Source organism: Hyperolius riggenbachi, chromosome 11 (assembly GCF_040937935.1).
Source record: "Hyperolius riggenbachi isolate aHypRig1 chromosome 11, aHypRig1.pri, whole genome shotgun sequence".
NCBI classification, from domain to species: Eukaryota; Metazoa; Chordata; class Amphibia; order Anura; family Hyperoliidae; genus Hyperolius; species Hyperolius riggenbachi.
The window spans coordinates 175,303,258-175,560,454 of record NC_090656.1 but is presented as its reverse complement, the minus strand read 5'-3'; the positions used below and the strand labels follow the sequence as shown (position 1 = coordinate 175,560,454).

The window sequence follows — 257,197 nt, the reverse complement described above, 5'->3', positions numbered from 1 at the left end:
GGTCTGATGACAACACCCTATATCAGGTGTGCATAATTATTAGGCAACTTCCTTTCCTTTGGCAAAATGGGTCAAAAGAAGGACTTGACAGGCTCAGAAAAGTAAAAAATAGTGAGATATAAATAGGTATTTATGTGAGATTGCAGAGGGATGCAGCACTCTTAAAATTGCAAAGCTTCTGAAGCGTGATCATCGAACAATCAAGCGTTTCATTCAAAATAGTCAACAGGGTCGCAAGAAGCGTGTGGAAAAACCAGGGCGCAAAATAACTGCCCATGAACTGAGAAAAGTCAAGCGTGCAGCTGCCAAGATGCCACTTGCCACCAGTTTGCCCATATTTCAGAGCTGCAACATCACTCGAGTGCCCAAAAGCACAAGGTGTGCAATACTCAGAGACATGGAGAAGGTAAGAAAGGCTGAAAGACCACCACCACTGAACAAGACACACAAGCTGAAACGTCAAGACTGGGCCAAGAAATATCTCAAGACTGATTTTTCTAAGGTTTTATGGACTGATGAAATGAGAGTGAGTCTTGATGGGCCAGATGGATGGGCCCGTGGCTGGATTGGTAAAGGGCAGAGAGCTCCAGTCCGACTCAGACGCCAGCAAGGTGGAGGTGGAGCACTGGTTTGGGCTGGTATCATTAAAGATGAGCTTGTGGGGCCTTTTAGGGTTGAGGATGGAGTCAAGCTCAACTCCCAGTCCTACTGCCAGTTTCTGGAAGACACCTTCTTCAAGCAGTGGTACAGGAAGAAGTCTGCATCCTTCAAGAAAAACATGATATTCATGCAGGACAATGCTCCATCACACGCGTCCAAGTACTCCACAGCGTGGCTGGCAAGAAAGGGTATAAAAGAAGAAAAACTAATGACATGGCCTCCTTGTTCACCTGATCTGAACCTCATTGAGAATCTGTGGTCCATCATAAAATGTGAGATTTACAAGGAGGGAAAACAGTACACCTCTCTGAACAGTGTCTGGGAGGCTGTGGTTGCTGCTGCACGCAATGTTGATGGTGAACAGATCAAAACACTGACAGAATCCATGGATGGCAGGCTTTTGAGCGTCCTTGCAAAGAAAGGTGGCTATATTGGTCACTGATGTGTTTTTGTTTTGTTTTTGAATGTCAGAAATGTATATTTGTGAATGTTGAGATGTTATATTGGTTTCACTGGTAAAAATAAATAATTGAAATGGGTTTATATTTGTTTTTTTGTTAAGTTGCCTAATAATTATGCACACACAGATATCCCCCTAAAATAGCTAGAACTAAAAACAAACTAAAAACTACTTTCAAAAATATTCAGCTTTGATATTAATGAGTTTTTTGGGTTCATTGAGAACATAGTTGTTGTTCAATAATAAAATTATTCCTCAAAAATACCACCTGCCTAATAATTCTGCACTCCCTGTATTAAGTATTACTATAATTTGTTACACCAGATACCATACCACCTTTTTTTGTCATTTCGTCATTTTTCCCTTTTTTATCCGAATTGCTAGAATGACCATGGACATGGACAAGGTCTCCTCCTGTCTATCAGCCATTTCCTCCTGGATGTCCGCTAGGTTCCTGAAACTAAACCTAGACAAAACGGATTTTATGATCTTCCCACCCCGGACATCCATAAACCTCCTAGATGTGCATGTCACTGTTAACCACACTACCATTAACCCTACCTCTCAAGCCCGCTGTCTGGGTGTCACCCTGGACTCCGCACTCTCCTTCACTCCCCACATCCAAAACCTCACAAAGTCCTGTAACTTCCACCTTCGTAACATCTGTAAGATTCGCCCTTTCCTGACCTCTGCCACCACCAAACTCCTCATCCATGCCCTCATAATTTCCCGCCTTGACTACTGCAATGCCCTGCTGTCTGGTCTCCCTATGACCCGAATAGCCCCACTTCTGTCCATCATGAATGCGGCAGCCAGAATTATCCACTCCTCCCATCGCTCCACCACGGCGGCTCCCCTCCGTGAATCCCTCCACTGGCTTCCTATCCAGTCCAGAATCAGATTCAAGATATTGGGCCTGATTCACAAAGCGGTGCTAACAGTTAGCACGCTAGTGAAAAGCCCTTTATCACGCCTAAACTCTGTTTAGGCATGATAAGTTTAGGTTTGATAAGTTTAGGTGTGATAAGTTTAGGCATGATAAGTTTAGGTGTGATAAGTTTTTAGGCGTGATAAGTTTAAGCACCAACTGGGTTAGCACCGCAGTGCACAGCTGATCAAAAGTTTTGCGCTAGCAAAGTCTGGTGCACTTTGCATAGAGTTTAATGGCGCTGCTTTGTGTGCGGGACTTTGCGCACGATCTAAACTTATCTAAACTTATCATGCCTAAACGTATCATGCCTAAACTTATCATGCCTAAACTGAGTTTAGGCATGATAAAAATGGTTATCACGCCTTAAGTCTTTAACTGGGTTATCACCGCTTTGTGAATCGAGCCCATTGTGTCTGACCTACAAATCAGTCCACAAAACCTGTCCAACCTACATTTCCGATCTTACTCAGAGGTACACACCTAGCCGCTCACTCCGCTCTTCCAATGAACTTCGCCTAACCGCCCCCCACATCACCCAGTCCCATGCACGCCTCCAGGACTTCTCAAGAGCTGCTCCAACACTATGGAACTCCCTACCTCCACCCATTAGGGCAGCCCCCTCCTTCAACATCTTCAAGAAAGCCCTCAAAACTCACCTTTTCACTCTGGCCTACTACCCCTCACAAGTGCTCTAAACCCACAGCTGAACTCTGGTCCCATTCCTTCCGTGTCCTTACCTCTCCCTCTAGATTGTAAGCCTTTGGGCAGGGTTCTCCTCCTTTTGTGTCCTACCTGATCATGCACATCCATTACTGTGCACCCATGCTATGCATGTGAGTGAACCTAACTTACCTAATCTCCATGCTCCCCTCCAGTGACTAAGCATTACCTTGTACTCATACTGTGCTGCATGAGCTGGTCTTTCTTGTATTCAGGTATTGCCGTTTTGCCGTATGTCACCCCCAAATATTGTATGTATCCCTATTTATTGTCCAGCGCTGCGTAATATGTTGGTGCTTTATAAATACAAAAAATAAATAAATAATGACATATGTGCACAAAGTTGACTGAGTGCCTCTGTAAGTTTCCGTTTGATTAGGTTTAGTTTGCTAGTGCTCTCCCAACAGGTAAATCTAATAGCCATTTCTCTACACTCATCTGTCATGTTCTGCCCTCAGCATCTGACACTGCACACCATTCCTCAGGTCTCTGGACCCTCTTATCTTTAGGGATAAAAGGTCTCTTCCGTAGATTTATTCTAGTACTCTGGAAGGTCCTATACTTGTATCCAGACTCCAGCTCAGAGCCAGTGCTTCCATAGGGTTAAACTTGGCAAGTCCCAAGATCTTTAATGGGCCCATGAATCAAGGACTGTAGAGGTCACACGTTTACTGTCAGTACAGTATGAGAATGTAAGGGGCCTAACATCTAAGCTTGCTCAGGGTTCCATTATAACTAAAACTGTTCCTGCTCCAGCTCCTCTTCTTACCCTGTACCTGATGGGGTACTTCAAGGCTTACATTAGACCCTTGCTTATCTACCACAGTGAATGGCAACTAATAAGTTCATTTGTTTTTGTTTTGTTTTTTTAGTCAACGGTCCCCAGGGTAAATTCATCATAATGCTCTTTGAATTGGAGTAATAATGTGAATACCGGTAAATGTTTGCAAAAAAAATGTATCCCTGTAGCAGAGACTGAAGAGGAAAAAATTAATTAGTGACAAAAATAATAAAAAAGAAGGAAAGGAATTGTAAAATAAGCAAAAAGAAAGAAAAGAGAGATAAAATTACAGAACTAAAAGTGACCTGTAAGTTTTCCCATGAATAGAACAAGCTTTTCTTCCATATGCTCCTACATGTGCCTGATAGTCAAAGATTCTTGTGGGTTTTTTTTGCTGTTCCCCTGAATGGACTTTCATTTTTCTCTGAGCATTAAATGTAGCTCTTATTTGTAGGCTACTAAATGGATTCACTTAATGTGAGGACTCACAGTCAGAGTGCTTATGATGCAGTGACTTCTGAGCCCGGAACAGTCTAGTATGTCTATGGAGGTTATTTATTTTAAACCATGATTCCTCTCATGCTGAAAGGAAGTCTTTATTGTCATGTAAGGTCATTAGGACCAATTTCTTTCATATTGGTTTGAAAAAAGAAAGAAATTTACCTAAAGTTGGCGGATGTCTAACAGAATTAAATTGCAGTATTATCAACTTGTGGGACCAGAAGGAGTACAAATTGACACCAACAAATTGGTCTTCCATTTCTGCACAAAACTTACGGAGAACTTTAATTTCCACTGAAGAATTATGTCTAAGTGCACAAAGGGGAAAAGTGGCACGCAAGGTATGATATAACTGCGTTAAAAACAGCTAAGATGAAAGGAGTGAGGTGGCTTACATCAATAAAGACAAATTTGTATACTAAATAACAAACTTTTATTTGCACTGGCAACGTGTTTTATGGGTCAGGTTGAATAACGTGCCAGAGATTAATGAGACCAAGCAGAGGCACCTTCGGCTTGAGCTTATCAACTACTTAAAAACCGCCCCACGCCGAAGGGCGTGGTCGCGGCGGCAGCCCCAGGACTGCCTAACGCCAATTGGCGTCAGGTCCTGGAGCCGGCTACTGAAGGAGATCGCGCGCAGGGTGTGCGCGCATCTCCTTCTTGGGGGCGGAGCTCCACCCCGTCTTCAGTCTCCAGCCGCTCGGGACACTGTTAGATGGCGTGATCGCCGTCTATTTACACAGTACAGCGATGCGATCGGCAGCAGCGCTGTACTGGGGACAGCCGAGTGACACGGCTGTCCCCCTGGTGGACAAGAGAGCGATCGACTGTCATAGGCAGAAGCCTATGACAGCCGATCGCCGTGATTGGCTGGCGGTGGGTGGGCGGGAGGGACAGGGGGAAAAAATATACAAAAATACACATTTTTAATAAAAATACATAGAGATAAATATTTGTAAAAAAAACCAAACAACTGGGGGGCGATCAGAGTTGGTGGGGAGAAAAGGGGGGAGGGGGGGGGAATCACTTGTGTGCTGTGTTGTGCGGTCCTGCAGCTTGACCTTAAAGCTGCAGTGGCCAATTATGTGAAACACAGCCTGGTCTTTAGGGGGTTTACCACTGTCGTCCTCAAGTGGTTAATCTTCTGGCATTTTATTCAGCCTGATGAAGTGTGCACAGACCCACGAAACCCATTGGCAGTGCAAATAAAAGTTTGTCATTTAGTATACGAATTTGACTTAAGACTTAATTGAAGTATGTCGCCTCACCCTTTTCATTTTAGATGTTTTTAACGCAGTTTTATCATACCTTAGGTGCCTGTTTTCCCCTTTGTGTTATCTACCCTATGTAATGCTGGGGGGTCATACTTTCTGACCACCCAGCGCAACTAGGCTAAGAGCTGGATAACGGAAGAGGATACACAGGCTGCCCAGAGCACAACAGCTCTGGGCTTCCGATATTGTTACAAATAAAACACAATGGCAGTGCAGTGCGATGTTGCGCTACCTTATTTCGCACTGTACTGCCTTAGCGATAGCAAGCATACAGACAGGTACAAGACAGGACTATAAATTGGAGCGTAACTAGTAGCAACTGCAGCTCACAGTCACTTCCACAGAAGCAGAGCAAGCAGGCTAACAACAGTCACCAGCAAGCATCCACCCAGGCAAGACTACAGGATAGAACGTAACTAATAGCAACTGCAGCCTATAGTTACGTTCCCAGAAACTAGAGTAGCAGGAATACTACCAGTCACCAACGTGGTGATGGCAGAATCCAAGCTATCTGGATAATGGACTTCACTGACCCACCACGGATGCAGCGAACGTCCATCAAGCATGGAACTAGGCAATACACAATAATAAGAAAAATAACAAACGGCTCAACTAACGGATAAATATATATTAGTAAGTCTGCATATATATTTATCAAGAACTAGCTAAAGTACAAGTAATAAGGTCGCATAGAACTACAATAACAGAACTATACAGAGTAACAAGGTGCCCAGCAGATCAGCGTATTGACCACTATGACTAGCGGGGTATGAAATGGGAGGCAGACTTTTATGCTGGCATCAGCCAATGGATGCAGGTATGCAAATCTCCACACGGCTGAATGGTAATCACTCAATCCTGAGCTGGCGTGATTACCATTTGCTAGCTAGTTGTGAATGCAAAGGACTCCCATAAGAAACACATGCAGTATTATGTAACAACATGCATGCAGGAAATCCAGGCCTATCTGGCCGCAGCTCAGCTGCAACAAGCAATTGGTGGAATGATGACAGCATCCTGAGCTGTCCAGAACTGCAGAGCGATTGCAAATGACAATGAGACCCATTGCAAATGCACAACCGAATGCAAGCAGATAAGCCAGAACTGTCCAGTTGCAGCTCCACTGCAACGGACAAAACACGCCACAGGAGGGATCCTTACAGTATCCCCCTCCTTTAAAGGCGGCTTCCAGATGCCTATAGAAACTGGCATAATTCTCCTGAACCACCCAAACCAGAAAATCAGATGTAGAAAGTCCAGCGAACTGATCTGACTGATAAATCATGAAGGTCGGGACAGCCCGACAAGACCAAATTCCAGAATCGGGCACACCAAGACTGAACCAATCGGAACCAGAACCTCCAGAACCATGCCCATCAGTACTACAATCCCCAGTGTGATACCCATCAGAACTGTGATTTCCAGGAAAAAGCACTCTGAGCGATACCCACCACTTTCCAGGGACTGTCCAAAAATGCCAAACCTTTTAATGCAATGCCCACCGGAACTGTCCTTTCCAACACAGTATCCACTGTCGAACCAGTCCAAGGCCCCAGGGTTACAAGGACAAACATCGAGATCAGGGCTTTTAGGGACCAGAACCATCTCTGGGCATGCAGGCAGACTGGCAAAATCAGAACATATCACCACTAAGGAAGCATCTGAGTATGCTGACACACAAGACACACTTGGGCATTCTGGCACACAGAGCACGTCTGGGCACACTGGTACAAGAGAAACTTCTGGGCACGTCATGGAACTGTGGACCTCAGAGTTAGTCACGATAGGACCGAAACCAGGACTGGGCAGAAAATCATCATGACTAGACCCCAAAGTTACTGGACTCTCACTAAAGAATACAGAATCAGACTTACAGGTCACTGATTCCACCAAGGTTATTAACAAATCATGTTCAGGGGCATTAACAGCACAGGACAAATCTTCTGATGTATGCACTGAACTAAATAGAGTCTCCACAACTTCCTCTGAACTGGACAGAGACACTTCGCCAACTACACTGGATTGGAGCTCCAAAAGAGCTGCCAAACAAGTCAGTATTGCAGCAACTCGTACTGAACTGGGCAAGAATGAGAAACTCACTGGACAGGAAGGGTATTCTGGAACCTCTGCCACAGTGGACAGAGAACCAGAACTTTCCAAGATACTAGGCATGATTTCAGGAACACTCACTAAACAGGGCTGAAATTCTGATAATTTTGTTATTTTTACCACAGAGTCAGAATTATCCATGTTACAGGGCAAGCCTTCTGAAACATTCAGAGGACAGGGCTGGAGTTCCCTGGCTGCTACAACATCAGACAGGGACTCAACAACATTAGCCAAATCAGACTGTGAACATGGCAAGGCATTCAAAACACCTGCTGACGAGGACAATGCTTCAATGGCTTCTGCTTTACTGGACAGAAATTCATCAAGTTTTACTAGTTTGGACTGTAATTCTAAGACAGATGCTAAACAGGTGAATATTACTGCAACACCAACTGAAGTAGGCAGAGCCTCTGAGTCCTCTGCTAGAGATGTTGAGGCAAAGCAGTGGGTGAAGCATAAGACTCTGTGACCTCAGCTTCACTGCACAGGATCACTGAACAGTCCATGTTGCAGGGCAGAACCATTGAAGCACCTGCTGGACAGCATAATGATTCTGTGACCTGAGCTTCATTGGACAGAACTACTGAGTAATTCATGGTACAGGGCGAATTTACTGGAACATTTTCTGGATAAGGCAATGATTCTGTGATTTCAGGTTCACATAACAGATGCTCTGAACCATTCGCGGAACAAGAGCAAGGTGTGGAAACCGAAGTATCAGAACACAGAGTTTGCAAATCTGAACCACAGTTCTTCAACTGTGAAGTTGGAAAATTCAGATGCTGGGGTTCTAAGGCTACCAAACATCATTGCTGAGACTCAGGAACTGATGCAGTGCATCTATTGGTGTCTGCTGGATCATATGGTTTGCAGGGGGCAGAAAACAAATCAATAGGAATTTGTTTGTATTTTTCCGCAAAACGTTTTGCAATCAATTTAACAAATTCCAGGGGGTCATAAAAAACCTCCTCGTTTTCCTCAGCAACTTCCTCAGCCCAAGTTCTCATCTGGCTATCAAGCAGGTATAAGATAATAAACCTGGACTGCTGAAATGTTGTAGCTGATCTGAAGAAAGAACATGAATTCAAAATTTTGCAATTCTGCAAGAAATTCAAAAAAGACTTCTTGCCACCATTATAACGGGTTAGAGAAGCAAGGTGTGCATCTAGAGCAAGGCTAACAGGTGATGTTGTTGCTAGGGGCAACGGAGAGACCGAATTGACATTGGTTACTGAGTGTTGCTCACACTGACTCCCAGAGCGATCAGTCAAGATCTCATTCCATGCATCAATTAACGGAATCACAAAGTCATGCACACACAGATTCATTTCAATCAAAGAAAAAGCAGACTCAATGCATGCATGCAAAATTATGTTACTCTTAGCAGTGTAAAATTCATAGAAATATTTTCGATCATTCTCCAATTCATAAATCAAAGCTTCAATTTCCCATTTTTCAAACGGAGGATCCCATTCATTCTTGTCAGGAACTAAACAATTATTCTGAGCATAATTTACAGTTGGACCAGTCCGCAGGAAGCTCTCTCAGAGTAATGTGATTTAAAACATCAACTGCCCAATCAAAAAGCTTGCCCTTGAAAAAAGTGCAAACTATCTGATCAGCCCAGTAGAGACAGGTGTAGCTTGGAAGTCTGGGTTTGACAAAAATCTAACACATTCTTGCAAAAATGTGTCTACTGTTTCAGGGCCAAGCTTTTCAAATCTTTTAAAAAACAAAGAACCATAATACACTGTGTCAGAGCCCTCCATGTGGGTTTGTGTTGGGCACGTCATAATGTAATGCTGGGGGGCCATACTTTCTGACCACCCAGCGCAACAAGGCTAAGAACTGGATAATGGAAGAGGTTACACGGGCTGCCCAGAGCAACTGCAGCTCTGGGCTTCTGATATCACTACAAATAAAACACAATGGCAGTGTAGTGCGATGTTGCGTTGCCTTAGTTCGCACTATGCTGCCTTAGGAATAGCAAGCATACAGAAAGATACAAGACAAGACTAAAAATTGGAGCGTAACTAGTAGCAACCGCAGCTCACAGTCACTTCCACAGAAGCAGAGCAAGTAGGCTAACAACAATCACCAGTAAGTATCCACCCAGGCAAGACTACAGGATAGAACGTAACTAATAGCAACTGCAGCCTATAGTTACGTTCCCAGAAACTAGAGTAGCAGGAATACTACCAGTCACCAACGTGGTGATGGCAGAATCCAAGCTATCTGGATAATGGACTTCACTGACCCACCGCGGATGCAGTGAACGTCCATCAAGCATGGAACTAGGCAATACACAATAATAAGAAAAATAACAAATGGCTCAACTAACGGATAAATATATATTAGTAAGTCTGCATATATATTTATCAAGAACTAGCTAAAGTACAAGTAATAAGGTCGCATAGAACTACAATAACAGAACTATACAGAGTAACAAAGTGCCCAGCAGATCAGCGTACTGACCACTATGACGGGCGGGGTATGAAATGGGAGGCAGACTTTTATGCTGGCATCAGCCAATGGATGCAGGTATGCAAATCTCCACACAGCTGAATGGTAATCACTCAATCCTGAGCTGGCGTGATTACCATTTTCTAGCTGGTTGTGAATGCAAAGGACCCCCATAAGAAATACATGCAGTATTGTGTAACAACATACATGCAGGAAATCCAGGGCTATCTGGCCGCAGCTCAGCTGCAACAAGCAATTGGTGGAAAGATGACAGCATCCTGAGCTGCCCAGAACTGCAGAGCGATTGCAAATGACAATGAGACCCATTGCAAATGCAAGCAGATAAGCCAGAACTGTCCGTTTGCAGCTCCACTGCAACGGACAGAATACGCTACAGAAGGAATCCTTTAATGGACTTGTTAAGCTTGGTGGTGTATTCTCCACAGTCAGCATGCATCGCATGAGCTGGCGTGGAGGAGGTACACACACCAGCACAAGGAAACAGGCTATCCCTAGTATAGTGGAGGGGAGGACTGACTCCAATAGGAGATTGTGGCGCACAGAGCTGGTGCAGATCTGACAGCCACAAACAATGCTTTCGTTATAACGTCTCAGCGCAAAGTAGCGCTGAGCGCATAAACCAGAACTGAGGAGATCAGGACAGGTAAACAGAATGAACGCTTGCTTAACTAGCCACTACTTAGTGACAGCAAGCGTCCACAATAACACAGACTGGAATGAGGCAGCCAATGCGTTGCGGCGATGGCGTGCCTCACAAAGACAGGACAGGATAGTCAGGAAATAACAGGATCAAGATAGATAAACGTAACACAGACAAATATACAATAAGTATGTTTTCCTAGCGTATTACAATTACAGCTATCAATGAAACTATTTGTAACGTCTGACTAACATATGTATATATCGGCAATGAACCGATATATGACATAAGCAGGAACGCTGACTAGGACTGGAGTAATACAGGGAACAGGACTCAGAAGGATTCGCTATCTCTTCGCAGAGATGAACGCAATCCACAAACGGTAACAGAACAGGATTCAGAAGGATTCGTTATCTCTTCGCAGAGATGAACGCAATCCACAAACAGTAACAGAACAGGATTCAGAAGGATTCGTTATCTCTTCGCAGAGATGAACGCAATCCACAAACGGTAACAGGACAGGATTCAGAAGGATTCGTTATCTCCTCGCAGAAATGAACGCAATCCACAAACGGTAACAGAACAGGATTCAGAAGGATTCGTTATCTCTTCGCAGAGATGAACGCAATCCACAAACAGAACCAGGAGCAGGGTAACTACCTCAGCACGGGTGGTCACGGTACGCGCAACCTACCAAAACGTGCTGGAAAGCTGACTAACTGCACACAGGATATAAACAGTTCGTGTACGTATACATCAGCGACACTGATGTATCAACGTAACACAAATACAAGGAAAATAATAAACATGCTGGTATGCATATATATGGGCAATGAACCAATATATGATGCAAAACCAGCAAAGTATCTTTTAGAACAAGAAACACGATCGGGGCTGAAGCGACAGCAAGACTAGCTTACACTGAAGCTATGAAAACCCAAGGAAACCCTGCAGGAAGCAGATCTTTATACTGAGGTTATCCAATGGGAGCAGACATGCAGATTCCCACACAGGTGAATAATAATCAGTCACAAGCTGGCAGCAGGGAAAGACAGACCAAGCTATGCAGCTTGCATGGAAAGACATCAGAACTGCCTGAGCTGCAGCACTACTACTTCCAGCAACACCTGCTGCAGCAGCGATCATTACAGTACCCCCGCCCTTAAAAGCGGATTCCAGACGCTTTTCAAAACTGAAATTCCCAACAAAACAGTCTGACTGATAATTCATGATGACCGGGACAGCCCGGCAAGACCGAATTCCAGAATCAGTCCCCACAAGACTGGACCCATCAGAACCAGAACCTACAGAACCATGCCCATCAGTACTACAAGCCCCAGTGTGACACCCATCAGAACCATGATTTCCAGAAGAAAGCCCTCCGAAACTCCCTGAGCGATACCCACCGCCTTCCAGGAACCGTTCAGAAACGCCAAAGCCTTTGCAATGCCCACCGGGACTGTCTTTACCAACACAAAACCCACTGTTGAACCAGTCCAAGGCACCAGGACAAGTTTTCTCAGAGACCTCCCAGAACACCTTGAAGCTCCAAAGAGATCCCCATAGGTCAGAACGCCCCTTAGGCTCACATGGAGAACTATCAAGAACCCCTATGGAACCTAGGGCAATTCCCGAGTCAGGGCCACAAGGACAAACATCAAGATCAGGGCTTTCAGGGACCAGAACCATCTCTGGGCATGCAGGCAGACTGGCAACATCAGAACATGTTCCCACTAAGGAAGTATCAGAGCACGCTAACACCTTAGACACACTTGGGCATTCTGGCACACAAAGAACATCTGGGCACACTGGCACAAGAGAAACCTCTGGGCATGTCAAGGAACTGTGAGCCTCAGGGTCAGCCAAGACAGGACCAAAACCAGGACTGGCCCAAAAAAAATCATCATGACTAGACTTCGCAACTACTGGACTTTTACACGAGAATGCAGGATCAGACTTAGATGTCGCTGATTCCAGCAAAGTCAGTAACAAATCAGATTCAGGGGCACTAACAAGACAGGACAAATCTTCTGATGTATGCACTGAACCAGATAGGGACTCCACAACTACCTCTGGACTGGACAGAGACTCATCTAATACACTGGATTGGAGCTCATGAGGCGCTGCAGAACAAGTCAGTATTGCAGCAGCCCCCACTGGACTAGGCAAAACTGAGGAATTCCCTGGACAGGAAGGGGACTCTGGAACCTCTGCCACAGCGGCCAGAGAACCAGAATCTTTCAGGATACAGGGCTGGGTTTCAGGAACACTGATCAGACCGGACTGAAATTCTGAGATTTCTATTATTTTGACCAGAGAATCAGAATTATCCATGTTACAGGGCAAGACTTCTGAAACATTCAGAGGACAGGGCTGGAGTTCCTCGGCTGTTACAACACTGGAGAGGGACTCAACAACATTGGTTAAATCAGACTGTATACAGGGCAAGGTATCTAACACACTTGCTGACGAGGACAGTATTTCAATGGCTTCTGCTTTGCTGGGCAGAAATTCATCAAGTTTTATTAGAGCAGACTGTAATTCCAAAACAGCTGCTAGACAAGTGAATATTACTGCAACACCAACTGAGGTAAGCAGTGCCTCAGACTCCTCTGCTAGAGGGTTTGAAGTATCCAAAGTACTGGGTGAAGCATAAGACTCTGCGACCACAGCTTCACTGGACAGGATCACTGAACAGTCCATATTGCAGGGCAAAACCATGGAAGCACCTGCTGGACAGCATAATGATTCTGTGACCTGAGTTTCATTTGAGAGATCTACTGCACAATTCATGGTACAGGGCAAATTTACTGGAAGATTTTCTGAACAAGGTAATAATTCTGCGATTTCAGGTTCACATAGCAGATGCTCTGAGCTATTCACGAAACTAGAGCGAGGTGTAGAAACAGGAAGATCAAGACACAATGTTTGCGCATCTGAATCACCATTCATTTGTAAAATTGGAAAATTCAGATGCTGGGGTTCTGAGGTTTCTAGACAGGATTGCTGGGACTCGGAAACTGATGTAGTGCATCTATTGGCATCTGCTGGATCAGACAGGAGTTGAACTTTATTAACACAGGTAATTTCTGCAGAAGTGTTTGCAGAGGCAGGCAAGATTTTTCTGGTGTCTGTTTCACTGAACAAAGAGTCATGAGTACTGGCTAGGCTGGACTCGGAAGTCAGCAGGACCTCTGGATTCTCTGCTGAGAAATTTGCGCAGGGCAAGGTTAAGAATGTATCAGTGGCTTCTGTTTTACTGGTAAGTAACACTGAGTTATCCATGGTACAGGGTGGAATTGCAGGAACTTCAATTTCACACAAAAAGAGCTCCGAATCACCTGCTGAATCAGCCAAAGGTGCTGAAGCAGGCGGGTCAGAACGCCAAATTTGCGAATTCGGAGTCACATAAAAATCATCCAAAATCAGTTCCCACACATCAATCAATGGAGCCACAAAGTCATACCCACACACACCAGTTTTTATTAGGTTATAGGCAGACTTAATGCATGCATTCAATACTAATTCACTTTTTGCACTGTAAAATTGACAAAATGAACTTGAATCATTCTTCCATTCATTGACCAGAGCTTCCATCTCTCCTTTCTCAAATGGAGGATTCCAAGCATACTTAACAGGCAGATCATGGTTTGCAGATATGATTGTAGCAGGGACATATATTGGGTTAATTAGCAGGTGATTGGCAGATTCCTTATTCCTAAGAATCTCCAATACCTGTAGCAAGTGCTGAACTGTAGTGTATGCAAACTTTCCTTGCTTCACAAATAAGTTGATTTGTTCAATACTCTGTAATATCTCCTCATAATCATACTCAGATAATTCTTTTAAACAAAAATCTTTATTTTCCCTAGCCAGGGAGGAAAGTTCATTAGTAGTTTCATAAGTCCATTTAACTCCCCTGAAAGACAATTGCATTTCATTATCTGTTAATGGCAGAATCTCATTACAGGTCTCAGTCGCTAAGGATAACGACTCTGCAGATCGGACACGTTTCTTAGAACGTTTGCGTTTTGCCTTAGACCCTGCTGTTTTTGGTGATTTATTCAAGGCTGCAGGAAAATTATCAGTAACACTTTCTGCTTGCTGAACATTTTTGCAAGCAATTGAAGGAGTAGCTGATTGGCCTGCTGCCAGGAGTTCATTAAGAGGAAAAGGCAATAGATCTATGCGCAACCAGTTATGGATCACAAACGCTAGAAATTCCAGCGGTCTCTCTTTCAAATCGGAATGATTGAGAACATCAAATGCCCACTGGAATAATTCCCCTTTAAACAAAATATAACTTAGTTGCAGTGCCCAGGTTGAAACAGGAGTCTCTTGGAGATCGGGATTGGTCAGGAACCTGGCACATTCAGAGAAAAACTCATTTTCTGTTTCAGAGCTAAGTTCTTCAAATTTCTTAAAGGAACAGGAACCATAATTAACAGTGTCATACTTTCTGGGAATCCCCCCCACAATGGGGATTGGTAATGGGGTTTTCATAATGTTAAGCTTGGTGGTGTATTCTCCACAGTCAGCATGCATCGCATGAGCTGGCGTGGAGGAGGTACACACACCAGCACAAGGAAACAGGCTATCCCTAGTATAGTGGAGGGGAGGACTGACTCCAATAGGAGATTGTGGCGCACAGAGCCGGTGCAGATCTGACAGCCACAAACAATGCTTTCGTTATAACGTCTCAGCGCAAAGTAGCGCTGAGCGCATAAACCAGAACTGAGGAGATCAGGACAGGTAAACAGAATGAACGCTTGCTTAACTAGCCACTACTTAGTGACAGCAAGCGTCCACAATAACACAGACTGGAATGAGGCAGCCAATGCGTTGCGGCGATGGCGTGCCTCACAAAGACAGGACAGGATAGTCAGGAAATAACAGGATCAAGATAGATGAACGTAACACAGACAAATATACAATAAGTATGTTTTCCTAGCGTATTACAATTACAGCTATCAATGAAACTATTTGTAACGTCTGACTAACATATGTATATATCGGCAATGAACCGATATATGACATAAGCAGGAACGCTGACTAGGACTGGAGTAATACAGGGAACAGGACTCAGAAGGATTCGCTATCTCTTCGCAGAGATGAACGCAATCCACAAACGGTAACAGAACAGGATTCAGAAGGATTCGTTATCTCTTCGCAGAGATGAACGCAATCCACAAACAGTAACAGAACAGGATTCAGAAGGATTCGTTATCTCTTCGCAGAGATGAACGCAATCCACAAACGGTAACAGGACAGGATTCAGAAGGATTCGTTATCTCCTCGCAGAGATGAACGCAATCCACAAACGGTAACAGAACAGGATTCAGAAGGATTCGTTATCTCTTCGCAGAGATGAACGCAATCCACAAACAGAACCAGGAGCAGGGTAACTACCTCAGCACGGGTGGTCACGGTACGCGCAACCTACCAAAACGTGCTGGAAAGCTGACTAACTGCACACAGGATATAAACAGTTCGTGTACGTATACATCAGCGACACTGATGTATCAACGTAACACAAATACAAGGAAAATAATAAACGTGCTGGTATGCATATATATGGGCAATGAACCAATATATGATGCAAAGACCAGCAAAGTATCTTTAGAACAAGAAACACGATCGGGGGCTAAAGCGGCAGCAAGGCAGGCTTAAGCTGAAGCTATGAAAACCCAAGGAAACCCTGCAGGAAGCAGATCTTTATACTGAGGTCATCCAATGGGAGCATACATGCAGATTCCCACACAGGTGAATAATAATCAGTCACAAGCTGACAGCAGGGAAAGGCAGACAAAGCTATGCAGCTTGCATGGAAAGACATCAGAACTGCCTGAGCTGCAGCACTACTACTTCCAGCAACACCTGCTGCAGCAGCGATCATTACAGGACTATTTGGAAAGGTGTAGAACTTTGGATTTTCCCACAGACTGTGACAGTTTGTGAAGGGTATGAATAATTTTCACTGGACACTTTTTGCTCAAATGTAAATAAAAGATGAGAAATATTTTTTTCCTCAATACATCGTCTTGTACATCGTCTTATTATCTTTTGGGAGACACCTATGTCATTTCCTGTCAAAAATGAGTTGCTGGTTGAATAAAAGTAACTTTAAGTCAAAATTTGCCAGGGGTATAAATAATTGGGGGCAGCATTGTATGTAGGGCCTTACCCTCATACACACCTTCACAATCCTTATTAACCACTTGAGGACCTAGGGCTTTACACCCCTTAACCACTTAAGGACTGCAGTCATAAAACCCCTTAAGGACCAGAGCCTTTTTTTCCATTCGGACCACTGCAGCTTTCACGGTTTATTGCTCAGTCATACAACCTACCACCGAAATGAATTTTACCTCCTTTTTTTGTCACTAATACAGCTTTCTTTCGGTGCTATTTGATTGCTGCTGCGAGTTTTACTTTTTATTATATTCATCAAAAAAGACATGAATTTTGTCAAAAAAATGACTTTTTTAACTTTCTGTGCTGACATTTTTCAAATAAAGTAAAATTTCCTATACATTTGAGCGCGAAAGTTATTCTGCTACATGTCTTTGATAAAAAAAAAACCATTCAGTGTATATTTATTGGATTGGGTAAAAGTTATAGCGTTTACAAACTATGGTGCCAAAAGTGAATTTTCCCATTTTCAAGCATCTCTGACTTTTCTGCGCACCTGTCAGGTTTCATGAGGGGCTAAAATTCCAGGATAGTACAAATTTCCCCCAAATGACCCCATTTTGGAAAGAAGACATCCCAAAGTATTCAGTGAGAGGCATGGTGAGTTCATAGAAGATTTTATTTTTTGTCACAAGTTAGCGGAAAATGACACTTTGTAACAAAAAAAAAAAAAAAGTTTCCATTTCTTCTAACTTGCGACAAAAAAAAATGAAATCTGCCACGGACTCACTATGCTACTCTCTGAATACCTTGAAGTGTCTACTTTCCAAAATGGGGTCATTTGTGGGGTGTGTTCACTGTCCTGGCATTTTGGGCGGTGCCTAATTGTAAGCACCCCTGTAAAGCCTAAAGATGCTCATTGGACTTTGGGCCCCTTAGCGCAGTTAGGCTGCAAAAAAAGCCACACATGTGGTATTGCCGTACTCAGGAGAAGTAGTATAATGTGTTTTGGGGTGTATTTTTACACATACCCATGCTGGGTGGGAGAAATATCTCCGTAAATGACAATTGTTTTATTTTTTTTACACACAATTGTCAATTTATTGAGATATTTCTCCCACTCAGCATGGGTATGTGGAAAAATACACCCCAAAACACATTATACTACTTCTCCTGAGTACGGCGATACCACATGTGTGGCACTGTTTTGCACCCTAACTGCGCTAAGGGGCCCAAAGTCCAATGAGTACCTTTAGGATTTCACAGGTCATTTTGAGAAATTTCGTTTCAAGACTGCTCCTCACGGTTTAGGGCCCCTAAAATGCCAGGACAGTATAGGAATCCCACAAATTACCCCATTTTAGAAAGAAGACACCCCAAGGTATTCCATTAGGAGGATGGTGAGTTCATAGAAGATTTTTTTTTTTGTCACAAGTTAGCGGAAATTGATTTGAATTGTTTTTTTTCACAAAGTGTCATTTTCTGCTAACTTGTGACAAAAATAAAATCTTCTATGAACTCACCATACACCTAACAGAATACCTTGGGGTGTCTTCTTTCTAAAATGGGGTCACTTGTGGGGTTCCTATACTGCCCTGGCATTTTAGGGGCCCTAAACCGTGAGGAGTAGTCTTGAACCCAAATGTCTCAAAATGACCTGTGAAATCCTAAAGGTACTCATTGGACTTTGGGCCCCTTAGCACAGTTAGGCTGCAAAAAAGTGTCACACATGTGGTATCGCCGTACTCAGAAGAAGTAGTATAATGTGTTTTGTGGTGTATTTTTACATATAACCATGCTGGGTGGGAGAAATATCTCTGTAAATGACACATTTTTGATTTTTTTTACACACAATTGTCCATTTACAGAGAGATTTCTCCCACCCAGCATGGGTATGTGTAAAAATACACCACAAAACACATTATACTACTTCTCCTGAGTATGGCGATACTACATGTGTGACACTTTTTTGCAGCCTAGGTGCGCTAAGGGGCCCAACGTCCTATTCACAGGTCATTTTGAGGCATTTGTTTTCTAGACTACTCCCTACGGTTTAGGGCCCCTAAAATGCCAGGGCAGTATAGGAACCCGACAAGTGACCCCATTTTAGAAAGACGACACCCCAAGGTATTCCGTTAGGGGTATGGTGAGTTCATAGAAGATTTTATTTTTTGTCACAAGTTAGTGAAAAATGACACTTTGTGAAAAAAACAATAAAAATCCAATTTCCGCTAACTTTTGACAAAAAATAAAATCTTCTATGAACTCATCATACACCTAACAGAATACCTTGGGGTGTCTTCTTTCTAAAATGGGGTCACTTGTGGGGTTCCTATACTGCCCTGGCATTTTACGGGCCCAAAACTGTGAGTAGTCTGGAAACCAAATTTCTCAAAATGACTGTTCAGGGGTATAAGCATCTGCAAATTTTGATGACAGGTGGTCTATGAGGGGGCAAATTTTGTGGAAACGGTCATAAGCAGGGTGGCCTCTTAGATGACAGGATGAATTGGGCCTGATCTGATGGCATTTGATGGCTAGGGGGGTGACAGGAGGTGATTGATGGGTGTCTCAGGGGGCGGTTAGAGGGGAAAATAGATGCAATCAATGCACTGGGGAGGTGATCGGAGGGGGATCTGAGGGTTTGGCCGAGTGATCAGGAGCCCACACGGGGCAAATTAGGGCCTGATCTGATGGGTAGGTGTGCTAGGGGGTGACAGGAGGTGATTTATGGGTGTCTCAAGGTGTGATTAGAGGGGGGAAATAGATGCAAGCAATGCACTAGCGAGGTGATCAGGGCTGGGGTCTGAGGGCGTTCTGAGGTGTGGGCGGGTGATTGGGTGCCCGCAAGGGGCAGATTAGGGTCTAATCTGATGGGTAACAGTGACAGGTGGTGATAGGGGGTGATTGATGGGTAATTAGTGGGTGTTTAGAGGAGAGAAGAGATGTAAACACTGCACTTGGGAGGTGATCTGATGTCGGATCTGCGGGCGATCTATTGGTGTAGGTGGGTGATCAGATTGCCCGCAAGGGGCAGGTTAGGGGCTGATTGATGGGTGGCAGTGACAGGGGGTGATTGATGGGTGGCAGTGACAGGGGGTGATTGACAGGTGATCAGTGGGTTATTACAGGGAAGAACGGATGTAAATAATGCACTGGCGAATCGATAAGGGGGGGTTTGAGGGCAATCTGAGCGTGTGGGCGGGCGATTGGGTGCCCGCAAGGGTCTAATCTGATGGGTAACAGTGACAGGTGGTGATAGGGGGTGATTGATGGGTGATTGATGGGTAATTAGTGGGTGTTTAGAGGAGAGAATAGATGTAAACGATGGATTTGGGAGGTGATCTGATGTCGGATCTGCGGGCGATCTATTGGTGTGGGTGGGTGATCAGATTGCCCGCAAGGGGCAGGTTAGGGGCTGATTGATGGGTGGCAGTGACAGGGGGTGATTGATGGGTGGCAGTGACAGGGGGTGATTGACAGGTGATCAGTGGGTTATTACAGGGAAGAACGGATGTAAATAATGCACTGGCGAATCGATAAGGGGGGGGTTGAGGGCAATCTGAGCGTGTGGGCGGGCGATTGGGTGCCCGCAAGGGTCTAATCTGATGGGTAACAGTGACAGGTGGTGATAGGGGGTGATTGATGGGTAATTAGTGGGTGTTTAGAGGAGAGAATAGATGTAAACGATGGATTTGGGAGGTGATCTGATGTCGGATCTGCGGGCGATCTATTGGTGTGGGTGGGTGATCAGATTGCCCGCAAGGGGCAGGTTAGAGGCTGATTGATGGGTGGCAGTGACAGGGGGTGATTGATGGGTGGCAGTGACAGGGGGTGATTGACAGGTGATCAGTGGGTTATTACAGGGAAGAACGAATGTAAATAATGCACTGGCGAATCGATAAGGGGGGGGTTGAGGGCAATCTGAGCGTGTGGGCGGGCGATTGGGTGCCCGCAAGGGTCTAATCTGATGGGTAACAGTGACAGGTGGTGATAGGGGGTGATTGATGGGTGATTGATGGGTAATTAGTGGGTGTTTAGAGGAGAGAATAGATGTAAACGATGGATTTGGGAGGTGATCTGATGTCGGATCTGCGGGCGATCTATTGGTGTGGGTGGGTGATCAGATTGCCCGCAAGGGGCAGGTTAGGGGCTGATTGATGGGTGGCAGTGACAGGGGGTGATTGACGGGTGATTGATGGGTGATTGATGGGTGATTGATGGGTGATTGACGGGTGATTGACAGGTGATCAGGGGGGATAGATGCATACAGTACACAGGGGGGGGAGGGTCTGGGGGGGTCTGGGGAGAATCTGAGGGGTGGGGGGGTGATCAGGAGGGAGCAGGGGGCAGTTTAGGGACTAAAAGAAAAAATAGCGTTGACAGATACTGACAGGGAGTGATTGATGGGTGATTAGGGGGGTGATTGTGTGCAAATGGTGGTCTGGGGGGTCGGCAGGGGGGGGTCTGAGGGGTACTGTGGGCGATCAGGGGGCAGATCAGTGTGTTTGGGTGCAGACTAGGGTGGCTGCAGCCTGCCCTGGTGGTCCCTCGGACACTGGGACCACCAGGGCAGGAGGCAGCCTGTATAATACACTTTGTAAACATTACAAAGCGTATTATACGCTTCCTATCCGGGGATCGTCGGGTTAACAACCCGCCGGCGCTTCCGATTGGCCGGCGGGTTGACGTCGCGGGTGGGCAGAGCCTATTGCCGGTGGATGCGCGCGCATCCCAGCGCGCGATCCCCGGCCAGAGAGTGCCCCAGGACCTGACGCCAATCTGCGTTACGTGGTCCTGGGGCTGCCACTTTGCCGCCGCCAATATGAAGTAGGCGGTCGGCAAGTGGTTAAGGACCGGCCACTTTTTTTCCATTCAGACCACTGCAGCTTTCACGGTTTATCGCTCGCTCATACAACCTACCACCTAAATGAATTTTGGCTCCTTTTCTTGTCACTAATAAAGCTTTCTTTTGGTTCTATTTGATTTTTACTTTTTATTATATTCATCAAAAAAGACATGAATTTTGGCAATAAAAAGAGTTTTTTTACTTTCTGTGCTGACATTTTTCAAATAAAGTAAAATTTCTGTATACATGCAGCGCGAAAAATGTGGACAAACATGTTTTTGATTAAAAAAAAACCATTCAGTGTATATTTATTGGTTTGGGTAAAAGTTATAGCGTTTACAAACTATGGTGCAAAAAGTGAATTTTCCCATTTTCAAGCATCTATGACTTTTCTGACCCCCTGTCATGTTTCATGAGGGGCTAGAATTCCAGGATAGTATAAATACCCCCAAATGACCCCATTTTGGAAAGAAGACATCCCAAAGTATTCACTGAGAGGCATAGTGAGTTCATAGAAGATATTATTTTTTGTCACAAGTAAGCGGAAAATGACACTTTGTGACAAAAAAATAAAATAAAAAAAAGTTTCAATTTCTTCTAACTTGCACCAAAAATGAAATCTGCCACGGACTCACCATGCCCCTCTCTGAATACTTTCCAAAATGGGGTCATTTGTGGGGTGTGTTTACTGTCCTCACATTTTGGGGGGTGCTAATTTGTAAGCACCCCTGTAAAGCCTAAAGGTGCTCATTGGACTTTGGGCCACTTAGCGCAGTTAGGCTGAAAAAAAGTGCCACACATGTGGTATTGCCGTACTCAGTAGAAGTAGTATAATGTGTTTTGGGGTGTATTTTTACACATACCGATGCTGGGTGGGAGAAATATCTCTGTAAATGACAATTTTTTTAATTTTTTTTACACACAATTGTCCATTTACAGAGATCTTTCTCCCACTCAGCATGGGTATGTGTAAAAATACACCCCAAAACACATTATACTACTTCTCCTGAGTACGGCGATACCACATGTGTGGCACTTTTTTGCAAGTGGGGCCCAAAGTCCAATGAGTACCTTTAGGATTTCACAGGTCATTTTCAGACATTTGTTTTCAAGACAAGTTAGCGGAAAATGACACTTTCTGAAAAAAACCAATAAAAATCAATTTCCGCTAACTTGTGACAAAAAATAAAATCTTCTATGAACTCACCGTACTACTAACAGAATACCTTGCGGTGTCTTCTTTCTAAAATGGAGTCATTTGTGGGGTTCCTATACTGTTCTGGCATTTTAGGGGCCCTAAACCGTGAGGAGTAGTCTTGAAACAAAATTTCTCAAAATGACCTGTGAAATCCTAAAGGTACTCATTGGACTTTGGGCCCCTTAGCGCAGTTAGGGTGCAAAAAAGTGCCACACATGTAGTATTGCCGTACTCGGGAGAAGTAGTGCAATGTGTTTTGGGGTGTATTTTTACACATACCCATGCTGGGTGGGAGAAATAACTCTGTAAATGGACAATTGTGTGTAAAAAAATCAAAAGATTGTCATTTACAGAGGTATTTCTCCCACCCAGCATGGGTATGTGTAAAAATACACCCCAAAACACATTATACTACTTCTCCCGAGTACGGCGATACCACATGTGTGGCACTTTTTTGCACCCTAACTGCGCTAAGGGGCCCAAAGTCCAATGAGTACCTTTAGGATTTCACAGGTCATTTTTGTTTCAAGAGTACTCCTCATGGTTTAGGGCCCCTAAAATGCCAGGGCAGTATAGGAACCCCACAAATGACCCCATTTTAGAAAGAAGACACCCCAAGGTATTCCGTTAGGAGTATGGTGAGTTCATAGAAGTTTTTATTTTTTTGTCACAAGTTAGCAGAAATTGATTTTAATTGTTTTTTTTCACAAAGTGTCATTTTCCGCTAACTTGTGACAAAAAATAAAATCTTCTATGAACTCGCCATACTCCTAACGGAATACCTTTGGGTGTCTTCTTTCTAGAATGGGGTCATTTGTGGGGTTCCTATACTGCCCTGGCATTTTAGGGGCCCTAAACCGTGAGGAGTAGTCTTGAAACCAAATGACGCAAAATGTCCTGTGAAATCCTAAAGGTACTCATTGGACTTTGGGCCCCTTAGCATACTTAGGGTGTAAAAAAGTGCCACACATGTGGTACCGCCGTACTCATGAGAAGTAGTATAATGTGTTTTGGGGTGTATTTTTACACATACCCATGCTGGGTGGGAGAAATATCTCTGTAAATGACAATTGTTTGATTTTTTTTTACACACAATTGTCCATTTACAGAGAGATTTCTCCCACCCAGCATGGGTATGTGTAAAAATACACCCCAAAACACATTATACTACTTTTCCTGAGTACGGCGGTACCACATGTGTGACACTTTTTTGCAGCCTAGGTGCGCTAAGAGGCCCAACGTCCTATTCACAGGTCATTTTGAGGCATTTGTTTTCTAGACTACTCCTCGCGGTTTAGGGCCCCTAAAATGCCAGGGCAGTATAGGAACCCCACAAGTGACCCCATTTTAGAAAGAAGACACCCCAAGGTATTCTGTTAGGTGTACAAAAAACAATAAAAATCAATTTCCGCTAACTTTTGACAAAAAATAAAATATTCTATGAACTCGTCATACACCTAACAGAATACCTTGGGGTGTCTTTTTTTCTAAAATGGGGTCACTTGTGGGGTTCCTATACCGCCCTGGCATTTTACGGGCCCAAAACCGTGAGTAGTCTGGAAACCAAATGTCTTAAAATGACTGTTCAGGGGTATAAGCATCTGCAAATTTTGATGACAGGTGGTCTATGAGGGGGCGAATTTTGTGGAACCGGTCATAAGCAGGGTGGCCTTTTAGATGACAGGTTGTATTGGGCCTGATCTGATGGATAGGAGTGCTAGGGGGTGACAGAAGGTGATTGATGGGTGTCTCAGGGGGTGGTTAGAGGGGAAAATAGATGCAATCAATGCACTGGGGAGGTGATCGGAAGGGGGTCTGAGGGGGATCTGAGGGTTTGGCCGAGTGATCAGGAGCCCACACGGGGCAAATTAGGGCCTGATCTGATGGGTAGGTGTGCTAGGGGGTGACAGGAGGTGATTGATGGGTGTCTCAAGGTGTGATTAGAGGGGGGAATAGATGCAAGCAATGCACTGGCGAGGTGATCAGGACTGGGGTCTGAGGGCGTTCTGATTGTGTGGGCGGGTTATTGAGTGCCCTAAGGGCAGATAGGGGTCTAATCTGATAGGTAGCAGTGACAGGGGGTGATTGATAGGTAATTAGTGGGTGTTTAGGGTGAAGAACAGATGTAAACACTGCACTTGGGAGGTGATCGGACGTCGGATCTGCGGGCGATCTATTGGTGTGGGTGGGTGATCAGATTGCCCGCAAGGGGCAGGTTAGGGGCTGATTGATGGGTGGCAGTGACAGGGGGTGATTGATGGGTGGCAGTGACAGGGGGTGATTGATGGGTGATTGACAGGTAATCAGTGGGTTATTACAGGGGAGAACAGATGTAAATATTGCACTGGCGAATTGATAAGGGGGGGGGGGTCTAAGGGCAATCTGAGCGTGTAGGCAGGTGATTGGGTGCCCGCAAGGGGCAGATTAGGGTCTGATCTGATGGGTAACAGTGACAGGTGGTGATAGGGGGTGATTGATGGGTAATTAGTGGGTGTTTAGGGTAGAGAATAGATGTAAACACTGCACTTGGGAGGTGATCGGACGTCGGATCTGCGGGCGATCTATTGGTGTGGGTGGGTGATTAGATTGCCCGCAAGGGGCAGGTTAGGGGCTGATTGATGGGTGGCAGTAACAGGGGGTGATTGATGGGTGATTGATAGGTGATTGACAGGTGATTGACAGGTAATTAGTGGGTTATTACAAGGGAGAACAGATGTAAATATTGCACTGGCGAATTGATAAGGGGGGGGTCTAAGGGCAATCTGAGCGTGTAGGCGGGTGATTGGGTGCCCGCAAGAGGCAGATTAGGGTCTGATCTGATGGGTAACAGTGACAGGTGGTGATAGGGGGTGATTGATGGGTAATTAGTGGGTGTTTAGGGTAGAGAATAGATGTAAACACTGCACTTGGGAGGTGATCGGACGTCGGATCTGCGGGCGATCTATTGGTGTGGGTGGGTGATCAGATTGCCCGCAAGGGGCAGGTTAGGGGCTGATTGATGGGTGGCAGTGACAGTGGGTGATTGATGGGTGGCAGTGACAGGGGGTGATTGATGGGTGATTGACAGGTGATTGACAGGTGATCAGTGGGTTATTACAGGGAAGAACAGATGTAAGTAATGCGCTGGTGAATTGATAAGGGGGGGTCTGAGGGCAATCTGAGCGTGTGGGCGGGTGATTGGGTGCCCGCAAGGGGCAGATTAGGGTCTAATCTGATGGGTAACAGTGACAGGTGGTGATAGGGGGTGATTGATGGTGATTGAAGGGTAATTAGTTGGTGTTTAGGGTAGAGAATAGATGTAAACACTGCACTTGGGAGGTGATCTGACGTCGGATCTGCGGGCGATCTATTGGTGTGGGTGGGTGATCAGATTGCCCGCAAGGGGCAGGTTAGGGGCTGATTGATGGGTGGCAGTGACAGGGGGTGATTGATGGGTGATTGACGGGTGATTGACGGGTGATTGATGGGTGATTGACAGGTGATCAGGGGGATAGATGCATACAGTACACAGGGGGGGGGGTCTGGGGAGAATCTGAGGGGTGGGGGGTGATCAGGAGGGGGCAGGGGGGAGGGGGGGGGATAAAAAAAATAGCGTTGACAGATAGTGACAGGGAGTGATTGATGGGTGATTAGGGGGGTGATTGGGTGCAAACAGGGGTCTGGGGGGTGGGCAGGGGGGGTCCTGAGGGGTGCTGTGGGTGATCTGGGGCGGGGGGGGGAAATCAGTGTGCTTGGGTGCAGACTAGGGTGGCTGCAGCCTGCCCTGGTGGTCCCTCGGACACTGGGACCACAAGGGCAGGAGGCAGCCTGTATAATACACTTTGTAAACATTACAAAGTGTATTATACACTTTGTATGCGGCGATCGCGGACTTAACATCCCGCCGGCGCTTCCGTGTGGCCGGCGGGATGTTGCGGCGGGTGAGCGGCGCCAGGCGGAGGCGGAGGATCGCGTCACGGATGACGTGATCGCTCCGCCCATGCCCCTACAAGGACCGCCGCCATTTGTCTATACGGCGGTCCTTGTGGGGTGCACTTCCCGGCCGCCAATTGTCAATACGGCGGTCGGGAAGTGGTTACATTTATATAACAGGATACATCTCTATGAAAAATATATGACCTTGTGCAAAGAAAGGTGGTCTATCAGAGCAACCGAACAGGAATACTAGCACTTCTTAACCTAGTATTATATTTTCAAGCAGCTTGACTAATTCAAATGACAGGATGGACTATGTATGAGACGTACAATATGTCCCATGCATCCATTTCAAGTCTGGTACATGTTCTCCTTTGATGCTCTTTATAATATTTTGGACTAAATTTTATCTTAACGATGCTAAATATATAATTTGTTAAATAATGTTTGGGCCATTGCACTTTGGACAACTGAAATACAGTCTAATTCCTGAAGACTCTTTGTTACAAATCCTGTTTGGTAATTCAAATTCTCCCTCCAGGTTATACTAATATTGACTTATCTGGTGGAAAAAACAGAAACGTAAAGAATCTTATGCTAAGAGAGGAGATGATTTCTTTCTCCCTTTTACAGTTCAAGAGGAATGTCCCTGTGTAAGAATGTTTTCATTATACCCAGCTTAAACATTCTCTTCCAAATTAGTTTACTTTCTATGAAAGCATATGTAGGGTAATCTAAAGCTGTGTACCCACCAAACTATTTTTCTGCAAATGATTTTTTTGCGATGAACGATTTTTCGCAATATCGCACAACATCATTTAACTTAAGTTTGTTAAACGATGTTCAACAATGGACGATTGCATGTGACATTCACTCGCTTTGAACCACCACCATGACCAATCCAACCGTGCATGATCGGACTGATCGTTTGCCCCCAAGTTCACAATTGCAGAAGATGCTGTGGTGTATGGGGGTCAGTAACTGTGGCTAGGGTCTAGGCTAGGGTCTAATTCAGTGCACTCCCTCCTTCCCCTGTATGTTTGTCAGCATGCACACAGCTTATGCTGGTGTATGCGCATGGTGCACATGGACACATAACGTTAGCTCCCTTGTGCGATTGGTAAGATGCACTGTCTGTCCCAGGAGAGGACGTCAGGATGTGTGCTCCTAATCCATTGATAGGTTTGATGCAATGAATGTGTTTGCATGTCTGCACTATACATGTTACAGGGCCAGAGTTAGGACACCTATGTTTACCTGGGTACTGCTGCGCAGTATAGGTGACTAAGCATAAGAATGCATTTTTCTGTGAACTAAAACCCCGGCTTTTAACTTAGCTATAGGGATAACAGTTGTGCCTGGATGAGTGAATCTGTGAATGCATTTGTTTGAACATTTGCATGCAAGAGTGCGAAGGGTTAATAGATTTTTGCTGTTTTCTAGCCACACCCCCTTAAGCACCTCCCTTTCCTTAATAACTTATTCAATGTCCTAACTAGAAGCGATGTGCCTGGATATATGTATTTTTTTATAATTGCAGAAGATGGATCGGGAAACATTCGTACGTTGGAACATTTGTTGACGCATATCTCCGCAATCCTGATCTTCCGTGGTCTTCTGGTGGATATGTAGCTTTAGATGGAAGGCAGTTCTTTTCAATAATCTACAGAAATCTTGTGGATGTAATATTCAAAAGGGTTGCTAAATATGAGGTGCAAGGAAAAGCACTTGTTTGTCCACTCCCCAGGAGAAAAATCTTCCAACAAAATCCCCCTTCATCAAACACATCGCTTCCTAATTTCTTGTCAGATGGTGTTCAGAATGCCTCAATAAAATATTCTCCGACACCTCACCACTGTTTTAGGAATAGCATAGAGATGGGGATAGATGGGGGCATTGCACTATTGCCCAAAAGTGTAGTAGACATAAAAAAACGATACATTGTAAATTGCATCAAATTTCTCTCTCCCTGCTTAGCGGTCTTGGGCCCATATGCAACTACCTTTTTCTGCTTAGTTTTCTCCTAGGTGTTACTTTCCAAATTGTCAATAAATTATCTTTTACGCCACCAGCGAGCTAGAAAATACTCAAAATAATTTTGGATAGTACTTTTTCACCAACTTTTAGGCACTTTTTCAGTTGCAAAGTGCTGAAAAGTTATATTAAATAGAAGATTAAAAATTATCTCCTAGAGGTATTTTTTCATCTTCCATTTAAAATAGCTGTTTAGCACTTTGCAATGGAAACAGAACCAAAAAGGTGGTGAAAGATTTTGATCATTTGTTTGCTTGCTGATGGTTAAGAAAGCAATTTATTTTCAAGTTGTGAAAATTTCACCTAGGAAAAAAGTGACTGGCATATGGGCCCTGGGCTCATATGCAATTAACTTTTTGAACTGAGTTATCTCCCAGGAGATAATTTTTATCTTCTCTTTTTAAATAACTCTTATGCATTTTACAATTTAAAAAGTACCTGAAAGTAGGTGAAAAAGTACTGTATTATTCTGAGTATTTTCTTGCTTGCTGGTGGTTTAAAAGGCATTTTATGACAAGGTATGAAAAGATCACCTAGGAGAAAACTCAGGAGAAAAAGTGAATTGCACATGGGTCCTGGTGGCAGTTGCTTCAATGCATTTAGGGGTGTGGTCCTGGTCAAGACCATCTCCTGAACTCCAAACTGAATGTCAGAATGGGAAAGAAAGGAGATTTAAGCAATTTTGAGCGTGGCATGGTTGTTGGTGCCAGATGGGCCGGTCTGAGTATTTCCCAATCTGCTCAGTTACTGCGATTTTCATGCACAATCATTTCTCGGGTTTACAAAGAATGGTGTGAAAGAGGAATATCATCCAGTATGCGGCAGTCCTGTGGGCCAAAATGCCTTGTTGAAGGTAGAGGTCAGAGGAGAATTGGCCGACTGATTCAAGCTGATAGAAGAGCAACGTTGACTTAAATGACCACTCGTTACAACTGGGGTATGCAGCAAAGCATTTGTGAAGCCATAACACGCACAACCTTGAGGCGGATGGGCTACAACAGCAGAAGACCCCACCGGATACCACTCATCTCCACTACAAATAGGAAAAATGGCTACAATTTGCACGCGCTCTCCAAAATTGAACAGTTGAAGACTGGAAAAATGTTGTCTGATCTGATGAGTCTCGATAGAGTTAGAATTTGGCATAAACAGAATAAGAATATGGATCAATCATGCCTTGTTACCACTGTGCAGGCTGGTGGTGTAATGGTGTGGGGGATGTTTTCTTGGCACACTTTAGGCCCCTTAGTACCAATTGGGCATCGTTTAAATTCCATGGGCTACCTGGGCATTGTTTCTGACCATGTCCATCCCTTCATGACCACCATGTACCCATCCTCTGATGGCTACTTCCAGCAGGATAATGCACCATGTCACAAAGCTCGAATCAAGCTCGATATGCAAGATGCTATCCTTTCAATATGGGTCAACATTTCTAAAGAATGCTTTCAGCACCTTGTGGAATTAATGCCACGTAGAATTAAGGCACTTCTGAAGGCAAAAGGGGGTCAAACACCGTATTAGTATTGTGTGCCTAATAATCATTTAGGTAAGTGTATTAACTACCCCATGAATAGCTAGTTTATGCAAGTCAAGTACCTTAGCAATCTCTAAAATAGAAGCCAAAATAAAAGCTAAATTAATGAAAATACAGTTCTGTAGAAACAATTTTTGGATCCCTTGAATTGACCATGACACATAAGTTACCACTACTGATGCTGTTAAAACACAAAGCACATTTTTATGCAATCATTTTGTTCACCACACTGGATTAAAGCTGAAAGTCTGCACTTCTACTGCATCTGAGTTGTTTCATTTGAAATCATTGTGGTAATGTACAGATCCAAAATTAGAAAAAAAATTGTCTCTGTCCAAAGTCTGTCCAGTATTTTTAAACATATACAGAGAAAGAGATACAGTAGATATACGGTATACATACATGCTAAAGAGTACGTTTGGGTGTGAAGCAGCCTAGTGTGCTGTCCGCAGCACCACTAAAATGTCCTACCAAGACAATGGTGTCTTTCAGTGTTGAAAGAGGATGCTGACCAGAAGAGAGAAGGATCCGCTATAGCCAGCTTCAGCACTGATCAGGATGATCCTGTTCTTTGGGCAATGGATCTACTACCTCATATGTTTTTCTCTTTTAATCTTCTTGATTTTGCTGTTTTTTTCTAATGTATCTATCTAGCTGCCTTTCTTACTGGGATAGAAACAGAGACCCTAATTTTAAAAAAAAATGTAGGAAGGCATTGATGATACAAATGTCACCTTTAGGAAAATCTGTCTGCCAGCAACTAAAAATTAAAATTAAACCTCGTGTAATTAAACACATTAATTTACTTTTTTAAGTATTATTATTATAAATATGTGCTGGAGCATACACAATAGAAATGCTCTTTTACTACAGTGCAGTGAAAGTATTTTATAATTTATCCTAGTAATGTAGAAAATTAGTTACATACATACAACTGTCCTGACCAGTATAGAAGCCCCAATCATATAGATCTTAGAATACCATTCATGGCCACAGTTGAATGTTCATACACTACGACCAACAGGTTGACTGTTGTAGTAAAAAAAAAAAGAAAAAAGTGATTACCTATAACAAAACTTGACCAGTATGCAACATTTCTTACCTAATAGGATGACTGTAAGTAGCAGAGAGATACCATGGGGAAACATTTCTGACTGACGGCGAATGGCTGTTAGACTTCTCAAGCTTCAAGTGCTGAACTGGTAGATGGAAGGAGTGACCAAACCTACTAACTACACAGAGGTTTGAGAGAAACCAGAGCGGAGAAACCAGTTTAAAGGTAATCTGTCATGTAAAAATGCAGTATAAAGTAATGTAACTGATTGATGGGAGGGAGCTGTAAAGCCAGAGCTCTGCTGTGGTTTAGTTCCAGTACAGTCCAGAAGCCCCCAAACCTAGTATAAATGCAGTATGCATAACTATTGGAACTCCGGAATACCCCATTTAAAACGTAGTGCTCAATGGAGAGCTTCTTTTTAGGTTATTGTATATACTCGCATATAAGCCTAATTTTTCAGCACAAAAAATGTGCTGAAAAGTTACCCACTCGGCTTATATGCGAGTCAGTGAAGCAGAACGGATGGTGGACCAGGTTTTGTTACTGGCAGAGGCGCTTAAAGATTGTGCACTAGTGATTCTGCTCTTGTTGGCTGGCTCCCTGCTGCCTCCGTGCCCCCCATCCCCTGCAACATTGTGTGTAGAGTGCGCTGCTCAAAACATGTCAGCAGTGCAGTGATCGGGTAGTCTTCCTGTGTGCCAATCGCTGTCTCTCATATCTATGATGCCATCTAGTGGCATCTAAAGACACAGCATCCTTGTGGCACATCTGGCTATGGGGAGAGGGGTTGAATTGCATTGGGGGCACATCAGGTTACTGTGGAGGGGGCTATACTGGCTAGGGTGCTTATATGCAAGTCAATCACTTTTTTCTCTGGTTTCTGAGGCAAAAGTGGGTACCTCGGCTTATACAATGGTCGGCTTATTTGCAAGTATATACAATACTTGAATCCTAGCGTATTTTTCAGAATATAAGACGCTTTGGACTATAAGATACACCTAGGTTTAGAGGTCAAAAATCTGGGGAAAAATATTAAACTTTGTGCATCTATGGGCTATGGCTCAGGGGCATCTTATGGACCCCCCTTCCAAGCTTTTTCTAAGCTACACTACATTAACCCCTGCTGCCCCACCAGCTAAGCTGCTACACTACATACTTCATACTACACTACACTAACCCCCTGCTGCTCCACCAGCTTAGTTACACTGCACTACACACTACACTACACTAGCCCCTGCTGCCCCACCAGCTAAGCTACACTACACTGCACTACACACTACACTGCACTAGCTGCTGCTGCTGCCCTAACAGCTAAGTTACACTACACTGCACTGCACTACACTACACTTACCTCTGCTGTGCCACCAGCTAAGCTGCACTGAATTACACTACACATATACTAAACTACCACTGCAACCACTCTCACCCGATCCTGCCGCCGGACTCTTCTCTGCCTCGCTCTGGTCCTGCAGCTGCTCCTCTTCTCCTCCTGCAGCTTCTAAGATCCTGTACACTGCGGCCGCCTGCCACTATAGAGCTAAGGTGCTCCGTAGTTCCTGGTTGGCGTATCCTTCCTGAATAGTGGTTCCCTGCATAAGAATAGCGGCGCACATGCGCCATATGTCATGCATGACTCCTGCATGCGTTTACAAGTATATTCCAGCGGTAGGAATACCGTATATTCTGAATATAAAACGCACCCACTTTGCCCACCCCAGTTTTGGGGGGAAAAAAGTGTGTCTTATATTTCAAAAAAATACAGTATTTTTAGGGGCTTTGTCTAAAGTACAATTTTCACAGAGACACACGAGTGCAGACATAATTCACAAGATTATAATTTGCAATTGCCAGAGTGACTGGCTGAACAGGCTATATAGGCTGTACTTCTTGTCGACAGTAGCATTCTTTTTCAAATAATCAGACTTTATCTCATTTATCCTAATGTTGACCATAACTGCTGGAGGTGTCATTTTAGTCCTAGCTCCCTGATCCACATATTTTGGCACTCAGCATACAGCCTTTCTGGGACAAAGTTAAGTACTACATTAGGCTCCTGACAAATGTAAGGCCATCCTCTGACCCTGCCTTTTGCCTACTACACCACAACACATGGAAAATAAAAAAATAAATAAAAAACTTACATATCTGGTGTCTCTGGCCCTTTAAGGAATAGAGACTTTTTTTGTTATCTCAAAACAAGCTGTGATCACTGTGATTGGCTCACAGTGATCATGGGGTCAGGAGTCAGTGTAATTGGCTCCTAAACCGAGATCCGGAGGTTTGCTGTCGGCGTGATAGCAGAGCTAGTGGGCTGCAGTGTCACTGGATCAGCAAGAGCAAAGGAAATGGCAGGAGCATGTGAAAGCGGAAGATGAGATCTACACCCTGGCAGGAATAAGCAGCCAAAAAAGGGACGTAGATTTCATCTGCCGTAGTCTGGAAGAGGTTACAAAATTCACTCCTTAAGTGGACCTCCCGGCGCGTAGCCAATGCCCCCCCCCCCCCCCCCCCAAGAAGAGGTAATTTAGTTTTAGAGAGAACACAGTGGCGGTTTTCATGGTGGGGTGGGGCCAAATGCCACAACCCGGCAGACATAGGGCACCTGGAGGGATTCACAAAAAGAAGACATACTGTAGCAGGTGATTATAACTTAATAGGAGAAGAGAAACAATTGAATTTGTGATATACGATGGAGGTAGGTTTACATTTGATCCACACAGCCAGGATCTTGGTAGCTAAGCACTGGAAATACACTCATTCCCAGTCCCACTAGTTCTAAAAGGTTCAATGAACTCAAATCCTATACTATAATCTCCCTGTGTCGCTGCGTCCAGCTGTCCCTGTGTCCCTGTTATGTGCCTACTGCGCATGTGCGCAGTACAGACAGCTGAACGGGACCAGGGAGCGAGGAGGGCCAGCAAGGTGGGTGGGCGAGCGAGGTGGGCGGGTGAGGGCGCGCAGCGGGTGCATGCTCAACAGACGCGCATGACGGGCGCATGCATGCGCACTGGAGGCGGCAGGAAAAAGACCTAGAGCCCGTTTTTAAATAGGCTTGGGTCTACTACTTCATTTATAAAATGTTATCATGGATGATATGATGATATGAGCAAGCATAGGAGTTGAGAAGGAATTTGTCCCTCTTCAAAGCACTATGGATAACACTTTGCAAGTGACTTGCACCTTTTCTGGATCATATTTTGCAAGGTCTTGTCTGATATGTTCAGAGGAACCCTGAGCTGGAACAGTGAGCTTCAGCAGGATGAGGGAAATCTTTGGACTATTCAGAGGCTTCCTTTAATTGATGTACCGGTAAGTTGCTTACTTCACTGTTTCAGATTGCTTCTGGTACTCTTTCAGTCATATCCACAGTACTATTCTCTGCTGCTTCTTTGTGTCTAAACTCAGTCATATATGCCCAATCTCTTTGGAACTCAAAAGCTAAGGAGCTCAAGGCCTGGTAATTATCTATATTTCTATGTAAAGTAATTAGTAAGAAACCTAGAAATATAATCTATCTTCTATCTATTCATACATAAATAAAATCAGATGTGTGTGTGTATGTGCCGTGATCACTCGAAAACGCCTTGATCAATTTCAATGAAACTTGGTATACAGATCCCTTACTACTTGGGATGTTATGTTCTGGGGGTGTGTCGCCCCTCTTGCATACCTAGGCGCAACCACAAACAGCCAATCTGATTTCACCCATTCACGTCAATGCAAAAAATGTAAAAGGCTGCCATTCTCACAGAAATCAAGCTGGAGTCCCCAAATTTAGGACAGTTGGTCTCTTGATGACCGAGGTTACAAATCAAATTTCAGCCATTCATTTTAAATGGGGAAACGTAAACTGTAGCTATTCTTATACTGTTAATCGGAGGGTCTTTAAAGTTGGCACAGTTGATCGCTGGGTGACTGGGATGAATATTCAGGAATGTGGGTGGAGCCTACAACAGCGAACCAAAATTCACCTAGTGATTTTCAAGAGGAATATTTAAACTGTTAATGGCAGTGGCATCAAACCTGGTACAGTCAGGCATTGGGTAACTGGGGTTCAAATTCACTAAAAGGGGATGGAGCCACAAACAGCCAATCAGATTTCTTTGCTTGATCTACTGCTTCCATTCACACTTTTTTGATGTCAGGAACCCAAAAGCTCGTAAACATGGCCATTAAGTTACTGTGTGTCAAGGTTAGAAAAAGTGGTTGGAGCCTACAATAACCAAATGCATACCCGGGCAACGCCAGGTCTTCAGCTAGTTTGTTTATATAAGGACCAGATGATACCTAAATGTAGAAGAAAAGCTGTCCTGTAAATATTCATGCATTAGGTCATCAAATCAAATGCACCTGTTCTCCTTAGCAGATATACATCTTGCAGCTTTGAAGTTTGCTGTTAGGTTGAGCATTTTATTATTGATCCACAGAAGTTTTCAAACCATTATGAGGAGTTAAAGGACAACTATCATGAACAATTGTAAAATGTAAAATGCATGCATATTAATTTCTACCTCTTGCAGAGTAAAATGTACTATCAATTACTTTTTTTCCTACGTGCTTGACAGGTTTTGGACCAGTTTATCTCCCCACGGGGGATTCTCAGTTATTACTTTATTTACAAAAGCCCTTGCTGATCTGTAGAGATGGCCCGAACGGTTCGCCGTCAAACAGTTCCAGCCGAACATTGGGTGGTCCGCGATCGCATGCTAACGCGAACTTTCCCGGAAGTTCGATTCGCCCCCATAGTGCACCATTAGGGTCAACTTTGACCCTGTACATCACAGTCAGCAGGCCCGTTGTAAACCAATCAGACTACACTATCTCCTGGAGCCACGCCACCCCTTATATAAGGCAGGCAGCACCGGCCATTATAGTCGTTCGTGTCCCTGTAGTAATTAGTGAAGGGAAAGCTGCTGGCAGATTCTCATAGGGAAAGATTAGTTAGGCTCTTGTAAGCTTGTTAGCTTGCTCCTGGCTGATTCTTATTCCTAAAATAGCACCCCACAACAGCTCTTTTAAGAGCTAATCTTGTTCTTGTGCTTTTTCTTTTAACCCTCCACCTCCACCTTCACCCTCCACCTTCCACCTTCCTCCTCTCCCTGGGTATATCACAATGGTACATGCTAGGCTGGCTTCATCATGTAGTGTTGGTGGTATTGTGGTGAGCATAGCTACCTTCAAAGCAGTTGAGCTGGGTTTGATTCCTGGCCAATGTATGTGAGGTTGCTTTTGACATCCTACAAATCCCTAAGCAAGCTCATTTTTTTCTTGGGTATATCACAATGGTACATGCTAGGCTGGCTTCAGCATGTAGTGTTGGTGGTATAGTGGTGAGCATAGCTGCCTTCAAAGCAGTTGACCTGGGTTCGATTCCTGGCCAATGTATGTGAGGTTGCTTTTGACATCCTACAAATCCCTAAGCAAGCTCATTTTTATCTTGGGTATATTACAATAGTATATGCTAGGCTGGCTTCAGCATGTAGTGTTGGTGGTATAGTGGTGAGCCTTCAAAGCAGTTGACCTGTATTTGATTCCCGGCCAATGTATGTAAGCTGGCTTTTGACACCCTACAAATCCCTGGAAGACAAGTCAAGACAAGGGAGGAGAAGGGTGGAAGTTTAGGCCTGCAATTTAGCATTGAATGTGATTTCTGCCCTTAAAACACTGCTTTGCGTCAAAACTAAATTTATTTCCGGGACTTTTGACGTCTATCCCACTCCGTCATGCCCCCCTCCAGGTGTTAGACCCCTTGAAACATCTTTTCCATCACTTTTCTGGCCAGCATCATTTTTTTCTAATTTTCCAAGTTCGCCTCCCCATTGAAGTCTATTGCGGTTCGCGAAAGTTCGCATGAACCAAGCTTTCGCAGTAGGTTCGCAAACCTAAAATCGGAGGTTCGGGCCATCTCTACTGATCTGCAGTTGCTCAATCCAGCTGCCAAAATAGTGTGCAAACTATTAGGGAGGCTCATGGTCATCTTTGTACGGATCCTTTTCAGGGAATACTTTAGTAAAGAATTGAGAAGATGCTGAAAATCCCTCATGAGGAAATGGACTAGACCTGTCAACATTTTACTACATTCTGTAAGTAAAAGCAACATAGGAAAAAATAATATATAATGCATTTTACTCTGCGAGAAATCTACATTTAATATGTATGTGTTTTAAATGTCAGAGAGGTGTAATCAGGTTAAGGAAACAGTTTTTTTGGTTACCACTATCCAATGAACATCTAGAGGTGTTCATTACAACATTACAAGCACAGCATCAATGCAAAGCTAATAAGATAGATGAAGGAAGGTCCCATGTGGGCTCCTCTGGTTCAAGGGCAGAGATGAGCAAATCCGATCCGGATGCTACTCGGATAGTAGCTATCCGGATTTCTCCCAGTAATGCACTGCGGCCTGGGCGGGGGATTTAATCCTTACCTATCATGACGTCTTCCTCGTCCGTCCCTCGGCGCCTCCCACGATGCGCTCCACTCCGGCGTCACATGACTAAAAAACACTTCCTCCTTCCGGGTTGAAGGAGGAAGTGTGTAGTCAAGTGACGCCGGAGTGGAACGCTTCGTGGGAGGCGCCGAAGGACGGACGAGGAAGACGTCATGATAGGTAAGGATTAAACCCCCCACCCAGGCCGCAATGCATTACTGGGAGAAATCCGGATAGCTACTATCCGAGTAACATCCGGATCGGATTTGCTCATCACTGTTCAAGGGCAACCTCTGCATCTCCTTCTGCTATGCCACTGTTACCTAGTTACTGTTACCTAGGTATTTACATGCTAAGAAAAATATTAAAGCAGTATAAAACCCTGACATAATATTCAATAAAAATATGTTTTCCTACCTTTTTATATGCCATACGGTTATTATATTTGCTTTTGTGCATAAGTATTATTATTTATTTACAAATTATACGTTCCCGAAGTACACTTTTTTTGCTCTGAGAGCTGACTTTGCATTTTATCTATAACTGCTTTATTCATCTTCTAATGTAAGCAGAAATGCTTTCTGATTGTCTGACTGTTTTCAGGAGTGTCTGCAGTGTCAGTTTACATTCCTCTCTTGATACAATTAAATACAATATAACATTATCTGCAGTTCGGATGCATCCAGCTTTGCTGGCAGGGAACTTCTAATTCCTGTGTGTAACCCTTTGAATGCTGTTCTAGTAAAAAAAAATTGCTGGTTGTATATAATATACTGTAAATAATCTATTAGAACAAAGAAGAAATGCTGGGTTTCATTACGCTTTAATACTGAGTCTTCAAAAATGTTTGTTTCAGCAACTGCATGTAAAAGCTGGAGCTTTTATATGTTACAGAAGAAGCAAGCATTTTTGTGTTAAAATATGTACCTGTGCATGCTTGGTCAAATGTACCCATTCTGAATAAAGGATGGAAGAGAGTGGACTTCAAGCCTTGTAGATATAGGCACTAAATTGACAAGGAGTCAGATTCTATTTTTTTTAACCTATGATTCTATCGAATTCCTGAATGGAGCTAAAAAGGAATGTTTTCCTTTTTACGCATATTGTACAATGTTGTGCAAGGTTTTTTTTTGCCTTCTTCTGAAGTTGGGATATTCTGAAACAATTACCGTAATTTGAGTTTTTTCTCTGGTAATGTGTATATATTTATATATAATGCAGGGTAGTAGCAATAGCCATAGCAGCTACTATGGGGCCCTGAAGCATAGGGGGCCCAGTGGGCACTTCATGTATTCACCATTAACTTTCTTGTGTTTCTTCACCCTCTGACTTTGTCTCAGTGCCCATGAACTAGCTTTGATTGCATGATAATATAGATTGTCCAATTAACTTGTATCCATAGGGTAGGGGCAGGTGGCATTGCTTAACCTCCTTGGCAGTAATCCCGAGCTAGGGTTGAGGTGGAACCCCGCAGCTTAGAGCAGTAATCCTGACCTCTGCTCGGGGTAGCTGGCGGATGCTGTGTGCAGAGCAATGTGCGCAATGTGCGCAGTGGGCGTTATTACACACCTCGCAGGGAATCCCGACGTAAGCTGCCATTCTTCTTCTGCTCCTCCGAGGCTCTGCTTCCTCCGGGTGAGATCGTCGGCTGTTGTCATGACGACAGCCGACAATCTCACTTTAGAGTTGCAGCGCCACCCGGAGGATGGAGGTAAAACTGCAGCGCTGGAGCCAGGGAGGTGAGTGATTGCAGAACTGCTGCGGATCTCCCTGGCAGCATGATTTTTTCCAGGTTTTAGGGTCTGAAAGGGTACAAAAAATTTGCACCGCTTTTAGACCCTAAAATCCAGAAAGAATCATAACACCAAGGGGGTTAATAGTGCCTTTATCTGAGGGCCCAATTAAAGATTTGCTATGGGGCCCCATGATCTCTAGCTACACCACTGATATAATGGCATATGTAACTATGTATGTGGTATGTTCAAATTATACATATACAAATATATACAAGTTTAAGGCTGGTTTTACACTATAGCGGAGCTGTGATCAATAGCAGGGCCTGCCGCTGCATCACCACAAACATCCATCTTCATATGACCCTGCGACATGGTACGCCGACAAGATCATATGCATAGGCCCGCCCCCCGCTCAGTGATGTACTCCCTGCTCGGCAAGAAGTACATCACTGGGAATCCCATCAGTCCGCACCACACTCCACCGTTTACACAGACTATGTTGCCCATTGATATGCATTACTACATGATCCGTGTAGTAGGGGTGGCTCATGCGGTAACGCACTGCAGGCTTTGCGGTGGCATTGTAGAATATCTATGCTTCCATTGACTCTAATCGCATTGCAGCAGTATGAATATCTACATATTATTATTATTATTTAGTATTTATATAGCGCCGTCATATTACGCAGCGCTGTACAATGTATATATATATCTTGTCACTAACTGTCCCTCAAAGGAGCTCACAATCTAATCCCTACCATTGCCATATGTCTATATTATGTAGTGTAAGTACTGTAGTCTAGGGCCAATTTTTTTTTTAGGGGGAGCCAATTAACTTATCCGTATGTTTTTGACTTTAATTGACTTGACAGCCTCTTGTGGTAAAACTGCTTACCGCAATGTGCCAGTGTGCAAGGGGCCTAAAGCAAACCTGTAAGAAATATAAAATAAAATGTTAAAGACTTCTCTAGGTAATGGGAAGACTCTGAATGCTCCAGAAGCATCCCTGATCCTTGAAGCCCCCGCTGCAGGCATTGTGTACTTCTGAAATAGATAGAGTTACATGTACCAACCTAGCATATACTGAAGCAGGAGTTGCAACAACTTTTTGCAATGGAGAAATAAAATACTTTAAAGAGACTCCGTAACAAAAATTGCATCCTGTTTTTTATCATCCTACATGTTCCAAAAGCTATTCTAATGTGTTCTGGCTAACTGCAGCACTTTCTACTATCACAGTCTCTGTAATAAATCAATGTATCTTTCCCCTGTCAGACTTGTCGGCCTGTCTGGAAGGCTGCCAAGTTCTTCAGTGTTGTGGTTCTGCTATGAACTCCCCCTTCCAGGCCCCTCTATGCACACTGCCTGTGTATTATTTAGATTAGAGCAGCTTCTCTCTTCTCTTTTACAAGCTGGATAAATCGTCCTCTGAGCTGGCTGGGCTTTCACATACTGAGGAATTACAGACAAGGGCAAAGCTGTTTGCAGGAGAAAAAAGAGCAGCCTGAAACTTCAGTGCATGGGGGAAAGAAACACACAAATGATCTCTTGAGATGCAAAAGGAAGGGTGTATACAGCCTGCTTGTGTATGGATGTATTTTCTATGTGTGGACATACTGTACATCAACCTACTTCCTGTTTTGGTGGCCATTTTGTTTGTTTATAAACAAACTTTTTAAAACTGTTTTTAACCACTTTTAATGCAGCGAGGAGCGGCGAAATTGTGTCAGAGGGTAATAGGAGATGTCCCCTAACGCACTGGTATGTTTACTTTTGAGCGATTTTAACAATACAGATTCTCTTTAAGGGTAGGAACACACTAGGCAGAATCACATACGTTTTCCCCATAGCACATAGTGTATTCCTACCCTAAAAGTGAAAGAAAAAATAGTCATGACTTTTTTCAAAATTTGGAGGAACTTTATTACAGATCATTTTGCACATAGAGAAATTAACTCCTTGATGAAATCTTTTATATTGACTCCATGATATTGCCTGGCATGGTTCAAAGGAACTTTGCAGTAACATCTCACTGTACTAAAATTGAAGAAGCTAGTCTTTGATTCGTAAGAGAACACTTGTAAGCATTCCCTGATTGAAAATGTTTCCTTTTAATGCTAAGAGCAGTACAAGTTTGTACTGCAGTGCTAATGAGCGGATATAATCAGCAGCTAGAAGCTGTCTGCCTTTTGTTACAACACTGGACAGAGAACCATCATATATCATGCAATCTTGTTTATTGCCAATCACACGTGCATACAAGTAACTATAATATAATAAGGAAATCGATGTGCTCTCAGTACAAAGGGAGCGTGCAGGAAGTAAGTTCAGGAGAGAATACAAGTTTGGCAATAGAGTGGCAGACACAGGATAATCAGGGAGATACAGGAACCAGGATAGTTCAGAGACTCAGGCCTGGAAGCACAAAGTTCTGGCCCAGAGTAGGTCTTGCAGGGCTCTTGTATAGAGAGGCCAGACCTGATGCATGATTAGGCTACAGAGTCAGCACAGAACAGTATTTGCATAAACAGAGCTGTCTCCAAACAGATTGGAGCCACCTGCTGGTGAAACAGTGGAAGTGCAGGATAGAGTCAAGACATAAGGAAAACAGAGAGAAGCCATTGATGATTTTTAAAGAGAGTCTGAAGCGAGAATCGATCTCGCTTTAGACCTCATATATAGCAGGGGCACGTGTGCCCCTGCTAAAACGCCGCTATCCCGCGGCTTAACGGGGGTCCCTGTCCCCCCAAATCCCCTCCGTAATGCGGGGGAGCGCTTCCGCATTGGGGCAGGGCTAACCGCCGCAGCCCTGCCCCACGCGCGTCTGTCAGCGCGTATCTCCGCCTCTCCCCTGCCCCTCTCAGTCTTCCTTCACTGAGAGGGGCGGGGGAGAGGCGGCGATGCGCGTCTGATAGACGCGCTGGGAGGCAGGGCTGCAGCCGTTAGCCCTTGCCTCCAGGAAGCAAAAATCTACGACCAACTTGCGACCAAGGTTTGCGGGGTGGGGGGTGGGTTGGGGGTTCAGGGACCCTTGTGCAGCCGCGGGATAGCGGCGTTTTAGCAGGGGCACACATGCCCCTGCTATATATGAGAGCTGAAGCGAGATTTAGTCTCGCTTCAGTGTCTCTTTAAGAAGGTGACAATGCCATGGGAAACACTATACAAGGATTTTGAGGTCTTGGTGAATAAGAAGGGCTGGGCGAATGAAGACATTATGGTGGAATGTTAAAGGAGCCTTTTAGAACACAAGAAGTTTTGACCACCTCTTTACTCCGTGCTGTAGCCGAAACATAGCTGCGCAATGATTTTTATTTTTGTCTGAATTGTCCAAAAGTAATGCTCATACAGTGCAGTGTAATCAACATGACCGTTGTGGGTATTTTTAAGTCTGTTGACTTTTTCGGACTCTAGTGGAGGATTCCATAGTCCTTTTCTCAATTTTACTAACTGTCAGAAAATAGATAATGGTAATACATCGCTGGAGTTACAGTGCGGAAGTACGGCACAAGTACGGGTGACCTGGAGTGGTATAGCGGCAGGCGGCCGCTGTGTCCCACTATATTGCCAGCTCCAGGATGAGAAGAGGAGTGCGTCGGCATCCACAGGACTGGAGCGAGGGGGAAAGGAGGGCAGGATCAGGTGCAGTATCGAAGTGTTAGTGTAGTGTAAGGGCAGTGTAGTGTTAGTACAGTGTAGTGTTAGTGCAGTACAGTGTTGAGTTAGTGTATTGTAGCTTAGTCGATAGGACAGCAGGGATTATTATAGTTTAGCTAGTCAGTGTAACTTAGATAGAGTAGCTTAGAGACAGTTTTGGAGGGCAAAAGGTCCATAAGACGCCCCTGAACTATAGAAGCACTTGGGTTTAGTATTTTTCATTTTCTCCCGATTTTCACGCTGTAAGCCTAGGTGCGTCTTATAGTCCAGAGCATCTTATATTCTGAAAAATACAGTTTATTTATCTAAAAGTGCATACATAATTTTGGTGAGTAATATTTCAATCTACTTAAAGAGACTCTGAAGCGAGGATAAATCTCGCTTCAGAGCTCATAGTTAGCAGGGGCATGTGTGCCCCTGCTAAACCGCCGCTATAGCGCCGCTAAACGGGGGTCCCTTCACCCCCAAACCCCCCACTGCAACACTTGGTCGCAGACTTGGTCGCTCCTGGAGGCAGGGCTAACGGCTGCAGCCCTGCCTCCAGTCGCGTCTATCAGCGGCACATCGCCGCCTCTCCCCCGCCCCTCTCAGTGAAGGAAGACTGAGAGGGGCGGGGGAGAGGCGGAGATATGCGCTGACAAACGCGCGTGGGGCAGGGCTGCGGCAGTTAGTCCTGCCCCAACCAGGAATTTGGGGGTGAAGGGACCCCCGTTTAGCGGCGCGATAGCGGCGTTTTAGCAGGGGCACGCATGCCCCTGCTATCTATGAGGTCTGAAGCAAGATTTATTCTCGCTTCAGACTCTCTTTAATATGCATGTCACATGTATTTTAATATAAAAATCATACCTAGTAGGGATTAAAAACTAAACACGATACCTTACATATAACAATGTGGATGTAGCGTTCTACTGATACATTATTTAAAACTATTTAAACTATTTACAGTATATTCGAATATTTATATATATTTTGCCTATATATATATATATATATATATATATATATATATATATATATATATACATATATATATATATATATATATATATACAGTGGCTTGCAAAAGTATTCGGCCCCCTTGAAGTTTTCCACATTTTGTCACATTACTGCCACAAACATGAATCAAGTTTATTGGAATTTCAAATGAAAGACCAATACAAAGTGGCATACACGTGAGAAGTGGAATGAAAATCATACATGATTCCAAACGTTTTTTTATAAATAAATAACTGCAAAGTGGGGTGTGCATAATTATTCAGCCCCCTTTGGTCTGAGTGCAGTCAGTTGCCCATAGACATTGCCTGATGAGTGCTAATAACTAAAGGTTGTCTAAGAGAATATTGGGAGCAACAACACCATGAAGTCCAAAGAACACACCAGACAGGTCAGGGATAAAGTTATTGAGAAATTTAAAGCAGGCTTAGGCTGCAAAAAGATTTCCAAAGCCTTGAACATCCTAAGGAGCACTGTTCAAGCGATCATTCAGAAATGGAAGGAGTATGGCACAACTGCAAACCTACCAAGACAAGGCCGTCCACCTAAACTCACAGGCCAAACAAGGAGAGCTCTGATCGGACATGCAATCAAAAGGCCCATGGTGACTCTGGACGAGCTGCAGAGATCTTCAGCTCAGATGGGGGAATCTGTCCATAGGACAACTATTAGGGCCGGTTCACACTTGCGGTTCCCTGCCAAACGGACCGGATGACCTGACCGGATCCGGACCGGATCCGGATCGGAACCGTATGGTTCTGATCCGGATCCGGTCAGGTTGCATCAGGTGTTCATCAGGATGCGATCCGGATCCGTTTGGCAAAAGATAGTAGAAACCGAATAAAAATGTTGGGGTCTGGGAGGTCAGCAGAAGGTGGACCTGTGGAATCAGGCCCTCCGCTGTTTAGCACTCACCTCCACCTCCGACGTACTGCCAACATCTCCAGCACGTTTAAAGTCACTGCTGCTCCACTCCAAAATGCTTGCCCATGTGTCCCCATCCAAAATCGCCGCTACAATACGCATAGGAAGTGGGGTAGAACATCCGGATTTTTAGCCAGTGTGTTGTGCGCTCTCCGGTTCTCATTGGTTTGTATTGGCCGGATGGTGCAGTCCGGCTCCGCTCCGGATACGGCTGCCGGAGGAGCCGGACCAAAAAATAGCGCATGTTGGGTCTTATGCCGGAGTCCGGATCCGGTCCGGATCCGGTCCGGACGAAACGGACGCATGTGAACGGACGCATAGGCTTTCATTGCTATGCCGTGCGTCCGTTCCGTCCGTTCTGCATGCGGTCCGGCTCCGGCACGGCGATTCCGGACGGCGACCGCTAATGTGAACCGGGCCTTAGTCGTGCACTGCACAAAGTTGGCCTTTATGGAAGAGTGGCAAGAAAAAAGCCATTGTTAACAGAAAAGCATAAGAAGTCCTGTTTGCAGTTTGCCACAAGCCATGTGGGGGACACAGCAAACATGTGGAAGAAGGCTCTCTGGTCAGATGAGACCAAAATTGAACTTTTTGGCCAAAATGCAAAATGCTATGTGTGGCAGAAAACTAACACTGCACATCACTCTGAACACACCATCCCCACTGTCAAATATGGTGGTGGCAACATCATGCTCTGGGGTGCTTCTCTTCAGCAGGGACAGGGAAGCTGGTAAGAGTTGATGGGAAGATGGATGGAGCCAAATACAGGGCAAACTTGGAAGAAAACCTCTTGGAGTCTGCAAAAGACTTGAGACTGGGGTCGAGGTTAAGCTTCCAGCAGGACAACAACCCTAAACATAAAGCCAGGGCAACAATGGAATGGTTTAAAACAAAACATATCTATGTGTTAGAATGGCCCAGTCAATGTCCAGATCTAAATCCAATCGAGAATCTGTGGGAAGATCTGAAAACTGCTGTGCACAAACGCTGTCCATCTAATCTAATCTGACTGAGCTGGAGCTTCTTGCAAAGAAGAATAGGCAAGTATTTCAGTCTCTAGATGTGCAAAGCTGGTAGAGACATACCCTAAAAGACTGGCAGCTGTAATTGCAGCAAAAGGTGGTTCTACAAAGTATTGACTCGGGGTAGGGGGGGGGGGGGGGGTAATTATGCACACCCCACTTTGCAGTTATTTATTTGTAAAAAAATGTATGGAATCGTGTATGATTTTCGTTCCACTTCTTACTTGTACACCGCTTTGTATTGGTCTTTCATGTGGAATTCCAAAAAAATTGATTCATGTTTGTGGCAGTAATGTGACAAAATGTGGAAAACTTCAAGGGGGCAAGACACTGTATATATATATATATATATATATCTTCTACTTATTGAATGCATTGATAGTTTTAAATAAATACTATTGTAAGAGATGTACTATGTTTTATAGTATGTAACTTTTATAACTTTTGCATGAAGTCTACTGAGCATCTTGTTACAGTTCCTTCTTTTGTAGACATGTGCAACTTTACCTGAGGACGTCTGTAATTACATACAGTACAGACCAAAAGTTTGGACACACCTTCTCATTCAAAGAGTTTTCTTTATTTACATGACTATGAACATTGTAGATTCACACTGAAGGCATCCAAAATATGAATTAACATATGGAAGTATAGTACATAACCAAAAAGTGTGAAACAACTGAAAATATGTCATATTCTAGGCTCTTCAAAGTAGCCACCTTTTGCTTTGATTACTGCTTTGCACACTCTTGGCATTCTCTTGATGAGCTTGAAATGGTTTTCACTTAACAGGTGTGCCTTGTCAGGTTTAATAAGTGGGATTTCTTGCCTTATAAATGGGGTTGGGACCATCAGTTGCGTTGTTGAGAAGTTGATACTCCTACTGAATAGACTGTTAGAATTTGCATTATGGCAAGAAAAAAGCATCTAAGTAAAGAAAAACGAGTGGCCATCATTACTGTAAGAAATGAAGGTCAGTCAGTCCGAAAAATTGGGAAAACTTTGAAAGTGTTACTAAGTGCAGTTTCAAAAACCATCAAACGCTACAAAGAACCTGGCTCACATGCGGACCGCCCCAGGAAAGGAAGACCAAGAGTCACCTCTGCTGCAGAGGATAAGTTAATCCGAGTCACCAGCCTCAGAAATCGCAGGTTAACAGCAGCTCAGATTAGAGACCAGGTCAATGCCACACAGAGTTCTAGCAGCAGACACATCTCTAGAACAATTGTTAAGAGGAGACTGTGTGAATCAGGCCTTCGTGGTAGAATATCTGCTAGGAAACCACTGCTAAGGACAGGCACCAAGCAGAAGAGACTTGTTTGGGCTAAAGAACACAAGGAATGGACTTTAGACCAGTGGAAATCTGTGCTTTGTTCTGATGTGTCCAAGTTTGAGATTTTTGGTTCCAACCACCGTGTCTTTGTGCGACGCAGAAAAGGTGAAGGGATGGTCTCTACATGCTTGGTTCCCACCGTGAAACATGGAGCAGGAGGTGTGATGGTGTGGGGGTGCTTTGCTGGTGACACTGTTGGGGATTTATTCAAAATTGAAGGCATACTGAACCAGCATGGCTACCACAGCATCTTGCAGCGGCATGCTATTCCATCTGGTTTGCGTTTAGTTGGACCATCATTTATTTTTCAACAGGACAATGACCCCAAACACACCTCCAGGCTGTGTAAGGGCTATTTGACCAGGAAGGAGAGTGATGGGGTGCTCTGCCAGATGACCTGGCCTCCACAGTCACCAGACCTGAACCCAATAGAGATGGTTTGGGGTGAGCTGGACTGTAGAGTGAAGGCAAAAGGGCCAACAAGTGCTAAGCATCTCTGGGAACTCCTTCAAGACTGTTGGAAGACCATTTCAGGTGACTACCTCTTGAAGCTCATCAAGAGAATGCCAAGAGTGTGCAAAGCAATAATCAAAGCAAAAGGGGGCTACTTTGAAGAACCTAGAATATGACATATTTTCAGTTGTTTCACACTTTTTGGTTATGTATTATACTTCCACATGTGTTAATTCATAGTTTGGATGCCTTCAGTGTGAATCTACAATGTTCGTAGTCCTGAAAATAAAGAAAACTCTTTGAATGAGAAGGTGTGTCCAAACTTTTGGTCTGTACGGTATATATCGTTAATATAGCTATTTTGCCTTTCCGTACATGCAGAGGTGTATCCATAGTGTGGCAAGGAAGGCATGGCACTAGTCCTGAAGACAATCTGCATGTTTAGCCTCCAGTGCAAGCATAGACAGAGGATCCAAGGGGTATCAAGGACAAGCTGGTAGCACTTGCTATATATTGGATGACATTGTGGCAACACTTGGTATATGTTGGAAACATGATGGCAACACCGGTTATAACTGGGGAATATGGTGACAACTCTCATTATATATAGAAGTCAGATATGGTAACACTTTTTATAAGAGAATTTATGTCAGGAACTATTGCTATAAAGAATGATGGCTGTAGTTGTTATTTTGTGGGCCTGTTGGCAGCACGTATTCAGCAACACATTTATGGAGCACTTATAGAAGACATGCTGGCAGCACTTGTTTTATATTGAGGGACAAAGAGCCAAAAACTTGCTATATATTGTGGAGCATGGTGGCAGCACTTTTATTTAGAAATACATTTATTGGAAAAACATGATGGCAGCATGGCTGATTAACCTATTTTGGTTCCTGGACGTAGAAACTACGTCCAGGAACCATGTGCGCTACCGCGCGCCCCCGCGGCCGATCGTGCGCGTGCACGCGCACTCCCGGCCGCGGATTCGGTAGCCAGGGAATCAATGTATCGGGCTATGGTGCCCGATCACTGATTCCTCTTCCCCGCTGAAAAAGCGACAGCTTCTCTCGGAAGCTGCGCCTTTTCTGGCCGTTCCCTCCCCGATGCGTCACTCTAAGCGTGTGTTACGCTTAGAGTGACGTCATGTAAACAAACTCATGGTAAAGTTACTACAAAGTAATACTACAACTGAAAATAAAAATAAATTAAAATGAACACACATTTACATTATAAATCTATTGTTTACCCCCCACCCTCCCAAAACTACCCAAATAAAATGTTTACTATATAAAAAAAAACAAAAACATGTAAATAAAAAAAAAAAAAAACATGTAAATATTTACCTAAGGGTCTAAACTTTTTAAATATCAATGTAAAGATGAAATATTTCTATATTTTTTTTTATTTTAAACTTGTTAATAGTGATAGATGCAAAATGGAAAAAATGCACCTTTATTTCCAAATAAAGTATTTTCGCCATACATTGTGATAGGGACATAATTTTAACGGTGTAATAACCGGGACATATGGGCAAATACAATACGTGAGTTTTAATTATGGAGGCATGTATTATTTTAAAACTATAATGGCTGAAAACTGAGAAATAATGAATTTTTCCATTTTTTTCTTATTCTTCCTGTTAAAATGCGTTTACAGTAAAGTGGCTCTTAGCAAAATGTACCCCCCAAAGAAAGCCTAATTGGTGGCGGAAAAAACAAGATATAGATTAGTTCATTGTGATAAGTAGTGATAAAGTTATAGGCTAATGAATGGGAGGTGAACATTTCTCACGTGAAAACCACGGAACCTGAATGGGTTAATGGAAACCCAGGGGCACAGCTAAGGTTTTGGTGGCCCCAAGCAGCCCATAACTTGATGCCCCCCTCCTCCCAAAGAGAGCGGCACGTAAAGCATGATGCAGCAAAAATGGACGTGGCCCCACCACCGTAGAAGGCAACGCACGCCGAGAGTGAAAAGTGTGCATGGCCATGACATGATGTGAGCAGAGCCAAACACTAACAAAATACAGGTAGTCCTCGGTTAACAACTGAGATAGGGACTGTAGGTCAGTTTTTAACCTGAATCTGTTCTCTTTTATACCCCTCTCTTCTCCCTGTGCCTCTTTTGTCCCTCTCTGTGTCTTCTCAGTTTGTGCCTATTTTGTCCCCCCGTGCCGCTTTTGTCCCCCTATGTTCCCTTTTTGTCCCCATTTATGTCCCTCCTGTGTTACCTCTTATCCCCACCCCCCTCTGTGTCAGCTCTTTTCCCCCTGTCCTAGCCAGGTATAGGTGCCCCCCGTATAGGTATCCAGGCATAGGTGCGCCCAGTATAAGTATCCCAGGCATAGGTAACCCAGTATAGGTAGCCAGGCATATGTGCCCCCAGTATAGGTTAGCCAGGTACAATTGCCCCCAGTATAGGTAGCACGCTATAGGTGCCCCAGTATAGGTAGCCAGGTACAGGTGGTGCCCCAGTATAGATTAGCCAGGTACAGGTGGCAGAGTATAGGTACAGGAACTGGAACAGGGTTATGTAAGTACCCCAGGGCCGCACAGGACAGGGCAACACAGCGAGGTTCCCCTCAAAGCAGGGGTGTGCCTTGCTTGTATGCTGGCGGTGCCCGAGGGAACCCGAGGTGAAGAGGTATATGGAGGCTGACATATTTGTTTCCTTTTAAACAATAACAGTTGCCTGGCAGTCCTGTTGATTCTGGGCCATATGTAATTCACTTTTTCACCTGAGTTTTCTCCTATGAGTTAATTTTTCATCATCTGTTTCAAATAACTTTTCAGCACTTTTCAACTAAAAATGTACCAAAAAGTAAATGAAAAAAATATTTTCAAAATTATTTTGAGTATTTTCTTGCTTTCTGGTGGCTTTAAAGACATTTTATTGACAAGTTGGATAATATCACCTAGAAGAAAACTCAGGAGAAAAGGTTAATTGCATATGGGCCTCTGTGTCTTTAATACTTTTAGCCCTAGACCCTGAACAAGCATGCAGCAGATCAGGTACGCTGACTCAGGTTTTACTGTATTAGCCATACTCTTCTTCCTGGGTTTTGACTCAGACACTACGTATGCTAGAAAATCAACAAGACTGCCAGGCAACTTGCATTGTTTACAAGGAAATAAATATGGCAGCCTCCATATTCCTCTCACCTCGGGTTCCCTTTAATTATGGAAGAATGTGTTATGGGGACATGTATGGCAGCACTTATGGTTATGGAAAAGATTGGGTAATTGTAATTTTGTGGGCATGTCAGTGACATATATTTAGCAACAAGTTTATGGGACGTGTAATGGGCTACACTGAGGATGCACATTTACTGCAGGCAGGTGGCTGCATATTAATGGGGGTAAATGTAACGGGTTGTGTATGATTATGTAGAGCATAAATAATATGTAAAAAGATGAACATTGGATCATCATGTAACTGCTCATCAGGGCCGGGCCGAGGCATAGGCTGGAGAGGCTCCAGCCTCAGGGCGCAGTGTAGGAGGGGGCGCACAATTCATTGAGCTGTCATTCCTAATTGTGTATGAAGCAGCAAGAAATAAGAAAAGGGGATACATAACAGTGACTGCAAGCCAGATAACTAGATATTAAGGTGTTGGGGAGGTTGTGGGCCCTGTGGCGCCTCTTAATCTAATAGCAATCAGTGTGTGACAGCTGGGGTGGGAGGGATGGAGGGGCGCATTTTGGTGTCTCAGCCTTGGGTGCTGGAGGACCTTGTCCCTGCTCTGCTGCTCATAAAATATAAAAAAAGTTTAGCCACTCCATATAACCACTTCTACTTTTTGACCACATCTGCAAGCCGCCACAGTGTCATTGATATCCGCGTACCTTCTATACTCGCCTAAAAGCCTAATTTTACAGCACAAAAAACGTGCTGAAAAGTTAATCCCTTGCCTTATATGCGAGTCAGTGGAGCAGAACTGATTGACCAGGTTTTGTTACTGGCAGAGGAGTGCAAGGATCAGGCACTAGCGATTCTGCTCTTTCCAGCTGGCTTCCTGCGGTGTCCATGCTTAAAGAGAACCTGTACTGAGTAAAAATATTTAAAATAAACACATGAGGTAACTTCAAATGAACATTACATAGTTACCTTGCCATCAGTTCCTCTCAGAAGCTCACCATTTTCTTCTGACAATGATTCCTTCCAGTTCTGACAATATTTTGTCAGATCTGAAATATATCAGTTGCTGTCAGTAAAATATCAGTTGCTGTCAGTTATAGCTGAGAGGAAAACTGATGTACCAGGTAATGTCCATGTTTCCCTATGGCTCAAGTGGGCGATGTTACAGTTTAACTGTGTGCTGACCAGTAAGCTGTTATGGGTAATGGCCATTTTCAAAATGGAGGACGGAAAATTCCCTTGATCACAGTGAACAAACAGGACGCGGGACAGGAGAAAGACACTGAGGAGTAGACTACGTGGAAGGTAGTTATGACTTGTGTATGCTTATTTTGACTTTTAATTTTCAGTTCAGGTTTTCTTTAAGACTACCTGTATCCCCTGGCTTGTGGAGCATAGCATGCCAGCAACATATCAGTTGTGCAATGATCAGGGATTCTTCCTGTATAACAATCAATATCTACGACGCCATCTAGTGGCATCTTGATACACAGCTGTATCTTCCTTGGGGCACATCTGGCTATGGGGAGGAAGAGTGACTTGTACTGGGGGCACATCTGGCTACTGTGGAGGGGGCTATACTGGGGAGGGGGCTTATACAAGTCAATCACTTTTTCCTGGTTTTGGAGGGGAAAGTGGGTACCTCGGCTTATATGTGGGTCAGCTTATATGCAAGTATATACGGTATTTATTGTATTATGTGCTGCTTGTTGGTAATATTGATATGTAATTAACATCTAGGGATGGTCAGAATTGCTGAATTCTGAATTGGGCGAAATTCCTAAATTTTGCATGGAATTCCATAGTAAAATTGCGAAATTGTTAGCTGTTGCAAATACATTTTCCCAGTCACTATAAGATTAATTATGGTTAGTGAAAATCTGGGAAAATACGTTTATGATTGCTTACAACTTTGGTAAAAAAAAAAATGTTGCATTTGCGCAAAGAATTATGACATTTTTGCAAACAATTTTTGCATTTTGACATGGAATTTTATCATTTATACTCCTTGAAAATGCTCAGTAGACATGTTTGCATTACATGAAATTTTGCATAACATTTGGATGCATCAGAATTCTGTAAATGTCATATTCTGACTTTGAACATGAAACTGCAAAAAAATCACATTAATATCTCCCTATCATTGGTATTATCTGTTTGTCATTGGTAAAATAATACTGTTTTACTGTTATTAAATGTTTAGCTACCTTGATTTGTAGTTTTACATTTATATCATAGCAAATGTCTGTAAGGCCTGGGACCCACTAAGAATCTGTGTACAGCGGTTCTTAGGGCGATTGCACTCACAATTTCTAATGATTAGAATCGCTGTACAGTAAACTTCCAATTAGCGATTCAGGGTTTTCTTTTTTAAATAAACTTCTAATCAGAGAAGCACCTTTAAACTCTTCCTTTGGGGGCGGGGCTAAGGACGGAAGCTGGACATACGGACAACTGTTGAATAAAATAAAGTTTATATATAATTCTAATCGCTCGGCTCCCCAAATCGTTGTAAAAAATGCTTTTCACAGCGATTTAGCAGTGCTTTTATACTTAGCATTGAGCAAAAATGTGCTCAAAATGCTGCATGTCCTGCGAAGGTGATTACCCCTAATCGCAATCACACTTGTGGGCACAGTATCATTCAAATACATTGGCCGGTGTTTGTCGGCAATTCCAAAACGCCCTAGTGGGTCCCAACCCTTAAAGGACAACTGTAATGAGAGGCTGCCTTAGTTATTTCCTTTTAAGCAATACCAGTTGCCTGGCTATCCTATTGATCCTCTGCCTCTAATACTTTCAGCCATAGACCCTGAACAAGCATATGCAGATGAGGTGTTTCTGACATTATTGTCAGATCTGACAAGATTAGCTGCATGCTTGTTTCTGGTGTGATTCAGACACTACTGCAGCCAAATAGATCAGCAGGGCAGCCAGACAACTGGTATTGTTTAAAAGGAAATAAATATGGCAGCCTCCATATACTTCTCACTACAGTTGTCCTTTAAAGAGAGTTGTTGGATGTTTGGATGGGGAGCAATTTCAGTGTTTGCAATAGGCGCCATTTTCCATAGATATGCCACTGCAACTATTAGCAGCGATTAGTTGCTTTAATTTAATTAATCCCATTTGTTGGGATTCCTATTCCCAATGTCAGGGCTGTCCAACTCCAGTGCTGAAGGGCCAAGGTCCTCATACATTTTTGGCACAGCTCACATTAATTGATGGGATTGGAATCAGGGTCATCAAGTAGAAGACTTTTCTCCATATCCCGGTCCATCCCAAATACTGGCAGAGATATGTCCCTTGAGGACTGGAGTTGGACAGCCATGACCCATGTGAGTGTCCCAGCTATACGTTGCTCTCTAGAGACCAGAATTTGTTAATGATTCAGCGCTCACAGCCAATCGGGAGTTACAATTCATCAATTTGCATAAAGCGAAAAAAAATTGCAAGCTGCACACAAATAATCAAATTCTCACTATCCCCGTGTGATTAGGGTGTGGAAATATCTATTAGTGTCACACAATAACATAAGAATTGCACGAATATTTTAATCAACATAATATACTGTACAATGCACACAATAAAAATCAAAGTATAAATATCTGCTTAATTCTTATAAAACCGTAAATACAATGGAATCTCCACTAATATCAACAGACAGGCCTGGATTTATCTTACAGGAGCCTATAGGCACAGATGCCCTGGCACTCTAGAATTTGCCCTCCATGAACCTACAAATACCCGCCAAACAGCACTGCAAGTGTGCTGGCTATCCCAGCTGTCACTTATCCCTTACTTCCCTTGCCCGTCATAGGTAGCTACAGGTGCCCTTTAGTATTAGGTAACCAGAATTACCCTCAGTATTAAGTAGCTAGAGGTGCCCCCAAGTATTAGGTAGCAAGAGGTACCCTCAGTAGTAAATAGTTAGAGGTGCCCTTGACTGAAGAGAGATCTGGTCAGTGGAATGCAGAGAGCAGGGTGAGTAACCTCTCATTAGGACTTTGCATAGGGAAGGAGGAAGGGAGGTGCTCGGGGAGGGGAGTGAGACGCCTTTTCACTATCAGGCGCCTGTAGGCACGTGCCTACAGTGCCTTATGGTAAATCCGGCACCGTCAACAGAAATAGGTGGAGCAGGATCTGTCCTCCTTACAATTCACAAAAAGTTCACATTAAAATGCAAAAAGAATATCGCTCTTGCTGTGAAAGTTCATTGATAAGCAAGATAAATCTTTGCTGGTGTCAGTGCTGCTGCCAATAAACCTCCACCCTGCACTACAGGAACTGCCACACAAAACATGGATTGGTGGGTCAGTGACAACAATGAACTAGATAGACCAACTGTACCGGGCCCAACATGGTTTGTAGTTTATGTGACTCTTTAGTGGCTGCCCTTAAAGAGTTGAATAAATGACTAAATGCATCGGGCTGAACTTAACTGGTGACAACATCACATATAGATGCAGTAGGTGGGCCAGGTGCGGCAATTGTGACTAACCAAACTTGCTGTTACAATGGAGTGTTGACTATATATGTTCATTATTAAGCAGGGATGTAGCAATAGCTATGGCAGCCAGCAGCTAATTTGGGGCCCAGGACCATGGTGGGAAATTACATTATTGGTAATAAAACTCTGTTAGAGATATGTCAGTTGTTTCAATACAGTATTCTGGGGACATTTTGTCCCACAGACCATTTTTCAGGCTCTGAGTCTGTGCATCTAGTGGCTACCTACACTGCTGTGTGCTATATGTGATTTCTTATCACCAAGTGCACTCATATTCATAGGGGGAGAGTCAAGTGTTTTTAAAAAAATGTTAAGATAAATAAGTGAGTTTTTATTTGCATGTATTTGTATAATACGAATGTCCTCTCCTTAAAGGGTTAATGCCTAGGCAGTACCTGGGGTGTATGTGCCCGCCCTCCAAGATAGGTATATAGGTGGGGCGTGGACAGGAAGGGGTGAGCCTTGGTGTCCTGAGGAGGTAATTGTAGAAGTCTTGAAAAACATGTGTAATGAGTATATATATATATATATATATATATATATCTGTATATGTATACCTTTATTGTTGTTCTTAAAAAAACTATATATCTTTATATACTCATTACAATATTATGATGCTTTTCAAGACTTCTACAATTACCTCTTCCCAATAGACAGCCCAAATTGTTTCTATTACATCAGGCACTAGCTCTGTACAATATACAAATCTGCCTCCTTTGATCTGTACAGCAGATACTACTCAAGTTTGCTAACGATACAGGGGGAGGGGGGCAGATAGCCAAGATAAGGTGGCTGATTTATTGCCTGAGGGAGTGCAGGGGTCCTTCATGGCTTCAGTATACGCTGTGAGGAAGGCAAATTTACAACTGTTTATAGCGGGCGGCTCGGCTCGTGAGTGCGGAGAAACCAATAACAACCAGATAACAGGGAAGTGAGATCTGAAAAAAATAAACAGTCATATCAGATGTTCCCCTGTAACTAATGTACTGGTCTGTTTAGTCCGACGCATAGAATGCAAATGACTGGCTACTGAAAGCTATAGTGATTGAGCAAGCAGCTCTGTTTATTTTTCTAAAACTAAAGCTTTTTTCTTTTCTTTTCTTTTGGATGCTGGCTTAATTTTATGCTACATTAATTTTAACAGTAATTCGGCATAGCGCCCCTTTAAATAAACTACTTCTGCATTGGAGTTCCGGAATCCGTCTTCTTTTTTATGCATTGCGTTTTTAAAATTAAGAATTAATTCATAATTTTGCCATGAAGCTCCCAGATCTGTCATCAAAGGTGGGATCAGTTAGAGCATGTGTTGACATCTACCAAGGCAGGGTGTCTGCAGTGTGAAAGTGCCAGGATACCGGAAACCAATCTGGAATGCAGGAAAACCCAAAGAAGGCCTAGAAATCTAAAGAGGAACCATAATGGCCTATAACAGAAAAATAATACATTTTTCAGGATACCATTTGTATTGATAGTCTTGGTTTCAGCATCAAAAACACTTCTTATAGCTATATAAGAAGTTAGCTATATATGGGCAGCACGGTGGCATAGTGGTTAGCAACACTGGGTCCCCATTTAAAATCCCAAGGAGGTTACTTGCTCTTCCCATGTCTGTTTCATACATATATATATTCCACCGTAGTTTACCATTTCAGCAGTTATTTCCCCTTAAAAACCAGAGCAATTTTCACATTTTATGCCATTCATTATCCAATAACTTTATTGCTACTTATTACACCAAAATGATGTATATATTTGTTATTTTTTGCCACAAATTAGGCTTTATGTGGGTGGTACTTTTTGCTAAGAATTATTTTATTTTATATGCATTTTAAAGGGAATAATAAAATGAAAAAAAAAATGATTTCTCAGTTTTCAGCCATTACAGATTCAAAACATAATGTTCTACAATAGATAAAACCCAAACATTTGCCCATTTGTCCCGATTATAACAACATTTAAATTATCTTCCTAGTACAATGTATGGCGATAATATTTAAATTTGGAAATAAAGGTGTATTTTTCGTTTGTTTCTTTATACTATATTGATAATTATAAGCACTAATTTGCAAAAACAGTAGTGTCATAAGGGTATACCCTTAAAGGATACCCCAACTGAAATGTGACATAATGAGATAGACATGTGTATGTACAGTGCCTAGCACACAGATAATTATGCTGTGTTTCTTTTTTTATTTTTCTGCCTGAAAGAGTTAAATATAAGGTATGCAAGTGGCTGACTCAGTCCTGACTCAGACAGGAAGTGACTACAGTGTGACCCTCACTGATAAGAAATTCCAACTATAAAACACTTTCCTAGCAGAAAATGGCTTCTGAGAGCAAGAAAGAGGTAAAAAAAGGGGAATTTCTTATCAGTGAGGGTCACACGGTGGTCACTTCCTGTCTGAGTCAGGACTGAGTCAGCCACTTACATACCTGATATTTAACTCTTTCAGGCAGAGAAAGAAAAAAAGGAACACAGCATAGTTATCTGTGTGCTAGGCACTGTACATACCCATGTTTATCTCATTATGTCACATTTCAGTTGTGGTATCCTTTAAGACCTACATATTAAAAAGCGCTGAGTTCCTACGTTAACTATTTATGTTTTCGTTTTTTTTAATGCTGTCACTTTTTTTTAATAAGGTAACTATATTGGAGGAGGAAATAAGGGGTGAAAATTAATGTGTTTTTTTTTAACATTTGTCCCCACATTATCCTATGTACTGAACTGTACACGGGAAGTAATATAAAACTGTGTGTTTTACTTTCATTTTGTGAATGACCATTGGCGTCTCATTGATGCTGGGTGATCATTCACTATGGGCACTCTGATATGTCAATGGGAGCACATCCTGTTTCTCAATCAGTACTTTGCTGCGGGCGCTGTTACTGCTAACTGTGGGATACATATATCTAAGCCCCTGGTGCTGAAGTGAAGTCCACTGTGGCATAGATACAGCAATTTTATTCATGAAGTTATAGTCTGTAAAGCTGCTCTCTAAGTAGTTGAGTCAAGCGCTCATGAGCTGCAACACAGGATAGCAGAGGGCCCAGCAGAAGAATGCACTGATGACGACTGATTACGGTGTGCCGAGATGGTTAACTATGTCAAAGAAAACCAGATAAATACCTAAAATCTGGTCAAGTCTAGCATATGGTTAGTGTTTAATCAGTTCTCCAATAATCTAAAACAGTAGGTTTTATCAACTTGCAGTGCCTAAAACTTACCGGTAATCTTAATCACAAGTAATAAAAGTACAGCGCGTTACTTTTCAGAAACAATTATGCTGCTGTCCAGGTTTTGATTACCACTGCCATCATTATTATGACAATAATTAGATACAGTATAAGGACAAGGCGGTCCACCACCCGTGCTGCAAAACCCCAGCCTGACTTAGTATCGTTCCGAATCCTGTCTAGAATTAACTCTTGGTGTATTTTTTCAATTTCCACCAGCAATTTCTTTAGTAGTTTAGCCTCCACAGGAACTTTGATGTCTCTTTGTGATTCCCGCTTCTTATCAATATCTATATCTTTTTCAGTCTTCTTGATGACAGTTTTACCTGTAGAGAAAGATGATGTGTATAACTACAGCTATTTTTATATACAGTAGATGCCTAGCTGTATGGGCTTCCATCACAACTTGTTAAAATATGACATTAAATCTGTAGCTAGGAAGGCCATTGTGAGACTTTGAAAGTCCGCAATTTCCCCTCGCTCACACTTTGGACGATTGCGATGAATAAACTTTTTAATATGGAGCAATTGGTGGCCGACAACAACACCTTGGATACATTTATAGAACTATGGTTCTGTTGGGTAGAGTTTAAAGAGTCTGATGATTTCTTGGATCTCAATCTTAGGAATATAAGTGAAATCTAGGTCGTATTTACCGCAAATACTCCGTTCTCTTACACAGACACATATTTGTATGAATAAGAGCTGCCCTTTTGGATAGGAGATTGATCATTTGTCTGACATAGCAGTGATATGTGGGAAGCGCTCATTTTTATAGGGATTTAAGCGACAGGGTTTGCTATATTTAGTTATATTCATGATATCTTTGTATGTTTTTCCATAATGAGGCATGTGACTTGATATGTAAGCGTTCTTCTGCTACAACTAGCAAAGTTGTTGTTAACATGTTTGTTTGTTTTCTTCTCTTTTTGGTTGGTTATGAGATTAAGCCTCTGGGCGATACAATTATATCGCCCAGGAGGTGGCGCAGCACTATTTTTTAAAATTTTTTATTTTTTAAATCATGTAGCGAGCCCAGGGCTCGCTACATGATAGCCGCAGCGCAGCGGCATCCCCCCACCCACTCCGATCGCCTTCGGCGATCAGAGTAAGCAGGAAATCCCGTTCAGAACGGGATTTCCTGCTGGGCTTCCCCGGTCGCCATGGCGACGGGGCGGGATAACGTCACCGACGTCATGGACGTCGTGACGTCAGAGGGAGTTCCGATCCACCCCTCAGCGCTGCCTGGCACTGATTGGCCAGGCTGCGCAAGGGGTCGGGAGGGGGGGGCTGCGTGGCACGGCAGGTAGCGGCGGATCGGCGGCGATCGGAAGTTACACGCAGCTAGCAAAGTGCTAGCTGCGTGTAACAAAAAAAAATTATGCAAATCGGCCCACCAGGGCCTGAGAGCTCCTCCTGCGCGACATACCCCGAGCTCAGCTCGGGATTATCGCTCAGGAGGTTAAGGAGTTTGTATTTCTATTTGACTTCCGCTCCATATACACAATACCTTTTCTTGCAGTTAGCTGTTGATAATCTTGTACTCAGCACTGCAATGGGAACATTTTATACTTCAATGCTCAGATCTTGTTTGACCTCTTGCTCATATAATTCTACGTTGATCCAGACTTCACAATTTAGTTTTTGTACAATTCTATGGTCACATAACCCTGCACAGAGATGTTGGTTTGTCATCATTGCATATTGGTTATCCATAACAATCTATCTTGTTCTAATGGTCATCTTTCTATACTGTATATTGTGCTCTGCAACATTTCATTTGTTTTAATTTTTTTGTATGTTAATGCAAACTTTTTATTAAAAAGATTTAGCCAGAAATCAAATCTGTAAACTGAGGACTAATACTGATAACAGACTGGAGGTGCCCAATTTTGATAAACAATTTCAAAAGGTGGTACAGTGCCTTGCAAACTTATTTTACTACCTATACTGGGGCTCCACCTATACCTGGCTACCTATACTGGGGCACCACCTATACTTGGCTACTTATACTGGGGCACCTGTACCTGGCTAACCTATACTGGTGCATCACCCATACCAGGCTACCTATACTGGGGGCAACTATACCAGGCTACCTATACTGGGGCACCACCTATACTGTATTTGAATACCCATACCGGGGCACCACCTATACTGTAGTTGAATACCTATACTGGGGCACCTGTATCTTGCTGGCCTATACTGGGGCACCAGCTATACCAGGTTACCTATACTGGGGGAATCTACACCAGGCTACCTATACTGAGGCACCACCTACAGCTGACTACTTATACTGGGGGAACCTATACCTTGCTACCTATACTGGGGTCACCCATGCCTGGATACCTATACTGGAGGCACCTATACCTGGCTAGAGCAGGGGATGAGCTGAGACAGAAGGGGACAAGAGGTAACCCCGGGGGGTAAAAGAGGCACAGGGGGAACAGAGGCGGACAAAAGAGGCACAGGGAAAAAAGAGATGAGACGGGAACATGAGGTCACACAAAGGGACACAAAAGAGACACAAACTGAGGTGAGACAGAGCGGGACAAAAGAGGCACAGGAAGAAAAGAGTGGAACAAAAGAGAACGGATAAAGGATAAGAACGGAAGTACAAGTCCCTTACTCATTTGTTAACCGGGGACTACCTGTATTTTGCTTGTATTTGGCTCCACCCACAACATGTCATGGCCACGCCCACTTTTTGCTGCATCATACTGTGCATGCCACTTTCTTCAGTGTCAGAGCCATGCACATTTTTTCGCCACAGCTCACTTTGTGCACGGACACGGGGGTGGGGTGGCTAGTGGGCAGGCACAGCAACCAGTGGGCCCAGAGAGGGGGGGGGGGCAGGCCTGATAATGTGTGAGGGGGTGAAATTTCTGATGGCAGCCCTGGGGTTGGGTTATGAAAACAAAATATCCAAAGCTTTGACTATCCCCTAGAGCACCATCAAATCCATCATCTTCAAATGGAAAAAACATGATACAACAACAAACCTGCAAAAGTGGGCCACCCACCAAAACTCACTGACCAGGCAAGGAGGGGGCAGCACAGAGACCAAAGGTAATCCTACAGGAGTTGCAGAGTTCCACACCAGAGACTGGAGTCTCTGTCCATAGGACCACAATAAGCAATACACTCCACAAAGCTGGGCTTTTTGGTAGATTAGCTAGAAAAAAAATCTATTACTTAAGAGTTAAAAATAAAACATGGTGATGGCAGCTTCATGCACCTTACACAATTCTGTAGCAAACTTTCGGGTTAAAATTGAGAAATCGTTCATAGTGGAATTATTGCAGGGTAGGGTTGTAATGTTGTATTCTACGGATGCTTAATTGTTCAAGTTGGTATTGTATTTGTACTGTAGTTGTGTTTGTATTATATCTGTACTTGTTGTACTGCTGTTTGCCAGCCCTGTATTCCAAGCCCAATTCCAGGCACGACCCAGTTGTGCTTGGCGAAATAAATAAATGATTCTGATTCTGAAACTAGCCCAAGGGAAAGATTGATGGTGGTATTCTTGATCGATACCTGTGCCAGTCTGCCAGTGATTTGAGACTGGGACCGAGATTTATCTTCCAGCAGGACAATCTCCTGAAGCATACTGATAAATCAACACTTGGGCGGCTTAATGGGAAACAAATGTGTTGGAATGGCCTAGTCAAAGTCCAGAACTCAATCCTATAAAGAATCTAAAGTCAGACTTGAAAATTGATGTTCACAAGCAAAAACCACCCAACATGAAGGAGCTGGAGCAGTTTTGCTTTGAGGAATGGGTAAAAATCAGAGTGGCAAGCAATTTGCAGCTGTAATTGCCGCAAAAGTTGGCTCCACAGAGTACTGGGGGAAGGGGTGTTAATAGTTATGCACGTTTTCAGTTATTTTGTCCTACTTGTTGTTTGCTTCACAATAAACCAATAGTACATTTTAAGCGTTGTAGGAATGTTATGTCAATGAAATGGTGTAATCTCTCAAACAACCCATTTTAATTCCAGGTTGTGAGTCAGCAAAACATGAAAAAAGCCAAGGGGTTAATGCGTCTATGGTGTCTTTTCTCTGATCTAAATAAGGCCAAATAAGGCCAGTTTATCTAACCTTTCCTGGTAAGTGAGAACTTCCATCCCTCTAAACAGTTTTGTTGCTTGTCTCTGCACCTGCTCTTAAACTGCAATGTCCCTCCTGTAATGTGTTGCTAAGAACCAGTGGCATAGCTAAGGAGCTGTGGGCCCCGATGCAAGTTTTACAATGCCCCCCCCCCCCCCAAGCACTCTATACATAACAACTAAAACAGCGCACCGAAACCTGCCAATGGCAACTACAGGTACAAGAAGGGATGGGGAACAGTTTGTTAATGATTGCCACTATTCAAAGGATCTATAGAAGTGATTATTATGAACACAGAACCAATAGAGAGCTTTTACTGTAGTTGAGGGAGGGCCCTTCTGGGCCCCTCTGGCCCAAGGGCCCCGATGCGGCTGCAACCTCTGCAACCCCTATTGCTACGCCCCTGCCAAGAATTGAATTTCATATTCCCAGATGCAGCCTTTCTAGAGAGTTAAACAGGGGCAGCATTATGCCAGCATTCCGAGTTTTTATTTCCTTTTTATGCAACCCATTTTTTTTTTATTTTCACCTGGCCTCATCAGGGGCATGGCTCATCCTTGTACTAATATAGTAACTGCAACCAATTGAACAACTCACTTGATCCATTAATCACACTATAGGATGCTGGCATAAAACATGGCCATCAACATGAGCATGGCCAATGATGTTAGGAAAGGCCTGACAAGCGCATGGTCAGTGATAGAGTCAGATCCGTTGTTGGCGAGAATCTTCACTTCTCCCCCCCGTACTGTGTATCGGAAAGGGAAAAGTGTACGTGATCACTTGGTGAGAGCTGACGTAAGGGATGTTAAAGTTCGAAACGAAACGTTCATTCCGCGTCAGAAGGGTACATTCCCATGTCTAAATTGTCAGAATTGTTCCTCAATTATTAGAGGTAACTTTGTTAGACACACTACTAAGGGTACGAAATTGAAAGTGTATGGCAATTTTTCATGTCTTACGACCAATGTCGTTTATTTGCTGAAGTGCCCTTGTGGTATGGGTTATGTCGGTCAGACTACTCGTGATATTAGGACGAGAATAAATGAACATAGAAGTAATATTAGAACTTACAAAGTTGAAAAATCTAAAAAATCTAACGTACAATTTGAATCTCCTGTAGGCAGACACTTCCATCAATGTAGACATACGGTGGGAGACTTAACCACTTCCCGACCGCCTAACGCACAGGGGCGGCCGGGAAGTGGAGCCCTGAAGGACCGGCTCACCCACAGAGGCGGCGGTCCTTCTAAGGGCATGGGTGGAGCGATCGCGTCATCCGTGACGCGATCCTCCGCCGGCGCCTGTCACCGCTCGCCCGCCGCAACATCCCGCCGGCTATACGGAAGCGCCGGCGGGATGTTAACCCCGCGATCGCCGCATACAAAGTGTATAATACACTTTGTAATGTTTACAAAGTGTATTATACAGGCTGCCTCCTGCCCTGGTGGCCACCCTAGTCTGCACCCAAGCACACTGATTTCTCCCCCCCCTGCCCCAGATCGCCCACAGCACCCCTCAGACCCCCCCTGCCCACCCCCCAGACCCCTGTTTGCACCCAATCACCCCCCTAATCACCCATCAATCACTCCCTGTCACTATCTGTCAACGCTATTTTTTTTTTATCTCCCCCCCTGCCCACTGCCCCCTCCTGATCACCCCCCCACCCCTCAGATTCTCCCCAGACCCCCCCCCCCCAAACCCCCCCCCTGTGTACTGTATGCATCTATCCCCCCTGATCACCTGTCAATCACCTGTCAATCACCTGTCAATCACCCATCATTTACCCCCTGTCACTGCCACCCATCAATCAGCCCCTAACCTGCCCCTTGCGGGCAATCTGATCACCCACCCACACCAATAGATCGCCCGCAGATCCGACATCAGATCACCACCCAAACGCAGTGTTTACATTTATTCTCTCCTCTAAACACCCACTAATTACCCATCAATCACCCATCAATCACCCCCTATCACCACCTGTCACTGTTACCCATCAGATCAGACCCTAATCTGCCCCTTGCGGGCACCCGCCTACACGCTCAGATTGCCCTCAGACCCCCCCTTAACAATTCGCCAGTGCAATATTTACATCTGTTCTTCCCTGTAATAACCCACTGATCACCTGTCAATCACCCATCAATCACCCCCTGTCACTGCCACCCATCAATCACCCCCTGTCACTGCCACCCATCAATCAGCCTCTAACCTGCCCCTTGCGGGCAATCTGATCACCCACCCACACCAATAGATCGCCCGCAGATCCGACATCAGATCACCACCCAAACGCAGTGTTTACATCTATTCTCTCCTCTAAACACCCACTAATTACCCATCAATCACCCCCTATCACCACCTGTCACTGTTACCCATCGAATCAGACCCTAATCTGTGGCACCCAATCACCCGCCTACACGCTCAGATTGCCCTCAGACCCCCCCCCCCCCTTATTAATTCGCCAGGGCATTATTTACATCTGTCCTTCCCTGTAATAACCCACTGATCACCTGTCAATCACCCATCAATCACCCCCTGTCACTGCCACCCATCAATCACCCCCTGTCACTGTCACCCATCAATCAGCCCCTAACCTGCCCCTTGCGGGCAATCTGATCACCCACCCACACCAATAGTTCGCCCGCAGATCCGACGTCAGATCACCTCCCAAGGGCAGTGTTTATATCTGTTCTCTACCCTAAACACCCACTAATTACCCATCAATCACCCCCTGTCACTGCTACCTATCAGATTAGACCCCTATCTGCCCCTAGGGCACTCAATCACCCGCCCACACCCTCAGAATGCCCTCAGGCCCCAGCCCTGATCACCTCGCCAGTGCATTGCATGCATCTATTCCCCCCTCTAATCACACCTTGAGACACCCATCAATCACCTCCTGTCACCCCCCTAGCACACCTATCTATCAGATCAGGCCCAATACAACCTGTCATCTAAAAGGCCACCCTGCATATGACCGGTTCCACAAAATTCGCCCCCTCATAGACCACCTGTCATCAAAATTTGCAGATGCTTATACCCCTGAACAGTCATTTTGAGACATTTGGTTTCCAGACTACTCACAGTTTTGGGCCCCTAAAACGGACCCCATTTTAGAAAAAAGACACCCCAATGTATTCTGTTAGGTGTATGACGAGTTCATAGAAGATTTTATTTTTTTGTCAAAAGTTAGCGGAAATTGATTTTTTTTTTTTTCACAAAGTGTCATATTTCACTAACTTGTGACAAAAAATAAAATCTTCTATGAACTCGCCATACACCTAACGGAATACCTTGGGGTGTCTTCTTTCTAAAATGGGGTCACTTGTGGGGTTCCTATACTGCCCTGGCATTTTAGGGGCCCTAAACCGTGAGGAGTAGTCTAGAAAACAAATGCCTCAAAATGACCTGTGATTAGGACGTTGGGCCCCTTAGCGCACCTAGGCTGCAAAAAAGTGTCACACATGTGGTATCGCCGTACTCAGGAGAAGTAGTACAATGTGTTTTGGGGTGTATTTTTACACATACCCATGCTGGGTGGGAGAAATCTCTCTGTAAATGGACAATTGTGTGTAAAAAAAATCAAACAATTGTCATTTACAGAGGTATTAAAATACACCCCAAAACACATTATACTACATCTCCCGAGTACGGCGATACCACATGATTGGCACTTTTTTGCAGCCCATTTTAGAAAGAAGACACCCCAAGGTATTCCGTTAGTAGTATGGCGAGTTCATAGAAGATTTTATTTTTTGTCACAAGTTAGCGGAAATTGATTTTAATTGAGTTTTTTCACAAAGTGTCATTTTCCGCTAACTTGTGACAAAAAATAAAATCTTCTATGAACTCACCATACTCCTAACGGAATACCTTGGGGTGTCTTCTTTCTAAAATGGGGTCATTTGTGGGGTTCCTATACTGCCCTGGCATTTTAGGGGCCCTAAACCGTGAGGAGTAGTCTTGAAACGAAATTTCTCAAAATGACCTGTGAAATCCTAAAGGTACTCATTGGACTTTGGGCCCTTTAGCGCAGTTAGGGTGCAAAAAAGTGCCACACATGTGGTATCGCCGTACTCAGGAGAAGTAGTATAATGTGTTTTGGGGTGTATTTTTACACATACCCATGCTGAGTGGGAGAAAGATCTCTGTAAATGGACAATTGTGTGTAAAAAAAATTAACAAATTGTCATTTACAGAGATATTTCTCTCACCCAGCATGGGTATGTGTAAAAATACACCCCAAAACACATTATACTACTTCTCCTGAGTACGGCAATACCACATGTGTGGCACTTTTTTGCAGCCTAACTGCGCTAAGGGGTCCAAAGTCCAATGAGCACCTTTAGGCTTTACAGGGGTGCTTACAATTTAGCACCCCCCAAAATGTCAGGACAGTAAACACACCCCACAAATGACCCCATTCTGGAAAGTAGACCCTTCAAGGTATTCAGAGAGGGGCATGGTGAGTCCGTGGCAGATTTCATTTTTTTTGTCGCAAGTTAGAAGAAATGGAAACTTTTTTTTTTTTTTTTTCACAAAGTGTCATTTTCCGCTTACTTGTGACAAAAAATAATATCTTCTATGAACTCACTATGCCTCTCAGTCAATACTTTGGGATGTCTTCTTTCCAAAATGGGGTCATTTGGGGGGTATTTATACTATCCTGGAATTCTAGCCCCTCATGAAACATGACAGGGGGTCAGAAAAGTCATAGATGCTTGAAAATGGGAAAATTCACTTTTTGCACCATAGTTTGTAAACGCTATAACTTTTACCCAAACCAATAAATATACACTGAATGGGGTTTTTTTTATCAAAAACATGTTTGTCCACATTTTTCGCACTGCATGTATACAGAAATTTTACTTTATTTGAAAAATGTCAGCACAGAAAGTTAAAAAAATCATTTTTTTGCCAAAATTCATGTCTTTTTTGATGAATATAATAAAAAGTAAAAATCGCAGGAGCAATCAAATAGCACCAAAAGAAAGCTTTATTAGTGACAAGAAAAGGAGCCAAAATTCATTTAGGTGGTAGGTTGTATGAGCGAGCAATAAACCGTGAAAGCTGCAGTGGTCTGAATGGAAAAAAAGTGGCCGGTCCTTAAGGGGTAGAAAGCCCTAGGTCCTCAAGTGGTTAAGATGGTGCGTACTGGAGAAAGTCCACTGCATTGAAGGTGTTGACCCACAGACCTTACTTTTGCGCAGGTAAAGCAAATGGATTAGTGACCTAGGAACATTGACCCCTAATGGAATAAATGAAGCATTCAGCTTAAAATGTTTCTTGTCAGTTAATACTCACTGATTTTGGCCTGTCTCGTTAAGCATTGTGCCCGCCCCTGTGTGGGCGTGATTTATGTAAATATATATGTCTTTTTAAAGAGAGTCTGAAGCGAGAATAAATCTCGCTTCAGACCTCATAGATAGCAGGGGCACATGTGCCCCTGCTAAACCGCCGTTATCCGGCGGCTTAACGGGGGTCCCTTCGCCCCCAAACCCCCCACTGCGACACTTGGTCGCAGACTTGGTCGCTCCTGGAGGCAGGGCTAACGGCTGCAGCCCTGGCTCCTATCAGCGGCGCATCGCCGCCTCTGCCCCGCCCCTCTCAGTGAAGGAAGACTGAGAGGGGCGGGGGAGAGGTGGAGATACGCGCTGACAGACGCACGTGGGGCAGGGCTGCGGCGGTTAGCCCTGCCCCAACCAGGAAGCGCTCCCTGGCTGAAACGAGGGGATTTGGGGGTGAAGGGACCCCCGTTAAGCCGCCGGATAGCGGCGGTTTAGCAGGGGCACATGTGCCCCTGCTATCTATGAGGTCTGAAGCGAGATTTATTCTCGCTTCAGACTCTCTTTAATGGTTTTGTGCACTTTGTTTTGTAAGCACTTGAAAAAGACCTTTGTGTCGAAACGTTGTGCTCTGCACTGTGGTATCTCAATAAATAGGCCAATCTGCCTTAAAATCCAGGTGGAGACCCAGTCTTTTCTATTTGTAGGACGAAGTTGCCCTGTGGTGGATGAGGGTTGTGACTGGTTGACTCCCTGGTGCTGCAAATATAGGGTTGTAGTGTTGAGCTATCTACATTGTTCTTTAACCAATGTGTTTTCCCCATGCAGATAAAAACACTTAGACTTAAAGGATACGTCAGACAATCTATGCTACCCCCAGATTTGCTTACCCGGGGCTTCCTCCAGCCGCTTGCAGCTGACAAGTTCCTCGTTGCAGCTCTGCTCCCAGTACATACATACACACATAGCCTTATTATTTTACTACATGAGAGCACATCCTATATGGAGGAACAACAATGACATGCTGAACATAAGATATAGTATTCATTCACTGTAACTTTGGCAAAACATTCAGAATGTCACTGATTGATACTGTTATTACAAGAACTTGGACTCAGTATGAGACAAAAAGCTCTCAATGAAGCAGCAACAGTAAGACATCAATCTCCACTCCACTGTGTTGTAAAACTAATCAGAGCCATAAGGTCATTAGCCTGTGTGTGATAAGAATCTAGGAATCCTTTTCGGAGTGATGGCTGAAAAGGGAAAGTCTACAACTTAAAATCCTTTGTTTGAAAGGTTGTACATTGAGGCTGCTTTCACAGTGGGACGTTAAAGGCGCACGTCAGAGCAGCCTGTAACGCACCCCCACCGCACAGCAATGAAAAATCAATGGGCTGTTCACAGTGCCCACGTTGCGTTACACAGTAACGCTTCACGTCAAGTCAACGTACTGCATGCAGTACTTTATAGGAGAGGAGGCGGGGAGAGGCCGCTACATAGCCAGGCACATGGCTACTTGGCATTCACTGCACTTGCAGTGTTTACTCTTTGGAGCGCCCGCTGATTGGCTGGCGGGACCACGTGATGCGGAGAGAACCGCTTACGTGGTCTCCACAGCGCCTCCAACAGAGCAGGCGCACCAAGAGCTGCTTGTAACACGGCTCTTGGTAGCGTCCTGCTCCAACACCACCAGGCGTTGCGTTAGGGGCACGTTATGTGCCCTGTAACATCCCCTAAACGCAACGTCCTGGTGTGTAAGTAGCCTAAAGGTCCATACAAACGCCTGATCAAAGGCAACGACGAGTTCGTCGTCACCTCCTGATGGGTGTGTTTTCAGCAGACAGTACAGCGTGTGTACAGTCTGTCGCTGGACTGATAAGGCTGTTACTGAGCGATCCGCCGGGCAGATCGCTCATAAACAGCCTTATCAGTCCAGCGACAGACTGTACACACGCTGTACTGTCTGCTGAAAACACGCCCAGCAGGAGGTGACGACGGACCCGTCATTGCCTTTGATCAGGCGTGTGTACGGACCTTTAGTAATCAGAACTTTGCAGCAGTGAGAGACAGTTGTTTTTTTACGAGCTCTAGGGAGCAGGGACAGTGTACAAATTCCAAAGTGTGTATGTGTCCTTATCTGTGTTGTGGACACATGCAGTCAATATAACAATGGTGCGAGAGCAGAATGCGTTTTTTCTCTCCATGCCCTTAGCTGTCAGTCTCTCAAACTTTTCCCCCCACGGGCCCCCTGTGGCTTCAGGGCCCCCCTGCGGAGGCATCCCTTGCAGGGTCTATTGTTACGCCCCTGGTTTCAGCCGGTAACACGGGCTAAGCAATGCTGAACTTGCAGCTCAAGCTTGCTGCATGTTTTTTCATTTTGACTTTAGATGGTCTGCAAAAACTCCAGGCCAGGTTTATGGAATCAGTTCTATTGTCCAGTGTTCTTCACTGTTTTCCAACCTCCTCTTCCACCTACTGAATCTCCTTATAACCAGCTATCTTTTCAGGGATATTACTGCATCTGGTGTAAGAAACAAAATTAACTTGTTTGTATAGGTTGCATGAAATCTCCTCAGGAAAAAGTCAATAGTGGGATTTGTGGTCACATTAAAAATATATACACTGTAATTATGAAAATATAGGTCTATCAAGTCATTTGATTGGTCACCAGGTTGTGCATTTATGGTCTAGAACTTCATAAGATATGGCTAGTTTTATATGCTTACTTTTTGTACCTATGTCAATTTTGGTCAGCGAGTTCTGTTTGTGGGACTTTGGACCGAAAAGAAGAATGCGTGCAAGATATTTCATTATCCAGATTCTTATCCAGCGAGGCACATCTGATCGCGTTTCTGATAACATTAACATATACGAGGTACAAATAGAACCAATTATACTGATGACCATGACTGCCAGACACACACAGCAGAAGATACCTGCATAAAGAAAAAAAAAAAAGAATGAAATCATCACTAAATGCTTACTTTATTACTTTGTAAAGTCCCCCTAACAATAAAATTACCATACACACAAGTCAATGATTAATATATCACCTTAGCAGATGAACTAAGACTTAATAAAATCAAAACTGATAAAGCACCTGGCCCAGATGGCATACATCCTCTGGTGCTAAGGGAATTAAGTTCAGTTATTGATAAACCCCTATATCTTATCTTTTCTGACTCTCTTCAGATGGTTTCAATAGATTGGCGTACAGCCCATGCTTTCCAAATTATTCTAGAAGGGCAAAAAAATCAGATCCAGGAAATTTTAGACCTGCAGTTGCAGGGCCGGATTTACCATAAGGCACTGTAGGCACGTGCCTACATGCACCTGGTGATGGAAAGGCGTCTCAATCACTTCCTCTAGTGCCTTCCTGCAGAGTTTCGAGTTGATTGTAAATGAGGTTACTCACCCAGTGTGAGTGACCTCATTTACAATCAACTCAAAACTCGACATTCTATTAATGAGATCTCCCTTAGGTAAAGGGCACCTCTAGCTACTTAATGCTGAGGGTACCTCTAGCTACCTAATGCTAAGGGACACCTGTAGCTACCTATAATGGGTAAGGGAAAAGTGACAGCTGGGCCAGCCAGAACACTTGTGGTGCGCTTCAGTGGGGGTTTGTAGATACATAGAGAGCGAAGTCTATGGAGCCGGGACATCTGTGCCTATAGGCTCCTATGGGTTTCTAAGAGATGCTGTTGAAGACTTCATAGCAGAGAATAATTTAATTTCTCAGTATCAATGTGGGTTTACTAAGGACTGGTCTTGTTTGACTAACATGCTTAACATGTGGTGGTGAATGCTAGTGTGAACATTGGGAATGCTGTAGATGTGATATACTTGGATTTGCAAAGTATGGGCTTGAAAATCGCCATGGCCTGCACTCTCGCCATGGTGCGCACCAGTCCAGCACGGCCGTCACAACACAAAAAGGTGTTTGCGGTGCGTTACACAGTGAGTTTGGTGTGTCAGTGTGAAGCAGTACACTAATTACACTACCTGATTGATGTATACACATGAAAGATGTTTTAAAGCATTTTAGGCCTCCAATTTAGCATGCAATGTGATTTCTGCCCTTTAAACGCTGCTTTGTGTCAAATTCAGATTTTTCCCCGGGACTTTTGGCGTGTATCCCACTCCCCCATGCAAAAACTTAGATGTTAGATCCCTTGAAACATCTTTTCCATCACTTTTGTGGCCAGCATAAATGTTTCTAGTTTTCAAAGTTCGCATCCCTATTGAAGTCTATTGCGGTTCGTGAAAGTTCGCGCAGACCGAACTTTTGCAGAAGTTCGCGTTCGAGGTTTACGAACTGAAAATCGGAGGTTCAAGCCATCTCTAATTCCAAAACCTTTAGAACTAATTATTGGAACTCAAATTGGCTTGGTAAGCTCAGTGACCCCTGGCCTACATACACAGGTGAATCCAATTATGAGAAAGAGTATTTAAGGGGGTCAATTGTAAGTTTCCCTCCTCTTTTAGTTTTCTCTGAAGAGTAGCAACATGGGGGTCTTAAAACAACTCTCAAATGTCCTGAAGACAAAGATTGTTCACCATCATGGTTTAGGGGAAGGATACAGAAAGCTGTCTCAGAGATTTCAGCTGTCTGTTTCCACAGTTAGGAACATATTAAGGAAATTGCTCAGTTCAAGTTAAGACTTAAAGTGGCAGACCGAGAAACATCTCGGATAAACAAAAGCAATGAATGGTGAGAACAGTCAGAGTCAACCCACAGACCAGCACCAAAGACCTACAACATCATCTTGCTGCAGATGGAGTCACTGTGCATTGTTCAACCATTCGGCGCACTTTACACAAGGTGATGCTGTATGCGAGAATGATGCAGAGGAAGCCTTTTCTCCGCCCACAGCACAAACAGAGCCGATTCAGGTATGCTAAAGCACATTTGGACAAGCCAGCTTCATTTGGAATAAGGTGCTGTGGACCTAACGAAACTAAAATTTAGTTATTTGGGCATAACAAGGGGCATGGAGGAAAAACAACACAGCATTTCAAGAAAAACACCTGCTACCTACAGTAAAATATGGTGGTAGTTCCATCATGCTGTGGGGCTGTGTGGCCAGTGCAGGGACTGAGAATTTTGTCAAAGTTGAGGGACGCATGGATTCCACTCAGTATCAGCACATTTCTGGAGACCAATGTCCTGAAATCAGTGACAAAGCTGAAGCTGCTCCAGGGCTGGATCTTTCAACAAGACAACGACCCTAAACACTGCTCAAAATCCACTAAGGCATTCATGCAGAGGAACAAGTACAATGTTCTGGAATGCCAATCTAAGTCCCCAGACCTGAATATAATTGAAAATCTGTGGTGTGAGTTAAAGAGAGCTGTCCATGCTCTGAAGCCATCAAACTTGAATGAACTAGAGATGTTTTGTAAAGAGGAATGGTCCAAAATACCTTCAACCAAAATCCAGACTCTCATTGGAACCTACAGGAAGCGTTTAGAGGCTGTAATTTCTGCAAAAGGAGGATTTACTGAATATTGATTTCATTTATTTTTTGTGGTTCCCAAATTTATGCACCTGCCTAATTTTGTTTAAACAATTATTGCACACTTTATGTGAATCCAATAAACTTAATATCACTGTGTGTGTCTCCTAAATGATATATTAAACTGACATTTTTAATCGTAACAACCAACGATTTATACAGGAAAATCATGACGATGAACAAGGTGGCCTAAACTTTCGCATTGCACTGTACAGGTCCTCTTTAAGGTAGCTCTTACTACTGTGAGATATGACTTGGGCAAAGGTTGCAGAACATACAGTATAAAAAAGACATTTTTTTAGTAAAGACAAGGAAGTTTTTCAGGGACTTTTATGATCTCTGATCACTGCTAGTATGCATACCTAAAACTGGTATGGTGGTGTCCGAAGTGGGGAGCAAAGCGTTCAGGATCAGCAACAGCACAGAGAATCCCAAAACCACTGTCACTTTAAAACCAAGTCTCTCTCCAGATCCCAGGTCAATAAACATGCTAACAATATCCAATAGTACCAAAAAACATGCCGGGATTATTAAGTTTATGACATACATTATAGGAGCTCTTCTTAAGGTCATCTGCATAAAAAAAAAAATAAAAAAATTGTTAGATAGAAATGAATCTGATGTTAAATAAGTTAACATGATGGCAGAATATTCCACATAAAAAAAGAAAACTACCGTCATTCCCTTAATAATGTTTGTGAGTCATGCATGCATAATTTATGTTTTTAAAGGGACTCCGAGCTCTAATTAAAATCAAAATCTGAACTTACCTGGGGCTTTCTCCAGCCCACTGTAGGCTGGGAGGTCCCTCGACGTCCATCTGGCTCTTCTCCCAGGCCCTGGTCAGAAATGGCTCCCTGAGGCTCCCGGTGACACTGGGCCCAAGTGTCAGGCTCCTCTTCCTGAAAGGTGACGTCAGTCATCACCACGCCGGCCGCCCCGCGTCATCACGGCGGCCGGCGTGACAGTACTGTGCATGCGCGGTTTAATCGCGCTTGCGCTGTACTGTCACGCCGGCTGCCGTGATGACGCGAGGCAGCCAGTGTGGTGATGACTGACGTCACCTTTCAGGATGAGGAGCCTGACACTCGGGCGCAGTGTCGCCTGGAGCCGCCAGGGAATAATTTCTGACCAGGCCCTGGGAGAAGAGCCAGAGGGACCTCCCGACCTACGTTGGGCTGGAGAAAGCCCCAGGTAAGTTCAGATTTTGATTTTAATTAGAGCTCGGAGTCCCTTTAACTCATTCAGTAAATAAAACCTGAAGCTCAAGACAATCCTGAGAAGTCTGTGATGCTTAAATAATAAGGATCTAAGTACGGTACTTCCTGGGTCACGGCTTAGCTTCTGACCCAGTACTTCCTGGGTCGTGGCTTAGCCTCTGATTGGAGGAATCTAGCGGAGGCGGGGAGCAGCGGGGGGAGCCTGTTAATGGATTGACAAGCCGCAGGTAAATATCAGGCTAGCGACAAGCAGATGCTGGGGGGACAGCAGAGCCGGGGAAGGGGGGGGGAGGAGATGGTGGCTGCAGCACAGGACATGCCTCTGTGTCCTATTAAGATTTGAAAATGCCACCTCCGGTTCTCTTTAACTACTTCCCGCCAGTCCATAGGTGTCAGTAAGTGGCCACAATCGTGCTTGCACAGGCATGTACGTACATGCACGTGAGCATGTGCTCCCCAAGGTGGCACCTGCAGCCCAATCCTCTGCCCTGAAAAACAGATCATTTAAAAAAAAAATTTTGTGCAAAATTTTTTGCAAAAAACAGATGTTTTAAAACATCCATTTTGTTGTCCAGTTAAAATAGCCTCTTCTTTTATCACCTATTTAGGAATTAAGATACAGAGGGAGGTTAGTCAATTTCTCTCCAGTTGTAATAATTAAAGAATTGCAAGATTGGACATCCTTACCGATCTCATTGGTTGGAAGAATTCATTTGATTAAAATGATGAGTTTCGGTCGGCTATTATACCTTTCACCAAATTTATTTGGAATTCTAAAAAACCTTGCATTGCCCTGGCTAAGTTAAAACTTCCACTGGAGCAATTGGGTCTCAACCTTCCTGATATTCGGTTATACAACTTAGCTGCTTTCTTCCGGCATATCAGAGATTGGCTAGGTAATACCACTTATGTAACTAATACTACACTAGATGAAGAGCTCCTTACTCTGTCTTGGGGAGGGCTGGTTCACACGGGCGTCTGCTGAGCTTTTGCTTGGCTTAGCGTTCAAACGCCAGCGTTTAAACGCCAGCGTTTAAAAGCTAGCTTTTGAAAGCTTTTGAAAGCTTTTGAAAAGCGTTCAAGGCTAGCAGTTCTGGTCTCTGCTATTGTTTCCTCGCGTTTACTGCCTCTGAAAGCAGCATGTTGCTTTTGAGACTAGACGCAACGCTGGGATCTACTGCCAGGCTTTCATGAAAGCCTGCAAAAGCCAGCTCTAAAAGCTCCCATTCACTTGCATGGGATGGCAGTAGATCCCAAAAAACGCTGCGTCTGAAACACTGCGTTAAACGCCACAAAAACGCCCGTCTGAACCAGCCCTTACACACTAAAGTGGGAACTTTGCCATTTCATATTAAGCAAAATATAATGATAAGAGATACAGTTATTTGCTGGAGAGAAATAAGGAAATAATTGGGGTTAATAGGTCATCTCTCATTTAGAATGCCTTTCTTGGCCAATCCGGGCTACAGTCCAGGTCTTTTACATGTGGTTTATACAAAAATGGGCGGATCAAGGAATAGTCCAGTTAAAAGAGTTTCTTAATTCTAGCCACTTGTTCTTACCTTTTTAATGAGTTGAGGGATAGATTCAACCTGCCAGAATCCCATAATTTTTTTTACAACCAAGTAAAGTCGTATGTTACTCACATTTTGGGCAGAGAAGGTAATTAATCTTCCAATAAAATATTTGAAGATATTTTAAGTAACCCTCAAGAGCAGCGCTCAATATCATGGTTATACACGGTTATTAGGGAATCAGTTAAGCCCCTGAGAAAACATACGATTCATTTAAGAAAATGGGCTGAGAAATGATCAATCTTTATGGAAGAGTTCAAGGAGGAAACTTGTAATAGTTGGATGGCGGTCAGAAAGGCTATTCCAAGTGAAAACTGGAGAGAAATGTGTTTTAAAATTGTTCATAGGGCCTATATCCCGATTAAGGGCCCATTCATCCATAGAGAGGTAACCAGGCAAACAACACCTTCATGCCCTAAGTGTACAAGTGAACTCCCAGACCTAAATCATCTTCTGTGGGATTGCAGGGAGATAAAAACAGTATGGAAAAACTCATTGGGGGAAATGAACAGGGTAACTGGTAAAAAATGTGATCTTGACATTATGATATGTTTATTTCACGCTCTCGATCTTCAGAAAAATCGGGATGCCCCTCCTAATACAAAATTTGAACATTTTTTTTATTAGCTACCCAGAAAGCTCTTTGGTCTTTGACTTACTGAACCAGATAATGCAAATGGAACAGCTAAATTTAGTAAAGGAAGCCAAGAATAAAACTGCCAGATTCTTTAAGACATGGCGCACTAATGTGGAAAAAGTCTTTACGGATGACCAGATCTTTCATTTAATGAACACAACATGGTATTTATCTAGTAAAATTGCGGGCAGCTTGGGAAGACGGGAGATCCGTGCATGATGTCTCAGGTTGGGATGGGGGGGGGGGGGGGGGAGGGGATTCTAGGTGATGGATTGTAGTTTATGTTTAGTTTTCGTTTTCTTTTTAATTTTGATATGTAGATAATCTTTGTCTCTCTAACCAAAGGAGGTCGTAACCATGGATAAAGTCAATATTGGGACTTTTGTTGCCTATAAAAGGGTGATGTGGGGTTGGGGTAGAATAAGAACCTTGACGGATTCTGCCTCCTGCACATGTGCTAATTTTTCATTAACAGCATTCAAGATACGACAAAGACTCAATAACAAGAGTCATTTTGATAATATGCCAGTTTATTGTTATTTTAGTTAAGTATGTTCATGAAGATTTATATGCACACGGATTGTATATTCATTCTTTACTATGTATGTCAAAAAATGTTCTTTGAGTGCATTAATAAAAATTATTTTGCAAAAAAACAACAACATCCATTTTGCAGGAAGAGGTTAATTAAAGCATGCATTACCACTGGTTAGTATATTGGGAAACAGTGTTAGAAAAAGATGTGGTCCTAGCCGAGCTACTCACCTGACTCTCAGCATTCCATTGATGAGATCTACCTTCTACTAGGAGCAGTGTTGTAGAAATAGGGTTTGCAGAGGTAGCAACCGCATTGGGGCCCTTGGGTCAGAGGGGCCCCGAGGGGCCCTCTCTCAGGCACAATATTAGCTCTCTATTGGCCCTGTGTTGGTAATAATCACTTCTATAGATACTTTAAATAGTAGTAATCATTAACAAACTGTTTCCCATCCTCTACTTGCACCTCTGACACTGTTGTTGTCCTTTGCAGGTTTTGGTGCGTTGTATCAATTATTATGTATAGAGTGCTTGGGGAGCCCCATTGTAAAACTTGTACCAGGGCCTTAGCTCCTTAGCTACGCCACTGACTAGGAGCACCTCTAGCTACCTAATACTTTGGGTCACCTCTAGCTACTTAAAGTGAACCTCTGGACTAAAAATCGACTCAGCAGCACTGAAAAAGCTTTGTGTTTTTTTAACAGTTTCACAGCATCAGAACTTTGTTTCTCTTATACAAACCTCATTTTTAGCTGCACAGAAGAAAACTTCTCGGGCTTTTTTTCCCTGATGCAGTGCAAAGCATGATGGGATTTTTGATTTTGTTGTTCTCGTTCTGCTGTTTTGGTGCAATTTTTTTTTTTTTTTTTACATTTTGAATTTGACATTTGAAGCCTAGCGTGTGCAGCTGGGAGGGGTTATCAGGACACAGGACAGTTGGAACTGTGTCTCCTGCTCCTTGAGTCCTTGTCACCTCCTTTCAACCAAAAAGATGGCTGCCCCCATGACAAAGATGGCAGCCCGCATGAATCACAAACATTTGCCTGTTCTTTTAAAACAGGGTGGGTAAGAGATTATATTACCTATCTATTCTAATTAACATAATTAATGTAACTTGATGACAGTATGTTTGTTTAGGCTGAAGTTCCCCTTTAATACTGAGAGGCTACCTAATACTAAATGGCACCAGTAGCTACCTACACACACTTGCGATGCAGTTTGGTGAGGTTTTTTAGGTTCATGGAGGGCAAAGTCTAGTGTTCCAGGAGTTCTGTGCCTATAGGCTCATGAGATGTAAATCTGAGCCTGGACTAGACTGCTGCCTAATAGCAGAGGGGAGGCTGCAAGCACCACTACATATGAAAAAAGCAGCAGAGGGACCATAAAAATTGCAGGGCGGTGTGGAACTAGTCAGCAACAGCCCCCATTTGTACTTTTATCTGGTGTTTTGTTGACCTTTAAAGTGCCCACAAATGATACAATCTTGATTGTACAACCTATATAGTAGAAGGGGAAACTGAGTAAATATACTTTGAATGGATATTTTAGGTAGTCCCTCATATTACATAGAAATGGTAAGACTGTACAAAAAGATTGTATCATTAGTAGGTGCCTTTAAATAACCATAAGTTTATGGTGGAATTATTACATGTCCGATTCTGCATTTTGCGATTTTCCTGTTGTGTACTTTAAATTTTGTTTTTATCTCTGCTATTTTGTGGTTTTGAGTGCATTTTGTAAGAGAGTTTTTGCATTGTGATTTTTTTCCCTGCGTACCAATGAAGTTAAGAGTGTAGTATGCAGGGGGAAAGGGTAAATGGATTTAAAGAGCCTTTATTTCATGAAAGGCCCTGCAAAAAACTTATGCTATTTAGGCAAACAAAAACATAATACCAAAGGTAAGTGTACCGCCAACATGCCACCAATCCACTCCGCTCCGATACCACTAATAGTACCCAGGTTGCAACCACATTGTTGGCCGGCATAAGTCCACAAGCAACATTCAGGTCAAGCATGGACCCGAGGGCTAAAAAGCCCCAGCACACATATGCAAGCATTAGCCAGGCAAGCAAATTAGCTGAAGCAGTGTCCTGCGCCGCCCCGGACACTCCAAGGGACAACAAGTCACAGCAGAAATAATTGGGTAAGATGGAGAAGCAAGTCAGATTCACCACTCACACCTTGGGTCTCCACAGCGGTGGAGTTGGCAGACACTGGGTATACTTCATGTATCCAGAAGTCATGAACACATGATCGGTCACATTGCAGATGTGGCTGGTACCAGACCTGGAACACCTAGAGCCAGGCTGCAGAGTATGTATCTAATTAAAGTGAACCTCCGGACTAAAAATCTACTCAGCAGAACTGAAAAGGCTCGGTGTTTCTTTAACAGTTTCCCAGCATCAGAACTTTGTTTTTCTTACCAAAGCATCATTTTTAGCTGCATTTTTAGCAAAGTTCCGCCCATCAAAGAAAAAAAGCCCGGGCTTTTTTCCCTGATGCTGTGCAGAGCATGATGGGATTTCCTATGTTGTTATTCACCTTGCCTAGCAACTGGGAGGGGTGATCAGCACACAGGACAGTTGGAACTGTGTCTCATGCTCCCTGTCACCTCCTTTCAACCAAAAAGATGGCTGCCATCATGAAATCAAACATTTGCCTGTTCTTTTAAAACAGTGTGGGTAAGAGATTATATTACCTATCTATTTTAATTAACATAGCTAATGTAACTTAATGACAGTATGTTTGTTTAGGCTGGAGTTCCTCTTTAAGTTTAAAATCGTATGCAATTTGCACGTAACAAATGTGATTTCTCTGTGTTTCCATTGACTTACATTATAAGTGAATTACACAATGCACACAGAAAAAAAGCATTACTGCAGCAATTCTGCATGAGGCATGCAAATTCCAATATGTGTTAATGGCCCCTAAACATTTTGATGGAAGAAATAAAATAGGCGCAGTTTAAACTAAGCACAAAGCAGCTATTGATTAAGATTGCAAAGGCGTGTCATTTTGGGGTATTTAAGGATTATAACTCTCGAAGACTGAGCTGTTGTGTTCATTCGCTGGCTTCACATGAGTTTGAGTAGAGGTCCGTTTGAAGTTTATTTTAAGGATAATGACTGCCTCTCCCCTTCTCAGGTGTATCTACTTCATATATATTACAGAAGCATCTGGCAGCTTGGTGAGAGCAACCAGGTTTATCGAAAAGAGACTTAGTGGCGAGAGGTTAAAAACAAAACAAAATAAAACCCGTCAAACTCACTAAATCATTTTCGGCTGAAACAGCCAATAACAACCATTCTGTGTCATCAGAGGCTACCACATTTTCAGTTATAGACTCTATTTGTGGCTAATAACATAGGCGCCTCTGACGGCGCCAAACTTCCCAGCGCCTCTGGCACCCAAATCACTCAAATCACCTCCATCTACCGAAGAAGGCTTTTCTTTTTTCCAGAAAATGCATAGATAGCAATGCTAGTTCACGGATTAGGTCTAAAGAGACTCTGTAACAAATTTTCTCAGCCTTAGTTCTTCTATCCTATAAGTTCCTATGCCTGTTCTAATGTGCTCTGGCTTACTGCAGCCTTTCCTAATTGCACTGTCTCTGTAATAAATCTTATCTCCTTTCCTCTGTTGTGTCTGTCGGGCTAAGGCTTGAATGTGTGGAATGTGCAGCACTGCTTGTGATTGGATAGAAGTGATACACACCCACTGCAGGCCCCCTGCACACTCTGTATGACTCACACACTCTGTTTATGTGAGCCTATCACAAGCTGGTTAGTTTGTTTGTAAACACTGCCTAAAACTGTTAATTACAAGCCAGGATTGCAGCAGAGAGTGGCAGAAACAGCACAGAGGGGCACAGGAGAAAATAAGGAATAGAATGGTATGCTTTTTAGTGTAAGAATGTTAAGAGTACAGATTCTCTTTAATGGACAAGTATGGGAGAATATTTTTAACTAACACACCATAGCATCCAAAATGCATAAAACATGGCAGGTAAGATAGGGGAGTGCATTTGATCTAGGGTGCTGATCTGTTCAAATCTAGAGAATACTTTTGAGGCTGAGAAAAGAGACTGATTACTCACAGAAGGTTTGCCTCTTGGTCCTGGTGGCATAAACCCCTTCAACTTTCTTTGTTAGTACCAACCCCTCATGATAGAGTTTGAAGTCTGGTAGGACAAGGCAGAGGCGGCTCCAGGAAAATTTTTTAGGGGGTGCTATGCAGGTGCTGGATCTTTTCTAGGAGTAGCTGTAAGTTAAAATCAGGGGGCATGGCCAAAAACCAGGAGCGTGGTCAAAAAAGGGGCATGTCTATGCACTGGAAAGTGGGCGTGTATAGGTAATAAAGTTGCCCCAGTATAGGTAGTATAGTTCCCCAGTATAAGTAGTATAGCTGCCCCAGTATAGGTAGTATAGCTGCCCCAGTATAGGTAGTATAGCTGCCCCAGCATAGGTAGTATAGCTGCCCCAGCATAGGTAGTATAGCTGCCCCAGCATAGGTAGTATAGCTGCCCCAGCATAGGTAGTATAGCTGCCCCAGCATAGGTAGTATAGCTGCCCCAGCATAGGTAATATAGCTGCCCCAGTATAGGTAGTATAGCTGCCCCAGTATAGGTAGTATAGCTGCCCCAGCATAGGTAGTATAGCTGCCCCAGCATAGGTAGTATAGCTGCCCCAGCATAGGTAGTATAGCTGCCCCAGCCTAGGTAATATAGCTGCCCCAGTATGGGTAGTATAACTGCCCCAGTATGGGTAGTATAGCTGCCCCAGCATGGGTAGTATAGCTGCCCCAACGTGGGTAGTATAGCTGCCCCAATGTGGGTAGTATAGCTGCCCCAGCATGGGTAGTATAGCTACCCCAGCATAGGTAGTATAGCTGCCCCAGTGTAGGCAATATAGCTGCCTCAGCATGGGTAGTACAGCTGCCACAGCGTAGGTAGTACAGCTGACCCAGAGTAGATAGTACAGCTGTCCCAGTGTAGGTAGTACAGCTGCTCCAGCATAGGTAGTACAGCTGCCCCAGTGTAGGTAGTACAGCTGTCCCAGTGTAGGTAGTACAGCTGTCCCAGTGTAGGTAGTTTCAGTGTAGGTAGTACAGCTTCCCCAGTGTAGGTAGTCCCAGTGTAGGTAGTACAGCTGCCCCAGTGTAGGTAGTAAAGCTGCCCCAGTGTGGGTAGTACAGCTGTCCCAGTGTCGGTAGTTCTAATGTAGGTAGTACAGCTGCCCCAGTGTAGGTAGTCCCAGTGTAGGTGGTACAGCTGCCCCAGTGTAGGTAGTCCCAGTTTAGGTAGTCCCAGTGTAGGTAGTACAGCTGCCCCAGTGTAGGTAGTCCCAGTGTAGGTAGTTCAGCTGCCCCAGTGTAGGTAGTCCCAGTGTAGGTAGTACAGCTGCCCCAGCATAGGTAGCAGGGCCGGCCCTATACTTTTTGCCGCCTGAGGCAAATTTAGGAGAAAATTGCTGCCGCCCCCCCTTCCCCCGCCCGTCCGTGAATGTTGCAGCCGCCGAGCCGGAGGGGTAGCGGGCAGGTCGGGGGTATTTGGCCTAGCGGTGGGGAGGGTGGTCGGACCCCCCCTCCCTCGCCTGGGTCCCCCGATCTGCACTCCCGTGCAGCTGTAATTAGGAAGCAGCCGCTTGCAGATCGTAAGAGGCACGGGCGGGGAGGACTCACCTTATCCGCGTTCCATCGTGCGCTCCACTGACGTCACTTCCTGCATCGCCGTCCACTTACAATACAGTGGGCGGCGATGCAGGAAGTGACGTCAGTGGAGCGCTCGCTGGAACGCGGAAAAGGTGAGTCCGCCCCGCCCGTTGCCTCTTACGATCTGCAAGCGGTTGCTTCCTAATTACAGCTGGAGGGGAGCCAGATCGGGGGACCCAGGCGAGGGAGGGGGGGTCCGACCCCGGGTGGGTGCCGCCCCTAGAAGTTTGCCGCCTGAGGCAAATGTTTCACCCCGCCTCATGAGCGGGCCAGCCCTGATAGGTAGTATTAGCTGCCCCAGTGTAGGTAGTATTGCTGCCCCAGCCTGCTCCCCCCTCCGCTCCCACGGCCGCCGCTTGTGCACCCTTCTGAGTTGGCGGCTGCTACCTCTGTGCCTGTTCCCGCTGCCTCCTCTCCTGCGTCAGGCGTCTTCTGTGCTTCTCCCCGCCTCCTCTCCTTCTGTAGTGCTACAAGAAAATGGCCGCCGATGTCTGCATTTGTGGACATCGGCGGCCATTTTCTTGTAGCACTACAGAAGTGAGAGAGAACGGGGCAGTGAGCGGCTGCGGGTGCTCAGGGGGTGTTTGGACAATTTTAGGGGGTGCTTCAGCCCCCCAAATCCCCCCCTGGCGCCGCCCATGGGCCAAGGCCTTCCATGACCTAAAGGGAAGGTTCACGCAGACTATAAAAAACAAACTGCAATTACCAGTGGCTTCTTCCAGCTTCTGGCAGTCGATCGGTGCCCTCGCCGCAGCTCCTCTCCCTCCCTGCATCCAGCAGTGAAGAAGCCTCGCCAGGTCGGCTTCCGGGTCGGCTTCATGTGCGCTCCACGACGCGGGTCACGTGGTGTAAGTGACTTCATCAGGTCTCTACTGCGCAAGCACAGTTTTTCTGCGCCTGCGCAGTAGAGACCCGATGACATCCCTACACCACGTGACCCCCCGCCGTGGAGCGCAGAGAAGCCGACCTGGAAGCCGACCTGGCGAGGTTGGCTTCTTCACCGCTGGACGCCGGGAGGGAGAGGAGCTGCGGCGAGGGCACCGATCGACTGCCAGGAGCTGGAAGAAGCCCCTGGTAATTGCAGTTTGTTTTTTATAGTCTGCGCGAACCTTCCCTTTAAGTCCAGGATGTCTCCCACTTTAAATAAAGCATATAACATAGTCCTGAGCTGGTTAACAAAGGATAATGAAAATGAATTAAAATGCATAAAGAAATCTGTGTAAAATGTCCATTTTATGAACATTAACTCTACCCACCCAGGACATGTGATATTTAGACTGAATTTCCAGATTTGATTTGATTTTGTTTAGGTGGGGAGGATAGTTTAAAATAAAGAGTGAATCCATGTCCTTGGGGATCTGAGTTCAGAATTCTCTCTGGAGAATGGTTACATTAAAGTGGGCCGATACCCGCACAGATTTTTTCCCTCTCTGTATCTGATCAGAGAGGGAACGATTCCCCAATACACGGCACACAGATTTTCACTCAATTTCACCATGAGATCTACTGAAAATCTACCAAACTGCAGCGTTGCACTGTTCGATACCAATCTACTACCACTCACCGCCACATTCAAAAGTACGATCTATGCTACTTGTTGAGTCACAGATAACAGGCAGATTGAATCACGGTAATTGGATCTGCCACTAAAATTGATGAATGTATGGCCTGCTAGACCTTCAGTTTTAAAAATGATTTAATTTACAGTTACTCACAATCTAACATTTGGAATTTAGTCATTCTTTGTGGTGTTTCAGGATTGCCTGTAGCGCTTTTATCCTCGTTTGAGTCTCTGTGACGCTTCTCTGACATTTTCCCTTGCGCAGGATGAAAACCAATAAAACTCTAAGGGCTTGATTCACAAAGCCTTGCAAACTGTTGAGCACGGGTGTGCTGTTCGCGGACTTTTGCGCGCGCAAAGTGCTGCGATTCGCGCGATCGTGGACTTTTGCGCACGCAATTTGCTGGCAAATTGCGCGCACAAAAGTCTGCGATCGCACGAATCACAGAACTTTGCAAGCGCAAAAGTCCGCGATTCGCGCGATCGTGGACTTTTGCGCACGCAATTTGCCGGCAAATTGCGCGCGCAAAAGTCTGCGATCACGCGAATCACGGCACTTTGCGCACGCAAAAGTCCGCGAACGGCACTTCACACCCGTGCTAAACAGTTTGCACGGCTTTGTGAATCAAGCCCAAAGTCTTTCTCTTTATCCTGGTTTGATTTGTTTCTGGCCCTTTCTAACTACTAGTATATATGGAAACTCAGTATGGCACAGATTAGTTATTCATATATTCAGTATTGAAGTATGGTATTGCTTGACAGTTACAACCGTTATTCAGCAACAATGGAGGTACCTGCCTAAAAGCACAAACCTCCTCCCCTAAAATACTTACCCACCCTCCAGCGGTGTCTAGCAGCATTCCTGCAGCGCCTAATGGGCTCTTAGTGGCTTTCCATCTTCCTCCGTGCAAAGAAGCTGGATAGGGTCAGGTGACACGCCAAATTGTGTGCACGAATGCCGGAAGCTGCTAAGAGCCCGCTAGGTGCTGCAGGAAGGCTGCTAGATGTCGCTGGAGGCTCAGTAGGTATTTTAAAAGCATCAAAACCGCCGAAAACAAAATCCGGGTTATCACTCAGGCAGGCCGGTTAGTTGAGACTTCCAGTTGCCAGAGTTCCGGATAACAGGGACTTTGTTGAATATAGCAATGATGAAGGCTGTATAAAGTTTTTGTTTTCAACAGAGAAACAGACAGAACAGCACTAAGATATAAACAATATCACAGTCTTTTATATCAAAGCAAACAATTACTCAGATATTCAGAGATCTGTAGATACTACATTTTTTACGTTTTATCAAGATAATCTGTTGGTTGGTTAGTTATTCTGATATTCAAAAAGCAAAGCAAGCATGGTATCCCCAGCATTGGTAGCCAAGCATAGGTATCCTCAGTATAGGTAGCCAAGTATAGGTATCCTCATTATACAGTAGATAGCCAAGCATAAGTTCCCCCAGTATAGGTAGCCAAGCATAGGTATCCCCAGTATAGGAAGCCAAAGATAGGTAACCCCAGTATAGGTAGCCAAGCATAGGTTCCCTCAGTATAGGTAGCTAAGCATAGGTTCCCTGAGTATAGGTAGCCAAGCATAGGTATCCCCAGTATAGGAAGCCAAAGATAGGTATCCCCATTATAGGTAGCCAAGCATAGGTTCCCTCAGTATAGGTAGCTAAGCATAGGTTCCCTGAGTATAGGTAGCCAAGCATAGGTATCCCCAGTATAGGAAGCCAAAGATAGGTATCCCCATTATAGGTAGCCAAGCATAGGTTCCCTCAGTATAGGTAGCCAAGCATAAGTATCCCCAGTATAGGTAGCCAAGCATAGGTTCCCCAATATAGGTAGCCAAGCATAGGTTCCCCCAAAATAGGTAGCCACCAGGCATAGCTGCTCCCAGTATAGGTAGCTAAGTATAGGTATCCCCAGTATAGGTAGCCAAGTATAGGTATCCCCAGTATAGGTAGCCAAACACAGGTATCCCCAGTATAGGTAGCCAAGCATAGGTAACCCCAGTACAGGTAGCATAGCATAGGTTCTCCCAGTATAGGTAGCCAAGCATAGGTATCCCCAGTATAGGCAGCCAAGCATAGGTATCCCCAGTATACATAGCCAAGCATAGGTATGCCCAGTATAGGTACCCAAGCATAGGTATCCCCCGAATAGGTAGCCAAGCATAGGTATCCCTTGTTTAGGTAGCCAAGCATAGGTTCTACAGTATAGGTAGCCAAGCATAGGTTCCACCAGAATAGGTAGCCAAGCATAGGTATCCCCAATATAAGTAGCCAAGCATAGGTATCCCCAGTATAGGTAGCCAAGCATAGGTGCCCCCAGGTCACTTCCTGTATGCATGAGCTGGCAGGGACATGTTGTGTTCACTGCGGGTCACCTGATGTCTGCTGCCACGCTAGCGAGGCCCAAGGGGATCTGGACTCGTGGTCAGACAAGGTAAAGGAGCGGCAGCCAGCGATGTGGGGGTGGGCAGACTGATGGAGCTGCGGGAATAGAGGGGGAGGGGGGAGTCTGACTGAGTGGTAGGCAAGCATAGGTTCCCTCAGTGCAGGTTACCAAGCATTGGTTCCCCCGGTATAGTTAGCCAAGCATGGCTACCTATACTGGGGTAACCTATGCTTGGCTAACTATTCCTGAAGGAACCAATGCTTGGTAACCTACACTGAGGGAACCTATGCTTGCCTACCACTTAGTCAGACTCCCCCCATTCCCACAGCTCCATCAGTCTCCCCACCCGCACACCGCTGACTGCCGCTCCTTTACCTTGTCTGACCACGAGTCCAGATCCCCTTGGGCCTCGCTAGCATGGCAGCAGACATCAGGTGACCTGCAGTGAAGACAGCGTGTCCCTGCTAGCTCATGCATACAGGAAGTGACCTGGGGGCACCTATGCTTGGCTATCTATACTGGGGATACCTATGCTTGGCTACTTATACTGGGGATACCTATGCTTGACCACCTATTCTGGTGGAACCTATGCTTGGCTACCTATACTGTAGAACCTATTTATGCTTGGCTACCTAAACAGGGGATACCTATGCTTGGCTACCTATTCGGGGGATACCTATGCTTGGGTACCTATACTGGGCATGCCTATGCTTGGCTATGTATACTGGGGATACCTATGCTTGGCTGCCTATACTGGGAATACCTATGCTTGGCTACCTATACTGGGAGCAGGGGCGTCTCACCCACCAGGCAAGTATAGGCAGTTGCCTGGGGCGCCATGAGGTGGTGAGGCGCCATGAGGTGGTGAGGCGCATTCCCCCGCCGCTGCTTCTGTGACCATGTTTTTTTTTTTTTTTATATTATATTACCTCCCGACTCAGTCCCCGGTGCTCGGCACGCTACCATGTGCTCAGCAGTGCCTCCACCTCCACTTCTCCCCAGCCAATAGAGCAATCAATACTGCTCTTCTCTGCCAGGCTCCTTCTTTAAAGCCGTGCCCCTTCTTCTCAGTAGCCACACAGGTAAAGTGTTTACCTCGTGTGGCCCAGCCTTTAACTCCGCCCCACGCCAGTCAAACCAGGAGCCAGCGGCCAGCCAGCTTATGCCCCCGACAGTCTGACCCCCCACCTGTGTCACTGGCTGCACACAGACACTGGAGCGAGACAGCCAGGGTACAGATGCAGTCACAGAGAGAAGAATGTGATGTGTCCGTGTTGGAGCCCCGCCCCCGCACAAGACAGCAACACAGCCCGGGAGAAGGGAAGTTTCTGCTCCAGAGTAGTGATGGGAATTCCGGCTCTTTTCAGAGAATCGACTCTTCTGAATCGGCTCCCATTAAAGAGCCGGCTCTTACGGCTCTGAATCGGCTCTTCATTAAATATCACTAAACACCACTCAGAATCGGAGTAAAAGCCCCGCCCCCGTCTCCATGACAATTCCAGACTGCTTCTCTGACTGGGGCAATCCCTCCTGCTACTGCTCTGCTCCACCCCATACACTCCTACAAGCTGCAAGAGGAAGACTATATCTTCCAACATGCCTCAGCGCCCTTTATTGCAGAGCAAAGCAGAGCTCTGTGGGGCGGCTGAGGCATCGGCTCTTTCAAAACTGAGAACCGGCTCTTGTCGTTCGCAGCAAAGAGCTGGCTCTTAGAGCCGGCTCGTTCACGAACGACCCATCACTACTCCAGAGATGATAAGCTGCATGCACAGGCAGAAGAGAAGGTATGCAGGCAGGCTGCTAAGAACACTTCCTGTCCTGTGTGCAGACTCCCAGTACTGTTATAACTGCTAGAATGTGCCCTGCTCTTTTGATACTAGAGTTTTCTTTGAAAGCTGGTTAGGCTGTAGGCTGGTTAAGCTGTAAACCTGTGCTTTAGTGCTGTGCTGTCTCTCCCTCTCCCCTCTCTGTTCCTCTGCCCCCTCTTCCATCTTATGCTGTCTCTACCCCTCTCTGTTCCTCTGCACTCTCTTCCATCTTATGCTGTCTCTCCCTCTCCCCTCTGTTTCTCTGCACCCTCTTCCATCTTATGCTGTCTATCCCTCCCCCTCTCTGTTCCTCTACCCCCCTCTTACATCTTATGCTGCCTCTCCCTCTCTACTCTTTCCCTCTGCTCGGATTACGTGTATTTTCTGGTGAAGCGCTTCCACATTACGATTATTTTCTGACAACGCTGCCCCATTACGATTATTTTCTGGTGAAACGCTGCTGCCCTATGATTAATTTCTGGTGAAATGCTGCTGCAATAAGTGTATTTTCTGGTGAAACGCTGCCACCTTACGAATATTTTCCGGTGAACTGCTGCTGCAATAAGTGTATTTTCTGGTTAAACACTGCCACATTACGATTATTTTCTGGTGAATTACGATTCTGAATTACGATAATTACTATTATTTTCTGATGAAACACTGCCGCATTATGATTATTTTCTGGTGAAACGATGCTGCATTATGATTATTTTCCTGGGGGGGGAGGGGCTTGGGGGGGCGCCACAGGTTTTCTCGCCTGGAGTGACAAAATGACTAGAGGCACCCCTGACTGGGAGAACCTATGCTTGGCTACCTGTACTAGGGATACCTATGCTTGGCTACCTATATTGGGAGAACCTATGCTTGGCTACCTGTACTGGGGATACCTATGCTTGGCTACCTATACTGGGTATACCTGTGTTTGGCTACCTATACTGGGGATACCTATACTTGGCTACCTATACTGGGGGTTGCTATGCCTGATGTCGCGAACCTCCGATTTTCGCGAACCGCAATACACTTCAATGGGGAGGCAAACTTTGTAAAAAAGAAAAAATTCTGACACCTAGAAAAATATGTTTCAAAGACTCTAATACCTGGAGGCAGACATGATTGAGTGAAATACACATCACTGCTGGAGGACCCGCCCACCCTCCCTCCTCCAAGCTAGGTCCTTACACCATTTGACTCAGTTGTCTGCCTACACTAATTAGTTATGGGACAGCTGCTACACACTCTGCTAGGTAGCTTTTAATTAGCCTCTTCTGGGCTCCCTCGGTCTCATCTGCCAGGGATTTCCAGTATTTCAAAAACCAGCTTATATACCATGATAGGGATTTGAACCCAGGCCTCAGTGTATGGTAGGCAACTAACATATCCATTGTACCACCAACACTAGTAGCTAAAAGTAGCAGAAAGTAGCTGAAAGTAGCTGAAAGTAGCCTAGCATGTACCATTTATGCTTAATGCAAGAGAAAAATTAGACAAGACAAATAACATTTATATCACACTTTTCTCCTGGCAGACTCAAAGCACCAGAGCTGCAGCCACTAGGGCACACTCTATATAGTCAGTAGCACAGATATGTAGCCAGACATGGCCTTGTATTTTGTGTTCAACAGTTGTCAAGAGAAAAATTAGACAAGATAGCAGTGTTAGGAAGACTTGCCTAAGGTCTCCTACTGAATAGGTGCTGGCTTACTGAACAGACAGAGATGAGATTCGAACTCTGGTCTCCTGTGTCAGAGGCAGAGCCATTCACCATTACACCATGCAGCCACTGCTTACAGACATGTAGCCAGACATGGTCTTGTATTTTGTGTTCAACAGTTGTCAAGAGAAAAATTAGACAAGATAGCAGTGTTAGGAAGACTTGCCTAAGGTCTCCTACTGAATAGGTGCTGGCTTACTGAACAGACAGAGACGAGATTCGAACTCTGGTCTCCTGTGTCAGAGGCAGAGCCATTCAACTTTTACACCATGCAGCCACTGCTTACAGACATGTAGCCAGACATGGCCTTGTATTTTGTGTTCAACAGTTGTCAAGAGAAAAATTAGACAAGATAGCAGTGTTAGGAAGAATTACCTAAGGTCTCCTACTGAATAGGTGCTGGCTTACTGAACAGACAGAGACGAGATTCGAACTCTGGTCTCCTGTGTCAGAGGCAGAGCCATTCACCATTACACCATGCAGCCACTGCCATGCAGCAAATTTTCTAGCATTGTAGGAACTGTTAGGGGGATCATAACTGGTGAGTTTCGGGCCCCTAGGCCGAAGAGGTCATAGCCTAGGGTCACAAAAACCTGTTTATTTGGGCAATTTCAATGGTGGCAATTCTGAGGTACATAAATCGCAGCCATGGCCGTTAGCAACGTCTGAATCTCACGAAATGTCTCATGCAGGTAGAAGACATATTGTTAGACTTGGGCTCCAAAGATGGGTTCCCTACATCTCTGCAAACCAGAGTTACAGGGGTCTAAAATTGGTAAAATCCCCCATAGGCTTTCATTGGGCCTCCTATTTACAGTTCCAAAATCTCACATCTTTTCAAAGGGCAATTGCTCAGCAGTGGCAAATTTTCTAGCATTGTAGGGACCCTTAGGGGGAACATGACTGGTGAGTTTCGGGCCCCTAGGCCGAAGAGGTCATAGCCTAGGGTCACAAAAACCTGTTTATTTGGGCAATTTCAATGGTAGTGACGCTGACGTACATAAATCGCAGCCATGGCCGTTAGCAACGTCTGAATTTCACGAAATGTCTCATGCAGGTAGAAGACATATTGTTAGACTTGGATTCCAAAGATGGGATCCCTACATCTCTGCAAACCAGAGTTACAGGGGTCCAAAATTGGTAAAATCCTTCATAGGCTTTCATTGCCTCCCTAGTTCACTTTCCAAAATCTCACATCTTTTCAAAGGGCAATTGCTCAGCAGTGGCAAATTTTCTAGCATTGTAGGGACCCTTAGGGGGAACATGACTGGTGAGTTTCGGGCCCCTAGGCCAAAGAGGTCATAGCCTAGGGTCACAAAAACCTGTTTATTTGGGCTATTTCAATGGTAGTGATGCTGACGTACATAAATCGCAGCCATGGCCATTAGCAACGTCTGAATTTCACGAAATGTCTCATGCAGGTAAAAGACATATTGTTAGACTTGGATTCCAAAGATGGGGTCTCTACATCTCTGCAAACCAGAGTTACAGGGCTCCAAAATTGGTAAAATCCCCCATAGGCTTTCATTGGACCTACTATTTACCGTTCCAAAATCTCACACCATTTCAAAGGGCAATGGCTCAGCAGTGGCAAAACTCACCAGTCATGATCCCCCTAAGAGTCCCTACAATGCTAGAAAATTTGGTACTGCTGAGCCATTGCCCTTTGAAAAGAAGTGAGATTTTGGAAAGTGAAATAGGGAGCCAATGAAAGCCTATGGGGGATTTTACCAATTTTGGACCCCTGTAACTCTGGTTTGCAGAGATGTAGAGACCCCATCTTTGGAATCCAAGTCTAACAATATGTCTTCTACCTGCATGAGACATTTCGTGAAATTCAGACGTTGCTAACGGCCATGGCTGCGATTTATGTACGTCAGCATCACTACCATTGAAATAGCCCAAAAAAACAGGTTTTTGTGACCCTAGGCTATGACCTCTTTGGCCTAGGGGCCCGAAACTCACCAGTCATGTATCTGATGTATCTGATCTTAATGTTTTATTTCTTAGCTGTACTACACATACAAATCATAATATCATAATTTTTTTTTCGCTTCAGTGTCTCTTTAAACGATGGAAAAGAAAATATGCAGTTTACGTATGAATACAGTACGGAAAAAGTGACCTACCTGGATCTGGAATTAATTATTAAAGAAGGAAGAGTCATATCTAAGGGCTATAAAAAAACGATCAGCGGAAACCTCTTGTTACACAAAGAGAGTTATCATCCAGAACACACTTTTAGATCCTTTCCATATGGACAGTTCTTAAGATTAAAGCGGAACAACACTCAGGAAGAAGATTTTATGGAACAAGCAATGAATTTGAAGTTAGACCTCGAGAAAAGAGGGTATGAACCAAAGTTGTTGGAAGAGCCTTTAGAAAAAACAAGAAGGAGGGATAGAAAAGAGCTCATTAGAAAAAATAGAGAGATAGGAAAATATGAAAAGGTAGGCAAGGAGAACCGATTGACTTTCTCTTTTGACTATACCCCCATGCATAAAGAGGTGAAACAAAGTATTTTAAAAAATTGGAAGTTGATCCAGAGAGATCCGGTCCTAAAAGAAATATACAAACAACCCCCCTTGGTGACATTTAAGAGGGCATCCACCCTTGGTAATAAGTTGACATCGTCTGAATTCAGAACACCTAGGGAACCAATGTGGTTGGAGAAATTACAACAAAAGGGGAACTATAGATGTTTTCGATGCTCTCTCTGTTCACAAATGCAACCTGGAAAATATTTGAAAGTTGGACCCGTAGAGAATAGAACTAAGGACTTTATAACGTGTAGAACGAAGTATGTAGTTTATATCATCTGGTGTCCCTGCCATAGATTTTATATTGCCATGACAACAAGGGAGATGAGAGAACGCATTCATGAACATGTAAAATCAGTGAGAACGGGAAGAGGTTGTAGCAGATTGATTGAACATTGCAGAAATGAGCATAATTGGGATGCAACGTGCCTTTTCTTTGCAGGCTTAGAAGTGGTACAGATCCAAAGTAGAGGAGGGAACAGAGAGCAGTTGTTACTGAGGTAGGAAAGTAGGTGGATAGTGAATAGTGATGCTATGGGACCTTTAGGTCTAAATGACCACCTGGATATGCAATGCTTCTTGGATCCATGAATAAGTAAGAAAGTGGGTTTAGCCATCCGTCCAGTAAAACCTGAGGATTTGTTTTTAATAGAGATATAATGCATAAATAGGTGGGGGAATGTGGGAGATTTACATAAATATGGTGCCTAAATATCCAGAAAAGGACAATTTAATAGGAAATATGTATTTAGAATAGAGTAGATAACGCCCTTTATGTCCCACTATCCTGACCCCCATATAAAGAGAAAAAAAGTGAAATGTATACTGAAATAGTTCAACTAATTATGCATTATTAATGATATAGCTTTCACTATATATTTTAGAACACAGTTTTTAAAACAAGTTTTGAAGTAAAGATATAATTTTTATGACAAAGTATTGGTGTTTGTAAGATATGTGTAGACATAGTCCTCTTCTGTATGTTTGAGCACCACCTAGTGGAAAATGCTGGGACTCAAAAAGTGTTGGGTCCTAGGCATTTAGCATGGAGCACATTTTCTTCCCGTCTAGAGGTGCGCGTGCATGCGTCATGTGGTACGCGTGCACGCGGCTTATGCGGACGGGAGTTTGTGTGGTCCAGCGTGGAGCGCATAGGCTTCCTGTCTGAGTGTACGCGTGACATGCGTCATGGTGTACGCGTGCCCGCGGCGAACGTGGACAGGAAGTGATACGTAGCGGCGTCACGTGCCCGCAACACGGATCTACTGCTCGGCAGTATAAAGTTTCCCATACTGGGATGTGTAGTGCGCAGTCCTCAGAAGAAGCTCGTTTTTTGAGCGAAACGGTCGTTAGGCAGGCCGCTGCCGCCCCCACATTGCCCCACAGCAAAGACTCGAATAGGGTATGTCAGAATATTTTACATTTTATGGAATGAATCTGAATATATATATGTATGAAGATTGAACTGACAAAATAAAAAGCCTTGGAGCAGTGCAAGATTTTTCCTTCTTCTTTATGAGATATACTGCATCTACCTCTTAAATCTGAGCACGCAAAAGGTGATACCCTGTACTCCAGTACCAGTGAGTGGAACCCTCCCTAAAGGCGGATATCCACTGTGCCCACCTCTTTGATTCTATTTGTAAGCATAGGTATCACCAGTATAAGGTAGCCAAGCATAGATTCCCCCAGTATAGGTAGCCAAGCATAGGTTCCCCCAGTATAGGTAGCCAAGCATAGGTATCCCCAGTATAGGTAGCCAAGCATAGGTATCCTCAGTATAGGTAGCCAAGCATAGGTATCCCTAGTATAGGTAGCCAACCATAGGTTCCCCCAGAATAGGTAGCCGAGTACGGATATTCCCAGTATAGGTAGCCAAGCATAGGTATCCCCAGTATAGGTAGCCAAGCATAGGTATCCCCAGTATAGGTAGCCAAGCATAGGTATCACCAGTATAGGTAGCCAAGCATAGGTGCTCCTGGGTCAATTCCTGTATACACGAGCTAGCAGGGACACGTTGCCTTCACTGCAGGTCACCTGACATCTGGAGACGGAAGTACTGCCGCCATACTAACACGGCGCAAGGGAATTCGAACTCGCATGCCAGATAAGGTGATTCTTCCCATTGGGCGAGGCAGCCTGATGGACACAGTTCAAAATTTAAAAGGCTGCCATTCTCAGGGTAATAAAGCCAGAGTCCTCAAACTAGGCAAAGTTGGTCGTTTGGTGACTGAAGTTAAAATTAAGGAAAAGTGGGTGGAGCATAAAACAGCCAATCAAATTTCAGCCATTCATTTTAAATGGGAAAATGAAAATTGCAGCCATTCTAATGCTAGGTAAGGTCCGTACACACGCTGGACTGGAGGCAACGATACATGGACTCCTGCGTACTATGCAAAGAGAAATTCTTCGCTTTATTGGAATAAAATCAATTAAATGAATAAAATTAACTGAAAAAAATGCTCAAAGATGCCTACCAGACATCAGAAAACAAACCCTTAGCTGTCTAGCAAAATATCCTGCGAGCAATCTCACACCTCTTCCACGCCACCATACACACTGCGAGATCTCGCACAGATAAATGGACAGATCACAGGGATCACACCTGCAATGTTCCTGTAGATGGAGCCTCCTTCTGTCTCCTAAATCAAGATAAAATGTATGCAAACACCAATATCCATACATAGATAGCATAAGACATCGAAATCCACTTGTATTTCGGCAGTACTAAATCGATTTCATATCTTGCACAGTTTATATAGAGCAGAACAATGGCGGCATTCAATAGGAGTGTATCTCCTAGTAATTATGGCTTCGCTCAATTAGCGTGTCTTTCAGTCCAATTCGCCATTCTCCGCCGACCAAACAATGTCCTAGTGGAGCTGCAGCATCTGTACGTGGGCTGGGGAGACGGAGAGATTCGATTCAAAACTACTCGACTACTGCGGAGCCCTGGCCGGTGCCTTCCACAGTCAGGAGTATAACAGTAGATTCGGTCTGTTGTACTTGTGGTCCACAAAAAGACCCGGAAGTTGCGCTGTGTGACGTTATGGTGCCAACTACCAATCACGCCTATGCTTTTTAAGAAGGATACTCCTCTTTTCATCAGGACCAAATCTACCGTGCCATGGGGAGGGGGGCAGCATCATTACTTACAGGGGGACTGCTCCTCTAGCACAAAGTCTGTGTGGACTGCGCCATGTTCCCCATGGAGCATCCGCAGTAAAGAGGAAATCAAAGATTCTGCTTGTAGGGTGCATCTCCCTGTATGGATATCGGCAGCTGGGAGAGTGCTCCACAGGTGGAATCTTTGAACTGCCGGAAATTACGGATGCTCCCTGGGGAACACGGATGGTGGGTTAGAGGAGCAGCCCCCAAAAGGTAAGAAATGGCGCTTCCCCCTACCCCCAACGGCACAGTGCATTACGTAGCTCCCTTCACGTTCATTGTAAAATAAAAAGTGTATTCTAGATGCTCAGTGCACTTTAAGGCCCAGGGGCGTAATTAGAAGCCCTCAGTAAATTCACGCGCTTCACACAGAGTTACATAGTGGGGCATTTTATTTGCCGGTCTCCTCAGTTCTTCCCAGTGTATGAAGGCCACCCAAAAATATCTGTATCTAATGTTCTGCCTTGGATATATAAACCTGCAAACTGACTGTAAACATAGTATAGCAAGCAAAATAATATTATAATTTATGTAAGTTTAAAAAATAAAAATTGGTTCCAAATTCACCAATTCATTATTTTCAAAATTTTACCTGGTAGATAACTGCACTGTATGTTACTCCCGTAAGTGTAACATTTTCATCGTGCACATTGATGTCCAACAAAGACCAATCTCCTTTACTGACAAAAACATCCATTGAGTTTGTATAGACTTCACTGGAATTGGATGCAGCTGCCATGGTGATGGTATCAACTGTAAAACATGTCATATGAACAAGGATTAGATCTGTTGTGTAAGTATTACAGAAGCATGACTTTTAAATACTATCAGCAAGCTACAGATCTGATTTAAAAATGAAGTCCACAGGAAAAGAAGTAGCATAAAGGAGAATACCATGAACTTTCATTGCATTGAGCACCCAATAGGAATAACATTTGTAACTTGTAAATTTCAAAAATGTGTTGGCAGCAGGCACAGGACATGGTCATATTCACAAGTGGAAGTCAGCACTGGCGGCAGGCCAGATGGTGGTCATATTCACAAGTAGAAGTCAGCACTGGTGGCAGGCCAGACGGTGACCATATTCACAAGGAGAAGTCAGCACTGGCGGCAGGCCAGATGGTGGTCATATTCACAAGGAGAAGTCAGCACTGGCGGCAGGCCAGACGGTGGTCATATTCACAAGTAGAAGTCAGCACTGGCGTCAGGCCAGACGGTGGTCATATTCACAAGGAGAAGTCAGCACTGGCGGCAGGCCAGACGGTGACCATATTCACAAGGAGAAGTCAGCACTGGCAGCAGGCCAGATGGTGGTCATATTCACAAGGAGAAGTCAGCACTGGCGGCAGGCCAGACGGTGGTCATATTCACAAGGAGAAGTCAGCACTGGCGGCAGGCCAGGCGGTGGTCATATTCACAAGTAGAAGTCAGCACTGGCGTCAGGCCAGACGGTGGTCATATTCACAAGGAGAAGTCAGCACTGGCGGCAGGCCAGACGGTGGTCATATTCACAAGGAGAAGTTAGCACTGGCGGCAGGCCAGACGGTGGTCATATTCACAAGGAGAAGTCAGCACTGGCGGCAGGCCAGGCAGTGGTCATATTCACAAGGAGAAGTCAGCACTGGCGGCAGGCCAGGCGGTGGTCATATTCACAAGGAGAAGTCAGCACTGGCGGCAGGCCAGACAGTGGTCATATTCACAAGAAGAAGTCAGCACTGGCGGCAGGCCAGACGGTGGTCATATTCACAAGGAGAAGTCAACACTGGCGGCAGGCCAGACAGTGGTCATATTCACAAGGAGAAGTCAGCACTGGCGGCAAGCCAGACGGTGCTCATATTCACAAGGAGAAGTCAGCACTGGCGGCAGGCCAGACGGTGACCATATTCACAAGGAGAAGTCAGCACTGGCGGCAGGCCAGACGGTGGTCATATTCACAAGGAGAAGTCAGCACTGGCGGCAGGCCAGGCGGTGGTCAAGGAGAAGTCAGCACTGGCGGCAGGCCAGACGGTGGTCATATTCACAAGGAGAAGTCAGCACTGGCGGCAGGCCCAGACGGTGGTCATATTCACAAGGAGAAGTCAGCACTAGCGGCAGGCCAGGCAGTGGTCAAGGAGAAGTCAGCACTGGCGGCAGGCCAGACGGTGGTCATATTCACAAGGAGAAGTCAGCACTGGCGGCAGGCCCAGACGGTGGTCATATTCACAAGGAGAAGTTAGTACTGACAGCAGCCCAGGCAGTGGTCATGTTCACAAGGAGAAGTCAGTACTGACGACAGGCCAGACGGTGGTCATATTCACAAGGAGAAGTCAGCACTAGCGGCAGGCCAGGCGGTGGTCATATTCACAAGGAGAAGTCAGCACTGGCGGCAGGCCAGACAGTGGTCATATTCACAAGGAGAAGTCAGCACTGGCAGCAGGCCAGACGGTGACCATATTCACAAGGAGAAGTCAGCACTGGCGGCAGGCCAGACGGTGGTCATATTCACAAGGAGAAGTCAGCACTGGCGGCAGGCCAGACGGTGACCATATTCACAAGGAGAAGTCAGCACTGGCGGCAGGCCAGACGGTGGTCATATTCACAAGGAGAAGTCAGCACTGGCGGCAGGCCAGACGGTGGTCATATTCACAAGTAAAAAGTCAGCACTGGCGGCAGGCCAGACGGTGACCATATTCACAAGGAGAAGTCAGCACTGGCGGCAGGCCAGACGGTGGTCATATTCACAAGGAGAAGTCAGCACTGGCGGCAGGCCAGACGGTGGTCATATTCACAAGGAGAAGTCAGCACTGGCGGCAGGCCCAGACGGTGGTCATATTCACAAGGAGAAGTCAGCACTGGCGGCAGGCCAGACGGTGGTCACATTAACAAGGAGAAGTTAGTACTGACAGCAGGCCAGACGGTGGTCATATTCACAAGGAGAAGTTAGTACTGACAGCAGGCCAGACGGTGGTCATATTCACAAGGAGAAGTTAGTACTGACAGCAGCCCAGACGGTGCTCATATTCACAAGGAGAAGTCAGCACTGGCGGCAGGCCAGACGGTGGTCATATTCACAAGGAGAAGTTAGTACTGACAGCAGCCCAGGCAGTGGTCATGTTCACAAGGAAAAGTCAGTACTGACAAGAGGCCAGGTGGTTATCAAATTCACAAGGAGAAGATAGTACTGACAGCAGGCGAGGTGGTGGTCATATTCATAAGGAGAAACTAGTACTGGCAGCAGGCAAGGTGATGGTCATATATTCACAAGGAGAAGTCAGTACAGAAAGCAGACCAGGCAGTGGTCATACAGCTACAAGGAGAAGTCAGCACTGACAGCTGGCCAGGCAGTGGTCATGGCTACAAGGAGAAGTCAGTACTGGCAGCAGGCCAGGTGGTGGTCATAGGCATTAGCCTATGACAGCCAATCGCAGCTGAGCTTCCCAGAGGGACAGCCGTGTCACACGGCTATCCCCAGTACAGCGCTGCCGTAGATCGCAGCGCTGTACAATATAAATACACGGCAGTTTTGCCATCTAACAGTCCCTATCGGCAATCGCATCGGCGTGCTTGATCTCCTGCAAAACCCCGCCCCAGGACTTCACGCCAATTGGGGCTGAGCGGTCCTAGGGCTACTGCTGCGTCTACGCCATTTGGCGTGGTGCAGTCCTTAAGTATTTAAAACAATATTATGTACGTGGTACTGAAAGGGATCAAAGTGTCTTTATACTTTTTGGCAAGTGCAGTTTTCTTACCAGGTTTCCTTTTTCATTTAGTCTGTTGGTAAGATAAATAAAAGGTGCATACAAAAAGTCACATTCTCAGTGCAAAAAAGTAGAAGTACCAGGTAGATGAAGCAATGTGGGTGACGGTGGGTGCTGGGCACTGTGGGCCCACAGTGCCCAGCACCCACTGTCACCCACATTGCTTCATCTACCTGGTATGTCTACTATTTTGCACTGAGAATGTGACTTTTTGTATGCACCTTTTACAGCATGGAATAAATAAGTCGATTGCAGTGCCGGTCTCCTCTCCTCTCTCTCCTCTTGTTGTACAGCATTACTATTTCCTATACCAGAGCACGCAATTGCAACCATGCTGTTTGAAGCATAGTGGTCCTGCCAGCTCCCCACTCAAGATTGTACACCTGCTGCAGTGCCAACCTGCACACCTTTTTTCGCTAAGATAAATAAAAGGCAGAAGAATATGGAGAAGACAATACTAAACTTACCTGCATGAACATACGGGCCAAAGGTCAGAGTGCATGTCTGGTCATCAAAGGGAAACTTGAAGGTGTCTAGATTACAGGAACTAGCAATCCGTAGTGGTTTAGAACTGGTAATCTCCCCTTTGTTTGTGACCACAAAGTAAGGAGTGACAGGAACATTGTTTTCAGAATTTGTCCTATATAAAGAACAAAGATTAATTACAGCAGAAGCAAAATGTATAACAATCATTAGAACTGATTTAGGATCCACAGAGTCCCTGACCACTGGCCAGCATATTGAACACCTTATGGACAATATGTGAAGGCATTAGATAACAGCAACATTAGTAAATCACTTTTTCGCATAAGACTCAAACTGCATGGCATGGCTTTGGCCAGTAGTTAGTGGTGGTATGTTACAGAACAAGAAAGCTATATGTCCAGGGTCGGACTGGGCCACAGTAGTACCGTTTTTTTCCCACGGTGGGCCCCGCCTCCAGGTCTCTGATGGGCCCCCCTCCTTGTCTGACAGAGCTCCAATTGCTGCCTGAAGCACAAAAATTCTCTTCTCAGTGCTGTAAACACTCATGCTGAGAGCAGTGGCGTAGCTAAGGAGCTGTAGGCCATGATGCTAATTTTACAATGGGGTCCCCCAAGCACTCTATACATAACAATTGATACGACACACCAAAACCTGGCAATGGCAACTACAGTGTCAGAGGTGCAAGAAAGGGATGGGAAATAGCTTGTTAATGATTACCACGGTTCAAAGTATCTATAGAAGTGATTATTATGAGCACAGGTCCAATAGAGAGGTAATACTGTAGCTGAGGGAGGGCCCTTCGGGGCCCCTTTGGCCCAATGGCCCCGATGCGGTCGCAACCTCTGCAAAGTAGGACATTACTTTATATTGAAGGAGGGGACTCTATGCAAAGTTTTGCTGGGCAGCAGTGTCTCTGAATTACAATGCTGCTAAGATCATGTACATTTGGCCCTGTCCATAATACATCATGACCAGGCCCACCTTCCGGTGCATGGTCACGCCCTTTTTTCTCTGCAATCATGAGATGTGTGGGCCCCAGGTTGAAATTTCTTTGGTGGGCCCCCAGTGTCCCAGTCCTACCCTGTATATGTCCATAAATGCCTGACAAAACATGTGGCTTTTCAATCTAGAAATAATCATTAGAAAAATCGTGAGGTGGGTACAGGCCTTTAGTTGCAGGTGGGAAGATTTCACAATAACAGATACTGTATTTTATTTCTGCAGTTTTATAGTCCACCAGTGAATACCTCCAAGCTATGCACAAGGTCAGAGCTAGTTAGATCTGACCTTCCTACCCTTGGTGTTCCTGATTGACAGCGGAGCCGTTTTGCTGCTAGGCGCTGACCTCTGAACCTTGGCTTTGTCACAGTGAGACAGTTGTCATAGATACACTCCTGAAGCTCAGGTAAGCCAGCAACTGACAAAGTATATTCTCCACCAAAAGTTAATGACCTTTATAAATTGTCACTATATCCTCCTAAGTAAAAAGGAAGATCTCAAGAAGCACCACTGAAAATAAATCAGCATTCGTTATTGAATAATTAATTCACAAATATATTAACAAAGGGTAAAAAAAACTCTTTAAAAACACTTACAAATTGTAACATTCCTCCCTCTGCATTAATATATATACACATTCATTTTACAAAGACATTATCATACAGTATGTCCTTGATTCAGGTGAAAAAAACATAAACAATCCTCTCTTATGTGAAGTAAGATGTATTGCTCATAGATGTTCTTCAGGCATGTAAACAATAATCATAACAAGGGTCTTTCCTATTGTCTTTTATTTAGGACAAATATAATCTCTAAAAAATTAATATTTTTAGTACTTCTTTATAAAACAATTATAGAATTAAATTATTTAAATAACTGATCAGTATACACATTATTTGATTATTCTATAAGTACAGTTATGGTATTTAAATAAGTATTAAATTACTGTAGGCTGCAAGTTACAGATCTACATGATTTGCGGGGTCAAAATGTCCGCCTCAATTTCAGGAAAAGGACATACACATTCCAAACTAATCAGCAGAGAGACATATTAACAGAAGTGCATGATGAAAGATAGATACAATGAAGATTGTTTAACCTCCTTGGCAGTATGAAAAATACCGCCAGGAGGGAGCGCAGCAGTTTTTTTAAAAAAAAAATTTTTTTTAATCATGTAGCGAGCCGAGGGCTCGCTACATGATAGCCGCTGCTGAGCGGCATCCCCCCGCCCGCTTCGATCGCCTTCGGCGATCTCCGATCAGGAAATCCCGTTCATAGAACGGGATTTCCTCGAGGGCTTCCCCCGTCGCCATGGCGACGGGGCGGGATGACGTCACCGACGTCACTGACGTCGGGACGTCATTGGGAGTCCCGGGCCACCCCTCGGCGCTGCCTGGCACTGATTGGCCAGGCAGCGCTGGGGTCTGGGGGGGGGGGCCGCGCGCCGCAGCAAATAGCGGCGATCGGGCGGGGGCCGGCGGCGATCAGAGTGCTGGCGCAGCTAGCAAAGTGCTAGCTGCGTCCAGCAAAAAAAAAATTATGAAAATCGGCCCAGCAGGGCCTGAGCGGCACCCTCCGGCGGCTTACCCCGTGTCCAGCACGGGGTTACCGCTAAGGAGGTTAATATTCAAAAGTCCTAATGTCTGGGGCAATTACATTAATCAGCAGGTCAAGATGGCAGGTGACATCCATTTTTAATCAACTATGTCAAAAAGACCCGATGTCAGTATGTGTAAGTATTCCAAACTACCTAAATTCCCACCAATAAGTTAAATGAGGAATTTGTAAATAAAACATGTTATGGCTTCATTAAATGTCAGAAATTCAAAATAAACAATTACTGACGCACAGAAATTTCAGCCAATCAGAACCAGATATTAAGGGAAATTAGGCAGCCATATTGGATGCAGAGGGTATAAAAATAGGTGGTTTGAGAGCTAGTCAGACATCAAGACTGAATCTTTTTTTGAAAGGCAGCTACTCAGCTACAAGCCAGAAGCTACCTTCCCACACATGGTTCTAGAGATAACAGAGAACTTAATTACATTATTCATTTTTTTAAGTTAATTTTTCAGCATTATGTTCTGCTAATATGTTAGCAAGAAGTTCAGTTGGCAGGGTCAGGTTTGTAATTTTTTGCGTTGCAGTGGAATGTGGCAGGAGCATAGCATCCCCACTGCAAAGCAACAAAATAAGTGTAAAACAGTCCAAAGTCATTACTTATTACATTTTGGTTATTATACTTATTGCATGTCTCTGACAAAATCTACAGCATATTATAAAGTAGCCTTTTTGTGTCATCTTAAATACCATTATATCACTTACATTTCATATATGTAGAGGTCAGGTACCCACAAATCGTTGCCGAGAATCAAGACCTGGTTAATGTCACAATAATTGGATGGGTCCCAGGATATAAACTCACTATTCCAAATCTGTGAACAGTAATTTGATGAGTTATAATGGGAGAACAAAACTTCAGTTAAAATCTGAACACGAGTGTGAATTACTTTATGTTATAAAGTCAACTGCCAAATGTGCAAGTAAGCTGGAATTATTAATGCCTCTTTGTCCTTCTCTAGTTCAGACTCCTGGTAATACCTGAGCCTATGACACCATCACAGAGATAATACTGGGAAGTCCTTTGTACAAATTATTATTTTACTATTTATATAGCGCCGACATATTCTGCAGCGCTTTACACAGTATTATATAATCTTGTCACTAACTGTCTCTCAGAGGAGCTCACAATCTAATCCCTACTTGTGTCCAGGGTCGGACTGGCCCAGCGAGGAGCCGGAAGAATACTCATTGCTTTTTAAAAATAGCGCCGTGCCAGTTGCCATGGCACCAGCACCGCTCTCTTATGGGGCCTCCCTCCCTCTGCAGTGTGCCATCTCCCGGTTCCCCGCACCTGCCTCTCTTAATAATCAGACCTCAGATGACAGCGACTGGAGAGAGAGACAGGGCCAGAGTATGCATTACGGGCAGACGGGTACACTTCAAAGGTGGTAATTACGTCATTAGTCATTTCTTGCATGTGAAGTGTTCTGTCTGGGTTTCGGCGGGTAGTGTGTGCTCTGGTCCTGTCTGCCTCTCTCCAGTCGCCGTGATCTGAGGTCTGCAGCACAGCAACCAGCTCTCCCACCCAGTAAAGCCCCCAGCCGAGCCTAGCAAAGCCCCCAGCCTAGCAAAGCCCCTAGCCCAGCAGACGCCACATCCCAGCCTAGCAAAGCCCCCAGCCCAGCAGAGCCCAAAGCACAGCCTAGCAAAGCCCCCAGCCCAGCAGAGCCCCACAGCCCAGCAAAGCCCCCAGCCTAGCTAAGCCTCTAGCCCAGCAGAGCCCACAGCCCAGCCTAGCAAAGTGACCTGCCCAGCAAAGCCCCCAGTCCAGCAGAGCCCACAGTCCAGCCTAGCAAAGCCCCCAGCCCAGCAAAGAGCACAGCCTAGCAAAACCTCCAGCCCAGCAGAGCCCACAGCCCAGCCTAGCAAAGCCCCCAACCCAACAGAGCCCAAAACCAAGCAAAGCCCCCCAGCCCAGAAAATCACCCAGCCCAGCAAAGCCTAGTAAAGTGCCCAGCCCAGCAAAGCCTAGCAAAGTGCCCAGCCCAACAAATCGTCCAGCAAATCCCCCATCCCAGCAAAGCGCCCAGAAATGCCCCGAGCCCAGTAAAGCACCCAGCAAAGCTCTCACCCAGCAAAGCCCCCAGCAAATTGCCTAGTCCAGCAAAGCGCCCAGCAAAGTCCCCAGCCTAGCAAAGCCCCCAGCCCAGCAAAGCCTAGTTAAGTGCCCAGCCCAGCAAATCGCCAGCAAAGCCCCCAGCCCAGCACCCAGCAAAGTGCGCAGCAAATTCCCCAGCCCAGCACCCAGCAAAGCACCCAGTCCTCCCCAGCCAGCACTGGCTACCCAATACTGAAATGTATGAGCCCATGGCTACTTCATTCTGTTTTCGGGGGAACATGGCTACTTAATTTATGTATACAGGGTCCACTTGACCACCTAATTATTTTATCTTGTCGCACCTGGCTATTTAATTTGTTAGCGTGGCCACTGATACACTGTCCATCCCATCTATTCACATTAGCTGTGAGCGCTCCTATACTCACTCACTTCCTTACCCGAGTCAGCAAGTTACGTGTTGAGGCAGGGACTTCCCAGCTGCAGACAGCGTGTCCAGTGTACATGACCAGGCTGCACCGGCAGTATGTCTGGTGTATGACACGTGGAAGTCCTCCTCCACCAAAATCTGCCTGGCGTCACCTCCCTGGACTCCCTGGCTCCCCAGCTGAATGGACATTACAAGCAGCGGAGGGTGAGATACAATTTACCATCTTTCTTTCTCCCCTCTGTATGGGCTCTGCCCATACAGCAGAGGATCCACATGCTGATGGCTGACTGGCTGATAATTACAAGCGGTGGAGGGTGAGATACAAGTGACTACTTAATGAATTATAATGAGGCATGTAATTACTTGATTATTTTATCTTAAAGGAAACTTAAGTGAGAGGTATATGGTGGCTGCCATATTTATTTCCTTTTAAGCAATACCAGTTGCCTGATCTATTTGGCTGCAGTAGCGTCTGAATAACACCAGAAACAAGCATGCAGCTAATTTTGTCTGATCTGACAATAATGTCAGAAACATCTGATCTGCAGCATGCTTGTTCAGGGTCTATGGCTAAACGTATTAGAAGCAGAGGATCAGCAGGACAGCCAGGCAACTGGTATTGCTTAAAAGGAAATAAATATGGCAGCCTCCATATCCCTCTCACTTCAGTTGTCCTTTAAGTTTTTCTGGGCAGACCCACTCTTTGTGAATAACACGACCCACCATGACCCATCACTGTGGATTATGTTTTCATTTTCTGTTATTTATTTTTTTCAATGTAGGGCTGCTTTGGCCATTACATTCCACATCAGTAGTCCATGTGGTTATTTCAGGGGAAAGTGGGATGTTTAGATTAATTACAGCTACATAGGCAATACCCTCTTCATGTGTATACTGTCTACATAGCTACTCCCATAATGCAGCACAGTAGGACAGTCAACAGCTCCAGTTCAGAAATGCATATGTAGCCTCTGGATATAGACAGACAGTTACAATCCTTGCAGTGTTGTAACTATGCCTAAACCAGTCAAATAAGTTACACATTATCATGGACATGATCTATTGCCAGCGAGATTTCCTCATGTAATATGTCAGCAACACTCAAACTGGCACTGTCACTCTTCCTTGCATGGAATTCCTTTAGGGATATATAGAATAAATACACCCCAGAAGAAAAATGGGACATTTGGATTACAGTGATGTGATGGACACACAAAATAATGCTATTTTCATTTTTTCCCTTAATTTTAGCTCTTGTTTCCCTTTAATGTCATAAAGCACAATTCTGTCTCTACCAAAATAATTTATATCAGTTGAGAATAAAATGGAAAAGCGTTACATCTTTTGGGGGTTTGCAGTCCTCTCATGGTCTTCAGTGAAGACATTTTGCTTACTTCCCGTACAGCCATATAATATTTTTTGTAGGGTGGTGAAGAGGTTGAATCTCTGTCATAGTTTTACTGCTGTTGCTTACTGTTCATATTGGTACTACCATGGGGTCAAATTTAAACCCATGGTGTCGTAGGAACATAAAATGAAAAGATTTCTTCTCAATAGAGACAGACACAACAATAACAAACTGGCAGAGTCTTGCCTTTTCTAAGCCTATCCAAAACTATAAAACATCTTGGCTGAATTTTACATTTTTTTTTTTTTTTCACAGATCAATTTTTATTTTGAACAAGAAAATAAGGAGACATTACATGAGACGGCACAGTGCTCCCATAACAGGAGATATACAGGTATATAAACTAAGCGGCAAGGCAGCAGTATATAACTTGAAGTATAGGTTAACAGCAGAATAATTGTCTTAATAAATTTCTAATGTATCGGATACATTACATATTACCAGTGCTTACAGGAACCCATAGTAGCTATGAGCAGATTCATTTATAGTTGGATTACCGTGCCAAGAGAGCAAGAAGGAGGAAGTAAGGAGAAATAAGTAGAGGGGGGAAGGAGAGGAAGGGATATCGGACAGGAGAAGAGGTAAATAGAGGAGGGGAGAAGGGAAAAAGGCTCACCTCCGGGCTCACCCCCCACCCCCACCCAAACCGCGCCAGTAACCAGCTAGATACTGGTATTAGGATACATGAAGATTAAAGTGTGAGATTGGATCCAGCCGTCAAAGCGTTGTTATACCATGGTGCCCATATTTTATGGAATCATTGTATACAGTTACGATTCTTGTATGTCATTTGATATAGAGGAAGAGCGATATTGATTGTACGTTTCCAGTGATTAATAGATGGATTGTTATTACCTTTCCAGACTCTTAGAATTTCTTTTCTTGCATAGAAACATAGTATGCGAATTAAAAATTGTACATATTTGCTACATGTTTGTTCTTCAAATAGACCCAGAAGGGCTAGTTTGGGTGTGCAGTCAAAGTGTGATTCCAAGATTTCATTTATAGTATCAAAAATGGCTGTCCAAAAAGTTTGGATTTTAGTGCAGCTCCAAAACATGTGTAGGAATGTGCCATCTTCAGCTGTGCATTTTTGGCATAACACACTGTTGGATGTACATATATTATGCATTCGCACTGGAGTGAGATATGTTCTATGCAAGAATTTTACCTGGATCAGTCTATCTCTGGCTGAAATAGGGGTTCTAACGAAGTCTTCAAGTATATCCTCCCAGTCTGTATCATCTATGCCCTGAATATCTAGGTTCCACTTTTCTTGGGATCTAAGAAGTTTTTCGTTATTTTTGGCTAGTAAGACTGAATAGATAACTGAGAGGGGTTTATCTAAATGTTGTGTCAGAAGTGTATTTTCTAAGATATTAACTGCCAGCTCTGGCGCACCAGATGGGAACTGCGCTGAAAAGGCGTGACGGAGTTGTAGGTATCGAAAGAACATCTTGTTCGCGATGGAAAAGGTTTGTTTAAGTTCATTAAATGTTATCAGCAATCCATTGCGAACAATATGTTGTAAGTTTTTTATACCCGCAGTAGCCCACAGTCTAGGATCAGGGATCTGGGTGAAGTGAGATAGGTTAGGATTGTCCCATAAAGGGGTATATGGTGAGAGTATTTCATTTACTCCCAAAAATTTCATTGCCTCCACCCACACCTTACACACTGTTTGCATCGGAACAGTACATCGTTCATCATTGGCCGTTCCCCTGTATGGTAGTAGTGTAAGCCTCTCATAGGATCCCAGACGGGCCGCCTCTGTTACAACTGCAGGGTTATATCTGTCTTGAGCAAACCACCATCTAGCAGTAACTAGGATTGCAGCATAGTAGTATAGTTGCATATTTGGAAGAGCCAGGCCCCCTTGGTCTATTGGGAGTTGCAGGGTACTCAGGGCTATTTTTGGGACCTGGCCCGACCAGATAAATGTAGATATTAAGGAGTGGAGATTTTTAAAGAATTTTTTTGAAATTGCAATAGGAGAGTTGCGGAGTACATACAGAAATTTAGGCAAAAAAATCATTTTAAAGATGTTGATTTTCCCAATAAGAGAAAGGGGTAATTGTTTTCACGTCTGGGACCTACTACGAAAGGCCTCCACCACCGGTTTAACATTCAGAACAAAGTAATCCTGCACACAGTTGGTAACTTGAATACCCAGGTACTTAAATTGGGATACCCATTGCAGCGAGTGGGAAGATATATTGGGCCGGGGGTTGTCCAGTGGCATGATGACAGACTTATCCTGGTTGATTCTAAGCCCGGAGAATGAGCCGAATGTTGTAATAATGTCAAGAGCAGACTTTAAGGAGTCTTCTGAGTCATTTAGGTAAAGAAGTGTGTCATCCGCATAAAGCGATATTCTCTCTTCGATACACCCCACCGGGATACCCTGAATTTGAGGAGAGTCACGTATTAGTATAGCCATGGGTTCAATTGCAAGGGCAAAAATATATGGAGAAAGCGGGCAGCCTTGTCGTGTTCCTCTATACAGCTGGAAGGGTTCCGAGATAGTATTGCCAGTGCGAATTCTAGCCTTAGGAGTTTTATACAGTGCTTGTATCCATTTTACAAATATAGGGCCAAAGCCATATCGTTTCAAAATTTCCCACAGATACGGCCACTCTACCCAATCAAATGCCTTCTCGGTGTCCAGCGAGGCAACCACCCTGCGGCTGGACACCGAGGAGGCCAGAGATATGTTTGTAAATAGTCTGTGTAGATTAATGTCTGTCCCTTTGTTGGGCATGAATCCTGACTGGTCCCCATGTATTAACTTGGTGATGATTGGCTTGATTCTGTTCGCTAGTATTTTGGCCAGGATTTTAGCATCTGTATTTAATAACGAGATAGGCCTATATGACCCACACAGTGTTGGGTCCTTCCCAGGTTTGAGGATAAGAATAATTATCGCTTCCGAAAATGATTCCGGTAAAGAATGACCTTCCAGTACTTCGTTAAATACCGAACATAGTTTAGGGGCCAAAATATCAGAGTGGCATTGGTAGAATTCAGAGGGAAGGCCATCTGAGCCTGGAGTTTTATTGGGTTTAAGGTCGCCTATAGCGTCCTGAACCTCCTCAATAGATACTAGCTTATCTAGTTTAATTTTGTCTTGGTCAGAAAGGGCTGGCATGTCTATGTCCGCAAGATATTTATCCAGATCCCTGGGGGTATAACAGACTTTAGAGGAGTATAGAGATTTATAGAAGACTCTAAAAGCAGCATTGATGTGTTCAGGATCGACCAGTGGGAGATTGTTACAATCTAAAATAGTCGGGATAGTCATAGGGGTAGTGAAGTCTCTGGACAGCCAGGCTAATAATTTACTGTTTTTGTCACCAAATTCGAATATACGTTGTGTCTGGTGTAAAATCACATTCTTAGTTAGCAACACTTGAGCCAATCTCCATTGCCTAATTAACTGTTGCCAGTTTATCCAACTGTCAGGAGTATTAGTCTGTACAAAGATCTGTTCTGCATCTCTAGCCTGATTTTCAAGGTTTGATATGTGTGATCTAGCGTTTGTTTTGAGAGCTTTGAGTTCAGTCATGTATTGACCCCTAATGACTGCTTTACTTGCATCCCAGACAATAGCTTCTGAGGTAGAGCCCGTATTGTCTCTCCAATAGTTGCTAAGGGCAATTGCGATCAAGGGTTGGATATGTGGCTCATTAACATAAAATCGAGATATTCTCCATAATCTGTCTTTAGGTTTGGCCGCTATTACCAATGTAAGTGAGATGGGGGCATGATCTGATATACCTGATGGCAGTATGTCTATAGATTGTATTTGAGATAACACAGGAGATGTGACAAAAGCGATGTCTATTCTAGACATGGATCGGTGGGCAGAGGAAAAGCATGTGAATGCCCTTCCCGTGGGGTTTTTCCATCTCCATACGTCTTGTAACTGATAGCCTTCAGCCCATAGTTTGAGTTCCCGACCATCCCTGCTAGAGCCACTTGTTCTGTCCATCAGAGGATCCATGGTAAGGTTGAAGTCCCCCATTAGAACAAGTCTGTCACCATGCCACCTGGAAGATTTTGCCATGACATCGTATAGCAGTTGTTTATTGGCTGGAGGGGGTACATATATACCTGCAAGAGTGTATGTAAGACCATAGAGTACAAAGTTAAGTAGAACAAAGCGTCCCTGGTCATCACAACATGAGTCTAAGATTTTAATCGGAACAGATTTATGGATAAGAATAGAAACCCCTCGTGAATATGAGGAGTAGGTAGAGTGATAATATTGTGATACCCAAGGACGCCTGAGTGATAATATTTTATTACCGATCAGATGTGTTTCAAGTAGAATACAAATATGTGGGGTGTATTGTTTTAGATAATTGAAGACTAAGGATCTCTTGAATTTTACATTTTTAAATAGAATTTTCGGTATATTACAGTTATTAAAAATCTGGCAAAAAGAATTTGACATCTCTTATGTATAATACGGCAAAAATGTAAACAATCGATATTGCCCCTTACCATTGTGAACCAAACATACGTAGTCAGAGTCTGCAAACTTGTCTCCTGGGAGGAAAAAAGAAAAAATAAGAATATGGAGAAAGAAGAAAAAAAATTGTTAAAGGGGAACATGAAAAAAAGTAAAATCCCCCATTCACCATGGTCTTTCCATTTAGTGAAAGGGAGGGGTATCTCCACTCTATGGACAACTTTTGTATATTACAATAGGATCTCCTCCCACTCTTGCATGCAGTGTTTTATACTGTAATTCATCTGTGAAAATTGTAATTGTCATGAAGAACTGAGGACTGCTTGATACTTTTGATGATAGATGTAAGCAGTAGGGATGTTTACATACACACAGATTATGAATGAATGAATGAAGGTGGCACCTGATGAGTCCAATATGGATGAAAAAGGTAGGGTGATCCAAAGCGGCACAAAGGAAAGAACCTGAGTTTGTAAGTACAAGAGTTTTTATAGATTTTAATAAATAAGGGTTTTATGCTATCTGGAGCATTTTCTTTGAGGAGACGTCACATGATAGGTCAGGTGAGTGTGATAGAAAGGGGGATAATTGGGGTATCTGTGTGGCCTGAGGCAGGCCAGATTCTCAGACTCTCAGTGCTACTGACCTGCCAGCTTGGGGGTCTATGCATTGCAATGAGTGGTGTGTTGTTGGAGGTGTGATCTCTGCAGTGGAAGTGGTGGAGGTTTTCCTGTATCTCGATAAAAGCACTAGAATAAGGAGTGTTGTCACCAGTATACACATGGACTCTTTCAAACAATTACGTTTATTGAACAAAGGAAGCAAAATAAGTTCACAATTTCACAGCTCATATACCAGGTAATAAGCATGTGTCAAAGAAAAAGAAGAAAAACAACTACCGTATATACTCGCATATAAGCCGACCCGCATATAAGCCGACCCCCCAACTTTTCCCTGAAAAAACTGGGAAAAATGATTGACCCCCATATAAGCCGGGGGTAGGAAATGCTGGATTGGTGCAGCCCCCCAGTGTGTCCCAGTATAGCTAGTATAGTGCCCAGTATAGGTAGGTAGTGTCCAGTATAGCTAGTAAAGTGCCCAGTATAGCCAGTATAGTGCCCAGTATGGGTAGGTAGTGCCTCAGTTTAGCTAATATAGTGCCCAGTTTAGCTAGTATAGTGCCCCAGTATGGCTAGTAAAGTGCCCAGTTTAGCCAGTATAGTGCCCAGTTTAGTTAGTATAGTGCCCAGTTTAGCCAGTATAGTGCCCAGTTTAGCTAGTATAGTGCCCAGTTTAGCCAGTATAGTGCCCAGTTTAGCCAGTATAGTGCCCAGTTTAGCTAGTATAGTGCCCAGTTTAGCCAGTATAGTGCCCAGTTTAGCCAGTGTAGTGCCCCAGTATGGCTAGTAAAGTGCCCAGTTTAGCTAGTATAGTGCCCAGTTTAGCTAGTATAGTGCCCAGTTTAGCCAGTATAGTGCCCAGGTTAACCAGTATAGTGCCCAGTTTAGCCAGTATAGTGCCCAGTTTAGCTAGTATAGTGCCCAGTTTAGCCAGTATAGTGCCCAGTTTAGCCAGTGTAGTGCCCCAGTATGGCTAGTAAAGTGCCCAGTTTAGCTAGTATAGTGCCCAGTTTAGCCAGTATAGTGCCCAGTTTAGCTAGTATAGTGCCCAGTTTAGCCAGTATAGTGCCCAGTTTAGCCAGTGTAGTGCCCCAGTATGGCTAGTAAAGTGCCCAGTTTAGCTAGTATAGTGCCCAGTTTAGCTAGTATAGTGCCCAGTTTAGCTAGTATAGTGCCCAGTTTAGCCAGTATAGTGCCCAGGTTAACCAGTATAGTGCCCAGTTTAGCCAGTATAGTGCCCAGTTTAGCTAGTATAGTGCCCAGTTTAGCCAGTATAGTGCCCAGTTTTGCTAGTTTAGTGCCCAGTTTAGCCAGTATAGTGCCCAGCATAGGTAGGTAGTACTCCCGCCCCCACCCCCCGCTCCCCCCGCTGCTATTACCTGCAGGCAGCGGCCGCTTCCTAATCCGCGTTCCCCTTCTGTAACTTTGCAGCGTGTATGACAGCAGCGCGCCCGGCGCTGCTGCTGTGACGATGCAGAGTGCAGGAAAGAGCGCGGCTCCCTATAGCGGCGATCTGTATCGCCGTTACCAAGGGAACCGCTCTTTCCTGCCCCTGCATCGTCACAGCAGCAGCGCCGGGCGCGCTGCTGTGATACACGCTGCAAAGTTTCAGAAGAGGAACGCGGATTAGGAAGCGGCCGCTGCCTGCAGGTAATAGCAGCGGGGGGAGCGGGGAGGGGGGGGAGCGGGGCGCGGAACACCCACCACTAACCACTATACCACCAGGGAAGACTCGCATACAAGCCGACCCCCCAACTTTTGACCCCCTTTTTGGGGGTCAAAAATTCGGCTTGTATGCGAGTATATACGGTACACGGACATTTTTAACAACGGTCACAATGCGAACCTTAAAGCATATAGTATACAGGTAAAGAAACAGCAGTATATAAAAAGAAAAAAAAATGACCAAATATTAATGAGCTATTAATGATTTCTGGTAAAAGTCTTGATAATAACCAAAGTGGGGTGTGAATCATAAGGATGATAGCAGGTAGTCATATAGTAAACATATAGTAAACAAGATAGTAGAACAATCAGCACATGAGATAGACCATAAAAAACATTGAGATATAGCTTAGATAATTATTTAGATAGCGCTCTTGGTAGTGAGGTACCCTTCAAGGGGGGTTTCTCTGTGAATCTTGCGTGGCTGAAGTCACAGAGGGTCCAAGGCATAAATGCGACCTGGGTGTGCTTTGGAAAATTGTATCTCATTCATCAAGTCTTGATATTGCTCACTGTCTAAAAATTCGTACCATTGAGCCAACATAATCACAAACTTCTCTATCTGTACCACAGTGATGTGCCTCAATTCTTCTCCATTTTTTGAAACCAGAGGGTGATCGGGGGGGGGGGGGGGGATTGGGGGAATCTGCAGACCTCCACTTCAGAGGAATGCACGATTTAGCTGCATTCAATAGATGTTTAACTATTGATTTTTTTGTAGGATCTGATGCATTCTCTAGAGAGATGCAATTGGAATATTTCTGGCTTTAGTTCCAGATATTCGCTGGCAATAATCTTAATCGAAGACTGGACTTGAGTCCAAAAGGGGACAATCAAAGAACACTGCCACCAGATATGTAATAAAGTGCTACCCTCCATCTGACACCTCCAGCACACATCTGGAATCTGGGGGAAGCAATGATGTAGAAGTGAGGAGGTTCTATGCCAATGTGAGAGCAGTCTAAAGTTTAGTTCTGTAATTAGAAAACTGACTGAACTTTTGTATCCCATGATACAGACTTTCTCCCAGTCTTCATTATCAAATGTCATTTGTAACCTACGTTCCCAATGCTCCTTTAAACAAGAATGTCGGGTTTTGTGACAAGTCCAAGAAAGACTTATAGAGACTCGAGACCAAGTTTCTTTGTGGAGATTTCTGCTATACACATGGACTTATCTTAAGAGCGCTGCTAATCTTTGTGTGCAAACCACATTGCAGTGACTTTTATTTTTATTTGAGCGATCCACTAAGTTGTGTTGTGTTGATTGTTACAAGCACAGTGAAATACACTTTCCTATTGGAAGATACAATTCCAAGTACATGCATATTTTTATGATCACTCCATTCACATTTACACGGTCTTAAAATAGTCTCAAATGAAACAAATACGGCATATGACTGGTACATTTTGATGCTGTATATACATAGTTATTTGTGTTGGAAAGATGTACGTACATCGAGTTTTCCCAGAAGATAAGGTACAACACTAGCCTGCACCTTTACATATGCCTGTTGATCCAGAGGAAGGCAAAAATCCCTGAAAAAGCATGATCCAACTAGCCCCAAAAGGAAACAAAAATTCCTCCCAACTTCAGATGGCAATTCCATATGATAAAATCCCTGGACCAACACCACCGGGAATTACCTAGTAATTATAACCATGGATGTCTTTCAATGCAAGGAAAGCATCTAACACCCCCCATCCCCCCCCAACACATATTTTTGCATACAAATACAGCATTAACTGAGCTTATTTGCATCTTATAGTCCAAGTGACTAATCTTGTGTGGAGGAGAGAAGAAAAGGGTACACTGGGTATAGGCAAGAAGGAGAGGATTTTATTAATAGAAAGAATGGCTATCCCATTACTGAGGCAGAGGTGGTGTGGGAACATGGCCATACTTGTTCCTTACTTGTAAAGTAAGGGCTATGTGTATTATTGGGAGGATGGACATGGCTATATATGTTATGTCAAGGAAGTATGGAACTGCTTGTCGTAAAGCCGGTTGGCCATGTAAATAGTCACATTCAGTTTTGTTTACCTCGGAATCGGATACAGTTAGAAAGTTTTTCAGCAAGTGAACAAAACCTGAAACTGGATCTTATGCATTTGTAGAAGTTGTCTTGGATGGAGTCCAAGAGGAGTTTGAGGTTGGAACTTTCTCAGCCATGGAGACGTTGCCACATCTGGGCACCTCAGACACCAACGTGGTGCAGGATGGGAAATTCCATCCCACCACTACTATCTCTGTGTACCGTATTCTGTTTTAGTATATTCCACAATACTTTGAGGCAGAGAAGCTGAACAGCAACATGGCCTATGCATTTATTGAATTATTTTTAATTTCAATCTGGTCAACTGCTGACAATGGAGGAATGTTTGTTTTGAGTGGGGAACATTTGGCATGGCTGTTGTTGACTTATTACCTACTAAACAGGTAATTTTCAGAACTGGACAAGCTGAAACATGCATATGAACAACCTGTATTATGGCACAGTTGCTAAACAGTTAATTGTGGGCCAGCTAGAAAATTATATAGTGCATGTACACAACCAATGCTGTGTTAACCTGGAAACCTCCTCTGTCACTAATCTTCACTACTGTTGCAAGTGTTAACCAATGTGTCTGCTGCAGTTTTCATTGGTACCATTGTGTGCTTGACTCCGTCTTCACAAATAACTGTATGGGTGGGAATAGAAATACTGAATGTCTTGTCTTGTGTCAATGGAAAACAAGAAATCACTTCTTCTTTGCCTTCTCATTGGCTGAGAGAAAGGAGGCCACCTGGACTGGGCGAACTGGGTACTTTTACATTTTCTTTTTGGTTTGCTGGTTTTTTTTTTTAGATTATTTATTAACTTTTCTAAGTTAAATTGTAATAGTTTTTATTTAAAAAAAAAATCCATTAACAAGGTGCACCCCCACCCCCTGTTAAAAGGCCATCCTAGGTATTTTGATTCTGCATCGATTTTAAGTCCTATGAAGATGACATTGCAGCATGTCATTCCATGGAAATTGGATGCTGCTTAGAAATCACATGTGCTTTGTGCTTATTGAGGTTGCTGACATTAAGAGGTCCATACTACTGTATTTGCATGAAATTTAGAAGGAAGTCTGAGTTATTAACATTAAGCTGACATTTATTGATTGACATCAATGTAATTGGAAGGTTATGAGGTTCACAATGGGAGGTTTGTGAATGATACTTCTTAATCAAAGTCAACTATAAGATCAGGAAAGGTTTAAGCACAAACAGGGATTTCCATTCCGGTAGAGGGGATCAACATTGAGTGAGAGGTTGGAGTTAGGCATCAGGAAGGAATGCACAGTAAGTCACAGTATGGTGGAATTGAAGGAGTTAGACATCAGGAAGGGATTGACAATAGGTCACAGGTTGGTGATATTGAGAAAAAAATTGGGGTTAGGCATCAGAGAGGGCTTTACATGTGTGGAATGGTTGTTCACGTTGATGGTGAGGTTTGGGACAGGCATCAGAAAGAGATTTACAGTATATGTTGGGTGATGTTACTATTAGATATCAGGAAGGGGTTAACATTGGGACGAGGTTTGGGGTAGGTAGGTATTTGCATTAAGGTGGAGAATTAAATATATCTCCTTCTTTAGCTTAAGGTATGTTTAAGACATATTTAATCAATATATATTTAAGACATATTTAATCAATATATATTTTAATACCACAGGATAGCAATTAATATATATGTAAGATATACCCATACATACAAGACAATTAACCACACACCATGCGCCACTGTTTATTCTTGCACTATACTATTCCACCCTTGGTGGAATGGCGGAAATCGTCATATTTCTTCCTATCTACAGAGAGCGACTTCTTAATCCTGAGTGGGGACAGGCTTGTTCTTCCCACCTGCTATCACAGTGGTTGCCTAAGTGGTAACTCTGGTTTATGAGTATAACTTACTTACCCTTACACTTTCCTCCCTTTTCCAATACATACTACACCATATTGGGCTCCCGGTAACACTGTGTTTGTTGTTTAAAATTAACCACACATATTTACTTGGATACAACCAGTTCAACCCTCTCCTCTTTCCAGCATGTGTCCCCAGAGAGTTAGTGGTCCAATGACACAGGGAAACAGTGGTGCACAGGAGAGAGCCGAGGAGAGGATAAAGTTGTCAGAGGATGGAAAATGAGAAGGATCTTCCCAAAAACCCCAACTCTTCCCACAAAAATACCATACTACATACAAAACTAGATCTTTCCGAAAGCCGCTGCACATTTTACCAGCTACATACTACAAGAAGGCCAAATCAACACACAACACTAGGGATGAACAAAACCTTCACTGGCAAGTTTGCAGGATCATTGCCAAACTTCTGATTCTGCCGCTCTGCTAGAATCTCACAAATCAGTTACATTTGATCAGACAAAACAATCATAAATCACAGTAACACAATTGATATAATTGATAAGTCATGTCTTTCAATCGATATTAAAAAACTTAGAATGATTGAAAGATTGTGCTTACATTGTAAAAGTATGTTTACAGTAGTTCACATGGAAAATCCTCATTCTCGCCCAACACAGATTTACGTTGAAGTTGGCTGCCAATTTTGCGAGAATTTCGCTAAGTGAGATTGGGGCCACATGCATCCTGTAAAAATACACCATGATGAAATCATCCACTAGATATTAATCAAAGACCTGCCATAAAAAGATTCAAGGCCTGCCTTGGTTGTGAAAGAAGTACAGCTTGTACAGTAGTGTGAATAAGTGTATTTCCATACAGATCCCCACATGGCAGGAAGCCACAAATTGTGTATACATTGATGTGGCTGATTGCTGGTTCACTGACAAACGCAACTAAAAAGGATTGCCCAAGAGCTCCAATCACTGACAGTCATAGCACCAAGGAGTCAACCAGCATACACCCGGATCCCAATAGGCTGCCTGTTACTTGACAGGAAACTTGACAGGCAGACTATTGGGCCAATCAAAGTGTGGGGTTAATGTCCTTTAAAGTGTCTGGACCCGCAGGGGCTCAGGGCAGAACGAGTGGAGCTCTCGTCATTGCCAATTAGCAGGCATAAGTTCATAGCGCTCACTATGCTACTCTTATAAGGCATGTTAACTCTGATAAGGGATGTTAACTCTGATAAGACATGTTAACCCTGATAAGGCACCCTATTTGTTATAGTGAATCAACCCCCGTAATATTCTAAATCAAGATCTTACAGATCACCAAAAGCACTGTTCAGAGAGTTTCCTATGGCGCATTGTAGTTTTAGATAAGTCTTCCATTGTCTGTTGGAAAACCCACCATTGTTGGTAGGTGCATCATTTTTCACGTAAACAGACACAATAATATTTTTTCACCACTTTAAAAAGTTTCATACTGTAATTATATATTTAGTTCAACATGGGGAAAGAAAAAGGGTATCCACTCCATGGTCCAGAATAGCAATCTACTTATTGTTATGCTGCTAGTACCTCAATGCCCATGTTGCAAAACATCCAAACCAAAAGATGGAGACAATAATAATAATAAACAATTCTTTAAAAAATACCCCATTTATTGCCATGGCTGCTGTGCCCCAGTCATTCATCCAAAAAAACAGGCCATCTGAATTAAGACCTGTGGGAGAGTTTCTAATTCAAAAATCTACCTACATTTATTTTACAAGAATTTGTAAGCGCAATCTATCCCTATTCCCCCACTGCCTAGATTTTTAGGGGGCTGTAATCCCCCTTAAATAAAAAACCTTCTACACGTCCCTCATCATATAACATAAAGTTATGTGCTAATGGGCTTCTGATTCCTCATTTTTTGTATATCTCTTATATCTTCCATCATACATATTCTCAATTTACATTAGTTTTTTTTTTCAATTGACACATTTTTGCAAGTACTGTACATACAACAGACTACACATTTTGCTGAGCAATTTATAAAGTGCCTAATTTCTTCTCCCTTTTAGCAAAAAAAAATCTTTGGAACATTAAGCAAAATGACATACTTGTGCACAAGGGAAAATTCCAACTCCTTCCAAATACCTAAAGAACAACTGTTAGCCATCATATGCCCCCCACAAAAAATAGATATGTAAGTAGATAAATGCTTGCTCTACTTACATATCAGATGTAATGCACTGTCCACGTTTTGGTTTCTTTTAATTTTCAATTTATATTATTTTCCTGGCAGGGGCCACCTTGTGCCCTCCAGGTTAAAGAATCCCCCCTCCGCATCCCCCTCCTCCTGATTCAGAGCACAGCGGAGAGGATAAAGGCAGCATACACAGACTCACCTAATAATGTACCCAAGTGCTGGCATTCCCATTTGTTCTCTACATTACCACCGGAGGCAGTGCAGAGTATAGAAGGGAACTGCAGTGCCTGGAACCATTATTCAGGGAGTCTGTGTGCAGCTCCTTTATCCTTCCCCAATATTTAGCACTGGGAAGAGGGAGAATTCTGCAGGTGGCAGATGCAGCAGAGAGGAAGCCCACATGCCTCTGGAGGAGGGGGGCTGAGGACAGTGACAGGAGACAGCCTCTAGCCCCCCTCCTTGTGCACTAACACGGCTGAAACATAGAGAGTAAAGGGGAGAGCAGGCGGCCAATCAAAGTGCAGAGAGGTGAGTGACAGAGGCTTCAGCCAATCAGGCTGATACAGCATAGCATGTCACTTCTCTTTTGCGTCTGTGTTAGTCTGTGTACCATCTTAGAGCCTGGGGGCATGGGGAGAGAAGGAGCACAGTAAGATTGATTTTAAAGTTTGGATTTGCCTGGTTAGCATCCTCTTGACTATTGTAACAACCTGCACTACAAAGTTAATTTTGTATTTAATGCCTAACAGTTACTCTGTAATGAGCCTGGATGCTTTGTCAGTTTTAAATAAGATATTTAAATGCCCTCCAGGTGGCTGTGGACTCACCATCTTGCCCAATGTTGGACCTAAAGCTAAGTATCCACGTGAGGATGGATCAGGGATCAGTAGCGACCATCGATCATTCTCTGATCCATCCTCACAAGCACAGCAATGATGGCTGGAATTATTGTTTAAACTATAGTTTAACCCTCTGGGCGATACAATTGCATCACCCAGGAGGGGGCGCAGTACTTTTTTTTTTAATTTTTAATTTTTTAAATCATGTAGCGAGCCCTGGGCTCGCTACATGATAGCCGCTGCGCAGCGGCATCCCCCCACCCACTCCGATCGCCTTCGGCGATCAGAGTAAGCAGGAAATCCCGTTCAGAATGGGATTTCCTGCTGGGCTTCCCCGGTCGCCATGGCGACGGGGCGGGATGACGTCACCGACGCCATGGACGTCGTGACGTCAGAGGGAGTCCCGATCCACCCTCAGCGCAGCCTGGCACTGATTGGCCAGGCTGCGCAAGGGGTCTGGGGCGGGGGGTTGCGCGGCACGGCGGGTAGCGGCGGATCGGCGGCGAGCGGCGGTGATCGGAAGTTACACGCAGCTAGCAAAGTGTTAGCTGCGTGTAACAAAAAAAAATTATGCAAATCGGCCCACCAGGGCCTGAGAAATCCTCCTGCGCGATATACCCTGAGCTCAGCTCGGGTTTATCGCCCAGGAGGTTAAATAATCGCTGTAACATGTCTGCGGCAGGCAATGGGGATCTGAAACAATCATTGTTCAATGATCCAACATGAATCATGTTGGTCATGAATTTCCACTAAAAACATGTTAAACCAAATCACAAAAAAATCGTTCCTCGTGAAAAAGGTCACCCGGCGTGAGTCGGCTGAAAAATTGCATTGTAGGTATGGACCTTAAAGCGACACTTAAGCCTGAAAGAAAAAAAATCAGTTTTACTCACCTGGGGCTTCTACCAGCCCCCTGCAGCCGTCCTGTGCCCTCGCAGTTACTCACGGATCCTCCGGTGCCGCACCACCAGCTAGTTTTGTTTTCGGCAACAGGCCTGGCCAAGCGCCTGCTTCTTCATGGTCCAGTCTGCAGGACGCGCCACAGTGCGCCTGTCGGACGAAAACGACACTAGTTGGTGGCGTGGGACTGGAGGATTCACAATAGGGCACAGGGCATAGGACAGCTGCAGGGGGCTGGTAGAAGTCCCAGGTGAGTAAAACTGTTTTTTTCTTTCAGGCTTTAAGCATCCCTTCAAGTGAAGGATGTGCCAATGCTTTGTCAAAGCCATGTCTTGCCATTAGGAACAGTGAGTTCTGTAATTTGTGATGAATCTCACAAACGTGTGCTGTCTTCTACTTGGGACATTATGTTTATTATGTTTATCTATCTGTTTATCTATTTAATGCTTAACAATCAAATTCCTTTTAGATCGTCCTTGTTTTTTCAAATAGTATTAAATGGTTTGCCACATCCTCAAATGTTGTATCACTGGACCAATTATGGCGTAAACTCAGTACTTGTCCTAAAGGGGCAGGGGCGCCTTTAGGACAAGTACTGAGTTTACGTCATAATTGGTCCAGTGTTACATGGGGTCATGGGGGAAGACAAAAGGGTGGAAGGGGGAGCTGGGAAAAGAGATAAGATTACCTGCAATCAAGCTAATCTAAATTGCCTGGAGCTTGCTTCTCTACTCACTACTGACTTTTCCAAAGGGAATCTCTCTGAAGATAATTAAACTTGTTGAATTCTAAAAGCAAACATAACTGCATTTTTAACCATTTCAGGACGAGAGCAATTTTCACATATCAGCGCAGCTCCCATTCATTTACAAATAACTTTATTACTACTTATCACACCTACATGATCTATATATTTTTTTGGGGGGGGGGGGGGGGAAGGGGGACAAATTAGGTTTTTAGCGTGTGGTAATTTTGTTTAGCAATTACCTTATTTTCTATGCATTTTAAGGGGAAATATGGGAAAAAATAGAAAAAAAACACACAAGTTCTCCATTTAAATCCAATATAGCTTTACAATAAATAGTGCTAACTATAATGCTAGGTACACACCATACAATTTTCTGTTAGATTTTATCTTAGATTTACCTGCCAGATAGCCTTTTTCCATGTTGTAGGTAAATCTAACAGAAGAATCTAACAGAAAATTGTATGGTGTGTACCTAGCATAAGTTAAACCCACAAATTGTGTTTGCTTATCCATCCTAGTTATTACAACATTTAGCTTTTGTTCCTAGTACAATGTATGGTGACATTATTGTATTTGGAAAAAAAGGTGTCTTTTTCAGTTTTTTGCTTTCTCATTGTACACTATCAATGATTACAAGATCTTATTTGCAAAAATAATAGTAATATACCCTCATGGTATACATATTTAAAAAGCCAAGTTCCTTTATTTTGGTACAGAATATTCGAAAATGTAATTGCTTTTGATTCAGTTTGTGACTACAAAGAATACACAAGACATGGGCCTCAACCCTAAAACTCTCTAAACTCTATTCTACTACTTATCACAGTTAAAATGTTACCACATATGTCTCTTGTAGTTTTCCTACAACTTTCCCAAGTTTGATCAAAATTTAGAAAATTACTTTTTATGTTTTGATTGAGTTTGTCCCTACCTATTTTTTATTTGACATTGGTCCAAGCTTTAAGACACACCAAAATGTATTCTACAACTCGTCACGGTTAAAATGATCCCACATTTGCCACATTTAGTAACAAACTGGTGGTGCACTCTCCACAACTACACTGGACATATATATGTCCTGTTGTAATGAAATAGTTACATTTACAATCAATTTCATAGTTGTGCTTGCCTACAGCTGTACACTTTACCATACAGATGCAAGGCCCCTGCCCTCTATTGGAATCTTGTACATAAAGTGGGGTCTTGAACTCCAACTACTTCGAGTTACATACAGCATCTACAGTAGGTTTTGACAGCATTGTGATTGACACCAATTCCTGCCCTACTCTTGTGCAGCTAAACAAACAAATGTGAAAACTATTTCCTTCCCCCAGCCTTGTCACTGCCTTTGCAACTAGTTTCAGCAACATTTTCTACTGCAATACTGGGAAATGTAGTCTGGCCTTTATTGTTCTTCCTACAAAGAGAGAGTCACATGGTCACTCTTGACTGACCCACCAGCTAAATCTACAGCAGGCAGAAAGGTAGCTATAGTGACAAGCACGTTTGACTCAAAAAAAAGTATTTTGACCACGACCTTGCTTCTATATGTTATTTTTGTTCAATTATAGGCATGGTTGCTTTGCTTGATTTTAGTTTAATTGGGCTCTAAAGAAAACCAATAGTCATCCTGTCTACTTGCCTCCTTTTTTGGAAAGTAAGCACGTATAGGTAAAACGTGTGAAAAGTTAGTCAGGTTGTATGTCCAAAGCAAGTAAGCGAGACAGCACTCAAATGTTGTAGGGGTCAGGCATGCAATGGATCCACCTGTGTACCAACCGGGTTAGTAATCCAAATCTTCCAAAACGATCCGGCAGGGCTGTGTGGTGTGAACAAGGACTATGGTGGTCCGAAACGGTGGACCGTAGCCACTTTACAGCTTTTTACATGTATCTTTTGTAAGATCCAATAAAGCAAATCTTTTGGTAAAAGAGCTGTGCCGGGTCAGTTTGGAAGAGTCAGGTGGACTCCATATAAGCTAAACTTTCAGGACTCCCTCTTGCCCCCCCCCACCCCACCCTGGAATTTTGTACTTTTCCACCTTAGGCCCAGTATTGAAATATTACCGATATCCCCCTGATGCCAGCCCTTCTAGTGAACTCCTAGCCTAATAATATCTCCTACTTTTAACAAAAAGAGTGGCTGCTATAGGTGAGGAATGCTATTTAGTCATAGTCTTGGGAACATGGGAAGTATTTATTATTATTGTAGGGCATTATTTACTCCCCTCATTACAACCAATGTACTTCTATAGCGTGTCCTATAATGCGGTGTTTTTTCTATCATGCTTGGATGTAGAGTAGAACTGGAGCAATTACTAAAACACTTTTTCCTAAAAGGTAAAAAAATGTATCTAGCAAGCAGGGGCGTAACAATAGCCCCTGCAAGGGAAGCATCCGCAGGGGGGCCCAGAAGCCGCAGGGGGCCCCATGGGGAGAGAACTCCCTGTCCTGAGAGACTGACAACTAAGGGCACAGAGAGAAAAAGCTTCCTGCTCTCTGCATAATCGTTCTAATGACTGCATCTGCTCAGCCACTGATAAGGAATCATACAGAGATATGTAGACAAAGATTTGTATTCAGTGTGCAGCAGGCTCTTGTGTACAAAGTCCTGCCCTCAGCCTCTCCACCCCCTTCCCAAGTGCTGTGTACTGTAGTGATGCTGGAGAAATCTGCAGAGCCAGTTCTGCTCCATCAGAGATGGACAGAGGGAGTGTAATAAGAAGCTGAGGCTGGGAGAACACTCATCTGTCAGTTTTCTGCATGCGTTTTCTGTACATCATGTGTGTCTCAATGTGTGAAAACATGTTTTATCACAGAAGTTAATATAATTGATAGAGATTGCTTTACTGCTGTTTTTATCTGCATGGGTAAAACACATTAACATGTGCACTAGCCAATTGAATAACATTGGTTTTCAGTTTACCTGTGCAGAAAGCGAGGGGAGAGGGTGCCCATCTAAAGTTTCGCAGGGGGGCCCAGTGATTCCTAGTTATGCCCCTGCTAGCAAGGTCAGGGAAGGTTATGGGCGTGAGCTGGGGAGGGGGGTAAATGGGTTACAGTGTTACTGATGAGCTGTAGCTAAGTTGGCTTGTTCAAGTGTTAAATTAACAGTTGGGACTGGGAAGGGGGGGGGGGGGTCATCCAGTTGTAGGAAGAGGGTTATGGGTAGGTGCAAGGGTGAAATTTAGGCTGTTGTGGCGCTAGTGCTAAGAAAGGGCGGTAAGGTTTGGTCATAGGGCAGATTGTAAGTAGAGATGTCGCGAACGGTTCGCCGGTGAACATCTCAGTCTCCCTGCGCCCTGTACTACTTCCGGGTCGCTATGACCCAGAGTAGTACGCCTGCGCTGCCCCGGCGGTGCGCTTCCTAGATCCCGCTCCTGTTGCCAGGCACTTTCTGCGCATGTGCGTGACGTCATGAGTGCCCGGCAACAGGAGCGGGATCTAGGACGCACACTGCCGGGCCAGTGCAGGCGTACTACTCCGGGTCATAGCGACCCGGAGTAGTACAGGGCACAGAGAGATTCGCCCGGCGAACGGTTCGGGCCATCTCTAATTGTAAGTTATGGGTTACAGAGGAAGAAGAGATCACACAAGGGCAATGGAACTTAGGATATTGTGATTGGGCTACTAATGCTAAGTACACACAATGGTTTTTTTCAGTCGATTTTCCGTTTGACCAATTTTCAATTCGTTTTTCTGCTCAATTTCTCACTCAATTCTCTTATCTTTTCTTATCCATTTCCATTCACTTCTATGAGAAATTGACCAGAAAAAAACTATCGAAAATAATATCGGACATGACAGAAATTATCTATCGAACCATCTATCGAACAGAAAATTGTATGGTGTGTTCCTAGCATTACTCTACTCTCCTGAACCTAGTCAGATAATTATTGGCACTGAAAATGAATGAATGCCAAGTCCTAAGCTGCTTTAGCAATAAGAAAGAGAGAAGCTGATTTTAGTCAACCTTATTTCACTATCAGTACTATGGGCTGGTGCACACCAGAGTGGTTCATGACGAGCATTTTTAAAAATGCTAGCGGTTTGAAAACCGCTTGGGTAATGTATTTCAATGGGATGGTGCACACCAGAGTGGTTCATTTTTTCCCCATTTATGCCTCCCTGTTAAAGTATAGGAAAGTGGAAAACTGCTCTGAAAACCGCTAGATCAGAGCTGTCTTGCAAGCGTTTTTGTTACAGAAGCTGTTCAGTAACAGCTTTACTCTAAAAATATATGAAATCTGCCACACAAAAACGCTCCAAAAAACACCAGGCATGTTTAGAAAATCTTTCTAAACATGCCTAAAATCGCTCTGAAAATCTGCTTCAAATACCTCTAGCGTTTTGTGGATCTGCTAGAGGTTTTTGGAGTGCACTTGCCCCAACAAAACAAAAAAATCCAGAAAACACAGCGCTATATCTAAAGAATAATTGAATGTTAATGACTCCCACTGTACCTATCTAGAGAAATGAACAATTTTTGCATTAAAGGGAAAAGAGAATAGGTCTCACAACCCACCTGTGGGTCAAAATACAAATATACAATCCTATTGAACGCCTGTAATAGTGATAAAAAAATCACAAACACAAAAACAACAATGGGGAGACAAGATAAAAATATGGGCAGGCTGCATGGAATATAAAGGCGATTGGAGTAAAAATTATTAGGGGGAAAAAGTGGAGGAATAAGGAAAAATATGAATGTATGCAAAAGTTACAATCCATACGCTTGTCTGCGGCAGGTATGTATGGCTACCAAGTCACAACTATACAAACAGCAAAATGCAATGTGAAAGTGCCACCAATGCAGTGACCAATACAAAAAAGTGCTGTGTGCAGGGTCAATAAAAATTCATATGTCAAATCCTCCACATACATATAATTATATCAACAAAATGAATCAAGTGAACTATACAAAAAATACAAGCCAATAAAGTGCATAGTGCAAAAAGAAGGATGCAGTGTACATCAATTCGCTCTATCAGCCAACAATTAGTCTATAGAACCTCTGCAATAAATAAAAACCTCACTCACCACATGCGTCATATGTATTTCATAACCTGCCTGGATCTCAGCACCGGACCAAAGAAAGCAAAATATATTGCCTGCTCCCCCGCCCCGCTCAAATGCGCCACAGCCAGCCCGGAAGACCTATCGTGTGTCGCGGGACAACCCGCTTCCTCAGAGATCACTATCACTCTGCACTGTAATTATTAGTCTGCACTGTAATGATTAGTCTGCACTGTAATGATTAGTCCGCACTGTAATTATTAGTCTACACTGTAATGATTAGTCTGCACTGAGTTAGCACCGCAAGTGATTAAAAACATAAAAAATGATGTGGATGTCTTACCAAGCTGACAATGGTATAAAGTGACATGTCAACTGAGACAGGAGTTGGTGTTCTCCAGTTCTTCACTGGCCTGACGTTGATATCGGTAGCATCTTTTATCAATTTTACCACATTGCCATAACTGCATGAAGAGTTGTCGCAGTCACATGTACCTGCAGTAGGAAATAAAGATACTGTACATTATAACATGTAAGTAAATGCATACCATAATGCCTGCTTGTAATCCTTACTCTATGGGGGTGATTACTACAGTACAAATGCAGTTTAGAGCTGTACATTTTATCAATTCAAGTCAAATTAAATAATCCAGCCAGGGCCGGATTTACCATCAGACTGTAGGCATGTGCCTACAAGCACCTGATGATGGAGAGGCGGCTCCCTCCCTTATTCCCTATACAGAGTCCTGATCAGAGCGTAAATGAGAGGTTACTCACCTGGCTCTCCGCATTCCACTGACAAGATCTCCCTTCAGTCAGAGGCACCTCTAGCTACCTAATACAGTAAAACCCCCATTATCCTGCAACAACGGGGACAAGCCGATGCCTTATAAGTGTAGTTTTTGGTTGCTTGAGAGTCAATGTTAAAAAAACAAAAAACAGTACAATACTAAACACTGCATACTTACCATAAACTCTGCATTAATGTTGAAAACAGTAATTATAAACAAATTAAGACAAAGGACAGACTAAACTTAATGTAACAGAGGTTTTTTTTACTGTTAAAAGAAGTGTAAAAGTAGATTTACTCTTCCTGCAAGGCCAGATTATTTTTTTCTGATTGCTTGAGACTTCTGGTTAACTGAGTCCTGGATAAAGGGGGTTTTACTGTACTGAAGATATGCTGGCTACCTAAAACTAAGGGACATCTGTAGCTACCTATGACGGGCAAGGGAAGTAAGGGAGAAGTGACAGCTGGGCCAGCCAGCACACTTGCAGTGCAGTTTGGCAGGATTTGTGGGTTCATAGAGGGTGAAGTCTAAGTTGCCCGGACATTTGTGCCTATAGGCAGGCATGCTCAGATGTACCAAAATTCGGTTCAAGTACATTCGAATTCGAGTCCGCATGACATTCGAATTCGAATTCGCCTTTGACCACGAAATTCGGTTCGAGTTCATATTCGGTTCGAGGTTACGCCTAAAAATTCGTTAAAAATTCGTATTCGTGAATTCGGGGTTTTTTTGTGTGTTTTTTTTAAAGTGAATTCACATTGAAATAGGTGTACTTAAAAAAAACAAAACTGAAAACGTGACGTGTGGCGCTGGCAGCAGGCAATGCATTGTGTGGACCCTGGCGGTGGGACCACTGACAGCAGCAGGATAAATACAACAGCAGCAGTAGGAGGAGGTGGAGTGACGTGTGGCACTGACAGCAGGCAATGCATAGTGTGGACCCTGGCGGTGAGACCACTGACAGCAGCAGGATAAATACAACAGCAACAGTAGGAGGAGGTGGAGTGACGTGTGGCACTGACAGCAGGCAATGCATAGTGTGGACTCTGGTGGTGGGATCACTGACAGCAGCAGGATAAATACAACAGCAGCAGTAGGAGGTGGAGTGACGTGTGGCACTGACAACAGGCAATGCATAGTGTGGACCCTGGCGGTGGGACCACTGACAGCAGCAGGATAAATACAACAGCAGCAGGAGGAGGTGGAGTGACGTGTGGCACTGGCAGCAGGCAATGCATAGTGTGGACCCTGGCGGTGGGACCACTGACAGCAGTAGGATAAATACAACAGCAGCAGCAGGAGGAGGTGGAGTGACGTGTGGCACTGACAGCAGGCAATGCATAGTGTGGACTCTGGCGGTGGGACCACTGACAGCAGCAGGATAAATACAACAGCAGCAGGAGGAGGTGGAGTGACGTGTGGCACTGACAGCAGGCAATGCATAGTGTGGACCCTGGTGGTGGGACCACTGACAGCAGCAGGATAAATACAACAGCAGCAGTAGGAGGTGGAGTGACGTGTGGCACTGACAGCAGGCAATGCATAGTGTGGACCCTGGCGGTGGGACCACTGACAGCAGCAGGATAAATACAACAGCAGCAGGAGGAGGTGGAGTGACGTGTGGCACTGGCAGCAGGCAATGCATAGTGTGGACCCTGGCGGTGGGACCACTGACAGCAGTAGGATAAATACAACAGCAGCAGTAGGAGGAGGAGTGACGTGTGGCACTGACAGCAGGCAATGCATAGTGTGGTCTCTGGCGGTGGGACCACTGACAGCAGCAGGATAAATACAACAGCAGCAGTAGGTGGTGGAGTGACGTGTGGCACTGACAGCAGGCAATGCATAGTGTGGACCCTGGCGGTGGGACCACTGACAGCAGCAGGATAAATACAACAGCAGCAGGAGGAGGTGGAGTGACGTGTGGCACTGACAGCAGGCAATGCATTGTGTGGACCCTGGCGGTGGGACCACTGACAGCAGTAGGATAAATACAACAGCAGCAGCAGGAGGAGGTGGAGTGACGTGTGGCACTGGCAGCAGGCAATGCATAGTGTGGACCCTGGCGGTGGGACCACTGACAGCAGCAGGATAAATACAACAGCAGCAGTAGGAGGTGGAGTGACGTGTGGCACTGACAGCAGGCAATGCATAGTGTGGACCCTGGACTAGTAGTATAGTAGTAGACACTAGAAGTATACACGCACGCAGGTAACTAAGAAACACCTAGCGTAATAGGCTACAAGTAAGTCGTGCGGCAGACAATCGGTGACAATTAAAAACGGTCACACACGGTCAGACGCAATCAATCAATAGGCTCGGGCAGGTGAGGTGACAGACAGTCACAGGTCACTCACAACGGATGCTGGTGTGGTGGCCTGTATGTGTTGTAACTCTTATTTATTACACACACTACAGATGATAATAAAATCCCACAGTAAAATTGAAAAAAAAATTAGTGAACGGGTACTAGACTAGTAGACTAGTAGTATAGTAGTAGACAGTAGACACTAGTAGTATGCATGCACGCAGGTAACTAAGAAACACCTAGCGTAATAGGCTACAAGTAAGTCGTGCGGCAGACAATCGGTGACAATTAAAAACGGTCACACATGGTCAGACGCAATCAATCAATAGGCTGGGGCAGGTGAGGTGACAGACAGTCACCGGTCACTCACAACGGATGCTGGTGTGGTGGCCTGTATGTGTTGTAACTCTTATTTATTACACACACTACGGATGATAATAAAATCACACAGTAAAATTGAAAAAAAAAATAGTGAACGGGTACTAGACTAGTAGTATAGTAGTAGACAGTAGACACTAGTAGTATGCACGCACGCAGGTAACTAAGAAACACCTAGCGTAATAGGCTACAAGTAAGTCATGCGGCAGACAGTCGGTGACAATTAAAAACGGTCACACACGGTCAGACGCAATCAATCAATAGGCTCGGGCAGGTGAGGTGACAGACAGTCACAGGTCACTCACAACGGATGCTGGTGTGGTGGTCTGTATGTGTTGTAACTCTTATTTATTACACACACTACAGATGATAATAAAATCACACAGTAAAATTGAAAAAAAAATTAGTGAACGAGTACTAGACTAGTAGACTAGTAGTATAGTAGTAGACACTAGAAGTATGCACGCACGCAGGTAACTAAGAAACACCTAGCGTAATAGGCTACAAGTAAGTCGTGCGGCAGACAATCGGTGACAATTAAAAACGGTCACACACGGTCAGACGCAATCAATCAATAGGCTCGGGCAGGTGAGGTGACAGACAGTCACAGGTCACTCACAACGGATGCTGGTGTGGTGGCCTGTATGTGTTGTAACTCTTATTTATTACACACACTACGGATGATAATAAAATCACACAGTAAAATTGAAAAAAAAATTAGTGAACGGGTACTAGACTAGTAGACTAGTAGTATAGTAGTAGACACTAGTAGTATGCACGCACGCAGGTAACTAAGAAACACCTAGCATAATAGGCTACAAGTAAGTCGTGCGGCAGACAATCGGTGACAATTAAAAACGGTCACACACGGTCAGACGCAATCAATCAATAGGCTCGGGCAGGTGAGGTGACAGTCACAGGTCACTCACAACGGATGCTGGTGTGGTGGCCTGTATGTGTTGTAACTCTTATTTATTACACACACTACGGATGATAATAAAATCACACAGTAAAATTGAAAAAAAAAGTAGTGAACGGGTACTAGACTAGTAGACTAGTAGTAGACACTAGAAGTATGCACGCACGCAGGTAACTAAGAAACACCTAGCGTAATAGGCTACAAGTAAGTCGTGCGGCAGACAATCGGTGACAATTACAAACGGTCACACACGGTCAGACGCAATCAATAGGCTCGGGCAGGTGAGGTGACAGACAGTCACAGGTCAGGTCACTCACAATGGATGCTGGTGGTGACCTGTCAAAGTCAGTAACTAACTAACACAGTACTGAAACTAATAAAGTAACAGACTACAGCAGTAATAATTAACTAAACTAGTACTACAAGTACACAACTAACTAGAATCCCTAACCTACCTAAGCTAGAAGTAGGCTAAGGCTACCTAGGCTAGCAGGCCTAGCCTGCTCACAGACTAACACTAGCCTAGCACAGTATACACTATACACTAGCTGACTAAAAACAATCAAAATACTAGCTAACTATATAAGACAACAATAAATGTGTTTATGAGGTGTTTAGGAAGCAAAACGCTAGGTTTAGCAGTGAAAAGCACTTGCTCAGACACAGCACAGCACTGGAGAATCTCTCAGTACCAGCAGCAGTCACACAAGTGCGTGGCTCCGCAACATGGCCGCCGCCTTATATAGAGGAGGGGAGGGCCAGGCTCCCCTCCTCTGATTGGTTGCTAGGGTTGCCAGCTCCTCAGCAGGAGGACCTCTGATTGGCCCAATCACGTCATCCCCGAATCCCGAAACCGAACCCACAGCTCCATCCGGCCAAATTCCAGCGCGCACATTCGGCATGCTTCGTATTCGGGTTCGGCTCGGAATCGCAGCATTCGGGTTTGGGTTCGCATGCGGCAAACCTAAAAAACACCCGAATTTTTCGGGGAAACTTCGCATTCGGGGTCCTGCTGAGCAACCCTGCCTATAGGCTCCTGTGATGTAAATCCGGGCCTGAATCCAGCATACTGTAAACTGTCAGCACATCTCTTGACACCTTTTTTTGCTGAATACACAGGTGTTGTCATGTTTTCAGGATGAGGTAATTTGCTGGCAATTACTGACTGCAGAAAGTAGAAAGAAAGCCGAATGAGTGAAAACAGTCTCCCAATAATGTTTCATGGTATGTCCTGGTTCATGCAGATGCAATCTTGCATGCTCCTATATCCGCTGATGCAGATGTGTTCACGTGAGCTAAAGAATCCATGCAGTCCTGCACTATATAAGGCTTGGATCAGATGGGTGGTTCTTTGACGGTAAACAATGGCTGTGGTGCTCATTGCCTAAAGGCTGTCCATTCAGATAATTGGACAGCCATCGGTACTATCGCTTACCACTGTTTACCGTTGTTTGCAAAATGCCACACGATCCTGATTTTCATCATCACCTCCCTGCTGCTTAGCCAATCCTGGAAACAATAGTTTGCTTCAATGATCATTTACTTCCAGGGCCAGATTTAGCACTAGGCACCTGCCGCTGATTTTAATGTGGCTGTCCCCCTCTCTGCAATGCATCTGGCCAGAAAAGGACTAAGATGAAATGGGCAAGATAGGCAAGATGGCACTAAGATTTGGTGAAGGCTAGCACCCACCAGGCCCAGAGACTCTTTCTATGCACTAGGCAACTGCCTAGGTTTGCCATGTAGATGATCTGGCTCTGCATCCAGCTGGGCGTCATGCCCATACTAAGCCCTCAGTGCCTCCTCCTTTGTGCCCAGCCAGTCAGTATAGCAGCGAGTCCTGCCCCTGTCTTGTCACTTAAATGTCCTTCCGAGGAGCTCACAATCTAATCCCTGCCATTATCATATGCATATGTCGTGTAGTATATTTATCTTAGTCTAGGCCAATTTAGTGGAAAGCCAATTAAAGGGACCCTGATCTGTATTTAAAACTGGAATTTGGACTTACCAGCCCCCAGCATTCTCTACTTTCTCCTCCTGGTCCCGCTGGTGTCTCCGGTATTCGGGGACTTCAGGTGAAGTCGCACGTGCGCCCCAGTTGCGTCATCACATTGGTCGCCGCAAGCCTCCTGCGCATGTGCAGTTCAGTCTTTAGGTAACCGCGCATTATGGCGGACAGCATGATAACGCGTTGGATACACAGCGAGGGCGAGCGTGTGCAACCTCATTGGCATGTAACAATTTACAGTATTTATTTGAATTCAAACATTTTTTTAAAAGAGATACATTTTATTAAGTCAGATATGCAGCGGGGGCGAGCACGCGTGATTTCACCTGAAGTCGGTGCATTACCAGAGCCGCCAGCGGGACCGTGGAGGGTACCAGGAGGATGGTGGGGACTAGTGTTGGGCGAACACCTAGATGTTCGGGTTCGCGAACGTTCGCCGAACATGGCCGCGATGTTCGGGTGTTCGCGCCGAACTCCGAACATAATGGAAGTCAATGGGGACCCGAACTTTCGTGCTTTGTAAAGCTTCCTTACATGCTACATAACCCAAATTAGCAGGGTATGTGCACCTTGGGAGTGGGTACAAGAGGAAAAAAAATATTTGAAAAAGAGCTTATAGTTTTTGAGAAAATTGATTGTAAAGTTTCAAAGGAAAAACTGTCTTTTAAATGTGGAAAATGTCATGTTTCTTTGCACAGGTAACATGCTTTTTGTCGCCATGCAGTCATAAATGTAATACAGAGAAGAGGTTCCAGGAAAAGGTACCGGTAACGCTAACCCAGCAGCAGCAGCACACGTGATGGAACAGGAGCAGGCGCAGGAGGAGAAGGCCATGCTTTTTGAGACACAACAACCCAGGCCTTGCATGAGGACAAGAAGCGTGCGGATAGCATGCTTTTTACCGCCATGCAGTCATAAATGTAATAAAGATAAGAGGTTCAATAAACAGGGACTGGGCGTCAACGCTAACCCAGCAGCAGCAGACGTGATGGAACAGGAGGAGGCGCAGGAGGAGAAGGCCACGCTTTCAGGTGCAACTCAGGCCTTGCATGAGGACAAAAAAATGTGTGCGCAAAGCAATGCAATGAGTAGTTTTCAGGACACAATGGGCTATTCGGAGGAGCTATTCCCACCCCCACAATCTTCTACCTGTGAAAGGTCAATGGAACAGCCACAAATGTTGTGCCCAGATTCACAACCTTTTTCTGTGGAAAATGCACCTCGCACTGAAATGCAATGCGAGGCCGAGGATGAACATGACATCAACAACTCAACATGACGCAAAATGGGGGCGGAACAGAAAGCTGCTTTCAATGTTTTGAAGGCCTTAATTGCCTCCGGTGGCCAGTTAGATGCATCATTCATCACACCCAAATCCCAGAGCAATGTGTGCAGGAATTTGAATCGCAGGAGGTGTACCGAGATCATCTGGACAAGTGACCAAGTGACCAAGTGACAAGTGACCAAGTGACAAAGTGAAAAGTGACAAAGTGACCAGTGACAAAGTGACAAAGTGACAAAATGACAAAGTGACAAAATGACAAGTGACAAGTGACAAAGTGACAAGTGACAAGTGACAAAGTGCCAAGTGACAAAGTGACAAAATGACAAAGTGACAAAGTGACAAGTGACAAAGTGACAAAGTGACAAAATGACAAAGTGACAAAGTGACAAAGTGACCAGTGACAAAGTGACAACTGAGAGGTTGTTCTGGGGAGCTCCACTGCACTCAGTCGCATATGAGGAGAGGTCTCGTCGGGACTGCTGATCCTCCTCAGCTTGCTCAAAGCCTTGAGGGTTCCTGAAGATCCTCTGCTTGGAGTTCGCTGGGGTTCAGCTTGGTGTCGGGGTTGGCGGCGTCCTCCTCACTCCAACGTGGCAGATCTTCTGTTGAAGGAAAAAAAAAAAAAACATTGTTAAAAGTCCAGTGCCGCTTCTGAAGGACTCACCAAGAGATGCAGGAGCGCTTCAATCTAGCGCACCATCGCTCGCTGGGTGATGTCCCTCCCTACGCGCTGGAATTCTACGCTGCACATGCTAGCACGCTTTTGCGCAGTGCCGAGGCGCATTCCAGCAGCTAGCTACCAAGCTTCTGTGGATCTGATTGGGCCACCATGTTGGATCTCTGCCAAGTCCTCCAAAATTTTGAGCAATCCACGTTGCGTGACTGAGCAGTGACAACTCTCCAGTCAGCATTACAATACCACTGCTGTGTTTACTGAAGAAATCAATGTTGAAGATGGAAAACCGCTGGCATGATGCAAGTGGGGGATTCTGAAGATGAAAACGATCAGCGTGATGATACCAACATCAGGCAACCTGCCTCAGAAAACGCTGGTCCCAGCTATGACAAAGAACAGGACGAGGAACAGCTGGAGTTGGAGCAGGAATTGGATGCCCCCACTGCCGAGGGACAGAGCGGTGCACGTTGGACTTCCACAATTTAGCGGGAATGGACAGCAGAAGAGGAAGAAAGTGATGCTGGTGACGAATATGGTGCATCACAACAATCACAACGCTCACAAGAACATGAAGACAGAGGAGTCTGGCAGGACTCTCTGGCACACATGGCTCAATTCATGCTAGACTGCATTGAACGCGGCCCGCGCATTATTCACTATTCACTATTATTCATTATTCTGGAATCTGGACAACACCAATTACTGGGTTTATACCCAGTTTATACAAACACAATGTTAAAAAACTGATTGAAGAAAGTGTCAGACAGGTCAAAAATGGAACAATTCCAGCAGGCCCTTGAGGATGGAGACTTTAGAGAGGAGATTGACATCCTCCTCCTTCTCTAGCCAGTTGTACGCCGACAGACTGACTTCAGCAAATCCAGGAGGACCAGGAGGGCAGCAAAGAACACAAGCTGCTGCTAGTGCCGAAAAGGGAATGGTATTGGCAGTGTCCTTGGAGTGGGAACATTTTCTGACACCCATGCAGCAGCCCACAGAACAGCAATTGGGCAGTTCCATGTCCTCCAACACCAATCGCCTGGAGAAGATGGTCAAGGTCCAGGACTACATGTCAGATGGCGTAGCTGTGTTGAACAATCCATCTGCAGACAGACGGTGAGTGTGACAGGCAGCACAGAAGGACCATGGCAACTCACTCATAGTACCACAGTTTGATAGTGCTGCCCAAAAAATTATATGGATCCGTGGACCCGGGCACTGCGGGCAGTACTGGGAAGTGGGAACGCAGATTTTAGTACCTAAACACACGATACAACATGTTTTCCGGGGTCGGACTCTGAGGCACATACAGATGGTCCCGATCATCATCCTCATCATACAACTCTTCTCCTGAGTCTGACCCACCCACCACCTCTGCCACCCCAACATCCCCAGACACAGACCCCTCATCGTCCTCAACATTAACTTGGGATGCTGGCCTGAGCCAGACCTCCTCCTCCACATCAGGCCCCATCATCTCCTCAATGGCAGCCCTCATTAATCGCTCTGGCGACGGACCGATGGACACAACGTTCTCCTCCGGGGAGGGCTGCTGCTGACCACTGGCTGCTGGGGTGGATGTTATAGCTTGCGTGGGGCGTTGGCTGTTGCTGTTGTTGGGAGTGCTGCTCACAGCGGAGGTCTCTGAGGAACTCATGGTGAGCTCATATAGTGGTTGGTGGTGAGTGGAGTATTACTGATCCCAGCAATATACACACTGACTGGCAGAGTACGCAATGCTATATAGTCTGGCTGAGCGGTGTACACAGAGTGGCAGTACACACAATGCTATATAGTCTGGCTGAGCGGTGTACACAGAGTGGCAGTAAACAATGCTATATAGTCTGGCTGAGCGGTGTACACAGAGTGACAGTAAACAATGCTATATAGTGTGGCTGAGCCGTGTACACAGAGTGGCAGTAAACAATGCTATATAGTCTGGCTGAGCCGTGTACACAGAGTGGCAGTAAACAATGCTATATAGTGTGGCTGAGCGTTGTACACAGAGTGGCAGTAAACAATGCTATATAGTCTGGCTGAGCGGTGTACACAGAGTGGCAGTAGACACAATGCTATATAGTCTGGCTGAGCGGTGTACACAGAGTGGCAGTAAACAATGCTATATAGTGTGGCTGAGCGTTGTACACAGAGTGGCAGTAAACAATGCTATATAGTCTGGCTGAGCGGTGTACACAGAGTGGCAGTACACACAATGCTATACAGTCTGGCTGAGCGGTGTACACAGAGTGGCAGTAAACAATGCTATATAGTCTGGCTGAGCGATGTACACAGAGTGGCAGTACACACAATGCTATATAGTCTGGCTGAGCGGTGTACACAGAGTGGCAGTAAACAATGCTATATAGTCTGGCTGAGCGGTGTACACAGAGTGACAGTAAACAATGCTATATAGTGTGGCTGAGCGGTGTACACAGAGTGGCAGTAAACAATGCTATATAGTCTGGCTGAGCGGTGTACACAGAGTGGCAGTAAACAATGCTATATAGTGTGGCTGAGCGTTGTACACAGAGTGGCAGTAAACAATGCTATATAGTCTGGCTGAGCGGTGTACACAGAGTGGCAGTAGACACAATGCTATATAGTCTGGCTGAGCGGTGTACACAGAGTGGCAGTAAACAATGCTATATAGTGTGGCTGAGCGTTGTACACAGAGTGGCAGTAAACAATGCTATATAGTCTGGCTGAGCGGTGTACACAGAGTGGCAGTACACACAATGCTATATAGTCTGGCTGAGCGGTGTACACAGAGTGGCAGTAAACAATGCTATATAGTCTGGCTGAGCGGTGTACACAGAGTGACAGTAAACAATGCTATATAGTGTGGCTGAGCCGTGTACACAGAGTGGCAGTAAACAATGCTATATAGTCTGGCTGAGCGGTGTACACAGAGTGGCAGTAAACAATGCTATATAGTGTGGCTGAGCGTTGTACACAGAGTGGCAGTAAACAATGCTATATAGTCTGGCTGAGCGGTGTACACAGAGTGGCAGTAGACACAATGCTATATAGTCTGGCTGAGCGTTGTACACAGAGTGGCAGTAAACAATGCTATATAGTGTGGCTGAGCGTTGTACACAGAGTGGCAGTAAACAATGCTATATAGTCTGGCTGAGCGGTGTACACAGAGCGGCAGTACACACAATGCTATATAGTCTGGCTGAGCCGTGTACACAGAGTGGCAGTACACACAATGCTATATAGTCTGGCTGAGCGGTGTACACAGAGTGGCAGTAAACACAATGCTATATATAGCGTGGCTGAGCGAGGTACACAGTGGCAGTACACACAATGCTATATAGTCTGGCTGAGCGGTGTACACAGAGTGGCAGTAAACACAATGCTATATATAGCGTGGCTGAGCGAGGTACACAGTGGCAGTACACACAATGCTATATAGTCTGGCTGAGCGGTGTACACAGAGTGGCAGTAAACACAATGCTATATATAGCGTGGCTGAGCGAGGTACACAGTGGCAGTACACACAATGCTATATAGTCTGGCTGAGCCGTGTACACAGAGTGGCAGTAAACACAATGCTATATATAGTGTGGCTGAGCGAGGTACACAGTGGCAGTAACCAATGCTATATATAGTGTGGCTGAGCGAGCGGTGTACTACTGTTCCCAGCAGCGACACACAATGACTGGGGGGGATCCTGGCTAGCGTGGCTGGAGAGCAAACTACCCTGCCTGCCTACCCAAAGCTAAACCCACAGACAAATGGCGGAGATATGACGTGGTTCGGGTATTTATTTACCCGAACCACGTGACCGTTAGGCCAATCAGAGCTCGTTCGGGTCCGAACCACGTGACCCGTTCGGCCAATCACAGCGCTAGCCGAACGTTCGTGGAACGTTCGGCCATGCGCTCTTAGTTCGGCCATGTGGCCATCAGGTGTTCGGCCGAACTCGAACATCACCCGAACAGGGTGATGTTCTGCAGAACCCGAACAGTGGGGACCTCGCGAGCTACGGTGGGTAGGAGGAAGCCCCAGGTAAGTTCAGTTTTCTTTTTTAAGACGAGAGATGCTATTTTACTACTTCGTCCAATCACTTGTGAGGCCACAACTGGAATATGGGATACAGTTTTGGGCACTATATTATAGGAAAGACATTGACGTTGACCATGAAATGTTAGACAAACTGGGTTTATTTAGCTTAGAAAAAAAAAGACGGCTAAGGGCGACCTGATTAACTTATATACATCCACCAGGTGGCAATATATAAGCTTGGCAGATAAGCTTTTTGTCCATAGGCTTGTACAAAGCACAAGGAGACATGATCTGCACCTGGAGGAAAAAAAATGTTTTGCCAGGTATTTAGGAAGGCTTCTTTACAGCAAGAGTGTTTACAATGCAGAATATTCTACCTCAGGAAGTAGTAGGCAAATTCTATATGTTCATTTAAATGAGGATTGGTTGCTTTTTTGCATTGAAGGAGATCCACAACTATTTACTAAGTAATTCTGTAATTCCAGGAGGAGTTGATCCAGAAACTACCACTTAGAGTCAGGAAGGAATTCTCTTCCCTTTAAAAGCTAGCTGGCCCAAGAGGGGTTTTTTTTTGTTTCTCTTCCCATGAATCAAGTACAGGACAGCGTTGTACCTTTATTCTTTCCTTTTCTGGTTGAACTTGATGGACGGATGGTTTTTTTTCAACCAAACTATTTAACTTATTTGTATGTTTTTGAGATGCTGGAAAAAACCTAAGTATTCAGAAGAAACCCATGGAAATACAGGGACAATGCAAATTCCAGGAAAATAGTATTCTGGCTAAGATTAAATCAGAGATCCCAGAGCTGCAAGGTGAGAGTGCTGCCACTGTGACACACAGTGGCGTAGCTATGAAGCTGAGGGCCCGGATGCAAGTTTTACATTGGGGCCCCCCAAGCACTTTGTACATAACAATTGATACGGTGCACCAAAACCTAACAAGGACAACCACAGTGTCAGAGGTGCAAGAAGTGGATAGGAAACATTGTGTTAATGATTACTACTATTCAAAGCATATAAAGAAGTGAATATTACCTGCACAGGACCAATAAAGAGCTAATACTGTGGTTGAGGGTGGGCCCCTCTGGGCTCCTCTGGCCCAAGGGTCCCCGATGCGGTCGCAACCTCTGCACCCCCTATTGCCACGCCCCTGGTGACACAAAAATAGCTGCAGAAGAATAAAGTATGTACAGCTCAATGTGCAACATTCAGAAGAAATAGCAGACCAAACCATACCAATGTATAAGGATGAAAAAGAAGCCTTCCATCCATTACCTACTCAAGAATTGAGTATGCGCCAAAAACCATATTTATATAAGTACATGGAGACTGCATTTTTGTGGGCATAGACCAAGTTCTTCAAGGGAGTGGCTAATAAACCAAAAAGATGTTTTGCCTCAAAGTTCAGGCAACATTGCTAGTAAACTTATGAATGTCCAACAAAGTGATAAGGTGCCTGTATGAAAAAGCACTGCAAAACCTGTTCATCACTTTAGTAGGCGAAACGTTCAGATATCCTTCAACATTGAATCGTTGACCAACCCTCCACCATCACCACCACCCGCAGGGAGGTCCAGGGAACAGTGGCTTTAGCGTTGTCCTGACCAGTATAACAGTCTAAGTCATACAGGTCTTACAGTACAATTAATTGCACACACTAATTAATCATATGCTACTGTTAGTAACAGTTTGACAATTTACAGTTAAAAAAGAAAAAAGTGACTACTTTTAACATCATTATATCATTGTGTAACATCATTATATTAGTTAAAGTGTATGAAAGTGGTATAACATGTCTTACCTAATAAGAGGATTATAAGCAGCAGGGAGATGCCATGGAGAGACATTTCTAACTGAAGGTTAATAGCTGTTTTGTTTGTAGCTTCAAGTGCTGAACTTAGAGACAAACCTACTAACTACACAGAGGTTTTAGGCGTGGAGAAACCTGTTTAAAGGGAATATGTAATTTAAACATGCAGAATGAACTAATGTCACTGATAAATGGGAGAGAGCTGTGAAGCCAGAGCTCTGCTATGGTTCAGTTCTAGTACAGTCCAGAAGGCACCAAACCTAGGATACATGCAGTATGCATAACTATTGGAACTCAGGTATACTCCATTAAACCATACTCTGTATGGAGAGCTTCTTTTTAGATCACTTGAATCCTTCCATCACATAACTTGGGTTTGTTTACAACTTTCACAGGAACAAAGGGGTTGATTCATGAATCATTAAAGGGAACCTAAACTGAGGAGGATATGAATTTTTCCTTTTAAAATAACACCAGTTGCTTGACTCTCCTGCTGATCCTGTGTCTCTAATACTTTTAGCCACTTTTAGCCACAGCCCCTCAACAAGCATGCAGATCAGGTGCTCTGACTGACGTCAGACTGGATTAGCTGCATGCTTGTTTCAGGTGTGATTCAGCCACTACTGCAGCCAAAGAGATCAGCAGGACTGCCAAGCAACTGGTATTGTTTAAAATGAAAAATCCATATCGCTCTCAGTTAAGGTTCCTTTTAAGCTGCGCTGCTCAAGCCGCTGCTCAAGTCATTTGGCAGGCAGCCTATTGGGCCAATCAAAGTGCGGGAATCACGTCCTATGAAGCCACAGGACCTGACAGGGCTCAGGGTGGGATGAGTGGATCGGCTGTTATGTGAATGGAGCGTGTGTAAGTTACCAGCGCACGCTACGCTGCACTACCGTGCATAGTGTATGCACAATTCGCACCCCTCACATTAAGCTGCTTAAAGAAAACCTGAGTATACTTTAAAAAGAGTTTCACTTACCTAGTGCTTCTGCCAACCCCCTTGCAGCTGCCCTGTGCCCGTGCCGTCCTGGAATGATCCTCCAGTTCCCTGTCGCAGCTAAGTTTTGGTTTCGCCGACTTGCAAGTTGCATCTGCGCGTGTCCTCACTTACGGCATCGTCCTGTGCGTGCACAGGTGACAGCGACGGTGAAGTGAGCGAAAAAAAACTCAACTGAGAAGCCAGGCTCTCCAACTTGAAGCCAGGCTCTCAAGAAACAAATTAGCATTCAAGAAACATCACAGCTAAGAAACAGCTCCATCCTGATATTGCTTGATCTTTTAGTGGCTTTTGATACAGTTGATCATGAAATCTTGCTTAACCTCTTGACGACCAGCTAACGCCGATTGGCCTAAACTGGTCGTCTGTGGGTTTTCATGGATTTCCATGTCCGTTCACAGAGGGTGTCTCCGTAAACAGCCGGAGAGCCGCCGATCGCGGCTCGCCGGCAAAATGTAAACACGCGAGGAAGAAATCCCCGCTGTTTACATCATACGGCGCTGCTGCGCAGCAGCGGCGTAGGGCAGATCGGCGATCCCCGGCCTCTGAATGGCCGGGGATCGCCGGCATATGATAGGCTGAAGCCTATCCTTCAATGCGCAGGACGGATATCCGTCCTGCGCAGCCCAGGAAGGAAGAGGTAGGGAGGGAGAGGGAGGGAGCACAGAAAACGATGCGGAGGGGGGCTTTGAAGAGCCCCCCCCTGCAAAGCGCAGCAAGCCGGCGGCGATTAGACCCCCCCCCAGCAGGACATCCCCCTAGTGGGGAAAAAAGGGGGGAAGTCTGATCGCCCTGGCATAATACTGATCTGTGCTGGGGGCTGGAGAGCCCACGAAGCACAGATCAGGCAAATCACCCCTGGTCGGCAAGTGGTTAACAGGCTGCACGAGTAATGTGGCATTGATGGTTTAGTCCTCCAGTGGTTCGTCTCCTTTTTTGCCAGCTCAAAATCGCAGAGTAGCCTTGTGGCCTTTCTGGTCCAGCCCTGTACTGGTAAAATATAGTATACCAGCGGACCCGCGGCATAGCATACACTGCATAAGAAGGTAGCGGGCAGGAAGGGGGTATTGGGCACAGCGGCAGAGAGGAGGGTCGGACACCCCCCCTCCCTCACCTGGGTCCCCCATCTGCACTCCCCCTCCAGCGTAAGCTCTGCAGCAGCCGCCGCCGCTATTAGCAAGAGGCAGCGGGCGGGGATGACTCACCTTTTCGGCACAGCGGCAGGGAGGGGGGTTGGACCCCCCTACCTCACCTGGGTCCCCCATCTGCGCTCCCCCTCCAGCTTAAGCTCAGCAGCAGCCACCGCCGCTATTAGTAAGAGGCAGCGGGCGGGGATGACTCACCTCTTCAGCGTTCCAGCGTGCGTTCCACTGTCTTCACTTCCTGCAATGCCGCCCACTGTATTGTAAGTGGACGGCATTGCAGGAAGTGACGACAGTGGAACGCACGCTGGAATGCGGAAGTGGTGAGTCATCCCCGCCCACTGCCTCTTACTAATAGCGACGGCTGCTGCTGAACTTAAGCTAGATGAGGAGCGCAGATGGGGGACCCAGGTGAGGGAGGGGGGGTCATACCCCCCTCCCCGCCGCTGTGCCTAATACCCCCTTCCTGCCCGCTACCCCCTCCAGCTCGGCGGCAAGTGTAAGACCGCCCCTGGGGGCAGGGCGCTACTTCTTCTTCTTGCTTGGACCAGCCCTGGGGGCAGGGCGCTATTTCTTCTTCTTGCTTGAAGGTTGAGGCACTTAGCCTATTATATATATAGATAGTGTATTTTAGGGTTTAATATTATGCCCTTTGCTGTTTACCATATACATGCTGCCACTTGGAAAACTCATCAAAAAACACACTCTGACATATCGCTGCTATGCTGATGGCACCCAACTATGATTATCATTCAAACATGGGTTCTCCAAAAATGAGTGCGTGCTTAGCTGAGATTTTGGAGTAGATTAATGAAAACTGGCTTAAACTAAATTCTGTGGTCAGAGGTCAGTTCTTAGCAGCAAAGCAGCTCCGTCTCAATCAGCACCACTGAGGGTAGAAAGCTTGGATCCAATTAGCTCTGACTCTGTGCATAGCCTGGGTGTACTGATTGATGGGGAATTCATCTTCAGGAATCTAATTTCAGCTGTTGTGAAACATTAATTTTTTCATGTTAGAGACATTGAAAAAAATGAAGCACCTTATACCTCCAGAGTCTCCTCCAACCCTTGTTCAAGCCTTTATCACATCACCACTGAACTATTGCAATGCCCACCATGCAAGCCTTTCAAATAAAGACCGCACAGAATTAGCACAGAATTATGCAACTGCACCACATCAAGTCTTTGGAGCCAGAGCCCTTTCTTATGCTGCCTTTACCCTTTTGAATGCCTTTCCATACCCAATCAAAACCCTGAAGGCATTTAGATCAAAACTGAAAAGCCACCTGTTCAGTCTAGTGAGTGTATCTGGTGGATGAACGTCAACAGATGAACTCCAGGAAAATCAGACAGAGGAAACAGGAATGGCAGTATAGTTTAGTAATTAAATCAATGGAAGCAACTAAAAATTCTACTTACAAAACTGGGTTGCTAGTAGGTATTGGTAACCACACTAACAAGAATGTGGAGAACTCCATCTCCACGTGGGTTGTTGTCAGTTGGACTCCAGGTAAAAACATAAACCACTGAACGTAAAATCACAGTGGAAACCCCTAATTAGGTGAATAAACAGTGCTAGGTGGGAAAAGTTTTAAAATAGTTTAAAATAAACAATAGCTCAGAGGAGGAATGGGATTGTGAAAATACAAATTTACTGGACACTAAAATATGACACATTTCATGGACTTTTCCCACTTCCTCAGTGTTATACAGTGTTTGTAGGGAGAACATCATGGATTTGAAGCACACGGTAAAGGAGGAAACTAGGGGAACAGTAGACAAAGATACTGGCATGTCACTGGAGTGGGACCTGGTAAATTACATGCAGACATTAAATAAAAGTGCCAGGAAAAAAGAGCGCGGGGTATAGCTGAAATTGTAAGATCTTGTCTATAACAATTTTTTTTTTTATCATTCCTTCATCTTTATCTAAGATAGAATAATAAATACATTAAAATAACGGTATTAAAAAGGGAAAGATATTGTCTATACCAATGAAAATAAAAATATATTTTACAGTATATACAGTTTTAATGAGCATAGTTCAACTTTGGTAAATGTTACTGATATTTTACTAAACCTAATCCTACTCTCACACAGAACCCTCCCCTGGTTGTGCCCAACCCTAAGACACCCCTGGTGGTACCTAACCCTAAGACACCCCTGGTGGTACCTAACCCTAAGACCCCCCTGGTGGTACCTAACCCTAAGACACCCCTGGTGGTACCTAACCCTAAGACCCCCTTGGTGGTACCTAACCCTAAGACACCCCTGGTGGTACCTAGCCCTAACACCCCCTTCCTGACACCCAACCCTAAAACCCCCTTTCCTGACGCCTAACCCTAAAACCCCTTTTCTCCTCTGCAAACAACGTTAATGCAAAAAGCGATACATTTCTAAGATAATACATTTCAAAGAAATTATTTATTAAATTATAATTGTTAAAACGAATTTAAAAACGATGTTTTTCAAAACACTAATTTTCAAAATGTAAAATTTCAGATGGACGGTCCAGGTGCCCACTATTAGAGATGGCCCGAACGGTTTGCCGGCGTAAATACATAAATATTTACCTTAGGGACTGAACTTTTTTAATATGTATGGCAAGAAGATATATTATTATTAATTTTGAAAATATGGGATTGTAAATAGTGATGGACACAAAACTGAAAAAAATGTACCTTTATTTCTAAATAAAATATTGGCGCCATACATTGTACTAGGGAAAGATTTACAATAACTGGGACAAATGGTCAAATAAAATGTGTGGGTTTTAATTAAGGTAGCATGTATTATTTTAAAATTATAATGGACTAAAAGAAATAATTATTATTTTTTCCATTTTTCTCCCATTAAAATTCATTTAGTATAAAATAATTCTTAGCAAAATATACCACCCAAAGAACGCCTAATTGGTGGTGAAAAAAAAAAAAGATGTTGATCGTTTCATTGTGATAAGTAGTAACGTTATAGGTGAATGAATGGAAGGAGCACTAAAAGGTGAAAACTGCTCTGGTACAAAAGGAGAAAACCTCTTCAGTAGTGAAGTGGTTAAACAATACAGACAAATGAGAACATTTGGCCATATTCTCTAAATACAATTAAATTGCTGTGCGTATGAAGAGAACCACAATTTCACCATAAATTATGCCAGTTGCATAGCGTGAGTTAAAGTAGTAACATGCACAATGCTTAGATAATGCAAGCTGTGCATAACGCCAGCTGCGCATGGCATTTTCACCACTATTTAGTGACTATGCTCCATTCTAGGTTTTGTGCCTGTATAGCATTCGTGCCCCAAACTGTTGCCCTAACAATCAATGCTTGATCATGAAAGTGGATCCGAGATAAACTTTTACTCATTGCATAATTGTGTTCCTTTCATATAGTTTATAGGGCATTCCTCAAGCCAAATACTTTTTTTATTTTGTTTTAATACTCTAATCCCCTATACACTAAACAAGCCTCGCCCACAGCTTTTCAGAGAGCCTTGGCACTCAGTCCCAGGTAGCAAGGGCTTATGGGAGCTCAGTCTGGGCAGGAGGAGGAGGAGGTTACTAGCCAGAGATTTTAGAAGCAGAGGGGAGGAGGGAGAGTGAAAGTTTCCACAGGCTGAGAGCTGGAGATGCTATCAGCTTGCCTCAGTGTAGTGTGACAAACAGAACATGGCTGCCCTCATTGTATCTCAGCAATAAATAATCATAAACTTTTGAAGCTGTTTGCAGCTAGATTTGCGGTGTAAACTATCTAAACTTTAGATAAGATATACAGACAAGTTACTTGCTATAGTTACTTTTTCATCTTGGATCCGCTTTAAGGGCAACAGCTATTGTAAGTGTCACAGCAGCAGAGGAATGTGTGCATCAAACACCAAGTTAAAACCTGCTATATCTGGGCTTTGCAAATTTTGCCTAATTGGCTTAATCACGAGACATTGCTCATGCAAATTTGCATTTGCTTTTGCATGCCATAATATGCAGGGTCTAAAACTAATTACCGCAAAATGGTTGCACTGCAGGGATTAGTTTGTGCAACATTTAGCACTATCCAGGGGCTCCACGAGGGGGCTCCCCCATATCCCCATCAACCGGGGAGCTGCAGAGCTCCACGCCCTCTCACTGCTCGGAAGCCCTGTAGCAGTACCCCGGAGGGCGAGGCTGGGAAGTGCAGGTGACCCCTTCAAGCGTGGCCGGCGCTGGGAAGAGCTGCTAACTTACCTACCCACATATAACATCCTACACCTACCTTACAACGTCCATTATGTTCTGCCATATGAGCACGAATTGGGAGCAAAACATGAGAAAGGAGTGAAGCATGGGCCACCCCAAGCTTGTGGGGCTCAGGGGTGGCTCTCACGCAACACACTCCAGGGGGGGGAAGGACAGGCGCAGACAGCTCGGTCTAGGGCTCTCACCGCCCAGAGAAAGCCATCTACCACCTGCCTCCAAAGGAAAGAATTGTAGTAACACAGCAGCAGAGGAATGTGTGCATAAAACACCAAGTTAAAGAGGAACTCCAGTGAAAATAATGTAGTAGAAAAAGTGCTTCATTTTTTACCATAATTATGTATAAATGATTTAGTCAGTGTTTGCTCATTGTAAAATCTTTCCTCTCCCAGATTCACATTCTGACATGTATTACATGGTGACATTGTTACTGTGGGCCGGTTATGTAGCTGCTCCTAGCTGTTTTGGCTGTTAGAGACAGCTGTAAACAGCTAATTCCTGTCTGTGAACATTGTTACATTGTGGCAGTTTGCCCAGAGTACCTTGGTCCCAGAGCTTCTTGTGGGACGGGTTTCAGCACAAAATCAGTCATACAGCGCCCCCTGATGGTCTGTTTGTGAAAATCATTATATTTCTCATGTAAAAGGGGGTATCAGCTACTGATTGGGATAAAGTTCAATTCTAGGTTGGAGTTTCTCTTTAAAACCTGCTTTATCTGCCTTTGCAAATTTGGCCTAATTGGCTAAGCTAAGGGGTAGTTCACACTAGGTCCGTGATAGCAATGTTAAAAATAGAAGCCGTCTTCACCCAAACAAAAACCGGATTCGTCTGTGTTTGCGGGACCCATTTTCAAAACCTGAACAGAAGCTCCGGATCTACTGCACTTTCCTGCAATGTATCTGGATCCTGATACACGGAGGGGTAGTGGCAGGAAATAGGAAAATGGATCCTCCACTACACAGGCAGATTTGGACACCGAAACGGATTCAGCCTGTGGGGAGAGTGGGGAGAGGAGGAGAAAGCAGCCAGGACAGGGGTGGCAGCGGGGACGTCCCCCCCCCCTCCCCTGACCTGGGTCCCCTTTGCGCAGAAATTGTTAAAATATAATGTCCACAGCGAGCGGGGAAGATTACCTTCTCTCTACTTCCTCCGCTCGCCGCATCATTTTCTGCTATGCTGCCCTGCGAAGTATAGAGGGCAACATTGTAGGAAGTCTAGCGGTGAGCGGTGGAAGTGGAGAGAAGGAAATCTTCCTGGCTCGCTGCTGACATTATATTTAACAATTTCTGTGCAAGTAGATGGAGGAGGAGCGGGGACGGGGGACCCAGATGAGGGAGGTGGGGGGGAATAACCCCTCTCCCCGTTGCCCGTCCTGCCACCGTGCCTAGTGTGGACCAAGTCTTAATCACGAGGCAATGCTCATGCAAATTTGCATTTGCTTTCGCATGCCATAATATGCAGGGTCTAAGACTACCGCAAAACGGTTGTTGTAAGTGTGTGTACAACATTAGTGAGGGTCTGGGGGAAAGCATGAGGGCTGGTTTGAGGGTGCTGTGGAGTGAGTGAGAACAAAGGGGGTTATCGAGGGGTACATATTGTTAAGCCGCCAGTGAGCCGAATGGCGGCTCACCCGGCTGCTGCTCAATTCCTCGGCAGCGTTAAATACTGTTACCCCTCGCAGTTGTAGCAACTCGGAGGGAGATGTAATTCGGGGTCTGGCTATCTCCCGATCCCTGAACCACTACCGGGGCTCAGGGCGGGTTCAGTGGAGTGGCTGTTATTTCGGAGGAACGAGTGTAAGTTAGCAGCACATGCTACTGCACTACTGCAGCACTGTGTGTGCTGAGCTTGCACTCCTGTCATTAAGCTGCGCAGTTTGATGAATCTACCCCAATGATAGCCTTCCCTAGGTAGATTCCAGTAACAGACTGCCCACTGTAGAAAAACAGCATCCCATTTGAGACTGCAGTATCAGACATTACGACAGATGCCCTGTAAAAGACAGAGCCCCATGACAAACCAAGTAACTGACAATATCCAATGATAGACTCCAGTAAAAGACAATCTTCTCACCTCCTACAGTCACTACTCACCACCTCCTACTGTCACTACTTGTTAAATTCTACTGTTGCTGCTCGGCATCCTTCTGCTACTGTGTCAAATTCTTGATGTCACTGCTCATCAGTCATCACTTCCTTCTGTTGCTACTAATTACCTGTCACTGCTCATCACTCGCTAGCTGTCACTGCTTGTCATCCACTATCTACCACTACTAATCTCCTTTTGTGAGTCAGTACTCTTCTATGGGTTAATACTTGTCACCTATGGCTTGTCTCCTTCTGCCTGCCATTATTATTTTTAGTATTTATATAGCGCCGCCATCTTCTGCAGCGCTGTACAGATTATATTGTTTTGTCACTTGTCCCTCAGAGGGGCTCATAATCTAATCCCTGCCATAGTCATATAACATCATACCTACCATGATCATGTAGTTTATATATAGTAGTCCAATTTTAGGGGGAAGCCAGTTAACACATCTCTATGTTTTTGGGAAGTGGGAGGAAAGCAGACGGCAGGAAGAACATACAAACTCCTTACGGATAGTGCCCTGGAAGGGATTCAAATCTAGGACCCAGCGCTAACCACTTCACCACCATGCTGCCAGAAGAATCTAATGATGTGCATATGCCTGCTACTAAAATCTACCTATAATTATTACCTACTGGGCAATAGAATCTAAACATTATTACCAGCCTCTTCCTAGAATGTACCAGTATCTACCAGCCTGCTATGACAATCTACTTATTATCACTATCTTCTAGCCACTTAAATTTAACGATTGCTGCCAGCCCACCACTAGAATCTACCTGCCACCACTTGTTTGCCACTACCACAGGCACATTTAAGGGACAGTAAGGTGAATCACCACCTGGGGTGCAGTGTCGGAGGGGGGATCAACACGGATGCGGAGGGAGAAGAATCAATGCGTATGCAGCAGTGCGTATGCTCAGTGGAGCAGTGGGTGAATAACTCAGCATTAGTTTAGTTTAGGGGACCCAGCAGGAACCTTCTAAGGAAATTCAGCTAACGTGATTGGGCGGACAGCACCCTGCTGTACTGCTTGCTAGGTTTCATAAAGGTTATAGTAAACTACGCCCATGCTATTCTGCCAATCACAATGCTTCATGCTGCAGAGCAGTGTTTCTCAACATTTTATTGGTATGTACCCCTTTTAACGCCCAGTACTCACCAAGTACCCCCTGGCATAGTAAACATTATCACAAGTACCCCTTGACAAGTAAATATTTAATTGTAGTACATGATAATTGGTTCTAAACAATTTCCAAGCATTTACTAATGCATTTAATTAGCGAAAACACTAATTTGGTGTTGTTTAAATAAGATGTATTATGTTCTAAAACACTAAATTTGTTTTTCTTGGTTAAGTATATCAAGCATGAGTACCCCCTGGAACCATTAGAAGTACCTCCTGGGGTACACGCACCACACGTTGAGAACCTAGGCTGTACAGGGTGCTGTAATTGAAGAACTGTTCCATATGAGGTTTCCTGCTGGGTTTGCTGAGCATTTATTGTTGTACAATAATTCATAGCGGCAATTCGTTGTTGATTTATGAACAAAATGGAGAATTATTCTTACCCTTTCATCATATAAGTTGACACCAGATTATCTAGTGTGACCAATTTTCAGGACCATATACTAGTATAGAGCAATAATTCTTAGCAGCAATTCATAGTTGGTGTATAAAAGTACTGGAGAATTATCCCCAGTCTTTCATTGTATAAGTTGTGACACCAGATTACTATAAGAAGTGACCACTTTTTAGGACCATATACGATTATTGCTTTACAATAATTCGTAGCAGCAGTTTATTGCTGAATTATGAACAACATAGAGAATTATTCCTACCCTTTCATCGTATAAATTGTGACACCAGATTACTAGAAAGTGTGACAATAATTCATAGCGGCAATTCGTTGCTGATTTATGAACAAAATGGAGAATTATTCCTACCCTTTCATCATATAAGTTGACGCTAGATATTCTAGTGTGACCATTTCTCAGGATCATATACTAGCATAAAGCAACAATTCGTAGCAACAATTTATAGCTGATGTATGAAATAACTGGACAATTATCCACACTCTATCATCGTTCGCGCTTGGAGCGAGACGGAGGTAAGTTCCGCCCACTGACAAACGCCGCACAACACTTCGTTCTGGAGGGGAGGGCGAGCGAGGGAGGGAGAGCCCTAAGGTGAGGGAAGGGGGGGTGAGACGTCCGCCCTTACCCACCGCTGATCCCACAGCTCTCACTCTTCTCTGCGCTGCTTCCCTCCTGCTCACTTGGCCGCTGCTGAATTCCTTACGGAATTCACGGGCAGCTAAAATTGTAACAAATTTTCGGAATGCCCGTAAATTTACGGGCGGTTGGCAACACTGGTACAAGGTTATCCCTAATCTAATCTAAATCTCATCAATGTGGGTAGCCCTACCCTACTGTCAGTCTGTTAAAGTTGCATAGAGCAATAGTTCAAGTGAATTGAGCTGTGAATTGACACTTTAGGGTAATTATGATTAGTAATCTAAGTAGCCAGCTGACGAAAAGTAAAACCTTTTAGTTAATAGGATGTAAGCCCAGCCACCACTTCAAGGTAGACTTTTTTTTAGACTGGGTCATACACCAAACTATGCTGGCCTACTCTGTCTGGTGCTAGTCACCCTAATAGCATTATTACTACACTAGTGACCTTAGCCCGTTTAAAAATGGGCTAGGTCTGTTACTAATCCTCGCACACGCCGCGCTCGCGCACACACACAACCGCCTCTTCTGGCCCCGTCCTCCTCCGGCTCTCGGCGGCGTCTCTGCACTGACACACGGACAGACGCAGGGACACTTGCCTATTATTATATAGGATCTTCTGCTCTGATTGGTGTGGTATTGTTCACCGATACGCCTTGTAGTTGGGTGCCTGTACAAGGGTATCCCTAATCTAATCTAATCTAAATCTCATCATTGTGGGTAGCCCTACCCTACTGTCAGTCTGTTAAAGTGGGATTGTCAGCCACAAAATCAAATTCCATTTAAACACTGCACTGTGTTTATGATGCTGCCAGGAATCTAACCCTGTTGTAACGATTGTGGAATCGTATTCGCGGTCAGCGCACCAGACGTGCGCTGACGCTGCGGATTTCCTCCACAAGCGTATATTTGAGGACACCCAGGCTAGGTGCTATGCACCCGCAGAGGGCAATTCCCTCCGGCAGATGGCGCTGTGGAGTGCAGGCGAACACAGTCGCTGCACAGCCACAGATGCCAGACGGGAATTGTACAGATCCAGGACAAGGTACGATCAGGCAGGGCTGGATAGCCCACAAGAAACAGAGCAAAGGGACAGAACCGATGTGTGTCCACCAAACTAGTCGCCACCCAGCGACAGTAAACACACAACGGCGGAAACGAAGTGGGAATGCAATCGCAAGAATGGCGATTGCCGACAGAGACACAAGACTGAGCAAAACAGGGCACGAGGGTAGCAAAGGCACAGCAAATAATACAATGAGGAGATACGGAAAATAACAAACGCTAGCTAACCGCGAACACCGCACTCATTCGCAACAGTGCACGCGGTTATGCGCGGTCTCCACGTGATAAGCACAATAGAGACAAGCACGCCTAACTAACCATCGACAGACAAACATGAAACAGAGGACGCGAACGCTTGCTTAACGGTTACCTCACCGAGCCTCCAGCAAGTGTAGCAGACAAGACAGACACACGAAAACAGGGACAAGCGAGAGATAGGATCCACAGCACTAGCGAGAAGCAAGTGCGATCCAGGTACAGAGTAGCAGAACAGAAGGATCCACAGCACTAGCGAAAAGTGGCTAGCGCGATCCCAGGAGACAGAACAGAAGGATCCCCAGCGCTAGCGAAAAGTGGCTAGCGCGATCCCAGAAGACAGAACAGAAGAGATAGCTGGTAGCAACCGCTGCACCAGCTATACTCCAAGAACAGAGATCAGAACCACTTCCTGTCGACCACCGTTGGGACAGGACAATGGCAACAGAACAAACAAACAGATAATACAACCTGACTGGGCTAGAAGGGGAGCCTAAAGCAACCCCCAGGAATTAACTATACTAGATAGCAACGGCTGACACTCCAGCAGTGTCCATCAGGAACAGACCATGGAAGAGAAATGACCAGCAAAGCCTTCTGGGAAACATAAAGCTCTTATAGTGCCAGTCATCAAAGAAGGCAGGTAGGGGATTTGCATAACGAATGTATGCAAATTCCCCAGCAAGAGAACAGACCAGAACTTGCAATGGAAAGACAGGTCTCTGTTCCAGAGTCCTGCAGCATGCAAACCTAAACAATGGTCAAAAGGCTGCCTGCCTGTGCAGGCAGCTGAGCGGATTCTCACACCTGTGTTGCAAGCAGTCCAATCTATTCAGAAATGTCTCAGCTGTAATTATCTTATCTCAGTCAGCCTGGCTCTATTATCTTGCCATAGCCGAAGACGATGAGAGAGGAGAAGCTTGTCATCTCCCCTCCCACATTACTGCTCCTCAGTGATTGGGCTGAACACAATTCAGTGTGACAGGCTGAGCTGAAACCTGATCCTGTGCTCACACATGTTTAGAAAACAAGTCAGAGATGACACTGGTGATTGGGAGGAGAAAAGTAAGGGAGGAAATTACATCAGGATTTGGCTTCAGTCTTAGGGAACAAAAGATGGAGACTGCCAAGAACAGCATTCTCTTCATTTACTATATAAAGTTCACTGAAATAAGAATGTGGACAGTACAGTACATCTGTTACGTAAGTAAACCAAGTATTTATCTACTTATTTATGTGTTGTTTTTTTTCTTGGCATAGTATGGCTGCCCCTACTGCTTTAAAGTTGTATAGAACAATAATTTGCAGCAGCAATTCATAGCTGATGTATGAATTAACTGGAGAATTATCCCCACTGTTTCATCGTATAAGTTGTGACACCAGATTGCTATAAAGAATGACCAACCAGGACCATATTGTAACGATTGGTGTCAGCACACAGAGTATTTCTGATTATTGGTGATCTGCAGTATCACCAACAATACAGATGGTATACCCGATTATGTGTGATCTGCAGAATCACCAATAATACCAGTATAGCTTGACACAGGACTCCTAATGTGGTAAAGTGTTTGGTGCAACAGTAAGAAAGGTTATCTCCCGAGGAGCGGGAGATACAGACTCTACTGCAGCCAGTGGACCCCTGAGGTGCAGGTGGCCACTGGCTGTCCTCAAGCTGACCTCCGAAAAGCGGAGGAGAGACAGACTGTACTGCAGCCAAGGATTCCGTGATAGATTGGGAATCAGACTGTACTGCAGCCAAGGATTCCCTGATGGATTGGGAATCAGACTGTACTGCAGCCAGTGGACTCCTATGGGGTAGAGCCCCCTGACTGAACTGCAAGAAGGACTTCCTGAGGAGCAGGTAGCCCTTGCAGCTAATTGACACCTGGAGGGTTAGTGTCACAAGTAGTACAGTAAGACTGATCACTCAAGGGATGAGTGACAGCCAGAAGGGTCAGACAGGCCAGGTCGGCAACACACGAGTAGGTAAGGTACAGAGACAGAAGGCTGATTCGGTAACCGGGTACAGGCAAGGTTGGCAACTGGTAGACAGATGGGCAGAGGTACCGAATCAGAAAGCAAGAGAGAGGTCAACAGAGCCAGAGGTCATAACAAATATCAATACGCACAATCCTAGTCTAAGGTGTGAGGTCCTTGGTCTCGACACCCGGGAACTAGTCTAAAGAATAACACAGAATAACTGGAGACGTTTATCATCTAGAGGAAACAACCGTTTGGGACAACTCTGAACTTTATGACCCTCCTCTGCACAGTATAGACAGAGCTGTTTTGTCTCTCTGCGCTTCTGCTCCACCTGGGACAACTTCGACCGCCCAATCTGCATTGTTTCTGGTGGAGGTGAGTCGGGTGGTGATGTATCAGATGGAAATGAATCAGGTTGAGGCGCGGTGTGGGAAACATATCTCACATCGTTCCTACCCTGAGTATGTCTCTGATAACGTAGGCGACGATCAATTCTGATGGCTAATGAAATGGCCTCATCAATAGACTTCGGCTCAGGGTGACCCAACATCAGATCAGAGACCGCATCTGACAACCCTGATAAAAAACAGTCCAAAAGTGTGAATGAGTCCCATCTAGCTGAAACTGCCCACTTCCTGAACTCAGCTGCATAATTTTCCACCGGACCCTTGCACTGCCGTAATGTCTTGAGCTTCCGCTCAGCGGTAGAGGCAGGGTCCGGGTCATCATAAATTATAGCCATAGCTTTAAAAAATGCCTCAACCGAGGCCAAAGCACTATCACCTGGCTGGAGATTATATGCCCACGTCTGGGAATCCCCTGACAATAGTGTCTTGATAGATGTAATTCTTTGTGCTACAGTTCCTGAAGAATTAGGTCTCAACTCAAAGTATGATAACACTCGGTTTTTAAAGTTCTGAAAGTCAGATCTGTGGCCAGAAAACCTTTCAGGTACAGACATGCATATGTCTGTGCTAGGAGGAGATCGCACTGCGTCCACAGCTGTCTGATAAACTTGCACTGTCCCAGACAAAGTGTTAATTTGAGTCTGGTGACTGTCTAGCACGCGGATGAAAGTTTCCACCAAGGTGGTGAGTGCATTAAGACGGCTGTGAAGTGCGTCCATTTGGGTTTGGTCTGCCGTTCTATAACGATTGGTGTCAGCGCGCAGAGAGAATCTGATTATTGGTGATCTGCAGTATCACCAAGAATGCAGATATATACCCGATTATTGATGATCTGCAGAATCACCGATAATACAGATATATTGCTAACCTCTGGACACCTATGGGTATGTGAGTGTTTGGTGTAACAGTAGTACTTTGAGTAATGCACCTGCCGAGCAGGTGATAATAGGCAGTAAAGGGATACTGCTCTTGAGGATACAGGAACCTTCCAGCAGCCTGAGTCTCTCCAAGGGGTGGAGTCAGGCTGGAGATAGGAAGGACCAGAATGTGAGTGACACCTGAAGGTGGATGAGGTAAAGGGGGAAGAGGCGCCCAGAGCAGATAAAATACGTTAAAAACAAATAAAATGAAAAAAGTGAGGTGGCTTACCTCAATGAAGACAAATTCACGTATTAATAGAATTTTATTGCACTGGCAACGCGTTTCATGGGTGCATACCCACTTCCTCAGGCCAAATAGGAGTGCCTAATAGTCCTTGTAGCCACAAATAAGGCGCCTTATTTGTGGCTACAAGCACTATTAGGCACTGCTATTTGGCCTGAGGAAGTGGGTATGCACCCATAAAACGCGTTGCCAGTGCAATAAAATTCTATTAATACGTGAATTTGTCTTCATTGAGGTAAGCCACCTCACTTTTTTCATTTTATTTGTTTTTAACGTATTTTATCTGCTCTGGGCGCCTCTTCCCCCTTTACCTTGTGCCTTCACCCTCCTTTTGGAGGGGGATCAACCCTCTTTGACCAGTTTAGGTCATTTGAGGTTTGCTTTTTATCAAGAGTGCGACCATCACCAGCTCTGTCTGGTCACCTGAGTGGAGTCGGGGTTATACATCTCCACCTGCTTCTAGTGGTCGGTTGCCCTTTTGCAACCCACCTTTGTGAGTATAATACATTCGCATATTGTACATGCTTCTGGTACTGTGACATACTGCACCATTTGGGCTCCTGTTGTCTCTGTGTTTTCTTCCTGCAGGGTGCAATTTTTATTATCCCTACTTTTTGACCTGAAGGTGGATGTCACTCTCTGATCTGGAGACTATCTCTTAAGAGGAGAGACAGCTCTCGAGGTCGGGCACACCTGGTCGGTAACACACGGACAGATAAAGTACAAAGACAGAAGACTGATTCGGTATCCAGGGCAAGCAGGGTTTGGCAACGGAGTATCAGATATGCGAGGTACCGAATCAGGAGACAGAGGAGTAGTCAGGAAAGCAATAAGTCATAACAGATATCAAACAATGCCTAGTCTGGGTGTGAGGTCCGTGGTCTCTACACCCTGGAACTAGTCTGAGGTATAACAGAATGATCATACAAGTTCCCTAGTCTTGGGTGCGAGGTCCGTGGTCTCAGCACCCTGGAACTAGTCTGGAGAATAACACAAATACAGTTCCCTAGTCTTGGGTGCGAGGTCCGTGGTCTCAGCACCCTGGAACTAGTCTGGAGTATAACACAAATGATAGTACAGTTCCCTAGTCTGGGTGTGAGGTCTTTGGTCTCTACACCCTGGAACTAGCCTAAGCATAAACAGAATAACAGTACAAGTAATCTGGCTCAATGTGAATTCCCAGGTCCACCTGGTTCAAACACACTGTTGGATCTGACTAAGGTCTGAGTGCATTCACGTAGTGTTCGCAACGGCAGACAACTTGCAACTGGCCAGCAGTAACTATATATGGAGTAGTGCTCTCCTGCACCACCCCTAATTGATCAACCAATGGTATCCTGCTCTGGAGTCAGCTGATCGGCGTGATCAGCTGACTCTCTCTGCCCAGTATAAGAATTCTGCCTCTCAGCGCGCGAGCGCGTGAGCGCGTATTCCTAAGCCTGTGTGCACTAACAGACTCAGCTACACCAGACACACGCCGCCGCGTGCAAACCGCCGCGCTGGACGCGGAACCAGCCGCCTTACTGTTGTTGCATGTGGCGGTTTTTCCGCGTTCTGCCCTGCTACTAGACACACGCTTCCGCGTGCAAATCACCGCATTGGACGCGGAATCAGCCGCCTCCTCAGTAGCACACGCGGCGGCTTTTCCGCGTTCTCTCACAGTGACATTATTAATCTTTCTGACCACTGGATATGGTGCTATAAATCTAGGTCCTAGTTTAGGTGATGGTCGTTTCAACGCCAAATGTCGAGTAGATACCCACACCATGTCCCCTGGGGAAAACTTCCACTCTACAGACCGTCTCTTATCTGCCTGTTTTTTCTGAGTCCAAGGTTTATTTGGCACTGGTAGGGGTTGCAATGTACCCACTGGCGCCTGACGAGATGGCTTACCTTCTGGAATATCTCGTTGGTAAGGGCCCAGAGTAGCCACCCCGTCCTCCCAGATCTCAGTAGCTGCCAAAACCACCTTCTGAGGTAGAATGGTCTTAGGCTCAAAAGACCTAGATAGAGCATCTGCTTTGATATTTTTACTACCTGGTATATGCATAACAGGTGACCGGGAAGGACAGTACCCGTCAGCAAAATCCGCACACTGTACTGCCCCTCCTCCGACCTGTATCTTGGTAGCACAAACAGCAACTCTCCCCAAACAATGCTGATGACAATGGGCCGACCATCTTTGTAGTTGACCTGAAGCCCAGTCAATCTGAGGAGAGTGGAGTTGCAACCAGGGCATACCAAGAACAACGGTAGAGGTTACCATTGGCAGAACCAGGAACTGTAATTTCTCTTTATGTAATACCCCTAAACTACACAACAATAAGGGGGTTTGGAAAAGAGGTTGACTACTCTGTAACGGAGAGCCATCTACTGCAGTGACCAGAATCTGCTGGTCTAGTGGGAATAAGGGAATCCCCAATTTTTTTACGAAATCATAATCTATGAAGTTAGCTGCAGAACCGGAGTCTACAAAGGCTTCTGCGGAACTAGTCTGACCCTCCCATGTAATAGAGCACGGAAGGAGCAGACGATTATTGTTTAGAGATAAAGACCGCTCGCCTATAGTATGACCTCTAACTACCCCTAGGCGGCCGCATTCTCCTGGCTTTTTAGAACAATTCTGGACAACCTGGCCCTCCTCAGTACCATATAGACCAAGTTTTCCTGACCTTCTGTGACTCTTTTTCACTTGTCTCAGCCCAGAGTATCCGATTTGCATCGGCTCGTCTGGAGGTGACGAAGGTAGAGAAGAGTCGTATGAGACAGACCTTATAGCATTCCTACCACGAATCTGTTTCTGGTAGCGTAAGCGGCGATCTATCTGCACGGCCAAAGAAATTGCCTCGTCGACAGATTTGGGTTCAGGATGTCCTATCATCACATCATGGATTGCATCCGACAATCCTGCCAAAAAACAGTCTAATAATGCATATGCTCCCCATCTAGCTGACACAGCCCACTTCCTAAACTCATCGGCGTAACTCTCAACTGATTTACGACCCTGCCTGAGCATCTTGAGCTTCTTTTCAGCAGTGGAAGCAATATCCAGGTCATCATATATAATGGCCATGGCCTTAAAAAATTCCTGAACTGATGATAACGCCTCATGCTCTGCATGCAGGTTATATGCCCATGTTTGGGAATCACCTGATAACAGGGTTTTTATGAATGTTACCCTTTGAGACTCAGTTCCTGACAAGGTAGGCCTCAACTCAAAATAAGACAGTACCCGATTTCTGAAATTCCGAAAGTAAGATCTATGGCCAGAAAATTTTTCAGGTACGGACATGCAGATGTCCGTGACTGGAGGGGATCGCACTGTATTTATAGTTAGTTGAAGTTCCTGAATAGCCCAGATAGCTGATGGATCTGAGTCTGTTGGTTCATAATCACCCCGGAAAGATTGTTTACCGTGGTGGTCAGGACTTCAACATGACTATGCAGTGCGTCCATCATGTTTTTGGTCTGCCGTTCTGTAACGATTGGTGTCAGCACACAGAGTATTTCTGATTATTGGTGATCTGCAGTGTCACCAACAATACAGATGCTATACCCGATTATGTGTGATCTGCAGAATCACCAATAATACCAGTATAGCTTGACACAGGACACCTAATGTGGTAAAGTGTTTGGTGCAACAGTAAGAAAGGTTATCTCCTGAGGAGTGGGAGATACAGACTCTACTGCAGCCAGTGGACCCCTGAGGTGCAGGTGGCCACTGGCTGTCCTCAAGCTGACCTCCGAAAAGCGGAGGAGAGACAGACTGTACTGCAGCCAAGGATTCCCTGATAGATTGGGAATCAGACTGTACTGCAGCCAAGGATTCCCTGATGGATTGGGAATCAGACTGTACTGCAGCCAGTGGACTCCTATGGGGTAGAGCCCCCTGACTGAACTGCAAGAAGGACTTCCTGAGGAGCAGGTAGCCCTTGCAGCTAATTGACACCTGGAGGGTTAGTGTCACAAGTAGTACAGTAAGACTGATCACTCAAGGTATGAGTGACAGCCAGAAGGGTCAGACAGGCCAGGTCGGCAAAACACGAGTAGGTAAGGTACAGAGACAGAAGGCTGATTCGGTAACCGGGTACAGGCAAGGTTGGCAACTGGTAGACAGATGGGCAGAGGTACCGAATCAGAAAGCAAGAGAGAGGTCAACAGAGCCAGAGGTCATAACAAATATTAATACGCACAATCCTAGTCTAAGGTGTGAGGTCCTTGGTCTCGACACCCGGGAACTAGTCTAAAGTATAACACAGCAATGACACAGCAATCCTATACTTGACTGTGAGGTCCTTGGTCTCAACACCCTGGAACTGTGACACCAGAAATCCGCTGAGGGGTTTTTGCACCCTCTCCCTGAGAGCTATGTGGCAAAGAAACTGCCCTTGCCACTACAATTTACCTATCATTACCTGCTGTCTTCTAGAATCTAAGGGTAGCCACTAATGATCCAATCTTTTTAATCCAATCTTACCAAATCTATGTAGTAGTAGAGTAAACTGATGGAATATATTAATTAGATACTATAGGCAGTTCCCTTATATTAGATAGAAATGGTAAGATTGGATGAAAAAGATTGGATCATTAGTGGCCACTATAACAATCCTTACCTGCCTGCTACTAGTATCTACCTATCCCTTACTCATACCCCCCAACCGTCCCGTTTTCGTCGGGATTCTCCCGATTTGGGGGGCCCGCTATCCCAGGCCCCCCCTCTTGAATCCCGACGGCTGGGCAGAAAATGGAGGCGGAAAAACTGATCGAGGCTCCAGCCGCGGTAATGAGGGATGCGGGAGCCGGCTTCATTACTTCCTCCCTCCCTCTCTGAATGCCCCCCTGATGTATGCCCGTGTGCCCCCCTCCCCTCCCTGTAGGCAGAGTGAGCACAGCGGAGCGGGCAATCGGGTCCTCTTACCGCTAATGCACGCGTACACTGTCTCTGGCATCGGACTTCCATGTGCTTCCTGTTTACTATGACGTCACAGGAAGCACATGGAGGTCCGATGCCAGAGACAGTGCACGCGTGCATCAGCGGTAAGAGGACCCGACTGCCCGCTCCGCTCACTCTGCCTACAGGGGGGGGGGGGGCGCACAGACATACATTAGGGGGCATTCAGAGAGGGAGGGAGGGAGGAAGTAATGGAGCCGGGCTCCCGCATCCCTCAGTACCGCGGCTGGAGCCTTGATCAGTTTTTCCGCCTCCATTCTCTGCCCAGGCACCCCCCCCCCACACACACACAAGTGGCACCCTACTCCCCACCCACGGGCATTCTCCCCACCCCCTCCACTGACAACCCCCCTACCCACCAAGTGTCAGTGTACCCTGGCCCCTGCACCCTGGCCCCCGGGCCCCTGCACCTTTCCCCAGGCACCCTGCACCCTCCTTCCCCAGGCACCCTGCACCCTCCTTCCAGAGGCACTCTGCACCTTTTCCCAGGCACCCTGCACCCTTCCCCAGGCACCCTGCACCCTTCCCCAGTGTCAGTGTACCCTGGCCCCTGCCCCAGGCACCCTGTCCCTTCACCCTTCCCCAGGCACCCTGCACCCTTTCCCAGGCACCCTGCTTTTGGCCCCTGTCCCAGGCACCCAGTGCCTGACCCCTGTCCCAGGCACCCAGTGCCTGGCCCCTGTCCCAGGCACCCAGTGCCTGGCCCCTGTCCCAGGCACCCAGTGCCTGGCCCCTGCTTCAGGCACCCAGTCCCTGCACCCTGCTCCAGGCACCCAGTCCCTGCTCCAGGCACCCAGTCCCTGCTCCAGGCACCCAGTCCCTGCATCCTGCCCCAGACACCCTGGCCCCTTCACCCTTCCCCAGGCACCCTGTCCCTGCACCCAGTCCCTGCACCAGGCAACCTGTCCCTGCACCAGGCAACCTGTCCCTGCACCCTGCTCCAGGCACCCAGTCCCTGCACCCTGCTCCAAGCACCCAGTCCCTGCTCCAGGCACCCAGTCCCTGCATCCTGCCCCAGGCACCCAGTCCCTGCATCCTGCCCCAGACACCCTGGCCCCTGCACCCTTCCCCAGGCACCCTGTCCCTACCCCAGGCACCCTGTCCCTGCACCCAGTCCCTGCACCAGGCAACCTGTCCCTGCACCCTGCACCAGGCAACCTGTCCCTGCACCCTGCTCCAGGCACCCAGTCCCTGCACCCTGCTCCAGGCACCCAGTCCCTGCACCCTGCTCCAGGCACCCAGTCCCTGCACCCTGCTCCAGGCACCCAGTCCCTGCACCCTGTCCCTGCCCCAAGCACCCTGCTCCAGGCACCCTGTCCTTGCACCCTGCTCCAGGCACCCTGCACCCTGGCCCTGCATCCTGCCCCAGGCACCCTGTCCCTGCACCCAGTCCCAGCACCCTGCCCCAGGCACCCTGTCGACACCCTCCTCCTACCCACTGACACCCTCCTCCTACCCTCTGGCACCTTCCTCCCCCACCCACTAGCACCCTCATTTCCACCCAGTGTCACCCTCTCCCACCCACTGGCACCCTCCCCCGCACACTCCCTCCCATTGTCATCCTCTTGCAAAAGCAGGGGTGTGGCTTAAGGCCACACCGGGGGCGTGGCTTAAGTGTCCCTCTTTCACATCTTCAAAAGTTGGGAGGTATGCTTACTGCCTGCTACCGTTGTTCATTTGCAGTTCTGCTGGTTATTCTGTGACAATGGGTCCAAAATAATTTGCAGCTCATTGAAAACTGTAAATAATAGTAAATTATATTTAGATTGTAAACCTCCTTGTGCATCCTACCTGATCGTGCACACAGAATAATGCAAACTTGTATTAATTAGTACTACTATTTCAGTGCATGATCTGGCATTGTGTGCCTCTACTGCTTATTGCCTGTATTGTGATGTCTGTCTCCCCTATTATCATTGTCTATAATCTTATTTATTGTCCAGCTCCACGTAATATGTCGGCGCCATATAAATCCAATAAGTAATAATATTATCATAGCTAAAATAGGAGTTAATTGCATCAACACTTTTATTTAAAGGTGTATATCTTTCCTACATAGAAAAGGTGGTAGGTGATATGCCTACTTAGCATACCCATCTATATGTACATTGTACAATAAAAGGTGTACTATATAGCTCTCTATTCTTTGAATACCTCTCTAATTTATCAACATCACTGTTTCAGTCTGTATCACACCACAAAATAGTGAGCTTTGTTGAACTAATTGTAATAAAATAATACATTTATTTATATGTCTCAAATTATTCAAACTGTCTACATTACTCTTATGATAATTAGAACCTGTAGATGTAAAAAGTGCTGCATTGCAAAGCCCATCATGCATGCTAGTCATGCTAGGCAGATTTACTGTAGCCTGTTAATGGTACAGGTCCTATCAGGTACGTAAAATACAAGCATAAACATTTACAGGATGTATTTCAAATATGATCTAATAGTATTTACTAAATTATGATACAAAGAACGATTATAGGTATTATAGGTATTATTTTGCAGTGTAGGTAAACTGTGCTCTCCATGTAGATTCTGCAGTGTCACCCTCTACAGAGCTGCCAGGACCTGGAGCCCGGAATGAAGTTGCTCTGGCCGGGGACATAAACACGCAGCGCTGCTGATACTGAATCGTGCCGTTGGGTCCTCCTGCAGGTGAGACGCTGGAGTGACAGGAGAAGGCACAGGTCAAGGCAGCCTTGATGTACGAATTGAATGCCTGGATAATATACCACAGACAGAAAGATGCTGTGCTTCCCGAGTCTCCTGTGTGCATTCTGTTTCCTAAAGATATCACACATCTTGCCTGTGTCCTCTGCAGCAGTAATGGGATTGATGCATCTTCAGAGTCTGAGATTTGTATAGTAAACAGATGAATGCCTAGCCCTAGTGTGGCAGACTGGGGATTCTTATGCTGGATACACACAGTGCGTTCCCGCACTCGATGCGCCGCTCGATTTCCGGCCGCTCGATTATTTCCGAGCGCATTTCGATGATTGTTAGGTCGATTCACAAGTTAAGTATGCCAAATCGACCTAACGATCCATCGAAATGCGAATCGGACATGTCGGAAATAATCGAGTCGACGGGAATCGAGCGGCGCATTGAGTGCGGGAACGCACCGTGTGTATCCAGTATGAGGCCTCTTCCACAGATATCGAGCAGTTCAGCATCCTGTCTGCCGCCCACAACTGCCATTTGGGTGCAATTTAAATGCAGCCAAATGGCAGCGATTGTAACACTGTGTGAAAAATGCTGACACGGGGCGGCGTTACCACGCGCAGAATAACAATCTCATTGTGTTGCTTATCTCATTTTCATGATTGCGCTGCTGTTGCCGGGAGTGCTCTGTGTTTGCGCCATTCAGAGAGACTTGAACTACGCAAGCGCATAGCGATCCTGGAGACGGTAGCGCAATCACGAGTGACATGCATGCGCAGAAGATCCCAGCTGTGGATCACGATCTTTAGGAGGAGACAGTGGTGGCCTGTAACACGGGGGAACCTCACTGTGGGACCTAACAGACTTCTAGGGGCTGGAAGACGCCCCAGGTGAGTAAAACTTTTTTTTTTTTTGTAAATCACTGGATGTATCCTTTAATGTAATTCACTTCAGGATTTGGATGACTAGTGTTGAAGGGATTGGCCAGCAAGCCAAGATTCTTTTTTTTTTAGGGCTGGTGCTCACCAATTGTGCCACAAATTGTCAGTGTGACAGAACACCTGCTCTGAATACTTGTTTTGCATCGGTGTCAGTGAATCACACAGAGTAGACTGGGATCACACAACCACAAGGAAAATAGCATTTTTAATAGGAGGAAAAGAAAGTATCATTGTGTACTGTAATTATATAGATAAGTACCACAGGAAAATATTTTGTAATGTAGTCTGGGGTAAATCCTTTGTCTCTGATTTCAGACAGGTGGTCTCCATGGCGTCAGTGGACAGCTTTCATCTTTTATACCGTGAAGTTGCCAGATCTTGCCATAACCACTTTGAGTTTCTGGCCGTGGTGGGAGCTCTGTACACAGCAAGGAAAGGCATCAGCATCCTGTGTGAGTGTTACAGTGCGATCAGACTGCATGTTACGCCACATCTGCTGAGGAGGCAGGACCTGGCCAAGCAGTATGGACAGTGGGCAGTTGTCACCGGTAAGTTCATTACTTTCAAACAAACACTTAATGTGGTATTACTGTTCTGTCGCCCTTGTAATTGACAATCAAAGGGCAGTACAAAGAACATGAATTTTGAGGGAACACTCATGAATAAAGAAGGTCTTTTATGTCTCTTAAGGCTAATTTCACACCAGGACGTTGCGTTAGAGGGGGCGTTAAGGTCGCATAACGTCCCCCTAACGGAACGCCTGGTGGTGCTAGATCTGGACGTCAGAGTGAGCCGCGTTGTGCAGCTCACTCTGGCGTCAGTGATGCCGTGATGCGCACTCTTGTGCGCATGCGGCATCACGTGGTCCCGCCGGCCAATCGCCGCACAGAGCGGCTGCTCCAGGAAGTAAACACTGCACGTCATAACGTGCAGTGCATATTAATTAGCCATGTGCCTGGCCGCTCTCCGCTCCTCCCCAACATTACTGAGCATGTGCAAGCAGTCTAACGCAGCTCAGCCGCGTCCAAAGTACTGCATGCAGTACGTTGTCTTGTGACGCAGCGTTACAATGTAACGCAACGTCCGCACTGTGAACAGCCCCATTGATTTTTCATTACTGTGCGGTGGGCTGCGTTACAGGCTGCTCTAACGTGCGCCTGTAACGTCCCACTGTGAAACCAGCCTAAAGGTTGCTTCATCAGAGGCTTTTCACATTAACTGATCAACTTGAGATCAAAGTCAACAGAGGACATGGGGACTTACACCACTTTGACAGCAGTGGGTGTATAGACCCCAATCAATCTTATTCTAGTTTTTGAAGTGCAGCCACCTTAGTTAACCACTTGAGGACCTAGGGCTTTCTACCCCTTAAGGACCGGCCACTTTTTTTCCATTCAGACCACTGCAGCTTTCACGGTTTATTGCTCCTGCGATTTTTACTTTTTATTATATTCATCAAAAAAGACATGAATTTTGGCAAAAAAATGATTTTTTTAACTTTCTGTGCTGACATTTTTCAAATAAAGTAAAATTTCTGTATACATGCAGCGCGAAAAATGTGGACAAACATGTTTTGGATAAAAAAAACCCCATTCAGTGTATATTTATTGGTTTGGGTAAAAGTTATAGCGTTTACAAACTATGGTGCAAAAAGTGAATTTTCCCATTTTCAAGCATCTCTGACTTTTCTGACCCCCTGTCATGTTTCATGAGGGGCTAGAATTCCAGGATAGTATAAATACCCCCCAAATGACCCCATTTTGGAAAGAAGACATCCCAAAGTATTCACTGAGAGGCATAGTGAGTTCATAGAAGATATTATTTTTTGTCACAAGTAAGCGGAAAATGACACTTTGTGAGAAAAAAAAAAAAAAAAGTTTCCATTTCTTCTAACTTGCGACAAAAAAAAATGAAATCTGCCACGGACTCACCATGCCCCTCTCTGAATACCTTGAAGGGTCTACTTTCCAAAATGGGGTCATTTGTGGGGTGTGTTTACTGTCCTGACATTTTGGTGGGTGCTAAATTGTAAGCACCCCTGTAAAGCCTAAAGGTGCTCATTGGACTTTGGACCCCTTAGCGCAGTTAGGCTGCAAAAAAGTGCCACACATGTGGTATCGCCATACTCGGGAGAAGTAGTACAATGTGTTTTGGGGTGTATTTTTACACATACCCATGCTGGGTGGGAGAAATACCTCTGTAAATGGACAATTGTGTGTAAAAAAATCAAAAGATTGTCATTTACAGAGGTATTTCTCCCACCCAGCATGGGTATGTGTAAAAATACACCCCAAAACACATTATACTACTTCTCCCGAGTACGGCGATACCACATGTGTGGCACTTTTTTGCACCCTAACTGCACTAAGGGGCCCAAAGTCCAATGAGTAACTTTAGGATTTCACAGGTCATTTTTGTTTCAAGACTACTCCTCGCGGTTTAGGGCCCCTAAAATGCCAGGGCAGTATAGGAACCCCACTAATGACCCCATTTTAGAAAGAAGACACCCCAAGGTATTCCGTTAGGAGTATGGTGAGTTCATAGAAGTTTTTATTTTTTTGTCACAAGTTAGCGGACATTGATTTTAATAGTTTTTTTTCACAAAGTGTCATTTTCCGCTAACTTGTGACAAAAAATAAAATCTTCTATGAACTCACCATACTCCGTACGGAATACCTTTGGGTGTCTTCTTTCTAGAATGGGGTCATTTGTGGGGTTCCTATACTGCCCTGGCATTTTAGGGGCCCTAAACCGTGAGGAGTAGTCTTGAAACCAAATGTCGCAAAATGACCTGTGAAATCCTAAAGGTACTCATTGGACTTTGGGCCCCTTAGCGTACTTAGGGTGTAAAAAAGTGCCACACATGTGGTACCGCCGTACTCAGGAGAAGTAGTATAATGCGTTTTGGGGTGTATTTTTACACATACCCATGCTAAGTGGGAGAAATATCTCTGTAAATGACAATTGTTTGATTTTTTTACACACAATTGTCCATTTACATAGAAATTTCTCCCACCCAGCATGGGTATGTGTAAAAATACACCCCAAAACACATTATACTACTTTTCCTGAGTACGGCGGTACCACATGTGTGACACTTTTTTGCAGCCTAGGTGCGCTAAGGGGCCCAACGTCCTATTCACAGATCATTTTGAAGCATTTGTTTTGTAGACTACTCCTCGCGGTTTAGGGGCCCTAAAATGCCAGGGCAGTATAGGAACCCCACAAGTGACCCCATTTTAGAAAGAAGACACCCCAAGGTATTCTGTTAGGTGTATGGCGAGTTCATAGAAGATTTTATTTTTTGTCACAAGTTAGTGAAAAATGACACTTTGTGAAAAAAAACCAATAAAAATTAATTTCCGCTAACTTTTAACAAAAAATAAAATCTTCTATGAACTCGTCATACACCTAACAGAATACCTTGGGGTGTCTTTTTTTCTAAAATGGGGTCACTTGTGGGGTTCCTATACCGCCCTGGCATTTTACAGGCCTAAAACCGTGAGTAGTCTGGAAACCAAATGTCTCAAAATGACTGTTCAGGGGTATAAGCATCTGCAAATTTTGATGACAGGTGGTCTATGAGGGGGCGAATTTTGTGGAACCGGTCATAAGCAGGGTGGCCTTTTAGATGACAGGTTGTATTGGGCCTGATCTGATGGATAGGAGTGCTAGGGGGGTGACAGGAGGTGATTGATGGGTGTCTCAGGGGGTGGTTAGAGGGGAAAATAGATGCAATCAATGCACTGGGGAGGTGATCGGAAGGGGGTCTGAGGGGGATCTGAGGGTTTGGCCGAGTGATCAGGAGCCCACACGGGGCAAATTGGGGCCTGATCTGATGGGTAGGTGTGCTAGGGGGTGACAGGAGGTGATTGATGGGTGTCTCAAGGTGTGATTAGAGGGGGGAATAGATGCAAGCAATGCACTGGCGAGGTGATCAGGGCTGGGGTCTGAGGGCATTCTGAGGGTGTGGGCGGGTGATTGAGTGCCCTAGGGGCAGATAGGGGTCTAATCTGATAGGTAGCAGTGACAGGGGGTGATTGATGGGTAATTAGTGGGTGTTTAGGGTAGAGAATAAATGGAAACACTGCGCTTGGGTGGTGATCTGATGTCGGATCTGCGGGCGATCTATTGGTGTGGGTGATCAGTTTGCCCGCAAGGGGCAGGTTAGGGGCTGATTGATGGGTGGCAGTGACAGCGGGTGATTGATGGGTGGCAGTGACAGGGGGTGATTGATGGGTGATAGGTGATTGGCAGGTGATTGACAGGTGATCAGTGGGTTATTACAGGGAAGGACAGATGTAAATATTGCACTGGCGAATTGATAAGGGGGGGTCTGAGGGCAATCTGAGCGTGTAGGCGGGTGATTGGGAGCCCGCAAGGGGCAGATTAGGGTCTGATCTGATGGGTAACAGTGACAGGGGGTGATAGATGGGTAATTAGTGGGTGTTTAGAGGAGAGAATAGATGTAAACGCTGCGCTTGGGTGGTGATCTGATGTCGGATCTGCGGGCGATCTATTTGTGTGGGTGGGTGATCAGATTGCCCGCAAGGGGCAGGTTAGGGGCTGATTGTTGGGTGGCAGTGACAGGGGGTGATTGATGGGTGATAGGTGATTGGCAGGTTATTGACAGGTGATCAGTGGGTTATTACAGGGAAGGACAGATGTAATTAATGCACTGGCGAATTGATAAGGGGGGGGGTCTGAGGGCAATCTGAGCGTGTGGGCGGGTGATTGGGTTCCCGCAAGGGGCAGATTAGGGTCTGATCTGATAGGTAACAGTGACAGGTGGTGATAGGGGGTGATTGATGGGTGATTGATGGGTAATTAGTGGGTGTTTAGAGAAGATAACAGATGTAAACGATACATTTGGGAGGTAATCTGACGGCGGGTTTGCGGGCGATCTAATGGTGTGGGTGGGTGATCAGATTGCCCGCAAGGGGCAGGTTAGGGGCTGATTGATGGGTGGCAGTGACAGGGGGCGACAGGGGGTGATTGATGGGTGATAGGTGATTGGCAGGTGATTGACAGGTGATCAGTGGGTTATTACAGGGAAGAACAGATGTAATTAATGCACTGGTGAATTGATAAGGGGGGGTCAGAGGGCAATCTGAGCGTGTGGGCGGGTGATTGGGTGCCCGCAAGGGGCAGATTAGGGTCTGATCTGATAGGTAAAAGTGACAGGTGGTGATAGGGGGTGATTGATGGGTGATTGATGGGTAATTAGTGGGTGTTTAGAGGAGAGAATAGATGTAAACAATGGATTTGGGAGGTGATCTGATGTCTGATCTGCGGGCGATCTATTGGTGTGGGGGGGTGATCAGATTGCCCGCAAGGGGCAGGTTAGGGGCTGATTGATGGGTGGCAGTGACAGGGGGTGACAGGGGGTGATTGATGGGTGATAGGTGATTGGCAGGTGATTGACAGGTGATCAGTGGGTTATTACAGGGAAGAACAGATGTAATTAATGCACTGGTGAATTGATAAGGGGGGGTCAGAGGGCAATCTGAGCGTGTGGGCGGGTGATTGGGTGCCCGCAAGGGGCAGATTAGGGTCTGATCTGATAGGTAAAAGTGACAGGTGGTGATAGGGGGTGATTGATGGGTGATTGATGGGTAATTAGTGGGTGTTTAGAGGAGAGAATAGATGTAAACAATGGATTTGGGAGGTGATCTGATGTCTGATCTGCGGGCGATCTATTGGTGTGGGGGGGTGATCAGATTGCCCGCAAGGGGCAGGTTAGGGGCTGATTGATGGGTGGCAGTGACAGGGGGTGATTGATGGGTGATAGGTGATTGGCAGGTGATTGACAGGTGATCAGTGGGTTATTACAGGGAAGAACAGATGTAATTAATGCACTGGTGAATTGATAAGGGGGGGTCAGAGGGCAATCTGAGCGTGTGGGCGGGTGATTGGGTGCCTGCAAGGGGCAGATTAGGGTCTGATCTGATAGGTAAAAGTGACAGGTGGTGATAGGGGGTGATTGATGGGTGATTGATGGGTAATTAGTGGGTGTTTAGAGGAGAGAATAGATGTAAACAATGGATTTGGGAGGTGATCTGATGTCGGATCTGCGGGCGATCTATTGGTGTGGGGGGGTGATCAGATTGCCCGCAAGGGGCAGGTTAGGGGCTGATTGATGGGTGGCAGTGACAGGGGGTGATTGATGGGTGATTGACAGGTGATTGACAGGTGATCAGGGGGATAGATGCATACAGTAAACAGGGGGGGGGTGGTCGGGGGGGGGGGGGGTCTGGGGAGAATCTGAGGGGTGGGGGGTGATCAGGAGGGGGCAGGGAGCAGGGGGGGGGGATAAAAAAAAAATAGCGTTGACAGATAGTGACAGGGAGTGATTGATGGGTGATTAGGGGGGTGATTGGGTGCAAACAGGGGTCTGGGGGGTGGGCAGGGGGGGGGTCTGATGGGTGATGTGGGCGATCTGGGGCAGGGGGGGTACAAAATCAGTGTGCTTGGTGCAGACTAGGGTGGCTGCAGCCTGCCCTGGTGGTCCCTCGGACACTGGGACCACCAGGGCAGGAGGCAGCCTGTATAATACACTTTGTAAACATTACAAAGTGTATTATACACTTTGTATGCGGCGATCGTCGGGTTAACATCCCGCCGGCGCTTCCGTATGGCCGACGGGATGTTGCGGCGGGCAAGCGGCGCCAGGCGGAGGATCGCGTCACGGATTACGCGATCGCTCCGCCCATGCCCCTACAAGGACCGCCGCCATTTGTCAATACGGCGGTCCTTGCGGGGTGCACTTCCCGGCCGCCAATTGTACATACGGCGGTCGGGAAGTGGTTAATGCTGGTGCTCAGTGTCGAAGTGCGCAGTTGCCCATCTGTGCCACCAATCCCCCTGTGTCCTGTTGACTTTTTGTCTCCAATTAGCCCTTTTGGTCTCTACAGGAAATTGCTTGTAGATTGTGAGGCATTACACAATAAATGAATGTTGGTCACAACAAGATGAATTTATTGTTTAATACCTTTGATAAAGTGACTTTTCTGAGTCCCCAAACATACGTTAAGCTTTGGTTATGATGCTATATTCATCATTGTGACCTCAAAATTCAGCGTGTCCTTGATTTTACTATGTTACTTGAAAGCTTTTGTTTTAATGTATTCTTTTGATCTGTTGAAGCCTGTTTTTATAAGCAGTTTCAAAGTTCATAACTTTGATTTTGTTCCAACATCTCAATTAGGGCTGGAGCCTACTAACGCAGTTGTGTTCTCTTCTATCCGCTTTTCAGCATCTCTAACATTGATGTGTAACTGAAAAGCGGACACAACTGCGTTAGTGGGCTCAGGCTCTAAGGCCACATAGACACATCAGACCATAGTCTTTTGAAAATGATAGATCACAGGCCATGTAGTATGAGAGCCATACCTTCACAGTCTTTTCTATGGAGCTGAACTACCCATCAGAAAAAAATCTTTGCAAGATGCTGCACACACACATGCTGTACAGACACAAAAGATCAGTATCTGCAAAAGATCTGTTCCTGCCAAAGATCCGTTCCTGCAAATTGCATTCATAGTCTATGAGATCTGCAGATCATCATACACACCTTGTTTAACTGACATTCATCTGCAGATCAGACAATCATCTGCAGATCTGAAAATCCATCCTGGTGGATCTGATCTGCAGATGAATGTCTGTTAAACAAGGTGTGTATGAGGGTCTGCAGATATCATAGACTATGAATGCAATTTGCAGGAACGGATCTTTTGCAGATACTGATCTTTTGAATGTGTACAGCATCTTTGTGTGCAGCATCTTGCAAAGTTTTCTGTCTGATGGGGAGTTCAGCTCCATAGAATAGACTGTGTAGGTATGGCTCTCATACTACATGGAAGGGGGTACAATTGGTCTGTGATCTTTCATTTTCCAAAGCCTATGGTCTGATGTGTGTACGAGCCTTAAAGTGAATGTTTACCAACTTAAAAATAAAAAAGTCGGATACTCACCTAAGGAGAGGAAATGCTCGGTACTAATGAGCTTTCCCTCTCCTCTCCCGGTGCCCGGTCCCGCACAGGATCCCCCGTAGCAGTATTCGACCAGTTCGGTCAAATACTGCCACTTCCGCAGCCAAAGGGAGCTTTCGGGAGCACTCGGGCTCCTGAAGACGGGCCGCTCCATACTGTGCATGCGTGAGCGCCCTCTATGACGCACTCGCGAGTGCGTAGTATGGAGCGGCCTGTCTTCGGAAGCCCGAGTGCTCCCAAAGACCTCCGAAGTCCCTGCGGCGGCGGACGCGAACTAGGACCGAGTCTTCCCTCTCATTAGGTGAGTATCTGACTTTTTTTTATTTTTAAATTGGTAACCACTGGCTTTAAGGCAGGGCTTTTCGACCCTGTCCTCAAGTACCACCAACAGTGCATGTTTTGTGGAAGTCCACAGAGGCAGTTAATCAGCTCTGCTGAGACACTAATTACCTCACCTGTGAATGCGTGTAGTTTTCTGCAAAACATGCACTGTTGGTGGTACTTGAGGACAGGGTTGAAAAGCCCTGCTCTAAGGGATAATCAAAGTGATGCAAATACTTCCACGTTTATGGAAATTTTTATGCAAATATATGCAGTTTGAAAATGGACCAATCAATTTAAATCCAGGTTTAAATTGACTGGTCCATTTTGAAGCTGCATATATTTGCATAAAAATAGCACACATTTGCATAAACTCTGAAGTATTTGCATATCATTGATCATCCCATATCTCAATGCTGATTGACTTACACATGTATATTGTAAAAGGGTTAAGCCCAATCTACACCATACGATTCTTTATACGATTCGATTACGCTTCTATTTACGATCCGATTAAATGGGGCTGTCATCAGAAAAAAATAAACCTTATTCTAGGTACCCACTTTTAGATCTCAACCCGATATTATTAACCACCTTGCTAACATGCCCCTTTATGATCTCAGCAGAGATCTAATCTACCTCCCTGCCCACACCCATAAAAGGTTAATTACTTTGCAATCATTCCACAAGGGCAAACTGGTCAGATGATACCTACAAAAAATTCTGATTGGAACTTAAATGAATTGCTGTGGTTAACATTGCCTTATTTGCGTCAATATGACTTTACCGTTTTGTTGAAGGTAACTCAACAGGTTTTTTTGTTTTTTTTTGTCTTCTAAAGGAGCCACAGATATCATTGGAAGGGCATATGCAGAAGAGTTGGCAAGCCGCGGTCTGAATATTATCCTGATGTGTAGCAACAGACCGGAATTACGAAGTGTCTCCGATGCCATAGCTGAAACATATGGTGTTAATACCAGCTTTCTTCATGTAGACTTCAGCCAGGGGCATCTTGCATACCATTCCATTAGCAAGGCTTTGACAGACGTGGATGTGGGCATTCTAGTGAACAATGCAAGGGTGTTCTGTGAAGATCCACCATATATTATGTCCGTTCCACAAGACAAAATCTGGGAGATCATCAATGTGAATGTTGCAGCAGCTGTTATGATGGTTCACATAGTGCTACCTGGCATGGTAGAAAGGAGAAGAGGAGCCATTGTCAACGTGTGTCCTGGAAGTGCATCCAGACGCAGAGACTTATCTCAGATAGCTGCATCTAAGGTAAAATATAGTTTATATGGATATTCTAACAACTAAGTGACTAAGCAGGATTTAGCAGTTATGCATTGTGAACATTCAAAAACAAGCTTGCTTTTTTCAGCCTGTATAGAGGAGAGCAAATTTAAGATAAACCCAGATAACAAAACTGGGGCAGTGATAACGGTGACCCTGTACTGGATCACTGTTTCTTTGTTTGGTAGCAAGGCTCTAGCTTTAAAGTGGATCGGAGATAAACTTTTACTCATTGCATAATTGTGTTCCTTTCATATAGTTTATAGTAGGGCATTCCTCAAGCCAAATACTTTTTTTGTTTTATAGAGAACCTGTAACAAAATAAAGTTCCCTTGGGGGGTACTCTCCTTGGGAGGAGGAAGCCTCAGGGTCCCACTCCTGTAGCTGCAGGCAGTCCAGCGCTGGCTCCCCCAAAGTGTCCCGGAATCGTCCCTCGACAAGCCTGATACATTTGCATTTATACATCACCTGTCCTGTGTTGTAGTGCCCGTCTGTCGTCCGAATCCACCACTCTTCCATTAGCCCCATACACGGGGCTGGCGCGTAGCACACCAGCTCATGTGTGACGTCACACACGCCATGCCTGCGGCATGTTTGTGGCTAATAGAGAAGTAGCAAATTTGGACAATGGAAAGGCACAGCAATACAGGACGGGTAATGTACAAACGCACATATGTACATTTATACACTAGGGAACAGCAGCAAGGCAGCGGACCCGGCCGATTCCTGAGAGATTTCGGCATGGAATTGATTGGGTATCGGCCTGCAGTGTATGGGCAGGCAACAGATCTCTCTGATCAGAGAGAGATCTGTCTCTTGGTTGTTCTGCCCATACATCATTTGATTTATGGGCACCTTTTACATTTCATTTAGCTGCTAATTGATAAGCCTGCTATTACCGACAGAACTATCAGATTGAGCTGGAAGAGTATACTTTCTGTAAACAAGGCAGAAAAGCATCTGCTGTATCCGGAGGGGGGCTGACTGACTGCGCAGGCGCTGCCTGGCGGCATGCACCCTTGTTTGTGCGCCCGTGAGGTCACAACTACAAAGTGCGCAAGCGCAAAAAAAACCCGGCCGCGTGATAAAGGACGCGTGCTGCCGGCCAGCACCTGCACAGTCAGCAGCAACCACTCTGACCAGGGAGTATGTTCGGGGGGGGGGGTCACTACCGGAGAGGGACAGAGAAGACTGGGGGGAGTGGTGGGCATGAGGAGGGACTCCTTCCCCCCCCCCCCCCCCCCCCATTTTTAAATGAATTATAAATTATCCTGTAATGTTTTAGAGGGAAAAAAATTTGAAAACGCCAATTTTACACAAACAGTGGCTGCCTCTCCCTCATGCACTGAGCAAACATAATTAAAGGTATCTGTAATACTGTAAATTTAATTTGTATTTCTTTGTCGTATTTAACTTTTATTCTAGGCATATCTGGCCACTTTCAGCAAACAGCTGCAGTGTGAGGTTCGGTCCAGTGGAATCTTTGTTCAGCTGTTGACTCCTCTGTGTGTTGGAGACAGACAGGCAGCATCTACTGGAATTTCACATTATCTGTCAGTCTTTACCCCATCCTCTGAAGTTTACGCCCGACACGCTGTGAGAACATTGGGGATTACCAGCAGAACCACAGGATATTGGGCCCACTCCTTGCAGGTAACCATTTCTTACTAACCATTATTTACTGATTAGCTAAAACAGAACTTGGCCTTCTTGAAACAGAAGGTATTTGCGATTATTCAGGTTGGAGTGAGCATTTGAGGTGCCCCACAATGCATCCCTGCTGAATATGCAAATAATGCCTTTGTTGTCCCTGAAAGCTAAACACACCTTCATAACCGTAAGGGTGGAGACACACTGAGCATTTTTTTTTTTTTTTAATAAGCTTTTGTTTTTAAAAACACTATTGACTTACATTAAAATCATGGCAAAATTGCTGATATTGCGATTCTCTAAATCAGTTTTACTGCGATTTTAATGCAAATCAATGGGAGCATGTTTTTAAAAACGAATTGAAAAATCATTCTGCCCTAGCAGGGCTTTTTAGTCCTTTTTAGTGCCTTATACATTCCTAGGTGTTCTGGTTCACCATAAGCTTGCTGGGGAATCTCTATCAACAGCTAAAGAGTTAAACAGAAACCGTAACCAAGAATTGAACTTCATCCCAATCAGTAGCTGATATCTCCTTTCCCATGAGAAATCTTTTCCTTTTCTCAAACTGATCATCAGGGGGCTCTGTATGGCTGATATTGTGGTGAGACCCCACCCACAGTGTGATGTCCATGGTTCTGACCTCACACTGTGGGAGCCTTGTTGCATTGTGGGAAATAACAACAGCTGTTTGCAGCTGTTTCCAACTGCAAAAAAGCAAGCAGCATCTCCTTCCACTGACATCACCTGCTAGCAGTAAAAATGTCACCATGTTATACATGTCAGAATGTAAATCAAGGAGAGGAAAGATTTTACAATGGGCAAACACTGACTAAATCATTTATACACAATTATTGTAAAAATGAAGCAATTTTTCTATTTACATTATTTTCACTGGAATTCATCTTTAAAATCACATGCCCAATATTGTGTATACCCCTTTATGCTGCCAAAATTGATCAGATTAAAATATGGGCAATTTGGAGGCCTACCTTCTTTCATTACTTTATGGTCCACTTATACACTGGCATGCCTTTTATAGTGCTTTCAGCAGTGGACAGCGGTCAGTACGGGCTTATTGAATGTGCTTTGGCTAGGCAGCCCCACATGCAACAAACTGCGATGAAGTATGTTGTTCAATACCTTTCTCTTAGAGTTGACATTACCGTACCCCTTTCAGCAATTTATTATACAGTAGGCCATCCATGAGACCAACTAGCCCTCATTCCCAGCTCACATCAATGAGCATTTGAGCACCCATGACCTTTTCATCAGTTGTCTCTCTTTGGACTGTTTTTTCTAGGTAATAATCAGAGTACCAAGAACACCCCCCACAAGACCTGCTGTTTTGGAGACGCTCAGACCCAGTCTTCAAACTATCCAATTTGATCCTTGTTATTGTAACAAAATAAGTGCTATTAAAGGTAACCAGGTAACCTGAAACTATAAGTATATGGAGGCTGCAATATTTGTTTCCTTTTAAACAATGCCGGTTGCCTGGCAGCCCTGCTGATCTATTTGGCTGCAGTGGTGTCTGAATCACATCAGAAACAAGCACATAGCTTATCTTGTCAGAAACACCTGATCTGCTGTATGCTTGCTCAGGGTCTATGGCATAAAGTATTAGAGGCAGAGGATCAAGACAGCCAGGCAACTGCTATTGCTTAAAATGAAATAAATATGGCAGCCTCCATATAGCTCTCGCTACAGGTTCCATTTAAATTCACCTGTTATTGGGATCTAGTGCTGTGGCTGATTTGTATATTTAAACTGATGAAACAATTCATCAATATGAAAATAAAACTCAATTCAAAATAGAAATCTCCCAATGTTGCCTGTCACCCTGGAGTAACTCAGTGCTATGGGTGATTGCACAGTGTCTGCCTGCCCTGCATTTTGTATTGGAAGAGTGCTCTGCCATCAAAGCGGAGGAACTGCCTTTGTAGGGTAACAATGGCAGTTTAGTAGTGCAGTTAAAAATACTGAATTGTCTTTTTTTTTTTTTTTACCTGATAATCACTTTATATTTGAATTGCTGTGATATTTACTGAGCTCCCAAACCATAAATGTGGAAAGTTGTCATTTATGTGTAATTTAATTCTCTTTACAGCTTTTGGCGTGTCAATGGATACCCGACTGGATGTCTACATCAGCTGGAAAACGTTTTCTGAGCCTTACCTGACAGTGTGTCTTTACAACACCACAGAACTCTAGATGCAGACTGAGTGTCCTTCTGTTGGAAATGTACATGATGGTGTGTTTGTGGTTCTATGTGTAAAATTCTGAATGTGTCTTTTGTCATTCATATTGTGTGGCAATACGTAAAATGAGAGGGAAAGAAAAGAGGGTCATCTATTAATGGGGTATATTCACAAAATAACAGTAAAATGTATGTGCACAGACAGCACACAGATTTTACTGGACATTGTGCAAACTACGTAATAAAGTTCACAAAGTTTGTGTAACTTGGGTTGTACACACAGCGTATATTTATATGGTTGTATATCATACATTGTGTGCGTATAAAATGTGAGTTATTCTTACTATGTAATGTGCACAATGTAGTTTGTGTAATGCCCAGTACAATGTACCTGCACTGCCTGTGCAAGTACAGGTATACTGTATTTTACTGATCTTTAGTGAACACACCACACTGTGCTCTTTTATATTTTGATACTTTAGTACATTGTTTATATGTTCATTTGCATGGGTCTCCTGGGTGCATAAGATGGAGATAAATGGGATGTCAGCTAATAAATACTTAATTTTAGAAAAAAAAAGCATTAAAATGATTATTTCAGTTTCCTCCGGTTGCAGCGGTGTCCTCCCACATTGCAGGAACACCCTAGTAGGGATGGCTTCCCAATAAATTGGTCTTACAGTACATATGGCTTTTCTTGTATTACTTTTTTTTTTTTTTTACACTGGTCACCATGTTTTTTAAATGTCATCTATAAATGGCAATACTGTGGCAGCTACTGCTTTGATTGCCATATTTTAATAAACCCAAACTGGTGACTTGCAGCTTAAAGGGAACCTGAACTGAGTAAAATTATTTAAAATAAACACATGACGTAGCTGCAAATGAATATTACATACTAACCTCAGTCAGTTCCTCTCAGAAGCTCACCATTTTCTTCTTACAGTGATCCCTTCCAGTTCTGACACTATTTTGTCGGAAATGAAATATACCAGTTGCTGACAGTTATGTATCAGCTGCTGTGAGCTACAATTGAATGTGCAAGGTAATGTCCATGTTTCCCTATGGCTCAAGTGGGCACTATAACAGTTTAACAGCGTGCTGACCAGGAAGCGGTTATGGGGTAATGGCCATTTTCAAAATGGAGGACAGAGAATTCCATCGATCACAGTGGACAAACGGGACGCAGGAGAGGAGAAAGAGATTGATGAGCAGACTACATGGGAAGTAAGTATGAACTGTGTATGTTTATTTTTACTTTTTATTTTCAGTTAAGGTTCTCTTTAAAGGACAACTGTAGGGAGGTGGCCATGTTTTTTTTTTTTTTTTTTTTTTCTTCCCCCTTTTGTGCAATACCAGTTGCCTGGCTGTCCTGCTGATCCTCTTAATACTTTTAGCCATAGACTCTGAACAAGCATATGCAGATCAGGTGTTTCCGACCTTAATGTCGAAAGTGACAAGATTAGCTGCATGCTTGTTTTTGGTGTTATTCAGACAGTACTGCATCCAAATAGATCAGCAGGGCTCCCAGGCAACTGGTATTGCTGAAAGCGGTATTATCACTATAAAAAGCAAATTTCAACAGCAACTGGTCTGAGTGTATTGATAAATATTCTAATCCTGCATTCAAAACTTGTAATACCTTTTCTGCTGTTATGGTTTGTAGTTATCACATACTTTATGGCACTGGCTCTAGTGCCAAAGAGTTGAATGCTGGGAGTTCTTTTTATCTATAATATATTCCTTCTCTTCCATTTATTTCCCTGCCTAGCTCCTTATCAAAAACACCCTCTGATTACTTCTGTTTTCAAGCAAGGCTGAGGTGACTCAGTGATTGGATGTGTAAATAAAAAAAAAGACAGTGCAGTTGTTAGTATACACCTCAGTAGGAGTGTCTGAAGACTCTGGGAGGAGGGCAGCTGATGAATACACAATGAGCAAGAGAAGGGAGGGGGGAAAACAAGAGTCAGGGAGGATAAGATGTCAGCATTAGCTTGGCAAGATGGCCAATGCCTAGAATAGGATTTTCTGCTTTTCCTTTGTAAAATTCACAGGAATCATTACGTGGATAGAACAATAGCGGAAAATTGTTACTTACCTATCCGTAATTTTCCTTTCCCGATGCCTTCATGTCATCACACCAATGGGTAGATGCCCCGCCCACTCTACCCCATAGGACGTGAAATATATACATTTGTATGCATCCTCCGCCCCCCCAGTCTCGTCAACCTCGGAATCACCGAAGTCAACAAGAAGGGAGGGAGTTGTGTGATGACATGAAGGCATTGGGAAAGGAAAATTACAGAGAGGTAAGTAACAATTTTCCGCTTTCCCAATGCCTATGTCATCACACCAATGGAAATTAACTAGGAAATGAAGGGAGGGAGAAGAAATGCTGTCACACAATCTTTAATTATATTTTCTACACATTAGTAGCACTCAAAACAGCTCTCCCAAACACAGCAGTTGATTGAGCAGACATATCAAGCCTGTAATGCCTCATGAAGGTATTAATACTCTACCAGTTGGCCGCCTGACAGATTTTGTCTGGAGGGACTCTGTTCATTGCTGCCCAGGAAGTGGATACACTACGTGTTGAGTGGACCACTATTTGTTCCAGGGGTTTTAGCCCCGAACTTCTGTAAGCTGTCTGAATGGCTTTAACAAGCCAGGAAGCCACCGTTCTCGTGGAGGCAGGCTGACCTTTCCTGCTTCCTGCAGGAACTACCCAAAGCCTCTCAGTAACTCTAAAGTCCTTAGTGGCTTCCAGATAGGACTTCAGCGTTTCAGCGATATCCAATGGGTGCTTTGTTTCCGAATCCTCTTGAAGAAACACGGGTAATGTCCAGTCCTGGTTCAGATAGAAAGGCTCCTTCGATAATGCTTCCAGCACTAGAGGGAGATCCCATTTAGGGAATAAATTCTTCCTTGGGGGTCTCAACTTTAGGACTCCTCTAACAAACTGCTTTAGTAAGGGATGATTGCCCCATGGCGAACCCGTTAGTGCAGTAATAGCTGAAATATGTCCTTTTATGGTATGGTAGGCTAAACCCTTTTCTACCCCCCTCTGAAGGAAAGCAAGTAGTTGATGAGGTTCAGGGGTCAAAGGATCGAATTGTTCCATACTAGCGAACTGTTCAAACCTATTCCAGACTCGAGTGTAGGTCGCGTTGGTTGTTGGTTTTCTAGCCTGAAGTAAAGTCTGTATCACTGCATTCGAGCAGCCTAATGACTGTAGCCTCTTCCCCTCAACACCCAAGCCATAAGGTTCAGTTTCTGAGGTTCTGGGTGACATATCGCCCCCTGCTGCAGTAGATCCGGTCTGTTGGGGAGAGGTAGAGGAGATTGTAACTTCAGCTCCCATAACAGGGAGAACCATGGCCGATTCGGCCAGAATGGTAAAATCGCGATCAGTGTTACCCTCTCTCTCAGCAATCTCATTAGTAATTGCGGGATCATTGGTGTTGGAGGGTACACATAGCCAATCTTGAAATCCCAGTTTGCTGTTATTGCATCCGTCGCCACCGCCTGAGTGCAGGGGTACCTGGACATGAATCTGGTGCATTTCGCATTGTTCCTCGTTGCCATCAGATCTATCTGAGGAAACTCGAAGTGGTTGCAAACCCATAAATAGACCTCCTGAGAAAGACTCCATTCGCAGTTGTTTATCTGATGTCGGCTGAGATAATCCGCCTTCACGTTCTGTGAACCCGGGATGTATATTGCCTTTATATTCCACAAGTTTTCCTCTGCGAATCGGAATATCTCCTCCGTCTGCAACAATAATTTCCGACTTCTTGTACCCCCCTGCTTCTTTATATAGGACACCGCTGTCCGATTGTCCATCCTCATCAGCACTGATTTTCCTTGAATCAGACTCTGAAAGCTGTATAATGCCTGAAGTCCTGCTCTCAGTTCTAAGATGTTTGCTGGTGTCTGATCTTGCGGGGTATCCCATATTCCCTGCGCTGAATGTGTCTGGCAGTGCGCCCCCCAGCCTCTCTTGCTGGCGTCCGACGTAACTGTGATCAGCGAACCAGGTTGAATTAGATGGTTTCTTGCTAAATTCGATTCCATCATCCACCATTGTAAGCTGTGTCTCATAGTGGCTGTTATTAGGATCGTCTGATTCATCTGTTGCCTGTTCCATTGTTTGAGGAAACCCCATTGGAAGGGCCGAATGTGCCATTGTGCCCATCTGATCATTGGTATTGTAGAAGTGAGATATCCAATCAAACTCAGACACTGTCTTGCGGTTAGCGCTTTTTCCGTTATTACTTCCTTCACTTTCGTTATCACTGTTAATCTCTTCTCCATTGGCAACTCCAGGCTGTTCTCTCGAGTCCTGAAAAGTGCTCCAAGGAACACTATTTCCTGCGTGGGATGTAATTGACTTTTGGTGAGGTTTATCTTCCAACCAAAGTCTTGTAGAGTCTGTAGAAGGGTCTGTCTGTGTTGTAACAGAAGACTTCGATCCTGAGCTAGAAGTAACAGGTCGTCCAGATATTGATAAAGACGGAGATCCTTCAACCTCAGGAACGCTACCACTGCTAATAGGACCTTTGTAAAAGTACGTGGAGCGGTACATATCCCGAAAGGGAGGCATGTGAACTGATAGTGGAGTGGACCTATAGCGAATCTCAGGAATTTCTGATAACTGTGATGTATGGGGACGTGCAAATAGGCGTCCTCCAAATCCACACATAGCATCCAATCCGACATCATCACTGAACTTGAGATTGTCTGTAGAGTTTCCATTTTGAACCTTGGCAGCTGTATCCGCTGATTCAGTTTCCTTAGGTCCAAGACTGGTCTCCAATCGCCCGTCTTTTTGCGCACGAAGAACAATGGGGAATACAACCCCTTGCCTCTTGATAGTTCCGGTACTGGGACTATGGCCTTCTTTAGTAACAAGGTCTCTGTATATTCTGTTAGAATTTGACTCTTCTCCTCTGACTTTGGAATGTTTGTCGGGGTGAAATGAGACGCTGGAGGGCCTCCTACAAACTTCCAACGGTGGCCTTCTGTCACAGTCCTCAGCACCCAAGGGTTGCTGATGTTGTCCGCCCAAACTTGTCCAAACTCCTTCAATCTCCCTCCTACTGGACAAGTCTGGGCGGAGACACCCTCAAAAGGACTTCTGTTGTCCCTGAGCAGTAGGTGCCATTCTCTGTCTGGTAGCTCTCTGGAGAGTGGTCTGGGAGCTTTGCCAGTTCCTACGGTATTCACGACCTGGTCTGTAAGATCGGGAGTTACGGTACCTTGGTTGTTGAAATCTGGGTTGTTGGAAAGGTAATTTCCTGTTTTTCCTGTCCTGGGGAATTAAGCCAGATTTTCCTCCCGACACACGTTGTATAGCTGTATCCATCTCTTTCCCGAACAAATTCTTTCCGTCGTACGGAATCTTGCACCAGTCTACCCGAGAGGAAGGGTCCGCCGACCAAGCCTTTAGCCAGAGAGCTCTTTTGGCCACGACCGACTGAACCATCGATCTGGCTGAACATCTGATGATATCCACAGCCGCCTCTCCCATGAAGTCGGCTGTGAGCTTTAGATCGTCCAATGCTGTAATTACAGTATCCCTGTCTACATCATTCCGGAGGGCTTCTTCAATGTTTGATGTCCAGGCTCTTAATGCCTTAGATATTGAAGTAAGTGCTACCGCAGGTCTAGTTGCTCCACCAGAATTTGTGTAAATCTTCCTTAATTCTGAATCTATCTTTCTATCTAAGGCATCCTTAAAAGATGCCGCATTCTCTCTTGGCAGTGTTGTTGGCTTTGCAAGTCTAATAACTGAGGCGTCGACAACTGGAGGATTGTCCAAAAGTTTAGCTTTATCGTCTACAATAGGGTATAATTTAGAGAGTCTATTGCCTAAAGGAGGCCTCTTCTCAAGCTTCTCCCATTCTTCATTGATCAATTCCGCGATCTCGTCCATAAACGGGAACGGTGTCGTTTTTTTCCTTAAATGTGAATAGTATTCTATATTTTTACTAGTTCTAGAGGTATCCTCCTCTTCAGTTTCCTGCCACTGTATGGCCTCTCTCACTGAAGACACATAGGGTTCTATAAGTGTGAAGTCAAAACCTATTGGTTGTATATCTTCCTCCTCCATCCTCGCAGCAGTCGACGAACTTGCAGGCTGTACTGGCATGGCGGCAATATATTCTTTCATTGAGTCCTGCACTGCAACTTTGATTAATTCTGCCACGTCTACTGGAGGTTGCTGTGGTTCTGAGGACATCTCCTGAAAACATCTTTCACATACAGTCTTTCCGGGCATCACATCCCTATTACATGCCCAGCAACTCTTCCTGCGCCTGCTCTGTGAGCTTGAAATTTGTTGCCGGGGTGAACGACTTCTTTCCCGGTAGTAGTAATGTTGTGGACTGCGTATTCGCGATCTTGATCTACTCCGGGATTTCTTGCTCTTCTTTCGATGTTTCCTAGGACTAACCAAAAGATTGCGGTTAGTCACTGCACTCAGTGTAGTGGGCAAAAACAACCTACCTTTACACCCCCTACCTTTTTGTGCCCGCGGCTGGTTTGAAGATGATGCCTTGGAATCTTTAGGGATAGGGTCAGCTGAACCAGCTGGAAGGAAACCAAAGAATATTATCAGACGAAAAGAAGCGAAAATAGAAGAAAAAACTATAAAGATAGCGGTGTCATTGCCCCCCTTTACCTGCTGCATCCTGCTGATTATTCACAGTACTAGTAGACGTAGTCGTAGTATTAGCCGTAGAGGAGGGACCGGTCGCCTGGGAGCTCATGGTGTCCGCTAAGCCAGTATCCAATCCAGGGAGCTGGAGGTGTCAGGAACGCTGATCCCTAGCCACCTACCACCATCAGCACGAAGGACGCCGTGCTGACTGTTTAAATCTGTCTCCGGCTCCTCCTCTCCTCTCCAGTTAGCGTCCAATCAGCGGCGCCGCATGCGACCGGAAGTACGCGTAGTCACCGGAAGTCCGCATGCATCATACGGAAGGAGCCGCTGGAACGCAAGGGGGCAGTCTTTGAGACGCACGCCGTGCCGGCAGCCGCCAGAGACCACGAGAGAAGATTCCAGGCAAGAAGCATACTGCCATTAGCAGTAATTATGCGTATTTTCAGGTACTGATCCCAGCCATTTAGACTGTTTAAGGATTCTGACCTAGCCCCAGTACTCCAGCAAACTTAGAGGCTCTCCCCAAACTAATTTATAGTTGCTAGGGGTTACTGGCCGAGGCCACCAGTATAGGCTGTAAAGCTACAGCAGGTAGGGGGTAAAACAAAAATATATAGCTAAAAATAGCCAGTTCTTCCTTGCATACGTCCTGAGGTGAGTTCCGAGGACAAAAGACTGGGGGGGCGGAGGATGCATACAAATTTATATATTTCACGTCCTATGGGGTAGAGTGGGCGGGGCATCTACCCATTGGTGTGATGACATAGGCATTGGGAAACATCTGTTATGTAAGTAGAAGTAGTATTTATCTACTTATATATGTGTTTTTTATTTCTAGGTTAGCATGGGAAAATTTTTTAAAATCAGCTCTACTCACCTGGGGCTTTCTCCAGGCCCTTGCAGCAGGCTGTCCCACGCTGACATCTCCGCCGCCGTCCCGGGCTCCACGCACACTGTTCAGGCCAACCTCGAGGTCGTCCTTACTGCGGCTGCATGAAGCGCCACTGTCTATCATGGCCACGTGGTCTCGCTACAGTTGTCCTTTAATTTAGGGCTGTGGAGTCGGTACAAAAATCTTCCGACTCCAACTCCGACTCCTCAGTTTCTGAAACCACGACTCCAACTCCGACTCCGGGTACTCAAAATTGCCCCGACTTCGACTCCTTAGTCTAATAATTAACAGGGCTGTGGATTTTGTACAAAAATCATGCGACTCCGACTCCTCTGTTTCTGAACCCAGGACTCCTACTCCAACTCCGGGTGCCCAAAATTGCCCCGACTTCGACTCCACAGCCCTGCTTTAATGCACTTGAGTGCAATGGATACACTATATAACCCATAGACTTATATTACGGCCATGCCGATCTGATGCAAAAGTGGTAAACGTCTGGAAAAATAAAAACACCTACTGAGATCGATTTTGCAAAAAATCAAAAATCAAAATTGTCCTTGAATGTGTGGACTGTGTAAGCGGGGGTTAACTCAGTTAGGCTGCTGTCTCCTTTCTGATGCACTCCACACCGCTATTCTTCTTCCAATACTTCCGCCTTCTAATCCGGAACTTCCACAGTGAAATGTAAGATGGAAAGCAGAGTGGAACGCATTGGGAGGCGGTGGCCTAGGTGAGTTAATCCCCACATACACAGCCTGAACCCCCTGCATGATTTTGCTTTTCACAAAATCTGTCTCATTCATGCCTGCTGTCCTCTACTTCTTTTCATTGCAAACTATGCGTATCATCAGAGAATTATTTGAATCAAGACCAGGCTCTTCTAACTTTCCAATCAGTGATCTTCCAGCAGTTCACACCTTAGACATAGCCAAATCACTGGTAGCATAAATTACAGCATGCAGACTTATGGATCTCTAATCATCTGCTTCACCAGTCGGTTATAGTAAAAGCAAACATCACCTCCATAACCATTGCACTATAGACTTTCAGAATCTAAAAGAAACCTTATGCTGGGAATACACGGTGCGTTTCCACGGCTCGATTCTGCAGCCCGATCGATTCCCCGTGGGGCGATTCTCTTATCTTTTGCTCGTTTTCCTTATCTTTTTCCATTGTCCCCCATGCGGTATCAAGTGCGGAATAGATCGGGCGGGTGATCGGACATGTCGGAAATGGCTCAATCGAGCAGTACAAATGTACCGTGTATTCCCAGTATAAAAGAGGACCAGAGACGAAGCACCCTCATGTATTTTACTACATTTATCAGTGGGAACATGACAGTAAACACCTACCCTGCTCTCGGTTTCATTCTTCTGTGCTCAATCTGCCTGTTATCAGCTGTGATAAGAATCCCCCACAGAGCATTTAGTCTAGGTTTGACCTGGAATCATTATAGCTGAGTCATTCTTCTGCGAAGTCTTTTCAAGCCCAAGCCTGGCCCCTCCTGGCTCTGCTTTCCTGCTTTGCATACTCAAAGCTCTGATGACATGGGAGGGGCTGCTCTGCTGAGAAAGAAGTTTTGAAACAACAGACAAGTGTGGCTGTTGTGTGATCTGTGCAGTCGTCATCATTATGATCTGCAATTTCATTCCTATGAGAGAGACTTCCTACAGGCAGCTACACAGCATACCAGAATTATAAAGTTGAAAGCACACAGTTGAAAGGCTGCAGCAGCCCTGCTTGTCTATTGTTTTATTGAGCCTAGACAGAACAACCAGAACATCTCATAACCCGGAAGCAGAAGGGATATGAGCCGGCGGCCATATTGGATTTTTCCTGAAGCAATAATGGATAAAAAAAACTCAAAAAGGTACACCAGAGCGGCGAAATTATCAGGTAGAGCATTTATTCTTTACAGGCTATCGACTGATATGTTTATTTTGTGTGAAACGTTCATCTCTGGTTCCCTTTTAAGTAAACCTAAAGGCATCTAGTTTAAGGTACTTGGGGCTACTTCCAGCCCCTTGTAGTCCTTCAGGTCCCTCGTCCTTCCGGTCTGCTGCTATGCCCCTCAGAAAGCTGTCAAGACTACTCTGCACAGTTTGTAAAACTTGCAATTGTGCCTCCTGGCCTTGGGAGTAGCCCGTGACAGGGCTCTGACAGCTTTTAGAGGGGCATACCAGACTTGGAGGACATCAAGGACTACAGGGGGCTGGAATAAGCCCCAACTGAGTAGTTAAATTCAATGCATTTAGGTCACTTATGGTTCCCTTTAAGGCAGGGGTGTCAGACTCAAATATTAAATAGTCCAAAATTGAACACAGGGACCAAGTTGTGGGTCAACCTTAATGTCTAGTGGCAAACTCCCTCCCTTATGAAGTTCCCTGGTGTCTAATGGCCCCCCTCCCTCCCCTATGTAGTTACTTTGTTGCCCTCCTACCTTCTTTATAGAGTCCCCTGGTGTGTTATGCCTCCTCCCTCCCCTATACGGTTCCCTGGTGTCTAGTGCTTTCCCCTTATTCCATTTGGTTTCCCTGGTAATCTAAGGCATCTTTAATATAGCTTCCCTGGTGGTCTAGCGTGGGCCAAACATAATGCAAAGTGGAGAAAGAACTTGAAAGTTTGACATGTATGCTTTAAAGCCTTTCACACTGGAGGCTGAAGGCATTAAAGGATACCCAAAGTGGCATGTGACATGAGATAGGCATGTGTATGTACAGTGCCTAGCACACAAATAACTATGCTGTGTTTCTTTTTTTCTTTCTCTGCCTGAAACAGTTAAATATCAGGTATGTAAGTGCCATGTGTGTTTATGCGTTTGGATTTTTTCCTTTAATCTTAGTATATTTTTCCTCATGGTAAAAAAAAAAAATCAGATCTATTTTGTACAAAAAACACTTTCGAAACATGCCCCATAGGAAAGCACTGTATATGAATTGCATGTGATTCACAATGTGGGAAGATGCAACATACTGTACAATTTTAAGACTGTCATGGCGAATCACAGCTCTCTGCGATTACAAAGCGACACATAGACTTTTATCAAATCCCATTTTGCCTGCACTTTTTACTATGCACTAAAACACATGCGATGTGCAGAGCTTGATCAGGATTTTGCTCTGCTCACAACCCCTCCTCCCTACCTAACCTGATGACTTCATAAATCCAGGCCATATTTTCAGGATCATTTGTGAACTCCGGTACATACCGCCTAACGGCGATAGGCGTCGGCAGGTCGTTAGTGGTATAGCATGGAAACGGCCGCTTTCCATGCCAGTTCACGGAGGGTGTCTCCGTGAACAGTCTGCGAGCCGCCGATCGTGTAAACACGCGGGGAAGAAATCCCTGCGGTTTACTTCATACGGCGCTGCTGCGCAGCAGCGCCGTAAAGGAGATTGGCGATCCCCGGCCTCTGATTGGCCAGGGATCGCCGGCATCTGATAGGCTAAAGCCTATCCTAAGCAGCGCAGGACGGATATCCGTCCTGCGCAGCCCACAGGCTAAGGTAGAGGGAGGGAAGGGGACGGAGGCCGGAAATCGCTGCGGAGGGGGGCTTTGAGGAGCCCCCCCCGCGCTACACGCAGTAAGCCGGCGACGATCAGACCACCCAAGCAGGACATCCCCCTAGTGAGGAATAAAAGGGGGGTGGGGGAGTCTGATCGCCCTGGCATAATCACGATCTGTGCTGTGGGCTGGAGAGCCCGCTCAGCACAGATCACTGCAGCAGAGCCTGGTCCTTAGGTGGTTAATGCCTGCATAAATCCGGTCGCATGGGTAAAGATTTTTTCGGACCGGATGCAAATTTTGTTACAATTTGTATGGCGATTGATAGACCAATCAAATGTAGTTGTTGCTGCTGACTTGGATAAAACACTGCAAACAAAGTGCAATAATTTGTATGATGTCAGAAAATGTGTAATTCACTGATCATCTCTACCAATGGGTGGTAAAAGGAGGTGCTTCTCCAAACCAATACAGCAGTACAGTGTGATGGGTGTCAGTGTTGCTCTTGTAACTTATCACATTCCAACTGTAATTTATACTGAACTAGTAAGGCCCCATTCACACTGTGTATTCCAAAAGGCTAGAGTTTTGCAAATTGATTTTCCTGAGATTTTTCATTGTACAGGAAAGTAATTTCGCAGCAATTGCATGTTGTGATTCTTTAGTAGTGAAATGCAATTGCTCCAAAATTGCTTAAAAAAATTCTGCATGCACCATGTTTGTGATTTAGCAAATTGCTAACTGCTGGAGATCACTGCAGTGTTAACCATTGTTTTGCAGTGCCATAGTGTTTTTTTTATAGCTCTAGTGATCTACTGACAAGCTGAAATAGCCAGTAAAATGCTCCTGTACACAATGGCTCTGTGCGATGTTGCTTAGTTATGTGCTAGGACTGTGTCCGGAAGTTTTGGGTTTTTTTAATATGATTTTTTTCAGGAAACCTCAGTCTATGTATGTGAATGAATACAATAACGTGTCTTGCTGGTTAGCTGTGAAATGAGCAAGGAGACAGGCCTGGTGCAGTTACTGAGTGTGGCGCTGTATTGGCCTGCCCCGCCACCCCAGCTCTCCATATAACCTGCGACACATGCTGTGGCCTGTTGACTGCTAGGGGGGAAGCTGCCACCTTTGCAACCACAGATAGCATTACCTGTTCACTATTGCTGCTGCTACAGTACCTTATCCATCATCATCTCTACACTGTTATCTTCTTGAGCACATGATTTACTACCCAAAGTAGAAGATGAAGCCAACTGGTGCCCAAAGCACAGGCTCCCATCAAGGATGACTTCTCCACAGTGGGAGGGACGAGTACTTAACAAGTTGCATGCAAGCTGTTACAGGAAACTAACATCCTCCAGTGGTAGACAGGTCATGTGTATGCTCGGTGTGTATTCTATCCCACAAGTGGGGCTTGCACTCTATTGCAGGTAGGCACTTGCCTGTTTTTAGGTAGCGATGTTCATTTCTTTGCTATGTACTAATTTAATTCATTTTTGGTCAGCTGCTCCCACTTAACAGCCATGCTTTTGGTGTATATGCAGAGCTTCTGTTTGGGTTCAAGGTGCGTTTGCAGTTTCTGGGGGGGATCCACCTTTTGCGCAATTTTCAATTTTACTTGGTGGCGCACCCAGGCTATGCATAGGTTAGGATTTAGTTAGTGTTAGGTCCCCTCTTATCAAGGATGACTTCTCTGCAGTGGGAGGGACGAATACTTAAAGAGTAATTGTTAGCTATAAAATGCCCCCTCAAAAAAACACATATGTAAGTAGATAAATACATGCTCTACTTACATAACAGATGTATTGTCCAAGTTTTGTTTCCTGTTATTTTCATATCCTGTTGCTGGCAGAGTTCATCTTGTGTCCGGCTAGATCTTCTTCCCTCCCCCCCCCCTCCTCCCCGCACTGACTGAGCACAGCGGGGAGGAATAAATGCAGCAGCCACAGACTCGCCTAATAATGGATCCAAGCGCTGTTGTTCCCATCTATTCTCGGCACTAGTGCAGCAAGTGTAGAAGGATACTGTAGCGCCTGAAACCATTATTCCGGGAGTCTGTGTGTGTGCACCACCTTTATCCTTCCCCAAACCTTAGTTCGGGGTAAAAAGGAGAATGGGGGGGGGGGGGGGGGTCACGTATATGTCACTGAAGGAGGGGGGCAGAGGATAGTGACAGGAGATAGCCTCTGGCCCCCCCTCCGTGCGCTCTAACAGCAGCGGCGGCCAATCGCAGTGCAGAGAGATGAGTGACAGAGACATCAGCCAATCAGGCTGATTCAGCATGCCTGTCACTTCTGTCTGCGGCCGTGCATACACTTTTAGAGCCTGAGGCATGAGGAGAAAAATCTACAAGAGTAAGAATGATTTTAAACTTTTACATTGCCTGGTTAGCATCCTTTCTACTGCTTTATCAGCCTGCAATAGAGAACTTATTGTGTATTTTCTGCCTAACAGTAAAGCTCAACACACACCATACAATCTTGGTTGTACAGATTTACCAAATCTATGTAGTATAAGGGCCAACAGATTGAACATACCTTAAATGATTGATTGGATAAGCTCTTATACTACATGAAAGTGGTAAGATTGAACAACCAAGATTGTATGGTGTGTGTTGAGCCTTACTCTTTAACAAGTTGCATGCAAGCTGTTACAGGAAACCAACATCCTTCAGTGGTAGACAGGTCATGTGTATGCTAGGTGTGTATTTTATCCCACAAGTGGGGCTTTCACTCTCTTGCAGGTAGGCACTCATCTGTTTTTAAGTAGCACTGTTCATTTCTTTGCCATGTACAAAGCACAGGCTTTATAAGAACCTGCTTCAATTAAGTGAGATTACATAAAATCTACCACATCTAGGAGTCCATAAAGTCACTTGTTAAACCATGCAAAATAGAATTCTATATGGAGACCATTCTCTGTACAATATACTTTGATTACATCACAATGTAAATAATTACATTACAATCTGTTTTCAAATCAAATGACAATTCATAGTTTTCCATTTCACATTAAGATATAGCAAAGTAAAAAAAGAACCAACAAAAAAATGAATTCTATATTTGATAGTAAAATGTCACTATCCTCTCAGTTCAAACAGAAATAAAGTAACAAAATCAGGAAGGCGGCTTTAGTGCTCCAGTACATATTTATAAAATATTCTTGTTAAAAACATTACTGAAAGTCAAAAAACTCCCAGACAGCATGTACATTACTGTATCTGCCAACAATGACAGCTCTGGTTGCTGCAAGCACATGGGCCAGTCTCGCCTACTATATAACATAAATTCCATTGGTTTGGTTACTACATTTGTGCCCAGTTCTACTGCAAAAATTAAGATTTGTGCTGCTTTCATTTTGAAGATAACAGCAATTATTTTTTTTCCAGATGACATTCAGCTTACAGCTATGAAACCAATATGCAAGTAATGCCGAGTTAATGTAGTATTATGCAAATTGTGTACACAGATGAATTTAAAGGTTCATACACACCTACCAACTATCTACCGAACTTGTCTGTTAAGGTGCGTACACACGCACTACAGCAGCCAACGATGGGTCCTCCCGCTGGGCGGGTTTTCAGCAGACTGTAGTGCGTGTGTATGCACTGTGGGCGGACTGATGAGGCTGTTCCTAAACGATCCGCCTGTGTGTACGCACCTTTAGCCCCATACAACTTTTGCTGTGAAACTAGTTGAAACAACTAAAATAAAAAATTTTTTTTGCTATTGTTCAAACAGCTGATAAGCAGTCAATCCAACTGTTGGATTGACTTATCAGTCTAATCAGCTTTTTGAACAATAGCAAAATACTTTCTTTTAGTTGTTTCAACTTGTTTCACAACAAAAGCGGTTTGACAATTGTGCTGCATAAAAGAGGCTAAAAGTATTAGAGCAGGCATGGGCAAACTTAGCTCTCCAGCTGTTAAGGAACTACAAGTCCCACAATGCATTGCGGGAGTCTGACAGCCACAGTCATGCCTCATAAAGGCAAAGGCATTGTGGGACTTGTAGTTCTTTAACAGCTGGAGGGCCAAGTTTTCCCATGCCTGTATTAGAGACATAGGATCAGCAGCAGTCAGGCAACTGGTATTATTTTAAAAGGAAAAATCCATACCCTCAGTTTAGGTTCCTGTTAAAGTGGATCGGAGATAAACTTTTACTCATTGCATAATTGTGTTCCTTTCATATAGTTTATAGTGCATTCCTCAAGCCAAATACTTTTTTTGTTTTGTTTTAATACTCTAATTCCCTATAAACTAAACAGCTCCTTTTGAGCCTTGGCACTGTAGCAAGGGCTTATGGGAGCTCAGTCTGGGCAGGAGGAGGTTACCAGCCATTGATTTCAGAGGCAGAGGGGAGGAGGAGATGGACTGAATTAACACACAGGCAAGCTGACAGCATCTCCAGCCCTTAGCCTGTGACAAACAGAACATGGCTGTCCTCATTGTATCACAGGAATAAATAAATCAAACTTTTGAAGCTGTTTGCAGCTGGATATGCTGTGTAAACTATCTAAACTTTAGATAAGATATATAGACAAGTTATTTGTTATAGTTAGTTACTCATCTCTGATCCGCTTTAATGCTGGGAATACATGGCTCGATAGATAATTCCAAACATGTCCGATCACCGTTCCATCGTTTTGCCGCTCAATCATTGAAGTGAACTGAATAAAGATACAAAAAATGAGCAGAAGATAAGAGAATCGAGCAGGCAAAACGATTGGGCGCAGAATTGAGCGCCAGAATCGGTCCATGTATTCCCAGCATAACAGACAAGTTTGGCAGATAGTTGGTAGGTGTACATGAACCTTTAAATACTGTAAGCCAATTGCAAAATTTAATTGGTCCACTTTAAAGCTGCTTGTATTTGCTTAATCTTGGGGTTGTAGGATTGTTCCAGGACGACGTGGGCACAGGACAGCTGCAGGGGGCTGGCAAAAGCTTCAGGTGTTATACAAGAAACCAATATGGAGGGCAGGCACAGCAGGACAGCAAGGCGCCATACCATAGCAAACAGTACAAAGCTTGTGGCTGACAATAGATTAAATCTAATCTATTATTAGATAGGGAAAGGTGGTAATCGATAAGTTACCAGCTAGCTATCAATAGTTTATCACGACAAATGTGTATGCCAAGCACAAATGAGTAAGTGGAAGGAAAACTCCAATCAGCTGCTACTTAATCACTGAAATCCAGGAACTCCCATGACCTTTTGTTAGTACTTTGATGAACATAGCGATAGCTGTACCCACAATAAGCACATCCACCAATTTTAGTGAACAGAATACAGAGTGCTAGATAGCCGAGGTCATTTTTACTTAAATCCAGAGACTAAAACTGGTTTCCTATTCGTTTTTTAAAGAATCCCCGGAGCTAATGAAGTGGGATTAAAAGTAGGCTATAGGTGTGTGTGGAGCAGTGCAGAGGTTTAAATCTTCTCTACTGCACTTCCATGCCCCACCATTCAGCTGCACAAGGCTCCGATTCTTCGGCAACTCAGCCGACTTGAGCATGCGCAATAGGTCCTTTACCCCTTCTGGCCACACTCCCTAAGCTCCTGCATCCCCAGCAATCCGCAGTATGCTCGATCCACCCTCTTGTACTGCGGTGTGGACAGGAGTGGGCGTGCTGGAGATGCAGGAGCTTGGGGAGCGTGACCTACTGCACATGCTCAAGTTTGGCTGAGTTGCCAAAGTAATGGGGCTTTTAGCAGCAGAACAGAGGGGCACATAAGTGCAATGGAGGAACGGTAAGCCTCTGCACGGCTCCACACACCCTCTATAGCCTTTTAATCCCATTGCTTCAGCTCAGGTATCCTCTCTTTTTAGCAAAATTTCACTATTCTCTCTTTTTGTCATCCATAGTTGAAAATTTGTCTGTACATTGAGACAGAAAAAAAATCCATCCACAATATGATTTGCATAGTAGAACTCTTTGGCACATTAAGGAATACTGTTATCTTGTAACACTATTAATCACCACTGACAACTAGATTCTTATTAGCTATAGATTATAGTACTGTATGTTCGCTACATGTAGAAATCCCCATTTAACATATAGTCATGCTGTGGCACCCTACATTATTCTGAGCCTATATCTGGCTTGAGTTTTAAAGGGTTCTTATTACCGGTAGGTTGTTTCTTCCTGAGATGTAGATTTTCCAGAAGAATATTGCTTTTCATTAAAATAAAAAGTAACTATTACAGGTAAGTCTCCTTTACAATTAAAGGTTAATATGGGTACCAGAACACTGTTAGCTTGCATGTTGTGTACTGAGGATATACCACTTCATGATGGTTCTCCAGAGTACGGGAGTGAGCCTGAAAATCAGGGTGTCTTTTAAAAGGAACCTAACGTAAAGGAAATATGGAGGCTGCCTTTTGTATTCCTTTATATGCAATGTCTGTTGCCTAGCTGTCAATATAAGCTTTGAGTTCTAGTTGTATCCAAATTACACACCTGCAACAAGCATGCTGCCATTGGATTCAGACCAGAGTCAAAGCATCTGATCTGCATTCTCATTTTAAGGCAGTGAATTACAGTATTAGAGGCAAAGCATCAGCACAGACATCTGCATTCCTCTTAAAGGGAAGGTTCAGGGAGGGTGGGTAAAAAATAAAAATAAATTTCCACTTACCTGGGGCTTCCTCCAGCCCGTGGCAGGCAGGAGGTGCCCTCGCCGCCGCTCCGCAGGCTCCCGGTAGTCTCAGGTGGCCGACACGACCTGGCCAGGCCGGGCTCTTCTGCGCTCCAAGGCCCGGAACTTCTGCGTCCCACGCCGGCGCTCTGACGTCATCGGACGTCCTCCGGGCTCTACTGCGCAGGCGCAGAACTACTGCGCCTGCGCAGTAGAGCCCGGAGGACGTCCGATGACGTCAGAGCGCCAGCGTGGGACGCAGAAGTTCCGGGCCTTGGAGCGCAGAAGAGCCCGACCTGGCAGCCGGCCTGGCCAGGTCGGGTCGGCCACCGGGAGCCTGCGGAGCGGCGGCGAGGGCACCTCCTACCTGCCACGGGCTGGAGGAAGCCCCAGGTAAGTGGAAATTGATTTTTATTTTTTACCCACCCTCCCTGAACCTTCCCTTTAACCACTTGCCGACCGCGCACTCATAACGCGCGTCGGCAAAGTGGCAGCTGCAGGACCAGCGACGCAGTATTGCGTCGCCAGCTGCAGGCTGATTAATCAGGAAGCAGCCGCTCGTGCGAGCGGCTGCTTCCTGTCAATTCACGGCGGGGGGCTCCGTGAATAGCCTGCGGGCCGCCGATGGCGGCTCGCAGGCTAAATGTAAACACAAGCGGAAATAATCCGCTTTGTTTACATTTGTACGGCGCTGCTGCGCAGCAGCGCCGTAAGGCAGATCGGCGATCCCCGGCCAATCAGCGGCCGGGGATCGCCGCCATGTGACAGGGGACGTCCCGTCACTGGCTGCACAGGACGGATAGCGTCCTGTGCAGCCCGGAACACCAGGGGGGCCAGGTAGGAGAGGGAGGGGGAGGATTTCGCCGCGGAGGGGGGCTTTGAGGTGCCCCCCCCCCGCAACACCCGCAGGCAGGAGCGATCAGACCCCCCCAGCACATCATCCCCCTAGTGGGGAAAAAAGGGGGGCGATCTGGTCGCTCTGCCTGCACGCTGATCTGTGCTGGGGGCTGGAGAGCCCACCCAGCACAGATCAGCAACAACAGCGCTGGTCGTTAAGGGGGGGTAAAGGGTGGGTCCTCAAGTGGTTAAAGCGGACCCAAACCAAACATTTTTTTAAATTAAAAATATTTAGTTGCCCCACTCTGACACATACAAAGATAAATAAACACTCCTTCAAACCTATGATCATTTCAGTGCATTCTTTTCACCCTTCTCTTTTCATAGCTAGGGTTATACTGGGGGCAGCCATTAGCAATTCCTCCATTGCTGGACACCATCTACTCCACCAGTTTGCCGGAAAAATCCCGGCAATATGAAAGGAAGGGAGGGGTTCCTCCAATAAATGTAAAATATTTTATATTTGTCATCAAGAAAGCTTCAAGAAAGCGAATATCATTCCGGTTCCCAAGAAGCCAGGTGTTACGGAACTAAACAATTTCAGACCGGTTGCCTTAACTCCAATCATCATGAAAACCTTTGAAAGGCTGGTTCTTCCCTATCTGAAGGAGCACACCGACACCAAAACGGATCCCCTGCAATTTGCATACAAGGCTAACCGGTCCGTGGAGGACACTATCAACATCAGTCTAGCACACATCATGGAACATCTGGATAAACCAAGCTCCTACGCCAGGATCCTGCTCCTAGACTTCAGCTCCGCTTTCAACACCATTTGTCCAACCATCCTGTATGAAAACCTGGCACGACTCGGTGTTGACCCTAATCTGCGCACCTGGATCAAGGATTTCCTGACCAACAGGTCGCAGTTAGTCAGGATCGGCGGCTGCTCTTCCAGTGCTAGAATCACCAACACTGGCGCCCCGCAAGGGTGCGTGCTGTCCCCGATTCTCTTCTCACTGTACACGAATAGCTGTACCTCATCCGCAGACTCTGTCAAGGTCATCAAGTTTGCAGATGACACCACCATAATTGGCCTCATAGATGAAAACGGTGAGCACGAATATCGTAAGGAGATTGAGCGGATCCTCAGGTGGTGTGAGGAAAACAATCTCGTATTAAACACAGCAAAAACCGTGGAACTAATTGTGGACTTCAGAAGGAACGCTCCGTCTCCCAGTCCAGTCTCCATTAATGGTACAGAGGTCTCCAGGGTACACAGCGCTCGGTTCCTCGGTACCACCATCACAGACAACCTGAAGTGGGAGGCGAACTCCTCCGTAATTCAAAAGAAAGCCCAGCAGAGGCTGTTCTTTCTCAGGCAGCTGAAGAAGTTCGGGATGTCGCAAGAGCTAATGATCAGCTTCTACTCTGCCACCATCGAGTCTATCCTTTGCTCCTCCATCATTGTCTGGTATTCCGGGGCAAATGCAAGGGACAAACACAAACTCCAAAGGGTAATCAGTGCTGCTGAGAAGATCATCGGGTCACCCCTGCCGCCCCTGGACATCCTGCAGTCATCTAGAATGAGGTCCAGGGCAAACAGGATCATTCAGGACCCCTCCCACCCTGGCAGTCGCTTCTTCGTCCCCCTCCCTCTAGGTCGCCGTTATAGGACCATTCTCACCAAAACCACGAGGCACAAAAACACCTTCTTTCCCCAAGCGGTTGCTCTACTTAATTCTACTTAATCATGCACTCTCCCAACTGATCTCCCTAATCTCTCCCAGCCACCCCCCTGCGGAATACGCGCACAGAACTGTCTCCAGCTGGCCACGCAGTACCACATGTCACCGTACAGTATGTCCACTTTGCATAAGATAGTCCTGCCAACCTGATCTTTGAACTGCTGCTGTCTGTTAAACTGACGTCTGGGTGTCTCTGTAGCTAAGAATTTGTACCATGTGTGTTTGCCAATTGCTGTCACTGTCTGTCAAACTGTGGTTATGTCTATGTAGCCATATATGTACCATGTTGATGTTGCTTTTTATGCCAATTGTTTTGATGCTTTTTATGCCAACTGCCGTGTGTTCACAAAAAATTCCGGGTGCGGCTCCGGCCGCACTTGGCGAATAAAGTTGATTCTGATTCTGATTCTGATTCTGATCATGCAGCTGAAAAAAGGCTGCTATTTATTATTATCATTTAGAAAATAGATTTTATTTCTGAAATCTTGTATTTTTAATTTGGGTCCACTTTCATTCAGGTTTTCTTCAAAATAAAAGTTATTTGCTCCTCGAAGTCAAGATTGCACTCATTTTTAGTTTTTGTCTGTGATGTACTATTTGTCAGATATACTCATTTCTTCTTACTGATCCTCTACCAGTTGACAATACTACCCAGCCCTCCACACTCACTCCCTTCTGTGTTACAGTGTTGTACTGGAGATGCATACAAGCAAAATAAACTGTTTAGTATCAGAAAATGTCAGATGCAGATAATCAAAATCTGCAAGGAGCAGGGCAGCAGCCTCCATGACACACAGACCGCACATTCTACAGCTTTGGCCAGCTCGGCGAGATGACTCTGCGTTAGTGTTATTTAGGCATTTAAAAACATCAAGTGAAGGAAAATAAAGTTCATAGTGTTGCTCAGTAAAGAATGTTTTTAGTATCTTTACAGTGTTGCTGGGTGTGAGGTTAACTCCTGTGATGTACAGTAACATAACACATTTGAGAAGTACACAGCAGGAATGTACAGCTTCTGAGAAAGAGTCCAATGATAGGAGAAAAGAGATCATTTTGGAACCAGTGCTGGTATGCCCACTAGGGAATCCAGGAGTATGGACAAGCGACATGCCATTTTGGGGCTACTACTTCAGAGAACTATCACTTGAGAAGGGTTAGGTGTTACCAGTCGTGTGTATCTGTCTGCATATACAAGAAGTGGCCATGAATGACTTGTGGGTACAGCTTTAAATTGGACCAGAGCTCACTGCAATAAAAAGGATTTATACATACCTGGGGCTTCCTCCAGCCCAATCTGCTCAGATCACTCCCACGCCGCCGTCCTCCGCTTCCCGCAGTTCTGATACCAGGTCCCGTCACTTCTATCAGTCAGAGCCAGTCTACGCAGGAGCTGAAGCAGCTGCTAGAGAGATACGTAGAGGGCACACTTCTCTTACGTCAGACTGGTTACGACTGACGACAGTGACGGGACCCAGTATCAGAACTACAGGAAGCGGAGGACGGCGGCGTGGGAGCGATCCGAGCGGATGGGGCTGGAGGAAGCCCCAGGTATGTATAAATCTTTTTATTGCAGTGAGCTCTGAGTCCCTTTAAGTCTACAAAAAGAAGTAAGCATAGGGCTTTATTACAGGCGAAGCAGAGAGGGTCTACAAAAAACAATTCCTTTTTTAACCCCACCCATGTCTCAGCATTAAGTAGGGAGAGGAATATGGTGCAATAAGTTAGAAAAGTTCATAAGTGCCAAATAAATAGTGCCCATGAATTAATCATAAAATTCAAAAATATGTCCAGTCACCTCTGCTTTTAAGAAATGCTTTGTGGCTTACTCAGCATAAGTGTAACAGGTTAACATAAGCTACCTATTGATTTGCAATGGTGGCCAGTAAGTTTTGCTAGTTTTTAGACAGAGCCAAATGTTGACAACTCCATTTGAGCAGAATAGATTTTCATAAACAATAAGAAAATCTTTTGAACAACGTCATTATCCATAGTACTGTTGCTGGTAGCGCAAGTTCAGTTCCCGGAGTTCCCGTTCTCTCACGCGCCGTGACTTGGTTGACTTGTTGGAGCGGCTGGAACGGACAGATTGTGCAGACTTGGTGCTCTGGCATCGGGAAGATGCTCTCTTCAGTAGGTTTTGGGAGATAGACCTGTGCAAATTTTTCATAGATGAAGATGCAGCCATGCTTACTACCCAGGGGTGTTTAAGAGCTTGAGATGCGGTCATTCTCTCACTGGGCTCAACCATAAGAAGGCGGTCAATAAAGTCTTTTGCTAAATTTGAAACACTTGGCCAAGGCTGTGGGATTAAAAATAGAAAAGCGGTTTATTAGAAAACGCTTAAAAAAAAAAAAAAATAAAAAAAAAAAAAAGGCATTTAAAAGACACTAAGGGCCCTTTTCCATTAGCAGTCGCTAGCGTTCGCGCTGAACGCTAGCGATTGCTGAATCGCAATTCCGCCGTTTTCCCGACGTTTGCGGACGCGATTTTGCTATGCACTGCATAGCAAAATCGCGGCAAAAGTCGCTCCGCGGCGCGATCGCGATCAAGTAAAAAACGAATCGCGGTAGTGGAAATGACCTCCTATGTTAAAAAGCAAACCATAGCGATTGTAAAATCGCTAGCGGTTTGCGGTTTTGCGATTCAGCGCTAGTGGAAAAGGGCCCTAAATGTAAGGGGCAGCTCCCACCAGTTCCACTGCTAGACTGTTTCCCATACCAGACAACAGATATGCTAAAAAGGACCCGGTGATTTCCTATGGGCCCATTCTCACATATTCAATTGCGAGGATAGTCCATGAGACGCAAATTATTATTCAGAGGTTATGCAAATTGTATGCAAGTTAAAAATGGAGCGGTCAAATGCAGCCTCTGTGGCATCTGACTGGTTTGTTTTCAAGCTGCATAAATTTGAATATTAGCACAAAATCTGCATCTCATTGACATCCCTGTCCACTTGTACTGTTGATTCTTGTCCATCAGCTGGTACAATTTTTCTGTTCTCCATATGGGATGAACTTGCAATTCAAGTGAAGAGGACACAGCACATGACTATGAAACAGAACACCATATCAATACTATATGGAATTCACATGGATAAAGTATGAACGCTGCCTAAGCTGCCATTATGTAGGCCAGCCGCTGTGTTAAACAGATAACTGATCTAACAACTGAAAACAACTAGCTGTTGACTAAACATTTGGGAGAGAAAGTTGCAAACCTTAGGGCTGACACATACTGCAGAGGGCTTTGCGTTCCATCCACACTGCATTTTTGTTTTTTATAAAATATTAAAATTGCAGCAAAATCACAGCTATAATGAAAAAAATCGCTACGATTTTATTGCATGTCAATGGGAGATTTAAATTTTTTTTTTTTTTTTTTTAAAAGGCAAAACGTAGAGTGGATGCATTGCAAAGCGCTCTGCAGTGTGGCTCAGCCTTAATTTAAAGTGTACCAGAGATGTAAAAATAGCAAAAATCGATACTTACCCGGGGCTTCCTCCGGCCCCATAAACACGAGTCCCTCGGCATCCTCCCACGGTCTGCCGTTCAGCCCCGGTAACTGGCTCAGTAAGGTCCAGTCTGGGTCTTCTGCCCATGCACGGACCTCCCGCACATGTGCAGTAGACTGACGCAACTGAGCCAGTTACTAGGGCTGATCGCGGCTGAACGGCAGACCGTGGGAGGACGGCGAGGGACTCAGATGTGTTTATGGGCTGGAGGAAGCCCCGGGTAAGTATCAATTCTTAATATTTTTTAGATCTCTGGTTCACTTTAAGGCCTCTTCCCCACTTGTTCTGCACAAAAATGCATGCAACCATGCGCTGCAATACTGCACTGAATCAAAATGCATGGATGGAAACCATCAGACAGTGCTGCCTGTGTACTGCTGATGTCCTTGCATGTCACACACACTGTGTGCGGCTGAGAATGCGACCAGCAATGCACAAGTGGAAACACTCACTGTTATCCCAGTGAGTACAGGAGATCATTCTCTGGGATAATCAGAAATTCTAGACTAGGTAGCGTAAAGTTAAGAGGTACATATGGAAGGTGCATACTCCTTGTTTTAATTGCTAATATTGGGTAATCACCAATAAGGTTTTGGGACTGGAGCAAGTCTTCGGACCACCCCCACTGGTCTCTACAATGTACAACCCAAGGTAGGCATGGATAAGGGATGGGGAAGGTGTATCTCAACCTCCTATTATACTGTGTAAACTAGGCACATGGTCAAGAGGCACCCGTGGAAGACAAGATGATTAAAATATAAAAGTACAGAGTGTTAGCTTACCTACTGGTGGAATATATATTTACTAAATTAATTCAGGTCTACTACCTATATCAATACTAGAGGTCTCCATAGCCTATTCTGTTTTTTCCCCAATCTACTCATAGTGGTGTATTACTGCTTTAGACGTCTTCTGTTAGTTTCTATCACTTGTTTTTACCCACATGAATAGATGTCCCTATCCTACTTTACACTGATAGATTATTACATTTCCAATTCATTTTTTTGTAATATTCACCCATGGGATTTATTAATTGAATTATTATGAGGGTGCGGTCTTTCCCTTGCCACTTGTACAGTATTAGAAAGAAAAGCCAAGATTACGAGTGCCATCATTCCATGCTCTCGCCATGTGTCTCCTACTTCTGGTCTAGTTATGGAAATCGTAGAAGGCACTCCATCGACCATGTAGATCGGGTGCTTGATACCAGGACGTAGGCATGTCCCAATTGCAAACAAAAAGTCAAGTGTATCAGCACACCATTTTAGAATGCTTAACGCTCTTTTTATTGAGCTATGCGTTCCATAAGGAAATGAAAGCCGACAATTGTTTCGAGGGCCACGCAGGGTCCCCCTTCATCAAGGCGTATGGTTACCATACCTCGAAACAATTGTCGGCTTTCATTTCCTTATGGAACGCATAGCTCAATAAAAAGAGCGTTAAGCATTCTAAAATGGTGTGCTGATACACTTGACTTTTTTTTTTTTTCTACTTCTGGTCTAGTCTGGATGTGACATCACTCCCTAACACCAAGAAAAAAAGCACCTTCAATAAGTATCAAAAATTAATAGTAATAATGATCTTACTGCAGATAAAATTGCAAAAAAAGCAAAACAAAAAAAAAAACAAATTTGATTGATTCCATCAAACACGAACATACATTTAAAATCACTTAAAAGATCCCCAAATACTGATTGTAATCAGAAATCCTGGAAAGGTATCCCTTATTACATAAAGCTATAAAATCCAATATGGATAAAATTACAATCAAAGGTATAGCCAATAGTGCAAAAAATATATAAGTATTGGTAGAATACAACTAGTGACTTTCAGCAGTCACTAGTTGTATTCTACCAATACGTTTTGAGCACTTTTTGACAGCAATGTCAGTTTTTTGCATTTTTTAAAGGCTTAATATTTTGAGTTTTGATTTGATATTTTTGTATTTTGCATCCAGCACTTTCATGGTGTATAAGCATACCTCAGCCTTGTTCACATTATATATTTTTTGCACTATTGGCTAATGGCTATACCTTGGATTGTAATTTTATCCATATTGGATTTGATAGCTTTATGTAATAAGGGATACTTACCCAGGATTTCTGATTACAATCAGTACTTGGGGAATCTTTTAAATGATTTTAAATGCATGTTCGTGTTTGATGGAATCAATAAAATTTGTATTTTTTTGCAATTTCATCTGCAGTAAGATCATTATTACTATTAATTTTTGATACTCATTGAAGGTGCTTTTTTCTAGTAATTATGTATATTGCCTTCGAGTAAGATTGCACAACTATTGCTCAACATATGAACATATGGGTGTTGTGCCATCACTCGCCATGTCACGTATGCCCTCATGCTCAGTGCTACTGCTAGAAAGAGAAAATGTAAGTACTGTGTACTCAGAGCATTTTATATGGCCATTTGCTATATAATAACAGGATCCTGCTAACACACACACACACACACACATACATGGCACCCTATCAGCTATCAGGGCCGTCACCTATCAGCACACATGCGCGCGCCCCCTGCCTGTCCTGCTCCCGTCCAACAGCTGTCCCATCGACACATGCGCAGTAGCACGCAGGGACACACACACACGGACATGTGACGCAGAGACACTGGGGTTTTATTAGGTAGGATAAATAAAATCTCCAGATAAGGCACACAAAGGTTTGCTTGGCCTTTGCAAATGCTCATCTGGACAAAGAAGAAGACTTCTGGTCTTCTGTGTTATGGTCAGACAAAACAAAAAAAATTTAATTTTAGTTCTCAACGACAACATCAGGCAGTCTGCAGAGAAACTTGGCCTTGAGCACCACTGGACATTTCAGCATGACAATGACTCAAGATACACAGCAAAAGTGGTCAAGAAATGGTTAGACAACAACAATGTTTGAGTGGCCCAGCCAGAGTCCTGACTTGAATCCAATTGAGAATGTGTGGATGGAGCTAAAGATCAGGGTGATGGCAAGAAGACCCTCAAACCTGAAAGATTTATAGCTCATCGCTAAAGATGAATGGGCAAAAATACATGTGGAGACATGCAAAAAGCTGGTCTGCAATTATAGAAAGCATTTGATTTCTATAATAGCCAATAAAGGCCTTTTCGATTGATTATTGAGAAGGGTATGAATAATAGTGGACTGGACACTTTTTGCTCAAATGTAAATAAAAGCTGATAAATGTTTTGCATACACTTACGGTAGTTTGGGTTATGTTGTACTTCTATCTTTTATAATGGAGATGCACCATTTTTTTTTCAATTTTACATATGTATTTAAAAAATCAGTCTTTAAAAGTACTTCTGAGCCACTTTTTAAAATAAAAATTAGATACTTTGTTTGGTAGTGAGAAGCCTCTGGATAGTTCAGAGGCTTCCCTTATCTTCTAAGGCTCAGTTCACAATCACTGTGAAAACTGACAGTTTGTCCGATTCACTGGATTAGGAAATGGACAAGTCAATGGGTCCTATGTTAAAGAGAATCTGTATTGTTAAAATCGCACAAAAGTAAACATACCAGTGCGTTAGGGGACATCTCCTATTACCCTCTGTCACAATTTCGCCGCTCCCCACCGCATTAAAAGTGGTTAAAAACAGTTTTAAAAAGTTTGTTTATAAACAAACAAAATGGCCACCAAAACAGGAAGTAGGTTGATGTACAGTATGTCCACACATAGAAAATACATCCATACACAAGCAGGCTGTATACACCCTTCCTTTTGAATCTCAAGAGATCATTTGTGTGTTTCTTTCCCCCTGCATCTCTCATGCACTGAAGTTTCAGGCTGCTCTTTTCTTCCTGCAAACAGCTTTGCCCTTGTCTGAATTTCCTCAGTATGTGAAAGCCCAGCCAGCTCAGAGGACGATTTATCCAGCTTGTAAAAGATGAGAGAAGAGAGAAGCTGCCCTAATCTAAATAATACACAGGCAGTGTGCACAGAGGGACCTGGAAGGGGGAGTTCATAGCAGAACCACAACATTGAAGAACTTGGCAGCCTTCCAGACACAGGCCGACAAGTCTGACAGGGGAAAGATACATTGATTTATTACAGAGACTGTGATAGCAGAAAGTGCTGCAGTAAGCCAGAACACATTAGAATAGCTTTTGGAACTTGTAGGATGATAAAAAACAGGATGCAATTTTTGTTACGGAGTCTCTTTAAAAAGAACCCAAGCCGAAACAGGGCTGTGGAGTCAGAGTCAAAGCAATTTTGGGGTATCTGGAGTCGGGAAAAAAAAATGCACCAACTAATACATTTAAACTGTAATTAAAAGTAAAAAATATAATCAAATTCTATTGCTCAGATAATAGTCATCATAAATAATGTGACTGTATATCTGATGTGTATTCAGAAATCTTTGCGGAAAGTATTCATAGCACATCACTTTTTCCACATTTTGTTGTTACAGCCTTATTCCAAAAAGGATTAAATTCATTTTTTATTCAGAATTCTACACACAACACCCCATAATAACAATGTAAAAAAAGTGAGATTTTTGCAAAATTAATAAATAGAGAAAGCACATGTCCATAACTATTCATAGCCTTTGCCATGAAGCTCAAAATTGAGCTCATGTGCGTCATGTTGCTCCTGATCATCCTTGATATGTTTCTGCAGTTTAACTGGAGTCCCTCTGGACTTTATAATATAGCAATCTTCAAACTAGTTAACAAAGTCAAAGTGAGTCAAACATCACCGTTCTCCATCACAGCCTATATGGTTTGCCATTATGAAAATAGTGAACGCAATCTGTATGAATACCTAAAATGTGTCAATTCATATCACTGTCACTTTCTAAAAGAGGGGGCAGCCATCACAAGGGTTATAAGCATTGTTTATTTTGTCACTTTTTGTGACCTAAGAATTTAACTTGCAGTGGTTGCATAATACTCACCTCTCCAGAGTAGCTGTATTTTCCCTTTAAGATTTGCCGATACAGACGTGTTCTGTTATCATCCTCAAAAGGCATAGTTCCACTGAGAAGAATATAAGATATGACTCCAAGTGCCCACATGTCTACCGAATTGGTGTAAGGTTTCCTTACAAGTATTTCAGGCGCAATATACTCTGGAGTTCCACAGGTAGTCTTCATTAAACATTCATCTCCTTTTTTGCGCGCACTTGCAAGGCCAAAGTCTGTAATCATAATCTTTGAATCGGTTCCTGGATGGTAATACAAGAGATTTTCAGGTTTCAAGTCCCTGTGCGTGATCCCAAGAGTATGCAAATACTTTACTCCTTCCAGAACCATTTGTAGTACATGAGTGGCATCTCTCTCTGTGAAGGAGCCCTTGGCAATTATTCGGTCAAAGAGTTCTCCACCTGTTGCCAATTCCATTACCATATACACTCTCTCCTGTGTCTCAAACACTTCAATTAGCTGGATGATATTTGTGTGTCGAACACGTCTCAGGACATTAAGCTCTGACTCGCACACCTCCCTTCCTTCTCTGTATTTAGTTTCAATCATTTTAATTGCATACGGCTGTTTGGATGCCTTATGCTCTACTCTCACAACTCGGCTAAAACTTCCTCTACCAATAAGAGCCTTAATATCGTACTTTGCAGTCACTCTTGGATCAAACTTTGCTCTGTATTTAGCAACTTTATGTCTCCGAGGATCAGCAGCTTCTATGTAGCTATGCTGATAGCCACTGGGATATGGAGGAGCTGGAGAACCCCTTTTAGTCTCTTTCGGGCCATGGTCTGTAACAAAGTGCTTATACTGGTCATGTTTTGATGTAAAGTAAGGTTCCACTTTTTTCACCAGATCCAGCTGTATGTTCTTTGGAGGCTCGGGAAGCACTTTGCTTGTCCCACAGCCCATTATAGGAAATCTTCAGTCTTCCATGTGGCATGGTGTTTGCAGAAATTAGTTAACTGATGTACTGGTTCCAGCTGTTAACTGGACCTGAAAGAAAAAAAAAAAAAATGGGACGTGGTATTACATACCAGTATAGAGCAACATATTTGTAAGGAAAAACTTCAAACGATGCCTAATGCTACCACCCAAAACACTAGGCATGACATCTAAATGTGGTTTTTTTTTTGGTTTACAGAGAAATTTTTATGATGCATAATTTTGATTGGAAAAAAAAATCCCTCCATCCAGTTCAACCAGGAAGAAAACAAAAACAAACAAAAACACTGTTCTGAACCAGCACATGTCCCAAGCTGATCCAGGGGGAGGAAGACAAAAAAAAAAAAATATACATATATATTTTACAAGGCCTGGGCCAATTAGCCTATAGGGCCCGTTTCCACTATAGCGTTGCGGAATCGCCGGCGAATCACCGCAGGCAAATCGCATGCGGGTGCGATTCCGCATGCGTTTTTTGCCGCGATTTCGCATAGGTAAGGCTGTATGCGAATTTAACCATGTCACTGCCTGTGTAAATTAACATTAATACCTATGCGAAATCGCATGCGAAATCGCGGCAAAAAACGCATGGGGAAAACGCATGCGATTTCCCTATTAAATACATTGCGTGCGATTCGCCTGCATTCCACACGCAGGCGAATTCTGAGGGCCCTACCCTGCGGATTTTTTCTGCACAGAAAAACGTGCGGGGAAACGCACAAGTGGAAACAGTCCCATCCACTTGTACTGACTGTGCGAATCCGCATGCGGGCAACGCATGCAGATTCGCGATAGTGGAAACGGGCCCTAAAAGATAAAAATTCCTTCCCGATCAACTCTCCCAGTAATTATCTAGTAATTATAGCCAAGGATGCCTTTTAAAAAGCATCCAAGCCCACTTTAAATGAAGAACTAGAGTTTGCCATAACTTCGTCCTAAAGCAAGATATTTCACATTTTAACCACTCTTTCTGTGAAGGAATTTTCTGTTGTACATGAAGACTGGGCAATTTTACCATTTGAGAAGATAAAGAGCCTCATCCACAACTACCACAAAAAACTTCAAGCAGTCATTGAGTTTAAAGGGAACAATACACAATATTAAGACCTGGGGCATGTAAACTTTTGACCAGGGTCATCTGGGTAGTTTGTGTGGTGATAATGATTTAAAGGATAACTGTAGTGAGAGGGATATGGAGGCTGCCATATTTATTTCCTTTTAAGCAATACCAGTTGCCTGGCTATTCAGCTAATCCTCTGCCTTTAATACTTTCAGCCATAGGCCCTGAACAAGCATGCAGCAGATCAGGTGTTTCTGACAAATTTAGCAGCTGCTGCTTGTTTCTGGTGTGATTCAGACACTTCTTTAGGCAAATAGACCATCAGGGCTGCCAGGCAACTGGTATTGCTTAAAAGGAAATAAATATGGCAGCCTCCATATCCTTCTCACTACAGTTATCCTTTAAAGACCAAACACAGTTGTATGACAATAAATGGCTTCAGCCAACCACTAACCATGAGTGAAAGAAAAGTTTGTCTTTTTATTCATGTTCTATGGAAAATGGTTAAGAAAATCAAATTCTGCCAGGGTATGTAAACTTAAGAGCACAACTGCTCTCAAGCTAAATAAGCCCAGTTTGTCTAACCTTTCTTGGCAAGTAAAATCTTTCATCCCTCTGAGGTCAATGTCCTTTCTATAATGTGGTGTCCAAAACTGTATCCCATACTCCAGATGTGGCCTCCCAGAATTTTATTTGCTTTAACTAACACTGCTTGACAGAAATGAGGAGCCAATAAGCCTCTGGACCATACAGTGGCTTTCAACTACTGAGGCAAGTATCTAGCTTTTCTCTATCCCAAGGTGTACTTTAAGAATGCAGGGATCTAAATGACAGTTTATCGGCAGTCAGGCTGCAAAGTAAAGCTCACTGATAACTAATTAGAGGTCATAAAGTCCTATTTAGCAAAGCCCTTTTGAAAAGCAAGGATAATATAGATACATATATCAATTATAATAATATAACTTAGAATTTTTATGAGTAATCATTAAAAAAAGTCAAAAGTCAAAACGTTTACCTCTCCCGATCCACCACATCGTAATTGAGCTGCATGGGAGCATTCGCCTAACATTGTTTAATCAAGAGCTGTAGTTGATCAAGTTTTCCAAGAGCCGATTGCATTTACGGTTACATTGAACTCCCTAGGGCTCTATGACAACAAACAAAGTGAAAAACTTTTCTGAGCAGTACCAGAAAAGCGTTTTATCGCATAAGGAGCCACCAGGAGCCATCCGTGTAAACCGGCCTCTAAATACAAAAGTAGTAAGTCCTATTTAGGATTAGGACTATAGATACAATATCTTATTTTGTCTATTTTCACTTCAGCTTAGCTTTAAAATGGATTCAGTTCAATTTCACGAGATAGTTGGACAGCACACCTAAAAGGAGCCTCCTGTACAGCCTTAAGGCAAACCTGAAGAAAAACGTATGATATAATAAATTGTATGTGTATTACGGATAACAAATATTAGTAGCAACAAAGTGTCTCATTTTTATTTTCAGTTGATATAGTTGTTTTTTTTTTGTTTTTTTTAACAACATAGCATGATTCTGTCATACTTGCAGTTTAGACACCACATTAGTCTTTTAAGCTATAAAACAAAGCAAAAATATTGACCCTTTGAGCTTTCTTGCAGTAAAACCTTATCTTAAGCTGTCTCTCACTGTTTCTTGGCTGTTTACATGCTTCAGAAACCAGGACTGTAGTCGACCCAATAGGTCGGAGAGTTTAGAGAAACTATCTTGAAGAGATAACAGCTGAAGTTTTTTTTAACGCTTCCTATACTGAAAACCGTGAGACTCTTCTTTGCTAATAATCTACTTCTTAGTTGTACATATATGGAAAGGAGTAAAGCCGGCACCATCAATTGCTCTTTTACAATGTTATTTATAGGCTGTCAAAGTGCACATAGTACTAGCAACGTTTTGGAGCGATGGACATGCTCCTTTATCAATCGATCGTTCTTCCCATATGTCCACACGGACCAGATGGGGAACTGTGCGGAGGGTGGGCGGCACCGTAATGTCAAGTGGACGTTACCAGGGAGATAATGAGGACGCGGCAAAATCCGCATTAACTCTGCCCGCCTCCCATAGGCAGGACGAGAGACGTCACTGCCTTTACCAGCTGATCATCTGGACAAAGCCGGTACATATCTCCCTGAATGGCAACGCGGTATCCGGGTTAGCAGTGCTGCCATGGAGATGTAGAATACACCCGAGAGCTGCATATAGAGGCATCAGAGCCGAGCACATCCGCACACAGCACACACAGCACAAACAGCACTGGTGAAATAAAGCAGAGACACGCAATAATGTCACGGCACTGAATACTATAATACGTTTGGACATACAGAGACAAAGGAAACATTACAGTCTCAGAAATGTATATATGCATAAAATCAGGGAAGCAGACATCATAAAAAGGGTGACAAATCATATTCACGGTTCAGGCCACGTGGTTCTATGGTATATAATGTGCATATCCAGTGTGCCACGCGGTATAATAGCAACCAGTGTGTCACCTCCCCGCTTCAAAGGGGGAACATTATCAATGATCTGACAGCGCAATTGGCTTACATGATGTTTAAATGGGACAAAGTGGCAGGCCACAGGCTGCTGCGCCAGGCACTCACGGATCGCATGTTTACATGCAGACAATCTAATCTTACATTTCTGAGTGGTTTTCCCCACATAAATAAGGCCACAAGGGCATTTCATTATATAAATTACATATTGCGAGTCACAATTGTATATTCCCTTGATATTAAACCGTGTGCCTAATCTCAGATGTGTAAAATAGTTGCAGTGCACGCAATTGAGGCAAGGATACATGCCTCTTCTAGACCCTTCAGGGGGTCTAACCAAAGTTCTCATTTCAGCATGAGTAAGTTTGTCCCTCAGGGTGGGGGCCCTCTTATAGGAAAACAAAGGAGGATTATGAAACTTGGAGACAGAGGGCAGGGCCCGGGAAAGCACAGTCCAGTGTTAAATAATTTTTTCCAACATTACTACTAACACTATATTGTATGACAAATGGAATGCCAGTATCCCCCCCTCCCCATGCCTCGGAGCCACAGTCTCAGCCATTTTGCGTGCTTCTGCAACCAGATCATCAGGGTACTCTCTATCCAAAAACTTTTGGGTAATTTCATTAAATCTGACTTCCCGTATTTTGCTGTCACCCACTATTCTGCCCACCCTCCTGAACTGGGACCTAGGTATCGATTTAATGGTATTGCTAGGATGAAAGCTTCTATAGGACAAAATTGCATTTATGTCAGTGGGCTTTATATACAGATCAGTGTCCAATGAACCCCCAGATAACGTAACCATAGTATCCAAAAAATGAATCTGTTGGACGTCACAATGGGATGTCAATCTGATGGGTTTACACTGAGTATGTAACTCCCCCACAAATTGTTCTAGGGTGCAACACGTCCACATGCAAAACTCCCTCAATATTTTTTAGAAAGCGTATTATTATAAACAAATGTTTCCTCATACTGATTCATGTATATGTTTGTGTAGGACGGGGCCATGTTGGACCCCATTGCTGTTCCTCGAACCTGCAAATAAAACATATCAAACACAAAATAGTTACAGTCAAGTACAATCTGTAGAAGTTTAACAATGAAATTATGAATCTGCTGACTATCAAAGTCAAATGCCATAAACAATGAATGTTGGACCGCCTCTACACCCCCATCATGAGGGATGGAGGTGTAGAGGTTCCCCACATCCAATGTAACCAGAAGACTACCATCCAATTTGTCAAATTGGAAATGAATTTAAGGAACATAGTCGTGTCCCGTTTATAAAACTTCTGTGCAACAACAAAAGGTCTGAGTAAATAGTCGAGATATTTAGCCAAAGGGGACAGAATAGAGTCAATTCCGGCCACTTTTGGCCTGCCAGGTGGTTGTTGTAACCTTCTATGAAGCTTAGGAAAGGAGGTATAGACGAGGAGTTTTAGGGTGGTCAATTTTCAAGAAGTTAGCTAACTTCAGGTCAGTAACAGCAGACCTAACCGCTTGGTCGAACAATCTATTTTTGAGTTTGCTCACTAACCATTTGTTCTAAACTTTGCACAATAGTTCCCCATCAGGTCCGCTTATGTGTAGCGGCACGGGATTGGCTGATATGGATCTACAGCCTGGGATTGGTGTATTTGAATGTAAGGTGTGGTATTCAAACTGTTGTTGTACTGCATTATATGAGACTGTCATAGCTTGATAAAGGAGCATGTCCATCGATACGAAACGTCGCTTGTACTATGTGCACTTTAAGACAGCCTATAAATAAAATTGTAAAAGAGCAATTGATGGTGCCGGCTTTATTCCTTTCCTTCAATATACTCGAGTGGTGATCAAGCTAGCTGCGGCACACCCGCCTATCAACTTTGTGGGGTAGTGCATTCTTCTACGCTGCTATATTAGTTGCACATATACAATTTATTATAAAAGTTTATTTTCGCTTTAGGTTTGCTTTAAGTCTGTCGCCCAAAATAATCTTTAAAGAATTCACATGAAGAATTGTAGCAGTTGCACATCTTCTGGACCAAAAGACTTACCACTGATAAGATCTCGTATGCAGCTCAGGAGTTTTTTCTCTCACAACTCCACCGCAGAAATTTCTCCCATCATAGTGTGGGAAGCTCACAGACAAATCTGACATGGTGAATTCATTACCCATTAATCTGAAAGAAAACAGCACATCATGAATACCAAAATGCTTATTAAAAAAAAAAAAAAAAAAAACCTTATTAGGACCCAAAAAAAGTACCCCTCAAAAACATGTCTGTCATGTCATGGACCTCGTTAGCTCATTCACTTTAACTGTAGTCTAGGAAAGTGATAACACAACATACTGCTGCCAGAAAACTTTGCTGAAACCACACGTGATCAGGTACTGCAGGCAGAACCCTTCTGATTGATAATCAGGTATATCCTGTCTTGCAGACAGGCAAACAAAAGTGCACACATAGACTGTATAATGTGCTAAAACACATAAAAATTGCTACACTTTGTTAGAATTCTACTAAGCCCCACATACTCTCCAGGTTTAGATCTATAGCAAGCAATCAAGCAAGTACAGATGGTCTGAGCCATGCTTATGCGCTTTGAGTCCCACGGGAGAAAAGCGCTTTACAAATGTTATTTGTTGTTGTTGTTGTTGTTGTACACAAAAATAATCAGTAATTAGATGTACAATATATAATTCTTAAATTATATAAATTAAGCACAGTACCTAGTGCATAAAATACTAAAGTGCATATATTGAAACACATCTGTGCAATTAAAGTGGTCATGATCTGACACGAGGCATGAGATATAAACATATATGGTAGTACTAAGCCTACTTGCAGGCCCCGATTTAGATCACAGGAGCCTATAGGAACAGATGTTCTGGCACGTGTCGCACACGATAAGCACTGCCAAAATGCGCACAGCAGCGCATATAGTGGGAACGAGGCCTTACTACCCCTGCCTGTTGTAGGTAGCCACAGGGGTCCCTTAATACTGGGTGTACCTCTGGCTACCTAGTACTATGTAGCTACAGGTGCCCCCAGGAATTGGGTAGCTACAAGTGCCCCTGGCTTAAGGAAAATGTCATCAATGGAATGCAGAGAGCTGGGTAAGTAACCTCTCATTTATGCCCCACTTGGGACTCTGCATAGGGGAGTGGGGAGCAGGGCTGTGGAGTCAGTACAAAAATCATTCGACTCATTTTATGAAACCACCGACTTCAACTCAATCTCCAGGTACCTAAATGGCTCCAACTCCGTAGTCTAATACCAGGGCTGTGGATTTGGTACAAAAATCATCCGACTCATTAGTTTATGAAACCACCGATTCCAAGTACCCAAAATTGTTCCGACCCCACAGCCTTGATGGGGAGGCACTCAAGGAGAGGAGTGAGTCTTTCTATCATTAGGCACAGGGGCGTAACTAGGCCCCACCGGGCCCCCCTGCAGAATTTTATTGCGGCCCCCCCTTCTGGGGCCATTTTGTGGGTTCTGGAGGGGTGGCAGTGTGAGGAGAAAGCCTTGGCCACAGTCGGCGGGGAGAGGGGAAGTTCCCCCCCCTCTGCCTCACCTCGGGGCTCTCCCCTCCAGCTAGTTACAGTTTGGGCAGTGACAGCAAGATATATACCTTCTTCCTTGCGTTCCACTGCATCCTCCTTGCTCTAGCGGCTGACGTCACTTCCGAAAGTGACGTCAGCCGCTAGAACGAGGAGTATGCGGTGGTCGACAGTGGCCAAGGCTTTCCCCTCATGCTGCCACCCCTCCAGCCCCCACAAAATGGCCCCAAGCGGGCCCCACCGCGGAGCAGGGGCTGCAGGGCCTATTGTTACGCCCATGATTAGGCACCTTACGGAGAGTTATGGTAAATCCGGCCCTGCCTACTTGTGTTCAAGTTTTATTTGTTTGCACTGCAATAGTTAATAGATCAGTATTTTATGTATGCAAACAAAGCAGTCAGACTGCCATGGCTCTCCAGGGTGTAAATAGAAGCCAAAACCGGTTATATGAAGTGGTGAATGCAACTTTAGATCTTGGGTAAGCCACATAGGCTATCATTCGTAAAAGTGTGTTTGGTAAAAAAAAATCTGGGTGGGAAAACACTGCATTCTGTATTTTAGACCTTTGTGTGCTAATTAATAAAGATTTTCACAGCTGCCTTTGAAGTTCGGGAAATTACCAGAGCTCATTGAGCGGTACAGCAGAAGTGTGGCGATATCTCTCTTTTGTTACAAGCTGTAATTACTGTTCCCTGCACAGACTAGCAGAGACTTTGGCTCCCCGCACAGGTGCCTCGCACAGACTTTGGCTCCCCGCACAGGTGCCTCGCACAGACTTTGGCTCCCCGCACAGGTGCCTCGCACAGACTTTGGCTCCCCGCACAGGTGACTCGCAGACTTTGGCTCCCCGCACAGGTGCCTCGCACAGACTTTGGCTCCCCGCACAGGTGCCTCGCACAGACTTTGGCTCCCCGCACAGGTGCCTCGCACAGACTTTGGCTCCCCGCACAGGTGCCTCGCACAGACTTTGGCTCCCCGCACAGGTGCCTCGCACAGACTTTGGCTCCCCGCACAGGTGCCTCGCACAGACTTTGGCTCCCCGCACAGGTGCCTCGCACAGACTTTGGCTCCCCGCACAGGTGCCTCGCACAGACTTTGGCTCCCCGCACAGGTGCCTCGCACAGACTTTGGCTCCCCGCACAGGTGCCTCGCACAGACTTTGGCTCCCCGCACAGGTGCCTCGCACAGACTTTGGCTCCCCGCACAGGTGACTCGCACAGACTTTGGCTCCCCGCACAGGTGACTCGCACAGACTTTGGCTCCCCGCACAGGTGCCTCGCACAGACTTTGGCTCCGTGCACAGGTGCCTCGCACAGACTTTGGCTCCCCGCACAGGTGACTCGCACAGACTTTGGCTCCCCGCACAGGTGACTCGCACAGACTTTGGCTCCGTGCACAGGTGACTCGCACAGACTTTGGCTCCGTGCACAGGTGCCTCGCACAGACTTTGGCTCCGTGCACAGGTGACTCGCACAGACTTTGGCTCCCCGCACAGGTGACTCGCACAGACTTTGGCTCCCCGCACAGGTGACTCGCACAGACTTTGGCTCCGTGCACAGGTGACTCGCACAGACTTTGGCTCCGTGCACAGGTGACTCGCACAGACTTTGGCTCCGTGCACAGGTGACTCGCACAGACTTTGGCTCCGTGCACAGGTGACTCGCACAGACTTTGGCTCCGTGCACAGGTGCCTCGCACAGACTTTGGCTCCCCGCACAGGTGACTCGCACAGACTTTGGCTCCCCGCACAGGTGACTCGCACAGACTTTGGCTCCGTGCACAGGTGACTCGCACAGACTTTGGCTCCCCGCACAGGTGACTCGCACAGACTTTGGCTCCGTGCACAGGTGACTCGCACAGACTTTGGCTCCCCGCACAGGTGACTCGCACAGACTTTGGCTCCGTGCACAGGTGACTCGCACAGACTTTGGCTCCGTGCACAGGTGACTCGCACAGACTTTGGCTCCGTGCACAGGTGACTCGCACAGACTTTGGCTCCCCGCACAGGTGACTCGCACAGACTTTGGCTCCCCGCACAGGTGACTCGCACAGACTTTGGCTCCCCGCACAGGTGACTCGCACAGACTTTGGCTCCGTGCACAGGTGACTCGCACAGACTTTGGCTCCGTGCACAGGTGACTCGCACAGACTTTGGCTCCGTGCACAGGTGACTCGCACAGACTTTGGCTCCGTGCACAGGTGACTCGCACAGACTTTGGCTCCGTGCACAGGTGACTCGCACAGACTTTGGCTCCGTGCACAGGTGACTCGCACAGACTTTGGCTCCGTGCACAGGTGACTCGCACAGACTTTGGCTGCCCGCACAGGTGACTCGCACAGACTTTGGCTGCCCGCACAGGTGACTCGCACAGACTTTGGCTCCCCGCACAGGTGACTCACACAGACTTTGGCTCCCCGCACAGGTGACTCACACAGATTTTGGCTCCCTGCACAGGTGACTCACACAGGCTTTGGCTCCCTACACAGCCTAATTTTCTCTTATCTGCATGCTTATTGCCTCCTCCAAGCAAGCGGTATTCTCTGTCCCAATACCGCCTGCTCTAATCTTTATGAATTGACAATTAGTGACATGTGTCGAGATAATCACCGCACAAGGCGGTAATTTACCTCACTGCTCTGTAATTTGAGCTTTTCATGCGGTAACAGCTTTTATGAATTTACATTTTGCTAAGTGTTCGGTAAAGTCCGCTGTTTTCAGCATTACCGCATGCTGGAATGCTTTATGAATGATAGCCATAGTGTACTTGAACTGCGCAAAGACTTTTGAGACTGTTCCACTCAATAGCCTGGTACAGAAGCTGAGGATATAGGGACTAGGCGAGAATGTGTATCTGTAGATAGGGGAACTGGTTAAAGAGAACCCGAGGTGGGGATCATACAAAGAAATCTATACACAGAGGCTGGGTCTGGCTATAGTGCTATCCCCCCTAAGTGCCCCCTGCGCTCCGCTCTCTCCCCCATAAATTACGGCCGCGCTCTCTGGCATTGCTTACCTCCCTAATGTCACTCACGCCGCTCCCCCCGCCTCCTGCAGAGCGCCGGTCCTTGCCCGCGTCCCTTCCCTCCAATCAGCGGCGAGGGAAGGGACGCGGGCGGGGACCGGCGCTCTGCAGGAGGCGTGGGAGCGCCGTGAGTGACACTAGTGAGGTAAATACAGCCCGCTGCGACACGCTGCGTGTCGCCAGCGCGGCTGTAATTTATGGGGGAGAGCGGAGCGCAGGGGGGACTTAGCGGGGATTCAACTAGCAACAGAGGCTGGGCACTATAGCCAGACCCAGCCTCTGTGTATAGATATCTTTCTACGATCCCCACCTCGGGCTCTCTTTAAAGTGGATCAGAGAAACTTTTACTTAATGCATAATTGTGTTCCTTTCATATAGATTATAGGGCATTACTCAAGCCAAATACTTTTTTTGTTTTAATACTCTAATTCCCCATAAACTAAACAAGCCTCGCCCACAGCTTCTCCAGAGTGCCTCGGCACTCTCAGACTCATGTAGCAAGGGCTTATGGGAGCTCAGTCTGGGCAGGAGGAGGTTACTAGCCAGAGATTTCAGAGGCAGAGGGGAGAAGGAGAGGGGAGTGAACTTTTCACAGGCTGAGTGCTGGAGATGCAGATCAGCTTGCCTATGTGTATAATGTGACAAAAAGAACATGGCCGCTCATTGTATCACAGGAATAAATAATCATAAACTGTTGAAGCGGTTTGCAGCTAGATTTGCTGTGTAAACTATCTAAACTTTAGATAAGATATATAGACAAGTTACTTGTTATAGTTAATTTTTCTGGTCGTGGCTGTCGTGCGAACCAGTGTTTGTGAAGTTAATTTTTCATCTCAGATCTGCCTTAAGGCCTTGTTCACATTGCGTTCCGTTCACGTGGCCGTTAGCATTGGGCGTTTTTTTGCGCATTTTTTGGTTGGACGATTCGTTTTCGTGCTAAGTGGTTTTCTAAGTGTTTTTCCCTAGCGGTTTTTTAATTCACCTGCGCTGTACAGTCCGGAAGGAGACCGGGAGCCACCGGAGCTGCAGCGAGGGCACAGGGCGGCTGCCAGGGGCTGGAGGAAGCCCCAGGTAAGTTGATTTTTGTTTTAAGTTACCTTGGACATATCCTTTAAGTGCATCTGTATCAAGGGGTACTTGAGATATTCTTTACCATATCAGGGGGTACTTGGCCAGAACAGACTTTCAAAAGGGGTACATAGCCATGAAATGTTGAGAGACCCTGCTCTAAAGGTTTACAGGCTTGGAGCAGGATTGACTGGCTGTGGGAGAAGAGAGGTGATGCTAATGAGAAGTCCTGGACCTGGGAGTAAGAGGTGGTGATTAAAGGTGTGTACACATGTCCAATTTTACACCTGATTGTCATTTAAACTGGTCATCTGAACGACTAGAAGTGCAAACAGCAAGTCGTTCAAACGTCATATACACACTAAACAACAAAGCGGCTGATATGCCAATTCACCTAATTTACATGTCGTTTAACCAACTTGATAATAGACAATGGACTGGATAGAACAATGGACTAGATTAAACGACTGATCAAATGACTATGTTTGAAAGTCTATTAGTTGGACAAACGACTAGAAGTCGTTTGTACACACGTACGGATCTGACAGTCGTTTGAACGACAGTTGATCAGGCAAACCGGCTGACAACGTGAACACCCGTCCAACTTGTCGTTCAAGTTGAACTTACCCGGGGCTTCTAATGGTACCCCACAGACGTCCTGTGCCCACGCATCCACTAACTGATGCTCCGGTCTCCGCCTCTGGTCCACTTCCAGAATTTGTGTCTTTAAAGTCGATAAACAACTGCACCTGTGCAGCATCTACAGTAGCCCTTTAAATTGAGCAAGCATTCTAAAGGTGGCCATACACTGGTCGATTTGCCATCAGATCGACCAACAGATAGATCCCTCTCTGATCAGAGAGGTATCGTATGGCTGTATTTACTGCAAACAGATTGTGAATCGATTTCACTATGTAACCGATTCACAATCTGTGGAGCTGTCGCCCCCCCCCCCACATACATTACCTGATCCAGCCAGCGCAAGTCCCCTGGTCTCCGCTGTCTTCTTCTCCGCTCTGGGCTCCAGCTTCACTTTGCTTCCTGCCGGGGGAAGTTTAAACAGTAGAGGGCGCTCTACTGTTCAAACTTCCTGTCAGGACAGGAAGTAAGTGAAGCTAATCGGAGCCCAGCGCGGAGAAGGGACAGCGGAGACCAGGGGACTCACGCCAGTGGAACAGGTAATGTATTGCTGCTAGCGTCGGACATACGAACGCCGCTATCGACGCACTCCCGACCCACCGGCAATTGAGTGAAATCTTATGCACGGACGGACGGATGGATGGGAACGATCGATTTCAGACGGAAATCGATTGTTCAGTCAGGGTTTGCGCAACAATTTCACAGCAGATTCGATCACAGTGATTAAATCTGCTGTATATCGGTGGGAAAATCGTTAGGTGTATGGGCCCCTTAACTGGCAGTTCTGGCCACACACACACACACCAATATTTCTCTGTCTTTCTGCACACCTGTCATATTACATAAATCCTGGAGTGTCTCTAGCATAAATGTCAACTATATTCAAGAGCCCTGATTTCCTTAACACTTCAGATGGAAACATACGTCTATATTTGCTACACAGGGATGCAATAGGGCAAAATAAACAGGCAACTCAACACAGATCACTCAATACGCCTGGGAATTACCAGGCTGTAGAACAAGTCTCTACCCAGCAAATGCCACTATCACCACTGCCAAGAGAAACCATAACATAAGCTAAACATTGCTGCTCTGCATCTTATTGACTACTACAACTCCCAGCATGCCACATCTTTTATAACGCACCGTTGATTACAGTGTATTATGTTTCCGTAGATGATAGCGCCCTCTATCTATTGTCACCACAACTGACCCCCAGACTGATTACTATGCTATTTACAACCGAACGCGTTAGCTATGTACGTGTCCGCTGTGCTGTAATTAGGTTACGGGACACTTCAAGTGGAGCTGAACTCTTGCACAGGGCTCACCGTTCTGAGCTAAGGGCTGCGCCGTTGTCTCCTCAAATGTCAGCCTGAAATCCAACCCGTCAGTAGAAGAAGCGCAATGTGCGGCAGTCATAGGTGCCCGAAGCCCACACACCGCTTCCAGACCACTCCGACCCCCTTTCCCGCTCTTCCCCCGGCTGCTGGCTCTTCTCTCTAACTTTATCCCAACTTTCTCGGTGTGTGGAGCGGACGGGCCTCTCACCCCCTCCTCCCTCTACTGCTCATCAGCCCTACGTCCGCATCACGTCACTGGCCCGCCCCATTTCTGTCAACATGATTTCCTAGCTGTAGTTGTGGTGTGGATTTGTGTTGATCCTGTCAGGTCTGGAAGCGCAAATCTACACCGCACGGTATTAAACTAACGCCTGGTGTAATTTGCCTTCTTAAAACAGAAGGAAACTTTCAATAATTCAGCTATAATTGATTTATGGTTTCCTACAATATACTAAATATGCAAATTATCTCTTCGCCCCTGTATGTGCCGTTTCCCTGCAGGCAAATCGCGCAGGGAAACTCTGCCATAGGGTAGAATGGCGCCGCCGGCCAAATCGCTAGCGCAATCGATTACCACCCGAAATGGTGCGAGAGGCTGCGAATCCCATAGCCGTGCATGGGATTCGTCTGCGTACCCGCAGACCAGGAAGTGACGCTGCGCGTCTTGCAGACACGTGCATCACATGGAAACGGCCCAGACCCACATTCCAGAACCACGGGTGTATAGCAAGCCTATAGCTTTAAATCTTACACAGTGACAGTCACATCAACCCCACATGTAGACAGCCTGTTTCGGACTTTTGGTCCTCAGCAGTACATGGCAGGGATTGATATGGTTCAATGTATGTGTAACGGGCAGATTCCTGGAGAACGGGGGGGGAGGGCACGACAAGGTCATGTTGTTGAAGTCTAGTCCAAACCAGGTGACGTTTCTGCCCACCTCTAATGAACTTGTATACAGTGTTGTCTGCAGGGAAGAGGCTCAGGTGCTGTGCTGTCTGACAGAAATAGAAGAGCTGGGCCTCCAGCACAGGCATTATTCGTGAAATATTTTATAGGGTTGGGGTTTTTTTTGCTTGCTTGATTAATTTGCTATGCCAGGACCAAGCTGTCTTTTCATTGTTGAGGGCTTTTATAAAACCTATTTCAATCCAATTGCTCAGTTTAGAATGTTAGGAAAAACAAAGGGCTTAGGGCTTTTTCACACTGGACCACTTCCTATTCCAGCTGATAAGTAGCTCACTGCATGCAAGTTAATTATCCTTTGGCTGTTGCGCAGGGGTTAGGGGCGAACCCGCTAATTGCTGGTTTATTCAGTGTGAAGGCTAAGCAAAAAGACCTGCACTTGTCTACTATAGGGGATCAAGCAGGGATCCTCATAGGGAATAGTCCAATCACAGTACCCTCTTACAGCACAAATCATTGTGATTGACCAAATAGTGTGGGCGTAGTTAGTTTACGACAACCAATTGGAACGCTAGCAGTTTGAGAGGGCGCTGTCCACATAATCGCACACCTACATTTCCCTTTGAGGTTTCCTGCTGGGTCTCCTGAAGTAGACTAGAGTCAAAAGAGTCTCAGGGCTGGTGCACACCAAGAGCAGTTCTTTTTGTTTTGAAAAACACTTGCGGTTTGAAAACCACTTGGCTAATGTATTTCAATGGGATGGTGCACACCAGAGCGATTCATTTTTACCTCAAAAGCAAACTCTGGTCCTGCAGCATTTTTGCGGATTTCTGAGGCGATTCTGCCTCAATTTTAAGTATAGGAAAGTAGTAAATCGCTCTGAAAAGCACTAGATCAGAGCGATTTTCCAAGCGTTTTTGTTACAGAAGCTGTTCAGTTACAGCTCTACTGTAACAAAAAATAAAATATGCTACACCAAAACGCTCCAAAAAACGCTAGCCATATTTAGAAAATCACTCTACACACGCCTAGAATCGCTCTGAAAAAACACTTCAAAAAACGCTAGCATTTGCGGATCGTTTTTTGGTGTGCACTGGGCCTCACTCAGGCAAATAATAGGTATGTGCTCAATTGTTGCTTCTACCCGCTGGCCGATGCTGGACCAAAGTTTGTGCTGTGGAGCTGTTAGGCCTCTTTCACAAAGAAGGCTTTGAACGGCATACTTTGGTCCCCCGTTGCCACTCGCAGACCTCCCAAAGGTTTCCAACAAGGGCTTGTTGAAAATCTGATCAGTGCCATGCTCCTATTCAAGCACAGGCGTGTCCGTACTGTGTCTGCCCAGGTCTGACCACACTTGCGCATTAAGCCAGAGCTGGTCTTGCATGAGCAGCTATGTGCTATTGCACAGGTTGTGCTCACGTAGGTGCAGTATGGCCATGGCCATGCTTGAAGAGGGGCATGGCCTGGATTTTATGGAGGTTCTATAGCAGTGATAGCTAACCTTGGCACTCCAGCTGTGCTGGAACTACAAGTCCCATGAGGCATTGCAGTACTCTGACAGCTCTAAACATAACTCGGTGACAGGGCCGGCGCTACCATAAAGGGAAAGGGGGCAATCGCCCCAGGGCCCCAGAGCCTGTAGGGGCCCCCATGGTGTCCCCCCATCTTATCTGTTTCTCCCGGGGCCTCTGCAGTGTCTTTGGCAGAGCAACATCTCACCTGTACTGGTGGGCAGGTGAGACACTACACTGCCAAAGACTCTGCAGGGGCAACAGGGTGCTCAGATAAGTTGGGAGGGTCAGCAGCCAGCTCAGGGGCCCAGGAGGGAAATATGACTGGAACAAAGGGCCCCTAATGCCGCTTTTTGGTCGGGGTACCTATTGGGGGGCCCCTGGGCTAATTTTGCCCTGGCGCCCCACTGTTACTAGAACCGGCCCTGCTCAAGGAGGCAGATGCATGATGGGATTTGTAGTTTTGTCACAGCTGGAGTGCCAAAGTTAGCCATCACTGTTCTATAGGATCCAGAGGCTTTCCTCTTCCTAGGTAAGTATTTATTTTTTGACCAAAGCTTCAGCTTAGGTTCACTTTAAATTGTACCTTGGGGGTGCTTTTTACCACACCCCACAGTAGGGCAATGAAAGTCTTTAGGTACGGAGCGATGCAATGGAAATGACGTTTTTGCCGCATCCCCGATGCTAGGAGAAATCTATGCTACCGTGCGGTTCTGTGGTGACATGCGGTGGACTGTCTGGAAGTCATGTAAATCTATGGCAATGCGTGTGTGAAATCACGCAGCAAGTTTCACGTGTTAGGCATGTGCGGAAGCGTATTTTTAGCAATATGCACATGATCGTTTTGGACACAGGAAGTGAGAGTAATTCCTGCTTGGCCGGCTGCCAGATGGGGAAAAACGAAAATCTGCAGTCTGAAACCGGCCCTAGGGAAAAATTGCCTCAAAAGAGTACTCACCTAACCCAGAGGCTTCTCCATCTTCCTTCACTGGCCTCTCCAGTGCTGTGTCCTCCACAAAACCGTCGACAAGCTGTTGCACAGTAGCACGGACCTGATCAGGCTCGGCTTTTTCAGTCAAAGTCTGAGCGGGTCTGTCCTACTGACATGTTTTATCTTGTCTGAGCCAACAAATAGATAAAAAACGGCCTTGAGATTGTTGGAGGGAAAGTGTAAGGACCGGTTCATACTTTCGTTCGTACCCGTTCGGGACATTTTTTAAGCTCAGTTTAGCACAGGAAGCAGATCCTAATGTAAAGAATAGGATCTGCCTCCAGCTGTTAAGAAAAACGGATCCGCTTGCTGCGCAACACAAGCATAACACTAAGCGGAACGCAGACCCCGAACTTCACACATTTTCTCAAACTGGACGGGAAATGTGTGCAAAGAAAGCCTATGAGAATGGACACTGTCTGTTCTCACTAGGCTAGTTGCTGCATCCGCTTCGCCAGTTTCGATTGCCGCTGTGACATAAACTTGTGTATCCCGTCGCCGATTGCCACCTTTTGGTCCCTCCTACACAGCCAGGTGGCCGTCAGAAGCATGGGGATCTCCACTGGGCTGCAAAATTCCAAGGCCTTGTTCACACTGGCGGGAAAAAATGGTCCGTACGCAGAACGGAATGGATCCTAGCGAATGCAAATGAATCCAATGCTAACCTATGTATTCATTCACATCCAACCGTTCAAATGGATCCGTTCAGCACGATCCGCTGAACGTATCGCAAGTTTGCTGCTGCACCAATTTTTCCAGACCATTGAGCCCAACGGAATGGAAATTGAAGCTGAAGTGCTGCATTGGGGCAATGAGAAAACAGAAAGTTTCTTCACACTAGTGAAGAAACAGACCATTCTAAGAAGCAAAATCCACTTTGGGGGTGGGGGTCTGGGGGGATGTGGGGAAACGGAAGGGAAGCAGCGGAATAGAAACAGAGTGGCAACGGAATGAAAACAGATCCAATCGACCGGTGATCACATCTGTTTTCACGGATCCGTTTGCCACTGTAATGCAAGTGTGAACTGGGCCTAATGGGAATCCTCAGAAACAGGGAGAGTTCTCATTGGTTCATGATGAACCAATGAAAATTCTCCCTGTGGCTAGGGAGACTTAGCCTAATGCACCCCATGGAGAGCCCAATCTCCTGCAGGCCTCAGGGTTGAATATGGACTGACTGATGCTGTGATGCGTATGGGCAGATGTGATCGACGCAGGAATAGACACGGAGCGGACAGAGAATTTGTTGCAAGTGGATACAAAATGGACGGAACGCATCCGCTCTAGTGTGGACTGGCCCTAAGTACAAAGTAGCTCTTATTACCATTGCCAAAATAGCTGTTCTTTCCATCAATACTTTTGTTTGAAAGTGTTCCTGTTTCTTACCTGGTAATGGTGCTAGGTAATACTATACCCACTTAGCTTACCTATCTATACTTACAGGCGTAATATACAGCTGTCTATTATTTGTATATCCTTAATTTGACCACATCATTAAAAACATAATTTTTAGTGCATTTTGCTCTGGTCTTTTTATTATGTATAGCGCCACAAAAGATTGTGCTGTTAAATTAATAATAAATATATTATTATGTTTTAAAGGGGAACTGAAGAGGTATACGGAGGCTGCCATATTTACAGTATTTCCTTTTAATCAATACCAGTTGCCTGGCAGCCCTGCTGATCTATTTCTCTGCCGTAGTATCTGAATTACACCAGACAAGCATGCAGCTAGTCTTGTCAGACTTGACTTTAAAGTCTGAAACACCAGATCTGCTGCATGCTTGTTCAGGGGCTATGGCTAATAGTATTAGAGGCAGAGGTTCAGCAGGATAGCCAGGCAACTGGTATTGCTTAAAAGGAAATAAATATGGCAGCCTCCTTATACCTCTTACTTCAGTTCCCCTTTAAAGAAAACTTGTAAGAAAATGTAACAAAAAATCCCACTCTGGGAGACACTTATCTCAGAAGGCTTCCCTGTCCTCCTCAGTCCCGGCAATCCAGCGCTACGACCCCACGAACAGCGTTGAGGCAAATATTTACCTACCACGATCCAGCACAGGTGCAGTATCGGCTCTTTGTTCAGGCTAAGGCAGAAATAGCCGAGCCCAATCATATCCGCTCTACTGCGCAGTAGCTAGTTCTTTGCGTCTGCGCAGTAGAGCGAATCGATCGGGCTTGGCTATTTCCACCTTAGCTTGAATGAAGAGCCACTACTGCACCTGTGCTAGTTCGTGGTAGGTAAATATTGCCGTGCCTGCGCAGTAATTGTCAGGCTTTGTTGAGGAAGTTTTGAGTGAGTCAGTGCTGGATTCCCAGGCTACAGAGGACGGGTGAAGCCTCATTGGGACCCTGAGGCTTCCCCCTCCTGAGGGAAGTATCTCCCAGAGGGAGATTTTTTTGTTACAGGTTCTCTTTAAAGTGATCTAGGGGGTTGGAGGGAATGCTGTCAATGACAGCAAGGTGTTATGTTCAGTTGCACACCAGGCAATAATAGGAGCAGGGTTTACACTATCCCATTGTGGTCCACTTATTATGGTGCTCCTTGGCCTGTTTTGCCCTGAGTGCAATGGTGGATTATGGGTAATTATACAGGTGCTGTTGGATTTGTCATTTGCGCACCGTGAAAGTATAGGAACATGGTTCACACTACCCCATTGTGATTTATTGCTTATGGTGCCCCTTGGCCTGTTTTGCCCTGAGTGCAACGATGGATAGATGCTATTCATACTAAAAGCCAGGTTATAGTGTGGTCACCTCGAGTGTTTATCAGTTTTGAGACATTTGTGGGCATATTGGCTCTTGCTTGAGAATTGTCTTAACTGTACATATATTTATATGCAACAACTTTTTGAATGTGGTATGTGACCTTTCATCCCCCTTTTTTCTTGACATCATAATTAATTAATAGGTGGTTGAGCAGCATATACTGGTAGTGTGTTGATGTTTGGTTCTCTTTAAAGTGAGTCTGAAGCCTTAAAAAAAAGTCTTCTGGATCCTACAGAGCCTTCCCGTTCCTCTCCTTATCCCCTCGTTCCCCCATAGGCTCCTCCGTTTAATTCTCCTACAACGGGAGGCACTTCAAAGTCTTTGGGAGCCCGAGTGCTCTGTACTGTGCATGCGCGAGTGTGCGAGAAAGGGCACGTGCGCAGTGTGGACCTGCCCTTCTTCAGAAGCCTGAGTGCTCCCTAAGACTTCTGAAGCCCACCCAAAGCAGAAGAGAAGACTCTCTGACCCATCGATCGGAGACTACTAACGGCGGAGCCAGCACAGGAACGACAGGATGAGGAGAGGAATGGGAAGGCTCTATAGGACCCAGAGCCTTTACTCTCCTAAGGTAAGTATCTTTTTTTTATTTTTTTTTTATTTTTTTTTATTTTCACTTCAGTTTCCCTTTTAAACCATTAAAATCTTCTGAGGGGCCTTTCACACTATTAGGGCTCAGACACACTATAAGCACTTTTCTGAGCATTTTTTGGCCTTTCTAAGAGCTTTTTAAAAACTGCTCCCATTGACTTCCATTAAAATCGCTGTAAATTTGTGGTCGCGGTAAAAACGTGTTAATTGATTGCAGTTTTACCATGATTTTAATGGAAGACCATGGGAGCGTTTTTTAAAAAGCTTTCATAAAGCTCCGGAGGCCAAAAAGCACTCTGGAAATCACTTATAGTGTGTCTGAGCGCTTACGGTTACATTGGAGCAACGCAAATGCAATAATAATCCTCTGGGTCTATTACATTGATTGCAGTGCGGCGCGGCGGGTACCAACTCAGTGACGCATTGCACACAGTGTGTTAACAAGACAACATGCGCATTTACATTGTAAGTGAGGCACGGTCTAATGGTACTGTATGCTGCACTTCATGGCACACTGCTCCGTCGAGGGGCTATGCGACCTTGCGGCAACATTGCAGTGAGTTGAGCATAGTTTGTAAGCATAGTTTGTGGGGATCCAAGGCTAGGTTCACAGTGGGCCATTGTGGTACTTTGTATGGTCGCATTGTACTGCAAAATGACACACTGCAATGCAAAAGCATTGCACTGCTTGCAGTGTGTTTACTGAATAACACCCATGTTAGCAGTACAGTGAAGCATACTATTCATTGCTTCACTGTATGCGACACAGCGTGACAATATGCTCTGTGCAGCATTGCGGAAGATGTCAGCTCTATATAAATAATAATAATTTGAAATAATCGGATTGGTTATTTTTTTTTTTAATCCCATTTATAAGCACAAACAATCGTTTCAGATAATTGTGATCGGAAGGTCGATCATTTTCTAAAATTGTATTGTTAATGGGTACCTTTATCATAATCAGAACCAACAGATATAAAAGTGCTACAAAGCCCATCAAGCTAGCTAGCTAGCTACAGGCAGATTATTTCTGTAGCCTGTTAATGGCACAGATCCTGTCAGGTATGTACAGTACAAGCATAAACATTTACAGGATTTATTTTTAAACTGATCTATTAGTATTCACTATATTATGATATAAATTATAGGTATTATTTTGCAGTGTAGGTAAACTGTGCTCTCCCTGTAGATTCTGCAGTGTTGCCCTCTACAGAGCTGCCAGGACCTGGAGCCCGGAATAAAGTTGCTCTGGCCGAGGACATACAGTAAACACGCAGCGCTGCTGATACTGATTCGTGCCGTTTGGTCCTCCTGCAGGTGTGAGACGCTGGAGTGACAGGAGACGGCACAGGTCAGCCTTCATGTATGAATTGAATGTATGGCTAATATACCACAGACAGAAAGATGCTGTGTTTTCCAAGTCTCCTGTGTGCATTCTGTTTCCTAAAGATATCACAAGTCTTGCCTTTGTCCTGCAGCAGTAATGGGATTCATCCAGAGTCTAATGAGATTTGTAGGATAACAGATGGATGCCTTGTGTAGCAGGCTAGGGATTCTGAATGTAATTCCCTTCAGGATTTGTATGACTAGTGTTAAAGGGATTGGCCAGCAAGCTGAGGTTCTCGTTGTTGCCTTTTGATCAGGAAGACTGATCTTCTTCATGAGCTGGACCCCCTGCCAATTCATCCAGACTCTGGTAAAAGCATCCATTGGACTACTTACCAGAGGTCAATAACCTAGGATGTGTCCTCCAGTCTTGTATATCTATTCACAAAAAAACGGTAAAAGGTCAGTATAGCTTTCCATGTGGCCAGGCTGCCACCTAAATCTCCACAGCACGCAGTCCAGTAGGAACACAGTCATACACTTTTTTTCCCCTTCATATTCTCTCTCTCTTCCCCCCAACCCTTTCTTCATTTAACATCTGCTCCCCTGCCTCCCTCCCTAAGTAACTTTTGCTAGCATGACCCCTGAATATCCAATGATAACTTGTGTTCTTCCTTGTGGGTTCCAGTTAGTTACTAGAGAAGGACAGCTGCAGCCTCCTGCAATGATTTCTGGGAAGGGGTATAGTGCTTGCATCAATCACCCATCCCCTCTTCCACTGATTGGAGGGCTGTATGAATGTTATAGCTATGATGAGTAGCGTAGCTAAGAAGTTGTGGGCCCCAGTGCAAGTTTAGCATTGGGGCCCCCCAGGCATGCTATAGATAACAATTGATGCAATACACCAAAACCAACCAAGGACAGCCACAGTGTCAGAGGTGCAAGAAGGGGATGGGAAACTGTGTGTTAGTGATCACTACTATTCAAAACAACTATAAAAGTGAATATTATCAGCACTGGACCAATAAAAAAATGAATTCTGTGTTAGAGGGGTGGGTCCCTTGGGGCCCCTCTAGCTCAAGGGCCCCGATGCGGTTGCTACCTCTGCAGCCCCTATTGCTACACCACTGCCTATGATCCTCCCTTCTATCATATCTAGCAGCAAGTAGTGTGCATTTAGTTAAAGGGAACCAGAGATGAATGTTTCACACAAAATAAACATATCAGTCGATAGCGTGTAAAGAATAAATGCTCTACCTGATAATTTTGCCGCTCTGGTGTGCCTTTTTTAGTGTTTTTTATCCATTATTGCTCCAGGACAAATCAAATATGGCCGCCGGCTCATATCCCTTTTCCTTCCGGGTTATGAGTTGTTCTGGATGTGCTGTCTAGGCCCTAGGTTCTCAACGTGTGGTACGCGTACCCCAGGGGGTACATCTAATGGTTCCAGGGGGTACTCGGGCTTGATATATTTAACCAAGAATAACAAATTTAGAGTTTAAGAAAAATATAAATCTTATTTAAACAACACAAAAATAAGTATTTTTGCTAATTAAAGGCAATAGTAAATGCTTGGAAATTGTTTAGAACCAATTATCATGTACTACGATTAAATATATATTTGTCAAGGGGTACTTGTGATAATGTTTGCTATGCTAGGGGGTACTTGGTGAGTACGGGGTCTTAAAAGGGGTACATACTAACAAAATGTTGAGAAACACTGGTCTAGGCTATATGAGACTATGCTGCTATCAAGGCTAAATGCAGCCTTTCATCTGTGTGCTTTCATTTTGGTATGATGTTCAGCTGCCTGTAGGAAGTGTCTCTCATAGGAATGAAACTGCAGTCATCATCAGTATCTAGTGCACAGGGAGCACACAGGGATCATATTGCAGCCACAGAGCTTCTCTCTCAGCAGGAGCAGCCCCTCCCATGTCATCACAGCTCTCAGTATGCAAAGCAGGAAATTTGAGCCAGGAGGTGGCAGGCTTGGGCTTGAAAAGACTCCACAGAAGAGTGACTCAGCTATAATGATTCCAGGTCAAACCTAGACTGAGCCAGTCGGGGATTCTTATCACAGCTGCTAATAGACTAATTAAGCAGATAACAATGAAACTAAAAGCAGGGTAGGTGTTTACTGTCATGTTCCCACTGATAAATGTAATAAAATACATGAGGGTGCTTCGTCTCTGGTTCTCTTTAAAAAATCAGGGATGTGGCTTCAGGGAAGCATAGACCGGAGCTGAAGTGGGGTCTTTTAACCTCAATGGCTTTTTGACTAATTGTTGTGGTCACATGACTTTGACGTTGAATACTTTTCAGTGTTTGTTAGCGAGGGTGTAGGGGAAGAAATATAAATTCTGGAAATGGGATTTAAAATATCTATACTAAAGCAATGTATGTACCAGGGTATCAGTATTTCTCAACATTATTACAGTACCCACCCCTTTATAAGAGAGGAGGCCCTATATGCAATAAAGTTATTTTCCTGAGTAGGAGAAAATGTTTCATCTTCTCTTTAAAATAATTTTTCAGCACTTCACAATTGAAAAAGCACCAATAAGGTGTAAAAAGTACTATCAAAATTATTTGGAGTATTTTCTTGCTTGCTGGTGGTTTAAAAGGCATTTAATTGTGAAAATATCACCCAGGAAAAAAAGTTGTGAGAAACCGTTAATTGCATATGGACTTTGGTCTCTCAAGTGCATACATGCAATTAAAGCGGCAGGAAATTTGGGCGCAAGGTAAAGTTAAAAAACGGCTCGCTCTGCTCCTGCAAAAGTCCCGGTGGCGTTAATTATTATTCTCCCTCCAGGCCACCATTGACACTGGGGGAAAGATGTAATTCAACTTCCAGCTATTGCTGGCGGTCAAATTACTCTAATTTTTATTGATGGCGCCCAAATTACCGATTGTGCTGCTATAGTCATAATTCATGTTAAAGCATATGGCAGCGCCAGCAAAGCCCAAATTTCCAGCACAATTATTGCCCAACTCACACCCAAGTACCCTCTTTTGTGAATAGTAACCCTAAAAGCAAATCTGTAGTGAAAAAAATTTAGTTACCTAAGAAGAGGGACGGCTCTGGACCCTAAACCTTCCCATTCCTCCCTTGGTGTCCTAGTTCCAGCGCTGTCACCCCGGTTTGAATTTGCTGCCTCTGAGATCCCTCATAAGGCATTGGGAGCATTTGTGTCCCGAGCACTCCTGAAGATGGGCGGCTCCATACTGCACATGCTGGAGCGTGCTTGTGCATGCAAAGTATGGAGCCACCTGCCTTTGGCAGTGCTTGGGCACATGAGTGCTCCTGAAGCTAACCAAGGACTTGTAGAGCTGTATTTGACCAGTTGGTCAAATAGTTCTAACGGGGATGACAGCGATGGAACCAAAGAGGACACAGAGAGGAACGGGAAAGTTCTTTAAAGATCCTGAGCCTTCCCTCTCCATAGGTAAGTATCTGACTTTTTCACTTCAGTTTTACTTTAAATAAAGATTTTTTTTAGCTATAAGACTGATCATCAGCTTTATAAATAGGTCTCATAGAAAATTTTAATAGCAGAGAGAAAAGCATAATAGTGAACTGGACCTTACCTATTCACTTCAGGGAAGAGTAAAGCTGTGTATGTACACTAGATTCCCCTGAATTCCCCTACGCTACTTGGCCAGTGAGATCGGCCTAGAGGATTGCTTCGGCCGAGAGCATTGTTTTCCCCACTCACCCAGCTACCGTGTGACGTCACACCTGTGCCACTCCGTCGGTTCTCTGTCAGGAACTCCCTATATTGTCCTGTGTCCTCCTTTGCTTACCCCCGTCCATAAGTAGAGACACTGCAGATTTAATGCAAGATTTGTATCAGCTGTAACAAATGATTTTTTGTTTAAAAGTTATGCTGTTGCTTATCTTTTAGAGCAGAGAGGAGGTTCTGAGTTCAGGTCCACTTTAAGACATGCCCCACCACCCCTCTAACCACGCCCCCACCACACCCCTCAACATGCATATCACAAAGAATTGAGAATCAAAAGATGTCGTTTTATCATGCAATCCACACTGGTCCTTTCTATAATCATCACTTTTTCTACATTTTATCATTTTAAGATAAGAAATATCAACTTAATTGATAAAAAAAGAGTCAATTAAACAGATTTTTCAGTACACAAATACATACATTTACACAGATCTGTACATCAGTCTTGAAAGAGGGACAAATGAGGAAGCAAGAGGGACAAAGGGATTTGTTCCCCTAAGAGGGTCTGTCCCCCTGAAAGAGGGACAGTTGGGAGCTACAGTATGTAAGCAGGGGATTGCACAATCACAAGACAAATAGCATTGTTAATAGGAAGTATCTTTGTATACATATTGAGCACTGTGGAAATGATTCAGAGTGTGTGAATACTTTCTTATGTCTCTGACATGCTTTATTATGTAGATAACATTTCTTAAGCGTTTTTTTTCCCCCATAGGACTCAAAGTGCAATACCTTTGATAACCACCATAGGAAATTATCTTTCCATGTAGTCTGGGGTATAAACTTCCTCTCTGATTTCAGACTGGTGGTCTCCATGGCATCGGTGGACAGCTTTCATCTTTTATACCGTGAAGTTGCCAGATCTTGCCATAACCACTTTGAGTTTCTGGCTGTGGTGGGAGCTCTGTACACAGCAAGGAAAGGCATCAGCATCCTGTGTGAGTGTTACAGTGCGATCAAACTGCATGTTACGCCACATCTGCTGAGGAGGCAGGACCTGGCCAAGCAGTATGGACAGTGGGCAGTTGTCACCGGTAAGTTCATTACTTTCAAACAAACTTAATGTGGTGTTGCTAGTATGTGTGTCCCCCCCCCCCCCCCTTTCCTGTAAATGACAATTGAAACCAAAGGTAAAAATTGGTTTCAGAAGATCAAAGGTAGAAGTTAAAATATAACTTTTAATTAGTTACATGATATAATTAAGGACAGTACATGAATTTTGAGGTCACAAACATGAATAAACAAGTTCAGGTGTAGGTTTTGGGACCCTCGATCTCAGATAGATTGCTTTATAAGAGGCTTTACACTAGAGGCCTGCATTGGGTTGGATATCTGCGGGTTACCCAAAATGTGGGTCTGGTTTGGGTACCCGTATTCATTTTGGGTTGGGTTGCAAATAGCGCACTGCGGGTGTGGGTCGGGTTGCAGGTAGTGTGCGCAGGGAGCTGCTATAGTTACCTGTGTGGATGGCTGGATCAGCTTCTTCTCTTTATCCATCTGCGGCAGTGCTGTACTCCCGACATCCTCTTCTGGCTTCCGATCACATGATATGACATGTGATCGTAACCCAGAGGATGATGTCAGTGTTGCAGCGCTGCCTGGTGGTGGGAGAGAGTGACAGAAGAGTCTCTTCCATCACCACTCTCCCACCACTGGGCTGCGCTGCAGCACTGACATCATCTTCTGGGTTAGGATCACATCATATCATGTGATCGGAAGCCAGAAGAGGATGAGCGGGAGCGCAGCTCTGCTGTAGGTGGAGGAAGAGGAGAAGCCGATACAGCCGTCCAAACAGGTAACTATAATGGCTACCTGCCACCCGCTCTTCATGGCTTCGTTAGACAGCTGAAAAATGGGTTGCGGGTTCAGTCAGGTGCGGGTAGCGGTTTCTTCAGAAAGTGGGTCGGCTGCTAGTCTGAAAAGTAGACCTGTGCAGGCTTCTACTTAACACAATAAATGAATCTTGTTGTAATCAGTTAAAATCACAGAAAAACCTGTACACATATAGGGACATATTCACTATGCACCGCTTCAGTTTCGTACCTGAAAAAATGGACAGGGTTGGGAGGAGTTCACTGCCTTGTGTGTTTTGATGTGATGCAACCCATTGAATGATCCTGTCCACTCGTTCATGTCCTGAACAGTGGCAGTCGGGAGTATTAGTGTGTTCGAATTCACTATATTGAATTTGAACATCAGCACTACCACATACCACCAAAAGGGCCAACTCAAAGTTAATTGAGGCTGTGGGGGGACCCAAGCCACTAGGCCAGCTTCTGTGACAGTCACAAAGGCCTTAATTACTAAGGGCTGTTCAGTAAAATACCACATTCAGTTCACACATGCGATAATAGGTAATTTAACAAAAACCATGGCTTTAATTCGGTAATAAGTAGAGGTCTTACCAGTGTGGAGTAGTAATACTGAACATATCACTTGTTTTATAGAATGCTCTTATCTTTTGTAAATCGACATTTATTGAGGTATGTACAGCACAAGGTTTGTGTTTTTTTTTTTGTTTTTTTTTTCTGTCCTCTATAGGAGCCACAGATATCATTGGAAGGGCATATGCAGAAGAGTTGGCAAGCCGCGGTCTGAATATTATCCTGATGTGTAGCAACAGACAGGAATTACGAAGCGTCTCCGATGCCATAGCAGAAACATATGGCGTTAATACCAGCTTTCTTCATGTAGACTTCAGCCAGGGGCATCAAGCATACCATTCCATTAGCGAGGCTTTGACAGACGTGGATGTGGGCATTCTAGTGAACAATGCAAGGGTGTTCTGTGAAGATCCACCATATATTATGTCCGTTCCACAAGACAAAGTCTGGGAGATCATCAATGTGAATGTTGCAGCAGCTGTTATGATGGTTCACATAGTGCTACCTGGCATGGTAGAAAGGAGAAGAGGAGCCATTGTCAACGTGTGTCCTGGAAGTGCATCCAGACGCAGAGACTTATCTCAGATAGCTGCATCTAAGGTAAAAATGGTAATGGTTAAAAAAGTTATGCATTGCAAATGGGCACAAAATGCTTGTGCAATGAATCTCTATGAGAAGGTTCATATCAGCGCGGTTCATGTACTGTGCGTGCAGCAAACCGGTGCCTGTACCATTTTTGGGTCGATTTTGCCTCAATGGAAGGTATAGGAAAAACGCAAACGCTCACAAAATTGCTTTGTGCAGCAATTGCGTTTGTGTTTTTAAGAATAAATACATTATATTCTTTTCCAAGTCAAAGTTCACTTCCTGACTTGCGTCAGGGAGAGAATTACAGCCGCTCTGGAAAAGCGCTTAGAAAAGTGCTTTTACCAGAAACGCAGCGCGCAGTGGAGTGCCGGGAGGAGGGGGAAAAAAGCGCACAGAAATGCAAAACGTTTTCGTTTTTAGGTAGGAATGAGGCCTAAAAGATAAGCCACAGCATAATAACCTTCAAATAAAAAACACTTCTTTGTTACAGCTGATACAAATCCTAAAATATTTTATCCAGTGTTTCTACTTCCTGCTTTCATGTAAGCAGACATTATTAACATCCTGTGCTTTCAAATGAGCTTATCTGCCATGGCAGTCAGGTGACACGGGGAGAGATCAAATTACAGCTTGTGATTAGACACAGATGAAGGGTAATTAGACTGGCTAAACTCTAAATACATACAGGGTGCATTTCGGTTCAGGTCCACTTTAAGTTAAACCCAGGTAACAAAACTGAGGTTGTGTTTGCAGTCACCCTGTGCTGGTTCTCTGTTTAGTAGTAAGGCTGTATAGTATACATTCTTACTATCTCAACAGTACTAGTTGCTGTCACAAATGGACCTCCCCAAATGAGTCCTCATGCTTAGATTAGAATGTAGGGCTAATTTATAGTCCATTTTTTCCCCTCCTCACCTGCCATCAGACTGGTTACTGTGTTGATGACATCACTAGTGAACCAGATGAGAGCATGCAGGCAAAGGTGGGAGGAAATGTGGCAGTTGCAGGTGTGTATATTTAATAATCATGGCTGTTAATTTGGGTGGCAGCCGAAAGTTTGAATATCAGTACTGTAATATTACTGACATTCAATTATTGGCTTCCATTGACGATGCTGCACACTAACCTTACCCACCTACGCTTAACGCTGACCTCCCTTGTACTTATGCCTAACACTTAGCTCCCCCCCCCCCCCCCCACACACACACCTACGCCTAACACACCTGTTTAGCTGAGCACCACAGCCGATAATGCTCCATGGCAGCTGATAACAGTACTCTGCTATACATAGCCGATACCATTATTTGGCTACATGTGCACTGCAGCTGATCCAGAGTTTGGCTATATAATTGCGGTCTATGGAGGTGCTTCATCTTGAAATCGGTCCAGGTGCCCAAACCAACTGTCTCGATTGCAGGGTATGTGGAACCAAACGTTTCAGTCAAAGCACTACAAAAAAAAAAAAAAAACTATTCAGAAGTTATCTTCGGTAAAAACTGCATATCTAAACTTTCAGTGATTCCATATATTGGAAAGGTAATATGGCGAAGTGGAGGTAAACCTAATCTAGGCAGGAGTTCCTCTTTGCACAGTTAATGTAGCCATACATTACACGATTTTCCATTGAGATATTGCGCGATCGACTTTATTAGGCAATCAACTACAGTGTGGTTGATCGGAACTCAGTGGATAGAGGCCCACACACTTCAAGCTAGAACCTATGCAATTCTCCTTTACTATCGATTTGAACGATGTTGTGACTTCATGAGCTATAACCGAAAATTGATTCTTTGTCGATCAAAATAATGTGAACAGGAGCCGATTCCTTTGCAATCGACCAATATTTTCCATCCTGTCCGATCGAGTAGATTCGTTGATTAGACCACATTATTGGCAAGTTTCTATCGAATCAAGCAAAATGGAACATAGTCGATTCTCCCTCCATCCGATAAAATGACCAAATAAATTGGTTGATCGTACAGGACAATTGAGCAATGTATGGCCACCTGCAAGGAGAATTCATGGAGAAGCATGTAACTGTTTATTTCAAGTGATAAATTTGTATTTACTGTATCTGATTTCCTTTTTCCCACCATGTAAACAGGTTTCACTTTTGCCTTATATCCTTACAATCAGGCCTTATTCACATGAGCTCTTGCCTTCCTAGTGGATCTCCGATCAAGAAACTATTATTTTGCCACTTTTGCCATATTAGGAACGTAGTGGATTGCTGACTTGGGTGATGGTTAGCGATGGTCGCTCAGTTTTGTGCTTACCATGACATAAAAAAATGCTGCCTGCATTTTTTTGTGATGATGCAATTCTTTTATGAATGGCAGCCATCAGTGGCTAAATGGCAGAGCTAAATGCAAGAACCGACTGCGATGCAGCGGCAGAACGTCAATGCAACACTGTCATGCTGTTCATGTGATTGAGTCCTGAATGTGTTGTTTTCACAGGCAGTGAGGTTAAAGGTAATCAGCTTTTCTTGACTAGAAAAAAAACGTCCTTGCGTTTACTAACTGGCCATTAGTGGCCTAAAGTTGGTGATTAATTATACAATTCTTTGGACAGTCAACTCTTTGATTTGATCGTAAAATAGTTTGCATTGATCTGGTTTTCTGATCGATTGCATTAATCTGATTGAATTGGATAGCAGCCATCCTTCCGTTAGTGGGCCCGAGCGATTGTTTCTGATCGATCATCCAAAGAATCGTAATGCTAATGGCCAATCCCTGCTTGTGGCAGGTGCCCATAAAGTGTGCCTGAGGTGACATGATGTGATTAAAGTGTTTGTACAATGCCAAGCATAAAATAACAAGGCTGTGTTCCTGTTTTTTTTTTTTTCTTTTTTGCCAGAAAGCAATACCATTCAGGCATAATCCAGATGGACTATAATGCTAACCCTCACTGATAAGAAATTACAGCCAAAAAGCTCTTTCCTGGAAGAGAACAGCTTCTGATTGCAGGAAATAGATAAAAATGTCAAAAGTTCATATATTTTAGCTGTGGGACACAGAAAGAATGGTCCATTGAGGCAAGACAATAACTAAATATTGTCACTGATTCTTAGCGGCAGCCCAAATCATTAAGCCATGCACCGAAGTGCGATCTGGATTGCAGGCCATGTAATAGATAGTCACTTTTTGTCTCATTTACCCTAGGGCCTAATTTGGCCCAAATCTGCAGCATTTCCCTGCAGGCAAGTTGCACAGGGAAGCGCTGCCTATGTGGCCAATGACTTGCTGTCCAGATTACATGCGAATCTAGATGGTACCCAAATCTCTACACGGCTAAGCAGTCTAGATGCGTGCTTGCATCTCTTCAAGTGCTGGCATGCGTCCTGCAAGATGCATGGCACCTAGTGTAAACTGGTCCTTAGGAGTAGGAGGATAGGTACAATTATTTATCTCATCACTCTGTTTACACCTTTAGATTCACAATTTTACACAAGCAGCGCCTGCTTCTTCGGCATGCACTGAGCAAACAGAATTTAAGATATCTGTAATGCTGTACCCTTAATCTGTATTTATTTGTCGTAATTAACTCTTATTCTAGGCATATCTGGCCACTTTCAGCAAACAGCTGCAGTGTGAGGTCCAGTCCAGTGGAATCTTTGTTCAGCTGTTGACTCCTCTGTGTGTTGGAGACAGACAGGCAGCATCTACTGGAATTTTACGTTATCTGCCAGTCTTTGCCCCATCCTCTCAAGTTTATGCCCGACACGCTGTGAGAACATTGGGGATTACCAGCAGAACCACAGGATATTGGGCCCACTCCTTGCAGGTAAGGTAACAATTACTTAATGGCCATTGTTCACTGATCAGATAAAAATCTAAAATCACATGCCCAATATTGTGTAGATCGCCTTTATGCTGCCAAAACAAGCTCTGACAGACTCCAGAAGACCTTTGAAGGTGTCCTGAGGCCTTTGGCACCAAGACAGTAGTAAAAAATCCTTTAAAGAGGATCTGTAACATCAAAACATCCCCTGGGGGGTACTCACCTGGGGTGGGGGAAGCCTCCGGATCCTAATGAGGCTTCCCACGCCGCCCTCCGTCCCTCAGGGGTCTCTCTGCAGCCCTCCGTGAAAGATGACGTCAATATTTACCTTCCCGGCTCCTGCGCAGGCGCTCTGACGGCTGTCGGCTCCGAAGTAGGCGGAAATACCCGATCGCCGTCGGGTCTGCTCTACTGCGCAGGCGCAAGTTTCCGGCGCCTGCGCAGTAGAGCGGACCCGACTGAGATCGGGTATTTCCGTGTAGTTCGGAGCCGAAAGCAGCCACAGCGCCCCCGCTGGAGCCAGCAAAGGTAAATATTGAACTGACTGTCAGGTCTGTCGAAGGCTGTTCGAAGGGCTGCAGCGAGACCCCCGTGGGACAGAGGACGGCGTGGGAAGCCTCATTAGGATCCGGAGGCTTCCCCCACCCGAGGTGAGTACCCCCCAGGGGATGTTTTTGATGTTACAGAGTCTCTTTAAGTCCTGTAAATTGTGAAGTGAGATATCCATAGACTATTTTCGAATGAAACCCACAGATACTCAACAAGATCGAAATCTGGGCCGTTTGGAAGGCTAGCTTCCTTCATGGTCTACTTACAACACTCACACACCCTTTATAGATGCTGTCTGAGGTGAACAGAAATCCGCATGGGTTTTCTCACTGTTCTGTGGCTACGCAACCTCATACTATATAAAGCAAACATTGATGCATTGTGTGGTCCAATACCTCTCTGTTAGGGCCAGCATTAGCTTTTTCAGCAATTTGTTATACAGTAGCTCTTCTATGAGACCAGGCCAGATGGCCTTACCTTCATTCCTGACACACATCAGTGAGCCTTGAGCACTCATTGCCTTGTCACTGGGTCACTACTTGTATTTATTTGGGCCACTTTTTTGTAGGTACTACCCAATTTATACCAGAAACACCCCACAAGACCTGTGTCAGGATTCCCTGCCTCTGCAGTGATCAGCAAGCACTGGAGCTGTTCCAATTTGCATATGCATGTGTCAGGACTCTCTGTTACTGCAGCAATGAGCTGGCAGTGACCTTGATCCAATTTGCATATGCATAGGAGTGTTCCATCACCTGCAGGGTAATTGCTCCATTAGTGGAAGCATTTAGCATCCTGAGTTCCCAGCAGGCTTTGCTGTTGCATTGTATTCTTTAGCTTAGTGCAGCTGGACCTCCGCCTCCCTGTTCGCTGACTCTTGTATCTGGTGTTCATGTCCTGAGTTCCTGTGTCCTAGTTCCTGTTCTGAGTATGTGGATTCCAAGCCTATGTTCCTGTTGATGTCCTGAGCTCTTGGAGTTCATGCCTGTATGCCTGTTCCTGCTCTGAGTATCTGGACTTCACGCCTGAATACCTGTTCATGTCTGGAGTACCTGGATTTCCTTGCCTGTATGCATGTTCCTGGTTAAACCTGTTCCTGGATAACCTGCATGTCTGTTCCTGGACTTTTATCCGTTTGCCAGTCACTGGGTAATATTCCTGCATGTATGAACTTGTGTTGCAACCTGTTCCTGCATTATGTTTTGTAAACCCTGCTTGAACATTGCATGTACCTTTCACTGTAAATAAACATCACTTGCATCAAATCCTGGACGACTGCATATACTTGGGAGTTACCAACTGCACCGAGTATGGCTGAGCCTGACAACCTGCTATTTTGGAGATGTTTGGACACAATATTCAAGCCATCTAATTGGCTCTGTGAAGTTGGCCCCAATTTGACCTTTTCAAAGTCACTCAGATCTTTAAGCTTGTTCATTTTTCCTGCTTTCAAAATATAATACTCCATAACTGTTCGCTTGCTGCCTATTATATCCAACCCCTTAAAAAGTTCCATTGTAACAAGATAATTACTTATATTAAATTCATCTGTCATTGGGGTCTAATGCTGTGGGTGCAAACAGTTTCTGCCTGTCCCTGCATTTTGTAGTGGAAGAGTACCCTGCTACCAAAGCAGAGAAACTTCCTTTTTTAAGGCCCCGTTCACACTTGCGCTTTGGCATGCAAACGGACCGGATCAGATCGGAACCGTACGGTTCCGATCCGGATCCGGTCCGTTTGCACCAGTCATGTATCAGGCTGCCATCCAGATCCGTGTGGAAAAAATAGCGAAAATACTATTTAAATTGTTGGGGTCAGCAGAAGGTGCACCTGGTGCACCTGTAGAATCAGGTCCTTCGCTTTTAGGCCTCACCTTCACCTCCGACATACTGCCAAACAGCTCCAGCACGTGTGTCACTGCTGCTCCACTCCAGATATGCTGGGCCCATGTGTCCCCATCCGAAATGGATGCTATAATACGCATAGGAAGTGGGGTAGAACGTCAGGTGTTTGTATCCTGTGTGTTCTGTGCTTTCCGTTCCCCATTGGTTTCTATATCCGGATGGTGCAGTCAGGATCCGGTCCGGGTGCGTGGGCCGGATGATCCGGACCCAAAAAATAGCGCATGTTGGAAAAGCGTCCGGAGTCCGGATCCGGTCCGGCTCCGTTCTGTACGGAACGTACGCATGTGAACGTCCACATAGACTTTGCATTGCTATGCGGAACGTACGTTCCGTTTGTACAGTATACGGTCCGGATCCGATCAGGCGGATCCGGACAGGGAACGCTAATGTGAACCAGGCCTTAGGGTGACAATGGCAGTTTAGAGCAGTTAAATTACCCATTTTCTTTGTCACATCATAGAATATTAAAAAACATGGAAGGAATATGTCGTCTTCGTCCTCATTCATAGTAATGAAGTCAGTCTAAAGGTGGCCACAGACCATACAATTTTTTTAAAATATCTGTTCACTTTAAGAATTGCAATCAATTTTTCTGACTGTAACATTTCAAAAATATGACCAATGTGCCTCACACATATGTTCAATTTTTCCCCAATTATGATCAAAATGATTGACAAAATTGCTAGGGCGTGTATATTAATAAAGTGACAATCTAACACACACTATGCAAACTTTAGAAAGATTGAAGAAAAATATCTGGCATTCCGGATCGATAAAAATCGAAGAAATCAGATTTTTCAGTCGAATGAAAAAAAGCTTTCAATTTTTTCGGGAGATCTGATTGTTATTGAATTGCCGTAAAATTAGATCATTTTATTGTATCGTGTGGCCACCTTAAGATGGATGTCAGACTCCAGTCCTCAAGGGCCATATCCATGCCAGTGTTTAGGAAGGCTTGAGAAATGGAGAAGTTTGTTCTACTTGATGAAACACACCTTTCCTGATTGATGTGTGAGAACCTTGGCCCTTGAGAACTGGAGTTTTAAATCTCTGGTCCAAGGTGACAAAATAAATATTTCATTTTTTGATATTCACCCAAATATCACTTAGTGATACCCGAGCAGAAAAGGAAATGCTTACCTACAAAGAGAGAATCTTTTGATCCTATTCCCAAGTCCTCCTTGATCCTGCCGCCGCTTGCTGGGACTCTCCAGAAGATCCAGGCCATGCACCTCTTCAAGCTCATGCACAGCCGTGCTGCACCCATGCAAGCACACCTGGGCCTGTGCAATAGCATGGAGCTGCTTACACTCACGCAGGCACAGTACAACAGCGCTTGTGCTTGGAAAGGGAGCGTGGCCCCAATTAGATTTCCCACAAGTCCTTGTCAGAAATCTTTTTGGGTCAGAGTGGCAGGACTCTGTGGGAAGCCTCTGCAGTATTCAGCTCTTCTTAACACCTTCAGTACCAGCGGCCTCTGCCCCCTTAAGGACCAGAAACCTGCGCATAATGGCTAATTGCTGCACATACCCGTCGCTTCCTCCGTCCACGCCGCACACCTGTCACCTCAGACCACCCACTCCGCTGTCTCTATGACGGCAAAGCTCTGTGAGCCTGTCAGGAGACGCTTTTATTGGCTCCTGTCCGTGAGATCAATGTAAGCCAATGGGAGTTGCTTACATTGAGCCAATGAAATTGGTTTCTGACTGGCTCACAGATCTCTGCCATCCTAGAGATGACAGGGCAAGTGAGCAAGCGGACAGAGAGTGACGCAATCGGTGGAGGCAGCAAGAGCGTGCAGCGGTGAGGTGAAATCTACGCCCTGGCAAGAATAACAGCCTCAACACAGGGCGTAGATTTCAATCATCGCCGTCTGGAAGCAGTTAAAGTGTACCTTTAGATAACACAAATTAAAAAAAAATTATACACACCTGGACCTTCCCTCAGCCCTCTTCAGGGTGATCGATCCCTTGCCGTTTTCCCACGCTGCCTGAATCATCCACTAGGGGGCCTGGCAATTCTGCCAGTCAGCGCAGGCTGGCCACACGTGCTTCCTCGTTGCGCTCCCATGACCGAGAGCATTCTGCGCAATAGTACTGCGCAGGCGTAGAACTCTTCCAGCGACAGGAGTGTGATGGTGTGCATGCAGCCGCGCATCCGTAGTACGCCCCGACTGCCGAATTTTCCTAAAGGAGGCTAGAGGAAGCCCTAGGTATGTATCTTTTATTTATTTATTTTTTTATGGCTTTCAGGTTTCCTTTAAGTATTTCCTTATTGACCTGGGCTTTGGCTCTGTTCACTTAAAGTATTTTTGAATTGCTGTGATATTTACAGAGCTCCCTAACCGTAAGTGTGGAAAGTTGTAATTTATCTCTGTTAATGTGTAATTCTATTCTCTTTACAGCTTTTAGCATGTCAATGGATACCCGACTGGATGTCTACATCAGCTGGAAAACTTTTTCTGAGCCTTACCTGACAGTGTGTCTTTACAACACCACAGAAATCTAGATGCAGACTGAGTGTCCTTCTGTTGGAAATGTACATGATGGTGTGTTTGTTACCATGTTGTTCTATTTATAAAATTCTGAATGTGTCTTTTGTCATTTATATTGTATGGCAAATATGTAAAATGAAGGAAAGAAAAGTGGGTGATCTAAAAAGAATGTGCCGTTTTATATTTTGATACTGTTATACTGTACATCATTTTACTATATAAGCCAGCACCTATTCAGTAGGAGACCTTAGGCAAGTCTCCCTAACACTGCTACTGCCTATAGAGCACACCCTAGTAGTGGCTGCAGCTCTGGCGCTTTGAGTCCGCCAGGAGAAAAGCGCAATATAAATGTTATTTGTCTTGTCATATACAGTTGAGGATCCTGTTAAAATACACCTTCTGCTTTCTCTATGTCTTAAAATAAACCTGAGACAGAGGAGCTTCCTCGGTGCCCTCGGAGTCCACTCTGTTGTGCTGCCGGTAGCCCCAGAAAAGTCCTCTACTGGGCATGCTGTCCCACCCCTGCAATAGCAATCCCATGGCCAGGAGCAGTCTGCGCATGCAGAGTTGTAAGTTTATACAAATTGCACATGTGCAGAATGCTCCCAGCAACAGATGGACGATTGAAGAAGTGCGCGTGAGTGGCCAGGGCAGTGCAAGCGCTATAGTGTCCGACTGAGCCTCAGGTTTGTAAAAAGAAAAAACCTCAGGTTTGTAAAAGACAACTTCCCCCCCTCGTCATAGGTACACTTTAAAGCCACAGATGGGCAATATTTGTTGTTTGGAATAATCATTGCTGATTGTTCTGAAAGAAAACTTTAGGAATGATTGCTGCAATTACATACTGCTTCGCTGAATAGACTGTTTTATTCTATGGAGAGGAGAGACAACAAGCTAGGGGGCGCATGCAGCAAGAATAACAGTGCAAACCTTTGTCAATTACTTATCCATCCTGACAGATCACAACATTATTCTGTGATATAATTGTTCAAAATGCTAGATATTCACAATTGATGGTGTCTAATGAAGAAAATCTAATGTATGTATGTAATTTAAACACTGATACATATAGTAGAGTTTTGTCAACCAAAAGATGGGATAAGTGGAACTGTTGGAACAATCCTTGTACAAACTGCTCTGTCGGCTGGGAAGGTGGTGGTAGTGTGTGTGTGTGTGGGAGGGGGGGGTGAGAGAGTGTCACAAGACAAAAACTTGCTTTTAAATTTCTGAAGAACAAGAAAGGCATAGGGTGAGGTGATCCAACCTAGTGGATAGTAGCACAGGAAACCAGTGACACCTGCACTTAGTTTATATGACGGCAGGTTAGACGACGCCTGTACTTAGTTTACATTTCCAGATGAGATGATCTCAAAAGATGATTCCAGACAAAGAAAATCTAAAGTTTGTACATACTTTAAGTCCAGACAAGAAAGAAAAACCTTTATATTTACCCTGTCAAGTCCCCCCCCCTCCCCCCAACCCGTCTATGGCAACAAATTTCAGGTGTAATAAAGCAGCCACTTAGCTATGTTGATCAGCTGTACACCTGGACCATGGTTCTCCTGTTGTTAATTGAAATGCCATTTAGGAGGTGGGACTATGTAGCCAACTTGCACCTGCCTCTGAGTCGCACTCATAAGATGGGTCTCTGAATGGAGTTACTTAACTCTTTTACGCCTATATTCCATGGACAGTTGAACTGTGTGCTCAGCAAGCAGCTGCCAGGCAGCAGTTAGAAACTCCAAGAGAAGAGACCCAGCACCGTCTTCAAATGTATTTCAAGCTCTTTATTTGTTTAAAGCATCAAAGACATAAAAAAGGGAAAGTCTGTTCGACGTTTTGAGAGGACCTTCCTCTCTTTCTCAAGCTGACAAGCCCTCTGAATACATACAAGTTCAATCAGCTTTAACCACTTGAGGACTGCAGGGCTAAACCCCCCTAGTGACCAGGCCATTTTTAGCTAAATTGGCCACTGCAGCTTTAAGGCCAAGCTGCAGGGCCGCACAACTCAGCACACAAGTGATCCCCCCCCCCCTTTTCTCCCCACCAACAAAGCTCTCTGTTGGTGGGGTCTGATCGCTCCCCCATGTTTATTTTTTTTAAATAAATATTATTGTTATGAGATTTTAGGAAAAAAAAACTGTTTCTTTAAATTTATTCCCTCCCTCCCTCCCTCCCCACAGCCGGCCAATTATGGCGATCGGCTGTCATAGGCTTCTGCCTATGAGAGCCGATCGCTCTCTTGTCCCCCATGGGGACAGCCGTGTCACACGGCTGTCCCCAGTGCAGCGCTGCTGCTCATCGCAGCGCTGCACAGTGTAAATAGACGGCGTAATCGCCGTCTAACAGTCTCCCGAGCGGCAATAGCACCATGCGCGCGATCTCATGCTAAACAGAGCCCCAGGACTTTACGCCAATTGGCGTTAGGCGGTCCTGGGGCTGCCGCCGCGGCCACGCCTACTGGCGTGACGCGGGCGGCAGGAGGTTAAATAGTGCTTGCTCCACTAGGGAGCCAATCAAAATGGTCTGGATGCCCTGTCGTCAACCAATCAGGCTAAGTTCCTACATATAAACCCTCCCATCTAGTGGAGGACCTGATGGGAAACTGCATCTATTTTTATGCTCCAATCGCTTTAACCAGCCTGGCGTTCTATTAAGATCACCAGGCTGGCGACCGGACGTTTTTTTTTTTTTAGTTAAAAAAAAACTATCGCATGCAGCCAACTAAAAGTTGGCTGCATGAAAGCCCACTAGAGGGCGATCAGAAGTAACAAGAAAGGCCGCGACGAACGGCCTTTCTTGTTTCGCATCCCTCGTCGCCATGGCGATGAGCGGAGTGACGTCATGGACGTCAGCCGACATCCTGACGTCAGCCGCCTCCGATCCAACCCTTAGCGCTGGCCGGAACTGTTTAGTCCGGCTGCGCTGGGCTCGGGCGGGTGGGGGGACCCTCTTTCGCCGCTGCACGCGGCGGAACGCCACGCTGCGGCGGCTATCAGGTAGCACACACGGCTGGCAAAGTGCCGGCTGCGTGTGCACCTTTTTATTTGATAAAAATCGGCCCAGCAGGGCCTGAGCGGCAGCCTCTGGCAGTAATGGACGAGCTGAGCTCGTCCATACCGCCAGGCTGATTAAAATGGCCGCTGAAGCGCCAACCAATAAGGGCAGAGCATGTTGCCAGGCAACAGTGAGCAGTTACTAGGCAGTAGCAAGCAGTTGTGAGAGTTTGAGAGGCTTTTCTCTGCCTATCAACTGCCCGTGGAAAAGAGGCCTAACAATAATAAACCATGGAGGGTAAACTAGAACTATTTTTTAAATAACTGTTTCATTTAATTTTCTCATTGAATATAACATTTTGGCTGAGTCAAGATAGCTCGAAGAAAGCAATACCAGGAACAAATGGTGAAACTACATTACAGGGTAAGTAACGATATAGCAGTGAGGGCTAACCTTGGCACTCCACCTGTGGTGGAACTACACCTCCTGTGAGGCATTACAATACTCTGACAGCTCTAAGCATAAGTCGAGAGGCAGAGGCATGATAGGATTTGTAGTTTTGTCACAGCTGGAGTGACAAAGTTAGCCATCACTGCGCTATAGAAACATTATCCTGTCACCTATACTATTTGATTTAGGCTGGATTTCCCCTACACATTTTACTGAATCTGCACTTGTGTATCCAACAACCTCCTTAGAGCCAAGTTGCAATGTGACTTTTCCATGTTTTTTTTTCTTCTAGACCTTTCTTCTGCATTTGACACTGTTGACGCCATTTAGTACCACAAATCCGGTACTTTATCATTATTTGACATGCTGGCTTATCTTGCTTTTCCTTTTACATAGTTGCTTGTTCAGGATTTATCCTCTCCCAACCTCATTCCTTTCTAGGGCTTGATTCAATTCCAAAAATCACTAGTGTTAAATACTAGTGACTGATGTGATTTGCAAATTGCATGATACCATTTACACTGTACTGCCAGGCAAATAGTACCTTACCCAGCAGTGGGGGAAAGAACTTGTTGGGACCATTTTCTTCTTGTGTTGAGTTATTATTTATTATATAGCGCCGACATATTCCACAGCGATGTACAAAGTATATTGTCTTGTGGATCCGAGATGAACTTTTACTCATTGCATAATTGTGTTCCTTTCCTATTGTTTATAGGGCATTCCTCAAGCCAAATACTTTTTTTTGTTTTAATACTCTAATTCCCTATAAACTAAACAAGCCACGCCCACAGGTTTTCAGTGAGCCAAGGCATTTTCAGACAGTAGCCATAAGAGCTCATGGGAGCTCAGTCTGGGCAGGAGGAGGGGGGAGGTATTACTAGCCAGAGATTTCAGAGGCAGAGGGGAGGAGGGAATTAGGTTTTTTTCACAGGCTGAATGCTCAAGATGCAGATAAGCCTGACTGTGTAATGTTTACAAACAACATGGCTGCTGTCATTGTATCACAGGAAGAAATAATCATATTCTATTGAAGCTGTTTGCAGATAGATGTGCTGTGTAAACTATCTAAACTTTAGATAAGATATATAGACAAGTTACTTGTTATAGATAGTTTTTCATCTCGGATCCACTTTAACTGTCCTTCAGAGGGGCTTATAGTCTAATTCCTACCATAATCATATGTTATATATGTATCCTGTAGTATTTTTGTCTAGGGCCAATTTAGGGGGAAGCCAATTATGGGGATAACATACAAACTCCGTGCAGATAGTGCCCTAGCTGGGATTCAGACCAGGGCTGCAAGCAAGAGTGCTAACCACTATGCCACCCATTCTTTCCATTTGAATAAATTTGTATTTTTGATGGGGTGGGGGGAGGAGCAATTTTTATTGTCAGAAATTAGCAGTTGAGCTCTAAACTGTCACCTGCTGTTCACAGGCTATTTTCAGCATATTGTTTTTTGCACCTTTAAAGGGACTCCGAGCAGTGCAGAAACTATGGGAAGATGCACATCATTTTAAAGCTCTCTTTCTCCTCTTTCCAATGATATATAAACCGCCACCCTACGCCTTTTAGTTTTCGCTATTTTCGCGATTGAAATTGCCGCGGTCGCGATTTCAATCGCGAAAATAGAGAAAACTAAAAGGCGTAGGGCAACGATTTAGGTGTCGTCAGAAAGAGGAGAAAGAGAGCTTTAAAATGATATCCATCAAGCCATAGTTATATTGTATTACACAGGGCGACTTTTTGTCAAAGTCAGCAGCTGCATTCAGCAGAATGGAGCTGCTGACACTGGGGAAAGTGTCGCCCTGTGTAATACAATATAACTATGGCTTGATGGATATCATTTTAAAGCTCTCTTTCTTCTCTTTCTGACGACACCTAAATCGTCGCCCTACACCTTTTAGTTTTCTCTATTTTCGCGATTGAAATCGCGACCGCGGCAATTTCAATCGCGAAAATATCGAAAACTAAAAGACGTAGGGTGGTGGTTTATATATCATTGGAAAGAGGAGAAAGAGAGCTTTAAAATGATATGCATCTTTCCATAGTTTCTGCACTGCTCGGAGTCCCTTTAAGGCCTAGTTCACAGTGTAAGAGCTTTTTTTTAGTGTTAGTGATTTAACCATTTAAGCCTAACTGGACAAAAGTTCTCGTCCAGTTAGGCTGCGCGCACTCCCGCGGGTCGCGCATGCTCCCGCCGCCGGCCGCGCATGCTCCCGCCGCCGGCCGCTAGCCCAGCAATCAATGAAAGAGATTATAGATCCCTTTCATTGATCGGACCCCCCCGGAGAAGAGCTGACAGTGTCTCTTCAGACGCTGCCGCTTTTCTGAGTCAACAAAGTCCTGGTCTTCTTTCTTCTTGGACTTTTTGACTGTGGCCATCTTGTGGCCAAATAGCAAACTTCACCAAAAACCACTTTGTATTTAATAAATACATTTTTAAACATTTAAAATCCCCTGTTTACCTCCCACATAAAAAAATACCCACACAAAAGTTTTAATAAAAAAATAAAATAAAAAATTACAATAATAGAAGGAAAAAAAAAAGAACTAAATTGTTACCTAAGGGTCTGAACTTTTTAAATATTAATGTCAAAAGAGTATATCAATATGATTTAATAAATTATGGGATTTTAGGCTAATCTCCCACCAAGACATTGCGTTTTAGGGGACGTTATGGTCGCATAACGTGCCCCTAACGCAACGCACGGTGGTGTTGAATTTGGACGTCAGATTGAGCTGTGTTATGCAGCTCTCAAAGCAGCCGCTCCAGGTTAGTGATAGGAAGTCCGGATCTTTTTAAGGATTCGGATCATTTGAATCGGATCATTGAAAAGATCCGGATCTTTGAACCGAATCATTTGAATAATTTTACTAGGGAAGCAGACTGGGTGAAATGACTAGCAGGACAGGACTTTCCCTGCACTGTAATTTCTGTATGTTCCTGTTTCTTCCAGACAGACATCCACTGTGAACCGAATCTTTCATTGTGGTGATCCGGATGATTCGACTCACAAAAAAGATCCGGATCAAATGAACGATTCATTCATGATCGGACAACACTAAGAGTTCCACCATGGGTCACCACAGTGCAGTGAATATTAATTAGCAATGTGACTGGCCGTGGAGGAGGAGGGGAGACCTTCTCCAACATTACTGAGCATGTGCAAACAGTCTAACGTGGCTTAGCCCAGTATAACGTACAGAATGCAGCACTTTGTTTAAACGTGCTGCGTTACTATATAATGCAACGTGTGCACTGTGAACAGCACATTGATTTTTACAGTGCTGTGAGTTAGGCTGCGTTACTGGCTGCTGTAACGTGGGAGTTTAACGTCCCACTGTGAAACCAGCCTAAAATAGTGATGGGCGCAAATTGAAAAAATGCACCTTTATTTCCAAATTAAATATCGGCGCCATACATTGTGATAGGGACATAATTTAAATGGTGTAATAAGCAGGAGAAATGGGTAAATAAAGTACATGAGTTTTAATTGTGGTAGCATGTATTAATTTCAAACTATAATGGCCAAAAGCTGAGAAATAATGATTTTCCCATTTCTTTCTTAATATTCCTGTTAAAATGTATTTCGAATAAATTAATTCTCAGAAAAATGTATCACCCACAGAAAGCCTAATTGGTGGCGGAAAAAACAAGATGTAGATCAATTGTGATGAGTAGTGATAAAGTTATTGGCAAATGAATGGGAGGTGAAAGTTGCTCAGATGCCCCCCCAAAAAAGTGGTTAAAAAGCTCTTGCTAATGCAATGCTATGGATGATTTTTATAAAATCACATTGCTCAAGTGAGAACAAACTCATAGTATTAACCACTTCAGCCCTCAGTGTTGTTTCACCTCATGCATCTGAGCAACTTTCACCTCCCATTCATTCGACTATAACTTTATCACAATGAAATGATCTATATCTTGTTTTTTCCACCACCATATAAGCTTTCTTTAGGTGGTACATTTTGCTAATTATTTTATTATAAATCCACAGACGGCATCGGTCCTTTATACAGGGACTTAGATCAATGAATGGGAACTTTAGGCCTCTTTTCCATGGACTGTTGATAGGCAGTGAAATGCCTCTCAAACTCTCACAACTATTTGCTGCTGCCGCGGCCTGGTAACTGCTCACTGCTGCCTGGTAACTGCTTGCTGAGCACACAGTTCAACTGCCCAATGAAATGAGCCCTTATAGGGGACCCGGACATTTCATTTGATTTTAGGCCTATTTATATAGTTTTTGTTTTCCACTTTTTAACCACTTGCTGACCGCCCACTACCAATAGGCAGCGGCAAAGTGGCACCCCCAGGACCGAGTAACGCCAATCAGCGGCGGCACCTGGGGCACTAATTAGCCGGGGATCGCGTGCGGCGTTGCGTGCGCATCCGCCGGCACTAGGCTCCTCCCACCTGTGACCGCCATTTAGCAGCGCCGGCGTGTTGTTAACCCTGCGATCGCCACATACAAAGTATTTAATACACTTTGTAATGTATACAAAGTGTATTATACAGGCTGCCTCCTCCCCTGGTGGTCCCAGTGATCGAGGGACCACCAGGGGAGGAGGCAGCTGTGTAAGTAAACACACACTGATCCTGCCCCCTGATCGCCCACAGCACCCCTCAGACCCCCCCTGATCACCCCCTCAGACCACTGTTTGCACCCAATCATCCCCCTAATCACCCCCTGTCGCTATCTGTCAACGCTATATTTTAGATTAGGTCCTAAACTGCCCCCTGATCACCCCACACCCTCAGATCCTCCCCAGACTACCCCCCCCCCCGTGTTCTGTATACATCTATTCTCCCCTGTAATCACCTGTCAATCACCCATCAATCACCCCCTGTCACTGCCACCCATCAGATCAGACCCTAACCTGCCCCTTGCGGGCACCTGATCACCCGCACACACCCTCAGATCGCCCGCAGACCCGCCCTCAGTTCACCTCCCAAGTGCATTGTTTACATCTGTTCTCCCCTCTAATCACTCACTGATCACCTATCAATCACCCCCCGTCACTGCTACCCATCAGATCAGACCCTAATCTGCCCCTTGCGGGCACCCAATTACCCGCCCACACCCTCAGGTCGCCCTCAGACCCCTCCTGATCACCTCGTCAGTGCATTGCTTGCATCTATTCTCCTTTCTAACCACACCCTGATCACCTATCAATCACCCCGTAGCCACCTGTCACTGCTACCCATCAGATCAGACCCTAATCTGCCCCTTGCGGGCACCCAATTACCTGCCCACACCCTCAGACCCACCCTGATCACCTCCCCAGTGCATTGCTTGCATCTATTCCCCCCTCTAATCACACCCTGAGACACCCATCAATCACCTCCTGTCACCCCCTAGCACACCTACCCATCAGATCAGGCACTAATTTGCCTCATGTGGGCTCCTGATCAATCGGCCAAACCTTCAGATACCCTCCCCAGTGCATTGATTGCATCTATTCACCCCTCTAATCAACCCTGGGACACCCATCAATCACCTCCTGTCACCCCCTAGCACTCCTATCCATCAGATCAGGCCCTAATCTGCCCCCTGCGAGCTTCTGATCACCCGGCCAAAACTTCACCCGCCCCACCGTAGTGCCAGAATTTTTTTTTCTTCTGATCACTGCTGGTCTCTACGACTTAATTGTGGCTGAGACCAACCGTTATGCCACACAATACGCAACTGCCAATCCAAGAAGCTACCATACCCAGCCTTTTCGGTGGAAACCACTCCAAGTTTTCGAACGTAACATTTTTGGGGGCCTTCTCCTTAACATGGGTCTAGTCAAAAATAATGTATTGCGGTCTTATTGGTCTATGCACCCAATACATCACATGCCCATGTTCTCTGCTGCCATGTCCAGGTCACGATTTGAGAACATCCTGCGCTTCCGTGCCAATACAACCTGTCATCTAAGAGGCCACCCTGCTTATGACCGGTTCCACACAATTCGGCCTCTCATGGACCACCTATCATCAAAATTTGAAGATGCTTATACCCCTGAACAGTCATTTTGAGGCATTTGGTTTCCAGACTACTTCTCACGGTTTTGGGCCCCTAAAATGCCAGGGCAGTATAGGAACCCCACAAGTGACCCCATTTTAGAAAGAAGACACCCCAAGGTATTCCGTTCGGTATATGATAAGTTCATAGAACATTTTATTTTTTGTCACAAGTTAGTGGAAAATGACACTTTGTGAAAAAAAACATTAAAAATCAATTTCCGCTAACTTGTGACGAAAAATAAAATCTTCTATGAACTCACCATACTACTAACCGAATACCTTGGGGTGTTGTCTTTCTAAAATGGGGTCACTTGTGGGGTTCCTAAACTGGCCTGGCATTTTAGGGGCCCTAAACCGTGAGGAGTAGTCTGGAAATCAAATGCCTCAAAATTACCTGTGAAATCCTAAAGGTACTCATAGGACTTTGGGCCCCTTAGCGCACCTAGGCTGCACAAAAGTGTCACACATGTATTGCCATACTCAGGAGAACTAGTTTAATGTGTTTTGAGGTGTATTTTTACACATACCTATGCTGGGTGGGAGAAATATCTCTGTAAATGGACAATTGTGTGTAAATGAGAATTTTTTTTCTTTTTTTTTTTTTTACAGAGATTGCCATATTTAAATAAACCGTAGTTGGTGATCTGCAGCTTCATTCATGCCTCTTTTCCACAGCCAGTTGAACTGTGTGCTCAGCAAGCAGTTGCCAGGCAGCAGTGAACAGTTGTGAGAGTTTGAGAGGCATTTCAATGCTTAACTGCCTGTGGAAAAGAGACCTGAATGCAGCGGCGTAGCTAAGGAGCTGTGGGCCCCGATGCAAGTTTTACATTGGGGCCCCCCAAGCACTCTATGCATAACAATTGTTACTGCACACGAAAACCTGCCAATGGCAACTACAGTGTCAGAGGTGCAAGAAGGGGATGGGGAGCAGTGTGTTAAGGATTACCAGTATTCAAAGTATCTATAGAAGTAATTATTATGAGCACAAGACCAATAGAGAGCTAATACTGTAGTTGAGGGAGGGCCCTTCAGGGCCCCTTTGGCCCAAGGGCCCCGATGCGGTCGCTACCTCTGCACCCCCTATTGCTACGCCCCTGCCTGAATGGCACAATAGAATGTCAGTTGCAACTACTGCTAGAATGAGGCCTCTTTTCCATGGACAGTTGAACTGCGTGCTCAGCAAGCTGTTGCCGGGCATCAGCAATCAGTTGTGAGAGTTTGAGAGGCATTTAACTTCCTATCAACTGCCTGTGAAAAAGAGGCCTGAAACTGCTTATGCACGGAGGAAAAATTACGCATTGAGAAAAGTAGATAGAAGCATATTAGTGTGCTCCGGCCCTAAACGCCTGTATACACGCCAGATGAAAAATGGCCGAGGTGGCCTATAACGACTACCTCTAATGAGAATCCAGCGTGTTTACGGCAGCCCCTGACCACTCAGTCAGCATCGGCCTGGCGGATAACTTCGCCTAAATGATGGAACATTACATTTGCTCCCCCACTTACCCCATGTGACATCACTCCCATGCCGCTCTGCCCTCCTGCATGGAGCAGCACATGTCGCTCATTTACAAAGCAAGCAACGTGTCTACACAGCCTCAGCCCTGCAAAGTCGTTTGAGCTATCGGCTCCAGATACCTGCCTGGCGACATTAATTGAGCGTGTATTCACAGCTTAAAGAAAGCCTGAACTGAAAATTAAAAGTCAAAATAAGCATACACAAGTCATACTTACATAGTCCCTTTTTGGGGGGGCCCTCCCGCCATCCCGCGCTGCCCCCCTTCTGTCCCGGCTGCTGGGCAGAGAGGGGAAAAAACCTGATCGAGGCACCAGCCCTGGGGATGCATATGCGGGATGGACGACCGCCGCCATTTCTCCCTCCCTCCCTTCTAATGTGCC

The 257,197-nt window shown here is 44.8% G+C and overlaps 4 protein-coding genes across 7 annotated transcripts; 2 read left to right on the top strand and 2 right to left on the bottom strand.

The window, feature by feature from the left end:
- Nucleotides 1-58,763: 58,763 nt before the first annotated feature.
- Nucleotides 58,764-165,121, bottom strand: LOC137537915 (5-hydroxytryptamine receptor 3A-like). Its single transcript, XM_068259845.1, has 11 exons — nt 164,893-165,121; nt 159,279-159,422; nt 156,271-156,390; nt 127,978-128,129; nt 111,727-111,768; nt 104,029-104,138; nt 100,686-100,858; nt 97,074-97,234; nt 73,992-74,202; nt 70,837-71,046; nt 58,764-59,044 (listed from the first exon to the last, which is right to left on the bottom strand). Exons 1-11 carry the CDS (start codon nt 165,119-165,121, stop codon nt 58,764-58,766), a joined length of 1,833 nt encoding a protein of 610 aa, XP_068115946.1.
- LOC137537579 (inactive hydroxysteroid dehydrogenase-like protein 1) lies at nt 164,902-180,086 on the top strand. 3 transcript variants are annotated; one of them, XM_068259451.1, is made up of 5 exons: nt 164,902-165,000; nt 166,263-166,495; nt 175,101-175,543; nt 176,981-177,208; nt 179,313-180,086. In XM_068259451.1, exons 2-5 carry the CDS (start codon nt 166,276-166,278, stop codon nt 179,382-179,384), a joined length of 963 nt encoding a protein of 320 aa, XP_068115552.1. In that variant the 5' UTR covers nt 164,902-165,000; nt 166,263-166,275; the 3' UTR covers nt 179,385-180,086. The 3 variants fall into 3 exon arrangements, with proteins under 3 accessions (XP_068115552.1, XP_068115551.1, XP_068115553.1); XM_068259450.1 differs by having other exon boundaries at nt 164,986-165,049; XM_068259452.1 differs by having other exon boundaries at nt 164,991-165,049; nt 166,267-166,495.
- Nucleotides 180,087-201,619: 21,533 nt separating this feature from the next.
- On the bottom strand, nt 201,620-222,513 carry PSKH1 (protein serine kinase H1). Its single transcript, XM_068261224.1, has 4 exons — nt 222,279-222,513; nt 214,707-214,832; nt 208,111-209,127; nt 201,620-201,990 (listed from the first exon to the last, which is right to left on the bottom strand). Exons 3-4 carry the CDS (start codon nt 209,041-209,043, stop codon nt 201,673-201,675), a joined length of 1,251 nt encoding a protein of 416 aa, XP_068117325.1. The 5' UTR covers nt 209,044-209,127; nt 214,707-214,832; nt 222,279-222,513; the 3' UTR covers nt 201,620-201,672.
- Nucleotides 222,514-222,970: 457 nt separating this feature from the next.
- On the top strand, nt 222,971-245,929 carry LOC137538088 (inactive hydroxysteroid dehydrogenase-like protein 1). 2 transcript variants are annotated; one of them, XM_068260087.1, is made up of 6 exons: nt 222,971-223,213; nt 230,245-230,406; nt 234,929-235,161; nt 236,669-237,111; nt 240,658-240,885; nt 245,740-245,929. In XM_068260087.1, exons 3-6 carry the CDS (start codon nt 234,942-234,944, stop codon nt 245,809-245,811), a joined length of 963 nt encoding a protein of 320 aa, XP_068116188.1. In that variant the 5' UTR covers nt 222,971-223,213; nt 230,245-230,406; nt 234,929-234,941; the 3' UTR covers nt 245,812-245,929. The 2 variants fall into 2 exon arrangements, with proteins under 2 accessions (XP_068116188.1, XP_068116187.1); XM_068260086.1 differs by lacking the exons at nt 222,971-223,213; nt 230,245-230,406 and adding an exon at nt 230,455-230,843.
- Nucleotides 245,930-257,197: the final 11,268 nt, after the last annotated feature.

Excerpts from the sequence above, each read along its gene's own strand:
- LOC137537915 (XM_068259845.1), bottom strand. The coding sequence starts at position 165,121 with ATGCACACAGGAGACTCGGGAAGCACAGCATCTTTCTGTCTGTGGTAT. Across the intron at positions 156,391-159,278 it reads CCAACGAGATATTCCAGAAG|GGTTGTCAGATGCGGTCTCT; the intron begins GTAAGCCATCTC and ends GTTTTTTATCAG. Across the intron at positions 71,047-73,991 it reads CACCACCATACCAGTTTTAG|GTATCTTCTGCTGTGTGTGT; the intron begins GTATGCATACTA and ends TTCTTTATGCAG.
- LOC137537579 (XM_068259451.1), top strand. The coding sequence starts at position 166,276 with ATGGCGTCAGTGGACAGCTTTCATCTTTTATACCGTGAAGTTGCCAGA. Across the intron at positions 175,544-176,980 it reads CTCAGATAGCTGCATCTAAG|GCATATCTGGCCACTTTCAG; the intron begins GTAAAATATAGT and ends CTTTTATTCTAG. Across the intron at positions 177,209-179,312 it reads ATTGGGCCCACTCCTTGCAG|CTTTTGGCGTGTCAATGGAT; the intron begins GTAACCATTTCT and ends TTCTCTTTACAG.
- PSKH1 (XM_068261224.1), bottom strand. The coding sequence starts at position 209,043 with ATGGGCTGTGGGACAAGCAAAGTGCTTCCCGAGCCTCCAAAGAACATA. Across the intron at positions 201,991-208,110 it reads AATACAGCTACTCTGGAGAG|CCTTGGCCAAGTGTTTCAAA; the intron begins GTGAGTATTATG and ends TTAATCCCACAG.
- LOC137538088 (XM_068260086.1), top strand. The coding sequence starts at position 230,797 with ATGTGTCCTCCAGTCTTGTATATCTATTCACAAAAAAACGGTAAAAG. Across the intron at positions 230,844-234,928 it reads TCACAAAAAAACGGTAAAAG|ACTGGTGGTCTCCATGGCAT; the intron begins GTCAGTATAGCT and ends CTCTGATTTCAG. Across the intron at positions 237,112-240,657 it reads CTCAGATAGCTGCATCTAAG|GCATATCTGGCCACTTTCAG; the intron begins GTAAAAATGGTA and ends CTCTTATTCTAG.